We start from the raw sequence: 207,597 nt of genomic DNA, 5'->3' as shown, positions 1-207,597 counted from the left end.
ATTAATACAATTCTTTTGTATTTAACTTACCTTCATAAGGTACTTAGTGTTGGCTGCCAGCAAAGTCATGTTGCCTGTGTGGCTTAAGCTACCCTCTGGCGATATTCTCACCTTTCCAAAAACAGTGACTGGGAAAAAATTGTTTTGTAGCATTGGTCATTAAGCAAAAATCATTCTCATTATGTGTTAATTTCATGTTCATATTTGTTCCATATAACAGTGTTTCTTGAGAAAGTAGGTCACCATGGAGGTAGCCCAACAGATCTAATTTTCAGATTTCAGCTATGAGGTTAGCTCTGGATTGTTCCCTCCAGATCTGCTGATTTTCTCTCCAGGGGACTTCTCTTTATAAAACAGAGATAATTATATTGCTAGAGGAACATTGCTATAGTTCAACATGGATTTGTTAAAGCTTTTAGAAGGATAGCAATTGTTATTCTAGCTGATGAGACGAGGGGCTTATTTGTACTGCCTAGCTGCCACATCACCACAAGAGGACAGCATGCATTTTTTTGAGGGTAGAAATGGATGAAGCCTTTATCTTTTTCCCATTGCAAGTTCAACCTCTCCCCCCCCTTTTTTTTTTGCTGTGGTTTGAAAGCAATCTTCTTTTGATGTATTTATTTATTGAAAATATTTGTATAGTCACCTATCTTATGTAATATAACCCTGAGTGGCTCACAGCAGTTAATAAAATAATAAAAACAATAAAAATCATAAAAACCAACAAAACAAAACATTCCCAACACCCCAACACAGCTCAGATGCACATGCGTATAATCACTATAGAGCTTCCTTGGGCTTCAGCTTCACATCACCCTAAGGCTTGTGGGAAAAGCCAGGTCTTCACAGCTTTTCAGAAGGCCAGGTTGGTAGGGATGTCAGGAGGAAGGGTATTCCAAAGGGCAGGGTGGCCACCTTTAAGGGAAGGAACCTGGAGCATGCCCACCCTGTCAGATCTAGTGGATATAAGACTGCTTTGCCTCAAAGCTGAATATATCACCATTGGAGAGAAAAAGATGGAGAAAGAGAGAGAGATAACAATGTGTTAGAAGAATTTCTTCCCTTAATTCATTCCTTGCTCAGGTCAAAACAGATGCCGTAGTTCAGAGTTCAAAAGTTTTATTTAGCACACAAGGCAAAAGCATTTAGCATTGTGTGAGGCCAGCCCCTTGCAAGGGGTGCAAAGCCATTTTATATTCAGGTGTAAACAATTAGTCTGCACATGTCTAGTTCTAGAATTTTCATGCTTTATTTTCCTAATAAGGAATAGCCTAATTTCTCACTTTCTAACTGGCACATTTTATCTCTCTTACTATGAATGTAACGTTTACCCTTACATTCCTTTCTAATCTATGTATGTGACTTTCTTGCCTCTGTATAATAGCAAAACACTAACTTTCCTTCTAAAATGGCATTAGTTTAGCTTCTTAATAATATTAAGGAAGGTTTAATCTGGCAGATACACTTAGTACATATGAAGTCATTGACAAAAGTCCAAATCTCAGGTAATTTTCATTTGAAGACAGGTAATTTTTTCCTCCTTGAATTTCAGGACACACTATCAGGGGATTTCAATAAAGCTCCAAATAGGGATTTTCAAAATATTTTGAAAGCAACTTCCTATTTTTCAAATACTGGATTTTGACACTTCCTCCAACCCATTTTTGACATATTTTCTTTGAAATTCATTTTAAAAAGTGTATGTGGAAGGTGGGATTTGAATAATACTGAAGAAAATGTATGGGCAAAATGTCTTATGCACAATCTGCAAAAGAACTCTACAATCTTCAAAAATTCAAAACTATTTAAAGCTATCTTTAGCAAGAAGGAAAGGAATTAGGATCATGAACACAGAGTTTCCTGACATGGGTAATCTGTCCTTTAAACTTTGATCATTTGTCCACTCACCTAATGACTACTGATAGTCATCTCTTTCCCAGACTCTTAAATAAAATTAATCTAAAACCAGAAGCTACAACTTATAACTGCAACCAGTATCTGCTACCATAACACATTACAGAATTTGGAAATGCCTCCACTTTTCAGCGTTTGTGCTTTGTACACATAGGGGCACCCAATGGGTATCCTCTGACAAGCCTGTTGTCAGTTACTTCCTCAAGTAGTTGCTAAGCAACCTCATGGAAGTGGGAGGAAGGATTCTTCAAAACAGAGTAACAGTTATTTATTTCCTTATAGTAATAAAGTGAAAGGTAAAACCCACTGAAGGGAGAAAAAGAATTATTTCTGTCCACCAAGATGGAAGCAGAGTGAATGATCTTCCCTCCACCTTCAAGTTCCAGAATAGACTCCAACACTACTGACTACATTTTAAGGATATATGGAGTGGGGAAAGGCAAAAGGCTGAGCATATGACATCACATTTCATCCTCCTTTCTTTCCATTTTAGTTGTAGTCAGTGATAGAGTAAAGTGGAGCAGCAAAAAAGCAGCTTGAAGAGAAGAAGGGCGCTTTCTGATGGAGCCTTTGTTGTGCAATCACTTGTCTTATTCATGGAATTGTTTCCCTTTGTAGATCTTTATTGTTCACATTTTTCGTTTCCTATCCCACAGAAAATCTGTTGGAGAGGAAGGAGGGAGTAGGTATTAAATGTCTTCTGATTGATTGTATTGGAAATCCTCCATTTGGAACATCCAACATTTCGTAGTTCCCCATGAGTGCATAATTTGTAAAATATGAAAAAAAGGAAGAAACAATAATTTAACCAGTAAACAAGGTATCATGTCCCAAATAATTTTCTGACTATAAGAGAAGGCAGAAAAACAAACAGTTCTGCTACACTATCGGAAAAAAACTCCAAACCAGTGGTGTGCAGATAAATATAAACGCCTGCTCCATTGCTGTGTGTGCCATGCCACTAGCTGCCTAACAGCTGATTGGTGTGCTAAGCATGGTGGCTCAGCAATGCTTTCAACCAGCTCACAAAATTCCAAAAAAATTAACAATTGGCTCTTTCCAGCTGCTGCAAGCCGACTCCAGCACACCACTGCCCCAGACCCACAGTTTGGTAATATCTGTGGGAAGAAGGGAAAAAAGTGTTAGGGTGATTGTTGAGCTACATTTGTATCAGATCATACTGTATGATGATCAGAAGCTTTAGGTCTAAGTTGCAAAGGTTTCCCCAAAGTTTATTGGAAGAAGAATCAAGAAAGTGAAAAGGAAATAGGTTTCTCCAAGGTCTAAAAATGCAAAAAAAGCAAAAACAAAAACAAAAAACAAAAATATAGTAAAATTAATTTTAATCTAATTTTAGAAGCTCACAGGTTTCTGGCTTGGTAGAAAAAAAAGGATAAGTAATTTTCAAGTCAGCAAAGCTAAAGAAAATATTTGTTTTTCTGGGTGGAGAATCTATAAGGTAAAATTACGGAGTGTTGCCTAGATACTGAAGGAGACAGAACCTTCTTAGAGAACAACATCTCTGCTTCTGAACATTCTGGTGTTGTGCCATCACAATCATGTGACCAGAAATGCTTTGTCTTCTTTCAGAAATTTGCAGTCCCTCTTTTTACTGACCAAAGGCTTTACGTTTTACCTTCTTTTTATTGACTGAAGAATTCAGCTGATTGAAAGTACTGAATTAGGTTAATTTGGAAAGATTCAAGAGATACTCCTGAAGCAGAACAAATAATATCAGAACTTTTCCACAGCTTGTTTTACTTAAAATAGAAATGGATACATTTCCTAGGTGGTAAAAGCTCTGAGATAGAATGGGGGCTTCAAAAGATTCAAGCTTTTAACGACAGTGAAAGTTTTAGCAGGATGCTTTTCAGGGAAGGGCATTGAATTATTATATTGTAAACCATTTCAGTGATCCACACCCCTTTCCCCCATGCATATTTCTGAACTGAGATTTGGGTTTGGGCTCTGTGTTGAATTTGGCAGTCAGCAATCTGTTAGAAGTTAATCAGTTTGTTTTCTAAAACATGGACCCAAGATCATAACTGAATCTTGTGGCTGTTAAAACAATTTTCCTTGTTGTTGTCATCATGATCCTTTCCTGAACTGGCTATTAAAAAAAAAAAAAAAAAAAAAAAAATAATAATAATAATAATAATAATAATAATAATAATAATTTGCCAAATAGTTTCACATAGGATTCTGTTATTCAGAAAGTCTGCCTGCATTAATCCTTATTACCAGCAGTCTTGACCAAAAATCATAGCAATTTAGCAGACAATTCTAACTGGGTTTTACAGTTGATGAACTAAGCTCTGGGTATGCTACACTATGTAAAATAAAGGGACTATGTACTAAACAGTAAAACATACACACAGGGAAATATTTGGGGAAGTAAAAAGAGAAGAAGAATCTTTGAGATGTTATTCCTGGAAAAGTTAATAACAAAATAGAAGGCTATATTCTGCAGAACAGTTATTAAACTGTCATAAGGGTAATGATGGATTGGCTGGTGTGCATTGTACCATTTCTTCTATGGACATGTACTTCTGACCATGGTGAGTTCTCAATATTTTTAATATGGGAATATATTAGCTATTTGAATATATACAATACTGTATATTATAGAGAAAAAATATTCTACAAATTATTTCAGAATTGTAGAATAAATTCCTATAAGAATTGGAATTGTGGGAACAAATTCAGTTTTGTATTTTTCTCCATTAAAGTTGTAAAGTTCTGACAATTACACTATTAATTTTATAGTGACTGTAGATCAATAGATTACTGCTGAGCTAGTTTATATGGATTTTTATTAAGTTGTTCAGCAGAATATTTTGTACTTCTTATAATGCTATGACATGCCATTTATGTTTGGTGTCATTAGTGAACTTTTATTAATGCTAATGGATTGACTAAATTTTTATCTTCATTATTGTTATTATGAAATTGTTGGGCTTGATTTTGTAATGTACTATGGTTCTACCTGCTATCCCAAGCTTCTTTGAACATAATTTAATGGAAAAGTGGCATACATTTGAATCAATGATGATTTACTATGCATAGTCCGTTTCCCATATAGTCATAACTTCAGTACTCTGTAAACAATAATATTGAGACTTTACGTCAAAGTAATTAGCCCTTCACCATATATTCAAAAGTTCATAATGTATAGACACTATGACTGAAAAGGAACCAATTGCTTTACTAATAATATTATCCTTCTAAATCTTTTAATTTCTGATTGTCCCATTTTTCTGGTTCTTTTTGGGAAATGGTACAGATCACAGACAAGGAGAGAAGGTTTCTCTCTCTCTCTCTCCCTCTCTCTGTTGTAGGGGAAGATTTTTTAATACAAAAATACTGTCCAATAAACAACCTATTTTAGTAGGGCAAACCGTAGCATTACGTATTACATTTTCAGTTAGGTTATAATGAGGGATAGGATCACTTCCCTTTCCTCCAGAAAGTGATCGGCAACATGGTGAAATCTTCCCACAGTCTTCATAGAACCAACAAATAGGCACTGTGAATTTGTATAAATTATACAGAATCTCCCCATGAGTTGCAAATATCACCTCTCTATAGCACATGTCTGCTGTCATGAATGAAAGCATGGACCTGAAGTATGGTTCAACAAAACTTTATGATTTTTACATAGGAAATAAATAAATAAATAAATAAATCTCCCCTAACTATCATTAAACCATCTCCCCAATCATATATATGGTGTTCCACTAAGTCCCCATGATATTGTATTTCTTCAGCATTTTCCCTTAGGTGGCCAGGTGCAGCTGATCTAAGATATCCTTGACTGCTAAAGGTGTGACTTCTAACAACTAACAGCAGGGGCCACCAGTTTCATATTGGCAGCCAAACAGCAAAGCTAGTGGTGGGGGGAAAGAAGTCTTTCTGCTACTTATGCTACCTCTGTTCACACTGATTAATGGAAAGTGCACCAGTGAGCTCTTTGAAATTTGTCAGGCTTCATCCATGGATAAGGAAATAGTATTCCTGCCAGTTTTGTCAGAAAGAAACAGGAAAAATTGTTTCTAGAATCAATTCAGTTAACCTGGCTAAGTAGATATTCCTCACTGCTCCATATTTGTCCTTCCCAAAGCTGTGTGTTTGGTAGAAGAGGATGACCATTCCAGATAGAAGGAAGACATTGTCCTTCAGTCAAGGGATATGGCATCAGTAGCTGCATTGTCCTGTTTGAATTTCCAGGAAGAAGGAGTCATTCTCTCCAAAAAAAGAAGAGTGGCTGGAAAAAAGGCTACGAAACACATACAAAAATCAATTTCACTGTTCAGCTTTCTTACATTGTCATTAGGGTTACTAACTCCCACTGAAACAAATCCTGGAGATTTTCATGCCAGCAAAGGTGTACACATAATATATCTGTAAGTATGTGTGCACAATATGTATACCATATGCATACTTTCTAGAATCCAAATTCAATAAATGGTCGGACCAGGGCAAAAATTCAATGAATGTTTATTGAATGAATGACTATGGTTAAAATAATTTTTAGTTCTTATAAGTAAAATTATTTTATCCCACATCTGCATATAAACAAACTATTATCCCATATGCAAACAATTCTCTCTCACACACTGACACAGAGAAGGAAAGGTTGTGAGAATCTGTACCCACAAGTGTAAGCTATACATGATACCCCTGAATTTAATAGCTGTTATTCCCAAGTAAGTTTGCGTGTGCGGGTACATTCCTGGGATAGTTCAGCCCACTTCACCCCCCCCCCATAAATAAAGGTGATAACTGGAGAACATATTCTTAAGGTATTAACCTGCTACTTCCTTCTGTTGACACACAAGAACTTTGTGCTAGGCTGAAACCACAGAGAAACCTACACATATTTACTTTACAGGAATTCCACGTAACTTTTTGGCTCTTTCTCCCAGATATAGTAAATATGCTTAGAATTTCTAGTGCTGTGCAGTCAGCATGCAGACCCTACCCTTCTCTCCTTCCTTTTCACACAGAGAAAGTATCTGCAGTGGAGACCTTCCCCTAGCTATGGAGATTCTCCTCCAGCGGAAGATCCTGATTTTCTAGTGGCCTCAGTTGTACAGAGAAACAGTATCATTAGAGATGGCTTTTAGTTCCAAATTTTTGTAATCTATGCAATTCTTGCCCAGTTTATAGAAAGGGTCTGGTTTCTCCACATCTCCTGCCTTCCACCCATTTCCTTCCTTTCATTTTCATTTCCCCTTCTTTTCAACAAGATCTTCTATTACTTTATTCTCAGTGAATGTAAGATGAGCTTTCCTCAATCACAGGAAATTATTTGAGAAGAAGCCTTTGTCTTCTTTCAGGTACATATGATATTTCATTTCCCACTGAATTTTGGTGGCACAAATTTGGGAAATTCTGAGGGTTTGGTATCCACGTGGTTGCCATGCCTTTCTATCTATCTACACACATACAGACATATATTGGCACACGTACAAGCACGATGACATTCAACCAATAGGGAACATTGAATGCCTTGGTAGTATGGCTGTGCAAAAGCAAAAAAAGGGAATGTTTTGTGAAGTACCCTGGCAGGGGTGATGCAGAACCATTTTCTCTCAACTAGCAATCTCAGGTGAAGTATTTTCTGTGCATGTTCATGCATGCAGAAATAATCACAGAAAGTCTTTAAAGCAGCCATGCTGAGTTTCCTGGAGGATGCATCTGCTCTAACACTTCATAGAAACATGCTCTCCATAGCCATAACCAGTAGCACATTGGCTGATCACGTACTAATTGCTACAATGACAACTGCATTCTGTAACAAAAACAAAATGGTTATTAATCAGTACTGAAAGGAACAAAAACAAGAGCGGTCAATATTGAAAACACTGGAATGCAGTGGGCTAACAAGAACATTATTTAGATACTACTTAAAAAGGGTGGCAATTCTTAGGAAAAAGGGACAGCATGGAAATATGAATGAATCTTAGGAGCAGGGATAGTATGGAAACTTGGATTTTAACTTAAGAAAATTATAGTGCATTTGTTGTGTTGCCAGGAAAGCAAAAAGAATAAATACAATTGGCTACATCCTGCTAAATGTAATTTCAGTTTGCAGCCCACCCGAAATAGATTTTGGAGGAATTGAAAAGAATAAACAAATGGAATATCTGGAAAATGACAGGATACAGTATAAGTGCTACCCTGGATATGACTTGGATGGGTCTGACTGGATAATATGTAAAAAAGAAGGTTGGATACCTTCACCAAAGTGTTTGGGTAAGTGGGCTATGTGATGAGATGATGCTTGAGTGTAGCCTGAGTGTAACATAATTAAAGGGATAACTGAGCAGTTCCTTAAAAAGAAGGTGGGAAAGTTTTTAGAGAAAGTGAGAAAGAGAGAGAGAGAGAGATAACAGTTGGATATACAAGTAAGTTGCAATCAGTGCGAGTTCGAATAGTGTGATATTTATTTTAGTGCAAATTATAAATGGATACCAGGTCGCATTTAATATGAGCAAAAATCCAGTTAGTGCAAAGCTAGCACGCACACAGTTGAGGCCAGCACGTGTGCAGCTGAGGCTAGTGCATGTGCGGTTGCCATTGGGGTTTTAGACACTAATTGTCATGTGTGCAAAATGGAGAAGAGGAAGGTTCCGTTCGAGGAAAGCTCAAAAAGAAGAGGCTCATTTTGAAGAACTGCAGCAGAATACGGGGGATAGCGGGTACGCTTTGGATAGGGGTTTATCTTCTTTTACTGTTACACAGTATTTCATTAATAAACAGATAAAATTTATGTTTAAAATTTTTAATTGCCTATTTCCATCGAGCTGGAACCAATTACCCTATTTTCCATAGAAATATCACGTTGAATAATGAAAATACTAATCATGTGACCATTTTCATTAACCACACTAATCAAGACCTACCTGTAATAAAGAACAAGAAAAGATCATTAGCATAAAAAAATAACAAATGAATGAAAACAGAGATAGTGGTGGCCATTCTTGCATAGTAAAATATTATTTTCTAAATAAGCACAGAGTTCTATGCCTCTAAATACTACTATTTCTGATTATTTATGTTTTGATTTAATTTAATGTTTTTTGTTGAATTATTATTGTTGGGTTTGGATGTTTATTTTTTGGTTGTATTATAATTATTATTAGTGCAGAGTCCCTGAAGTGGGGCACTATATGCATATTTTTAAATACAAATAAATATACTTTTATTGATGCTTATACAAATGAATGAATGAATGGACAACCTAGATCTTGTATCTTCATATAATGTTCTTGTTAAATAAAGCTTGATTGTTTATAAGCAACTGGTCCTCTGAATAAATGAGAGACAGAATAAATGGGAGTCAGAATATAATAATACCACCTGTGCATAAAAAACTAACCAAAAAGAAGTGATTGAAGATAACATCAGTATATGAATCCAACATATACTTATTTATAAGGCTCTGCATGCTTGGAAAATGATTTCAAAGAAGTGCTCTGGACCTTTCAACTCATTATTCCCTAAGCATGAAAAGAAAATTGTAGTAGCTTTAAAAGATGTATTAACTTTGAGTGAACTTCTTAAATCAGGGGACACACAAACACACACTCACTTTTTTTTTGGCTTACATGGAACTTGACAGATATCAGGTTGCTTTAGTGCATTACAGAGAGGTGTTGTTCTTGCACTTGTGTAAAGTCTGAAAAAACTTTTGAAATATACACAGCTCTATTTATTTGTTTACAAATTACTTTAGAAGAAATTATACCACTTCTGACCAAATAAAACTGGGTTTGTCACATCTAAAAAACAAGACACTTCCTGAATGTAGAATGAAATTCAAGAACTGTCATTTTTACTGTATATATTGCAATCTGCCTAAAAAGGTGTTATCCTCATATCAAATTGAATTTTAAGGGGATTGGCTTGGCTTTGGATTCAGATCCCTCTCAGCCATGAGCATTTCTTGAGCAGACAGAATTCCTTCCTTTAAAAGGATAATGTCTGCCTTCATATATCCTTTTGTGTAGCTAGGACAATCCCATAGATGTTGACTCAGAAGAAAGTTCTGATGGTGATTACTCCCATAGGCATCATTATAGGAGTATACCCTTTTACTACTGTTGTATTCTGAATGAACTAAAATAAGTTTCTTTGATTTGGTTGTCTGGTAATACAGCTTTGGTATGAAAAAGCCTAGTGAAACATGTGAATACTCTTTAATTAGACCTAGCATGATGCATGAACTCAAATCATGGGTTAAACTGAAGTTAAGGCATGGTATGCAGAATATTTATTTGCCTTAATTCTGATTCCCAATCAAACCAGACGGGGAAAGAAATTAATGCAAGCTTAATGCCTTTCCAGAAATAGAGATGGCAGATAGGGATTGACTTTGATATAAGAGGCAGGAGAGGCTTTGTGGCTCTCAACATAATTTTTAACCCCTACGCAATCATCCTTTCTAGCACAGAGCTTCAACTGTATAAAAAGAGTCATAAGAATCGCCCCTGTCCCACTTGTACTAAATATATGTAAGATAGCCAAATCTCTTTTCTTCATGCACAGCTTTTACTCATGGATAACCACTGAAAAGAGCTATAGCATAAAAGTATTCACTGAAGCTGGGTTAACGCATAGACTTTGAAAAGGCACATACTGGAAGAGACTAATTATTAAAACCAGGAATGCAAGCTTCTTAAAGGAATTATAGGTAGTTCTTGCTTAATGATGCTCAATAGGACCAGAAACTCTATTGTTAAGCAATGTGGTTGTAAGTCGAAAAACAATGTGACCGTGCTGCTTAGAGATGTCAGTTCCGGCAGTCTCAGATGCCGCTGTTAAGCAAGGACCTTACATGACTGCAACTTGCGACTTCCTGCCAGCTTCCCCACTGACTTTGCTTGTTGGAAGCCAGCAGGGATGGTCATAAATCACATTCACATGACTGTGGGTTGCTGCCACGGCCATAAATATGAGGACCAGTTGTAACTGCTACTTGTTCAGCACCATTGTAAGTTCAAATGGTTGCTGAATGAGTGGTGTTAAATGAGGACCACCTGTATAGTAAGACAGATTTCAACTGAATGCCATAAAAATAACCTATGTAAGAAAAATTCAAAAGTAGAATCAATAATTGAAAGAGGAGGTGGACTTCCCTTCATTTGACCTGTTCAAGGAGAGGTTTGGCAACTATCTGTCAGGGTTATTTTAATTTGGATTTCTGGACACAGCAGGTGTTTGGATTCAAAGTCTAAAATGACTCTTTTAAGTACATACATAAAGTCCTAATTAGATAAAGAACTATAAATAAAACAAAGAAATACCAGTTTCCAACTGAAAGGCAATCTATATTTTTTTCTCCCTTTCTTTTAGCACCCTGTATTCTCACAAAACAGCAGATGGATGACAGCAATCTTCTTTTGAATGGTGGGCAAAGACATTCAGAATGGATAAGAAATGGACATACAATAGAATTTACATGCAGGAAAGGATATTCCATTGTATCTCCTTCTATCAGAAAGTGTGTTGATGGGAATTTAACTTTACCTTCCTGTATTTCTTCTGGTAAATGTACTGTTAATGTGAATTAATTTCATTTGGCCTTTCTTTTTATCTAAACAGATTCATAGTTTTTTCCCCCTCTTGTCTTTGATTTCTCTAGGTTGCTGCTCTCTTTCTATTTAGATTATACAGTTGGACCATCATAAACCTACAGATGACCTATGGCTGCTTCATATTCCTATTTTTAAATGTTTGTTCATGCCCTGACCTATTTGTTTAAGAAGCCTTGGATACTTCACTGTTATCAGACCCAATCTCATTCTTGATATAATTCATAAACTCTCCCATTTCATTTTATATAACTGAGCCTGATCTACTGTACATATTCTTTCTTTGCAATCAAAGGTCAAAAACAACATTGGTTAATCGAATGGAATTAAGCTCTAACAGAAGTCTATGTCATCCAAGAATAATTTGTTGTGTTTTCACAGCAGCTACAGAGAATTGGCTGAGAATTATATAATGGTTCTGAAAGGAGTAGAGTGGTACAAAAGTCATCCAATCTACCCACATTTTCCAGCAATAGAGGGATAGTATATTTTGCACACAGATCCTTAGAAATGGGACAGTGTAATGAAAATGGTTTGTTGTTTTGATTCTCCTGAATTCACATGGGCAAGTACTCTTACCCAGGGGAGTTTTAGATCATTTATCTTTTAGAAACACAATGGAAGAACACAGAATCTTGTCCTGAAGAACTCTCTCAAAATTAGGATCTCTCTATTCCAAAAATCTGCCATGACAGGGTTTACTTTCTATTGCATGGAAGAGCAACTGTGATTTCTAAATACAAACTTAGTTTAAATTGGGCTGAAGGAAATGTTCAACTTTCAATGAAATTATTTTTTGACTATAATCAGGGGAATTATAAGTTTTCAAGTGTGGCCACCATTTCAAATTAGAACTTGGTGAATGATGAAGAAGTGACATATGCTACCAACATTCATTAATAATCAATGGAAAGAATCTGCATAATGATTTATGTGTCATGTATTATGTCGTTCTAATGTCTGGTGCAGAGACTTCTATTGCTGCTGCTATCATTTCCAGGAGACTGCTGCCACGTGTAATGAATTCCTCTACACCAGGTATTAAAATAGCATGATGCCAATAAAACATTTTGAGAACTAAAAGTGATAGTCAGTAGAGATATGGTTTCCTGACATCAGTTCTAATCAAACACCATTTATTTATTTATTTATTTATTTATTTATTTATTTATTTATTTGAAATACTATTTGAAGTATGCAAAAAAGAACAACCACAACCCCATTCAAGCTTCATCAACTAATGTATTGTCAAAGGCTTTCACGGCCAGAATACGATGGCTGGTGTGGGTCTTCTAGGCTGTGTAGCCATGTTCTGGAAGTTTTGGTTCCTAACGTTTTGCAACATCTGTGACCGGCATCTTCAGAGGGCAGAAGCACAGACAGGAGCAGTTCTCTCTGTGCCCAGGATGATGTGACCCTTTTGTGGGTATTTATAGAGATCAGCGAGGGTGCCTGAAGGGGGGGTGGGGGGGTTGAGTTAATGAGCGGCTGCTTGTTTTGGTGTCAGAATATGTGTGTATCTTCCTGGGAGTTAGGCAGGGTTTTTTCTGTTGAGTTGTTAACGAGTGGCTGCTGAGGGTGATTAGCATGTTCATTGTGTGAATTGTTCACGCATCCTGGTGGTTGAGCTGAGTTTGTTGACCTTTTGCAGGCTGTATTTTTCAGGATTGGTAGCCAGGTTTTGTTGATTTTTAGACTTTCCTCTTTTTTATTGAAACTGTGCTGGTGTTTGTGAATCTCAATGGCTTCCCGGTATAGCCTGGTATAGTGGCTGTTGGTCTTGTCCAGTATCTCTGTGTTTTCAAATAGGATTTTGTGTCCAGTGTGCTTGAGAGCATGTTCAGCTACTGCAGATTTTTCTGGTTGCTGTAGCCTGCAGTGTCTTTCGTGTTCTTTTATCCTGGTATGGATGCTGCATTTTGTGGTTCTGATTCCGGACAAGTATACATCGGAAGACCCACACCAGGCTTCATCAACTAAACCTGCTGAAATCTTTGCTTTACCTTTGCCACTTTGCATATGCCAGTTTAAGCAGCATAATAGTGATAATAATTTGGAGCAGCAAAGAAGGCAGATAGGTGCTGCATTATTATCTTTCCACATTGTTTTCCTGAGCAAAATCACTTGTCCAGGTTGTTTTATATCCTCTAGGAGTAAAAAGAGCACATCTTTTGTGACCTCAGTCCAAAAAGAAGCTGGGGAAGGAGCCCAAGAAAACAGCAGGCGAAAACTTTAAACACCTTTCTAGATGTTATTTTCCAATTACATATAATTGCCCTTTTTCAAAATGTGAAGGCTCAACCACAGATTGCCCTCATTTTGTTTGAGCATATATAGGATACCGGCAATGGTAGAATGTTGAGAGAAAATATAGGAAAATAATAATTTGGTAATGATATTTCTATTTTGTATTACAAGTAATTTGTGCTGCCCCACAAGTAGACAACGGTAACTTCTTTCCTGTATGGAGTCATTACAAAATTGAAGACATGATCTACACGGCATGTGAACCAGGATATGTGCTTAAAAGCCATAAGAATTCTTCTAAATGCACAAAAGATGGCTGGTCGCCATATCCAAAATGTGTCAGTAAGTAGTTTTCATGATCCTGTAAGGTGTTTTGTTTTGTTTTTAAGTCAGTGCCAAATCCTAAAGGGCTATAATGTTAGTTGTCCACATCTGTATCTCTGTGGATAATACAGTTGGTCCTTTACTGTCCTTTTCACTTAATTATGGATAAAATAGAAATGACATGCTATCGCTATCTCTGTATGGCAACCAATGAAGATTCTAGTCTGACTTCATATTCCCTCCTTCTTTTTAGATCCATTTTTCTCTCACGCTCTCTAGCTAACAGGATGATCTCTTGCAAAGTGCTCAGTTGAAATGAGGTTGAGTTAGTTTAAAAGTTTAGCCTTATTCACAGAGGAATTGTGCAGGCCCAAAAAATAAAAAATAGGGAGTGCTGAAAAAGCTACAATAAAAGCACTTAATGCATGATGCTGTGTAATAAGGCAAAGACATTATAAATACAGCATTAAAAAAGAGAGATATAAAAAGGCAAAACTCCTGTTGCATCACTCCCCTTTCCTAAATGCTGAAAAGTTCCAGGAATAAAGCACTTACTCAGGTTTAGTTTCCTTTGGAAGAAAATCATTGAGCATTTTCTGGAATTTTCAAATATTTGTGTTTAAATTTCTTCATGCATACAGGTAGCCCTTGAGTTACGACCACTTGTTCAGTGACTGTTCAAAGTTGCAATGGCCCTGAATGAGAGGGAATTGTGACTGATCCGTGAAGTTGTGGCTGTCACAGCATCCCTGTGGTCACATGATCATAATCCAGGCACTCGGTGCCTGGCTTGCAGTTATGACATTGCAGTGAACCGCAGTCATGTGATCACAATTTCTGACCTTCCCTGATGGCTTCCCACAAGCAAAATCAATGGGAAAGCTGGCAGGAAGTTTGCCCTCCTGCTCTCTGTAGCACTTGTCCACAGCACCCCATGTCCCCCACAGCACCTGTGCACCCACCTCTGCTCTGTAGTGCCTGCTCATGGCACCCTGCACCCCCCGCAGCACCTGCTGGCCTGCTTGCCTGAGATTCCTGCCTCTTTCTGCTTAACAACCCGCGGGGTCCTGGGGTTACGATGGCAATCAGGACTGCGGGATTGTCTCATTTAGAAACTATGTTTTAATCTGTGGCTCTCTCTATACACTTCACCATCTCCCCTTCCTTTGGCTGGATGGAAAGATGGGTGGGCAATAAAGATTGTTTACCTACAACTGCCTCCTAAACTTCTTGAGCCATTTTATCGATACTTATCGACAAAAGATGTGCGTGGCAACTTCAAACATTCAGTACTTAAGAGCATTTGTATTCATTCTGGTCCCATTATAATTTCCCTTTCCACACACTTTATTATGCTCTTTCATAAACATGGTTTAATGAATACATTTCATTTCTTACTCTCTGTGTAAGATGCTCGTCTTGTTTCTGTTTTATTCTTGTTCATGGTTTTAGGACTGAGTTAATATAATCTGGTTAATATAACCATGCTAGTTTTGCCTCCTTTCGTAAACTTAGGTCTGTATATGGCCTGTATGGGCAGTAGTGTTCCTGTAGACCTCTTCCTTGCTGTCTTCTAGGATCCATGACTCATTTCCCTTTGTTTTTATGACAGCTGTGTTTTGTAAAGGCAATTCCTCTTCTCGCTATGACACTCTGCCCCCAAATTCTCCAAAAATGACCCATCTCATTTCACTTCTGAAATATAGTACACACTGAGGCAAGTTTACTTCTTATCAATTAAGGAACAAAGGAGAGAGAGAGAGAGAGAGTAGCAGTATTTGGTTAAGCAAAAGGCCCGGTTCAGGCACGGCATTCCTGGTACAACAAAAACATGGCCAGATTGGATAGGGAATGCGATGTATACTGGTTCCCTCTTCCCTTTCCCTTCTAACCTTGTTTACTCGGATTAATGCATGATTTCCAAGAGTGTTAAATCACAGATTCTCTTAGTGTCTAAATTGGAAAACTGGTTTTTGTGGTCCCTACAAAATGGTGTTTCAAACTGATATGGGCATATGTTGCTAATCTGATTGAAAAACAACAGTTTCTGGAACAGGAAATGTGACATCCAAATTGGGCCTTAATTTTTCATTAACCCTGGTAATCATGGCTCTGGTCATGGTGAACGTTATGCCTTGCACACTCTCTCTACTTTTATTATCTTAGTAGATGAACAGATAGAAGATGCACAGTAGGGTTGAGGAATTTGTGGCCCTGCAGAATTTCCAAAGTACAACATATGGAGGGTGACTAGTTTTGATCACTTACACAGAGGAAATTTATATTCTTTGCTATTGCAATTGTTCAAACCAGCTTTTTGGTTTATTTTTTTGGCAAATTTCCTGAAGTTTGGAAATTGTTTTGCATGTTGTTTAATTTGATAAAATATCCTAGCATTCAATTGCCCAAATAAAAAAATAATTATGTTGAACTAGTGGAAACAATTTTTAATTAGAGCAGCTGATAGGTAGACTGCCGCTAATCAATTTTGGTAGTTTTAATATAAGTAGATGGGTGGGTGGGGGATTCATTTAGATCCTGAGTGCTCTTTCCATTCATAGAAGATTTTTGATTCAGTTCCCTGGCTTTCTGGAGAGGATTTCCGGGTGAAAATAGGGGAAACAGATAAAAGATATCTCCCTTCCTTCCTAGTTGGAATGTTCCATGAGTAGAGTTCTCCTTGTAGAATGCTTCCATCTGTGATTCAAATCCATAATGTTTTTCAGTCCTAAGACTGAAATCCTAATGTACTGTATCTGGAAGTTCACTTGAAATTAGTAGAATAACTTTTTCATGATGGAGTATAAAACTGGGTAATCCATTTTGATGATAGGCATATTAAGCTAACATTTCAAAATTACACAAAAGAGAAGTTTCTAACAATGATAAAAAATGGGTGGCATAGCTTGATGTTTTGGTGCTGGTTGATTATTTCTCTTTACTTTCTTCAAAGCAAAACACTGTGACTATCCTCATGTAGAGAATGGAGCACTATCCTGGTCCAACATATACTACAGTGATGTCTCTTTTCCGAAAAAAGTGGGACAAATAATTAGCTTCAAATGTAATCGTGGTTTTCTGCCAAGAAATAAAAAACATTGGGATAGAATTAGATGCACCAATTTTGGCTGGGATCCAGAACCACAATGTTATAGTAAGTGCACTGTTGTTGTTTTTTAATTTTGCTTTTACTAAGTTTGGAAAGCTCCAACAATATTAACTTTCTTTTAAAATCAGAGTTAGCATAAATTTATGAAAGAACGTACTAGCATACTGTAGTACATTTGTAGGGCTGAACAACAGTTTGAATTCAAAAGCAAAAAGGTGTTTCATGAACATGTGACAGGTTCCGCCACTCCTTAAAACAAATGGAAGGATTCTTCAAGAGTCTTTGCTGTGTTAATTTATGAACCAATACAATTTTCCAAATTTTCAAGTACAATTTTCCAATGAGTTATATATTTTAGTTGTCTTATATTTTGCTATAACCTCACAGCTAGCAAGAAAAAGAAAAAGAAAGAAAAATAATGTGGAGTTCTTGGTGCTTTTTGAGCTTGACTGTTTGCTTGCAGACGTTTCATTACCCAACTAGGCAACATCATCAGCGTACTCAACATCACTGAGCACTGATGATGTTGCCTAGTCGGATAATGAAATGTCTGCATGCTTCTAGGGATGCAAAAGCGAACTGAAGATGGCTTCGCTTTCAGGGGAGCTGATGACTGTGGCAGAATAAAGAGCCGATGAATGGATCGGCACACTGAAATTCCTCCTGGACAAAGGGGAGGACTTGGGATCACCCATAGAGCTCCATACAGAGGCTCCCCATGACAAGACCATATAACAATGGTCCCTGGTAGGTTTTAGAGCTCTGGGAGCTGGGAGAATCAGCTTGCCCAGCCACGGCTCAGAGCCTTCAAAGAGACACTGGGTTCGCCTACTTTCTCTCTTAAGCTCATATGTGGTTCCAGTAGAAGGGAAGATATGTAGCTCAGGGTTGAACTGTGGAGTCCTTGATACTCTCTGAGCTTGACTGTTTGCTTGCAGACGTTTCATTGCCCAACTAGGTAACATCATCAGTGTTAGTGAGTGTAGGGTTCGCTCCCTGTTTATATACAGTAGCTTGCCCTGCCAGTGTTGGTGAGGGTGTGGTTTTCTCTCAGGACTCATAGCAGAGACTGTAGTGCAGCATCTAGAAACTATAGCACTCTGCACATACAACCACACTCCATGTACCTGGGGAGAGATGGTCCCTCAAATTACCCGATCCCATGCCTAGAAGGGCTTTATAGGTCATTATCAGCACCTTGAATTGAATCCAGATGCATACTGGCAGCCAATCAGCTCACGGAGCAAAGGTGTAATGTGCAGTAATCAAGGAGTGCACATAACTGCCCATCCAGCTGCATTCTGCATCTGTTGTAACTTCCAGATGCTCTTCAAAGGCAGCCCTATGTAGGGTGCATTGCAACAGTCCATTTGAAAGGTGACCAAGGCATGAGCCTCCCAGTAACAGGCACGACTGGTGCAAAACACATTGTGGAAAGGCCCTCCTGATCATGCAACCCCATCCAGAACAAGAGATGGAAAGTCCCCAGAAACCCAAACCTACTCACTCTTGCTAGGGTTAAACTGAAGCCTGTTGTTCCCTATCCAATAAACTCTATGACCAACATGTGACCCCAGACCTTTGCAGTCACATACATTGCTCAATTCCCATAGTTTCCTCATATATAGAAATAGACTCCAACAGTAGCATCTTCACTTGAGAATAAGAACATATAAAAACTAGCTACGTACTTGCTCCTATCAAAAGCATTTATTTGTTAAAAAAAAAAAATGTTCAGACTAGTTCAGGTGATAATCTGTTAGCAGTCCACCCTTGCAACTGGGTGCAGAATTTCTTTGGCCTCGAGCACTCTTGGGTACAACGCTCTAAAATCACCAGGAGAAATCATATATAGAAATGGTTCAGGTGACCCTTATTATTCATTCTAACTGAACAACATGGAGGATAAAAGTGCAGATAAAGAGGCTGTGAAAAAAATGTATTTGGGCTTGTGCTAAATCCTGCTTGTCATTTTGTGCATGTGAAATATATAAAAATGTATCAAAACTTAGGGATATGTGAAATTGCTTATTGAGGATACTGCAGACTAGTATGTGTTTTCTAAGCAGGTGTGCAAAATTATGGATAACAAGCCTGTCGACAACAAGCGCTACCAGTTTTATTCATGTGAAACCAAAATGTCAAAATGCTTTTAATATATTTCCTAATGACATGTTATTTGGGGAAATGTTTCTTTGTTGTCTCAGCTCCTCTTGGGGTCAATATTTTTCTTCATGTTCTTTTTAGAAAAGTGCATTCCTCCTAAACACTTACCACATGGTCATGTGACTTATGACCATGGGAAAACTTTTATAGAAGGTGATGAAATTTCATTTAATTGTGATGTGGGGTATTATCCTGAATACCATTTACCGACAGCCACATGCACAAAAAATGACTGGTTTCCCACTCTGAACTGTTTCTCTGCAGGTAAGCATCAGTTATGTCTCTTCAATATTATATCATTCTGCTTTCAGTGAGAAATACTGTTGCCTTATTCATAATGACAAACTAAGCCAGGCCATATAAAAAAATTAAAGTGCTGTGTTGATCCAGATTCTGAGACAAAATATGGATAAAGACAGTTGGAAATGTATTTACCGTGCCTTGCATTTCTTGTGTTAGATGGACCAAGAAGAGGAAGTTACTTTGAAATTAAGACTTTCTTTTGGCCTCTGGGTATAGAGATAGGAAACAGAGCAGCCCCACAACAGTGCTCCATCTATTTCCACTTAGTTTTTATCCCCCTTGGGTCTGCAAGAGGGTAAAACAGAGGCAGAGAGGGGAGTAAGGTGAAGCTAAACCTTTCCCTACACCATGCATGGGGATTTTATTTTACAAACAATGGATGTGGGGAAACTACCAGCTGCAAAATTCTAAGAAAGCAGTCAAGATGTATGCTCTTAACTTAATTGGGGCCATCTCTGACTTCTTCATTTCTCTGAGGCTAGGTGCATGTTAGGAATAATACCAGATAGACTAGGCTTGTTTGAATATCCATTTATAGTTGCTATTTCTCTATAATGGTGAGCAGCAGATTGCTCTGTCAAAGTAGAGCCAGCACTAACATTAGGCAGAGTGAGACAACCTCCTGAGACCTCAGATGGAGGCAGGGAGGAGGAGGAGGAGGAGGAGGAGGAGGAGGAGGAGGAGAGGTCCCTGGGCTTTTCTTTGTATTTCTGACTGTTGGAGAGCAGGACACATTCCATTCAACCCATCTTGTATTCCCTAAACCAGCCTATTCCCCTCCAGTTACAACTAAAATTCAATTCCAGTTTCCTTTGGTTTCTGGAAGGAATATATACCACAATAGCCCCCTTTCCCAGGCAATAAAATATGTTAGCTGGCCAGAGAGATAGTTAAAAGAAATGGGAACAAAACTGCATGGTCATAGGGGCTCATTTAGCTTTTAACACATTGCAGCTTTATTTATGATGATACATTGTAGTAGTTAAATTGAGGAAATAATTTTGCTCTGGCTGTATTTTTGGCCACTGTGATTAACGATTTGGGAATCCCCCCATTTTGCAAGTAATATTTCTTTTTCTCCTTCCACTGGGTAGAATCTGAGGAAGTGTTTATTGTAGTTCTAACAGAATTTACAGAATTAAAAAGTGGTTATCTCTGTGCAGAGGTCTGGGTTAATGTAGAATTTATTCAATGGCTGGGTCAACCAATATATCTTTCAAAATAACCACAGTGGGGAAAAGAAAGATCTTGACAATTGATGGGAAACATAAATATTTAGGTGGGAAGGAAGTATCCTGGAGATTGAAAAGGTTGGTCCTAATAAAGAAATAACCAGCTTTGGATTTTAGATTTTTATCAATGGACCAACATAGTTATAATGACTTTACTAGGTAATGAATCCCCTAGAACTTTTATTAAATGCCCACTATAGAAGTGGGCATTTAATAAAAGTCCCCCCTCTGTAATCATAGGTAATGTAGTCTAGATATGAGGAATTTGCTGTTATTCCTACTAAGCATGTATGAACACCCTGCCAAATATTCAAGTATGCATCCCTTGAAACAATGGTGAGCTCCTAGCACAATAGATAACATGTGAGTCAAAACCAGCATTCTGTAGTATCTCTATAGTGAATGTTTTCATTCCATTCTCATCAGCAAGATGAGTTTACAAGAGCTGAATTACAGAATAGTGTAACCAATGTCATTTTTTTCTATCTCCAACTCTACAGATTCATTTGGATGGAGGAGAAGGTTTTAGAAGATGAACTTTACCAGCATCTAAATAATGTATACAGGTTCTCATCTGTTTTTCTATTATTTGTGTTTATATATACACACACATATTGCTAATTGTCTTGTGCAGAAACAGATACATTTTCTGAAATGAATATTTGTTAAATAAATATTTCTGAAATAAATATTTGTTAAAAATAAATAACAGCAAGCTTTATTTACCATTTTGTGGACTTCATAAACTAAAGCTTTCTATAATGAAATCAATTTATAGCAGGAAATCTAGCTGAGAGGTTGTTCCATGGTGGAAATATTCCTCTGCCGACATACATGTAGGTTTGCCCATGGATAGTGTGTTTATGAGATGGCAATACCAAGTGGTGAATTGACTGTGTTTATTAAATTCAGATTAGACTCAGCTCTGCCTGGAACAAAAAGGGACTTGGCATGTTGCATGGAACGTATAATTACTCCTGATAACATGGATAGGTTCACATTTTTGTAAATACCAACTTCCTTACAGATATCATTAATGTTATCAGTCTTTTTTAAATATTTGGGCAAAATTCCATGACTCCTACCGGTGGAGTTAAGGTATGTTGGATTAGGCAACATAGTTGAGCTCCAAGCCCCTAATTCTTTGACATTCCACCAACAGAAGTCTTCAAAATATCCTCCTAGTATTGGTGGTATTACTTAATTCTCACAGATGGGAAGAAAAAAGAATTTCAAATTGGCTGGATTTAGGAAGCAATAGAAAGTTTGACCTAGAATTTCTCCTCTTTTCCCCCAAGGATTGTTGTGATCATTCAATAGCACAAAAAAAAAAAAAAAAAAGTCAAAAATTAAAACATTGCCAGAAATTAATAAATGCCTCTTTTTAAGGGTTTGAAATCATAGGCAAAATAGTAAAATACATCTTCATCCTATCTATCTTGTAGGCCTAACTGATGATAATATAAGTATATGACTACTTGACTATTGCAGTGCACTCTACATGGGGCTGCCCTTAAAGACCAGCCAAAAGCTTCAACTGGTCCGGAATGCAGTGGGGAGGGCAGTGATGGGCATGCCTTGGTATGCTCATGTAACACCTCTGCTTCATGAGCTGTACTGGTTGACAATTTGCTTCCAGGTGCAATTCAAGGTGTTGGTCACTATCTATAAAGCCCTACTTAGCATAGGGCCTGGTTTCTTGAGGGACCGCCCATCTCCCATAATATCTGCTGATCTGCTCTGGCAGAGTTGATCCATTCTGGGTTCCTTCAATTAAACAATGTGATCTATCGAGACCCCAGAAGTGCACCTTCTCGGTACCTGCCCTCTGGAATGTGGTTCCCCCAAGTTATAGATGGCTCCCACCCTACAGCTGTTTTGAAGGGCCCTGAAGACCTGGATCTTCACCCAGGCCTTTGGTGAGTGTGACTGAAGCCCACTTTTCTTTTTCTTTGTTCCCATCTGGATTTGTTATCTCTGCCATCTTTGTTCCTTTTTCTTTTGTGTTGTTTTCTTGTTTTTAAATGTTTTTAATAATATGTAAACTGCCCAGAGTCACTGGAAGTTCAGTGGGATATTAATGTTAATGTAAATCATCATCATCATCATCATCATCATCATCACCATCATCCCTCCAAAGGAACAGTACCTCGTTGTGGTGGAGGGGCCTGCATGCTCTAAGTGATGCTAAGGACTATGCTGAACAGGTGCAACTGATCAGACAAGTCTTAGCTGAAGAGTCAGACTGAATCTGTTCCAAATACAGTATCCCATTCAATATGTGAGATGCAATTTGAATTTCATACCGGGTCAACTGTCACGATTAACAAGAATTGTGTTAGATGCTGTGTCTCTTGGGCTTTCAGCAAAAAATGTGCTACAAGGCTCAGCTGCCTCTGCTAGGCAACCAGGGCATGGAAATGACAGGCTACTGGAAGGCAATCAAAAGAGAATAATTTGGTCAAAGAAAGAAGACTACTCAATTATGGAATGTTTCTACCACTTGGAACCATCGAAACACAGATTTCAAAAGCGACTGTACCAGCTTTGGAAAGAAAGACATCTGGATTTAGAGGTTAATGAGCAGAAACCTATGGACCAAGGGTGTGTAATTTTGAAACACAAGTTCTTTACCCATGCTGAATTGGAAGCAACTGACAAAACAAGCAACTAAAAATTCAGGTTTATTCAGAACAACAAATAATAATACCAGCTTGCAGAGTGAACAACAAACAGTAGAAAGTGAAGAGACCATTGATATTAATGAAGAACAACAAGGAGAAGAAACTCAAGTTGCAAATTGTCATATTGCTTGATCTTCACTGCAATAGCCATGACTCTTTGTTTCAATTGTTTTACAATCTCTGCAATTCCTTTGTTCTCCAGGTTGTACTCCATGCACAGGCTAGTTTTGATTTTCTTCTTCTTCAAATTTCCTTGCCTCAAATTGTTCAAATTGCTCAAATCCATGCTGGAGTGTTTATGGACCAGATGAACTCCATGGATTCTCTGACCAGTCAACTCTTGAGATTGGCAGACCAGATGAATAGAGTTTTAGAAGCATCAGAAAATGAAGAATGGTTAACAACTGGAAGAATATTTCTAATTCAGAAGGAGAAGGAGAAGGGAAATCAGCCTTGAAACTACAGACCCGTAACCTGTTTGCCAACAACATACAAGCTACCTATGGGCATAATTGCAAATCAAATTTATAGCTATCTGAAAATGAGTGATTCCTTGCAGAACAAAAAGATTGCTGCAAAAATTAAAGGGGCACAAAGGATCAGTTATTGATTGACAAGTTGAAGAATTTGAAAAAAAGAACAACTTTGTTTATGCCTTGGGTAGACTATAAAAAGACATTTAATTCTGTCCCACATACCTGGATTGAGAAATGTCTAGAAATTTTTGGAATCAACAGAAACATTCGCCAATTTATGAATACTTCAATGAAGTTTTGGCACACAAAACTGATGACTAATGGGAAGGAGTTAGAAGTTCAAATTAAACATGGAATTTTTCAAGGTGACTTATTATCACCTTTACACTGTGTACTATCAATGGTCCCATTGACAACAATTTTGAACAAGGCAAACTGGATATGAATTGGCTAAAAAAGGAGTAAAATTTTTGCATTTACTCTATATGGATGACTTAAAACTATTTGGAAAAATGAAGGCTGAACTGGTTTCCTTGCTAAAAATCACAAAAGAATTCAGCAAAGATGTTGGAATGCAATTTAGCATTGACAAGTGTGCAACTATAGCCATAAAGGTAGGCAAAATTGTTGAAGATGATGGAATACAGCTTGTATAAGTTCAGTATAATGTAATGAATGTATAAGTATCTGCAAGTTTGCAGGCACTTAACTATTGACATAATAAATGTCAATCAATAAATGAATGGTAGCTATTTGCAAAAACGTGGAATAGGCATGTCAGATACAAAACCTAATAGGTTATTAAGACTTGGAGGAATGAGAAGTCTGTTTAGATTACCAGGAATTCTTCACTAATCTCGTGTCATGGCATTTTCTCTGTTGAGGGATGATTCCCCCGTTGTAGTTTTAGTTACATTATGATTTAATCTTTTCAGAATCTTTGATTTGGCTTGTAGATTGAAACAATTGAAGGTTACTTGCTCGAATAGAATCTTGCTTTCAGAGTTTATGTTCTGGTGGTAGTGCTGATGATAGCAACAACAGCAGCAGCAGCAGCAACAGTTAAACTTCCTAATATGATCTTTGCAAAGTGCCAGATGAGACCAGGACTCTTACAATTAATGAAAGGCAACTTCTTAGCCAAATTTAATTTTTCTTCTGTCCCGTGGTTGTCATTTAACAGTATGGGGAGCAGAGGAGGACCTCAGAAACAGATTAGGTGGAATTCAGAGAAAGTCTGTAGCTCACATTTTCTAAGTCACAGAAACAGGATTTATTGCCTTCTAAAAGCTCTGCTCTTAGCTATTGCTACTGAAGACCTTGGGATGGTTCAAATATTTATCAGTCTTGGAAAGCAAGTGGTTATTTCTTCTTCTGGAGAGTTCCTTCTGAAAAGCTGGATGATTACTTTAAAGGTCAGATCAACCTATTGCGAACTCAATTAGTTGTCAAGTTCATATCTTCATTCGAGTACTGCTTCCTCCTCTCAGTTTCTCAAAGAAAAAAGAAGGAAGGGATCATTGCTGGGAGAAATCGCTTGGAGGTTTTGTGGTTTGGAGGAGCAGTACATTGCTGAAGAGCTATGGAGAGCTGGTTGCTCCTGGTTGCTTTTTTTAGTATAAAGTATAACTATTTAATAGTTTAACTATTAATTGAAACACTGAACCAAGCATTTATTTATCACTGTTTTTTCTGGCTTTCGGAGTTACTGTTGCTGTGTTTTCTTGTTTTCCCCTTTTTAATCAAAAGATTTTTACGACATTTGCAGGCAGCGCAAGAGGCAACAATACTTTAAATTCCAGAATTAGGAAAAGCATCTCTCACATTACTGTACTGTGTCCTTTCCTATAGCATACCAATACAGGGTCTTTATACATTTTTATAGATAGATGAGCTTTAAATCAAGAGGGCAGCACAAAGGGGAGGAAATCATAGAAACATGACAGAAGGAACATCTGGTGAGATATAGTGGCCAAGAGTTTGAGCTATTAACAGGATTAAGAAAGAGTACTAAATGTAGTGATTCAGGACTTATTGAGATCTAGGCGCTTAAAGTCTTGACCACTGTAAACAGGAAGAACTTGAGACAATGCATGCTTGCAGTCATGTAAAGGTCACTATAAGTCGAGCTCCAACTGAGTGACTTAATCTCTTCAATGGTGAGGAAAGATCCGGTAATGTGCAGGATGCATAGGAATAATAATGGAAAACCAAGGAGGAAATTCAAAAGTAGAAGAATAAAAAGGAAGAAAATATAGAGGTAGTCTTGTACTTTTCTAAAATCCAAAATAGCCACATGTAGAACAAGGGAATGAGAAGGGGCTTTTCTTTTAAGGCTATAGTAGCATAAAAGTAATAACATTAGCTGGGAAAAGATATAGGAATACAAATTTCCATAACACAAATGGGTCAGGATAAGTCATTCATGGGAAAAAAGAAGAGAGCAAGAAGTGGCCTCGGTTGATAGAGACCATGGAAGGTTTCTAAGCAACTAAAGATAGAAGAATGACTTTTTTCTAAAGAGCGTATTTCTGTAAATATGAATGAATTACCAAATGATCATGGTCATCCCATAGAGGCAAATCAATTGATAGATTATGTGCTATCAAGTCAGTGTTGACCCTTAGCAACCAGAAAGATAGATTTTCTCCAGGAAAATCTGTCCTCAATCTGGTTCTCCAGATCCTCCAAACAGGCACTCATTACCACTCTAACTGAGTCAGTGAACCTTGCTTCTGATCATCCCTTTTCTTTTCCTTCCACCTTTCCCAGCATTGTCGATTTCTCAAGAGAGTCAGGTCTTTGCATAATGTGAAAAGCGAATTACAGTAATCTAATTGGGAGATGAAAAGGGCATGAGGGACTGTCCTTAGAACATCCTGTTCCAGGTAAAACCACAACTGGCATATCAGCTGACACTGGCAAATGCTTCCTTGGCCACACCTTCCACCTACTCTTTGTGCAGGAGCTGTGAGACCAGAAGAACCCTCAAGTTATGAAACTGCTCTCTCTGGGAAAGCAAAAGACATCAACAGTCAAATATGATACAATCCTGGAATAAGAAGGCTTCTGAATTGACAGCCATTCCATCTTGTTTGGGTTGAGTCTCAGCCTGTTTTTCCTCATCCAGGCTCTGATTATGTTCAGGCACTGGAGCAGGCCTTCTGCTGCATCTCCCACTGGACCTAGCATGGAGTTGTACACCTGAGACATCATCAGCATATTGATGGATGACCTGTCTCAAACATTTCAATTGGATGTTAAACAGCATAGGGGAAACAACCAAGTCCTGGGGCACTCCATAACAAAGCATCTGAGGGTCTGACTTCTCTTCCACCACTAGGAACTGGGTGTGTAACCTCAAGTAGGAGTGGAACCACCGAAACATGATCCCCCAATTCCCAACCCTTGCAGGTGCTTCAAAATGATACTGTGATTGACAGTATCAAAAGTTGCTGAGAGATCTAGGAGGGCAAAGACAGCTAGGCTCCACCCAAGTCCCTCCACAAGTCTCCCATGAGAATAACCAGTTCAGTTTCCATCTCATACCTCAGGTCTAAAGCCAGACTGCCTTGTGTCCAGATTAGCTGTTTCCTCCAGAGCTCTCTGTAATTGCACATTACTGTTGACAGGCTGAATTGTCCAACATGTTTCTTGGAATTAATTGTATATTAACATCATACAACAACCTAAGCTTCTCTTAAATCCATTGTTAACAACTTAAATCCTATTAGTACAGGATTTTTCAAAAAGTGACAGGATTTGAACCATGATGAATAGAAGATGGGTGGTAAAATTTAGAAACCCCTGCAATGAGATCCCATTAATGCCAAAGCAATTGCCATTCATTTTTTTCCACAGGTCTGACCGAAGTACTAAGAAAGTGACAAAGGTATAGTTGAAAGATGATACAAATGACAATGTATTGATCATTCTCTGTCCATCACTTAAACAAGGAGTACCATTTTATTAAAAAAGCTAATATTTTTTCTGACATAATTCCTTATTATTCTCCTGAACAAAATAAGCTTATAAACGTCTGTGTGTGTCAGTGTGTGTTTATTTGTATATTTGCACGGATACACTATAATATCACTAATCATGATAGGTATTTCTCAATAGATTCTCTATCTCATGTAGATCTTGGGGAAATGTGTGGATGGCCGCCTCCTGTGGACAATGGAGACATCTTAGAAATGGCCAAGGTACAATATTTCTCAGGTGAAAGTGTGACTTATCAATGCCAAAGTTACCACAGAATGGAAGGATCTCCAAGAGTGGCTTGTCAAAATGGCCATTGGAAAGAAAAAGCAACCTGCGTAGGTATAAGTAACTCCTATAATTCGGTATCCATTTATTCTGTATAGACAAATATTGTACTACCAGAAATGTACAAATTTTATGATGGCACAGCTGCTGTGTCAGTATCATATTGTCAGTACCTATTTTTATAGCCTTTTAAGGGAGCAGCACACCAGACTAAGAAACCAATGCCACGTAGGTCAGTACTACATTTATTGTACCAGCTACAGTTACAAAATCTTACAAGTCTGCATGTGCTTCTCTCTCCCTCCTTTTATCTTTATGTGAACTATGGAGGGGCTTGTCTAGGACATTTTCTCAAGTCACTTTCTTGGCCTCACCTCAGGTTCCTCCTATCTGACTGCTGCCTTGGTAGTGTCTCTTCTTCCTGTCCCTCAAGGCCATTCCCTCATTCTTCTATAGGTGCTGGGGGAGCAAAACACTGTTTACACTAAAAAAAAGATGAGGGGATGTTTTTGACTCAATTCAAATTGTATATGATAGACAAGATACATAGTGTTTTCTTCAGAAATGTTAGATGGAGTTGGCAGCAAGGAAGCCTTCTTATACAGAGCTATACAAAAAATGAGACTTTTGAATTTCAGAGAAAATAATTTCAAACTGATAAAATTGTGACATAATATTGTCTCTAGAAGCAATTGCGAAAGGGAATTTTCCTGGTGAATAAGGGGAGAAGGGTAGATTCTGTATCTTCTGATTGCAAGATTCAGCCCAGCACGGCCAAGCAGCGGCACTGTTTCAGTTTCACTGCTGCTAGTTGGTTTCACCGCCTCAGACATAGGCGGCCAGGAAAGGTAAGCAGGCAACCGCAAGTCAATTGCCGGCAGGTGGTGGCAATTAACCTGGGGCGAGAAGAAAGGGGAAAACAGATACCTTGTAACACAGGCAGCTTCCCCAAACGCCCCAGGCAACCACAATACTCAAGGAACTCGGCAATCCAGCAACAATCAACCACCAATTAAAAACCTCCAGTTTAACCCGTGGAAGAAATGCCCCACGAGCATGGCGATTACAAGACAAAGGAAGCAGTCTGAATCTGCCATTAGGAGAAGGGAGGGGGAGCTCGACAACGGACGGGTGACCCAAGTATGGGCAGCGGCCGAAGCCAGGGATACTGTAGGGCAAGGGAGAAACCCCATATAAACACTGTAAGGAACCGTGCCAAGCCAATCCTGGCTTTGTCTGTAACCGTTACGCATTACACCCGAGTAAAGTAATTTTCGTCCAAGCCCATGTCTCATGAGGTTTTTATTCAGCATTGAATGCAGTGATCCTTACACTGATAGGCAATTTTTCTGTTCTTCAAGCCCCTGGGAGTTGATAGTATTTTGACCTTTTGGATAATTGTAGAAGTGCAACCCAATTCAACATTTGCAGAATCTGAAAACACACACAAAGACACACCTGCCAAAGTGTACAGTCTCCCTCATATGATTGGCTAATGGTTAACTACATTTGACTGAAGATCGTAAAAATCCAGAGTAATTTAAGGAACGTATCAGATATCTGGAAGTGTGTGGTTCCTATAACTATTGACATAATACCTGCAAAATAGGTATGTCAGATATCAAATGTAATACAGTGTTAAGACTTGGAAGAATGAGAAGACTGTTTGGATTGCGAGGAATTTTTCACTAACATCATGTCTTATGACAGGATTTGTTTTCTCTGTTAAGGGATGATTCCCCCGTTGAAGTTTTAGTCACTTTGTGATTTAATCTTTTCAGAATGTTTGAACTTGGAATTTGACTTTTAGATTGAAACAATTGCAGGTTACTTGCTTGAAGAGCATCTTTGTTTCAGAGTTTATATTGTGATGGTGGTGATGATGATGGTAACAACAGCACCAATTACAACAACGATGATAACCACCACAACAGTTACGCTCCCTAATTTGATCTTAGCAAAGTGCCAAACAAAAAAGTTCAGAACTCTTACCATTAATGAAAGGCAACTTCTTAGTGAAGACGAATTTTTCTTTGGTCTAGTGCTTGTCCCTCAGTAGCACCTACAGCAGAAAAGGGACTCAAAAGCAGAGTGGGTGGAATACAGGGAGAGTCTGCAGCTAACATTTTCAAAGCCATAGACAGGATTTATTGACTACAAATAATTTTGCTGTTAGCTCTGGTACTGAAGACCTTGGGATGGTTAAACATTTATCAGTCTTGGAATGAAGGTGGTCATTTTTCCTTCTGAAGAGTTGGAAGCATTAGCTGAAAGGCTGAACTGTTGCTTTATTTGTTTGCTGTTACCATTGCAACACAGAGCTCACAAAGCTACTGTGGAGACTTCACTTGGCTATCAAGGCCATATCCTTATTCCAGTAATACTTCATCCTCAAACAAAACAAAACAAAAAAACCCCAAACAAACAGAAAGGGAGGACGGGATCATTGCTGGGAGAAATCAGCTCAGATAGCAAAGCTGCTGAACTGAGGTTTTCTGCTTCAGACATCGCCCGAAGAGCTATGAAGGGCTGGCTGCTCCTGGTTGCTGCTTTTCTTCTCTGCCCAAGTTGCTCTTCTCAAAATGGTAAGTTAAGAAGAAGAGAAATCAAGGGGTTACTAAGGGAAGTGGTTTCTGCTGCATTCATTAAAGGAACAGTTATTTGGTAACAGGATGAATGTATTCCATTTTTTATTTTTCTCTAAAAATGTGTGGCTTTCTGGCAATTTGTAATGGCAGATACTTCAAGAGTATCACAGATGTATAATTCCAAATTCCTGATCACATTTTGCATTACTTGGTGAGATTATAATTTGATGAGATTATTAAATATTTCCATCAGCTTTGTGAATTCATATCAAATTTGACTGACTTTGCTTCACTTAACTAAGGAACCAGATATGATAATATCCAAGTGGTTACTATACCTTACTTGAATTATGCTACCTAAAACTGATGCAAACATTTGCTCTGTACAGGTAGTCCTCATTTACCAACTGCAACTGGGACTGGCAAGTCCATCAGCAAGCACACAGTTGTAAACTGAAATGTCATGTGACTGTGCTGATTTATGATGGCAGTTCTGGCTACGGTCATTAAGCACAACATCATGTGACCATGACTTGTGACTTCCTGCTGGCTTCCCCATTGACTTTGCTTGTTGGAAGCTGGCTGTGAAGGTTGCAAATGATGAACACATGACTGCAGGATGCTGTGACAGATGCAACTTCAAGGACTGGTCATAAATCTCCTTTTTCAGTGCCCTTGTAACTTAGAATGGTCACTAAATGAATGGTAAGTAATGAGGACTACCTGTTATGCCATTGAAATATATGTTTTTAAAGTTTAAAAAAAAAAAACCCAACCCTCAACATGGAAATAATGACCTCTCCCAGCAGCCATAAGTGAACTTATTTATTTTTTTTATTTATTAAATTTGCATGCCGACCATGTCCATAAAAATTCATTATGAAATTTTCCTTCTGAACAAGTGAAATAGACCTCTGCCCCACCTGCCCAGGGTGGTCTAAGAGTCTATCATGTAAGAGTTATTTTGTTGGAAATGACTATAGACTATAATTTGGACTAAGCATGTGTAAGGTTTACCCCGTTCGTCTCACAGAAACTCTTGTGACACGTGTGTTCAGTAAAGAAGTTTACTCAAGCATAATGTAAGTAAGTACAGACAAAGCCAGGATTGGCTTGGCACATTTTACAGTACAATTTATAGTTCCCTGTTCCTGCGCTTAGCCCCTGTTGCTTGGTTACAGATTACCCACAGTAATCCCCCCTTTACTCAAATGGCAGATTCAGTGCAGTTCTTTTGTGTTCTGATTGCTTTCTATTGATGGCATTGTTGTTGTATTTGTTGGGTCTTTCTGCTGCGCGCAAAGCCGGGAGTTCCCAATCACGCGCTGATTGCTTTATCTCTAAAAAAGTTACTCTCTCTCCCCTTTGTCTACAGCACCCAAGGCAAATTGGCGTTGACACAAAGTATCCGCTTGCGATTTAGTTAAATGGTGCCAGCTGGTCCATTAATCAGTTCGTGGTTTCCCACTTCCCCTTTTCCTTTGCTAGTGCTTGGGTGGTGAAACTGAATAAGTGCGGATGAGCAAATTCCTAGCCGTGCCGTGTCGGCCAAATCTGACAGCACAAACCAAAGGGAAATATACAGAGAAGAGATCTGTTTGAGCCCTGGAAGAACCTTTTCAGATTCTGTATCACTTCCTCTGGATTGTGGAAATTTGAGGCTGTCAGATTTTAGGGTATGCTTCTTCTCATACTGTACTGGCATATTTGAAAACCAATCCAGATCAAGCCTCCTAAGACAGTCTTCCAAAAAAGTATAAAGCTGGGTAATGTGCTCTGTTACTGGAATATCTCACTGCTGAAAAAATAGTATGATCAACAATGTTTCATGGATATTTGCTCTGTTTTTGGAAAATGCCATCCTACAGGACTTCCACATACCAACTCAACCTGATACACTCAGAATGAGGAACCTTTGGTCCATGAGGCTACTCTAACCTACTATCTGTTGTACAGCATGCAGCAATACTCCCAGGAAGGTTTGCCCAGGAAAAAATACGCATCAGCATGAGAAATTTACAAAATGCAATGTCCATATCTTGTTCTCCAAAGAAATCCAGCCAGAAAATATATACTATCTGGTTTATTGATAAAAAATGCAAAACTCCATAAAATACAAGTTTCATACAAAATATAGGAAAAAACACGTCTTCTCATGTATTTTAGCATCCAAGACTTATCTACTACACAAGCTTAACAAAGTCTCTAGCCAAAAACTCTTAGAGAAGAGGTACACAACTTGGTTATTAGTTACAACTACATAACCCATAAAAACCGACTACATGGTGGCTAAAACTCTAGTGAGAGGCTGGGCATATACTCCTCCCGCTATATTGCCAGTATGTACCCCCCCACTGGGTAACTAGCATACACACGCCAATAGGTGGCAGTAAATAGCAGTATACGTGAAAACTAAAAAACTAAACTAAGTCACACGATTTACTTAGCCATAACAATACTGTTTTGCAGATAACAAGATGAATCCTTCCCATGAGAAAATCCTAACACTATCACCTTCTCATCCCCATGGGTGCCCAATGCACTTTGCCTGATGGGGGAGCTGACCAATTATTCTAGGAGATCTGTACTTTCTCCAGTTGGGAAGACAAAGCTCATTTCTAACTAAACCATTTGTGTGGGTTTTACTTTGTGATGCATCCCATAGTTCCTAGAAGATGTCCCAGTCAGGGCAGGTACAGTGTGGCTGCAATCATTGTGTTTTTGATGGGTCTATGCCCCTCAGAAGAAGTGCGTGGTAGATATTCTAAGGCAAGAGGGAGGCAAAATAGCATTCATCTACAAGGAGAAATGGATGATGGATGATGGATAATCCACTCTGGCTGGGATTAGGATTTCCCCACAATACCTTGGTATCATCTGGCCCACTGGAGCATGTGGGGCTAGATTTGGCATCTGGAAGAGATGTCGTTCTCTGCCCCTGCTGTACACTCCTGTTAGAATAAAATCCCTTGAATTCAGAAGGACTTAATACCAAGTATGGGGTTATTGTATGGGATCTTTACATTTCAATTCAAAACCAAGTTGAAGAATGAATAAAACAAGTTGCTGAATTTATTTGCAATCTTCCAAATAAATACAAGCGTACTAACAATACTTTTAATCGTCATCATCTTTATTACGGTCACGGACCAGAATTACAAATAAAAATACATTGAAATACATTGAAATACATTAAAAATACATTAAATAAAATGAACAGCACATGATAATATATGTACAGATTGGTGGGGTCATCTGTGGGCAGTGAAAATCTGCCTAATTTTGCAGACAGTGTAGCAAAATTTAGCTACGTTCAGGGAAACTAAATCATTCTGATCAGATAGCAACAACTGGACATAAAAAAGATCAGAATTACCTGGATATTTTATGAGATTAGGAGTTATTAGATGAGTCGTTATAAAAAATACAGTATAACAGGACATATGCTATAGTTTCAATAGCCCCTTGTCCACAGTGGCACAATCTCAGCTCACTTTTTTGTATTGGCCCTCCAAAACTGCTGTAGGAAGAGCATTACAGTATGCTAGAGTTAGTGCCCTCCGAAATTTGGGGACAGTGATGTAATTTAGGTATCTTGCTGGCTTGTAAGAAAAGGTTTGACTGCTCAAAAAAACACTCTTAGGCAAAGCAGACCAGTCCTGCTGGACTTCCAGGTCTTTGATACACTGTTTGAATTCACCGAGTGCACACTTGTAGCCCATCATTAGGAATGCCTCACTTGAGAAGCTGAGATGTTGAAGTTTTTGTAAGACAGACCTGAACCATACTGATTTGTAATTATCCTTGATAAGGAAAGAACTCAAACCTGTGGGGAAAAACAGTAGTTTCAGCCAATGTGCTATAATACAAGTCCACGTGCCCGTTTCAACTGTGGACAACCCTGCTTCCCTCCTTAGTGCTACATTTGGGACACAAAGGCCTACCTGAAATATGGCCCTTAAGAATTTTGATTGAACCCTTTCCAGAGGTGTAAATGAAGGATAGGGTCCTAGCTGGGTACTGAAGAGTAATTGTGTGCGAGCTTTAGCTGAGTATAGCTTCAATGCTGCTGGGATATACTATGCTCCCCTGGTAAAGTAAAAGGATTGGATTGCAGCCACTGTTTTTTGAGTGTTTTCTGTAATGTAGCTTTGGTGCACACTGCGTTTAGTGGAGCTATGAAAAACCATGCCCAAATATTTAAAGGATTTAACTTGTTCAATATTCTGGCCATTTATCCTTCAAATGTGCAGTTTAGGTCTCTTTGAAAAGACCAAAATTTTAGTCTTGCTATAATTGATTTCGAAAGCTTCTTCAGAGCCATATCTGGCCAGAGCGCTCATGGCTCGTTTGAATCCAATTTGTGTTTGTGATAAGAGTAGTGTCATCTGCATACAACAAAGTTGCAATGTGCCTGTTTGCCAGTTTTGGAGGGTGATATTCTAATTGATTTATTTTGGCCCCAAGTGGGTTTATATACAAATTAAACAGCAGAGGAGCTAAAATACAACCCTGCCTCACTCCTCTGTGAGTTGGAATCTCACTTGTGTGGTGGCCTTGCGTACTGCATCGAACTTTGATTCTAGGGTTCTTATAGAGATTATGCATGAGCAATAGTAGCCTTCTATCAATGGTAGTGTGGAGGAGCTTAGACCAGAGCCTTGCTCTGGGAACCAAATCGAAAGCAGACCTAAAATCAATAAAAGCGGTATATTAAGTCGAACCTGTTTTAGATGTATATTTTTCGGCCAGATGTTGGAGTATAAGGGCATGTCCGTAGATAGAATGTCTGGACCTAAAACCTGCTTGTTCATCTGCCAATATATGCTCCGAGTCAATCCAGTCAACTAGTTTATTGTATAAGTGTCTGGCATAGAGCTTACTTATTATACTTAACAAGCTAATAGGCCTATAATTAGCAGGCAGGTCTTGAGCGCCCTTTTTATAGATAGGCACGATAATGGCTAGGCCCCAGTCCTCTGGAATTTGTGCAATGCGATCGATATAGGTAAGCAGGGATGCAAGGACAGGAGTCCACCAATCCAAATTGTTTCGTAGTATTTCAGGCGTAATGAAATCATTACCTAGAGCTTTACCAGGCTTTAGCTGATTTATAAGCCTCTTTATTTCAGCATTTGTGACGGGTCCAATTTGGGAACAGGTTAACATTGAGATCTAAGTCAACTATATGGGCCTCTTCTTGTGAATATAATGCTCTAAAATGGTCTTCCCACACAGATGCAGATATAAGGTGAGGAAGTGAAAGGGGCCTGTCAATTGAATGGAAAGCTATGAGGTGTCAGAACAGAGTGGAATTTCTGGCTTGAGAAGCTGTTATCAGTTGCTGCCAGGAAACCTTAGTGAATTCTCTTTCCTCATTTTGTAAAAAATGTTTATATTGTTTCTTCAGGATCATAAAATCTTGGATGGGGTGCTCAACTGGGTTCTCTTTATATAGCTTAAATTCCCTGATCAGTTTACTTTTGGCCTCAAAACATTCTGCATCAAACCAGGGCTGGGAAAAATAAGTCTTGCCCCCTGGGTTATCTCTTCTCTTTGATATCTAGGTGGAGATCACTGGGTGGAATAACTGAATCAGTTGTGTAAATGTCTTCAGGGGAGAGTCCCCAGACCTCTCTCTGACTATGGTGGAGTGGAGTTGCAGTGCTGCTTCAGATAGAAGCAGCTGAGCAATTTGCTCACTAAGTTGCTGAGACCATTTGACACGAACTAACCTCAACTTTGAGTCTGAATCCCAAAATGGGGTGGGTTCTGTTTCCAAAAAGCAATTGTCAGATGCTTTTAATACTGTAATACTTGGAAGATGATCACTATCAGGTTGATTTCCTAAATAAAATTTTTGTACAGAAGTGATCAGATTCCATAAGATTAAAGTATAGTCAATCAGGGAAGGTCTTGAGCCAACCCAGTGGGAGAATTCACCAGGGAAATCACTAATAGATCCATTCAATAAATATAAATTTAATTTGTTAATTGTTTGTAATAGAGACGGCCCCTTATAGTCCCCTTTTGAATCTTTAGATTGCCGGATTAACAAAGGGGGAATCGTGACTGGTTCTGGGGGAAACTGAGTAAAAAGTACCGTATCATTCACCCCCACCCTAGCATTTAGATCACCAGAAACTATTACATGAGCTAAGGGATTATTTGACATAAGAGTACTTATGTATACTTCCAATTTAGTCCAGAAGTTGTTAAATTGGGACCTATTTTGAAGAGGTGGAAGATAAACATTAACTAACAACAATAGAGCATTATTACATTTTAACAGCACAGACATTGCATAGCACTCCATTGGGTCTAACTGTATAATATTTGAATGTAGTTTGGTTGAGATTTGTATATTTAATCCACCACACAATCTGCCTTGTCCTGCTACAGGGGCTGCGGGAAGTGAGAAGGATTTATACCCACTTATGAACAAGTTGCTGTCAAGCCAGGTTTCTTGGAGTAGGAGTAGGTCAAATTCAGCAATATAGTTTTAAAAAGCAGAGTCCTTGGATTTAGTGTTCCAACCTGCAATGTTCCATGAGAGGATAGACAGAGATTTAAGAGCATCCAAATGTCTATCTGAGTTCCCAGGTGTGACCATTATTAAAGGCAAATCCTGAGAGATGGTAGAAACATGAGTTGCTTCATGATGATTATGGGAGAATTTGTCTTGTATAGATCTCCTGAAAACAGAATATTCTGAATGAGGTGGTTGGCTAAAGAATGAGGATGGAGACAGTCAATTTGTTTTTGGAGCTGGGACTATTTTATCAATCCTTCCCATGTAGACACAGTTATTATAAGATTCAACTTTTCTCAGCATGGGTTGTGATTTTTGCTCTCCTTTGTCTTGGGAGCCGGTATTCCACAGATTTTGATCTGATACTAGGGTTTCTGCAAATGGTAGCGGGCTCAGTCCATCCCTCTCATTTTCTAATTGCTGTACTTGAAAGTGACTAATGTCAAGTTGGTGGCTATTTTCAGGAAATTGCTCCGATTCAGAGTTTCCCTTAATGGTGTTGACTTGTATTGATATAGAATGACAAGATATAAATGGAGTACCCCCTTGCTGAGTGGAATCAGAATTAGGATCCACACTAAGTTCAATGGGATAAAGCGACTCTTGAGATTGCTCTATCTGGTTCTCCAGTGCCAGTGATATTAAGTCACCAGCTACAGTTTTATCCTCTGAATGGTTAATTAGAACTTGTGCTGTAATATCCTGCTGAGTGTCCTTTTCCTTTTTATCTTTTTGCTTTGGACTGGCACGCCTTCTTTCTCTCTCTCTCTCTTTTTTTTGGAGATTTTATGCTGTGAAACCAGACTTAGTAACATTTCCACAGAGGAGTAGCTAGAGGGGAGCAGGGTGTTAAGAGTTTCTGTCACATTAGTATCTGATTTCAACATTGATCTTACTATTTCAATTTTATTTAAAATCAGTTGTTCTCCTGATGAATTAATACTTCTTCATCGTCCAAAAATTGTATCTTTCCATTAAGTGAATCTGGGATCTCTTTTTCATTATCCTTATCTTCTTCTGTCCTTGTTAATAGAGGAGTTCTTTGCTTTACTGATAGGGAACAGTTACATTTAGAGTTTTCAAGGTTCATGTCATCCTCCCTCTCTGACTTGGCTCTCCGCCCAGGCTTTAGCAGAGACTGAGTTTGGGTGTTATAAAACACACATATTGGCCGGATATGATATTTCCTTAAAAAATTTTCAAGCCTAAAAAGCATCAATGGGAGAATAATCTGTCCAAAAGTTAACAATATTCTTTTACATCCATGCCTACTGGGGAGCCAAGAAATCTCGATTAATTCATTAGAATATACCCCACAATGTAAGAGTTGGGAGAGAGAGTTCAGTATTACTTGTCTGTTATGCCACCTGCCCCTATTTAAAGGTGTATCGGCAACTTGGATTAAAATCCTATGTCTCTGCAAAACTAGCCTCTCTTCCATATCTTCTCCTTCTGAGAACCCCCATGCCACTCGTGCTGTCCATGGATTAGGGGTAATTTTTGAAGCATGGGAGTTGCTATTAGCTTTCTTATCTAATTTGGAGATATAATTTCCTATTAGAGCCTTTAGTTTGTCTATCTGTTTATTGGCTTCCAAGATCTGGTCATATATAGCAATGACTGTTTGGGCTGTTAAAAGACAGTTCTTGGCAACCAAGTCCAAGTCTCCTTTAATGTTGCTCTTAGTATTAACCATGTCCTCCCCTCTATCTCCTGTTAAAGTCTCATTTTCAACAGAAAGACAATCATCCACGTCCTAGTCCAATGAGGAATAAGAATTATTAACGGAGGTTACAAGGGGAGAAGAAAAAAGGGAAGGAGACTTACTTGCAGTGTCCATTGGCTGGAATAAATCCTTTATCTTTGATTGCCTCAAAGTCATTGCAGCCTTGTCTTGTTTAGGATTTCCTCTCGGCTGTGTCTCCAATTTGTGCCTCCTTTTAAACGTTCTTTTCAAGTTCTTTTTTGTTTTTGTTTTCTGATTTTGCATCCTTGGGTGGTATTCAGGGTTGTAAATCCTACTCTCACTTCATCAGCAGATGTCTGAAGCTGATGGGTTCCAGAGTCCAAAATCTAAAATCCTAAAATTACTAATCCTAATAAAAGAAACTAAAATTACTAAGATCACTAATTGATATTAAGTAAAATGAACTATCTTAAAACTACACATAAAGGGTAAATAAAATAAGAGGATTAGGAGCTCACTAAAAAGCTGTCACTTGGTGGCCATCTTGCTCTGCCCCCTACTTTTAATCAAGATAGCTAATTTCACAGTATCTTTTACTGTAAATGTCAACTGCCAGCTTTAAATTAATGAGGATCCATTAGTAGACATTCCTGCTTTATAAAATGATCTCACGGGCTATATATATATTAAAAATAAGAGTGGTTTTGTTTTCTGTGCTAATAGGAAGCAATACCGATAATCTGCTACGAGCACAAGCCTTTTTAAAATATGAAATATATGATTTGTTTTCTCTAGAAATTACATGCAGCCCTCCAAGAATATCTAATGGTTCCTTCCGACCTCAAAGAACTACATATCAAGATGGGGATCTAATTCGAATTCAGTGTGACCATGGATTTAATTTTGAAGCAGATAATGCAGAAAAGGTGGTTGAATGCACAAGGAATGGATGGTCACGTTCACCAAAATGTGTCGGTAAGCAGAACTGACATGCATTACTATGATTACAGAAGGGCTGATCTTCAATGCAGAAATTTATTTTTTAACATTATTTTACATGAATTTACAATTTTCTGCCTAAGGGACATATCTCACCCATGACATTTTAGCAGAATTTGCACATACCGTATCTAAGGTGCCTACTTAGTTGTGACAAGATACTGGGCAGACATGATAGGAGGAAGTCCTGTTTCAAAACCAAGTTGAAGAATGAATATAACAAGTTGCTGAATCTATTTGCAATCTTCCAAATAAATGCAAGTGTACTAAAAATACTTTTAATCAAGATGGCTAATTTCACAGTATCTTTTAGTGTAAATGTTAACTGCCAGCTTTAAATTAGTGAGGACTCATTAGGAGATATTCCTGCTTTATAAAATGATCTGACAGGCTATATATATTTTAAAAATAATAATGGTATTTTTTTCTGTGCTAATAGGAAGCAATACCGATAATATGATAAGAGCACAAGCTTTTTAAAAATATGAAATATATTATTTGTTTTCTCTAGAAATTACATGCAACCCTCCTGGAATAGCTAATGGTTCTTTCCAACCTCAAAGAACTATATATCAAGATGGGGATCTAATTCAAATTCAATGTGACCCTGGATTTAATTTTGAACCACATAATGCAGAAAAGGTGGTTGAATGCACAAGGAATGGATGGTCACGTTCACCAAAATGTGTTGGTAAGCAGAACTGACATGCATTACTATGATTACAGAAGGGCTGATTTTCACTGCAGAAATTTATTTTTTAAGATTATTTTACATGAATTTCCAATTTTCTGCCTAAGGGACGTATCTCACCCAGGACATTTTAGCAGAATTTGCACGTACTGTATCTAAAGTGCCTAATTAGTTGCAACAGGATACTGGGCAGACATGATAGGAGGAGGTGGTGTTTCAAAGGTGAATAGGCAAGATTGTATCACTGCATTTCCACACGTTCTCCTTGAAAAGATTTTTTCTAGATATGCGGTAAGCCTGCAAGAAATGGGTTTCAACAAAGCTGCTTGTCAAATGAAGAGGCATATACAGTACTGTTTCTTTTTCACAGGCAGATAGGTACACTTGTTGCAGAAAAGAAAAATAAATAAGTTGGGAGCCAACTCCTGGATATCTGCATAAGTTAATGAAATACGACATTTTAATAATACAATTGCCTAAATCAGTTCATCAAGAAGGTTGTTCCTGATGACTTCCATAACGTTACATTCACACTCAGATATATTTACCACTCATTTTAAATTAATTTCCAGAAATTGGACTCTCACATACAAACTAAAATATTTAGAACAGTTCAAGATAACTAGTCATGTATTGAATTTTCTCCAATTTTTGCTTCCAACAATTTGTAATGATTAGTTATAATTTCTTAAGTAACAATTTGTATATTCACAGTGAAAACAAAATGCTATCGGAAGCTGGCAGAACATATTGAACCATAACTGGAATCTGTCTTCCAAAAGTTTTCATTAAAAAGCCTTTCTTAATTTAATTAATTAATTAAGAAAAGTTGATAGATAGCTCATACAGGTATGTGAATGTGTAAAATGGATGTGTGTGCATATAATTTTTTTAAAATTATATTTCATGATAATCATCCATCCATAGTCTATATCTAGCAGGGCCAACTCTGTGTAGTGGTTAAGGTATTGGACTAAGTGTGGGGAGACCTAGTTTCTCGTCTCCCCATGGCACAAAAAAACAGTGAGGTGACCTTGGGTCAGTCACCCCCTCTCAGCCCCAGACAACATCAGGCTCGGCAATAAGCTGAACAAAACGCTGATCACATCATGCACTGATGGCTTTGCTCTGTGAACTAGGTGAGCATAGTGAAAAATAAACAAGCCAAATAAGCACTAAGAAGAAAAAGAACACTAACAACATTGTCTATGTCTTTAAGTAAGCTACTTATAAGTCACATGCAACACTGAGTTTTCAGTCCATTGAGTAATTGGGGCCATCAAGTCATCTTTCCAAATTTGAAGAAAAAGTCTCATAACAATAAGAAGAACACAGAGAATCCCAGCCATCAATCTAGCACGTATATCATTTAAAAGAATATGGACATCTAAAAAGATTACAACTTTCCTCAAACTCATATAAATAGTTAACCTTGCTCTACCAGCATACCACTTCTTTGCTTTAAACATAATCCTCCAACATCGGCTTGTATTAGAAAGCAAATCAGTTGTATTAGAAAGAGATCAGTTGTATTACTTGACATTGTCTGTAAGCTCTTGTGAATATTTTTACAGAGTAAGCACTGATCTGGTATATAGATAACTAAAACCTGAACTGGATCAGAACATTCCTTTTCTTACTGATCAGCTCATCCTGCCACCTATTGATGGAAGTAAGAAAGAAGCTTTGGGAAAACTCCCAGAAGGATTCCCTCTGAATTCTGCTACCAGTACGGCATTACATGTTTCTGATATTTCTTTCTTTTTTTATAATTTATTGAAAGTTTTAAAAATGAAGGTAAAAGCTAATACAAACTAATATAAAGTAAGGAAGAAAAAAGAAAAAAAAAGGAGAAAGCTAAAAGTGCAAGAAAGAAAGAAAAAGAAAAATAGAAAAGAAAGAAAGATTTATGGTTTTGATGATTAGACAGGATAGATTATAGAAAGAAGAGAGTCATTCTTTTCTTTGGAATCAACAAGTGCAAGAAAGAAAGAAAAAGAAAAATAGAAAAGAAAGGAAAAAGGTACAAAGAAGTGGCTTCTGATCTTCATAACAGTTATAAGTAGAATGATAAATTTACCTCTTTCTCTAAAGTTACATATGACTCTCTTCTTTCTATAATCTATTCTGTCTAATCGTCAAAACCATAAATCCTAAATTCATTTTTTCCTGTTTTATGCAAAAAGCCCATAAAGGGTTTTCAGGCAGCAATAAATGTAGGTATTGTCTTTAATCACAGGAGTCAATTTGGCCATCTCAGCAAGTTCCATCATCTTCACCAAGCATTCCTCCACTGTAGGTATTGCAATGGAAAGATCCTTTTGCATACAGTAATCTTGCTGTGGTTATCATATATACATATACATATATATATACATATATATACATATACATATATACATACATATACATACATACATACATACATAAAACTTCCATTATTTTTTTCCCAACTGTTTGTCCATCAGTCCCAAGAGGAAGACTTCTGGCCTCAGTTGCATATTCATCTTTAAAATTCTCTGAACCAGTGTATGTATTTGAATCCAAAATTTTCTAGCTTTTTTACATGTCCACCAAGCATGATAAAATGTCCCTAACAGTTGTTTACATTTCCAAAACACATTTGATGTTTCTGATATTTCTTAAGGCGTAGAACAGATGGGCTTCCTTCATGGCCCCAGGTTTTCCATCATCTCCCTCTGGATTTCAGCATGAAAGACCAGTTTTGTACATAGGTCTCTTTGACTCTTTCTCAAAACTGTACAAGTGCCTACTATCCCTACAAAGTTAAGAATCTGCTTTGGGGAGGATTGCATTTTTCTTTCTGTATATTTCTTATCCTCATACAGGTAGTCCTCATTTAGCAACTGCCTCAGATAGTGACCATTCACAAATATGACAGTAATAAATGGTAGTAAAAAAATCATTTTCCAACCAATGTACCACAATGCATGCTGGAGTGAGAGAAATGCTGGCGTTGCTGCAAGAATTTTAATGAAATGGCACCAACCAGCAATCTTCACAGCATCTCTCTTTCTCTCTCTCTCTCTCTGTCATATGATTTGCTTAGTGACCATGTCACTTAGCAACAATTTCATCGGAACCAATTGAAAACAGTTTTACCTCACTCCCATTTCACCCCCCCCCCTTCTGTCTTTGAATCTCTCTTGCGCATGTTGAAGATGTTCTCAGGTTCCCATGTTGGTATGACCTTGGACATTCCTGAGAGCCAGATAATGGCCCATCTGTGCCTAATGGTTAATATTTCAACTTTCCCTTCCTCTCTCCTCTCCTCTACTCTAACGGCAGAAACGAAGCAAGCAAACTAGCAGTGCAAGCGATTGATTGAGAGGATTCCGACACAGCTGTTTAGCAACTACTACCCTGTTGTTCCTTCTGTTCAAAATGTGTAGGGAACATTAAGTTCACCAACCTATGATTTCTATCTATGGTTACAGTAGGCCTACTTATTTGGTAAGAGAAAGGAATACCAGCCAAGTTATTTTTCTTTGGACCTTTGGATCCAACTTTTGATAACTGATAAGAAAATGTTGATGCAGCTCCTGAGTTATGTGTCCCTATTCATATTCCTCTGTAGAAATTCAATGTCAGCTTCCACAAGTGATGAATGGCCACATTCTCTCCTTGATGTCTCAGCAGTTTTTAATCATGGTACCTTTCTGGACTAGCTTCAAGGGTTGGAGTGGGCAGCACTGTGTTACACTGGTACTTCTCCTTCCTCTGGGGCCAATTCTAGTCAGTGTTGATGGGAAGAGAGGTCTAGCCCTCAGCTGGTGCTTTGCAGGTTGCCTCAGAGCTCAGCACCCTCCCCACTTCTGTTTAACATCAACATGAAGCCACTGGGTGAGGTTGAAGGCATTTCATTTGATTGTGAAAATAACTGAGAATAGTAGATGGCATTAGGACTGAATATTGTCCATTCCCACTGAGTATGCTGAAAAGTCATTTATTCAACCTGATCCTACCTGAATCCTGCTGGGATGAAAAATGAGATTAGAATTACAGATAGAGCTCTTTCTTCTTTAATATTTAGATAAGTAATTTGACATTCCTTTTTGATTCAAGTGGTTACAGAGAATATTAATGAAAAACTTTTGCTTGTATTTTTTAATAGAAATTACTTGCCAGGCAGACTATATTGAACATGGAACCATATTATCTGTAAAGAACATTTATAAGGAAGGTGACAGAATACGATTCTCCTGTGATGAAGGATATACACATGTTGACAGATCAGATGCATTATGTACTGAGAATGGATGGGGTACAAAACTTCAGTGTATAGGTATGTACAGTATGTATGGTCATGGTTGCTTTGAAATCTTATACACATTTTATTCTTCTTACTATGCATGCGTAGGATTGCAGTTCCAATCAATCTGACCAGATTAAAAACTTTCTGGTTAATTAGGAAAGGAGCCTTTCCGTGTTTATATTTGATTTTGTCTTCATTAGAAATACTTACAGATAACATAAATAACAAGCATTGTCTTAGAAGAGGCAAGCTTCCTTTCTTTAACATGCAAAAGAAAATGCTGTTTCAGTTTTCCTCTGAATCTATGGATTATTTACAGGCAAACTGAGTTGATTGCCTAAAGTAGCTATAATTAGTTTAAAAGGTATAGTTTAAAAAGAGCCACTAATTCTATAATTTCAATATCTTAACAGTCCTTCATTAATAAAAACTCAGGTCTCATGGTTTCCTGGAACTTGTGGAGCCAAATGGCATACTATGCTGTTTTTTAATTTTAATTCGTCAGACTTAGAAATGATCAATGTATTTCTTCAGAGACAGGCATCATTCTTCTGAAGATCATCTGGGTTATTTATTTCTCTTTCTGATCTACCATAAGAAGTCTGGATCAGCAATAAATGTGGGGCCAAATAGGAATAAACGTTTCACAGGGGAACATAGTTCATCAAGACAGCTTGTGTCTAACTCACAAAGTTTAGAAAAAGTATTTGTTTCTGTTAGGGAAAATCTGGGTGAGTCCCATAAGGGGGCAGAACAAGCTATTTTGGAGACAAAAATAGCTCCACAGTAGATCAGTTAGCCATCTCTGAAATCATCCTTTGACTTCACTGTTGGTTGTTCTCATATTTGGGCACTAATTTTATTCCTACTTTTTTTTTTCTTCCTAAGTATTGTAAAATCATATAAAGCCAAGCTGCAAAGTGAGAATGTAGCAGGAGGGCGAAACCCTTAGAGCAGGGCTCCCCAAAGTGGTCAGTATTGACCCCCAGGGGTCAATGGGATTATCCAAGGGATCAATAAATGGCTGGGGGTCAAAAGGAGATAGGCAAATGGCTGGGAATCAATAGGTGGTTGATAACTGATGGAAGGTTGATTGGGGCCAATTAATCTTTTGGGGTCTCTGTAGAGCTCCATGCCAGTCCCTAGTCCTGAAGGTGAGGTAGCTAACGGTGAGACGGTGTTACCCAGGGTTCGATGGTCAGCCACCAGTGAGAGCAGCCTTGAGTTATCTCTATTACCTGTGTGTTGTTGCTGGCCTCATTTATCTATTATTGTTGGTTGCACATTATTGTTATTATTATTATGGTTGGTTGCATAGTCTGCCACATGTTTAGGCTGGATTTGGCATTTTTATTCAACTATCAAGTCCTTCCTAAGGACCTGGCATAGGCAGATGTTGTTGTTTGATGTTGTTAAAGGTAGCATTGCAGGATATAAGCTGTTCCAAGTAAAGCTGCCTTTTGCAATTGACTGATGGTCATTTTGTCAGTGCCGATGGTCTTCAAGTGGTGCTCCAGATATTTGGGATTGCACCTAAGGTGCCTATAACTATTGATACTATCTTTGCTTTCCTTTCCTACAGATGTTCTACTTCTATTGGCAGGTCTTTTTTAAATTGTGATTTTCTCCAGTTCTTTCTCTACTATTCTGCTGTCTCCAGGTATTCCAATGTCCACTATCCAGACTCTTTTGTCTTTCTTATCAATAATTGTTAAGTCTGGGGTGTTGAGTAACAGGTGTTTGTCTGTTTGAATTCTAAAGTCCCAGGACACTTTAGCTTCTTCGTTTTCTATTATTTTGTCTGTTTTGTGGTCCCACCAGTTCTTGTTTGTAGGCGAATGATATTCCTTGCAGATATTCCAATGCACCATTGTTGCTACTTTGTCATGCCACTCTTTGTATGATGATGATGATGATGATGATGATGTAGTACTATTAGTTAGAGTAGTATTAAATTGTTTTCATATAATAAATGTTTGGGGGCTGATGAACAATCTGAAACTTCACGAAGGGGTTGATGAACTGAACAGTTTGGGGACCCCTGCCTTAGGGAAAAGGTGGGAGATGTCAGTCCTCCTCTGCCAGATGTCCTCTAGGTTTGATACACCCCGGCCTCGCCTTCCTACTTTGGGGCAATTGGTTGATAGCTACTGTTGCAACCACCCATCTTCCTGGTGATACCATTCTCTGGCATCCTCACCCTATCCCTATAGAGAGTAAGGAAGATGACCCCGATGGAGATATGCAGAAGCTGTTGCCTAGGCAAAAGGGGCTGAAGCATTTTCTAAGTCCAGAACAGTCAGATGACATTCATAATGGACCTCAAACACACACCTCCATAATTCATTGAACCATAAGGAGGAGGAGGAGGAGGAGGTATAGTACAATCAGACTTGCAAGATTCTATTATTATAGCCAACCTCAATAAAAGTAGTTTTGGGCTTCCTGTGGAGTTGATTTCCTTATCCAGTCCATCTGGTGGGGCTGACAGTTCCCAAACACACAAGACAGAAAGAGGTCCCACAGTTTGTGTTACTGGCAAATTTAAGGAAAAAGATCATAAAAATGAAATAAATTCTATAGGTCCACCTCCATGGTCTATAGCATGAGGCACCTCTCCCCCTTTTGCAATAGATTAGTGTCATAGGCAGAGATTTATTGACCATCAGTCCCTATTCATTTTCCTCTGTAGAAATTCAATGTCAACTTCCACAAGTGACAAATGGCCGCGTTCAACCTAGGCTACCTCAGTATATGTATAATGATGCAATCGAAATAATCTGTGCAGACGGGTTTGTCTTTGGAGGCCCAGGAAAAACTTCCAGGTGCACTGCAAATGGCTGGAGCCCTCCCGCCGCCTGTAAACGCAAGTAGCTTCTTCCTTTGAGTTTCTTTCTAGAGCAGAATTGCTTCATTGTTCATGAATGATACACCTATAGATATGGTGGATGAGATGAGATAATTATGGCGGAAGGAGGCTGGTTTATTTTAACATCTAGTAATAATGGTAGCATTTCTATAATTTTTCTCATTTAAAAAAAAAAATCCAAAAGCCATTTATAATAGTCATAAAATTGTTCCAGAATAAAACAAGGAAAAACAAGATAAAAAGGGAGTAAAAGCAAAGTAAAATAATAAAACTGTAAAGTCATTCCATAGCAAGTTGCTACTGCATAGAAGACTCACTCCACACTATCACTCATCAGTAATCCATAAGCCATAGCACAGGGGATAGAACTTCTCCGAAGATTGTAGGGACCCGAGAAGATGATTTAAACAGAGCGATTCTTTAAAGAAACCACATCCTGTCACAGTGAGAGCAGGAAAGCATCTCCAGGGCTACAATTGTGGGTTTACAACTTTTCTTGTTCATTTTCTGAACCAAAGCCTTCCTCAATCACACATTCACACCGGCACGCATACTTGCCCAGCTCAAAATCTGAACCTCAGACACAGGCAGAAGCACGCAGACATGTGCTAGGGAAGCAGTGGGCTGCCCTTGCACTGCGGCACAGACCATGTGGATTTGCTCTAATTCTTCCCTGTGGGTTAGTATCTCGTCAAAGATGGTTGATCCTGCTGTGCCTTCCTCAGCTACACAAGTCAGAAGTTTCTTGGAAATGGCGGAGTTTGTTTCCCAACAGATGTCAAAATAACTGAAGTCTCCTATTCAACTTGCAAAGTTTGGAAGCAAGTTAGGGGCAGTAATGTAACACTGAGAGTAGTGGAGGAGAAGAGGGTAAGGTGGGAATGTCCAAAGGCCAAGAGGGCATTGCAGGCCACATAAGACATCCCACCAGCTTGCCCTTTTTTTCCTCCCAATCAGTCATTTTAAATAAACCTTTCAGTCACCTTGCCCAAAAAGGAAATATTGGCTAATAGCTATTAAAATCCTTTAAATCCAAAAAGATGTGTGTTTTGTGTTCAGTTCATGCACTTTGAGTTTGACTGTTCACAAAGGCTCAACTCTTTGGCGAGGAGAGATATGGCAAAAGATTGCTTCTACTGCTCCATACAGATAACCTGCCCCTTGGGCTGTTTCTGAACATAAACTACGGGTCTTCTGAAAGGCCATGTGACAGGAAGAACAGTAAACCAGTCCACCAGTGGTCTGTAAGACTAGTAAACTCCATCCAAAAATTACTAATTTGACAGTTCTCTGGAAGGAAGAAGGGGTATTTGTTGAAGATCCTGACCATCTTCCAGCCTAGCAGTCTAGCAACTCTGCTATTTTGGGACAAAGATGTATTAGTCTTATAGAACAGTCTTGGATAGTTTTAAAGCTAGAAGGAGACATGCTCAGAACTCTTGTGAATTTCATCCCAGCTTCCAAGGGAACGCTGGCAGGAAGTGGCAAGTGTACCTTGAAGTATGCTGTGGAGTGTGCAAAACAACATCAGAGTAGACAGGATGGGATATTTACATGGGATGTTCCTCTGTAAGATGACAGGCAGGGATAAACAGCTAAAAGCAGTTGCCACATTACCTGCTCACACCAGGTGAAATTCTTGCACTGTTCAGTGGTATGCTGGTGCCTCGCCCATACAGAAGTTGGTCCATCAATATTCCAAGACCCTCCCCTTTCCAGGTATATAAGCAGCCCCATGCCAGGTCTTACGAAGCAAAACGTAGTCTGGCTTTACAGGGAAAGTTCCTTCTAAAGTGGGTCAGGCAGCCCAAAGTGAAGCAGCTGTGGAGGGTAGCTACCAGTGCCCAGGGACAAGCGAAGGTCTACCTTAGCCAGCGAAGCACCGCAGATAGACTGCATACCACCAGGTGTGCTAGCAGAAATCAGAAAATACCATTTTTGATACAGAGCGAGGAATGGCAGGCAGAAGTGGTAATTGCAATGGGCCAGGGACAGGTTGAGGGCAATGCTGTGTATTCATGTCCTCAACAAACTGTTAGCGGGGCATCTTTGTTTTGGGACCAGCAGAACATGTGGATGAGCCCATAAGTACCCATGCAATAAAATTTGCAAGCAGATGAGTAGACCTACTTTTTTTCCTAGCAGATGAATAGAACTACTTCAACAACAGGAGCAAAATCATACACTGATAAATTAACTTTTATCAAATGCGGAATGGAAGGAGCGTTACTGAAATTTTACTGTAAACTGCCCAGAGTGACCTGGCAGTCAGATGGGCGGTGACAAATTTGAAAAACAAACAAACAAACAAACAAACAAACAAATAAATGGCAGGGCAGAAGGGCTAAACACCAAGAAATGTTGAATGTGAGTGGCTGCAGTCATGAAATGAATAGCTTTAAAGAAGGAAAGAAAAAGACAGAGTAAAAATTAGAATGGCCTCAGTCTAGAATGATGGAAACAGAAGCCTCTCATGTCCTGATTCGTTTACAGATCCTTGAGAAACCCAGTGAGCGCAGTCCACTATCTATCAAGGTTGTCAGAGCCACAAGCCATGTAAGCACTCTTGGAATCAATGTTGTCCAGAAACTGTCAATGGTGACTTATCCAAAGATGATGACAGGGAAATTAAACAGAGATGTTGGTATTATTAGCAATTCTGATGTCAAAATAATTTTGTATAAAAATTAAGAAAAAAATAATCTGAAAGAGGCAAGGAGAAATAGTTAAACAAAAAATGTTAGCCCAGTAGTTGAGCTTTGGCAGCACCTTCCTAAAATCCTCTACGTTTCCTGCTTAACCACCACTGAACTCAACATCTGTAACTCATCTGGAGTTCACGAGTCTTCTCTAAACCCAAGAATGCTGAAGTCAGGAGCTCACTTGTTATGCTAAATCACAATAAGATAGGGCATTTTCTACATACAATAGAGTCATTCAGAAAAAGATATTCTGGGTTTTCTGTTTTGTTTTTGTTCTGCTTATTAGATTTCTATCCTGCTTCAATACCCAGATATTGAATCAGGGTCATCTAACATGCTTCATGAAAAAGAGGGGATATGAACTCGCCTCTTTCGAATCCTAGCCCACAGCTGCAGCCACTGCAATGTATCATGAGAGGTCCCCAAAAGAATGGAATTTTGGCTGAAAATGATTTAAAACTGCAGAAGAAAGATCAACACTCTGGACAAACCACAAATCCTGGAATTCCCTCTATCCAAAATCTCCTTAAAGACACTGGTGAGGTTTTACTTTCTCATCAGGGATGACAAGATTTTTTTTTTTTTAATTATATCTTATGAACCTTCCTGAAGTATGCATAAAGGCATACTTTAACCATTTCGTTCCATAGCTTCTACAGTGACTTGGAGACAATGAACCTTAGCATCACCCAGAAAAAAGTTCCTGGCTAGACATTCTACCTCTTTCAAGAGAAACAGAAGACATTCTGAATCAAATCACCTTCTGTTTCAAGGTGCCTGGACTTTTTCACAGAAGCTGTTGGGAAGATCAAGCCCTTCTCCCAAACTGCAGCTGAGTCTTACTTTTTGTCTTAAAAGGCCTAACTCTTTTCCCCCTCCGGCAGGGGGTGGGCAGAGGAATTCAGTATGTGACCAAAGCCATATCTACTGGATTATGAATCTCAGAGGCTGCAATCTGCTATTCAGTCTATATTCACAATGTTAGTAGCACTACGTTACCTATCTAATAATGTCCTTCTATCTGAACAGCACATGTTTAAGGATCTTAAGCTTAGAACTGGAATGAGAAATAAGGATGAAAGGAAAAAAGACTTACTGGAAAGGGTACGCAAATGTTCCTGGTGAGACAATCAAAGTATCTTTTACTGGAAAGAGTCATTTCATAAAATATTAGCTGAGGAAAGCATTTTGTCTTAGGACCAAAGCAATATAAGTTAGTCCTCAGCTTATTATTGGTGCATAGCTTGAAAGAAAGTCCTTGGTGATGAATATTATCAGAACATACAATCATTTTGCATTGTAGGATTCAGTGGGCCAATCAAAGGATGTGTGTGCAGGTTGGCTTTATTGCAACAGAAGCTAAACAAGGAATGAAGCGTTTGAAGAGAGCCAGAACCGAATGCCCGTTGTGAAGATGTGAAAGCCATGCCCGTGCAGGGTTTCATCAAAAGCAATGCCTGTGTGCATCAGCTAAAGTTCAACCCTAGGAAGGGTTTCACGGTTTATATACCATTCTACTGTGATTATTCATACCTCTAATTAGGCACACTTAGTTGTTTTTACCTCTTGCCTGTCAGCAAAGTGTTTATGTGAGACAAATACCAGCAACCCCTGCTCACCGCCCCATCACCACCACCTCTGGCAAATCATTTTTAAAAGGAACAGGCAACTCTTTGAAACTAGAGTGCAGGAGAAGATGAAAAGACAGCTGACCATGAGAAACAGCTGGGGTGGGAAGAAGCTTAGCCATGCTATGCACAAGAACACAGAGGAGATGCCATTCATGCAGGAAAGCACAGAAAGTCTTGCACACTGAGAGGGGGCTCTTTTGGAGAAGTTGTGGATCGCTAACAAGGAGAGGATTGTTATCCTCCCTTTGTCTCCAGCAAGGCTTTTATTATACAAAAGCTTTACAAGCTTACTTCTTCCTTAACTTCTCCCTTAACACCTCTCATTAAACATATATTTTAGAGTCGGTTTGGTGTAATGGTGAAGGTGCTGGCCTAGAAACCAGACCAGTTCTAGTTGGAGAAACTAGAGAAGAACTGGAGAAAATCACAAAATAAAAAAGACCTGCAAATAGAAGTAGAACAACTGTGACAAAAGAAAGCAGAGATAGTACCAATAGTTACAGGCACCTTGGGTGCAGTCCCAAAACATCTGGAGCACCACTTGAAGACCATCAGCATTTACAAAATCACCATCAGTCAATTGCAAAAGGCAGCTTTACTTGGAACAGCTTATCTCCTGCAACAATACCTTTAACAAGTACCATCAAACAACAACATCTGTCTATCCCAGGTTCTTGGGAAGGACTCGATAGCTGGATAAAAATGCCAGATCCAGTCTAAACATCTGGCTGACTAGGTGACCAACCATAATAATAGTAATGGTAATGGTAATGGTAATGGTAATGGTAATAATAATAATACTTTGATAAGTCACTGTGCAGTGATAAAAGAGGAAGGTAGAAAGAAGATGCAAAAACACTTGAGTACCATTTTACAATGCCTCCAGTTTAAGATCCGAGGCACCAGCCCGTCGTCGTTCCATTCTCCCCACAGCCCAGAAAGATGTAAGCAGGAGAAGGAAGGGCCTCTTCTCCTATCCCCCGTTGTCGCTTTCTGTTTCCTTCTTCAGATCCAGGGAAGATATCCAGGTCAGATGCTGATATTGCCCCAGAGCAACACCATTAATAACAGGCTCATCCCTGATGATAGCGCAGACTTAAGCAAAGCAAATCAGCTAATAGAATATTCTGAATGTGTGGTGGGGGTGCCTTTTTTCTTTCTCTTTTCTGCAGGAAGGGGTTGTGACTATATCCCTATAGAAAATGGAAGATTATCTGATTATTATGAATGGAACAAACCATTTCCAAGACGGGAGGGACAAACAATGGACTTTTATTGTTATCGTGGATTTCTGGCTGCAAACAAACAGACATGGCACAGGGCCACATGCATTAACTCCCACTATGTACCAGAACCAAAGTGTTTCAGTAAGTACTTTTTTCCCCTCTGCATTTTCAGTTATGATCCGGAATACAGTAGATATTGCCAAGCATAAGCAAAGCAGGCCAGGGAGATGCTACCCTGACCTTGCTTTAACCTTGAAGAGGCAGCACCCAACTGAGATCTCAGCCCATTCTTCGGTTCTTCTGCCTGATGGGGGCTGCTTCTGCTGCTCTTTCTTCTCGAGGGACCCTTAAGGCTATTCGGAGGCTACAGTTTGCAAAAGTGCGTGTACTAAAAGCTTAAATGAGAGAGGTGAAGACCTTTGTTAAAAAAACAAACAGAAAAATAGTGTTCTTGGTCATCATCTTCTTCCTCTCTTCACATCTTCTTGACAGCTCTGTGAATTAGATATCATGTGGAGTATGAACTGCCTTCCAATAACCATCAATTATGAAACTAAATTGCTCTTTTTGCTTTTAGAAACATGCGATCATTCTCAACGTTTTCATTATGGTCACTTCATCTCTAATTATTGGAACAAGTACATAGAGGGTGAAAACATAACATTTGCTTGTAATGAGGGCTATCATCCTGAACAGCAGCAGACAACATCCAGCTGCACAAAAAATGGCTGGTCACCCTTTCCAAGATGCATCCCCAGAAAAGGTAAGCTTTAGGAATGTCAGCTAAAGATGCCTGACCTGAAGTGACTTATCATGCTTTGCTGTAGACAGTTTTTGGGTGCTTTTGAAGCAGCATTTCACAGTGGATTTATAAATGAGAATTTGTGATAATTCAGCAGCAGGCATGAAGACAAATGCATATATCCACAGGGAATTGTGCTATGACTGGGGTAAAGGTATGTCTATGTGTGTGTATGTATATGCATAGAGATGAGACCATGTGTGTATCATTTTATTTATTAAACTTTATATCATCTATTACTTAAGTCTGTTGACAATTTGCAATGAAAAGATAACTTTTGATGTGAACAAAAATAATTAAGATGAAATTTATTAACAAGAAAACTTTGGTTTTATTATATTTCTTGTTTTTAAAGAGGGAGTGATATGTTTTAATCTGCAGAGTCCATTCTGGAGATTTGGGGTGTCTCCAATGAAGACTTGAGGTGCATCATCAATTGTTGGAAGTCAGGCAGCATACTAATTTAACAATAAACAAACAAACAAACAAACAAACAAATAAATAACTGTAATTATCAAGGAAAACTACAAATAAAGATAATGATTATACATTTTAACATACATTTTACAACTAAAACAATTCATTGTTCTAAAATGCATTTAAAACTTCACTTAGGATCATATTTGCAAACAAAGAATTAGGACTACATTCCAAATACTTTCACAGTTGTACAAAACTACAGAACTTTTAAAATATGACAATCCCCCAGATCTTATCAGTGAAGCTGTAATATAGCAGCCCACTCACTTACTGTATATAGCATGCAAGAGCACTCACCCAGATGTTGCAGTGAATCATGTTATTACTACTTTGTGTCACTAGGCATAGCACTAATATATCCTTAGAGTTTTAGGGATTCCAAACCCTAATCCATAGATGGTTTTCGTTGAGTTGGGGGCAGTATAACCCCATCTAGAATGGAATGTTCTGCTGGAGTTTTCAGACCTGTCCTTGAGCATTTCCATCTTCTGAGGATTCAGCTACAAGCTATTATTTATTCTTCCATGGCAATTTCAGGCAAGCCCTAGAGATGTTGCAGAGAAATAAATTTGGGTGCCAACAGCATCCTAATAGGATTAACCTCCAAATCCTCTGATGCTGAAACCCATGCCTTCATAATGTACTCCAAAGGGTTTGGTGCAGAATAGAGGACATTAAAAACAGGTGAAACATGTAGCAATTCCAACAGGTATCCCTAGAGGAGACTCAGATTATGCTACTAAAGTATGGAACACCTGTAGATTATAAGGCAGTATGATGTGTTTATTTTTTATTATTAAGGGGCAAAACAGATGCCTTAAGTTTCTAAAAGAAAGGCAATCCTGGATCTGCCTAATCAGACACAGGAATTTCCCCACTCAATCTGCCTATGGATTTTTCAAAGCTTTATATACAGCCTCTCTTAGCTGTCTCATAGCCCATTTATTCTTGGCTTTGAAAAGAAGCAATCTCCCTCTAGCCCCACTGTTTTTCCCTGGAGATTGACACTTCTGCATAGTCCACCAAACAACTGATTGGCATCTCAGGCCTCTGCAAGGTAAAGCAGGAGAATTGGCTCCAGTGCTGGGTTTTGAGAGGACTGGCTCTCCAACTTTGCCAGGGAACTCCTGCAGCCACCAGATTAGCTGCCCAGTACGTTTTCTCGGAGCTTAGATTGGATGGTAAACTGCTGTCAAAACTGGATTACCAGACAGCTGTTCAGTGGATTGGAGGAGCTGTCCCATGAAGGAGTAAAGGCTTTTCTGCTTCATAGACACTTCTGCCAATCCACTGACAGCTCTCTGGCTGGTTCCAGGAAGTGGCAAGTACAGTATAGGAACCGAACTCTTCCAAACCCCTCACCTCCCCAGGTTTGCCTTGCAGCTGATCGGGAGACTCCAGAAGGCAGTGGGTCCAAAAGCGCTGGGGGACTTTCCCATTTCACAGAGAATCATCTGTCCCACTGATCAGCTGCTCAGACCTGGAGAGGTAGTGGGTTTGATAGATAGCTAAACCTAGGTCTAGGTATTTATCAAAAGCTTTCCGTATCTGTTGGTGCTGTAATCGGCAGATGGTTTCCTGTGTCTGCTGACCTTCAGAAAGGGACAGGGAAGCAGAGCCACAAGGATTAAAAAACCAGTGACTTTCCACATTGTCCATGGATCAGGCCCTGCAGCACCTAATCCACAGTAGGGTTACATTTTGTGACATTTTGGAAGACCACTCAATGCACATTTGGAATCACGTCCGTGTTCTTCCAGAGGACCACGAACTCCTGTAAGAAAAGGCATTCGCTCAGCCCTCTAGATCAGACGCTACTATGCCTGCTTCTCTGGGGCTGGGTGGGCAGGTTCATCATGGGGTAGCAGCTAAAAAGCTGTTTCTTTTCCCTCAACAGCTCTAAAATCCCACAGAATACCTCAGTGGGATAAGAGAATTGCTGGATAAAGTCACTTCCTTCCCCACACATGCCTCTCTTTCCCTCTCTCTAGACCCTGGGAGCCTTGGGTATATGCTGGCAGGGTTGGCAGAAGAAGTGGGAGAGAGAGCTCTTTGGATCAGCAGGAGAGTCCTTAATTGCCTATTATCAAAGAAGATTTGCACTGGAAAATGGGCCAAGGACAGGGGTGTGTCCTGACAGCAGCCTTAGGTGGCCAAAAGGAGCAGGGAAGTCCCCCACTTTTCAATTTAATTGAACCGAGAGGCCAGAAACAGTCCAAATGGTAAGGTTTGTATCACCATAAGCTGCTTAAAAGAAGAACAGGAAAAGTCAACTTCAGGCTGCCTTGGTAGTGGGTTGGGAGTGAGTTGTGGCTGACATCTCTGTAAGTCTCCTGGAAACTGTGTGTGAAGCATCTTCACATCATGGTTAGTGGGCCATGCAGAAGAGTTCACATTTTATGCTAATGGCTTCCTTTTTCCATGATTTATTTATTTATTTATTTATTTATTTATTTATTTATTTATTTTTTATATATATCAAATTTGTCACTACCATCTCATTGAAAAGTAATTCCTGTTGAACACACCTGCGAGAAGGTTTCTCTGCTTCATGGGTTTTTTGTTCAGCGGCAACAGCGTTTTCACGTCAATGACAAAGCAAGATATAAATGTCATGATGACTACACAACTCCAGAAGGAAAGAGTGAGGGAGAGACATGGTGCCTGGCAGAGGGCTGGACCCCAGAGCCAAAGTGTATCAGTAAGTCGATATAATTCCACTGGAAGATAGATTGAAAGTGACCGGCACGCAGCCATGAAAAACTTAATAAGTGAAGTTTAAAAATAGCCTGCTATAATAACCATTTGTAGCGTGTATCTCTTTAAGAAGTCTATAAAGGTATAGCGCACTAAAACATATTCTATTTGATCAGTGTATTTGATCAGCTTGCAACTTAAATATGTATAGACATTTATTGTAAACAGAACAGCTCGTAGAATTATATTTTATTAAATTCACAACATAAAACATCCTATAGATGGAAACCAAAAACATGCAGTTATTTCTATAGACCCTTTTTTTCTTCCAGAACTCTGCGAGGCTATGAAAATCTGGGACATCCAAATGAAAAGGGGTCTGTAATTAAGACTGCATAAAATCATAACTGAGCACTAGGGATCATATACTCTGCTTTTCCTTGAACCTTAAGATTACTTGAACCTTGAACCTTAAGTCCAAAGGAGAAATGGCAAAATAGAAAAGTCTGGAAGGGAGAAAAGAAAACGCAACCAAGTTACAAAAGTAGAAGTCAACATTTAAGCATACCAAGTTATACCATCCCCACAATTTCACTTAATTTCTTTCCCCTTTATTTCGGTTAAGAGCAAATCCAATTTTTTCTAAACACTCTTGGATTGCTAGAGTTTCCAGCAAGCACTTCAGGGTTCTGAGGCCCTCGAGATGTTCCTAAATGTCCTGCCACAAGGCCAGAGAGGCCAGTTCCATTTAGATCAGGAGCAAGTGAGCTTTGAGATACAAGTCTCAATATCTCTATTGGCATCCGAGGGTTGCAAGGTTTATGACAGAGACATGACACCAGTGGAGGGGACAGAGCTGGAATACATGGCCTCTTTTCCACATTGGCAAGTGTGTGTCTGTGTGTCTGTGTGTGTGTGTGTGAAGATTAAAGCTGCATTCAGGCTGTAGGAACTTAATTCACCATTGTAGCTTATTTCCCACTGAAAATTAGCAAGAAATCATGTGCTCATTATTCCGCCACTAGAATCCTAAGCAATTTATTAATGTTCTGCATTTTCCACAAATTTCTTCCAAAGTAGTTCACAGGGAGTAGAAAACACAGTTGTACGATAGTCATATTAATGTTCAGAAGGAAAATGGAAAAAGCTACTCCTGATTTTAAGCACAGAGCTTTTTGGGGGATATAAAGTGGTTTGCTTTTTTTGTGGGGGGGAGGGAAGGGGACTGCCACTCCATTAGCTCTCACTTTTTCAACATACCCAGTTGGCAAAGTCAAGTTTATTTAGTTAGAATTGGTCAACCTTGTTTCTTCTGAGTCTATTTTGGGGATAAATAAAAGCAGTCTACAGCCCAAATGATAAACCTAAGAGTTCTTCTACTGATGTTGCTCCTTCTTACCACCTCATCTTCTGATAACATGGCATGGGGGCCTTATTACTGTGTGTCAGAATTCCTTTAACAGTAACAGTGTATTAACAAATTATATGGATAGAAGTGGTTTATATTTATAGGTATCAAATGTTGTGCTTATTTATAGGACATACGTTGCCTCCTGTGTTTCTCTTGTATTTTCCGGATGAAAAATGCACACTGTATCGCTTTTTCCTTTCCTTCTGATCTTCCATCATCTGCCAGCTGTCCTTCTATCCATTACTCTCGCCTTCAGTTCTCCAAGCTCTCCACCACCACCTTTCTTATAAAGGAGGATTGAATGAGCTCTTTACTTGCCTTTCACTTAAACAACCATCTATCATTCCATCTACAGTTTCTGTATTTTTCTTCTTTTTCTTAGGAGTCTGGCAAATAGGCAACTCACAAGTCTGACTAGTATTCCAGCACTGCTGCTCTAGCAGAACAGTCCTTTCAGGAGATGCCAACATTTGGGCTGGAGTTTGCATTTACAGGGAGAGATGCATCTCCTTACACTCGCAATACTGCATAAAACCTCAGAGGCTGAACACCCGTCATTTTCTGTATGCAACATATAAAAGGGTGAGATTCACTTCAGATTCAAAATCAACTGTCTGCAGTACTTTAAAGTAGCTGTGTCTTTGCCTGGGATTGCACAGCTGTTCTCTGCAATTGCAGTACAATCCTGAAAAATCATGCAACTGCATTCAGGAGTTGAACCACAGCAGCTTTCTGCCTCTGAATCTGAAGTGCTATTCAAACCTAATATGTAATATTGCCCTTTATTCTGTGTGGAAAGATTTCAAAAGCAGGATTTTGAACATCATGATATATAAGGAAACTCAAATAAAAAATCAACTTGTTCATCAGATGCTCAGTATGGCCCTGTAGATATGCCAAGAGACGCTAGAATCATCTTACCAGTCGACAAGACCAAGTTGTCTCTTGTCAGCTCCTGGCCCAGTTGAAAAGAAAAGTGACTTTGGCCATGTTTGCCAAAATCACTAGCGTGAAGCAGCAACAGCTTATTTATAGCAACTCACCAATTACTTCCTGCATGTGCCTACACCTAAGAGGTCACTAAGAGGTGAGAATTTTTGAGCTTACAACCTGGAATGATGAGAAAAGAACAATGGGACATTAATGATATCCACTCTTTGATTCCTCAGAGACATGCTCAAAGCCACTCGCAGATGCTTTTATCCTCAACACAACAAAGCCTGTTTTCTTATCTGGGGATGAACTTGACTATGAATGTAAAGAGGGGCTTGAAACCATTAAAAATACCATTGGTGACACCATTGTGTGCGGGGAGAAGGGATGGGAGCCAACTCCTGGATGTCTGCGTAAGTTAATAAAATACAACATTTTAATAATACAGTTGTGTAAATCAGTTCATCGAGAATGTTGTTCCTGAAGATTTCTATAATGTTGCGTTCACCCTTAAATATACTCACCACTAATTCTAAATTAATTTCCAGAAATTGGCTTTTCAAGTATAAACTTTAAAAAGTAGAATAATTCAAGATAATTACCCATGTATTTAATTTTATCCCATTTGTACTTCAGTAATTTCTAAGTATTAGCTACAACTTCCTTAATAATAATCTGTTTCTCATTTATTCACTGATTTAAAAAAAAATGCTGAAGAGTACCTGGTGGAACATGTTTAGCCATACCTGGAATCTCTCTTCCAACAGTTTTCATTAAAAAAAAAGCTTTTATTAATATGTATGTGTGTCTGTGTGTGTGTGTGTGTGTGTGTGTGTGTGTAATATGTTTTTTTTTTTTAATGCCTTCAATTGTGTCCAATACTTGGAGATTGCTTGCACAAGTCCCTGCAGTTTTCTTGGCAAGGTTTTTCAGAAGTAGTTTGCCATTGCCTCCTTCCTAGGGCTCAGAGAAAGTGACTGGCCCAAAATCATCCAGCTGGCTTTGTGCCTAGGTGGGATTTAAACTCATGGTCTCCCAGTTTCTAGCCTGATGCCTTAACCACTCTGCCGAACTGGAGACCACTCTCTATAATATGTCTAAATGTTTATATAAAAGTTTCAATAAAGGATAACCATATCTCATTATAATCATCCATCCATAGTCTATGTCTGGGAGAGCCAGCATGGTGCTGGACTAGGTTCTAGAATAGGTGCAGGGAAACCCAGTTTCTAGTTTTCCCCTCAATGCAGAAAGCAGCTGGGTGACCTTGGACCAGTCACTCCCTCTCAGCCCCAGTAAGTGTCAGGCTCTGTAACACGCTGTCTGGAAAACAAAATACCTCATCAGATCATGCATTGATGGCTTTACTGTTTGACTAGGTGATCACAGTGTAAAAACAAGCAGACTTTGCAACCAAGTGGTACAAACCCTAAGAAGAAAAACACCACCAGTAACATGGCCTATGTCTGTAACCAATTCATTTAAAAGTCACAAACAACACCAGCTCTTCAGGTTACTGAGTAATTGGGGCCATAAATTTATATACAGGTAGTCCCAGTTTAAGAACGAGTTCCGTTCCCAAGGTCTGTCCTTAAGTCGAATTTGTGCCTAAGCCGAAACAGTATTATTGTATAATACTGTATAAGTAGTGTTGTGTAATTAACATGAACCATTGTGTATTTAACTTGAATCATTGTGTACTCAAATTTTGCTAAAATAGGCTCCGTTCTTAACTATGGGTCATCCTTACCTGGGGACTCCCTGTATGCAAATTTGAAAGACGATTCTCTTTAAGAAGGGCACAGAGAATCCAGTTCTCTTATCCAGCTATCAATCCACACAATAGATATGTAATTCAAAAGAAAATGGACATCTAAAAATATTGCATTTGCTTCAAAGTCAAATTAATATATGCAATTATTTCTTCCTAGAATTTAATAATTTTAGGATACTGCAAAAGCATGTTTGAATGAAAGATACTCTGATTTAATCTCCAACAATAGGTTAATCTAGCCATTTGTTTTTTATACACATGTAGTAGAGTCTAGTAAGTCCAAGATATTAATTTTTATTGAATAAACCAAAGTTTAATATCTGTTGAAATATTGGAGTCCTTTGTTAAAACAGCTTCCCTTTATTTAGACAAAATGGGGTTCTCTAATTCTTTATTCCACCTAGCATACTTGATATTGATATTTATTGTGATTGATACATATTTGCATATCAAATTGATTTACTGAGAAGTATTTATAAAGATTAATCACAAGATTTTTAGTTTCATAAAATTTGATAATCACTTGTAATAGTTTAGGTGCTGTTAAAGCTGAAAATGCTGCTGTTCCAAATCAATGTATCAGTACATGTTGTAGTGGGACAGAGAAAAACAAATCATATTTACTATGTAACATATGAAATGATAAAAATGCATCACATTTAGTAAATGATCTAAAGTAAAAAAACAAAAAAACTACCAACATTCCTCCAGATTTTTCATATAAGATGCTTTTAATCCATTTTAAAGTCTGTGTTACCTCATAATATTAATTTGGTATGAGAAAATGTATCAGACCGGGATTTTCCAGAAATGGTGTAATGAAATCTTCAGATTGATTTAATTGTTACATGAATTATGTGTAGTCTATTTTATTTTGAACTGCAACAGTTCAAATAACTAAAGGTGTTATGTATGAATATTCCAAGAAGATCACAGAATGAGAATTTATACTAACTAAAGATGTCCAAAATTTTGTTCTAATCAAAATATACTCATAAGATTGTAACTCAAGATTTGGAAAATGAAAACTCCTTTTTCCTTAACCGTAATATATCTGTGGATCTAAGTTTTGAGAAGTGATAATAAAATATTGATGCAACTCCTGAGCTATCGTCTTGAAACAACCTCAGAACTGAGAATTAGAAGGTCTCACAGCTGCAATTCAAAACTACAGGGCACTAGCTGTTCACCTCAGTAGGATTAATAGCCACCATGAGTAAATGGGAAATATATAAACAACTCTTTTATTTCTATAACCCTAGAAAGAGTCCTGTTAAGGCACAGAAAATTGCATTCATGGCCAGTTGACCATCCAAATGAAATTGTGATATGATTGGAAATGTTTTATATTGGAGTGCCTGCAAGTTTGATTTTGGTGATCTTGGTTACCCCATATCCTCCCCCTTTGGAGAAAGTCAGTGGTGGCCACACCAATGGATGACAGGAGGAGAAGGAAGTTTTAGGGAAGAGATGGAGCTTAGGGCAAGGGACCGTACTCAAAACCTCCATGGGCTCAAAGGGATGATTTAACAATCCAGATTAGGCCTTTTTCTTGAGAATGAGGAAGGATCGATATCTGAGTCAGGGTTCATCTTGTTAGGATTTAAATTTATTTATACTGAGAAAGTCAGAGGAAAATACTGCAGTTAAGGAATACAACATAAAACTTATTTTTATATATAAATGCCTCAAAGGTTTTGGCAAGCAGTTTCATTCTGAAATAATCTTATTCTATTTTATTCAATATTTGTTTAGCAATACAGTGTGAACCTCCAGTTTTGGATAATGCCATGATTGATCCAAGATTGGACAAATTTCAGCACAAAATGGTGGTGCATTTTAAATGTCTTAGAGGATTCACAAGAGTTGGGCCTGAGTCTTCACAATGCTATCACTTCGGATGGTCTCCACAGCCTCCAATCTGTAAAGGTAAATATGGGCAATTTAAGAATTATGTCTTCTCATAAATGAATGAATTAAAATGTACAACTTGGAATATAAATGGAGTTAATGCTCCAGCCAAAGAAAGGCCTTTTCCATTTGAACTGGGTAATAGTAATTTTAACTCTTTTTATTCTATTTAACTATTCACATTTTATTTCTTATTGCAAGCTGTCTTGAGAAGACCAGGATATGACGTGTCTAAGCAAATAAATAATACAGCATGCTATTAGTTACCACTTTTTGTTGAAAACTACCATCTGAAATGCTAAATTCAGAATTGGTTTCAGGTATAGAATTCATAAGCTTCATTAAGTTGTTACTTAAAGTCTTCAGTCATCAGTGATTACTTAGAGTGGATTTTTAAATTTCCTGTCCTTCCAAATCATCAAACCAAGACTAAAGTTGCGTATTTCTCTCCTGGAGGCAGGGAATGATTAACAGGGATAAGAAGGAAAGGAACAGAAAAGGCATGATAAATTCATAGCAGTTAGCATTAACTTTGAGAAAACTAGGGGTAGGGAAGGCATTGCATATTCCCAAATGCTCGGTCTTGCTACAATCAAGCCTGTTTCTCTTAGCAGTTTGGAGCTAAAAGCCTTGGGATGAGATTCATGGGAAACTGTTTCTACATCTCTTCTTAATCAGCTCTCCAAGAACCTTTTCATCTGTTAGGACAGTAGAATATATTCAATTTTTTTCTGAAAGAAAGAGAGAAAATAAGGTTGGGATTATTTATTACCAAGTTCCAATTTTTTTTCTGGAGCTATCCTGCTACTGTGGGTAAATATAAACATACCTCTTTCCCAAACTTCATACTCTTTCCTTTGACTTCTTATGCTTTTGAGCTAAATGAGAATTGCTTGAGGGCAGCTCTACCAAAGTACTAAACTATGAAATTCCACCTAAATGAGTAGGATTTCGCTTTATCCCCAGATTCATGCACCAAATATTTAACTACATAAAAATATCTGCATCTGATTAAAGTCTACCAGAGCAAAAGGATTTTGATTCGTTTATTTTTATTTTATTTATTTCAAACATTTACAAATAGTCCCCCGGTTGAGAACCCCCATTTTAAGGATGACCCATAGTTAAGAACGGAGCCTATTCTAGCAAAATTAAAGTTAATACACAGTGGTTCGAGTTAAATACACAATGGTTCAAGTTAATTACACAATACTACTTATACAGTATTATTGTTATAGCTTACATAGAAATTTGACTTAAGGTCAGATCGTGGGAACGGAACTCGTTCTTACTCTGGGGACTACCTGTGTATGGCTACTCAACTCAGACAATATGACTCTGGGCAGCGTACAAAAAGAAAAAAAAAATCATCAACCACTAGATAACCCCCCCCACACATTTAATTAAGACCTTCTAAGAAAATAAAATGGTGATCAGAAATTCCTCAGTTAGGAACTCTGCTCACTGCTTTTCTAAAAGCCTTTAAGGTGGGGGCCAACCCTATATTGGGGGACGTTCATTAGAAAAGGCTGGTACCACCATAGAGACCTGCGTCTCCTAAGATAACATTGTTTAAGTGAGGGAACCCAGAGTATGTGAGATGGGTACATACTGTTGGGAGCAGTTGGCCCACAGATAACCAGTCCTATCCCATGTAGGGCTTTATAGGTGATAACCAGCACCTGGAATTGCACCTGGAAGCCTTCTGGGAGCCACGGCAGCTCATAGAGTAGAGATGTCACATGGTCATAATGAGAGGCACACATAACTACCCACGCCATTGCATTCTGGACCAATTCCAGGTTCCAGATGGTCTTCAAGAGCAGTCCCATGAAGAGCACATTGCAATAATCCAATCAGGAGATGACTAAGGCATGAGCGACTGTGTGCAGTGTCTACATAGAGTAAAGAGGATGACCTTGATGGAGAGAGGGAAGATCCATTACCAAGCCAGTGAAATAAATATTGCAGAGGCCCAAATGAGGGGGAAAGTGTACAAAAACTAGGCTGATTCACATGACATGTAAAACAGAGAGGAATGGAAGCACATTCAGACTTGCAAGATTCTATTGCTTTACCCAATCTTAGTAAAAGTAGTTTTAGGCCTCCATGGCATCCATTTCTTGGTCTAATCCAGGAACAGGCACAATTGGCATACAAGATGAAATTTTACAAAGGGTCCCCTGGCCACCGTTGCCACTTGATCTTCAAGCAGGAGCCATGAGTGCAGGAGGACCCCCAAAGTATGCACTGAACCCAAGCGAGGAGGTGCAACCCCACTCAGAGTCAAGGATGACACCTCTCCGGTTCTAGGACTGATAGGGCCAAAAACCCACAGCCTTGTTAGGCTAGCCCTGAAGCCTGTTCTTCCCCATGCAGACCTCCACAGCCTCCAGGCACTGGGACAGAACCATAACAGCTTCACTTGAATAGCCAGGGACAGAAATGTACAACTAAGTAGAATTGGCGTATGATAATACTACACAAATGCTGATGAATTACTTCCCCTAGCAGCTTCATGTTGATGTTAAAAAAGATGATGGTGAGAGTCCTAAGACACCCCACAAAGCAGGGGGCTAGGAGTAGACTGGTCCACCCCACATTGACTGGAACCAGCCCTGGAAGAAACAGAAGAAACCCCTCAATATAGTGCCCCACCCTCCCAAACCCCTAAGGTGCTCCAGAAGGGTACGGTGATTGATGGTATCAAAGGTTCCTGAGAGGTCAAGGATGCACCACCCCCATCCCAGATGCCCTACAGGTCATCCACAAGTGCAACCAAAGCTGTCTCAGTACTAATCTTGGTCTGGAATCTGACTGGAAGGGAAGGCTCTCTGTGGAATGTCAAGTCCAACAGACACAGGAAACATGCCCGTTAGTGAGGAATGCTGGATTTGGTGGTTCGGTCATACCTGCAGTGATATAATTTGCCTGGGCCAGTGGTTTTTAAACTGAAGGTAATTACTCCTAAGGGGGTAATTTGAGCATATTGTGGGGTAGTGGAACAATCTGGAATTGCTTGTTTATCAGTCAAGGATCCAGTTTGGAACTGCCGCTGCCGAAACACTTGAGTAAAACAACAGTCTACTTTGTGTGTGTGTGTGTGGGGGGGAGTAATGACGTTATTTGTGACTGGGAAAAGGGGCAATTGGGTCAAACAGTTTAAGAACCAGTGGCCTACACTATACAGACCACAACCTCCAAAGTCTTTGCTTAACAAGGTGTATATCAATATTTCTTTATATTGTGCTAGCTAGCAACAAGAAAAAAAAATCCAGATCTTTAGTCCCCTACAAAAATAGGGCAAATTTCCAGAAACCCTAAAAATGGAAAAGCTACTGCACAATCTCATAATCCAGCCCTCAGTTTAACAGCCCCTGAATGAATTCATCTGTCTCTTTCTCCCACCTTTACATGGTAATGTCAGGATTTTCTTTCTCATGGGAAAGGATTTATCCCGTTATCTTTACAACAATAACAAATAATATTTTGGCTACAGAGATCATGTGAGAAACACCTGTTATTGTGTGTTGTGTATTGTGCTATTTACTGCCACCTATTGGCGTGTGTCTGCTAGTTACCCGGGGGGGTGGCATGGAGCTATAATATAATGAGAGGAAAATGTTCAGCCTCTCCGTGTGTGTGTGTGTGTGTGTGTGTGTGTGTGTGTGTTTTTAGCTTTAGCTCAGTATAGTACCATGTAATCATTTTTATGGACTATGTAGTTGTAACAAATTACTAAGTAGTGTACCTCTTCTCTGAGAGTTTGTAGCTAGAGATTTTGTTAAGCTTGTGTGGCTAATAAGTCTTGGATCCTACTTTACATGAGAACATGTGTTTTTCTTTATATTTTGTGTGATATTTGCATTTTATGGAATTTTGCATTTTTATCAATAAACACCAGTTAGTATATATTTTCTGACTGGATTTCTTTGGGAAACAAGAAATGGACATTGCATTGTGAACAGCTGCAATGCTGATGTGTATCTTTCCTGGGTAACTTTTCCTGGAGTTTTTGCTGCGTTCTGCACAAACAAGAGAGTTTGTGATTTGCACTCTGCCCGACAGGTAACAGACTTTTGTGGCTGTCAGTGTAAAAGACAACGTCAAATTAAGACTTTCAGGAGCAACGTGGGCCCCAAATGATGGGAACTCTACCTTTTACATTTGCTTAAAGTCTTACTCAATTCCTTTCATGGCTATTTATCTCTGCGGTTCACGCTTTCTTTCAGTTGAGCCCACCGATGTCCCTTCATTTCCTTACTCTTGGAATTCAATCCCTTTTCTAAACACTGAAGATGCACTCATATTCCTTTTGCTTTTGTATTTCTGTCATGAATTAAATACTATTTTAAATATACTTTTTTGGTGCCATGTTGTGTCTTGGAGGTCGCAATTTGGTAACATGCCCTTGAAAACTGATTACTTGCTGCTGGTCTGGAACTGTCCTTGGGCAAGAATTTGAGCATATATATAAAGGACAAAGACATACACACAGACACACACACACACACACACAGAGGGAAAGTCTTACTGCCTCTAGAAGTTGGGCTGCATAAGAATTTTCTCTCTGAATTCTGAGAAACTTCATAAAAACTCAGAGTGGGCTTAGCTTCTTCTTTCTTCTTCTTCCAACTAGGTCTGCACCTGGGAAGAGTCAAGAACAAAAGCTATTTATTTCTGAGTTTCCTTCAGTATTTAATCTCAGGGAGATACAGTAGTTGTGTTTGCTCAGAGATTTAGACAACTGGCCCTCTTGGTATTCCTTACTTGAAGTTTAAGATATACCTTTGACTATGTTGAGCTTCCCTTTTTCTTAAAATTATGGACTTGGCTCTTAATATCACTTTCCCCCAATGTTTCTGGTGTTTCCATTTATTGTTCATTCCCCTGTTCATTCTTTCACTGTTTTTTCCCCTCTTGTTTGGTACCAAGTCAGCATAATTGATCCTCTTGTAACTTCCCACATCCTCTGAAGAAGACAATTGTTGGAAAGTCATATCTAAGCTTTGCTGAAGTGACCATGCCTGAGAGAGTTTCTCCCTATTATTACAACTTTATATCTCTTTGAAAGACTTGCAAATTTAATCCACATATTTTTAATTGTGGGGGGTGGAGGGGTGAATGAGTAGCAGATACCAATAACACACTAAAATCTATTTATTTATGTTTATATCAAGTTTATTCCTTGGATATCTGAGCATATTGTTTTTTTTCCCCTGTGATTCTTGTAATAGTTGGAATAGAGTTTAATAACAAGGATAATGATATTCAAGTATATCCCTGTGGGACTTTGATTAAACACTCAAAATGAGAGGGATATTTTCTTTTTTCTAGAAAATGTTAAAATTTGTCAGGCATCACCCAGCATCACCCAGCACGGTTACTGGTGAGCTTAAGGAAGTATATCAGCATGTTAAGAGGGATGGAGCTAATCTCACTTCTAGGGGGAGAAGATTCCACAAGGTGGGTGCCACAGCAGAGAAGGCCCATCTCCTGGGACCTGCCAAATGTAATTCCCTGGCAGACGGGAACCTCAGCATGCCTTCTCTGCCAGACCCAATGGGACAGGCAGATGTAATCAGGGAGAGGCGGTCCCTCAGGTTACCCAGCCCCATGCCATGAAGGGCTTTAAAGATCAAAATCAGCACCTTGAATTGGACCCGGAAGCAAAGTGGCAACTAATGCAGCTTGCAGAGCAGAGGTATAACAAGTACCATCCTAGCGGCACTTATAACTGCCTGCTCTGCTGCATTTTGCACCAGCTGAAGCTTCCAGATACTCTTCTAGGGCAACCCCATGTAGAGCACATTACAGAAATCCAAACAGGAGGTGACTAGGGCATGAGTGAAAGTGAGTAGTATTAATAAAATTTTATTAATAAATAAAGTATTATTAAAATAAAAAATAAAATATATTAATAAAATATTGCTTTTGTTCCTGTGGTTGTTGTAATAGTTGTAATAGAGTTTAATCATAAGGACAATTCAGGTATATGCCTGTGGGACTTTGAGTAAACACTCAAAATGAGAGTTATATTTTCTGTTTTCTAGAAAATGTTCAAACTTGTCAGGCACCACCCAGCATTTTACATGGCATGGTTACTGGTGAGCTCAAGCAAGTATATCAGCATGGTGATACATTGGAAGTTCAGTGTGAGATCTCATTTGCACCTTATGGATCAAAATTCATAGAGTGTGTGGATGGTGAATGGGCACCCTTACCGTCATGCACAGGTAAGCTGCAACTGCCTGACAGGTGTGTTCACAAGAAGAAATAGGAGCAGATAGGCTTGTACATGTAACAGGGTGGTTTCTTTTCTTGTACTTAGCTGGAGCGGAGGGGGGGAGGAGATGTTCCTTGACGTGCAAACTGGAATCTTCCTCCATAATTAATTCCAATTTATTAGTAGCATAATAATGGAAGAGGTAAGATTCCTTGCCAGTGTTTAATAAATCTCTAAATCCAGTACATCTTAGCAGGCTCAGGACACTAATAAAATTATAAAGGAATTAAATTATTCTGATTAATCCTAATCATCTCATAAATTGATCCCTGGGTTCAGTGCTAGTGTTTGAGTCCTTGGTGCCTGCAACATGAAATAGAAATTGAGAGATGCCATTCTCCTTCCGGTTTTTTCCATTGCTACATCAGTATAAAGGGTAGAACAATGCATTGCTAGAGATGACATGATATGCTGAAAATTTGGGAAGGAGTACTGAAGTCAAATGAGTGTTGGCTTAATTTGCTAGCTGGTTTATCAACTCCTGTTAAAATATCATTATATGTCTTGAGAGTCCAAAGTTGCAAATTAAATAAAAACTTGACAAAATAATTATACCAAATTACTCAAATAATTAGGAATAAAATTATGTAAGTTATGATAATATAGTACAAGCTGAGGGTTGTAGGCTGCAATGCGAAAGTCAATGTATGTTTGCCAATTACACATATCTCATTTAATCAGTTTTTTCTGTAATAGATATGAAAAGCCTGTAGCAAAAATAATAATAAAAAAAACCACTGACCTTTATTATTTTTTTTATAATGGAGTTACCATAGGAATACAAAACTGGGGGATAGATAGTTTGGAAGAAGCTAAAGAATTAATACTTTTATCCAATAATACCTTTTTCCTCTGCTTTCCACAGAGGAAGTAAAAACTTGTGGACTACCTCCAAGTATTACAAAGGGGACTGCTGTCAGTGTTAAGTCATTATCCACATACCTGCACGGTGAAACTGTGGAATACCAATGCCAACCACATTATACCATTATTGGGACCAACCCAGCCAAGTGTCTTCATGGGCAGTGGGAAGTACCATCATGTCTTGGTAAGCTAGAGTGTTATGGGTAAACCTACAGAAATGAATGTTAAGCCTGTCTTGGAATACATCAGTATTTATTATTACCATGATTGCTGAGAAGTGTGATTCAGTGGGGAAAAATAACTGGAGCTGATGCAAGGAGATCCAGGTTATACTGAACTGGTTTATGCCAGCCTGGACCATGGGCACATTATGTTTCCAGTTTGACCCCTATTTAAAATGGGAGTCCTCAAAGACTGTGGGAAGGATATATAGAACATAGTCAGCAATCCCTTTTGAAAAGTATGCAGGGCATATGAATAAAAATTATGAGACATACCAAAAATATTTTCATACTAATTAATGCCTTTTCACTTTCAGTTTGTAGCTACCAGTATTTGTTAACTGGACAGTAGTCATAGGAGGATTTTTTTTATTATGTACTTATAACTAAGCTCAGTGTAGAGGTAGAATAAAGCAACAATTAATGAAAAATATATTCCATTCAGTTATAATGTAAAGAGTCTCTAAAGGTTCATACGATATAATGATACTAGTGAATAAGTAATAAGTTTATTATTGTGACTGCAGGTTGTAACAACATATAATAATGCATGATGTCTATACTTTCCAAATGACATATTTATTTTAAGGCATTTTTACAGGACCCATGAAAAAGAAGTATATTAAGTGCTTATTAAGTGGTCTAATTCCAAGGGTAATCCTGGTGTCGATCTCCTCCAAAGAATTGGAGGCAGCTGATAAAACTCTTAAGCATGATGCGGCTCTTCTAGTACATGGTAGAATGAAGTGATGCTGGTGTGAATGATTCAAGCTCACAGGTATAAGGTCTTTCAAAGAATTGGGTAGGCCCATATGCAGGCCATGATGTCTCACCATCATCAGTTCGTCTGGTTATTGTTCTCAAATTCCCAACCAATATAACAACTGGCAATAAAAAGATGAGGAGCAAAATAAGGAACGTTCAATATAGTACAAACAACAGCATTCTGGACATAAATCAAAGGGCAGAATGAGAGCTCGTGTAATCCAGCCAACAAACTGCTATAATAGTCCAGGGAGTGAACCAAGAGCTTGGCCATCTCAATAGTGAGAAACTGACAAATTATATAGATACTCATTAAATGCAAAGAGAGTTTCCAATTTTTCACTGAATGGCTTTAAAAACAGTCTATCATAGATTTGGACTCCGATGTTCCCTACTGTTGGGGAGGCCTATAACTGGCAACCTGGAAATTTAGAGTAGAAACCGAAGGGAGAGGGATTCAGACTGTCAGGGTGAACATAATCATCCAAGTCCAGTTTAAGTTGAGGAGCACATCAAATCTAAAATCCTACCTAGGAAGTTGGAAAGAGATGTCTACAATGTGTCATCCAGGGTAGGGACGGATGAATAAACCAGAAATTCATCAGCATGTATGTGGTAGATGAACTTGGAATATGAAGTCAGATATCCTAGAGGAAGAATAAGGGATTTATTATATAAATAAAGAAAAGAATAATAGATTTATTATGCAAATACTTATATAATAATATCTGAATTGTTAGTTAATCCACGAAAATGTACTCGTCCAAGGAATGCAGTTTTTGAACCAGCCGTTCTACTTTCAAAGCAGTTTAAGACCAACACGTCTGCAACCTACCGCTGTGGTGCCAATCTACATGAAACAAAATGCGTTGATGGATTATGGGTTCCCGAACCACTATGTAAAGGTATCATTTGCATGCTATGTACAAGTTCATGGTTTCTTCAGTAGGATGACATTAATCATCACCAAAAGGAAAAGTGGGACACACCTCAGGAGTGTCTTCCTACATAATATCTTTTGATAGCAGACAGTTTCTTCTGAAAAGCCCCATTAGCATCCCATGAGCTTTGCATGCTTTCCCTAATCTGATGTTTAAGGGAACAGTATGATATGCATCCATCTCAAAAGCAAAGACAATTTTGCCAGGTGGAAAAAAACAATCCCAACTTCACTGGAACAAAATCAGCATTTAGCTTTATGGTCACTAGGTTCTTCTTTAGCACCTATTTTCTCTCTTTCACTGTAAGAGCTCCAGCCCCGGGATCAACTCAATTGTGATTCACAAATTACAGAAGTGTGATGGCCTCAATTGGACTCCATACTTTTCCCACCTCCTCCCTCCATGGACAACAATCTAGGTTTAGTGACAAAATTTCATGTGTGACATTGTAAAGCTTGTTAGCTTTGAATCTTCATGTCTTGGACAGCTATATAATTGTGTTCAGAACAAGAAGCATACAAATTCAGTGTGAACTGCACAATCAATTCACTTTTGACTCTTGGTACTTTCATGGACACATCCATGCAGTTTTCCTGGCACATTACAAAATCTCAGTGGAAAAGGTTTCTAAACTTCTGCCATTTAAGTGGAACTGTCAAACAAAGAGGACTGTTGAACTAATATATTACTCCCAGTTCATTTGAAAATATCTTCATTAAGGGAAAAAAGTAACTTGTTTCTATTTATTTATTCATATATGAGGAGTACATATATTTGGTTCTTGCCCAAATGTCACAGTTTATAGTACATTTTAAAAATATATACATCAATAAGAAATACAGTACTGTGTAAAAGTTTTAGGCAGGTGTGAAAAAATGCTATAAATTAAGAATGCTTTCAAAAATATATATTGTAATTGTTTATGTTTATCAATTCACAAAATGCAAAGTGAGCAAACAGAAGAGAAATCCAAATCAAATCGATATTTGGTGTGACCACCCTCTGCCTTCAAAACAGCATCAATTCTTCTAGGTACACTTGCACACAGTTTTTGAAGGAACTCGGCAAGTAGGTTGTTCCAAACATCTTGGAGAAATAACCACAGATCTCCTGTGGATGTAGGCTGCCTCAAATCCTTCTGTCTAATCCTTCTGTAATCCAGACAGACTCGATGATGTTGAGATCAGGGCTCTGTGGGGGCCAAACCATCACTTCCAGGACTCCTTGTTCTTCTTGATGCTGAAGATAGTTTTTAATGACATTGGCTGTATGTTTGGGGTCGTTGTCCTGCTGCAGAATAAATTTGGGTCCAATCACACACCTCCCTGATGGTATGGCATGATGGATAAGTACCTGCCTGTATTTCTCAGCATTGAGGACACCATTGATCCTGACCAAATCTCCAACTCTATTTGCAGAAATGCAGCTCCAAACTTGCAAGGAACCTCCACCATGCTTCACTGTTGCCTGCAGACACTCATTCTTGTACCACTCTCCAGCCCATTGGTGAACAAACTGCCTCCTGCTACAGCCAAATCTTTCAAATTTGGACTCATCAGTCCAGAGCACCTGCTACCATTTTTCTGCACCCCAGTTCCTATGTTTTTGTGCATAGTTGAGTCGCTTAGCCTTGTTTCCACGTCGGAGGTATGGCTTTTTGGCTGCAATTCTTCCATGAAGACCACTTCTGGCCAGACCTCTCCGGACAGTAGATGGGTGTACTTGGGTCCCACTGGTTTCTGCCAGTTCTGTGCTGATGGCACTGCTGGACATCTTCCGATGTTGAAGGGAAGTAAACATGATGTGTCTTCCATCTGCTGCATTAAGTTTCCTTGGCCAACCACTGTGTCTACGGTCCTCAACATTGCCCGTTTCTTTGTGCTTTTTCAAAAGAGCTTGAACAGCACATCTTGAAACCCCAGTCTGCTTTGAAATTTTTGCCTGGGAGAGACCTTGCTGATGCAATATAACTATGTTGTGTCTTGTTGCTGTGCTCAGTCTTGCCATGGTGTATGACCTGTGACATGAAACTGTCTTCCACAACCTCACCTTAGTAGCAGAGTTTGGTGTTCCTCACCCAGTTTTAAGCCTCCTACACAGCTGTTTCTGTTTCAGTTCATGACTGTGTTTCAACCTACATATGAAATTGATGATCATTAGTACCTGCTTGGTATAATTGATTAATTATACACCTGACTCTAATCCTACAAGATCCCTGACTTTGTGCAAGTGTACAAAGTGTGAAAGTGTAAGAACTGATGCTGGTTTGAAGCCAAAGGGTAGTCACACCAAATATTGATTTGATTTAGATTTCTCTTCTGTTCACTCACTTTGTATTTTGTAAATTGATAAACATAAACATATGTTTTTGTTTATCAATATGTATTTTTGAAAGCATTCTTAATTTACAGCATTTTTTCACACCTGCCTAAAGCTTTTGCACAGTACTGTAAATTACCATAGCATTTAAAATAAAATTTGAAACATTTTAAATGTTCAGATTACAAGTCATGTCTTAATTCTTTTCCAAAATTCTGAAAAACCGGGAGGGAGCCTATCTGCATTTGGGCCAATTAAAGCTTATGGGTTCATTCCAAAGTAGGTGGGTCCGCAGAGTCCAATGCCTGTGATGTCCAAAATTACTTCCCAAGCGTCACTTGGGGACATCAACAGTCAAGGAAGATGAGAACCATCACAAAGAGTTTATCCAAGCCTCAGTTGCCAGAGAGACAAGAATGTCATAGTCAAATGTATGGAAAGCCACCAAAATTTGAAGGGAGCCACAGAGACTACTTGCCAGCTCTACCACCCAGTCATTTACCAACCGGCTGAAGCAATTTTTTTCTTACATCCCAGACTAAAATAAGCCCTGATAATTGTATCATCCAAATATAGTTAGAATTTCAATCTCACTGTGACCAAGAAATTCTCAGTAGCTGTTGCCAAGAAACAAATTTGGCACTGAAGACCTGGTAAGAAAATATTCAGGATTTGTCCTCATTGGGTGGAATAGAAATGAGATACTACTGAGTAGCTTTATTCAAAGATTTACAAGCTTTAAAGTGTTCCATTCATGAAGAATTCTGTCTTGAAATCTATTGACAATCCTGCAACAGTATAACTGAGTTCTTTGTTTTGGTTGTGGGTTTACAGCTGATTTTGGTCCTTTTTATTGTTTACAATTATCTTGGACAGAGGTTCTCAAAGTGTGAGTCTGGACCCCCCCCCCCGCCCCCAGGAGTAATGAGCAACTCTGAAGGGGTGTTAAAAAAAATGCCTGATCAGACTTATGCAGTCAAGGCTGGACCATGTTAAAACTCACTCTGAGCTTTGTTCCCCACTTTTCCTGCACAAATCCACTGTGGGTAGTTGTACCACAAAATCTGAGGATCCCAGTGAGGAATATGTTAAAATTTAATTATTTTATTTATTTATATTTCAAATTTGTCATCCCCTATCTCACTGTTTTTATCAAAACTAAGTTGCATATTTTTTTCTAGCCTAACCCTAAGCTCAGTGAAATCATTAGTTCCATACATGACTGCTTAACTGATTAAGTGCCATCAAGGCATTTTTGACTCCTAGTGACTACATAGATAGATTTTTTCCATGACAATCTATCCCCACCCTGTATGGTATTATCAGCACTCTGAAAGGTGCACTCATCACCATTGTAACTGAGTCCATCCACCTTGCTGCTGGTTGTTCTTTCCTTCTCTTTCCTCCCACCTTTCCCTGCAGTTACCTCCTTCTCCAGAGAGCTGGGTCTTTGTATTGAAGGGCATTATTTTAGTACACAGTTTTATATTCTATATATATTTTATAGAGATATAGATATGTTTCACATAATGTATAACTATACCTGTAAGAGTGCACTCTATTCTAAAGGGTTAACTTACTTTATAAAGAGCACACCATTCTCCTACCCCATCTCCCTTAAAAGCAATTAACCAGAGGCCTGTAGCCATAAATTAATTCCATACCAGGCTGGTGTTAGGCCGATGTCCGGAGAGAAAGGTTTGGGATTCCAAAGGATAGATAAGAAGGAAAAAAAGTTAAACTTAGATTCAACTTTCAGGGATCACCTCAACCCCTCCTTAGACCATCCCCAAAACCCCATGTATGGATATAGGGGAATGTATCACCTGCATACATTAATGGATGTCTATAAAGCTCTGATGCTTGCTTTGTGAGGTGTGATTCCTTCAACATTCCTTTCTAACGGGTGTTGATTGGAGTCACCCAGCTGTGTCTTGATCAATATACATCTGTTATCTTAAAGAAGCCTCGTCTCAAGTCTCTTTATCTGGCTTTATTGGAACTTGGGAAATAAAAGGTGCCATACAGTATAATGTGTCCAAAGTAGGATAATTTGATCTTGGTTATTTGTGCCTTGAGTGAGAGATCTCAGCTGACTTGCTCAATGATCCATCGGTTTGTTTTCCTGGCTGTGCGTGGTATTCTCAGGAGTCTTCTCCAACACCAAAGCTCAAAGTTTCGATACTCTTCCTATCTTGCTTCTTTAAAGTCCAACTTCCACTTCTATAGAGTGTCACAGGAAATGCCATGGCTTGCACAATTCTTTCTTTTAAATTTTTTTATTAAAGTTTTTCCAAAGTAAAAACAATACCAATTTAAACAAAAAGGAAGGTGTATAAAAGCAAAAGGAAAGTGATAAGTAAATAGGAAAGAAATAAAAAGAAAAAAGACCAAAAAGAAAAAAAAGAAAGAAAGAAAAAGATATAAAGGAGTGGCTTCCAATATTTTCTTTCGGCAATTATAAATGCACTTATTTTTTATCTTCTCTCTCTAAGGTTAAATCATGGCTCCCTTCTTCCTTTCTAATCATGAAACCCATAAATCACAAGTTCATTTTTTCTGTTGTCAACAAAAAGTCTGCAAAGAGTTTCCAGTCACTGGCAAACGTAGTTATTGTCTTTTCCCTAATCAAACAAGTCAGTTTTGCCATCTTTACCAATCATTCTTCCATTGTGGGTCTTTCAGAGTCTTTCCATCTTTGTGCATATACTAGTCTTGCTGCAGTTACCATGTACAAAAACAATTGTCTGTAAGTCTTTTCTAGTTCTCTATCCAATAGTCCCAGCAAGAAAAGTTCTGGTTTCAGTTCAATATTAGTCTTTAAAATTCTTTGTATCATGGTGTGTATTTGAACTCAAAATTCTGTAGCTTTTTTACAAATCCACCAAGCATGATAAAATGACCCTTCAGGTTTTCCACATTTCCAAGATAGATTTGAAGTACCTTTATACATTCTAGAAATTTTTTCTGGGGCCATATACTAATGGTACATCATTCTGTAAAAATTAAAGAGAATTTTTACAGAATGAGAATTTCAGTCCTTCCAGCCACCTATTTTCCCACTGATCCATCTGTTCTTAGCCCATTTTATCATACATTCTTTAACTTGTTTTTCTTCCATTTAAAATTTCAGTAAAACCTTATACATTTTAGCAGTTCCATGTTCGTCATTTGCACATAACTCAGTTTCAAATTCTGTCTTATGTTGTTCAGTTCCAAATGTTCTTTTGTGTAATTTAAATCTTTCTCTTAGCCGCACATTTAAAAACCATTGGAAACTAAATCCTTCTGCAAGCAATTCATCTTTTGACTTCATCTTATATTGTCTGTGTTCTGGTCCTAACAAATCTCAAAATGTCATTTTTCTTTGCCTGCTCTTTCTTTTCTATGAAATGCTTCTTGTGCTGAGATCCACAAAGGCATTTTTTTGGGCACACCCTGGGTTTGTATCTATTCTATACTCTCAGTATGGCACTTCTGATATCATGATTTTTAAACTCTACATCAACCTATGGCTTGCATGATTTTGACCGTTGCAGATATAGTCACATCACAGCATTTGAGTATTTTTTCCAAGGCCTTCATGGCTACTCTACCAAGTGCTAGTCTGCAATGTATTTCTTGACTGCTTGTTCCTTTACTGTTGAAGTTGCTTGTTCCTTGAAGACTGCTTGTTCCTTTACTGTTGTTATCCACATAAATATATCATTTCAGGAGGTCACAGTACCACAAAGGTACAGAACTATTTAGATCATCACAACTACAATTATCTAAGAAGAGTCTGGACCACATCAGGGATCAAACTTGGGAGAAAAACTTTTTAAAAATAGAATTAACAATGTTCAGCCCTAGCTCTAACCCTTACCTACCTAATCAAGCTCTAATTGTAAGATGTTTTTGTTAAAGAAACCTGCCCTCCACCACCTCAGCTTCCCAATGCCATCAATATCGCCGAGATGAGAATCTACAGGAGCGGAGAAGAAATCAGCTTCAGGTGTGAAGAACATTTCCGTCTTCATGGGCCACAAAAAATAAAGTGTGAAGATGGAAACTGGCAAACACCTCCACGCTGTCTTGGTTTGTATGCTTAGTTTTGCCTTCACTTTAGAGAAACTGGACATTGCAGAAAAAGTGTAAACAGCTGTTTGAAAGAAGTTAGAGGAAGCATTCAAAGCGTGGCTTGTGGAATTCTTCCCTGGCCATTTATCAGCAATGGCCTCTGGCTGTATGTGTGCACTCTCCTCCAAGGGACTAATCAGGTTGCCTGTTGCCTCTGTGTGTGTTGCTGTGAGAGTCGGATCAGGGTTGGTGTATAGGTACTGCCACGCTTTATGTGTGTTTTGACTCTGCCCTGTTTCTATTTCATATGCCCCGCTCTGGATCACATGACCAAGAGGGAGGGGCTTAGGATGGAACAGCTGGCAGCATCTTGAGCCTCTCCCAACTGCCTCTCCCGTAGGGTTTTTTTGGCATAGGGAATTTTTTTTCTAAAAGGTCTGTCATTGAAAGATAGAGATTTGCTATACAGATACAATAGAATTTTCTTTATGATATTTGATTTCTTTAATTAACAAACCTTCTTGTGTTCCCCATTTCTAGGTTTACGATGTAACCCTCCTCCTCAAATTGACAATGGCATAGTAAAAATTGGTAACCACACAGTGTTTTTTCCTGGTAAAAGTATCTTTGCTGTTCAGGTTTTGAAATTAGTTAAATTCTGTAAAATGTGGGAAAGGAAATGGTCTAAACCACCTGTTTGCAAAGATAAGAAATAGTATTTCCTTCCATTTAGATGTCAAGGATAGATTGTAGTTCTAAGAAAAAGTTGTCCATCCATTTTTTTTCAGTCTTACACTGTTGTTTGAAATTATGCAAGGAAGATGCATAAACAAGGAACTCAGTGGCTTTGTATAAATACTGAGAAGCCACACATCTCAAAAATGTCAGATATATGGCCTCAAACAATAATCTCAAATGAAACATCCTGCAAACTTTCAGAACTGTTGTTGTCAGAGCAGGGTTCTGACTTCAAAGGCACTCTTACACTTATTCACAATTTAAAAAGGTTTCAGAAGAAGTCATTTGCACATCATACAACCACACCACCTCTCTGTCGTTCAGCAAAGAAGCCCAATTTTTCAAGGTGAATCTGAAAAAGAAATGTCACTGACTGAGTGGATCAGCTTCAAAGATTATCTTTCCTAAAGGCCTCACTTTAGCACTCCAGAGAATAGATGGAGAGTGTCAATAGGCATCAAAGGGCGGCCCTCTAACCACTACACTATTCAGCCTATCTATCTATCTATCTATCTATCTATCTATCTATCTATCTATCTATCTATCTATCTATCTAGTAATATTTTACATAAGATAAAAGACAAATCTAAATAAAGAGATTGAATATAAAAAAAAAGAAAAAAAAAGGTGCAAGAAAAGAAAGAAAAAGAAAAGAAAAACTAAAGTTGGGAAATAGGACTTCCAACCTTCTATTCAACAGTTTAGATTATCAAAAGCTTTCTTGACATCAAGGAATATTAGCACAGCTTGTTTTTCACTGTGCTGTTCTAAATATTTTATAATGTTTATAATGTTCCTTATGTTGTCTCTCCATTGTCTTTTAGGTAAAAAACCACATAGATCTTTATGTATGAAATCTTGCAAGACACCTTTCAGTCTTTCTGTGAAGATCATAGTAAATATTTCATAATCATTATTCAGCAAAGAAATTAGTCTATAATTTTTTGAAAAAGTAGGAGCCTGACCTTCTATATATATTAAAGCAATATTTGCTCCTTTCTAACTTTCTGATATCAATCCTTTTTCTAAAATAGTGTTCATCATCCCTCGTACGGGTTCTTCAAAACATTTATAGTAGGATGCCAGTAAGCCATCTGGTCCTGGTGCTTCCCCCATTTTAGTTTTTTTTTTTTGGTTGCTTCAGAGACTTCTCATATTGTTATAGGACCATTCATCATTTTTTCTTTTCTTAAATAACTTTATTAGATGTTAGAATAAACGCAGTAAAAACGAAAAAAAAAAAACCTAACATTAAAGGAAAAGAATAAGAAAAAGATTTAAAAAGACAGAGAGAACAAAGTCAAAAATGCAGAAACCAAAAAAGAAAAAATGGAAGAAAGAATGACTTCCAACCTTCCTCACAACAGATATAAGTAACAATTTATACTAAACTAGAAATAAGACAATAGAAAAAATGGAAGTTATGTTCTAATATTGTTTCTACTCATCACATACAAACAACATAATTCATTTTTTTCTGTTTCACACAAAAAGTCCAAAAAAGGTTTCCAATTAGCATTAAAATTACTTGATGTCTTTTCTCTAATCAAAGCTGCCAGCTTTGCCATTCCATCCAATTCCATCAACTTCACCATCCATTCTTCCATTGTAGGTAATGTCAAGTCTTTCCACCCTTGTGCATATAAAAGCCTTGCTGCTGTTATCATACATAAAACAAAGTTCCATGGTTTTTTTCCAGCTGTTTGTCCATCAAACCCAAAAGAAAAGTCTCTGGTTTTGATTGTATATTAATCTTTAAAATCTTCTAAACTAAGATATGTATATGATTCCAAAATGTTTTAGCTTTTTTACAAGTCCACCAGAGATTATAAAAAGTCTCCTTGTTCATCATCTTCTTTTGTTTCTCTGTTATTTTTGGAAGCTTAGATTTCTTTAAGAATTCATCCACCTTCTCATCTGAGATCTGTTCACTTTTATATAATTTTGTGTAACATTTTTGAAAAATTATTTGCATTGTTACATGATCTGTTACCATGGCATTCCATTTTTTGCAGTTTTAATATCATTTTTCTCCTTTTTCCCCTCAACTTATATACCAACCATTTCCCTGGTTTATTTGGTGACTCAACATTCTTTTGTTTAGCAAAATTCATTTTTATTTCCATTTCCTTAACCATCAGTATAGAAAGTTGACTTTATAAAAGCATAATTTGTTGTAAAATGCCTTTTCTTCCTGGTGTACATTTTTATTCACCTTCCTTGCTGTGTATCTCTGCTAAAATCTTTTGCATCTTTTCCTCTCTTTGTTTTTTTCAATTTGGAGTTCTATAATATAAATTGACCTCCCATAAATGCCTTACTTCCATCCCAGACTATTATTTCTGTATCTTTATTCAGACTGATTTTGAAAAATCCCTTCAATTCTTTCTTACAGTCCTCAAGTATTGATTCTTTCTGTAATATAGTTTCATTTAATCTCCATCGATATGTTTTTTTTTCTTGCATGTTGGTACTATATCTCTTTTATTAGTATATGTAGATAAATTCTTTGAAATCAATAACATATCTGTTCTTGAAAAAGAACTATGTTTTTTTCAGAAAAATATGTTACATTCTCTAGAATTTCCATGTCTCCATATATCAATAAGTTCCAAATCCTATATCATTAAAAAAAAAAACATTCTCGGAAGTTTGCCTGGCGTTAGGTTCTTTCACAGAAGTTTTGTCTTTTTGTAGGCCAACCACTCCATTCCAGTCACCTAAAAGACTCCAATGTTCATATGTCATCTCCATTAATTTTTAAATGTCCTTTTAAAAAACAGCTCTTTTGTCATTTGTTGCACATAGTTCTACTAGCAAAATTTTCATTTAATTACAGCTATATATCTGCCTTGTTCATAATTTAATATCAACTTTGGTTGCAACTATGGATTTAGATACAGAACACATCTATTCTTCTTAGTTGTTCCTGTGTATACAGATTCTTGTCCCAAACTTTTATGGATCAAATACTTTTTGTCCTTCTTTCTTACCATGTTTCTTGTAGGCAAATCACATCTTGTTTTAATTTTTTGCAAATAATGAAAGATCTTTTTTATTTTTTGAGGAGCATTAGCTCCATTTATATTCCATGTCAGGCATCATAAATCCATGTCTGTATTCCAAATTTGGAAAAATTGAGTCCTGTGGCACCTAAGAATGTAGTCTCAGTCTCATCTTCCTGTTGTGCTTATCCCTCTTGATCTTTGTGTTGCATCTCTTGTCCTCATTGTAGTTTTTCCAGATCCTCTTTAAACTTTTCATTAAAATCTCTTCCCCTTTGGACAAAGTTCAGCCTGTACCTCTGTTGGCTGAATGTCAGGATTCTTCCTTCCAATTTGTCCCAGTGAAATGGCATTCTGTTTTGCTTATGTTTATCTGTCAGATAGTTATATTTCTTTCTTTCTTATAATATTCTAATTGGTATCTCTTTCAACTCTATTACATCTGTGTTGTTAACCTGTAATTTGTGATTGCAATGTCATTGAAGGACCTGGTCCCGTGTCTTCTTTCATACAAAGTACACCAATATATCCCTTGGGATTTTTCTCATATTAATGTGAATGTGAATGTATTAATTCTGTACATTTTGTCCAACTTTGCTTCCATATCTTCTTCATCCCAGTCCAATAATTTTGATTAGGACTCCACAGCTTTCTGTCTATTACCTTCATCAGACTTTTCTGGCACTGCTCTTGATCTTAAACAAAATTCTTTTTCTCTTAATTCTACATGAGCCACATTATCTGGCCCTATTAGGATACTGAAAGTGTATCTTAAAGATAAAGTTATTTTCAGGAACATAGTATTTTTAACCTTAAAACTATAATCTATAAGCCTAGAGCACAATGAACCAAAAACTATTGCAAAATAGTTCCTAAAAGCAAGAAGATCGTATTTAACAATATAAACCATAATCCATAAAACTGCAACACAAGGAAATTAAAAGAAAACACCCCAGAAAGGCATTCCTGTACCAGCTTTTCTCTGATTTCCATTGCAGTAAGACAAAGCTTAGGTACTGAGTGAGTGATGTAGGGTTTCAGATCTTCTAAAAGGAACTTCACCAGGTGCTAGCCCAATCTTTCAGGTTGCATACTAGGGGTGAAATAACCTTGATCCAAATGGCCCTGTAAACTCTACAGTGTAGTAGGACATGGCTAATTGTTTTTATCTCATTAGCAACACATGGGCAGAGATACAAATGGAATTTTAGCTACCTGCCTTACAGCAATGCAGAAGGGAGGATGTTATGTCTAGCTTTAAAGAAAGTCTTTCTCAGCTTGCGGAAGGCCAGAGTATGTAAATATTATTTCAAAATGCTTGATGTTAACTTGATTGGCACATCAGTAGTGAAGTCCATTCTTGACTGGATTAGTACATGAGAAGAGAATTCATAAGGCTAACCTTGATGAACCTAATAACCACGTGTTTCCCTGAAAGTATCCTTATCACACCTAGGTGTTCAGCAACATACACATACTCATTTTTATTTACAATTGTGGTGACAGGCTGAGCATATAAGATGAAAGCCTGGAAGTCTCAAAGCCTGCATACTCAAGCCCTGATTCCTGCCTTGGTTTTGCTGCATGATAATACCAGGGGCATGCTTTTACATGGCAGCCTATGCTCCTTACCGGGAAGTAAACAGAAAAAAGTAAAGGATAAAAGATAAAAGATAAAAATGAAATATGTTCTATAGCACCACCTCCTGTATCTGTGTATTGAAGAATGTGACTACAGAATTCAGCTCCCCCTGCAGGAGATAGATCAATCTCACAAGGCAACAATAGAATCAAACTTTATCTTTAAAAAAAGGAAACAAAAATGTGTAAAAAAAATCCCTTTTCATCTTCAAATAATCCCAATGGCAAAGACATTAAAAATATAGAGCTCCTAAAATTACAGACATCAGTTGAAAAGACTCTACTATAGAATGACAATAATGGACATCAGAAAGCTCTGGAGTAATATCACTCCGTCCTTAATTAAGAGGAACTAGGCTATAAATAGGTTTCCTAGTTAAATAGAAACATACATTTTTTACTGCTTTTACTGAGCAGGTATGGAAAACATGAATATGAGTGATAATAAATCCATAGAGCATCAATGCTCTAAGACATAATTCCTAGCTGGACTGTTAGCTTTTTTGTCAGAATGACCTGTACTTAACGCTAAAGTCAGACCTGAACACCCCAATTTTACAAAAAAACGCCCTGCTTAGAACTGCCTATATCTTCAGATGCTACCTTAATAATTTGTAGTTCCTTGGTTAGGACTTGAATTACTAGGTTTTCACCAGTCTTTGACTGTGAATCTAATTGTAGATTACTCATATAATAATAATAATAATAATAATATTAATAATAATAATAATGATGATGATGATGATGATGATGATGATGATGATGATGGTTTCATACTTATCTTAAGGGGAGACAGAGACTCAAGCTAGGTCTGTCTTAAAGAATCACTAATACAATGAGAAACAAGTTTACTAGCTCCATCTCCAGAGTTGAAACTCATGCACTAATGGGGAGCCACAGGAACTAAAATTATATTTGCTTCCCAAAATGTATGTATTCCTTATTGTTTAGGAAGTTGCCTGAGAAATTCTGGGTTGTAAGCTGTACAAGAGTTTGCTGCTAGGCAATATTACTTTATGCAACTGTTTTCATGCTGGAATCCAGAGTCATTAGATTTAAAATGGCAATGGTTCATTTCAAAGCATGTTGTTTCTTGGCTCATATTTTAGTGGTATCCAATATTAATAGCTTCAGCTGAAATTCTATTAAAAGTGGCTAAAAGCAAATTCACTTTCTTGTGGGGGATTGCTTCAGTTTCTTATCTGGTTGCCTGAACTGCAACAGAAAACTCAAAATGTATGTCTTAAGGATACCAAGAAGTTCATGTGCCTTTGATCAATATTTTCTCCTTCCACTTTTATGTCAGCCCAAGAATATAATTTCCATACGTAACAGCAACATAAAGACTTATAAGAGACACAGCTGACTTAGTAGCTAAAAGTGAAGGCTATTCTAAAACAGTTATAATATGCTTGAAGTATTAAAATGAAATGGGTGAAGTATGTAGGTAGTCCTTGCTTACCAAGTGCTTGTTCAGTGACCATTCAAAGTTACGATGGTGCTGTAAAAGGAGATTTACAACCAGTCCTTGAACTTTAAGCCATTGCAGTGTCCCTACAGTCATATAATTGTGATTCAAGCATTTGGCAACCAGCGTGAATTTATGATGGTTGCAGTTTCACAACTGGCTTCAACAAGCAAGATCACTGGGGAAGCCAGCAGGAAGTCACAAGTTGTGGTCATGTGACATTGCGCTTAATGACCGTGGATGATTCACTTTATGACCAGAGCCGGAACTGACCTCAGTTGGGCACAGTCACATGATGTCTCACTTTATGATTGTGTCGCTTAGCAATGGAGTTGCTGGTCCCAACTGCGGTCAATTAGTGAGGACTACCGGTACTGGTCTATTGCTTCTATGGACATGTTGTCCTTCCCCAAATGTTAAATTCTTAGATGAAAGATTCCTTTTTAAAATATCTAATACTGATCATTAGATATTAAGTATCTTTAATTTTTAATACTGATTTGATTGTTAAAAGAATTGCTATACATCTTCAGATTTGGGATACGACAATACAAAGCCTGAGTTTGCGTGACTAATGAACCCCAAATGGTGCAACTAGATTTTAATGTAAAAGGTTTTGTTTTTTTTTAATAAGAACTTTATTATATTATATTACAAAATACAATTAAAAACAGAACGGAGAATACAGTAAAGATAGAAAATAGAACTAAAAGAAAAAAGACAAAACTAAAATAGAGAAGATAGATAGAAAGATAAAATGGAAAGTGACTTCTGACTATTTCCGATACAGATATAAATATATATCAAGAAAAAGTTAATGTCTTATTACTAATTAATCCAGATTCACATTATTTCTATCAACACAAACCACCTAATTATTAAAACCAATCAAAACTTTCATTTTTTCCCACATAAGCACATAATCTAAGAAGAGTTGCCAAGAGGAGACAAATTTAGAAACTATATTATCGCTTATTAATGCTGTTAATTTCACCATTTGAGCCAAGTCCATTAGTTTAATAGTCCATTCTTCTGCTGTAGGTACTTGTGGGTCCTTCTGTCTTTCTTGATTTGTTCATCTTCCAGATTCATCTATAACAACATCTGATACATTTTAACAAAAGCATATTCATCATTTATACAAAGTTACATCTCAAAGTAAATTATTTCATTAGCAAATCTATAATTCTTTTTATCCAACTTAAAACGTTCAAACAGTTGCATATAAGTAAACTGTTATAAAGCCTTCTAACTCTAACTATTCTTTTATTTTAAAATTTAGTTCACCCTATCCCTTCTAATTTTTCCTGATGAAAGAATTTTATTCTTTTTCCAAACATCTGTCAAAACAGCATAATCCTTTCCCTTCCTTAAAATCCTTACTGGTATTTCTTTAGGCACAGTTAAATCCACATTTTTGTGTTAAGTTTAGAATCAAAGTGTACTTGGAAGACCAACACATCTCTTGGTTTACCATATACAATTGCATACTTAGAATTTATACACAGAATTTTCATCCATCTATTTCATCCATCATATTAATTAAGTTTACTTCTTTAATCTCAGGAATTTCCCTGGACCTTAAACAAAATTCTTTATCTCTCAGTTCCAGTAATGCAGCTTTATCCAACTCTTTGTCCCTTTCACTTTCCAATGAATCAGCTCTGTCATTAACTTTTTTGTTTCCTTCTTCCAGTTCCTTTTCAATTTTGTCCAATTTTTGGTCAAGATCAGCAAATCTGAAGTCAAATATTTGGTTAACATTTTGGATAACGGTTTGTGTGATTTTAAGAGTATATTCTTCAAACATGCCTTTCATCCAGTCAAGTTCACCAGATCCACAACTTATATGCTTTCTGGTGACCATTATTTCTATTTCTTCTTCTTTCCCCCTTACTTAAAAATTAAAAAAAGGAGAAAAGGAAAACTCTTTCTTCCTTTCAATAATTTCTGATTTAATACTTTCGCTCTCTCTTGTGGCCAAAAGTAATATTTCTCAAATGCAAATGTAACTGGATAGCCACAACAAACAGTGAAGGGGGGGGGGGGGTTGCAAATAAGCAACCAATCACAGCTTAGAAAAGTTGGCAGACCAAAACTTTCTCACAGCTAGCAACAAAGCAAGGGAGAGTCAAATCTGCAGCCAATTATAACTTGAGAAAATCGCCAAACCAAAACTTTCCCGCAGTATCTAAAAATAGATCGGTCTCAATTCCATGAAAAAAAACTTATATAAAAATCTTCCTTTTTAAAAGTAAAAATAAAATATAAAGATAGTCTTCTAAAAGTATAGAAAACTTCCTACAAAACATTAAAACTTCCAGATTGCATGCTCTTATTTCAATCCTTCAAATCCAATACAACACACTTTAAAAGTCCCCAAAAATAATTTAAATCCAACCAAGAGAGGAGATATTTCTGTAGTGGGGATAGCCTCTTTAAATTCTTTCTGTATCTTGAATTCTTTCTGTATCTTAAATTCTTAACATACAGAAAAAATGATTTTAGAGGTGGGGTGGCTGGAAGTAATGTCTCTTTGAAGAGGCTTTAAATGTGGCACCAACAAACTGATTCGCCTGCTTCCTGGCCAATTGCTCACTGTTTGTTCGCGATCCACGTTTGATTGATAAACTATAGCTGTCCGGAAGACGTGAGGCACAATTCAATGGCTTCTCCTTGCCTGGAGAATGCTTCGTGTCTCAGAAAAAATTCCTGAGACACCAAATTTACCGGGTTTAACACTCCAGCTTCAACAGAGCTTCAGCCGGAAGAACCTTTTGCTATATTCCTCCACTGGAAGTCTTTAATGTAGAAGATTTTGTGAACGTAGCCTCTGTGGATAATTTATGTTTCACTGTGCTGTTAGAACCCATAACATTGCTTAATTGTGTAAACCATGGTTTAGTTAACCACGGGTAAGCATTTCATGTCTATACAGAAAACAAATCCCTCTCAACTCCATATAGAAATGCAGTCTAAATGATGAAGCAATGATGATATCAAAGGAACAGAATCTAATTTGAAAGAATAGGCCACTTGTTTGGTGGGGATAATTAGATAAAACTGAAGATTTATAGGAGAAATTTCCAAGAATTTTGGAGGTGACTTGGCTTAACATACTTAACCAGTTAAAAAGCTATATATATATATATATATATATATATATAGAGAGAGAGAGAGAGAGAGAGAGAGAGAGAGAGAGAGAGAGAGAGAGAATTTGGTACAAGATGGGTGGCAAGGAAGGAAGGAAGGAAGGAAGGAAGGAAGGAAGGAAGGAAGGAAGGAAGGAAGGAAGGAAGGAAGGAAGGAAGGAAGTAAGTCACTGAATTTGAGAGATGTGTGTAAAAAAGTGAGGAATGATATTAAATTGTGACAAAGACAATGCTTTTCAGCCCCCAAGACAGCTCTTCATTTCCTAAACTTATAAATATTTATATTCTTATTTAACAGCAGGATATCAACACAATGAGAATGCAAACAGAATTTGGATGCATAAAACAGATATCATTGGGTTTCTTTCTAATATGATCAAAACACACAAAAAATTACTGAGTTGCAGCTTTGTCCAGATAAATAATGAACTCTGAACAGGTTTACTGCAATTAAGTATGCAATTGTCATTTGTAGGCGATGGAGTTGCTCTAAACTGGAAATGTCTGTGCAACTCTTGTCTTGAGTTGTCATTTTGAATGACACGTGATTGATATGTCCAAAAGGAAAATCAACCAGCCGTCTTTCATAACAGAGAGTTCTGTTATGAGAATGAGGTGTTGAACAACACTGGAAAGGAAGTTTGTGTGGGATAGGAATATCCTCAATACATGCATGGTTCACGTTCATTTACTTCCAGGGGTATTCTACTCCAACTCAGTCTCAGATCTAGATTGCTCAAGATTGCATTTTACTATTGCGAAACATTGCACGGTGTGTACTTCCTTTATTTTTCAGCAGAACAGAATGAAAGGGAAGCAAGAGTATTTTGAATATATGCAATTTTCTAGGAAATCAGTACCACAGTTTCTAAAAATAGGCTTTCATTTTTCTATGAAATCAGTACCAGGGTTTTAAAAACAGTCTTTCGATCGCAGGAAAGATCGAAACATTAAATTAATCCAATTATCCTGTTGAGATGCTTGACAGGTGAGAAAAAATGAGGATAAATCTTATAAAAGGATGTTCAATAAAAAACAAAAATAGAAGAGGATTGGAAATGTTTAAAGGGCTTGCCTGCTAATAAGAGATCATGTTCAGATGGGTGACAAAATCAAGAAAGCACACTTAGAACCTTCAGGAAAAAGAATGGAATGTTTTGAAATCCCCACCCCCCAAATGATGTAATCTCCAGTGTGGAACATTTTTCACATCCATTCTTGCTCTCCCTCAGCAAGAGGCCTACTCATTTTTACTGGATGTCCACACAGAAGACAGCAGCTTTAAAACTTACTAGAGTAAATACATTTATGCAGAGATGAAGGTAGATGGAAATTCATACATATGTAACAGCTGAATATTATGAGCTAGTTCTAATTCTGGCCTATAGGCCCATCCTGAGATTTTTATAGTTTTCTGGATTAATTAGAAACAGTGACATATTGTGACCCATTCCATCTTCGGTGAACTAACTATGGCAAGGACAGGAAACGTTTTTGGCTAAGGCCACATGCCCTAAGGATGAATCTGTTGGGGAGCTCACAGTGAGTAGGGCTGAGGCAAGCAGAGGATAGGGTCAGAGTAAAAAACATATGGGGACACCCATTCCCCCTTACCCCATTTTTTTCTATGCCCCCCTTTTTTCTCCCAAGTTGAAGTGTGCTCTGATCTCTTGCAAAGGATTTTTGGAATTGGATCAAAGTCTGTGTGTTCCCCTAAGGGTTCTGGTTGCTCACTGTTAGGCTGTGCAAAGCATTTCATTTTCAATAGTTTCAAGTACAAAACTTTGAAAAAACGTTTGCATGTGAAGCTACCATTTCTAGTGAGAGATTGATATTTTAGGGCAGTGATTATACTGTACAGTTAAAAAAACCCCTACTTTTTCTTCTCTTATATTTAATCACTATAATGTATTTTATCCCCAAAGGTATCAGTTGCATACCCCTCTCTCCACATATTAACGCAGAATGAAGCAACTTTTGAAAAAGCTTGCTCCTTTCTATGCTGACTCGGAAGCAGGTCTCTCTACATTTAATGTAATATATTAGATTGCATCCACCTTACAATGAATTAAAGAAAATATTTGCTGCACAAATAATTCAGTAGCATGTTCTTTCACCTTCTTTTTCTTGGCTAAAAGTGCTGGCAGCCTAGTTGCAAAGGACATGGATAAGTGTCAATAAGTGTGCGTGTGCGCGTGTGAGAGCAAATGTACAGTGTAACCAATAAAGTTTTGCTGTAACTTTAACTTCACTGGGACTCCATGTATTCCAAAGAACCTTTTGTGCCTCAGTGTTCAGTGGGAAGTGATTTGTGTGTGCCCGTAATTATTTCCTAGCAGTTGCCCAGGGCTGTGTGTCTGTCTGCTCCAGCTGCAGCTATCTGGAAAGCCCAGGTAGAAAGCAAAGGGGGACTCCAAGATCCAAGTGCCTCAGCAGGCTGTGAGTGTGAGTGAGCACCCATAAGCCAAACCTGAGAGTGCTTAACCAGTTAAGAAGCTATATATATATATATATATATATATATATTGAATTTGGTACAAGATGGTTGGCAGGAAAGAAAGAAAGAAAGAAAGAAAGAAAGAAAGAAAGAAAGAAAGAAAGAAAGAAAGAAAGAAAGAAAGAAAGAAAGAAAGTCACTGAATTCAAGGATGCTGAGAGAGAGATGTGTGTAAAAAAGTGAGGAATGATATTAAATTGTGACAAAGACAATGCTTTTCAGCCCCCAAGACAGCTCTTCATTTCCTAAACTTATAAATATTTATATTCTTATTTAACAGCAGGATATCAACACAATGAGAATGCAAACAGCATTTGGATGCATAAAACAGATATCATTGGGTTTCTTTCTAATATGATCAAAACACACAAAAAATTACTGGGTCGCAGCTTTGTCCAGATAAATAATGAACTCTGAACAGATTTACTGCAATTCAGTATGCGATTGTTGTTTGCAGGCGATGGAGTTGATCTAAACTGGAAATGTTTGTGAGACTCTGGTCCTGAGTTCTCATTTTGAACGTGCACACGTGATTGATATGTCCAAAAGGAAAATCAAGCAGCCATCTTTCATTGCTGACCTTTTATTTGAATATACTTTTTCCCCCTGAAATTATATATATTACTATGTTTCTTCCACTGGAACAAACCTCTGTTGTTTGGGTTAGTTCAATAATTTTATATGTCTGGTTTAACATGCTGAGATATTGAAATCATTCTTACAATAGTCCCTTACTATCGCTACTCTGTGGAATCATATTTTAATATCACAGATGTGTAATAATTATTTACAATTTCAATTCCAAGGAAATAACTATATAGCAGTTATACAAAACCTAAGCTCAGAATCTTACTTTTTTCTTTTTATTTGTTACGCACAGTAAGAAGAATGGAAAAATGAACCCAGCAGCCATTTTTCACCAGTATATCCTCTCCAAAGATCAATGCTTACATTTCAGTGTTATGAAATCCAACTGTTTTCCTCTGTCACCCTCTTCTGAAAAATGATTTTCAAAGCTGATATGTGCCTGTCCAAAATGAGCTGTGAACCTAAAATGGGAAAGCCAATTTATGGAAATCACATCTGAAGTGCCTATCATGAATAAAGTTATAAAATTGCTATAAACATTGATTTAGTCAACTTTTATTAAAATCCCATTATTAAAAGTTCTAACATTATAGAAAGGAGAGAGAGAGAGAGAGAGAAAGAGAGAGAGAGAGAGAGAGAATTTAATAATAACTTTATTAAATTTTTAAAAAGACATAGTAAAAACTAACAAAAACTAATCTTAAGAGAAAGAAGAAAAAACTGAAAAAAGAGAAAATAGTAGAGATCAAAAGTGCACTTAAGAAAAGAAAAAGAGAGAAAGAACAAAGGAAAAAAAGAATTGACTTCCAACCCTCTTTGCGACAGACATAAGTAACAATATACAGAAATAACGAGAAATGTTGCAAGGAGTCATTCAGGAATAAACACAACATGTGCTAGTGAGAAACCTTTATGGGAAAAGCTGGTTTTTCTGAAATTTGTTGATGGCGTTCTTTTTCAGGATCAGCCTCTTCTACGGTCTTTCTAGGAAACACAAGAATAGATGTTACCTGACACAGAACCAGAATAACTTTGCCTCTGGGCATATTCCAGTCCCTGATCACGGACAAAGAAGTCGAAATTCACATCAGAATTTCTCCTATAGTACAAGCTCTTCAGAGGAGGGTTTTGTTTTGTTTTTTCCTTTTTATACTTGAAAGTTAGGACTTACTTCTATATTTTTTTTCCTGGGGCTCAGATTTTCTTGTGGTTGCTGATGATTATTCTTACTTTCCAGTCACTGAGCTGGTCAAGTCAGCTAACATTTGCGTTAAGGAGGTGTTCAGGAGGGAGCATGCAATGACCTTTTGGCACCCTTTTGGCACAACCTGCATACATGCCTTCCTGGAATTTCACAGCTGCTGGGTGAGCCCCCCAAAAGCACAAATTCTTTAAGGAGGTCCATCCCCCTTGCAAAACACCTTTTCTTCTTTGGATCCAAATAGTTGTTTATTACTAGTTAGCTGCGTTCCCATCTAAGCATATGTGTGCTTCTATACACAGCACTGTTTTGTACGTATGGCTACTCATCTAACCTTGTATCAGCTTGGGAATGCCTATTCCTGATTCCTGATGATGTTGATAAGTGTACTTTCCAACCATTTAAACTGCTAGCATGAAACTGCCTTTCCCTAAACCAGATAACTCATTACAACAGCCTGTGTGATTAAGTCTGCATTGCAGAACAGACAGAAAGGGATATTCAATATTTCAGAAACAAGAACACTGATCTTTTATACAATTCTTCCCCCAACTTCACTTGAACCACTTGAAAATATTCCACTCACACACTAAAATGGCACTAAAATCAATGCCTTATACTGTAGCTAATTACAATATACAGTACATCACCTTGACAGAACAATGCATAAATCACTCTTTTTATCACAACAGGATTGATGTACTTGTGAATGAATTTATGACAAGAGAGTTCTGTTATGAGAATGAGGTGTTGAACAACACTGGAAAGGAAGTTTGTGTGGGATAGGAATATCCTCAATACATGCATTAATCTTACGCATGCCAAGAGACCCTGGTCTCATCGGATGCTCTTTATATGATTGACTTGATCAGGTTCTCCTTTGCATAGATTATGCTGTGAGCTTTAGGGGTGACCCACATTTCTTTGATAGCATGAACCAGAGCTTCAGGAATAGCATGGTTCATGTTCATTTACTTCCAGGGGTATTCTACTCCAACTCAGTCTCAGATCTAGATTGCTCAAGATTGCATTTTACTATTGCGAAACATTGCACGGTGTGTACTTCCTTTATTTTTCAGCAGAACAGAATGAAAGGGAAGCAAGAGTATTTTGAATATATGCAATTTTCTAGGAAATCAGTACCACAGTTTCTAAAAATAGGCTTTCATTTTTCTATGAAATCAGTACCAGGGTTTTAAAAACAGTCTTTCGATCGCAGGAAAGATCGAAACATTAAATTAATCCAATTATCCTGTTGAGATGCTTGACAGGTGAGAAAAAATGAGGATAAATCTTATAAAAGGATGTTCAATAAAAAACAAAAATAGAAGAGGATTGGAAATGTTTAAAGGGCTTGCCTGCTAATAAGAGATCATGTTCAGATGGGTGACAAAATCAAGAAAGCACACTTAGAACCTTCAGGAAAAAGAATGGAATGTTTTGAAATCCCCACCCCCCAAATGATGTAATCTCCAGTGTGGAACATTTTTCACATCCATTCTTGCTCTCCCTCAGCAAGAGGCCTACTCATTTTTACTGGATGTCCACACAGAAGACAGCAGCTTTAAAACTTACTAGAGTAAATACATTTATGCAGAGATGAAGGTAGATGGAAATTCATACATATGTAACAGCTGAATATTATGAGCCAGTTCTAATTCTGGCCTAGAGGCCCATCCTGGGATTTTTGTAGTTTTCTGGATTAATTAGAAATAGTGACCTTTTGTAACCCATTCCATCTTCGGTGAACTAACTATGGCAAGGACAGGAAACGTTTTTGGCTAAGGCCACATGCCCTAAGGATGAATCTGTTGGGGGCCTCACAGTGAGTAGGGCTGAGGCAAGCAGAGGATAGGGTCAGAGTAAAAAACATATGGGGACACCCATTCCCCCTTACCCCATTTTTTTCTATGCCCCCCTTTTTTCTCCCAAGTTGAAGTGTGCTCTGATCTCTTGCAAAGGATTTTTGGAATTGGATCAAAGTCTGTGTGTTCCCCTAAGGGTTCTGGTTGCTCACTGTTAGGCTGTGCAAAGCATTTCATTTTCAATAGTGCTAATTTTAATGGGCATCCCATTTGAAAACCATTTTTCATAGGGTTCAAATTACCTGCATGAGATAATTTTCATATTTAATGAATAGTAGCTTTCCATCAAATTTCAGGTTCTTCCTGTAAGATTGATAGATCAAATTTTCTTTTTTTTAAATATAATTTTTATTGAATAATTTTTTAACAAAATAAAAACAATACAAATATTAGAAAAGAAACAAAGGAAATAAGGAAGAATGGTGAATTAAAAAGAAAACAAAAAGAAAAAGAAAGAAGGAAGAAGAAAGAAGAAAGAAAAGTTTATTAAGATTATAAAGAAGCAGCTTCTGATCTTTTTGACAGCAGTTATAAATGCATTTATATTTTACCCTCTCTCACAAAGGTCACATTATAATTTCCTTCTTTCCATAAATTACCCTTTCTAATCTTTAAACTCATAAATCACAAGTTCATTTTTCTCTTTTTTCAGCAAAAAGTCCATAAGGGGTTTCCAGGCACTAATAAATGTAGTTGTTGATCAACAACTATAGATCATATTTTCCAGGACTGTTTGCAAGAGTCCTATACTTCAGCAGGTAGAAATTCTGTGTATAGTCAGTGACTTTTAACACATGATTTTGAACAAAACCAACAAACATGTAATAATTGTCAGGCCTAGCCCAGAGAACTCCTGGAGACCATGCAGGTTCAATCAGCAAGGTTTATTAGCCAGCGCCTGTTTACAGAAATCTTCTCAGACTGACCAGCAGTTCCCATGCACAACTATCCACTATCTTCTGGAATGTTTAGGGATGCGCCAGCTTTCTCCGCTTATCTCCAGAGCGTTGCCATTTTCACCCCCCTTCCTCCATTCCAGTCCATCACAATAACAATGAATAAAACGTTATGTAAACATTCAAAAAACTAAGCATTCCAAATAAAATGTAAATCATTACCCTACTCTTCATGTAGCCTAACTGGGAGTACATTTCAGACTGAGCTCCCTTCAGTTAGTCGAAGCTTTCATGACAAATCTGTTTATTATATTTTATTCTATTTTTTCCCAAGGTACCTAGTTCTTTTCATTTTTCCTCAACTGCTTTAGAACTTTATAGAATGTAAGATGAAGCGATCATATGTTGTAAGTGTTCTCACAATCCCTAACGATAGGCTACACCGGCTCGGGTTTTGGAAGCTTTAGCTGAAACGATTGGGAAAACAGTGGATTGCCTCTCCCACTGAATTTGAGATATCTGTAGAATAAGATAGATATCTTATTGGCCAAAAATAGGGAGAGAACATTACTGGAAGCATCAGCTTCTGATCAGGCCCAGGGCTTTTTAAAAGTTAAACTAAAGTAGATAAGAAGGAAACAAGTTGATAAGGAAACAAAGAAAAAAACATCACCCAAACCAGATAAAAGAACTTGGGTCTGAGCACAGGGGAAAATCCCCCCAATCCCATCAACAGTTACCAGGCTTGTAAGTTAACAACGCAAGAGTAGCTGCTAGTCTTGTGAATCCACAAAGCAAGAACTTTTGGGGATAAAAGGGGGTCCTGAAGCCCCCCACTCCTTGAGTGGTCTTTGGATCCAGACTTGGTGACTGCTGTCCCTCTAACTAGTGCTTGCAGCCTAGTTGAAAAGAACATGGATAAGTGTCAATAAGTGTACGTGTGCACGTGTGAGAGCAAATGTACAGTGTAACCAATAAAGTTTTGCTGTAACTTTAACTTCACTGGGACTCCATGTATTCCAAAGAACCTCTTGTCCCTCAGTGTTCAGTTGGAAGTGATTTGTGTGTATCCCTAATTATTTCCCAGCTGTTGACCAGGGCTGTGTGTCTGTCTGCTCCAGCCACCCCTATCTGGAAAACCCAGGTAGAAAGCCAGGGGGGCTGACAAGATCCGCATGCCTCAACAGGCTGTGAGCGTGTGAGTGAGTGACCATAAGCCGAACCTGGGATCAGCGTGTGTAATACATCCTTCAGGAAAGGAATGGCTTGTGAAAATATGGAAATTTGCAGAAGTGGCTGTGCTCATGCAATGTGTCCAACTGAGAGAAAACAGCTTTGGAAACCAATCGAAACTGCTAACTGGTCGGACAAAAACTGCCAAATATTTTCCCGTTTCTTTATTAGGTGTAGTGTATGCGATATTTTTTAAAAAAGAAAGTTATATTTATTTAGTTGTTTGTTTATTCATTCATTATGTAAATGTATATGGATACCCATCTGAATCAATTAACCCTAGGCAGTTAACAAGCATAAAAACAAGAACATAGATATAAAAACACAGGGAAAATAAAACAATAAAGGATGCTGAATAAAATATCTCAACAAACAACTAAAACCAAAACACAATTGGGGCTCCATTAACATCCTGACCCTAAAGCCTGAGGGAAGAACCAGGGTTTTAAAACTTCCAGAAAGCCAAGTTATTAGAGGCTGTCCAAACTTCTGCGAGAAATTTATTCTACAGAACTTGATTATCTGGTAATGTTTCTAGATCCATGTGCTCTTAATGAACAACGACAGTAGCAGGTTAAGCAAGCAATTTAGGTAGGCGGTTTCCTCACCCCTCCTGTGCTTCTGCACAGTGGGCAATTATTAGTCTTATAGACAGTCGTTCCTTCAACCAGGATCACAACACAAAATTCATAGTCCTGTTGCAGGCATTTTACCTGTGTTGAACATATGCCTCATCACAGTAATTTTTATCAGTTTGGATAAGGATAGATTTAATTCCATTATATCTGGTTGGATATACCGTAATGGGGGAAAAAATAGCAATTAAATTGTGCAAGAGGGAGAGAACTGAAACTTGCAGTAATATGTTTCAGTATAGACTGTCCCTACAGTATTTAATGTTTCTGGCAATCATTCCCTTCCCTTGCGTTCCATGTTGCTTTCCTCCTCTCCTGAGCCAGCATTCCATGCCACAGAACACGCTCAGTTTTCAATGAGTTGCTTCAGCATTTCACTCTTCAGGCTTTCTGTTGCCATGTTGATCATGGTCTCAATCATTATTGTACTTTTGCAAATAGTGGAGATCCCCTGGCCTTACTGATGCTTCCTTCTTGCTTGTGGGTGGGGCCACTTTTTTCTATTTAAGATCTAGGACTCAAACGCCTGAAACAAGATACTTGGTGTCAACAGAAGAAAACAGTTTGTACCATTTGTTAGAAATTAGCAATTAGGGTAATTCACTATTGACTATAAATATTCTGTATTACAGATCAACCCTTGAAACTGCGATGAAACAGAACTGTCTGCTCTGCCTTGTTTCAATTCTTTTATGGACATGCGGTTGTTCTCAGGATGGTAAGTGATGAAAGAAAAAGTATGCATTGTTAATTTTTAAAATTGTAATAGTTACGAATGAGCTAGTTGTGATGGAGAGAGAGAATATAACTTTTCCCCACACATCTAAGACCTACTATATTACAGGAAGAGAGCTGTTAAGAGAGGAAGTAATAGCAATCTCAGAGTTCTTAAGTTCATTATTTGTTGTTGTTGTGGTAAGATTTTAAACTATATTTATCTATAAAAGAAATTTAGAAGAAACGATGCCATTTCTGAGCATATACATTTGGATTTGCCACATGGGTAGTGACAATTTGTGGCAAATGCTAGTTTGCCACAAAATGGCCCACCAGTGTCCCCTAAGCCATCTGATAAATTCACCTCATGCTGAGAGGCTGAATGGCTCCTGAAGAGAGGGAATTCTGCTTTTGTTTCACCAGAAAGCCTTTTCCATGCAACTCAATTTACTGAGTGGCACAGCTGGTAAAAACCAGCCTTTATCCATTCCACTAAACATCATTAGGAAGGTGGGTTTAACTGCTAGACCATTCGTGCTTTGCTGATTACTGTAGACTGAGGATGTTATATTCTATCTATCTATCTATCTATCTATCTATCTATCTATCTATCTATCTATCTATCTATCTATCTATCATATTTATATAGCCGCCCATCTCACATAAGGTGACTCTTATAAATGGGGCATCTTAGATGCAGCATTTTCCTTGATTGGGGAAAGCAAAGTTCATTTTTTCAGAGAAGCTGGCTTTCCCCCTGTCTTCTCTTAAACTGAAAAGAGTTTGCTACAAAAAAATAAGAAAGGAAAAAAGAAGAGGTAGAAAGAAGGACTGCCGTCTATGAACATCTAGGCTCAGATGATCTCTTGCCAACTGTACAGTTGGTAATGAACCCTGAATATATGTTGAAACTCAGAATCTTATTGAAGGAGGGAATAAGTTACCAGTTACTTAGGCTGAGTCTTTTGGTTGCATTTGGAATTACGCATCTGAGAATGTTGCTTTCCCTTTGGGCAGGAAGTTTTTGTTTTCCTAGGACAGGACTGAAAGATGAATCCCCGCTGAACCCTAGTAACTATTTGGAATGAGCAGGAATCAGAAGTGACTGGGTTGTACAGATCTTTAGAGAGGCACCTGGGTAGGACAGAAATTCCCCTAAGGCACCCTTTTGAAGTAACCTGATAAAGAGTATCCCCACTGATCTTCCTTTGTAACGCAATGAACAAAAGATGAAACAGTGGAAGTAATTAGATCATAACTTTCTGATTTTGAACCCAAAATTCTCTGAATAAACCATTTGTGATATAGTGGAAAACAGAGCTGAGTTTACAAAAGGTACTGAATTCATATGGCTTGAAAGGTTTCTGAATTTGCTCAGAGTAGAACGATGATTGAGCCTCTACAGCAATCCAGGCAGAAAGGGGAAAAGGTGATTTGGAGGGTATGTGGGTGGCAACTCCCTAAACCAAACAGGTATTTTCCTGGGATTGTGCTGCAGCTGCAGAAAAAGCCATACAAGTCCAGGAAAAGTCCAGTTTCTTTAAAGAATTGCTGACGGGTTCTGTGTGAGCATTCATGCAAACCACTCTGTGCTCCAGATTACCTTTCCTCCTTCACATCCAGATCTGTTGTGCAGAGCTTTAGAGGGGCACCTCGCTAAGCCAAACAATCCACTGAAGCTGAAAGATCACCATCATGATTCTTTGACATGAAATTATAAGGGGTTCTGGGGATTTCTAAAGGTGGTCAAAGGCTATGGGTTGCCCACCAAAATGACAGAAGAAGTAAATGTTTGTGGCATATCTAATTACAGTGTGTGAAGAACCACCTCCTGATATTGATTTTGGACAAACTGTAAGTGGTCAGAAGGCCAAGTATCTGGAAGATGAGAGAATACAGTACAAGTGCAATCTTGGCTACATTCTGGAAGGGTCTCAGTGGGTAATATGTGTGGCACCAAAGTGGACGCCTCCACCCAAATGTTTGGGTAAGACGCATTGCATTTGAATATTGTGAGCTTGAAATTTAAATCTAGAATCATTGAAAATAGCCACTGAGAGCAATAACTAAGTAAAAATAACTAAGCATGACTTACAACTATTCAGTGCATGGCAAACTTCATCCAGAATTCAGCTGGATGAAGTCAAATGTTTCCTAATTCCAGTTTCAGTTTGCTGGGTTTGAAGCTGTTTCTTAAAAGTAATACCTGGGCACTCTGAAAAAAGGGGAAGTGGCTTGATAGAATGAACAGCTGCTTTAAAACATGTAAATGTCTCTTGATTTCTTTGGGAGAGTGTTGAACAGCTGTGTGAACTCACTCATTAAAATCACAGATCTTAGACTGCTTATTTTTTCTTGGCTTATCCTCTGTGTTGGTCAAGCTATAGATGTATGAAGAAAAGATCTATATATTATTAATACCCATCTGTAGATCATTTATTCAATGGGAGTGTGTGTGTGTGTATCAGAAAAACTAACCTGGTCCTGTCCAGATGTTTTAGATAACTGATCTCAGGATTACTTGCCATTGGCCATACTGTTGGGACTACTAAAAATGTAAAACTTTAAGCCTCCAGAAGTCACCAGGTTACCTATTCCTGCCCTAGTCAGACTTGGCATATGTACAAAGGAAGTGTAATATAATATTAGGGTTGGACTTTTTAAAAATGATTCATTTGTTGATCAAAAGCTAATATAGAGTTTTATTTGTAAAATCTAAAAATATGAGTTTATATTTTGAGCAGAAACAAGTCAACTAGAAAGTAATAATGGATAAAAGGAGAAGTGCTGAAGTAAAGCATTTCCATAATAAAATTATCATCCTTACGTTTATTTTATTTTTGTGGTAGCACCTTGTATTATCACCAAACAACAGCTTTCTGCAAACAAGCTCATGTTTTCTGATGGTCGAAGAAATTCTCAGATATTCCAGAATGACCACACAGTGCAGTTCCAGTGCAGGGAAGGACATGTGCACTCAGCTCCATTGGTCAGGAAGTGTGTTGATGGGCACATAGATCTTCCATCATGTTTCCTTGGTAAATATATTAACACTGATAGATTTCTATAGAATTATTCAGACATAAAGTACTCTGAAATAATCATACATTTGGGTTTCTGGGAGGATATCAGCTTTACTCTGTTTATGTAGCACATGAGGTTCATATGATAACAGTAATCACTGAGCTTATATTCCATCAAAAAGTCAAATCATGAGGATACATTCTACTAAAAAGTCAAATCAAAATCTGTTTCAGTCATTTAAACCTATTTATGGTCTAGTCCAAAGTGGTTAAATTCAATTGACCTAAGTATAAATTTTGAAGCATAATTACAAAATTGTATAATATCGTATGTTTAACGGTGTGGCCAAACCCATAATTTCTATTGCTTTATTTTGCCCTAGAAAAAGGGAAAAACTGCAGCAAGCCATCTGCAATTGAGAATGGAAATATTAGTACTTTATTGAAGAGGACGTACAGACCTGGCTCTTCAGTAGAATTTGAATGTCAACAATATTATTCCATGATAGGAGAGAGTAGAGCTTTCTGTAATGATGGAAAATGGATAAATGTGCCTCGTTGCCTGGGTAAGAATAAAAGGTAGTGCTTGAACAATTTCGGTGAGCAATTGAGGAAAGTATTTGGATTAATGCATTGCTTTCTTTGAAAAGTAGCTTCTCATTTCAATAGCACATATTTGGGTTAATCTTGTAGATGGCAGCCCTCTTTTGCATATAATTTCCTTCAAGCAATGAATTCACTTAAAGAAGCCACCCTTTTCTCCATCTCTTTCCAATTCTTGAAATGAGAGAGCAATAATACGGACACCACTGACCAAAAATAGTGAAGAATATTTCAGCAATCCATATTAAGTAACTTGAATATTGTGAGAGTAACTTCTCATAGTGATGAAAGTGGTATCACTCATCAAAACCATGAATGGATGCAAACTGCCCCCTTCCCAAAAGAAGGGGATGTAGAGCCCTTTTGGTAGAAAAAGTAGAAGAAAACAGAGAAGTGATTTGCTGCTATACAGGTAGTCCTCACTTAAAGACCACAATAGGGACCAGAAAATTGGTTGTTAAGCAGGGCAGTTAAGTGAAGTGGACCCAATTTTTTGACCTTTTTTCTGGTGATTGTTAAGTGAATCACTGTGGTCATTAAGCAAATCACATGGTCGTTAAACGAATCACATGGTACCCTATTAATTTTGCTTGCCAGAAGCTGGCTGGGAAAGTTGCAAATGGCAATCACATGACCCCGGGATGCTGCAACTGACATAAGTGCAAGCTGGTTGCCAAGTGCCCGGATCATGATCACATGACCGCAGAGGTGCTAGAATGGTCGTAACTTTGGGCACCGGTTGTAAGTCACTTTTTTAGCACTGTTGTAACTTTGAATGGTCACTAAACAAATGGTTGTTAACTGAGGACTACTTGTACTGTATATGTCGCATTTGAAATCAGAGTACTTGCTGAGTTCTTATGTTGTAACTTGTACCTTCCTAATAATAAATGCTATTAATTGGAGCTTAATAGGAAGTCTGACAGAATATTATTATTTCTATTAACACTAGGAATGCCAATTACCAGCATTTCTTCTGAAAGACAGCTTGTATTAACCACCCAATATTTACAGGCCACATGTAGGCTCTGAGCTACCATTTTGCATCCTTCAGAACATTCTCATAAATACGTTACTGAACCTGATACCATTATGACTCTGATTTCCTCCAGAGAGACCTGGAAATGGTAAATTTTTCAGATATGGGTTTTTTTTCCCCTGAACTATTTGGAAAGTAAAATTGGTAAGAATTTGACCAATCATGAATGCGTATCACAGTCTTGGGAATCTCTGTTCAGCAATTAGCAATACATATTTTAGGTTCTCAGAAACAATGACTTCATTATTAAAGTCTTTGTTATTGGTTGTTTTGCTTAATTTAATTATTTACTTTCCCATTATAGATCCTTGTACAATCTCAGTAGATGAAATGAAGAAGCACAACATAGAGGTGAAATGGAGGTCCAGTGAGACTGGATCTCAGAATTTATTCATCCAACATGGTCATTCTATGGAATTTATCTGCAAGCCAGGTTTTGTCCTTGCAACAAATCCTTCCCAATCTTCCTTTGAAATCCAGTGTGATGGAAAACCAGTCATATTGCCTGAATGTAAAGGTAAGTCAAGATCTTGTGAAGTGAAATTTTAAAAGTTGCCCTCCAGGGTTAATATCACATCGTTGAAAGGTAATGATCACTACTTTGTGAAAAGCAGTTAATGAAATTATTTTTGTTGATAGTTAACTACTCTAATGTAACTGCAGTGACTGATTTAATTAGTTATGGAAAACCATTAAAAAACCATTCCATTAAAAAAATGCAGTTCGGGAAGAAACAGAGAAAGAGGAATGTAGTAGTCTGACTGCAAGCTGCAGCATTCAGATAAATATGAGATTTCTTCAATCACAATATTTTGGGAAGAAATATTGCTACTGCTAAGGCACCAGAGCAAGGAGAGAATGAGGACTCTGTGTTGATCTCAAACTTTGGTTGCAAGAGATAGCAACAATTAAGGCAGACTGCTTTGGAGGACTTGATGGTGGGACCAGATCAGAATGAAAGCTTCCAGTGTCAAACCAGATAATCAAGAACAACCTGATTGAGAAATTTTGCCTAGCAAAAGCATTTCAGTATGTTGTTCCTTTTTTGGGGATGGGGGGTGGGGTGAGGATTATGTCAGAAAAGCTCAGATAATTTTGGTTCATAATTCTCTTAACTCCTGAAATTATTTCCCGGAAATCTGGCAAAATTGATCCTGTCAGAAGGACGTTTTATGCCTAAAATGTCTGGGAAAAAAACAACACCCAAACAACTCCTTACCATATCAGTTGATTTTCTCTGCTAAAATTAATGGGAAAGGCATTTAAAGTATAGCCTTGGGTTTCAAGATGAATCAGGGTGATCGTCTAAATTTCAGTTAAGGCAACTGACCATCCAAGCCGAGCAGGTAGAAGCTAAAATATATTTATATTTTATAATATTAAAATATATATATTTATATTTTTCTGAATATAGCCTTAACAGATTGCTGTGTGATCAAGTGCATTTTAAAAGTATATTTCCAGGACTGAAAAAGCTTTGCTTGCCATTTTAGATGTAACATGTCCTCCTCCACCTCAAGTTCCTAATGGCCGGATTAAGGATAACAAGACGGAAAGGTATTTGCCTCAAGAGAAGGTGAGCTACTATTGTGATGAAGGATATAGCCTTTTTGGATCTCCTACAGTAACATGCCTGAAGGAACAATGGACAAAAGAACCACAATGCACAGGTACTTAAGATTTATATCTTCATGATTCTAAAATTAAGGTTAGTTGCCTGACAGTCTGAATGGGGGTGGGGGGAGGTGTCAAAGAAGTCGAGATGGTGGTGGTGATTGTCCTATTTAAGACTTTTAGTAGTAGTGAAAGTATGCCTGTGCAATTTCTGATTCACCGATCCAAATGCAACGGATTTGACATATATTGCAACCCGTTCAGAGCTTTTCTGGAATTGCAAGAAGTAGTGTATAGAAATTACCAAAAGACTGGTCACCCAGATCTGGTAATTAGCCATAAAAAGAGGTTATAGGTAACCATATTGGTTTACTTGCCCATCTTTGCCATATCATGCTTTGTTGTATTCAGTTATAGCTTCCTTTCTTTGGTGCACCAGGAGCAAGATGGCTTCACAGCTTGCATGAGTATGAAAAAGTTTGAAAACAGAGATGTTCCTTTCCAATTTTTTCACACCACTACAAATATGCTCATAATTCGTTTGCTAAAAACCATCAAACCGTCCATCCCAGGTTTTATGGTAATGTGATAATAGAGGAAGCAAGATTTAAGCTTCAAGGCAGAAGGTTCCAGGGATAAGGATAAATAAATGAATGCATTCACCAGGTTTGGAATTCTAATAGATACCATCTAATAATGTTCTCTGTCTCGTTTAACTGTAGAGGCTGGGGGGAAATGTGGTCCTCCACCTCCTTTGGACAATGGAGACATCCTGGAAATTCTGCAGGTTAAATATAACCCAGGAGAAGTAGTGACATATAAATGTCAACTTCATTATAAGATGGAAGGCTCTCCAGTAGTTCACTGTAACAACGGTCATTGGAGTAAAGTACCAACATGTCTAGGTATAAAATACCTTCTAATCCTCCCTCCCTCCCTCCCTCCCTTCCTTGAAAAATAAAGTGCATCAAGAAATGTATGAATGGTTTATCTCTGGAGCAGCTGTGATCACTGAGATTGTCACATTGTCAGAAGTTATTTTTTCAGCTGCATAAAGGTATCTTCAATACTAGGAAGTAAAGCTGGGGAAACAGTCTTACATAGAAGCCCTGGGTGTATTAAAAACAGATATTTAAATTAAGCACAAATATATCAGAGGACTTCTTACTATGCAGAGATGTTTATTCTTCTGGACCCCATATTTTCGCCTTCATAATGTCTCACAGCCCCAAAGACAAAAATACTATCAACATCAGCATTGGTCCTTCTAAGAGTAAACTTGTGCAACTGACTACCTTCTAGCTGTGAAGATGAGCATGCCCATCTAGAAGCAAGGAAGTGGTTATGCTTGCAAGACTCTATAAATGTGCAGCATTATATGTAATATATATATCAACACGTTTTTTTCAATGTTCAGGTTAAGTAAATGCTGAGGTTAGTTGAACCTACATATAGAGAAGAATAATCTAAAAAACGCACAGGATTTGAGTAAACTGTATGTCTTTTCAAGCATTAGAAAACTTTTTCACAACTTCCACGTTGACCCGTCCATCCAGATAAGGACGCCTAAAATGACACAATAGCAATCTTACTGTAATAACTGCTTGGTTACACTGCTTTGAATGGTCAGGAACCCTGAATGCCCATGGTCCTCAGTCACTGAAGACTGTAACAGAGATGCCTTCTATCCTCTATACCTACAGCATGTTTGTTGAACTCTTTATTTGTCCACTTCATATCTAAAAAGTTAAATGATTTGTGTCTTCTGCAGATCCTTGTACAATAACTAAAGCAGATATGAAGTATAACCATATACAGCTACGATGGAAGAAATATCATGCAGAAAATTTGTTTTCAATGTCTGGAGATGAAATAGAATTTTCTTGCAGAACAGGCTTTGAACCAGATCCAGTCTCCCCTCCATTTAGAGTATCGTGTAAAAATGGAAAACTTAAATATCCAAAATGTATAGTTGTAAGTATAATGTAAAAAGAACAGCACACAAATATAGAGAAAGTCTTATGCATACAAAAATGCCTGGCTTTATAATTACTTTGGACTGTGTCCAAATCATGACTGTTTTCATACCTGGCAATTAGCTTGAATCCCAACCTGTAATCTGAGATTCACTTCCAATGTACAACCATTTCATTTTATTCTGAACTTCAAATTATTCTAGTTCCGGTCAGTATGTATTTCTCTTGTTTTCTCTTTATTTTTAATGTTTTATTGATTTTATTGTAATTTCTTTGTTGTGAGCCGGGCAGCATGCAAGTTTTTTTTTAAATTATTATTATTATTATTATTATTATTATTATTATTATTATTGCTATTTTCCCATTTTCTTAAAACACATAAGCAGAATGGGAGAAGGAAAAGGAAAAAAAAACAATAGTTATAATATCATATCTTGATCCATTTTCAAGTCTTCCTCACCTATTTTTGGTTCTGATTACAACGTGGTCCTTGGAAAGAAACTGTACTTCTTTACGCTGCCTTTAGAAAACATTCATTCAAATTAACAAAAAACTAGGGTTTCTTGGCATCTGTCATTGCCAATATTACTTGTGGAGCCCATTCTAAAATATTGGGACAAAATATTTGATTCTACCAAATCTCTTAGCCCTTTCTTAAGATTTCCATTCTTCCTTATATTAACTTCGGTAAGTTTATAACAATGAACAGCATTTACTTCCCCCAAAACATAAGTGGGTCTTGCCCATTATTTTAGTAAGAATCAGGTGTTATTAATTACTGGCTTTATGTCACAGGTTGATGACATAGTTATGGCTGGATGAACTAGATTAATACCTTTAGAAGGTTCATTTTTGTCAAGGGTAGGCCAATATTTATCTATAGGGGCCTGTATTCCCTTATGGATTATCTCTTGGGGGGCAGATACCACTGAGAGATGGAATTAATAGTTAATAAAGAGTATAAAGTCTTGTTTTATCTTAATATAACAATACAATTTATATAGTAAATTATATATTTAATTTATATTTGCATGACCGCCTCTCCCTAAGGACGTTTGCCCCTCCTACCAGATCGGATAGGGTGGGCATAATTCTAACCTCCTCCCTTAAATGTTGCCATCTGATGGGGCCTAGGAATGTGCCTTGTCTGTGTCAGCCCCTCCCCTATAGAATACCCTTCCCCGTGAAGTTTGGCAGGCCTCTGCCCACCTAGCTTTCCAAAAAGCACTTAAGACCTGCTTTTCCCCCAAGTGCTGGGATAGGATGAGATTGGTGAGAGGAACCTGTGGGCTGCATGGGAAAGTTCAGCTATGATGCCAGGTCTTTTCATTTTAATTTTAAATATGTTTGAATTTTACATTTTTATTGTAAATAGATGCTATTTTATTTTTTGGGTCATGAGCTGCTCGGAGTTTGGTACAAGATGGGTGGCTATATAAATGTTATAAATAAATAAAGTCACTAAATTTGAGATAGGACACTGAGAGAGATGTGTGTGAAAAAGTTAGGAATGAGATTCAATTGTAACAAAGACTATGCTTTTCAGCCCCAAAGACAGTTCTTCATTTGATAAACATATAAATGTTTATATTGTTATTTAATAGCAGCATATGAACACAATGAGAATACAAACAGCATTTGGATGCATAAAACAAATACCACTGGGTTTCTTTTTTATATGGTCAAAACATACAAAAATTACTGGGTCACAGTTTCATCCAGATAAATAATGAACTCTGAGCAGGATTACTGCAATTTGGTATGCGATTGTCATTTGCAGGCGATGGAGTTGATCTAAACTGGAAATGTTTGTGCAACTCTGGTCCTGAGTTGCCATTCTGAACATGCACACATGAATGAAATGTCCAAAAGGCAAATCAAACAGCTACCTTTTAATATCACAGATGTATAATAGCTATTTTCAATTTCAATTCCAAGGAAATGTGTATATAGCAGTCACACAAAATCTAAGCTCAGAACCTTACTTTTTTTTTCTTTTTATTCCTTAGGCAGAGTAAGAAGAATGGAAAAATGAACCCAGCAGCCATTTTTCACCAAGATCAATGCTTACATTTCAGTATTATGAAATCAAACTGTTTTCCTCTGCCACTAATGGTTAACTGTACTTCTTTAAAGATTGTATAAGTTCAGTATAATGTAATGAATGTATAAGTATCTGCAAGTTTGTGGGCATTTAACTATTGACATTAATAAATGTCAATCAATAAATGAATGGTAGCTGTTTGCAAAAATGTGGAATAGGCATGTTAGATATGAAAACTAATAGGTTGTTAAGACCTGGAGGACAGAGAAGTCTGTTTAAATTACCAGGAATTTTTCACTAATCTCATGTGTCATGGCATTTTCTCTGTTGAGGGATGATTCCCCCTGTTGCTGTTTTAGTTATGATTGAATCTTTTCAGAATCTTGAATTTGGCTTGTAGATTGAAACAATTGAAGGTTACTTGCTTGAATAGAATCTTGCTTTCAGAGTTTATGTTCTGGTAGTACTGCTGATGATAGCAACAACAGCAGCAGCAACAACAACAGTCAGACTTCCTAATTTGATCTTTGCAAAGTGTCAGATGAGACCAGGACTCTTACAATTAATGAAAGGCAACTTCTTAGCCAAATTTAATTTTTCTTCTGTCCCGTGGTTGTCATTTAACAGTATGGGGAGCAGAGGAGGACCTCAGAAGCAGATTAGGTGGAATTCAGAGAAAGTCTTAGCTCACATTTTCTAAGCCACAGAAACAGGATTTATTGCCTTTTAAAAGCTCTGCTCTTAGCTATTGCTACTGAAGACCTTGGGATGGTTCAAATATTTATCAGTCTTGGAAAGCAAGTGGTTATTTCTTCTTCTGGAGAGTTCCTTCTGAAAAGCTGGATGATTACTTTAAAGGTCAGATCAACCTATTGCGAACTCAATTAGTTGTCAAGTTCATATCTTCATTCCAGTACTGCTTCCTCCTCTCAGTTTCTCAAAGAAAAAAGAAGGAAGGGATCATTGCTGGGAAAAATCGCTTGGAGGTTTTGTGGTTTGGAGGAGCAGTACATTGCTGAAGAGCTATGGAGAGCTGGTTGCTCCCAGTTGCTGCTTTTTTCCTTTGGCCAAGTTTCTCTTCTCAAGGGGTTACTAAGGGAAATGGTTTCTGCTGCATTCATTAAAGGAACAGTTATATTGTATCAGGATTAATGCATTCCATTTAAAAAAAAATTTTCTCTGTAAATGTGTGGCTTTCTGGCAATTTGTAATGGCAGATTCTTCAACAGTATCATAGATGTACAATTCCAAATTCCTCATCAAATATAAGATTATTCACCAACCGATTTGTGAATGGCAAAATACTTTACATTAGCATTGTACATTCATACCAAACCTGTGTGACTTTGCTTCACTTAACTTAAAAAAAAATCCTACAGTTGTAAAAGTTAAATATTTATTTTATCATTTGAACTATTCATTGAGATGGTAATGTTCTAAAACTATATATCAGCCCCTGCCCCCCGCAAATCATCGAACAAGTCCCACTGAACCTTTCACTGTATCAAATTCACTCTGATACTATGCTTTCACACTCATTTTTTTAGTTTATAGGTAGCGGACTATGCTGTCAGTATAGATTATTTTGTTCTAGTCTTCACTCTAGAAGAATTGATTTTATGGAACTCTTTGATATGTCCTGGCCTGCCATTATAGCACGTAACATCTGCATAAGAACTTTAGTCATATAGGGATCACACCTATGGTTCTGTAGCCTTCTATGCACAGCCATTTTATACCCACAGTTTGAAATTTTAGATATTGTCACAGTTGAGATTATGTCAAGATAAGCACAAAAACCATTAGTAGATGCCCAAATTCACTCTGATACTATGCTTCACAAAGAGAGAACAAGAAAAACCTATACTTCAAAAGACACCGAGACTAAAATTATTTTGCTTACATGTATAAGTATAGAGTAAGTATAACTATTTAACAGTTTAACTGATAATTGAAACACTGACCCAAGCATTTATTTATCACTGTTTTTTCTGGCTTTCTGAGAGTTACTGTTGCTGTGTTTTCTTGTTTTCCCCTTTTTAATCAAAAAATTTATATGACATTTGCAGGCAGAGCAAGAGGCAACAATACTTTAAATTCCAGAATTAGGAGAAGCATGTCTCCCATCACTGTACTGTGTCCCTTCCAACAGCATACTGATACCGGGTTTTTATACATTTTTATACATAGATGAACTTTAAATCAAGAGGCCAGTACAAACAAAGGGGAGGAAATCATAGAAACATGACAGAGGGAACATCTGATCAGATATAGCAGCCAAGAGTTTGAGCTATTAACAGTGATTAAGAAAGAGTACTAGATGCAGTGATTCAGGACTTATTGAGATCTAGGCACTTAAAGTCTTGACGACTGTAGACAAGAAGAACTTGAGACAATGCATGCTTGTGGTCATGTAAAGGTCACTATAAGTCGAGCTCCAACTGAGTGACTTAATCTCTTCAATGGTGAGGAAAGATCCGGTAATGTGGAGGATGCATAGGAAAAATAATGGAAAACCAAGGAGGAAATTCAAAAGTAGAAGAATAAAAAGGAAGAAAATATAGAGGTAGTCTTGTTCTTTTCTAAAACCCAAAATGGCCACATGTAAAACAAGGGAATGAGAAGGGGCTTTTCTTTTAAGGCTACAGTAGCATAAAAGTAATAACATTAGCTGGGAAAAGATATAGGAATACAAATCTCCATAACACAAATGGGTCAGGATAAGTCATTCATGGGAAAAAAGAAGAGAGCAAGAAGTGGCCTCGGTTGATAGAGACCATGGAAAGTTTTTAAACAACTAAAGATAGAGGAATGACTTTTTTCTAAAGAGCGTATTTCTGTAAATGTTAATGAATTACCAAGTGATCATGGTCATCCCACAGAGGCAAATCGATTGATAGATTATGTGCTGTCAAGTCAGTGTTGACCCTTAGCAACCAGAAAGACAGATTTTCTCCAGGAAAATCTGTCCTCAGTCTGGTTCTTCAGATCTTCCAAACAGGCACTCATTACCACTCTAACTGAGCCAGTCAATCTTGCTTCTGACCATCCTCTTTCTTTTCCTTCCACCTTTCCCAGCATTGTCGATTTCTCAGGAGAGTCAGGTCTTTGCATAATGTGAAAAGCGAATTATAGTAATCTAATTGGGAGATGAAAAGGGCATGAGGGACTGTCCTCAGGACATCCTGTTCCAGGTAAAACCACAACTGACATGTCAGCCGACACTGGCAAATGCTTCCTTGGCCACAGCTTCCACCTACTCTTTGTGCAGGAGCTGTGAAACCAGAAGAACCCCCAAGTTATGAAACTGCTCTCTTTGGGAAAGCAGAACACATCATCAGTCAAATGTGATACAATCCTGGAATAAGAAGGATATACTTCTGAATTGACAGCCATTCCATCTTGTCTGGGTTGAGTCTCAGCCTGTTTTTCTTCATCCAGGCTCTGACTATGTTCAGGCACCGGAGCAGGCCTTCTGCTGCATCTCCCACTGGACCTAGCATGGAGAAGTACAACTGAGATGTGATCAGCATATTGATGGATGACCCGTCCCAGACGTTTCAAGTGGAAGTTAAATGGCATAGGGGAAACAACCGAGTCCTGGGGCACTCCATGACAAAGCATCTGAGGGTCTGACTTCTCTTCCACCACTAGGAACTGGGTGTGTAACCTCAAGTAGGAGTGGAACCGCTGAAACATGATCCCCCAATTCCCAACCCTTGCAGGTGGTTCAAAATGATACTGTGATTGACAGTATCAAAAGTTGCTGAGAGATCTAGGAGGGCAAAGACAGCTAGGCTCCACCCAAGTCCCTCCACAAGTCTCCCATGAGAATAACCAGTTCCGTTTCCATCTCATACCTCAGGTCTGAAGCCAGACTGCCTTATGACCGGATTAGCTGTTTCCTCCAGAGCTCTCTGAAACTGCACATTACTGCTGACGGGCTTATTTGCCCAACATGTTTCTTGGAATTAACTGTATATTAACATCATACAACAACCTAAGCTTCTCTTAAATCCATTGTTAACAACTTAAATCCTATCAGTACAGGATTCTTCAAAACGTGACAGGATTTGAACCATGATGAACAGAAGATGGGTGGTAAAATTTAGAAACCCCTGCAATGAGATCTCATTAATGCCAAAGCAATTGCCATTCATTTTTTTCCACAGGTCTGATCGAAGTACTAAGAAAGTGACAAAGGTGTACGTTTTATAGTACACAAACGACAATGGATTGATCATTCTCTGTCCATCACTTAAACAAGGAGTACCATTTTATAAAAAAAAGCTAATATTTTTTGTGATGTAATTCCTTATTATTCGGCTGAACAAAATAAGCTTATAAACATTTTTGTATGTCAGTATGTGTTTATTTGTATATTTGCATGGATACACTATAATATCACTAATCATGATAGGTATTTCTCAATAGATTCTCTATCTCATGTAGATCTTGGGGAAACGTGTGGACGCCCACCTCCAGTGGACAATGGAGACATCTTAGAAATGGCCAAGGTACAATATTTCTCAGGTGAAAGTGTGACTTATCAATGCCAAATGTTATGATGGCACAGCTGCTGTTTCGGTATCATATTGTCAGTAGCTATTTTTATAGGCTTTTAAAGGAGCAGCACATCAGACTAAGAAACCAATGCCACATAGGTCAGTACTACATTTATTGTACAAGTCTGCATGTGCTTCCCTCTCCCTCCTTTATCTTTATGTCAACTGTGGAGGGGCTTGTCTAGGACATTTTCTCAAGTCACTTTCTTGGCCTCCCCTCAGGTTCCTCTTATCTGACTGCTGCCTTGGTAGCGTCTCTTCTTCCTGTCCCTCAAGGCCATTCCCTCAGCTCTCTATAGGTGTTGGGGGAGCAAACACTATTTACACTAAAAAAAAGATGAGGGGATGCTTTTGACTCAATTCAAATTCTATAGATAATATACATACTGTTTGATGTTTGATAGACAATAAACATACTGTTTTCTTCAGAAATGTTAGATGGAGTTGGCAGCAAGGAAGTCTTCTTATACAGGGCTACACAAAAAAATTCAGAGACATTTTTTTCAAACTGATAAAATTGTGACACAATATTGCCTCTAGAAGCAATTGCAAAAGGGAATTTTCCTGGTGAAGAAGGGGAGAAGGGTAGATTCTGTATCCTTTTGATAGGCAATTTTTCTGTTCTTCTAGCCCCTGGGGGTTGACAGTATTTTGACCTTTTGGATAACTGCAGAAGTGCAACCCAGTTCAACATTTGCAGAATCTGAAAACACACACAAAGACACACCTGCCAAAGTGTACAGTCTCCCTCATATGATTGGCTAATGGTTAACTACATTTGACTGAAGATCGTAAAAATCCAGAGTAATTTAAGGAACGTATCAGATATCTGGAAGTGTGTGGTTCCTATAACTATTGACATAATACCTGCAAAATAGGTATGTCAGATATCAAATGTAATACAGTGTTAAGACTTGGAAGAATGAGAAGACTGTTTGGATTGCGAGGAATTTTTCACTAACATCATGTCTTATGACAGGATTTGTTTTCTCTGTTAAGGGATGATTCCCCCGTTGAAGTTTTAGTCACTTTGTGATTTAATCTTTTCAGAATGTTTGAACTTGGAATTTGACTTTTAGATTGAAACAATTGCAGGTTACTTGCTTGAAGAGCATCTTTGTTTCAGAGTTTATATTGTGATGGTGGTGATGATGATGGTAACAACAGCACCAATTACAACAACGATGATAACCACCACAACAGTTACGCTCCCTAATTTGATCTTAGCAAAGTGCCAAACAAAAAAGTTCAGAACTCTTACCATTAATGAAAGGCAACTTCTTAGTGAAGACGAATTTTTCTTTGGTCTAGTGCTTGTCCCTCAGTAGCACCTACAGCAGAAAAGGGACTCAAAAGCAGAGTGGGTGGAATACAGGGAGAGTCTGCAGCTAACATTTTCAAAGCCATAGACAGGATTTATTGACTACAAATAATTTTGCTGTTAGCTCTGGTACTGAAGACCTTGGGATGGTTAAACATTTATCAGTCTTGGAATGAAGGTGGTCATTTTTCCTTCTGAAGAGTTGGAAGCATTAGCTGAAAGGCTGAACTGTTGCTTTATTTGTTTGCTGTTACCATTGCAACACAGAGCTCACAAAGCTACTGTGGAGACTTCACTTGGCTATCAAGGCCATATCCTTATTCCAGTAATACTTCATCCTCAAACAAAACAAAACAAAAAAACCCCAAACAAACAGAAAGGGAGGACGGGATCATTGCTGGGAGAAATCAGCTCAGATAGCAAAGCTGCTGAACGGAGGTTTTCTGCTTCGGACATCGCCCGAAGAGCTATGAAGGGCTGGCTGCTCCTGGTTGCTGCTTTTCTTCTCTGCCCAAGTTGCTCTTCTCCAAATGGTAAGTTAAGCAGAAGGGAAATCAAGGGGTTACTGAGGGAAGTGGTTTCTGCTGCATTCATTAAAGGAACAGTTATTTGGTAAAAGGGTGAATGCATTCCATTTTTTATTTTTCTCTAAAAATGTGTGGCTTTCTGGCAATTTGTAATGGCAGATACTTCAAGGGTATCACAGATGTATAATTCCAAATTCCTCATCCAATATTGCATTATTTGATGAGATTATAATTTGATGAGATGATTAAACACTTCCATCAGCTTAGTGAATTCATATCAAATTTGAGAGACTTTGCTTCACTTAACTAAGGAACTAGAAATGATAATATCTAAGTGGTTACTATACCTTACTTGAACAATGCTACTGTCAGGTTTAGCCCAAGAACCACAATGAGGCCGTCCAGTGCAGTACAGTTCCTTTACTGACTTTACCTATTAGACGGAATCTCGCCAGACTAAACTTACCTACAGCTACTAGAGAATACACTCCGTGAGGCGCTAGGGAGGAGCCAGCCCCATCCTCTTCATTTTCCCACAGTCTTGTTGCAGGCTGAAGAGGTGCTTGTCCTGGAATGTCTCTCCCCCCTTCTGACAACCTTGAAGCTCCATTCCAGAATCTTCCCCGCTCATGCTATCTATCACAGCTACCTAAAATTGATGCAGACTTTTGCTCTGTACAGGTAGTCCTCATCTACCAACTGCAACTGGGACTGGCAACTCCATCGCTAAGCACGCAGTTGGAAAGTGAAATGTCATGTGACTGTGCTGATTTATGATGGCAGTTCTGACTACGGTCATTAAGCACAATGTCACGTGACCGTAACTTGTGATTTCCTGCTGGCTTCCCCATTGATTTTGCTTGTTCGAAGCTTGCTGTGAAAGTTGCATATGATGATCACATTACTGCAGGATGCTGCGATAGCTGCAACCTCAAGGACTGGTCATAAATTTCCTTTTTCAGTGCCCTCGTAACATAGAATGGTCACTGAATGAATGGTCAGTAAGCGATGACTACCTGTTATACCATTGAAATATTTCTTTTTTAAAGTTATCTTAAAAAAAAAAAACCTCAACATGTAAATAAACGGTGTGGAAATGACATCTCCCAGCAGCTATAAGTTTAGTTCTTCTAATAAGAATTCTTTATGAACATTTCCTTCTGCACAAGGGAAAGAGACTTCTGCCCCACCTGCCCAGGGTGGTCTAAGAGTCTATCATGTAAGAGTTATTTTGTTAGAAATGACTATAGACTATAATTTGGACTAAGCATGAATGAAAGGCAAATATACAGAGAAGAGATCTGTTTGAGCCCTGGAAGAACCTTTTCAGATTCTGTATCACTTTCTCTGGATTTTGGAAATTTGAGGCTGTCAGATTTTAGGGTATGGTTCTTCTCATACTGTACTGGCATATTTGAAAACCAATCCAAATCAAGCCTCCTAAGACTGTCTTCCAAAAGAGGATAAAGCTGGGTAAAGTGCTCTGTTACTGGAATATCTCATTGCTAATAAACTAGTATGATCAACAAAGTTTCATGGATATTGGCTCTGTTTTTGGAAAAAGCCACCCTACAGGGCTTCAGCATACCAACTCAACCTGATACACTCGGAATGAGGAACCTTTGGTCCATGAGCCTACTCTAACCTACTATCACCTTCTCATTGCCATGGGCACCCAATACACTTTGCCTGATGGCAGAACTGACCAATTATTCTAGGAGATCTCTGCACTTTCTCCAGTTGGGAAGACAAAGCTCATTTCTAACTAAATCATTTGTGTGGGTTTTATGTGGTGATGCATCCCATAGTTCCTAGAAGCTGTCCCAGTCAGGACAGGTACAGAGTGGCTTCAATCATTGTGTTTTTGATGGGTCTATTCCCCTCAGAAGAAGCACATGGTAGATATTCTAAGGGAAGAGGGAGGTAATGTAGTATTCATCTACAAGGAGAAATGGATGATGGATGATGGATAATCTACTCTGTCTGGGATCAGGATTTCCCCACGTTACCTCCCACCCCTTGGTATCATCTGGCCCACTGGAGCATGTGGGGCTAGATTTGGCATCTGGAAGAGATGTCGTTCTCTACCCCTGCTGTGCACTTCTGTTAGAATAAAATCCCCTTGAATTCAGCAGGACCTTATACCAAGTATGGGGTTATTGTGCGGGATCTTTACATTTCAATTCAAAACCAAGTTGCAGGGGAAGAATAATTAGAACAAGTTGCTGAATTTATTTGCAATCTTCCAAATAAAGGCAAGTGTACTAAAAGTACTTTTAATTAAGATGGCTAATTTCACAGTATCTTTTATTGTAAATGTCAACTGCCAGCTTTAAATTAGTGAGGACCCATTAGTAGACATTCCTGCTTTATAAAATGATCTCACAGGCTATATATATTTTAAAAGTAATAGTGGTATTGTTTTCTGTGCTAATAGGAAGCAATATTGATAATCTGATATGAGCACAAGCTTTTTTAAAATATGAAATATATGATTTATTTTCTCTAGAAATTACATGCAACCCTCCAAGAATATCCAATGGTTCTTTCCGACCTCAAAGAGCTATATATCAAGATGGGGATCTAATTCGAATACACTGTGACCCTGGATATGATTTTGAACCACATAATGCAGAAAAGGTGGTTGAATGCACAAGGAATGGATGGTCACCTTCACCAAAATGTGTCGGTAAGCAGAACTGACATGCGTTAATATGATTACAGAAGGGCTGATCTTTGCTGCACAAATTTATTTTTTAACATTGTTTTACATGAGTTTCCAATGTTCTGCCTAAGGGACGTATCTCACCCAGGACATTTTAGTAGAATTTGCACATACTGTATCTAAAGTGCCTACTTAGTTGTGACAGGATACTGGGCAGACATGATAGGAGGAGGTGGTGTTTCAAAGGTGAATAGGCAAGATTGTATCACTGCATTTCCACACGTTCTCCTTGAAAAGATTTTTTCTAGATATGTGGTAAGCATGCAAGAAATTTGTTTCAACATAGCTGCTTGTCAAATGAAGAGGCATATACAATAAGTTTACGACATAACCTTCATTTTTTCTACAGTCTTGTTTCTAATATTGTTTCTAAACATCACATACAAACAACATAATTTCATTCTTTTCTGTTTCACATAAAAAGTCCAAAAAATTTTTGCAATTAGAATTAAAATTACTTGATGTCTTTTCTCTAATCAAAGCTGCCAGCTTTGCTATTCCAGCCAATTTCATCAACTTCACCATCCATTCTTCCACCCTTGTGCATATAAAAGCCTTGCTGCTGTTATCATACATAAAACAAAGTTCCATGGTTTTTTTCCAGCTGTTTGTCCATCAAACCCAAAAGAAAAATCTCTGGTTTCGAGTGTATATTAATCTTTAAAATCTTCTAAACTAAGATACAGTATGTATATGATTCCAAAATGTTTTAGCTTTTTTACAAGTCCACCAGAGATTATAAAAAGTCTCCTTGTTCATCATCTTTTGTTTCTCTGTTATTTTTGGAAGCTTAGATTTCTTTAAGAATTCATCCACCTTCTCCTTTGAGATCTGTTCACTTTTATATAATTTTGTGTAACATTTTTGAAAAATTATTTGCATTGTTACATGATCTGTTACCATGGCATTCCATTTTTTGCAGTTTTAATATCATTTTTCTCCTTTTTCCCCTCAACTTATATACCAACCATTTCCCTGGTTTATTTGGTGACTCAACATTCTTTTGTTTAGCAAAATTCATTTTTATTTCCATTTCCTTAACCATCAGCATAGAAAGTTGAATTTGTAAAAGCGTGATTTGTTGTACAGTAAAATGCCTTTTCTTCCTGATGAATGTTTTTATTCATCTTCCTTGGTCTGTATCTCTGCTAAAATCATTTGCATTTTTTCATATCTTTGTTTTTTTTTCAATTTGGAGTTCTATAATATAAATTGACCTCCCATAAATGCCCTACTTGCATCCCAGACTATTCTTATTTCTATATCTTTATTCAGATTGATTTTGAAAAAAATTCCTTCAATTCTTTCTTACAGTCCTCAAGTATTGATTCTTTCTGTAATATAGTTTCATTTAATCTCCATCAATATGTTTTTTTTCTTGCATGACATAATCACTGGATTATGATCTGAGAAGGTTTTTGCTACTATCTCTCCTTTATTAGTATATGTAGATAGCTTCTTTGAAATCAATAACATATCTATTCTTGAAAAAGAACTATGTTTTTTTCAGAAAAATGTATTATATTCTCTAGAATTTCCATGTCTCCATATTTCAGTAAGTTCAAAATTCTCCATCATTTAAAAAAAAAAATTCTCGGAAGTTTGCCTGGTGTTAATTTTTTTCACAGAAGTTTTGTCTTTTTGTAGACAAACCACTTCATCCCAGTCACCTAAGACACTCCAACTTTCAGATGTCAAGACCATTAATCTTTACATGTCATTATAAAACAGCTTTTTTGTCATTTGGTGCATATAATTCTACTAGCAATTTTTTCATTTCACCCCATTTCATTTCTACAGCCATATATCTGCCTTGTTCATAATTTAATATCAACTTTGGTTGTAACTACAGATTTAGATACAGAACTACAGATTTTTCTTATATTAATGTGAATGTGAATGTATTAATTCTGTACATTTTGTCGAACTTTGCTTCCATATCTTCTTCATCCCAGTCCAATAATTATTTGCATTGTAACATGATCTGTTACCATGGCATTCCATTTTTTGCAGTTTTAATATCATTTTTCTCCTTTTTCCCCTCAACTTATATACCAACCATTTCCCTGGTTTATTTCTTAATTCTTAATTCTTTCTTACAGTCCTCAAGTATTGATTCTTTCTGTAATATAGTTTCATTTAATCTCCATCGATATGTTTTTTTTTCTTGCATGTTGGTACTATATCTCTTTTATTAGTATATGTAGATAGATTCTTTGAAATCAATAACATATCTGTTCTTGAAAAAGAACTATGTTTTTTTCAGAAAAATATGTTACATTCTCTAGAATTTCCATGTCTCCATATATCAATAAGTTCCAAATCCTATATCATTAAAAAAAAAAAAAAAACATTCTCGGAAGTTTGCCTGGCGTTAGGTTCTTTCACAGAAGTTTTGTCCTTTTGTAGGCCAACCACTCCATTCCAGTCACCTAAAAGACTCCAATGTTCATATGTCATGTCCATTAATTTTTAAATGTCCTTTTAAAAAACAGCTCTTTTGTCATTTGTTGCACATAGTTCTACTAGCAAAATTTTCATTTAATTACAGCTATATATCTGCCTTGTTCATAATTTAATATCAACTTTGGTTGCAACTATGGATTTAGATACAGAACACATCTATTCTTCTTAGTTGTTCCTGTGTATACAGATTCTTGTCCCAAACTTTTATGGATCAAATACTTTTTGTCCTTCTTTCTTACCGTGTTTCTTGTAGGCAAATCACATCTTGTTTTAATTTTTTGCAAATAATGAAAGACCTTTTTTATTTTTTGAGGAGCATTAGCTCCATTTATATTCCATGTCAGGCATCATAAATCCATGTCTGTATTCCAAATTTGGAAAAATTGAGTCCTGTGGCACCTAAGAATGTAGTCTCAGTCTCATCTTCCTGTTGTGCTTATCCCTCTTGATCTTTGTGTTGCATCTCTTGTCCTCATTGTAGTTTTTCCAGATCCTCTTTAAACTTTTCATTAAAATCTCTTCCCCTTTGGACAAAGTTCAGCCTGTACCTCTGTTGGCTGAATGTCAGGATTCTTCCTTCCAATTTGTCCCAGTGAAATGGCATTCTGTTTTGCTTATGTTTATCTGTCAGTTAGTTATATTTCTTTCTTTCTTATAATATTCTAATTGGTATCTCTTTCAACTCTATTACATCTGTGTTGTTAACCTGTAATTTGTGATTGCAATGTCATTGAAGGACCTGGTCCCGTGTCTTCTTTCATACAAAGTACACCAATATATCCCTTGGGATTTTTCTCATATTAATGTGAATGTGAATGTATTAATTCTGTACATTTTGTCCAACTTTGCTTCCATATCTTCTTCATCCCAGTCCAATAATTTTGATTAGGACTCCACAGCTTTCTGTCTATTACCTTCATCAGACTTTTCTGGCACTGCTCTTGATCTTAAACAAAATTCTTTTTCTCTTAATTCTACATGAGCCACATTATCTGGCCCTATTAGGATACTGAAAGTGTATCTTAAAGATAAAGTTATTTTCAGGAACATAGTATTTTTAACTTTAAAACTATAATCTATAAGCCTAGAGCACAATGAACCAAAAACTATTGCAAAATAGTTCCTAAAAGCAAGAAGATCATATTTAACAATATAAACCATAATCCATAAAACTGCAACACAAAGAAATTAAAAGAAAACACCCCAGAAAGGCATTCCTGTACCAGCTTTTGTCTGATTTCCATTGCAGTAAGAGAAAGCTTAGGTACTGAGTGAGTGATGTAGGGTTTCAGATCTTCTAAAAGGAACTTCACCAGGTGCTTGCCCAATCTTTCAGGTTGCATACTAGGGGTGAAATAACCTTGATCCAAATGGCCCTGTAAACTCTACAGTGTAGTAGGACATGGCTAATTGTTTTTATCTCATTAGCAACACATGGCCAGAGATACGAATGGAATTTTAGCTACCTGCCTTGCAGCAATGCAGAAGGGAGGATATTATGTCTAGCTTTAAAAAAAGTCTTTCTCAGCTTGCGGAAGGCCAGAGTATGTAAATATTATTTTAAAATGCTTGATGTTAACTTGATTGGCACATTAGTAGTGAAGTCCATTCTTGACTGGATTAGTACATGAGAAGAGAATTCATAAGGCTAACCTTGATGAACCTAATAACCACGTATTTCCCTGAAAGTATGCTCATCACACCTAGGTGTTCAGCAACATACATGTACTCATTTTTATTTACAGTTGGAGTGACAGGCTGGGCTCACAAGATGAAAGGCTGGAAATCTCAAAGCCTGCATATGAAGCCCTGATTCCTGCCTTGGTTTTGCTGCATGATAATACCAGGGGCATGCTTTTACATGGCAGCCTATGCTCCTTACTGGGAAGTAAACAGAAAAAAGTAAAGGATAAAAGATAAAAGTTACAAATGAAATATGTTCTATAGCACCACCTCCTCTCCTTGTATATTGAAGAATGTGACTACAGAATTCAGCTCCCCCTCCAGGAGATAGATCAATCTCACCAGGCAACAATAGAATCAAACTTTATCCTTAAAAAAAGGAAACAAAAATGTGTAAAAAAAATCCCTTTTCATCTTTAAATAATCCCAATGGCAAAGACACTAAAAATATAGACCTGCTAAAATTACAGGCATCAGTTGAAAAGACTCTCCTATAGAATGACTGTAATGGTCATCAGAAAGCTCTGGACTGGATAATATCACTCTGTCCTTAATTAAGAGGAACTGGGCTATAAATAGGTTTCCTAGTTAAATAGAAACATACATTTTTTACTGCTTTTACTGAGCAGGTATGGAAAACATGAATATGAGTGATAATAAATCCATAGAGCATCAATGATTAAATTTAAGACATAATTCCTAGCTGGACTTGTTAGCTTTTTTGTCAGAATGACCTGGTACTTAAAGCTAAAGTCACTGCTTGCTTCCCTCTACTGTTTTCCACTTTTTGTAGATTTGCTTCTATCAGGGGCTCAGAGGGATATAACTTCTGTTGTCAGTTCAGTGGTCATTCTCAGCTTGGTTCCTGGTTCCCTCCTTTGAAGACAGTTAAAGAATAACTTTATGGAAAATGGGAAGTATTTTAATACCTGTTTTAACAATTTATATAGCTGCCCATCTCACAACAGTGACTTTAAGCAGCAAATACAAACAAATTATAAAAAATAAACATATGCACAACATCTAAAACTCACTCCACTTCTAATCCAAAGAACAGAACTTAACAAATCAACCAACAGGACTCACTTAACCTCCCAGCCCAAAAGCCCAGACACAACCAGCAATTTAATCCCTTGCAAAGGGCCAAGGGGATCGAAGCCATCCAGATCTCTGGGAGGATATTGTTCTATAGGGTAGGCAGTGCATCAAAGAAGGCAGTGACACCTAGGTTCCACAGGTTCGCACTGCCTAATAGATGGCAGCCAAATCAATTGGTAGGCCATTGATTAAGCATCTCTTTTCACTCACATAATTAAAATACAATTACCCAAAGACTGGTCCTATTCTATAACTATTGCAATCTTGATTGTGATTGTAGTGACACAGCTTGACCCATAGGGTGAAAAAAAGCTGGAGGCTTCACACTTCCTCCCCAGAAGTCTACTGGTTCTACACACTCTAGCCTTCTCATTCAAGGGGGGAGAGGTTAGAACATTTCATCACTAGTAAGATCAGGATGTTTCATCTTTAGATCGCAGTGAAAGTTAGTTATTGCAGCTATGGACTATTCAGACCAATCCCCACACAGAACAGAGTAAAACAAGAATGTATTCTGGCACTGCTTATGTTCAACAAATTGATGAATTCATCAGATTATAGGCCAAGTGATACTCCTCTTCCCAGATCCCACCTGGAGTGATCTCTGAGGACCAGGATACTCTGTGGATATTGCACAGCAAACAATTACTTCTTGCTAACAACTAAACAATTACTATCTAACCTGATGGGCTTAATTTCTACTTATTCCAATGTATGAAATAGTTTTTCCATATTTAGTAAAGGTCATGGGGCAACATACATTTGGAGAAGAGAAAGAATGTTTATTTCTTTAATGAAAAGTTGACCACAGGAATCATGAGTATGCCAAGAAAGTAGAATAAAGAAATAATGGCTAAAGTAGCATTTAGCAAGTTTTGATACCGCATTCCAATTTCTAAGCCCTATGTACTTAAGCATTAACATTTAAATTCGGTCTAATTCCACAATCCAAAATATGTATAGGCTTACCTACTTAACAGCACAGCTGTGGAAGAGAAACTGAGAAGGATGTTACATCCTTGGTGTTAGGCCTCCCTGTGTCTGTGTCTATTTCTGAACATGTGAGTGTGTAGTGTATATATCTTTAGACAGTGTTTGATGCAAAAAGTTCCTTGCAGAATCTGTGCACAGAGAGCTTTTGCCTTATGCTGTTAAGGGGGAAAAGTCCCTGCGGGGCTCTAACTTAAAGTATTATCAAAGAAAGTCCTGTACAGTGCTTCCTCTCTAAATTAGGCCTCTGCCCTTAGCCAGAGCGTTAGCCGTTAGTTAGCAGAGAATTCCATGAATGTTGTTGACAATCACAACTGCACATTCTTTCCCAGGTAATTGCATTACCGTCCCTTTTCTTAGAAAGCTAGTCTTTAATCATGAGTGATACAATTCTCATTTACAAGGATTTCCTGACAAATGGAATGGTGGAAGTGCTAATTTCACATGCTTAGCCCAGATCTAGTAGATAAACCATATCCCACGTTACTGCATGCAGCTGATATTGCAATTTTATTTATCAGTAAGACTGGAATTATGAGGAAGCTTAGGGCTCTTGCATTATATTGGAAAAAGCTGAAACTAAATACAAATTATAATGAGACAATTATGGTTTTTCCCAAAAACTCTGAGTTACATCGACATATCTAGGTGATAGGTGGGATAAACATACAACAAGTTTGATTCTTTAAATATTTAGGCATTATCTTCCAAGCATTAGATACCTGGACCAAACAGATAAGAATCATGACTGATTATGCTCATAAGAGGTCTAGAATTATTTGACGTTTCTCAACAAATATTGACCTGCTGCCCTTAGGATTTTTTCAAGTTAAAAATCAAAATTTCTCGAAGCAACTTTCCACATTCCTCACTGGGCACCAGACGCAATGCTGCAGTTGGCATCTGAAAGGTCTTCATTTGAGGCAAGCACTAGGATTTGTCCTTAGAATTGCTGCTATAAGCTTGTCTTTGTAGACAATCCATAGCCCCTTGTGTTCCTCTTGGAGAAAGAACATTTTAAAATGTCTTTAGCGAGAAAATCAACAGAATGAGACTGTTTTCATAAAGCCCATTTCCTGATTCCTAGGCCTGAGTCAGAGGGAGCTTTTCAACTTCCAACAGCCACTTTCCAGAGATAGAGTGCCAGAAATTATTTCTAAAATTCAAACCCGATATTTAAGCCCATCTTTTGTACATGTCCGCACCGCTTCAGAAAGGGCCTGCTCTACCACACTGCCTTGTGGCAATGAGAGTAGTTCATATGGTGTCTATTCATTTGCTTTAGAATGTAGTTTTAAGAAATCCGGAGGTATCTCAAAAACCTTTTAGTGGTTTCTCTTTGAGAGAGTCAGGGCAGAGAAGCATTTAGACAAAACAAAAACAAAAGTTTAATCACCTCCTTCAGTGTCTTGAACCGTTGCTTTATTTGTTTGCTGTTACCATTGCAACACACAGCTCACAAAGCTACTGTGGAGTCTTCACTTAGCTACAAGGCCGTATCCTTATTCCAGTAATATTTCACCCTCAAAAAAAACCAAAACACAACCAAAGGGGAAAAAAACCCCCAAACAAACAAAAAGGGAGGAAGGGATCAATGCTGGGAGGTTTTGTGCTTCGGACATTGCCTGAAGAGCTATGAAGAGCTGGCTGCTCCTGGTTGCTGCTTTTCTTCTCTGGCCAAGTTGCTCTTCTCCAAAAGGTAAGTTAAGCAGAAGGGAAATCAAGGGGTTACTGAGGGAAGTGGTTTCTGCTGCATTCATTTAAGGAACAGTTATTTGGTAACAGGATGAATGCCTCCCATTTTTTATTTTTCTCTAAAAATGTGTGGCTTTCTGGCAATTTGTAATGGCAGATACTTCAAGGGTATCACAGATGTATAATTCCAAATTCCTCATCAAATATTGCATTATTTGATGAGTTTATAATTTGATGAGATGATTAAACACTTCCATCAGCTTAGTGAATTCATATCAAATTTGAGAGACTTTGCTTCACTTAATTAAGGAACTAGATATGATAATATCCAGTGGTTACTATACCTTACTTGAACAATGCTACTGTCAGGTTCAGCCCAAGACCACAATGAGGCCGTCCAGTGCAGTACAGTTCCTTTACTGACTTTACCTATTAGATGGAATCTCGCCAGACTAAACTTACCTACAGCTACTAGAGAATACACTCCGTGAGGCGCTAAGGAGGAGCCAGCCCCATCCTCTTCATTTTCCCACAGTCTTGTTGCAGGCTGAAGAGGTGCTTGTCCTGGAATGTCTCTCCCCCCTTCTGACAACCTTGAAGCTCCATTCCAGAATCTTCCCCGCTCATGCTCTCTGTCATAGCTACCTAAAATTGATATAGACTTTTGCTCTGTACAGGTAGTCCTCATTTACCAACTGCAACTGGGACTGGCAACTCCATCACTAAGCACGCAGTTGGAAAGTGAAATATCATGTGACTGTGCTGATTTATGATGGCAGTTCTGGCTATGGTCATTAAGCACAACATCATGTGACTGTGACTTGGGACTTTATAGTTTTCTATAAAAAAAACTCAACATGGAAATAAACAGTGTGGAAGTGACATCTCCCAGCAGCTATAAGTGAAGTTCTTCTAATAAGAATTCTTTATGAACATTTCCTTCTGCACAAGGGAAAGAGACTTCTGCCCCACCTGCCCAGGGTGGTGTAAGAGTGTATCATGTAAGAGTTATTTTGTTAGAAATGGCTATAGACTATAATTTGGACTAAGCATGAATGAAAGGCAAATATACAGAGAAGAGATCTGTTTGAGCCCTGGAAGAACCTTTTCAGATTCTGTATCGCTTTCTCTGGCTCTGGAAATTTGAGGTTGTCAGATTTTATGGTATGCTTCCCTCATACTGTACTGGCCTCTTATAAAACCAATCCAAATCAAGTCTCCTAAGACAGTCTTCCAAAAGAGGATAAAGCTGGGTAAAGTGCTCTGTTACTGGAATATCTCATTGCTGAAAAAGTAGTACGATCAACAATGTTTCATGGATATTTGCTCTGTTTTTGGAAAATGCCACCCTATAGGACTACCAACTCAACATACCAACTCAACCTGATACACTTGGAATGAGGAACCTTTGGTCCATGAGCCTACTCTAACTTACTATCCTTCTCATCCCCATGGGTGCCCAATGCACTTTGCCTGATGGCGGAGCTGACCCATTATTCTAGGAGATCTCTGCACTTTCTCCAGTTGGGAAGACAAAGCTCATTTCTAACTAAATCATTTGTGTGGGTTTTATGTGGTGATGCATCCCATAGTTCCTAGAAGCTGTCCCAGTCAGGGCAGGTACAGAGTGGCTCCAATCATTGTGTTTTTGATGGGTCTATTCCCCTTAGAAGAAGCACATGGTAGATCTTCTGAGGCAAGAGGGAGGCAATGTAGTATTCATCTACAAGGAGAAATGGATGACGTATGATGGATAATCCACTCTGTCTGGGATTAGGATTTCCCCATGATACCTCCCACCCTTTGGTATCATCTAGCCCACTGGAGCATGTGGGGCTAGATTTGGCATCTGGAAGAGATGTCGTTCTCTGCCCCTGCTGTGCACTCCTGTTAGAATAAAATCCCCTTGAATTCAGCAGGACTTAATACCAAGTACAGGGATACCAAGTTGAAGAATGAATATAACAAGTTGCTGAATTTATTTGCAAGCTTCCAAATAAATGCAAGTGTACAAAAAATGCTTTTAATCAAGATGGCTAATTTCACAGTATCTTTTATTGTAAATGTCAACTGTCAGCTTTCAATTAGTGAGGACTCATTAGGAGATATTTCTGCTTTATAAAATGATCTGACAGGCTATATATATTTTAAAAATAATAACAGTATTTTTTTCTGTGCTATTAGGAAGCAATACCGATAATATGATATGAGCACAAGCTTTTTTAATATATGAAATATATGATTTACTGTATTTTCTCTAGAAATTACATGCAACCCTCCTGGAATATCTAATGGTTCTTTCCGACCTCAAAGAACTATATATCAAGATGGGGATCTAATTCAAATTCAGTGTGACCCTGGATTTAATTTTGAACCACATAATGCAGAAAAGGTGGTTGAATGCACAAGGAATGGATGGTCACGTTCACCAAAATGTGTTGGTAAGCAGAACTGACATGCATTAATATGATTACAGAAGGGCTGATCTTTGCTGCACAAATTTATTTTTTAACATTGTTTTACATGAGTTTCCAATGTTCTGCCTAAGGGACGTATCTCACCCAGGACATTTTAGTAGAATTTGCACATACTGTATCTAAAGTGCCTACTTAGTTGCGACAGGATACTGGGCAGACATGATAGGAGGAGGTCCTGTTTCAAATGATGAATAGGCAAGATTGTATCACTGCATTTCCACACGTTCTCCTTGAAAAGATTTTTTCTAGATATGCGGTAAGCCTGCAAGAAATGGGTTTCAGCAAAGCTGCTTGTCAAATGAAGAGGCATATACAGTACTGTTTCTTTTTCACAGACAGATAGGTACACTTGTTGCAGAAAAGAAAAATTAAGTTGGGAGCCAACTCCTGGATGTCTGCATAAGTTAATGAAATCCAACATTTTAATAATACAGTTGCCTAAATCAGTTCATCAAGAAGGTTGTTCCTGATGATTTCCATAATATTAGGTATAATTGCCACTAATTTTAAATTAATTTCCAGAAATTGGACTCTCACATACAAACTAAAATATTTAGAAGAATTCAAGATAAGTAGTCATATATTGAATTTTCTCCAATTTTTGCTTCCAACAATTTGTAATGATTAGTTATAATGTCCTCAGTAATGATCTGTTCATTGTAGATTCACAGTGAAAAAAAATTGCTATTGGAAGCTCGCAGAACATATTGAACCATAACTGGAATCTGTCTTCCAACAGTTTTCATTAAAAAACCTTTCTTAATTTAATTAATTAAGAAAAGTTGATAGATAGATAGCTCATACAGGTATGTGAATGTATAAAATGTGTGCATATAATTTTTTTAAAATTATATTTCATGATAATCATCCATCCATAGTCTATATCTAGCAGGGCCAACCCTGTGTAGTGGTTAAAGTATTGGACTAAGTGTGGGGAGACCTAGTTTCTAGTCTCCCCATGGCACAAAAAAACAGGGAGGTGACCTTGGGTCAGTCACCCCCTCTCAGCCCCAGACAACATCAGGCTCGGCAATAAGCTGAACAACAAAACACTGATCACATCATGCCCTCTCCATTGTCTTTTAGGTAAAAAAAACACATTGATCTTCAGGTATGAAATCTTGCAAGACACTTTTCAGTCCTCCTGCCAAGATCATAGTAAATATTTCATAATCATTATTCAACAAAGAAATTAGTCTATATTTTTTTGATAAAGTAGGATCCTGACCTTCCATATGTATTAAAGCAATATTTGCTCCTTTCCAACTTTCAATTCTTCTTCTAAAATAGAGTTCGTCATCCCTCGTATGGGTTGCATCAAATCATCTTCCAAACATTTATCGTAGGATGCCAGTAAGCCATCTGGTCCTGGTGCTTCCCCCATTTTAGGTCTTTTTTTTGGTTACTTCACAGACTTCTCATATTGTTATAGGTCCAGTCATCATTTTTTCTTTTTTTCAGATAACTTTATTAGATTTTAGAATAAAAGCAGTAAAAACGAACAAAAACTAACATTAAAGAAAAAGATTAAGAAAAGAGAAAAAGATTGAAAAAGAGAGAGAGAACAAAGTCAAAAGTGCAGAAAGCAAAAAAGAAAAGAAAAAAATAGAAGTAAGAATGACTTCCAACTTCCTCACAACAGATATAAGTAACAATTTACACTAAACCCTTACTCTAAGTTTACAACATGACTTTCATTTTTTCTATTGTCTTGTTTCCAGTGTTGTTTCTAATCATCAAATCCAAACAGCATAATTTCATTTTTTTCTGTTTCACACAAGAAGTCCAAAAAAGGTTTCCAATCAGCATTAAAATTACTTGATGTCTCTTCTCTAATCCAAGCTGTCAGCTTTGCCATTCCAGCCAATTCCATCAACTTCACCATCCATTCTTCCATCGCAGGGAATGTCAAGCCTTTCCACCTCTGTGCATATAAAAGCCTTGCTGCTGTTATCTTATATAAAAATAAAGCTCCATGTTTTTTTTCCAGCTGTTTGCCCATCAAACCCAAAAGAAAAGTCTCTGGTTTCGATTGTATATTAATCTTTAAACAACATACCTTCTAAACTAAGATATGCATATGATTCCAAAATGTTTTAGCTTTTTTACAAGTCCACCAGAGATTATAAAAAGTCCCCTTGTTCATTATCTTCTTTTGTTTGCTTGGTAAAGAAAAAGCATTAGTAATTATGTACTGCAAACATCTACTGTAATTATATATACTGCAAATATATACTGCAATTATATTGCAGTTAAAGCATTAGTAAATATATACTGCGATTATATTTAAATTATGCATGATTAATTTATGCTTTTCTGACTCAATCGTATAGATTAGCTCTCATGATCTTCTGCAATATTTTGGATTGTATTTAAAAACATGTATTGGACTTCTGAAACTGACAGTTTCCCACGCAGGAATACTTTGCAAGAAGAAACCCTGAAAAGCCCTGAACTATGAAAGCCAGTATCATAAATCAAAACATTTCCCTAATCGTGCATGTTAAATAACCAAACCATTGGCTCTATTTTGCTAAATTTTACACAATATGCAGATATGAAATGCTCTGATTACCCCCCCTCCCCTCCTTCTCAGCCGTTTCTGACTGTCCCTAACTACTGTTTTGTTTCTTTAGCTGGCCTAATGTGGATGATAGAGGTCTTTTTTAATTATATCATAATCTATCCTTGGCCTGTATTTTATTTCTCTTGCATTACTTCAAAAAATTGAAGTTAGCCATTCATGATTTTGCTCCACTTACACCAGGATACAGAAAATGTGGCCCACCAGCATTCTTTTTATCACCCCAAAAAGATAAAAAGAGTATCCTGACAACCTTACAAATGTTTTTAGAAAGCCCAATTTTTGATGCCACCAACTCTACAGTAGTACAACCCTACAACTCTACCAATCTACAGTATACAGTTGGTGACATCAAAAATTGGGCTTTCTAAAAACATTTGTAGATGTTTGGGGCAAGGTTAATGTGCAAGATGGATGGGTGGATGGATGGATGGATGGATGGATGGATGGATGGATGGATGGATAGATAGATAGATAGATAGATAGATAGATAGATAGATAGATAGATGTCTTGCAGATGCTTAAGACACCCATTTCACTCCTTAAAATTTAGAAAACTCTTACAGAAAATCCCTTGACTAGCAAAGGCTGCTATGTCCTTCTAGCTAATAGAAGCTGTGCATCTCTCACCTTAAAAAGTCAACAATCCAAGTTGGTGTCAGGATACTCTTTTTATCTATGGTAGCTTTAATTTTAACAACTAGCAGTTATCTTGTTTCCATGTACTTTTCATTTGTCATATTGAGACAGTTGAAGGGATGGAAATGGATTCAAAGCAACAATGGGTGTAATATCTTTAGCCTTTTTGGCTCCTTCACTTTTATAGGATATCTTCTCTCAAAGACTATTGTTGCATCTAAAAATATTTTAACACTTGCTAACCAGCATATTTACTCTACACCTCCCATGTTCGAACATCCTTTAACAAAATGTAGACTTATAACTTGAAGAGTAGGCCACAATTTTTCTCTTCTCTTCCCTTCTTTTGTTGATGTTATTGACCTGTATCATGACCTAAGCTGGCCTAATGATCAGGGAACATTCTAAAGAGACTGCTAAAGATTCAGAAACACCACGTGCTGTTACGAGGAATTACTTTTTGTGGAAAGAAGGTCTTCTGTAATCTAGAGTGGCACAAAGAAAGGAACTTGGGAGAGGAAGCTAAAAGCAAAGATTTCTAGTAATTATTGTATTAATAAATAAAGCTGGTACATGATAATCCTAAAGCTTTGCAAATATTAAACGTTCTAGACAAATTTTCTCTCTTCAGCCAACCTATCCTGTATGCTTCAGATATCCTCGTTTGAGAAAAATAGCCAACATTTCTAAAGCTTCCATGCCTGATCATTTGAATACTGTGGATACTCACCTGGCATGAGTCTGTATTTTTAAATTTATTCTCATTAATCTAGATAGGAAATAATTTGTTCCCACCAACAAAGATAGCAGCTACAGTCACTTCAGACAATTTTTCGATATCCATACAGCAGAACAATTTGTATAGCAGATGAGCTTCCTCACTCAAATCTCTTTATCTTCTGTTAAATATGAGAATAGACGCTATGGATAAATTGAGGATAGAGGGACCATTCTAAAAAAAAGCTCCTAATGTGATAATGTGGATATGGCAGAATATTTTTAAAGCCTGAATTAAATAGGCATTGAACAGGGGTTACAACCCTTTTGCTTTGATCCTTTTCTCCTTTTGGGAATGTCTGAAAAATCTGAACACTGTTATCTCTATCCCTGATAAATTAATAGTAAATAACAAAAACGACTTATTTGCATCTTCTCTCCATTTAGATACAACCTGTCCAGAACCCCCTACAGTTGAAAATGCGATAATTATGGAAGATAGAAGAGAAAAGTACCTGCCCGGCCAGAAAATAAATTATCAGTGTAATGATGGTTTTGAACTATCTGGATCAGCTACTGTAACATGTACAGAAAAGAAGTGGTTACATTTACCAAGATGTGAAGGTAGGAAAGTATAATCTATGGGATATATTCCAGATGTTCTTGCTGTGAGCCAAAATTCACCTGGAGAGTACAGAGAGGGGAAATGTGAGAAATGAGGGCATTCTTGTTGTTGTTTTTACTTAGAGCATTTTTTAAAATTCTGGAATGAAATTAGGTATTATTAACCTGAACCATCCACCCTAGGAGGAGCTGATCCTGTGTCATTGCTCCTAGTTTTCCTTTGACAAATAGGTAAGCCTGTGGGTACTTTGAGACACACATCATTTTCCCACCCACCACCTTCCATCCCACAGGTTTCCTTATCCACTCCCTAAGTAGGACAGCCTTCCCTCCAGCTGACCAGCAGGAAGGAACAAAACATAGCCTCTAATCAGTGAGGAAAAAAATTAAGTCACCACTTCGCAGAGGATTTGCAAGACTACCCTTTAGATTGGCAGGAAGGATGAAGAGGCCATGGCAAGCAGCAATTGGCGCCTTGACTTCTAGTGGGTAGAGACACTGGGAGGTGGATGAAACAGAAACTCCTCCAGTGGGAAACGTCTGTTCTTCTGTTCAAGAGGAAATCCCGCTCAACACTCTTGGCAGCATTTCCTCTGCTTCAGCATTTCCTAATTGGGTCAGCCTATGAAGATACTCCCAGTCTCCATGAGGTCATGGAGACGCGGGATGAGAGACAGATCTTATTGTGTCTGGAAGTAGCACATGTGTCTGCCTTGGCTGCTCTGAATGATCAAGCTTGTTTGTTAATGTATTTTCCCCACTTCTGCCCCACCACAGTTTAGAGACTCTTAACTGCTTATCTAGAGTACAAATAAAATATCCAGCTATAAAAACAGCAAAACAACAGCCCTGAAATGGAAAACTACAAACAGTAAGAAAGAGAAAGAGAACATTTACTAGCCTTCATCTCAGCCTATTCTCCCCCACCCAGATCTGACAGCTTCCAAGCACCAGGAAGGGACACTGAGCGCATCTCCCTCACAGCCTAGGATAGCTGATGATACGGCACCCTGAACGGTCAGATGATCTTGCCCAGTGGCTCCCTATGGATGTTAAACAGCAGGGGAAAGAGGACTGACCCTGTCGAACCCCACAGATCAGGGGCCACTGAGCCAACCTCTCCTCCCCGCCCATCACAGCTGCATCCATCGCTTCGCTATCCAGCTTCACGAGAGACTGAAGGGAGGGGAAAAGACCAGAATAGTTCATCATGCAGAGATGCATTAGACAGCTCCTTCTCCGCATGTTGTTCATAGAAGGGTTTACTAATTAATTTTCTCGCAGGATAGTGCAGTTTTCAATACTCGATTTCAGAATCGTTCTAAAGCGCAGTTACCAAACTTTCATCTGTGTTCTTCTTTAGCTTTTACAAACAACATTAGACAATAGATTATATACTTCATTGGGGTTCCCCCAACCCCAGGTTAATATTCATCCAGCAAAGGAAGTTTCAGGGCAAATTATTTACACAAACAATCCACCACCAGTAATCTAAGGCTGATCAAGTTGCATGGTAGTAATGATGTAAAGCACCAATTTCGTTTCTGCAAGATGATAGAAACAGTCGCTGTAGGAGGAAGAGGAGATCCATTGTCTGTAGCTTCACTTTCACCCCAAGTCAGTGGAAAGCACCTTAAGCCTGCAGGGCCAACCATTGTGTTTTCCATTCCATATGATGTGGGTTGTCAGTTTTGATTTTAAAAGCAGAGGCATGTTTAGATAAGTTTGCTTTGGGAAAACAAAATGCACTTTATCCGAATGGGACCTTTTTTTTTAATCATTTTAGATGTATCATGTATTTCTCCCCCTCAAATTGAAAATGGTCGGATTAATGGTCTAATAAAGGAAAGGTATTTGCCCCTGGAGAAGGTGAGCTATCGATGTCACTCGGGTTACAGTCTTATTGGACGCTCTTACGTTACATGTGTGAAGAAACTTTGGACAGAAAAACCACATTGTGCAGGTATTTATGTACAGATCTTTATATGCAGAAGTGAGGATAGAATTGGAAATGAATTTGCTTCTACTTTACAGGGTCCTGCATGTTATTCTGAAAAGGTTCTATCAGGCTTTTTCAGTATTTTACTGCTAAAGTTATATACTGTCCCTCAGAATTTAATCTGTCTTGTTGAACTATGAAGGTAGAATATGCTTTCAGTAAAATTTATTTATTTATTTATCAGACTTATATAGCCACCCATCTCATGACAATTGACTCTGGGCAGCGCACAACAAAGCTAAAAACAGGCGGTCAATAAATACGAAACAAGCAGTGTTATAATTATTGTTAAAAACATTAAAAACTATAAAAAACAAAACTAAAAGAGAAGGAATATTAGGCAAAGAGATGTTAACAATAATGTAGCTACCTTAATAATTTACCAGTCCCCTGGGCTCCCCAGGCCTGATGGCACAACCAGATTTTGAGGGACCTTCGGAAAGTCAAATAATGAAGCCAGCCTCACTTCGGGGGAGAGGATATTTATTCAATCATTCATTCATTCATTCATTCATTCATTCATTCATTCATTCATTCAATTTGTCACCGCCCATCTCATTAAAAAACAACTCTGGGCAGTTTACAGAAAACCAAGGTCCAAAAAGCAGTCCAATCGTTGCCCAAATATCCCGTCAATGGATTGATTCATATCTGCTAATGTGAGTATCTCAGTCTTACATTTGGCTGGCACCCTGATTCCCCTGGAAGGGTGTGCTATTACACAATTCAGAACTCTTCAAATACTGGCTTTTCTTTCTATCCTGTAGGAGTCTTCATTACCTCTTCTTCCTGCATGCCTTTAAGGAGTTATCTTCTGGTTGTATTGGGCCTAAACCCAGTTCCCAGTGGAATTCTGTCTCTTCCAATGGCTGTCCTCTAGCCTTATATACTTTCCACAAACTTTTCTTTACAGGGACAACCCATTAAGTCCCTAGATAGGTAGAGCCAGGAAGGTGACTTTGGAGAAAGAATCCAGAGGCCGTTAAGGAAACACCACATGCAGAAGAAACATGTATTAAGTCCAGAGAGGTGGGACAGTGCTCTGAAGAGATTCAGACTACCCCCCATCCTGACTCCTTGGAGTATACGGGGAAGGGAAGGGAAGACACAGAAAGACTTGCAAGATTCTGTTACTAAGACCCGTCTCAATAATGTACAGTTCCAGTCTTCCTGTGGAGTCTGTTTCCTGATCTGGTCTACTTTGAAGGGTTGACACTACAGCTAAGAACCACTGAATCCTAGAATTATTCAATTGGAAAGTTCACCAGATCTGGTGCTTTCATCAAAATGCAAATTCCACCCCTTTTTATTTCTGTGCGAAACTCATTCAAAAGGGGTAGAGGTTGTACACACTTTTCTTCCCCCACCCCCACTGGACATCCTCCCTCCTCGTAGATGTCTTCTCCTACATGTTAACCAAAGCCATCATGGAAAAAAGTCTAATTAGAGGAACAGGTAGAAGTTCCAGGCATCAGGGTCAAAATGGACAAAGATTTTTCAGAAAGCAGAAGACTTTGAGGTATCCTATAAAAAACTACACATCCTATTAGTGCAGGATTTGAACAGTTATTAATAGAAAGTGAGTAGTAAAATTAAGAACCCCTTGTGGGGAGATTCCATTAATCCCAAAGCAAGTGCTATTCGTTTTATCACAGATCTGCCTAAGGTACTAAGAAAGTGCTGATGGTAGACTTTCTAAAGCTGGAAGACAACCTTAGGGACAACTTATTAATCATTCTCGGCCCATCACTTAAACAAGCTGTATGACATTGTTGCTTTTTCAAAATAAGAATTTGTATTAGTATTATTTTGCATTGTAGTTCCTTACTGAACAAACATATAAACATTTGTGTGTACACTATAATATTTGTAATCATGAGGAGTATTGCTCAATAGATTCTGTATCTAATGTAGATATGAAGGGAAAATGTGGACGCCCACCTCTTGTGGATGATGCAGACGTCTTGCAGACACTCAAGTCAACCTATTCCTCATATGAATTTGTAACTTATCAATGCCAAAATCGTTATACAATGGAAGGATCTCCAAGAGTGACTTGTCAAAATGGCCATTGGTCCCAAGCACCAACATGCAGAGGTATAAGTAATATTTATAATTCTTTATAGACAAATATTGTACTTCTGGAAATGTATAAATTTCCTGACGACAAAGCTGTTGTGTCAGCATGTTATTGTCAGAAGGCGTTTTACTGCCTTGTAGTGGAACTAGAAGCTGTTGTATTGTGAACCAAGATAAGGAAATTATCTCAGAGAGAAAGAAGATCTGAAGTCACATCTTAACAGCAGTTTCCTGAACTTGGTCTTTGCATAATTCAGACCTTCAGCATGAGGGAATCTGGAAGAAGAAGGGGACTAAAATGTTTTCCTTCTGCCTTTTACACATAGAATATTGTCTTGCTTAAAAGAGGTTTGTATAAGTCAGGCAGTTTATTTCATGACCGATAACAGTTGAAAGACAAAAGGAAAGGGGGGGGGGATAATAGCAGAGAAAAAATCATTTATTTAGATCTCTAACTGTTTTTACTATTGCAACATAAACTTTAATCTCTATCAAAGGAATTCTTCAGTGTAAAATAAAACTTCTATATATCATCTGATTTTTTCCTTCTGTAGTTCCTTGTACAGCAAGTGAAGAAGATATGAGAAAAAACAATATAATGCTGAAGTGGAGGCACTTTGATAAAGTATATTCTGAGGCTGGAAATACAGTTGAATTTCAGTGTAAAAGAGGCTATCATCCACATCCAAATTCCAGGCCATTTAGGGTTCGTTGCGTGGATGGGAAATTTCAGTATCCACATTGCATTGATGTATGTATATTGTCAGAAAAATACTGTAGTTCACCAATATTAACATTTTACCTCCCCAACCTATAGAGAGATGTGTGCCTTAAAATAACAAATGGTTGGTTTTGTAATAATATGTCTTTATTGTCAGATCTGGAAACCATTCTGAATCTCAACTTGGAACATAAAACCAGCTTTTCAAATGATTTTCATTAGCTCCTTCCCTTTGTGTTCTTACTCCTCTCTCATCTTTCTCCTTTCCCATGTTACTGTCATCTTTCCCTGTATTCTCCCCATCTTCAATAAGCTGATTTGAAAAAGAAAAATAATTTTCTTCTGTTTTCCAGGTGTCTTTTGATACACGTGACTGCCAAAATGACTGCAGTCGTTAATCCCAGTTGGATAGAATCAGTCATGAACGTAGCTGAATGGTGAGTGATTTATGCCTAAACTTTTTCAGGTTTCCCTGGTTAACTTGGATAAAACATTATTTCAGGGATATGTCCCATAAAATGAAAAAGATGGCTCCCTCTCAATCATCTTCAGCCGCAAGGTCCCTTCCGATAACATAGAAGGAGAGAAGCCTGATGAGTTTGCTGTTTTTGTATATTATATATATAACTGTGCATTGAAAAGCACTTGAAATATTTAAAAGGCCAAAGGTCTGGCAGCTAAAGCTGTGGACGAAATTGATCGCAAGCCAACTTGGTCTTCTGCAATTGTTCTAAATCAGGACAGCTCTTAAGGCCCCTGTGATCTAAATGAAATTCCTTCCATTCAGAGCAATGGCAGAGAAGTGTTATGGTGTGGGGGGCTGATCCCTAAAACAGTTAGGAATGGGACAGGAAGATACAATAGCTGCCATCATTTCATCTCTTCTGGTCTGTTGCTGAATCCTGGCAGATTCCAAGACTGAAGACCAGGAGATTCCTCTGTCTTGGGGCTGAAGTGTGTGGAAACCTCTCCTTTAGCCCCATGGCATTTCCATTCCATCTTTCCTCAGAGCATCCCCTGTGAGGGTGAATTGGAATTTGGCATCACATAATTTTCCGCTCCTATTTCAAATGTTGGGCTTCAGGTTCACTCTGGCTGCCAGAGTTGATATCCTAAAATATCAGTTCTTAAAGTTTATTGCATGTTATTGTGTCAAAAATAATTTTAAAAAGGAAAGAAAGAAAGAAATTGCTCAGTGATGGAGTGATCTACAACTTTTGAGTCACTTGAGTAATTTTAGCCATTTGGTTTAACAAACTGAGATACTGACATTTCAGAGTCTTATTGCCCATTTACAAAAACAGTTTAATATCTTAAAATTATCAGAGGCTGCATTCTGCTTCAGATCAAGATGCATCCGTTTAAAATGCAAACATGCAAATTTATTTCTTCATTGTCCACATTGTGTTTTATAGCTCTAAGTAAATGAATGACACGACATATACAGCAGCCTTTTTGAACCAGGAGATGGATGTCAAAAATCATATACCGTTTTCTTTCATATGACCACGTGAAGCTGGATTCTCCTTTTCAAAAATTTATTTTGTCTGGACTGTCTACAGCTATTAACAATGGATCTGAACCTAAAAGCCTACTTTGTAAAAGCCACATTTTACCAACTGTTATTACTGGGAAAATGATACGATTTATAAACAAGTTTGTAGACATCTTTAAGGCAGATAAAGTATTATAATGTAGTATTATATGCGTTTTTAAAAATATATCTAGAGTTAGGAATGTAGTTTTTTTCCATATAGAGTTTAGCTGTAAACATTTGATTAATCAGAATTATCAGTCAGCAGCCCATATTAAAGTAATGACAAGGGATAATTGGAATGTATACTTTTAGCATATAGATGTGTTGAGTTCTTTAAAAAATAAAAAAAATCCAAAAATGATTTTTACTGCCAAACAATTTGTAATACATTTTGTAAAAAAGAGAAGCATACAGTAAACACTCCAATTCATGGGCCACTCCAAGATCCAGAAACAGTCTGGTCCTCCTGGGGTTGCCCTGGAGGCAGCATACTCTAACTTGATGTTCCGAATCAGAGGGAGGTTCAGCAAAATGGATTTCTGCTGTCCTAAAGTCTAACATGGGGAAATCACAAACAGGTACAAGGTTTTGTTTGTTGTTCCATTTTTCTTTTTTTCTCTTCCACAGTATCGGATTATATAATTATTTTTAAACAATGAAAGATTAAGCTAAATCTTAGAAACTGGTCCAGGATTTTCCAAACTACATTCCTTCAAAAAATATTTGTAACGACCTGCCACCTGCTTCTCCCAAGTCCAGTAACTTTCCTTGCAACCAATATTGATTCAAAAGACAGTTCATTTATTGATAACAAGTGTACAGTTCCAAAGCACTGCTAAGACTAAGCCTCTGTGCGCCAAAACCGTCTTTTCTCCTTTTTCCCTCCTTTTCCCCTCCTTCGTCCCCCTTGCCTCCTTAGTCTCCTGATTCTCCCCCTGGTACGGCCTTTAGCATTCCAGCGCCTGGGATAAGAAGCCATCTGCCTCTAACGGTGCTACATCTATTTACCCGCCATTCCCCCCACACCTTTTACAATGGCAGAACCGCAGCATGCAAAAAGCAACTACCAACTAGCCAACAGTAAATTCTACTATAAAATCTTGCAAGGATTCTGACAATATTATTTGCCACAGAATGGGATAGAATTTGCCCTGAGATAAATTCAGCTTGTTCCATTGAAGATGTTTTATGCAAAGTGAACTCAAAATCAAAGGAATCTTGTAGCTTCTTTTTGGACTACCAGATTCCTCCTTGTTTTTGGTTACCCTAGATTAACGAGGCTGTCCTCCTACAATGAACAAAGTGAAGGGAACCCCATGAGGAATTTGTTTTTCCCTGCTTGAATGTGATAGAGCTGATTGGCAGAACTTTATGCAGAAGTATGTTATCTCACTGTCCTCTTCTAAAAATCAAATGAGTTGCTAGACTTGCTCAGCTAGCTAATGCAGCTAACAAGTGCAAGTAGTCCTCATTCAGCAACCACAATTGGGACCAGCAACTCGGTTGTTATGCGAAGTGGTTGCTAAGTGAAAAATCACAGGACCGCAACTGTGCTTCTGATTTTACTTCCGCTTTCCTTGCTTTACAGCATCACAAGGATACGACCCAAACTGCCAGGTGAGCCCAAATGGCGGGAAAGGTTTCTGGAACTCAACTCATGAGGAACACAGGTAAAGGGCAAATCTTATAGCCCTTTCCCCCCACTTCCCCGCCCTTTGGAATGCTCACCCTGGCACTGGGATAATTAGCAAGAGGAGAATTAATGTTTGTATTTACATCCATTTGAGAGGAAGGGATTACAAGAGAGGAAGCAGGCACACAAAGGGGAATATACATCGAAAGGAATGCACTAGTGTGGGCTGTTTGCCTAGCACAACCCCCTAGCAGCTTAGGAGGCAAACAAAAACCTTTAGTGTGAAACTGATTAGGGTCTTGTCAGTGTCAGGCAACAGTGTGAGACCAAGGGTTCCAATCTAATTGACATCACAGATCTGAGCTTGTTAATCTGCAGTTACCTCTTTTTAGGGAAGCACTGGGCTGGGGAGAAAAGCAGCTCAGGATTTTACATTGCAGAAGTTTGGCAAGGAGATAGTGTGGTGAACCCCTTTGTCCCTTTGCACATTTAAGAGACACCTGTGTAGAAAGGAATACTTAGCCAATGGAGGCAAAATGGATAACTTAGCAAGCATAGCAGATTACATCAGTGTTTTGAAAATCACTCTTGTCTTTCAGACTTTTATCTGTATTTCTACTTGTAACAAGTTGAAGAGGACAGCAGGAAATCCCTACTCTAACACCTGCTAAAAAGGGGAGTACAAGCTACACACTAGTCACAATGTATCTTACAGAAATATTCTTAGCAAAAGGTCAGTTCTCTGAGTTCCCAAGTTATTAACAAGATGTGTCATTAGACCATCTCCAGGTGTGGTGTGCTAGAGAGAACGTCTTCCTCAAAATATCTGTGTCAGACAATTAGTCTGAAGTTGTGACCAAGTCCCTGATACTACCAAGTACTACCAAGCAATCTCCAAGGGTCACTCTATGCTCTCTGTCCCTTAAGACAAATATAAGAAGGTACCCAAAGCCTCCAGACATGGAACCTTGGCATAGGTGGAAAAGTCCCAGAAAGAAAAGGTGCTTCACGACTCTCTGCTAATTCCAGTAGGTCCCCCTCCGGCTGCTTCTAAGGCTTTTGGTGAGAGAAGGGATGGAAACTGGTTCACTTTTCTTTCTCTGAAACTTTCTTAATACTCCCTAAAACTGCTTTTTGGCATTTCACCCTGGTGTGAGCATATTGTCTCTGAATCCTAAATAACTACTTGGCTCCTGGCTGACCGCTAGATGGCAACAGGTTTGGTGTCATGAACAGGATTCCAAGACAATAACATTCTGGGGAGAGGAAGAGATTTCAACGGAGGACATTTCAACCCTATGAGGTAGACCAGAACCAGAAAACAGCACCACAGGAAAACTACAACTAGATTTTATTGAGATAGGCCATAGTAACAACCCCTTGCAAGTCTGTTTGTTCTTTACCTTCTTGCCTTCTTACGCTCCCCCCCACCCACACCAACATAAGTCAGGAAGGAGCCAGCCTGATTATTGGGAAGACTTTGTATATTTTATTTATTTTTTACAAATTCTATTTAGGTAGCATTTAGCGCTCTTCTAATAACATCCAGGAGGTCAACGTACTGTCAAATCCAGGGTTGAGAACAGAAAAAAAGATGACACTCCATATCAGAAGGACACAAAATTGTCCTCTTATTAACCAGCTGAACTTACCTTTTACAACTGCTAAAGAAGGCTTCTTCATTGCCAACACCATCTAATTTTTTGGAAGAATGGCATATTTTGAGTCACAAACATTCTGAACTGAGTTGGAAACATCCCCTCATTTTTCTTTAGTGCAAACAGTCTTTCTCTCCCCCAGCACTTTTAATATGGTCTTGTCTACATCCATTTATAATTTCCCCATCCATTACCTGTTTCGTCAGGGTCCATGAAGTTCACTGATTAGCCCTTGGAGCAATATCTAAAGGACTCCCTCAATATTTGGAAATTTTGAATGTATCAGACCTGGACACCCTAATTTTTTTTAAAAAAAAACCCTGCCAGGAACTGCCTATATCCTCAGATGCTACCTTAATAATTCGTAGGTCCTTGGTTAGGACTTGAATTATTAAATTTTCATCAGTTTTTGACTGTGAATCTAATTGTAGATTACAACAACAACAACAACAATGACAACAACAATAATAATAATAATAAAATGGGTTTCATACTTATCTCAAGACCAGACAGAGACTCAAGCTAGGTCTGTCTCAAAGAATCACTAATACAATGAGAAACACGTTTCCTAACTCCCTCTCCAGAGTTGAAAGAAACTCATACAATAATGGGGAGCCACAGGAACTAAAATTATAATTGATTCCCAAAATTTATGAATTCCTTATTGTTTACAAAGTTGCCTGAGAAATTCTGAGTTGTAAGCTATAAAAAAGTTTGCTGCTAGACAATATCACTTTATGAAACTGTTTTCATGTTGGAATCCAGAGTCATTAGATTTCAAATGGCAATTGGTAGTTTCAAGTTGTTTCTTGGCTCATATTTTAGTGGTATCCAATGTTAATAGCTTCAGCTCAAATTCAATTAAAAATGGCTAAAAGCAAATTCACTTTCTTCTGGGGGATTGCTTCAGTTTCTTATCTGGTTGCCTGAATTGCAACAGAAAACTCACAAGCTAGGGATACCAAAAAGTTCATGTGCCTTTGATCAATACTTTCTCCTTCCACTTTTATGTCAGTCCAAGAATATAATTTCCATACAAAACAGCAAGATAAAGACTTGTAACAGAGAAAACTGAATTAATAGATAAAAGTGAAGGTTCTTCTAGAACAGTTATAATATGCCTGAACTATTAAGATGAAATGGCTGAAGTATGTAGGTAGTCCTTGCTTACTGAGTGCTTATTCAGTGACCATTCAAAGTTATGACAGTGCTGAAAAAGGAGATTTACAACCAGTCCTTGAGCTTCCAGCCATTGCAGTGTCCCCACAGTCATGTAATCGTGATTCAAGCTTTTGGCAACCAGCGCGAATTATGATGGTTGCAATTTCCCGCGGTCGTAAGATTACCATTTGTGACCTTCACAACTGGCTTCAACATGCAAAGTCATTGGGGAAGCCGGCAGGAAGTCGCAAGTTTCAGTCATGTGACATTGCACTTAACAACTCTGGATGATTCACTTTATGACCACAGCTGGAACTGACATCAGTTGGTCACAGTCACATGATGCTAATGCTAGACTAGGTCCAAATGATAATCAGCTGTTTACCAAATTCCATCAGACTCCACCTAATTTGCAGACTGTTTCCCCTTTCCTAATTAGAAAATCAAAGGATCACATTGGAGACTTCAGGGGCCTTTATACGTTGCAGACATTGCACAAATTATGAATGGCACCATCATTACTGACTATCTGGCAGAGTTTTCACATTGGGCTGGAACAAGGCTCTTTTTGATTGACTATACTGCTATCTCAAGAAATCTATGCCCCTCGGTCTTCCAATTTCAGATTGACAATCGTCCTGAGAGTGATCATTGCCCTAATGTGCTGTTTTAGAAGTCATTTAGTGCCTCCTTTTTGGAAATACATCCTATTCCATCTGAAGATACCCCATAGGTCAAATACGAATAAAATGGACAGTCCACATGAAGGATAAATTAATCCAAATGCTTTCCACTGACGAGGCATTTCAACTTCACACAGATATTTTAGACGATAGGTCCTGTGACCAAATCTTGTCAGAATTGGTCAGAATTGGTCAAAATTGTTATACACAATTTATTCAATCTACTTCTTCAGCCAATTCTTTCCACCCACTCAGTCAGAGTAAAGAGGAACCAGAGCCCCAAAAACCAACCTTGGTTTGATAGCGAATGTCAAGCAGCTTAGAAACAACTGATCTGTAGCTTTAAGGAATATAAAAATGACCCTCTTTCCCATTCAACTCAGGATTTGCTGCTTCTCAAAAGGGAATATAAACAGCTGTTGCAGGTAAAGAAGAAGCAGGCTCAGAGAGAGTCCTGGAATAAATTAATCTCTGCTACTTGCTCTAAGAATTCAGCTTTATTCTGGAAATGTGTAACTCTTCAATCTGCTTCCTCTAACATACAAATTTTGTCTGTTATTCCAGCTTCAGCCTGGGAAGATCATTTCAGATCATTGTATACGCAGGAGGAACCACTTTACCCAAAGAGGGGATTAGAATATCAAGTTCACTTACTTCCCTCATGGCCCCCAGTCTCAGGCTCCAAGATCATGAACCTGGTAAATCAGCCAAAATCGAATAAAGCTCCAGGATATGATTTCATCTCAGTGGAGGTCATTCGTAATAATCTAGACTGGTGGGCACCCGTCCTGGCCTCCCTATTCACTTATATTGATCCCTGATGACTGGGGCCTAGCTCTGGTGATTCCAATCTATAAAAAAGGAGGCAGAGATTTACCTGTCAATTATAGGCCCATCAGCCTTCTCAGTGTGATCAGAAAACTATACGCCAGACACCTATACAACAAGCTCAGGCACTGGGTTAGAAAGAAGAATATCTTGGCCGTTGAGCAGGCAGGCTTTAGAAAGGGTCGCTCAATCTTTGATCACAACCTAATTCTTCAACATCTGATCGAAAAATATTCCTCTGGAGCTCGCTCAACACTTTATGCAGCGTTTATTGATTTAAGATGTGCTTTTGATCTCATCGCCAGAGCCAAACTATGTGTCAGGTCTACAATGCTCAAAACCCAATACAGAAAAATCTCTTGAAACCCAAAGTAGATTCAGAAAAGATTTCATTATTGGAGGATACATGCAGCTCTAAGCAAACCATCGCTAAAACTAAAGCCTGCATAATTTTCCCTCTACTTTTACCCCCGTAGTCCCCCCTCATTCTAGGTGCCAGCTTTGGTTCTCACAGAGGTGTGACCTTGTACATTCTTAACCCTGATAACATGTTTTCTTCCTGGCCTTCAATCTTTCTCCGGCTCTGTCTTCTTTCACTCCCCCCACTCCACCATTGAGAATGGCAGAATTAAAGCAAGCTAAGAAAAAAATTTACTAAAATCAAAGTATACAGATGGCATTTACTATACTAATAAAACAGTCCTCTAGCTGATATATATTTGATTGCTGCAGGTTCTGACACTATGGGAAAAATTGAACTCTTCCTCGATGGATAGAAGATTACTGTTTCTTATATATAAACTTTATGAAAACTCTCGGATGAAGGTGTGATATAATATGTATGGACATTGCACCAAGGAAATTCCAGTCGAGAGGAGTGAGACAAGGGTGTATCCTACCTCCCCTTCTCTTTAACTTAGACTTTAACTCCCTTGTAGGTAAACTGAATAGCCCATCTCTGCATCCCCAAACCTGGGAAACAGACACATCTCTGTTCTTCTATATGCAGATGATGCCGTGGTGCTTTCTCAGACACAGATTGGCCTGAAGAGGACACTCCATATGCTTGATGAGCATTGCCATTCCTTTCTCTTGGGAGAGTCCAATCCAAGTTTTTAAGATCTATTTTCCAAGTTCCTTGCTGTGTGTTATGCCGGCATAGCACCAATGTGGTGCTATGCTGTGAAGCTGGCCTACTAAAAATAGAAACTTCTGCTTGGATTTACATTTTCTCTGATTGGCTTAAGCTCTCCTTCTTCCCAGATGGCCTAGCTCCCCTGATTATGACCGATAATTTTCGATCCTCTTGGTGCCAGGCAATACATGCTAAACTGCAACTATATGGCTTTTCAGGGGCAGCCATTATCCTGTTGGGCTACAAACGTGCACTAGAGAATCTTAAGCAATGGGTCATTGATCTAGAGCTACAATCAGATCTATCACTTCTACCTAAGAACATTTCCTTGAGTCATTCTGCACACCTTCTCCAACCAGCTAGATATCTTACCTGCATAACGATCCCAAAATTTAGAAGGGCCTTATCCCTGGCTAGATTCAACGCCCTTCCAACAGTTATCACTGAAGGCAGAAATCGAAATATTCCCCTCAATCAAATACTATGCCCATGTGGCAGAGGAATAATTGAAACGATGGAACACGTCATCTTATATTGCCCTCTCTATGCAGATGCTCACCAGGAACTATTATCTCAGTTTTTTCATAAACGCCCAGGTCGTTCGGACTCCTTCTATCTCAAGTTGCTCCTATCAGACCAATCTGATTTTATTTCATTGTCTTCAGCTAAATTCTGTTTTACAATCTGTACAATATACTGTAACATCTCTAATCAGGTGTGAATCTTATGTCTAACTTCCTACCCTGTGATCAAATAATACTTGATCTGATACAACAAGTTAGTATAAAAATTTATTACCCTTGTAGTCTTTTATAAATTTCAGTATTATTTATACCATTTTATAGTTATTTGTTTTAGTCAGTTACAGTGTTTAGATTATTTGTTGTAAAATTAACTGCAACTACAAAGGATTTTTTTGTTTATAATACCTTCACACTGCAATTTTACCTCAATAATTCTATCTTCATCCTATTTTATGCTATTAACATGATTTTTGATTTTATACTTACTGTAGCATAAGAGCTATGTTATTGGTTATATGCTGGTCTATGACCAAAATAAAATTGATTGATTCATTGATTGAACAATACTTTACATTCCAGAATTAGGAAAAGCACGTCTCACATTACTGTATTGTATCCTTTCCTATAGCATACTGTCTTTATACCTTTTTATAGATAGATGAACTTTAAATCAAGAGGGCAGTACAAAGAAAGGGGAGGAAATCATAGAAACATGACAGAGGGAACATCTGGTGAGATATATAGCAGCCAAGTGTTTGAGCTATTAACAGTGATTAAGAAAGAGTACTAGATGCAGTGATTCAGGACTTATTGAGATCTAGGCACTTAAAGTCTTGACAACTGTAAACAGGAAGAACTTGAGACAATGCATGCTTGCGGTTATATAAAGGTCAGTATAAGTCGAGCTCCAACTGAGTGACTTAATCTCTTCAATGGTGAGGAAAGATCCGGTAATGTGGCAGACACATAGGAATAATAATGGAAAACCAAATTCAAACATAGAAGAATAAAAAGGAAGAAAATATGGAGGTAGTCTTGTTCTTTTCTAAAACCCAAAATGGCCACATGTAGAACAAGGGAATGAGAAGGGGCTTTTCTTTTAAGGCTACAGGAGCATAAAATAAAAACATTAGCTGGGAAAAGATATAGGAATACAAAATTTCCATAAGATAAACAGGTCAGGATAAGGCATTCATAGGAAGAAAGAAGTGGCCTCGATTGATAGAGACCATGGCAGGTTTCTAAACAACTAAAGATAGAGGAATGACTTTTTTCTAAAGAGCGTATTTCTGTAAATGTTAATGAATTACCAAGTGATCATGGTCATTCTGTAAATGTTAATGAATTACCAAGTGATCATGGTCAACCCACAGAGGCAAATCGATTGATAGATTATGTGCTGTCAAGTCAGTGTTGACCCTTAGCAACCAGAAAGACAGATTTTCTCCTGGAAAATCTGTCCTCAGTTTGGTTCTTCAGATCTTCCAAACAGGCACTCATAACCACTCTAACTGAGCCAGTCAACCTTGCTTCTGACCATCCTCTTTCTTTTCCTTTCACCTTTCCCAGCATTGTTGATTTCTCAAGAGAGTCAGGTCTTTGCATAATGTGAAAAGCGAATTATAGTAATCTAATTGGGAGATGAAAAGGGCATGAGGGACTGTCCTTAGAACATCCTGTTCCAGGTAAAACCACAACTGACATATCAGCCGACATTGGCAAATGCTTCCTTGGCCACAGCTTCCACCTACTCTTTGTGCAGGAGCTGTGAAACCAGAAGAACCCCCAAGTTATGAAACTGCTCTCTTTGGGAAAGCAGAACACATCAGCAGTCAAATGTGATACAATCCTGGAATAAGAAGGCTTCTGAATTGACAGCCATTCCATCTTGTCTGGGTTGAGTCTCAGCCTGTTTTTCCTCATCCAGGCTCTGACTATGTTCAGTCACCGGAGCAGGCCTTCCGCTACATCTCCCACTGGACCTAGCATGGAGATGTACAACTGAGATGTGATCAGCATATTGATGGATGACCTGTCCCAGATGTTTCAAGTGGAAGTTAAACGGCATAGGAGAAACAACCGAGTCCTGGGGCACTCCATAATAAAGCATCTGAGAGTTTGACTTCTCTCCCACCACTAGGAACTGGGTGTGTAACCTCAAGTAGGAGTGGAACCGCTGAAACATGATCCCCCAATTCCCAACCCTTGCAGGTGCTTCAAAATGATACTGTGATTGACAGTATCAGAAGTTGCTGAGAGATCTAGGAGGGCAAAGACAGCTATGCTCCACCCAAGTCCCTCCACAAGTCTCCCATGAGAATAACCAGTTCAGTTTTCATCTCATACCTCAGGTCTGAAGCCAGACTGCCTTGTGCCCAGATTAGCTGTTTCCTCCAGAGCTCTCTGAAACTGCACATTACTGCTGACGGGCTTATTTGCCCAACATGTTCCTTGGAATTAATTGGGTCTCTTTACAAAACAAACAGACAAGGAAACAAAACCCTACAGAAAAGCTATGACCCTGCTTTTGTCATTCCCTCCCTTTTGTCATCTCTCGCCTGTAGATGTTTCTCCCTTAGAATTACAGCCAGGTCTTCATGGAAAAGAGTCTGATTAGAGGAAATGGGATCATCAAAATCAGTAGGATTTTGATCATTAGGGGTAAAATGGTCAGAGATTTTTAAAGAGGCAGAAAACCTTCAGATATTAACAACATGCAAAAACCTAAGCTTCTCTTATATCCATTGTTGACAACTTAAATCCTATCAATAGAGGATTCTTCAAAAAGTGACGGCATTTGAACCATTATGAATAGAAGATGGGTGCTAAAATTGAGAAACCCCTGCAATGAGATCCCATTAGACAAATATTGTACTACCAGATATGTACAAATTTTATGATGGCATAGCTGCTGTGTCAGTATCATATTGTCAGTACCTATTTTTATAGCCTTTTAAGGGAGCAGCACACCAGACTAAGAAACCAATGTCATGTAGGTCAGTACTACATTTATTGTACCAGCTACAGTTACAAAATCTTACAAATCTGCATGTGCTTCCCTCTCCCTCCTTTTATCTTTATGTGAACTATGGAGGGGCTTGTCTAGGACATTTTCTCAAGTCACTTTCTTGGCCTCCCCTCAGGTTCCTCTTATCTGACTGCTGCGTTGGTAGTGTCTCTTCTTCTTGTCCTTCAAGGCCATTCCCTCAGCTCTCTACAGGTGCTGGGAGAGCAAAACACTGTTTGCACTAAAAAAAATATGAGGGGATGTTTTTGGCTCAATTCAAATTGTATATGGTAGATAATATACATACTGTTTTCTTCAGAAATGTTAGATGGAGTTGGCAGCAAGGAAGCCTTCTTATACAGGGCTACACAAAAAGTGAGACTTTTGAATTTCAGAGAAAATTATTTCAAACTGATAAAATTGTGACACAATATTGTCTGTAGAAGCAATTGTAAAAGGGAGTTTTCCTGGTGAAGAAGGGGAGAAGGGTAGATTCTGTATCCTTCTGATAGGCAATTTTTCTGTTCTTCTAGCCCCTGAGGGTTGACAGTATTTTGACCTTTTGGATAATTGCAGAAGTGCAACCCAATTCAACATCAGCAGAATCTGAAAACACACACACACACACCTGCCAAAGTGTACAATCTCCCTCATATGATTGGGTAATGGTTAACTACATTTGGCTGAAGATTGTAAAAATTTAAGGAATGTAGCAGATATCTGCAAGTGTGTGGTTCCTATAACTATTGACATAATACCTGCAAAATAGGTATGTCAGATATCAAATGTAATACAGTGTTAAGACTTGGAAGAATGAGAAGACTGTTTGGATTGCGACGAATTTTTCACTAACACTGTGTCTAATGGCAGGATTCGTTTTCTCTGTTGAGAGATGATTCCCCCTGCTGAAGTTTTAGTTACTTTGCGATTTAATCTTTTCAGAATCCTTGAACTTGGAATCTGACTTTTAGATTGAAACAATTGCAGGTTACTTGCTTGAAGAACATCTTTGTTTCAGAGTTAATGTTGTGATGGTGATGATGGTGATGATGATGATGATGATGATGACGACAACAGCAGCAATTACAACAGCAATGATGATAACCATCACAACAGTTAGGCTTCCTAATTTGATCTTAGCAAAGTGCCAAACGAAAAAGTTCAGAACTCTTACCATTAATGAAAGGCAACTTCTTAGTAAAGACAAATTTTTCTTTGGTCTAGTACTTGTCCCGCAGTAGCACCTGCAGCAGAAAAGGGTCTCAGAAGCAGAGTGGGTGGAATACAGGGAGAGTCTGCAGCTAACATTTTCAAAGCCATAGACAGGATTTATTGACTACAAATAATTTTGCTGTTAGCTCTGGTACTGAAGACCTTGGGATGGTTAAACATTTATCAGTCTTGGAATGAAGGTGGTCATCTTTCTTTCTGAAGAGTTGGAAGCACTACCTGAAAGGCTGAACTGTTGCTTTATTTGTTTGCTGTTGCCATTGCAAACCAAAGCTACTGTGGAGTCTTCACTTGGCTATCAAGACCATGTCCTTATTCCAGTAATACTTCATCCTCAAATACTTCACCCTCAAACAAAACAAAACACAACCAAAGGGGAAAAAAACCCCCAAACAAACAAAAAGGGAGGACGGGATCATTGCTGGGAGAAATCAGCTCAGATAGCAAAGCTGCTGAACGGAGGTTTTGTGCTTCGGATATTGCCCGAAGAGCTATGAAGACCTGGCTGCTCTTGGTTGCTGCTTTTCTTCTCTGCCCAAGTTGCTCTTTTCAAAATGGTAAGTTAAGAAGAAGAGAAATCAAGGGGTTACTAAGGGAAGTGGTTTCTGCTGCATTCATTAAAGGAACAGTTATTTGGTAACAGGATGAATGTATTCCATTTTTTATTTTTCTCTAAAAATGTGTGGCTTTCTGGCAATTTGTAATGGCAGATATTTCAAGAGTATCACAGATGTATAATTCCAAATTCCTGATCACATTTTGCATTACTTGGTGAGATTATAATTTGATGAGATTATTAAACATTTCCATCAGCTTTGTGAATTCATATCAAATTTGAGAGACTTTGCTTCACTTAACTAAGGAACTAGATATGATAATATCCAAGCTGTTAATAAACCTTACTTGAACAATGGTACCTAAAACTGATGCAAACATTTGCTTTGTACAGGTAGTCCTCATTTACCAACTGCAATTGGGACTGACAACTCCATTGTTAATCAAGCAGTTGTAAAGTGAAATGTCATGTGACTATGCTGATTTATGATGGCAGTTCTGGCTATGGTCATTAAGCACAAGATCATGTGACCATGACTTGTGATTTCGTGCTGGCTTCCCCATTGACTTGCTTGTTGGAAGCTGGCTATGAAGGTTGCAAATGATGATCACATGACTGCAGGATGCTGCAATAGCTTTAACTTCAAGGAACGGTCATAAATCTCCTTTTTCACCACCGTCGTAACTTAGAAAGGTCACTGAATGAATGGTCAGTAAGCAAGGACTATCTTATGCCATTGAAATATTTGTTTTTTAAAGTTTTCTATAAAAAAAAAACTCAACATGGAAATAAACAGTGTGGAAGTGACATCTCCCAGCAGCTATAAGTGAAGTTCTTCTAATAAGAATTCATTATGAACATTCCTTCTGGACAAGGGAAAGAGACTTCTGCCCCACCTGCCTAGGGTGGTCTAAGAGTCTATCATGTAAGAGTTATTTTGTTGGAAATGACTATGGACTATAATTTGGACTAAGCATGTGTAAGGTTTACCCCGTTCGTCTCACAGAAACTCTTGTGACACTTGTGTTCAGTAAAGAAGTTTACTCAAGCGTAATGTAAGTAAGTACAGACAAAGCCAGGATTGGCTTGGCACATTTTACAGTACAATTTATAGTTCCCCGTTCCTGCGCTTAGCCCCTGTTGCTTGGTTACAGATTACCCACAGTAATCCCCCCTTTACTCAAATGGCAGATTCAGTGCAGTTCTTTTGTGTTCTGATTGCTTTCTATTGATGGCGTTGTTGTTGTATTTGTTGGGTCTTTCTGCTGCGTGCAAAGCCGGGAGTTCCCAATCACGTGCTGATTGCTTTACCTCTAAAAATGGTACTCTCTCTCCCCTTTGTCTACAGCACCCAAGGCAAATTGGTGTTGACACAAAGTATCCGCTTGCGATTTAGTTAAATGGCGCCAGCTGGTCCATTAATCAGTTCGTGGTTTCCCACTTCCCCTTTTCCTTTGCTAGCGCTTGGGTGGTGAAACTGAATAAGCGCGGATGAGCAAGTTCCTAGCCGTGCCGTGTCGGCCAAATCTGACAGCACAAACCAAAGGGAAATATACAGAGAACAGAGCTGTTTGAGCCCTGGAAGAACCTTTTCAGATTCTGTATCACTTCCTCTGGATTGTGGAAATTTGAGGCTGTCAGATTTTAGGGTATGCTTCTTCTCATACTGTACTGGCTTATTTGAAATCCAGTCCAAATCAAGCCTCCTAAGACTGTCTTCCAAAAGAGGATAAAGCTGGGTAAAGTGCTCTGTTACTGGAATATCGCATTGCTGAAAAAATAGTATGATCAACAATGTTTCATGGATATTGGCTCTGTGTTTGGAAAATGCCACCCTATAGGACTTCCACATACCAACTCAACCTGATACACTCAGAATGAGGAACCTTTGGTCCATGAGCCTACTATAACCTACTATCACCTTCTCATCGCCATGGGCACTCAATGCACTTTGCCTGATGGAGGAGCTGACCCATTATTCTAGGAGATCTCTGCACTTTCTCCAGTTGGGAAGACAAAGCTCATTTCTAACTAAATCATTTGTGTGGGTTTTACGTGGTGATGCATCCCATAGTTCCTAGAAGCTGTCCCAGTCAGGGCAGGTACAGAGTGGCTCCAATCATTGTGTTTTTGATGGGTCTATTCCCCTTAGAAGAAGCGCATGGTAGATCTTCTAAGGCAAGAGGGAGGCAATGTAGTATTCATCTACAAGGAGAAATGGATGATGGATGATGGATAATCCACTCTGTCTGGGATCAGGATTTCCCCATGATACCTCCCACCCCTTGGTATCATCTGGCCCACTGGAGCATGTGGGGCTAGATTTGGCATCTGGAAGAGATGTCGTTCTCTGCCCCTGCTGTGCACTCCTGTTAGAATATAATTCACTTGAATTCAGCAGGACCTAATACCTAGTATGGGGTTATTGTATGGGATCTTTACATTTCAATTCAAAACCAAGTTGAAGAATGAATATAACAAGTTGCTGAATTTATCTGCAATCTTCCAAATAAATGCAAATGTACTAAAAATACTTTTAATCAAGATGGCTAATTTCACAGTAACTTTTATTGTAAATATCAACTGCCAGCTTTAAATTAGTGAGGACCCATTAGTAGACATTCCTGCTTTATAAAATGATCTCACAGGCTATATATATATTAAAAATAATAGTGGTATTGTGTTCTGTGCTAATAGGAAGCAATACTGATAATTTGATATGAGCACAAGCTTTTTAAAAATATGAAATATATGATTTATTTTCTCTAGAAATTACATGCAACCCTCCTGGAATATCTAATGGTTCTTTCCGACCTCAAAGAACTATATATCAAGATGGGGATCTAATTCGAATTCAATGTGACCATGGATTTAATTTTGAACCAGATAATGCAGAAAAGGTGGTTGAATGCACAAGGAATGGGTGGTCGCCTTCACCAAAATGTGTTGGTAAGCAGAACTGACATGCATTACTATGATTACAGGAGGACTGATCTTCTCTGTACAAATTTATTTTTTAACATTATTTTACATGAATTTCCAATTTTCTGCCTAAGGGACGTATCTCACCCAGGACATTTTAGCAGAATTTGCACATACTGTATCTAAAGTGTCTATTTAGTTGCAACAGGATACTGGGCAGACATGATAGGAGGAGGTGGTGTTGCAAATGGTGAACAGGCAAGATTGTATCACTGCATTTCCACATGTTCTCCTTGAAAAGATTTTTTCTAGATATGCGGTAAGCCTGCAAGAAATGTGTTTCAACAAAGCTGCTTGTTAAATGAAGAGGGATATACAGTACTGTTCCTTTTTCACAGACAGATTGGTACACTTGTTGCAGAAAAAAAAACTAACTTGGCCAGTATTCCTTTCTCTTAGCAAATGAATAGGCCTAATGTAAACATAGATACAAATCATAGGTTGGTGAACTTAATGTTCCCTACACATTTTGAACAGAGGAAACAACAGGGTAGAAGTTACTAAACAGCTGGAAATGTTGAATGTTAAGTATGAAATGAATAGCTTTAGAGAGGGAAAGGAAAAGGCAAAACATAATTTATTATAACTGCTCTACAAGTACAAATCCTAAAGCTTTCTTGAAACATACAGTATGTTGCTCAGAAGTTGTTGACAGGTAACATATCGAAAGATACTGAACAGAGATTCAGCCAACCTAGCTTGGTACAAAAATGAATCTTTAAAAAAGGTTGTTTCTTAAAAGCTGATTGCACCAAAAGAGCATATTAGCCCAAGAGAGGCAAGCAAACTAGAGGGAAAAGGCCATTAGTCACTCCAGAAAAAAAGCTAGTGTATAGTTGTAAAAGGTAGCTAAACAGCTGAAACTTGCTCACATTATTTTGCAGCAGGTTTCCAAAATGCTCTAAAGATCTCCTTTACCACCAGGATATGACTTAAATTAGGCAACAGATCTCCAAAATAAGCAATATCAAAGTAGTTGATAAACAGGTCATGCCAATACTTCCTTTTCAAAAGCTGTTTTCCTTCACGAAAGTTTAAAAGTACAGCAAGTCAAAGCAACCTCAGTCACACATCGGCCCTCAAACTTGGTGTGAGGAACGATGAACATTTTAATAGTTCAGCTATAATATTAAACAGGTTGGCTATGTTTCTGCTTAGAATTGGGTGGATATAATACAATTTCATACCACTGTGAGTGAGGCATCTTTGCACCATGGTTAAAGGGCATGCAGAAGAGCTCACAGTTTCTACTAATGTCTTTCTTTTTTCCATTAGCAGTTCAAAGTACCTGCAAGAAGGTTTCTCTGCTTCATGGGTTTTTTGTTCAGAGGCAACAGAGTTTTCAGCTCAATGAGAAAGCAAGATATAACTGTCATGATGACTACGTAACTCCAGAAGGAAAGAGTGAGGGAGAGACATGGTGCCTGGCAGAGGGCTGGAACCCAGAGCCAAAGTGTATCAGTAAGTCGACATAATTCCACTGGAAGATAGATTGAAACTGACTGGCACAAAGACATGGAAAACTTAATAAGTGAAGTTTAAGAATAGTTTGATATAATATCCATTTGTAACCTGTATCCCTTTAGAAACTCTGCAGAAACACTGGACACTCATATGTAGGGTACTTGACCAGGACTTGAAGAAATGACTTGCAGCTTAAAATTTGCACATTTTTATTTTGAATAGAACAGGCTGTAGAATTTACATATTCTTTACAATTTTCCAAAGAGCAAACACTGCAACACAGAAGACACTGAAAATAAGAATGGAAAACATGCAGTTCTGTCTATAGATCCTCTTTCTGTTCCAGAACATGGTGAGATTATGAAAATCTGATGCCTCCAAATCCAGGTGGGGCTGTAATGAAACATGGCATAAAACAGTCACTAAGTACCAGGAGACCATATATTCTGGTTTGTCTTCAACCTCAAGATTACAATCCAAAGGAGAAATGGCAAAATAGAAGAGATTCGAAGGGAGGAAGAAGAAGCAACCTAGGTTCTTAATTACAACATTGAGGTCAGAGGTTTAAGCATACAGAGTCATATCATCCTACAGTTTCATTTAATTTATTTCCATATTACAAGTATTAAGACCAAATCTAATTTCCTCTAAATGCTTTTGAATTGCTTTCATTTCCCAGTAAGCCCTTCAGAAATGTGAAGTCTATGAGATGCTCCTAAATGTCCTGCTAGAAATCCAGTTCCATTTAGACCAGGAGCATATGATCTTTTGGCAGCTTTAAACTACAATGTCTAATATCTCTGTTGGTATCTGAGGGTTGCAAGGGTTATGACAGGGACATAACACCACTGGATGGGATACTTAGCCTCTTTTCCACATTGGTACGTGTGTATGTGTTAAGATTAAAACTGCATTCAGGCTGTAGGAACTTAATTCATCATTGTAGCTTATTTCCCACTGAAAATTAGCAGGAAATCATGTGCTCATTATTCAGCCACTAGACGTTAGCAGGGAAACTTTGGGGGTTTTGAAAGCTAAATGAAGGAGATTGTGTGTGGTCACAATCCATAGCTTATTTTAGAGAGCAGTTTATTAATGTTCTGCAGTTATCACAAATTTCTCACAAAGTAATTCACAGTAAAACACAGAGTTATACAATAGTCATGTTAATGTTCAGAGGGAAAATGGAAAAAGCTACTCCTAATTTTGAGCACAGAGCTTTTCAGGGTGTGTGAAGTATTTTGGGGGGGGCTGCCACTCCATTAGCTCTGACTTTTTCAACAAACTGGGTGGCAAAGCCAGGTTTATTTAGTCAGAAATAATATAGTTTCTTCTAACTTTATTTTGGGGATAAATGCAGTTTAATAATTTTACTTCTAATCCAAATGATAAACCTAAGAGTTCTTATACTGACATCACCCTCTTTTTTACCACCTCATCTTCTGATAACATGGTATCTTAGGCACGGGGGCCTTATTACTATGTCTCTCATTTACTTGGAGGACCAAAATTCTTTTAACAATAACAGAGTATGAACAAATTATATGGATATAAGTGGTTTGTGTTTATAGGTGTCAAACCTTGTGCTCATTTATAGGACATATGTTGCCTCCTGCTGTTTCTCTTGTATTTTTCGGATAAAAAAACGCATGGTGATTATCTCTTTTTCCTTTCCTTCTGATCTTCCATCATCTGACAGCTATCCTGTCTATAAACTACCTTGTTCTATCTACTACTCTCTCCTTCAGTTCTCCAAGCTCTCTACCACCACCTTTCTTAAAGGAGGATTGAATGAAGTCTTTATTTGCCTTTCACTTAAGCAACAATCTACCATTCCATCTACAATTTCAGTATTTTTCTAGGAATTTGGCAGATGGGCAACTCACAAGTCTTATTAGCATTCCAGCAATGATATACTAACAAAACAGTTATTTCAGGGGACAGATGTTGTTTTGATCATACCCAGCAAAAATCCTTTGAACCATGGAAGAAGCTCAGTACAAGGTCACCTGAATTGAAAGCATCATCTCAGAGACATGCCTGCATTTGTCAGGCCTTTGTTGGCATTTGGCTGTACTTGTTAGTAGATTTCAGCAGAGGAAGATAATCCATTTTAAATGGACTATGGTAAAATCTAGGTCTGATCCACTGTCGTCCTATTACATTTCTAAACAAGAACTTCAGATAGAGAACAACCATAAGAAACCAAACCCATTATAGAACTTTCTAAAGTTCTATAATATTTAGAACATTCTAGAATATCATAGAAAATTCTTACAGTCAGTTCACTGTATTGTGATTTTGCTAGAAATTAAAGGTTCTGTCATGATTATAAGAATGTAAGAAATAATATTGAATACTGGATAATTCAGGTAGTTTCCTATCAGATTCAGAAAGATTTTCAATTTAACTGTACCAAGAAGAACTTTGCAATATAGGCTCAGTAAATGAAGGATGGTGAACAAAAGTTTTAGCAATGTTTTGCTTTAGGCATTAGGAAAAATGTTATCATTGCAAATTGCAACACTAAAAGATGCCTATAGTTTGGGCTGGGCTGGGCATTTACAAGGAGGGATTCATCTTCTTACACACTCAATATTGCAAGAAAAACTCTGAGGTTGAACATTTATGATTTTCTACACAAGTTATAACAGGGGTGAGAGTCGCTTCAGATTGCTTTGGGACATGCAGGGTGCTCATGCTGCACCTGTCTTCAATGCCTTAAAGCAGCCATGTCTTCTCTCAGGATTGCATAACAGTTCTTAACAGCTGCAGCACTATCTTGAAGAAATGTGCATCTGCATTAAGGAGTCCAAGCAAAGCAGCATTTTGCCTTTGTATCTAAAGTGCTAGACGGACCTAATATGTAATTGAGAGGGTGGCAATGGCTCTTGATCATGCCCAAGTGGCCTCTCCCCACCTGGGGGTCCTGGAACTCTCCTTCATTTATGGATGAGTTATGGAGGAGTTCAGTTCAGCCTATGTATTAGATCCATGTCCCTTCTGGTTGGCTAAGGCCTTCTGGGAGGTGACATGTAGATGGGTCTTGGTGATGGTTAATTCTTCTTTGAGAGAGGGGGTGATTCCACCTTCTCTCAAGGAGGTGGTGGTCTGCCCCCTCCTCAAGAGGGCATAACTAGACCCATAAATGGAGAATTTTCATTCAGTTTCCAACCTTCCCTTTTTGAGGAAGTTTGTGGAGAAGACAGTTGTGCAACAGCTTCAAAGGACTCTGGAAGAAGCGAATTATCTGGACCCTTTCAGTCAGGATTCAAGCCTGGGTATGGGACTAAGACAACATTGATCACACTCTCGGATAAACTCTGACATGAGCCGGACAGGGATGGTGTGTCTGTCCTTATTCTTCTTGATTTCTCAGCAGCTTGATCATGGTATCCTTCTGGACAAGCTCCAGGAATTGGGGATGGGGAGCTCCACTGTGGGGCTGGTTCTCAGAGGAAGGCCTCTGGGGGGCCGGTTCCAGCTGGTATTGATAGAGGAGGAGAGGTCCAGCCTGTGGCCCCTGCTTTGTGGCGTGCTGCAGGGCTCAGTGCTGCCTTTTCTCCTGTTTAACATCAGTGACTGGGTGGGATCATCCCTCAGTTTGGGGTGAGGTATCATCAGTACGCAGATGATACCATTATATATCTCTACCATGGGCTGCCTGAGTGATGCTAGGGAGGTACTGTCTCAGTGTCCGAAGGCTGTAGAGGTCTGGATGGGGAACAACTGGCTTCAGTTCAACCCTAGGAAGACTGAGTGGATCTGGGTTTTAGACCTCCTGGTTCTGGGGACTTTCCATCTCTTGTTCTGGATGGGGTTGCACCAGATAGATCCTCTGTGCAATCTGGGGGTGCTGCTGGACTCACAGCTCCTGCTTGAAGAGTAGGTGGCAGCTCTGGCCAGGAGGGCCTTTGTACAGCTTTGTATTGTGTACCACTTGTGTCTGTTCCTGGACCAAGAGGGCCTGCTCACATCACTCATACCTTAGTCACCTCCTGATTGAATTATTGCAATGCGGTCTACAAGGGGCTGCCCTTGAAGAGTATTTGGAAGCTTCAGCTGGTGCAAAATAAGGCAGTGTGAGCAATTATGGGTGCCAGTTGCTTGGCACATGTGACACCTCTGTTCTGCCTGCTACATTGGCTGCCAGTATGCTTCCAGGTACAATTTAAGATGCAGGTGGTTACCTTAAAAGCCCTTCATGGCTTAGGGCTCGGTTACTTATGGGACAATCTGTCCCCAGTGGTGTCTACCTGTCCTGTTAGATCTGGCAGGAGAGGCATGTTCTGGGTCCCATCCACAAGAGAGTGTTGTCTAGTGGGACCCAGGAGGAGTGCCTTCTCTGCCTTGGCACCTGCCCTTTGGAATAGCATCCCCCCTGAGAGCAGACTTGCCCCAACCTTGCTGGCCTTAAAAACTTGAAGCCTGGGCCCCTGATAGTGTGGGTGAGCCGATTGTTTGGTTGTATTGTTTGTGCTGTGTTTGATTATTCTCAGCTGCCGTTTTATGCTGTCTTATGTTATTTGTGTTTCTTATCATTGGCTGTGTTTTTACCCTGTTTTTATTTTAATTGTTAGCTGCCCATATGAGATGGGTGGCCACCTAAATTTAATAAATAAATAAATAAATAAATAAATAAATAAATAAATAAATAAATAAAATTGGCCTATATTCTGTGTGGAAAGGTTTCAAAAGCAGAATGTTGAGCATCATGATACATAAGGAAACTCAAATATAAAATCAACTTGTTCATCAGATGCTCAGTATGGCCCTGTGGATATGCCCAGAGATGCTAGAATCATGAAAGGGGCAGTGGAGCAGTCGACAAGACCAAGTTGTCTCTTGTAAGCTCCAGGCCCAGTTGAAAAGCAAAGTGACTTTGGCCATGTTTGCCAAAATCACTAGCGTGAAGCAGCAACAGCTTATTTATAGCGACTCACCAATTACTTCATGCATGTGCCTACTGTCAGGGAAAAAACCCTCACTAAACTCGGGAGACAGACATACCATAAAACAAGTCACCTCAAAGTTCTAAGTTCTTCTAAGAGCTTTATTGAAAGTTAGTTCAACAGGAAAGTAAAGTGCAATCAATAACATACAAGGTACTTACTTAGATACACATTGCAATGCGGACGAACAGGAGCAGGCCGTCACTGGGACAGCCTGACCATGTGGGTGCAGACCCCCAAATTGCAATCCTTTTTATCCTTTAAAACCACAAACCACAATCATGACTCTTTGGATTGTCATAACGTCCCCAGAGCTAATTACATCACACTTTCCCAGTCCCTTTGTCCCTGTCACATCTGTTCCCATCAACAAGTCTGCTTATTTAATAGCTTGCTCTGGTTTTGCAAGTATTATTTCCTGTCAGTGCCCCACAGGTCATTTCCAATCTAGCCCTTGCTTTTATTATTAAATGTGATTTTGCAACATATATCTATATCAAAATAAGTTTTAGGCTACTTGCATTTTTCCTCTCACACTACACTTAAGAGGTCACTAAGAGGTGAGAATTTTTGAGCCTGGAATGATGAGAAAAGAACAATGGGACAGTAATAATATCCACTCTTTGATTCCTCAGAGATGTGCTCAAAGCCACTCGCAGATGCTTTTATCCTCAACACAACAAAGTCTGTTTTCTTATCTGGGGATGAACTTCACTATGAATGTAAAGAGGGGCTTGAAACCATTAAAAATACCATTGGTGATACCATTGTGTGCAGGGAGAAGGGATGGGAGCCAACTCCTGGATGTCTGCGTAAGTTAATAAAATACAATATTTTAATAATACAGTTGCCTAAATCAGTTCATCAGGAATGTTGTTACTGATGATTTCCATCATGTTACATTCACACTTAGATATAATTACCACTAATTTTAAATTAACTTCCAGAAACTGGACTCGCACATACAAATTAAAATATTTAGAACAGTTCAAGATAGCTACTCACATATTGAATTTTCTCCAGTTTTTACTTCCAACAATTGGTAATGATTAATTATAATTCCCTCAGTAACAATTTGTTCATTGTATATTCACAGTGAAAAAAAAAATGCTATCGGAAGCTGGCAGAACATACTGAATCATAACTGGAATCTGTCTTCCAACAGTTTTCATTAAAAAGCCTTTCTTAATTTAATTAATTAATTAAGATAGATTGATAGATAGATAGATAGATAGCTCATACAGGTATGTGAATGTGTAAAATGTATGTGTGTGCATATAGTTTTTTTTAGATTATATTTCGTTATAATCATCCATTCATAGTCTATATCCGGCGGAGCCAAGATTGTGTAGTGGTTAAGGTATTGGACTAAGTGTGGGGAGGCCTAGTTTCTAGTCTCCCCATGGCACAAAAAAACAGCTGGGTGACCTTGGGTCAGTCACTCCCTCTCAGCCCCAGCCAGTGTCAGGCTTGTCAATAAGCTGAAAAACAAAACGCTCGTCACATAAATTGTAAGCTCATTTTTTCTTGTTTTATGCAAAAAGCCCATAAAGGGTTTTCAGGCAGCAATACATGTAGATATTGTCTTTAATCAAAGGAGTCAATTTGGCCATCTCAGCAAGTTCCATCATCTTCCCCAACCATTCCTCCATTGTAGGTATTGCAATGGAAAGATCCTCGTGCATACAATAATCTTGCTGCAGTTATCATATAAAAAAAACAAAGTTCCATTATTTTTTTTCCAACTGTTTGTCCATCAGCCCCAAGAGGAAGACTTCTGGCCTCAGATGCATATTAATCTTTAAAATCCTTCGAACCAGTGTATGTATTTGATTCCAACATTTTCTAGCTTTTTTACACGTCCACCAAGCATGATAAAATGTCCCTAATTGTTGTTCAGATTTCCAATATACATTTGATGTTTCTGATATTTCTTAAGGCGTAGAACAGATGGGCTTCCTTCATGGTCCCAGGTTTTCCATCATCTCCCTCTGGATTTCAGCATGAAAGACCAGTTTTGTACAAGGTCTCTTTGACCCTTTCTCAAAATTGTACAAGTGCCTACCATCCCTACAAAGTTAAGAATCTGCTTTGGGGAGGATTGCATTTCTCTTTCTGTATCTTTCTTATCCTAATACAGGTAGTCCTCATTTAGCAACTGCCTCGGATAGCAACCATTCACAAATATGACAGTAATAAATTATAGTAAAAAACCCATTTTGCAACCAATGTGCACACTTACACCCAGATTTCTGCAACTGACAGCAACGCATGCTGGAGTGAGAATAATGCTGGGATTGCTGCAAGAACTTTATCTAATGAGATAGCAACAACCAGCAATCTTTACAGCGTCTCTCTCTCTCCCTGTCTCTCTCTCTCTGTCACGTGATTTGCTTAGCGATCATGTCACTTAGCAACCATTTTGTCAGAACCAATTGAGGTTGCTAAACAAAGATTACTTGTACATCTTTGGATCCAAGTTTGATAACTGATAATAAAATGTTGATGCAACTCCTGAGTTATCATCTTGAAAGAACCGCAAACCTGAGAATTAGAAGGATACACAGCTGCAATTCAAATCTACAGGGTGCTAGCTGTTCACCTCAGTTGGTCAAATAGCTCTCATGTATAAATGGGAAATATATAAAGAACTCTTTCATTTCTATCGCCCTAGAAAGAGTCCTGTTAAGGCACAGAAATTTGCAATCATGGCCAGCTGACCATCCAAATGAAACTGTGATATGATTGGAAATGCTCTATACTGGAGTGCCTGCAAGTTTGATTTTGGCGATCTTGGTTACCCCATACCCTCCTCCTTTGGAGAAAGTCAGTGGTGGCCACACCATGGATGACAGGAGGAGAAGGCAGTTTTAGGGAAGAGATGGAGCTTAGGGCAAGGGACCGTACTCAAAACCTCCATGGGCTCAAAGGGATGATTTAACAATCCAGATTATGCCTTTTTCTTGAGAATGAGGAAGGATCGATATCTGAGTCAGAATTCATCTAGTTAGGATTTAAATTTATTTATACTGAGAAAGTCAGAGGAAAATAGAACTCATACAGCAGTTAAGGAATACAACACAATGCTTATTTGTATATATAAATGCCTCAAAGGTTTTGGCAAGCAGTTTCATTCTGAAATAATCTTATTCTATTTTATTCAACATTTGTTTAGCAATAGAATGTGAACCTCCAGTTCTGGATAATGTCAGGATTGATCCAAGATTGGATAAATTTCAGCACAAAATGGTGGTGCATTTTAAATGTCTTAGAGGATTCACAAGAGTTGGGCCTGAGTCTTCACAATGCTATCACTTCGGATGGTCTCCACAGCCTCCAATCTGTAAAGGTAAATATGGGCAATTTAAGAATTATGTCTGCATCTGAGAAGAGAAGGAGGGAGGTGAGGGGCAGGTTTTTAAAAATATACAAAATACATTCTGTTTTCTACAATGTGTGAGGAAAGCTAACTGCTGGCCAGTAAATAGATTTCTCTTAATGATATGCATTGAATGGGTCTGTCACACCTTCAGGAATTATCCAATATACAAAAGCATTGTATTCTTAAACTGAATAGAAAATGTTAATATGATCAGTAATATTAATTGTTTTTCAGTTGTTCATCCTTTGGAGGCAATGGGACTGTTTCTTTTTCATTATATTCATTGCGCTTTTGAATGTACTTTTAATGTATCCAAGCCCAAAAAGAAGTCAGCAGAATTACAAATCTAATGCAAACAGTATTTTGACACTCATCAATACAGATTTTTATTAGACTTAAAGAAATGTATTATTGAAGAAAGAAAGAAATTGCAGTTCCCCTGTATTGACAAGGAACACAACATTGTATTATCAATCAATTGATCCATCTTTATTGCAGTCTTAACCAGCACACCATTTTATGTATTACTAATCAGAAATGTAATGAATTATTCCACAAAGCTGTGCTCCATCTCCATCGAGAGTTCATCCAGTCCCCCCATGATTTCTACTTCTCCAAAAAAGAGTTAAGAAATTCTTCTTTAGGGAGGCCTAAAGAAGAACTGAATTGGGTAATAGTAATTTTAACTCTTTTTATGCTATTTAACCATTGATATTTTATTTCTTATTGCAAGCTGTCTTGAGAAAAGCAGTATACAATGTGTCTAAGCAAATAAATAATACAACATGCTATTAGTTACCACTTTTTCTTGAAAACTACAATTTGAAAATGCTAAATTCAGAATGGGTTTCAGGTATAGAATTCATAAGCTTCATTAAGTTGTTACTTAAAGTCTTCAGTCATCAATGATTACTTAGAGTGGATTTTTAAATTTCTTGTCCTTCCAAATCATCAGACCAAGACTAAAGTTGAGTATTTCTCTCCTGAAGGCAAGGATAATTAACGGGGATAAGAAGGAAAGGAACAGAAAAGGCATGATAAATTCATTTAGCATTAAGTTAGCATTAACTTTGAGAAAACTAGGGGTAGAGAAGGAATTGTGCATTCCCAAATGCTGGATCTTGCTACAATCAAGCCTGTTTCTCTTAGCAGTTTGGAGCTAAAAGCCTTGGGATGAGATTCATGGGAAACTGTTTCTATATCTCTTCTTAATCAGCTCCCCAAGAACCTTTTCATCTGTAAGGACACCAGAATATTTTCAATTTTTTTTCTGAAAGAAAGAGAGAAAATAAGGTTGGGATTATTTATTACCAAGTTCCATTTTTTTTTTTCCTGGAACTATCCTACTACTGTGGGTAAATATTCACATACCTCTTTCCCAAACTTCATATTCTTTCCTTTGTCTTCTTATGCTTTTGAGCTAAATGAGAATTGCTTGAGGGCAGCTCTACCAAAGTACTAAACTATGGAAATTCCACCTAAATGAGTAGTATTTCGCTTTATCCCCAAATTCATGCACCAACCATTTAACTACATAAAAATATCTGCATCTGATTAAAGGCTACCAGAGCAAAAGAATTTTGATTGGTTTATTTTTATTTTATTTATTTAAAACATTTACAGGTACCCTGGGTTAAGAACACCTGGTTTAAAGACAGCCCATAATTAAGAAATGAGCCTATTGTAGCAAAATGCAAGTTAAATACACAATGATTCAAGTTAAATACACAATACTACTTACAAAGTATTATACAAAAATACTGTTCTGGCTTACATAAAAATTCAACTTAAGGTCAGATCATGGGAATGGAACTCATTCTTAAACTGGAGAATACCTGTATATGGCTACTCAACTCAGACAATATGACTCTGGGCAGCATACAAAAAGAAAAAAATCATCAACAAATATATTAGAAAACCATACATTTAATTAAAACCTTCTAAGAAAATAAAATGGTGATCAGAAATTCCTCAGTTGGGAACTCTGCTCATCCTGACCCAAAGGCCCATGGAAAAATCTTAACTGCTTTTCTAAAGGCCTTTAGGGCAGGGGCCAACCCTATATTGGGGGATGTTCATTAGAAAAGGCTGGTACCACCATAGAGACCTGCATCTCCTAAGATAACATTGTTTAAGTGAGGGAATCCAGAGTATATGAAATGGGTACATACTCTTGGGAGCAGTTGGCCTGCAAATAACTAGTCCTATCCCATGTAGGGCTTTATAGGTGATAACCAGCACCTGGAATTGCACCTGGAAGCCTTCTGGGAGCCATGGCAACTCATAGAGTAGAGATGTCACATGGTCATAACGAGAGGCGCACATAACTACCCACACCATTGCACTCTGGACCAATTGAAGGTTCCAGATGGTCTTCAAGAGCAGTCCCATGAAGAGCACATTGCAATAATCCAATCAGGAGATGACTAAGGCATGAGCAATTGTGTGCAGTGTCCACATAGAGTAACGAGGATGACCTTGATGGAGAGAGGGAAGATCCATTACCAAGCCAGTGAGGAAATAAATATTGCAGAAGCCCAAATGAGGGGGAAGGTGTACAAAAACTAGGCTGATTCACATGACATGTAAAACAGGGAGGAATGGAAGCACATTCAGACTTGCAAGATTCTATTGCTTTATCCAATCTTAGTAAAAGTAGTTTTAGGCCTCCATGGCATCCATTTCTTGGTCTAATCCAGGAATAGGCACAATTGGCATACAAGATGAAATTTTACAAAGGGTCCCCTGGCCACCGTTGCCACCTGATCTTCAAACAGGAGCCATGAGTGCAGGAGGACCCCCAAAGTATGCACTAAACCCAAGCGAGGAGGTGCAATCCCACTCATAGTCAAGGATGACACCTCTCCGGTTCTAGGACTGATGGGGCCAAAAACCCACAGCCTTGTTAGGCTGGCTCTGAAGCCTGTTCTCCCCCATGCAGACCCCCACAGCCTCCAGGCACTGGGACAGAACCATGACTTCTTCACTTGAATAGCCAGGGACAGAAATGTATAACTAAGTAGAATTGGCATATGATAACACTGCACAAATGCTGATGAATTACCTCTCCCAGCAGCTTCATGTAGATGTTTAAAAAAATGAGGGAGGAGAGTCCTAAAGCACCCCACAAAGCAGGGTGCTAGGACTAGACTGGTCCACCCCATATTGACTGGAACCAGCCCTGGAAGAAACAGAAGAAACTCCTCAATACAATGCCCCACCCTCCCAAGCCACTAAGGTGCTCCAGAAGGGTACTGTGATTGATAGTATCAAAGGTTCCTGAGAGGTCAAGGATGCACCACCCCCATCCCAGTTGCCCTACAGGTCATCCACAAGTGCAACCAAAGCTGTCTCAATACTAATCTTGGTCTGGAATCTGACTGGAAGGGAAGGCTCTCTGTGGAATGTCAAGTCCAACAGACACAGGAAACATACCCATTAGATCTTAAATCCAGATCGTTAGTCCTCTATAAAAATGGGGCAAATTTCCAGAAACCCTAAAAATGGAAAAACTACCACACAATCTCATAATCCAGCCCTCAGTTTAACAGCCCCTGAGTGAATTCATCTGTCTCTTTCTCCCACCTTTACATGGTAACAGACTTTTGTGGCTATCAGTGTAAAAGACAACGTCAAATTAAGACTTTCAGGAGCAGCATGGGTCCCAAATGATGGGAACGCCACCTTTTACATTTGCTTAAAGTCTTGCTCAATTCCTTTCATGGCTATTTATCTCTGTGGTTCATGCTTCCTTTCAGGTGACCCCACCGATGTCCCTTCTTTTCCTTACTCTTGGAATTCCATCCCTTTTCTAAACACTGAAGATGCACTCATATTCTCTTTGCTTTTGTATTTCTTCATAAATTAAATACTATTTTAAATATACTTTTTTGGTGCCACATTGTGTCTTGGAGGTCGCAATTTAGTAACATGCCCTTGAAAACTGATTACTTGCTGCTGGTCTGGAACTGTCCTTGGGCAAGAATTTGAGCATATATATAAAGTACAAAGACATACACACAGACACACACACAGAGGGAGTCTTACTGCCTCTAGAAGTTGGGCTGCATAAGAATTTCCCCTCTGAATTCTGAGAAACTTCATAAAAACTCAGAGTGGGCTTAGCTTCTTCTTTCTTCTTCTTCCAACTAGGTCTGCACCTGGGAAGACTCAAGAACAAAAGCTATTTATGTCTGAGTTTCCTTCCGTATTTAATCTCAGGGAGATAGTTCTGTTTGCTCAGAGATTTAGAGAACTGGCCTTTTTGGGTTTCCTTACTAGAAATCTAAGATATATGCTTCACTATATTCAGCCTCACTTTTTCTTAAAATTGAGAACTTGGCTCTTAATACCACTTTCCCCCAATGTTTTTGGTGCTTTCATTCATTGTTCATTTCCCTGTTCATTCTTTCATAGTTTTTTCCCCTGTTGCTTGGTACCAAGTCAGCATAATTGATCCTCTTGTAACTTCCCACATCCTCTGAAAAAGACAATTGTTGGAAAGTCACGTCTAGGCTTTGCTGAAGTGACCATGCCTGAAAGAGTTTCTCCCTATTATTACAACTTTAAATCTCTTTGAAAGACTTGCAGATTTAATCCACATATTTTTAATTTTGGCTGGTGGAGGGGGGAAATGAATAGCAGATACCAATAATAGACACTAAGGTTTACTCTTTTTTTTTTTACAGTTATAACAGGTATATTCCTTGGATATCTGAGATTTATTTATTTATTTATTTATTTATTTATTTATTTATTTGTATAGCCGCCCATGTCACACAAAGTGACTCTGGCCAGTGTACAACAATTAAAAAAAGTAAATACATAAAAAGAATTACAAATAAAAAAAATATAAAAGCACATAAAACAGGAGAGGATAAAATTAATAAGGGAGCCACCACAAAATCTCCCTGGTCCCCTGGGACCCCCAGGCCTGATCACATAGCGAGGTCTTGAGGGACTTATGGAATATTAAGAGGGATGGAGCTAATCTCACTTCTAGAGGGAGAAGATTCCACAAGGTGGGTGCCATGGCAGAGAAGGCCCACCTCCTGAGACCTGCCAAATGTAATTCCCTGGCAGACGGGAGCCGCAGCATGCCTTCTCTGCCGGATCTGAAGGGATGGGCAGATGTAATCAGGGAGAGGCGGTTCATGCTATGAAGGGCTTTAAAGATAAAAATCAGCACCTTGAATTGGACCTGGAAGTAAACTGGCCACCAATACAGCTTGTGGAGCAGAGGTGTAACAAGTACCAGCCTAGGGGTACATATAACTGCCCGCCCCCCTGCATTTTGAACCAGATGAAGCTTCCGGATACTCTTCAAGGGCAGCCCCATGTACAGCGCATTACAGAAATCCAAACAGGAGGTGACTAGGGCATGAGTGACAGTGAGTAGTATTAATAAAATGGGGGAGGAGATGTTCCTTGGTGTGTAAACTGGAATCTTCCGCCATAATTGATTCCAATATATTATTAGTATAATAATGGAAGAGATAAGATTCCTTGCCAGTGTTTAATAAATCTCTAAATCCAGTACATCTTAGCTTATTAATAAAGTATTAATAAAATAAATGATATTGATATTAATGATTAATGACAGTGATATTCAGATATATGCCTATGGGACTTTGAGTAAACACTCAAAATAAGAGTGATATTTTCTGTTTTCTAGAAAATGTTCAGACTTGTCAGGCACCACCCAGCATTTTACATGGCATGGTTATTGGTGAGCTCAAGCAAGTATATCAGCATGGTGATACATTGGAAGTTCAGTGTGACATCTCATTTGCACCTTATGGATCAAAATTCATAGAGTGTGTAGATGGTGAATGGGCACCCTTACCGTCATGCACAGGTAAGCTGACAGGTGTGTTCACAAGAAAAAATAGGAGCAGACAGGCTTCTATATGTAACAGGGCAGTTTCTATTCTTGTATTTAGCTGGAGTAGAGTGGGGGAGATGTTCCTTGGTGTGTAAACTGGAATCTTCCGCCATAATTAATTCCAATATATTAGTAGTATAATAATTGAAGAGATAAGATTCCTTGCCGGTGTTTAATAAATCTCTAAATCCAGTACATCTTAGCAGGCTCAGGACACTAATAAAATTATAGAAGAATTACATTATTCTGATTAATCGTAATAATCTCATAAATTGATTTCTGAGTTCAGTGCTAGTATTTGAGTCCTTGATACCTGCAACATGAAATAAAAATTGAGGAATGCCATTCTCCTTGCGGTTTTTTCCATTGCTATGTCAGTATAAAGGGTAGAACAATGCATTGCTAGAGATGGCCTGATATGCTGAAAATTGAGAAGGAGTATTGAAAGTTAAATGAGTGTGGGCTTAATGTAGCTAGCTGGTTTATCAACTCCTGTTAAAACTATCTTTATAAGTCTTGAGAGTTCAAAGTTACAAATTAAATAAAAACTTGACAAATTGATTATTCCAAATGACTCAAATAATTAGCAATAAAATTATGTACGTCATGATAATATAGGACAAACTGAGGGTTAGCTGCAATGCAAAAGTCAAAGTATGTTTGCCAATTACACATATCTCATTTAATCAGTTTTTTCTGTAATAGATATTAAAAGCCTGTAGCAAAAATGAGAAAAAAACCTTGATGATGATGATGATTTTATTAATGGAATTACCGTAGGAATACAAAACGGGGGGATAGATAGTTTGGAAGAAGCTAAAGAATTAATACTTTTATCCAATAATACCTTTTTCCTCTGCTTTCCACAGAGGAAGTAAAAACGTGTGGACCACCTCCAGAAATTACCAAGGGGATTGCTCTCAGTTTTAAGTCATCATCCACATACCAGCATGGTGAAACTGTGGAATACCTATGCCAACCACGTTCTGCCATTTTTGGGACCAACCCAGCCAAGTGTCTTCATGGGCAGTGGGAAGTACCATCATGTCTTGGTAAGCTAGAGTGTTATGGGTAAACCTACCGAAATGAATTTTAGGCCTGTCTTGGAATACATCAGTATTTATTATTACCATGATTGCTGAGAAGTGTGATTCAGTGGGGAAAAATAACTGGAGCTGATGCAAGGAGATCCAGGTTATACTGAACTGGTTTATGCCAGCCTGGGCCATGGGCACATTATGTTTCCAGTTTGGCCCCTATTTAAAATGGGAGTCCTCAAAGATAAAGGGGGAAGATACATAGAACACAGTCAGCTACCCCTTTTGAGAAATATGTAGGGCATATGAATGAAAATTGTGAGACACACCTAAGATCCTTTCAAACTGACTAATGCTTTTTATCCCCAGTTTGTAGCTAGCAGTATTTATTAAACAGTACTAGTACTAGTTTTACTTATTTTGCACTTATGACTAAGCTCAGTATTGAGATGGAACAAACCAATTAATTCAATAATATATTCCAATCAATTATAACATAAGGAACCTCTAAACTAAAAGCTCCATAATATATAATATTACAAGTAAGTAATAAGTGTATTGTTCTGACTGCAGGTCATAAGAACACATAGTAGCATTAATCTCTCTACATTCCAAATGACAAATCCATATTTATTTTAAGACATTTTCACAGGGCCCATGAAAAAGAAGCATTTTAAGTACTTTTTAAGTGATCCAATCCCAGGCATAATCTTGGTGGGAATCTATTCCAGTGGAACAGCGTCAGGTGATAAAAGCATGATGTGGCTCTTCTAGTACATGATAGAATGAAATGTCCCTGGTGTGGCTACTGGTTCAAGTTCACAGGTACCTGAGCCAACAGCAGGTCTTTCGAATAATCGGGTAGGCCCATATGCAGGGCATGATGTACTGACCCCATCAATTCATATGGTTATCATTCTCAAATTCCCAACCAGTGTAACAACTGGCAGTAAAAAGAGATAGGGGCAAAATAAGGAAGGTTCAGAATAGTACAAACAACAGCATTCTGGACACAAATCAAAGGGCAGAGTGAGGTCTTAGGTAACCCAGCCAACAAACTGCTGTGATAGTCCAGGGACTGAACCAAGACCCTGACCGTCTCAGTAGTGAGGAACTGACATATTCTATAGACTTTATAAAAAAATGGAAACTCTCTTTGCTTTTTAAGTGATCCAATCCCAAGCATAATCTTGGTAGGAATCTATTCCAGTGGAACAGCATCAGCTTTCGAATAATCGGGTAGGCCCATATGCAGGGCATGATGTACTGACCCCATCAATTCATATGATTATCATTCTCAAATTCCCAACCAATGTAACAACTGGCAGTAAAAAGAGATAGGGGCAAAATAAGGAAGGTTCAGAATAGTACAAACAACAGCATTCTGGACACAAAAAACGTCAGCGTTTTTTATCACCTGATGCTGTTCCATTGGAATAGATTCCCACCAAGATTATGCTTGGGATTGGATCACTTAAAAAGCAAAGAGAGTTTCCATTTTTTCATTGAATGGTTTAAAGACAGTCTATCATAGATTTGGACTCCTATGTTCCCCACTGTTGGGGAGATCTATAACTGGCAGCCTGGATATTTAGAGTAGAAATAGAAAGGAGAGGGATAAGATTGTCAGGGTGAACACAATCGTCTCTGCCTTATCCATATGCAGTTTAGGTTGAGGAGCACATCAAATCTAAAATCTTACCTAGGAAGTTGGAAAGAGATGTCTACAATCTGTCATCCAGAGTAGGGACAGATGAATAAACCAGAAATTCATGAGCATGTATGTGGTAGATGAACTTGGAATATGAAGTCAGATAGCCTAGAGGAAGTATAAGGGATTTATTATATAAATAAAGAGAAGAACAATAGATTTATTACATAAATACTTATATAATAATATTTGAATCGTTAGTTAATCCACGAAAATGTAGACGTCCATGGAATACAATTTTTGAACCAGCCGTTCTACTTTCAAAGCAGTTTAAGACCAACTCATCTGCAACCTACCGCTGTGGTGCCAATCTACATGAAACAAAATGCGTTGATGGATTATGGGTTCCCGAACCACTATGTAAAGGTATCATTTGCATGCTATGTACAAGTTCATGGTTTCTTCAGTAGGATGACATTAATCATCACCAAAAGGAAAAGTGGGACACACCTCAGGAGTGTCTTCCTACATAATATCTTTTGATAGCACACAGTTTCTTCTGAAAAGCCCCATTAGGAACCCATGGGCTCTGCATGCTTTCTCTAATCTGATGTTTAATGGAACAGTATGATATGTCATTAAACAAAGACAATTTTGCCATGTGGAAAAAATCAATCCCACTGGAACAAAATCAGCATTTAGCTTTATGGTCACTAGGTTCTTCTTTAGCACATATTTTCTGTCTTTCACTGTAAGAGCTCCAGCCCTGGGATCAACTCAATTGTGATTCACAAATTACGGCCTCAACTGGACAGCATACACCTCCCTCCATGGGCAACAATCTAGGTTTAGTGATAACATTTCATGTGTGACATTTGTAAAACTTATTAGCTTTGAATCTTCATGTCTTGGACAGCTATATAATTGTGTTCAGAACAAGAAGCGTACAAATCCAGTGTGGACTGCACAATCAATTCACTTTTGACTCTTAGTACTTTCATGGACACATCCATGCAGTTTTCCTGGCACATTACAAAATCTCAGTGGAACAGGTTTCTGAACTTCTGCCACTTCAGTGGAACTGTCAAACAAAGAGGACTGTTGAACTAATATGTTACTCCCAGTTCATTTGAAAAAAACTTCATTAAGGGAAAAAAGTAACTTGTTTCTATTTATTTATTCATATGTGAGGAGTACATATATTTGGTTCTTGCCCAAATGTCACAGTTTACAGTACATTTTAAAAATACATCCATCCATAAGAGATATATTACAATAGCATTTCAAATAAAATATGAACCATTTTAAATGTTAAGATTACAAGTCATGTCTTAATTCTTTTCCAAAATTCTGAAAAACCGGGAGGGAGCCTATCTGCATTTGGGCCAATTAAAGCTTATGGGTTCATTCCAAAGTAGGTGGGTCCGCAGAGTCCAATGCCTGTGATGTCCAAAATTACTTCCCAAGCGTCACTTGGGGACATCACCAGTCAAGGAAGATGAGAACCATCACAAAGAGTTTATCCAAGCCTCAGTTGCCAGAGAGACAAGAATGTCATAGTCAAATGTATGGAAAGCCACCAAAATTTGAAGGGAGCCAAAGAGACTACTTGCCAGCTCTACCACCCAGTCATTTACCAACCAGCTGAAGCAAATTTCTTCCTATATTCCAGACTAAAATAAGCCCTGATAATTGTATCATCCAAATATAGTTAGAATCTCACTGTGACCAAGAAATTCTCAGTAGCTGTTGCCAAGAAACAAATTTGGCACTGAAGACCTGCTAAGAAAATATTCAGGATTTGTCCTCATTGGGTGGAATAGAAATGAGATACTACTGAGTAGCTTTATTCAAAGATTTACAAGCTATAAAGTGTTCTATTCATGAAGAATTCTGTCTTGAAATCTATTGACAATCCTGCAACAGTATAACTGAGTTCTTTGTTTTGGTTGTGGGTTTACAGCTGATTTTGATCCTTTTTATTGTTTACAATTATCTTGGACAGAGGTTCGCAAAGTGTGAGTCTGCCCCCCCCCAACCCCCAGGAGTAATGAGCAACTCTGAAGGGGTGTTAAAAAAAATGCCTGATCAGACTTACGCAGTCAAGGCTGGACCATATTAAGACTCACTCTGAGCTTTGTTCCCCACTTTTCCTGCACAAATCCACTGTGGGTAGTTGTACCACAAAATCTGAGGATCCCAGTGAGGAATGTGTTAACATTTAATTATCAAAACTAAGTTGCATATTTATTTCTAGCCTAACCCTAAGCTCAGTGAAATCATTAGTTCCATACATGACTGCTTAACTGATTAAGTGCCCTCAAGGCATTTTCGACTCCTAGCGACTACATAGATAGATTTTTTCCATGACAATCTATCCCCACCCTGTATGGTATTATCAGCGCTCTCAAAGGTGCACTCATCACCATTGTAACTGAGTCCATCCACCTTGCTGCTGGTTGTTCTTTCCTTCTCTTTCCTTCCACCTTTCCCTGCAGTTCCCTCCTTCTCCAGAGAGTTGGGCCTTTGTATAATGTGTCCGAAGTAGGATAATTTGAACTTGGTCATTTCTGCCTTGAATGAGAGATCTCAGCTGACTTGCTCAATGATCCATCGGTTTGTTTTCCTGGCTGTGCATGGTATTCTCAGGAGTCTTCTCCAACACCAAAGCTCAAAGTTTCGATACTCTTCCTATCTTGCTTCTTTAAAGTCCAACTTTCACTTCTATAGAGTGTCACGGGAAATACCATGGCTTGCACGATTCTTTTTTTTTAATTCTTTTTTTTTATTAAAGAAGTTTTTTTGCAAAGTAAAAACAATGCCAATTTAAATAAAAAAGAAAGTGAATAAAAGGAAAAGAAAAGTGATAAGTAAATAGGAAAGAAATGAAAAGAAAAAAGAGAAAAAAAGAAAGAGAAAAAGAAAAAAGATATAAAGGAGTGGCTTCCAATTTTCTTTACAGCAATTATAAATGCATTTATATTTTATCTTCTCTCTCTAAGGTTACATCATGGGTCCCTTCTTCCTTTCTAATCATCAAACACATAAATCAAAATTTCATTTTTTCTGTTGTCAGCAAAAACTCCATAAAGAGTTTCCAGTCACTGGCAAACATAGTTATTGTCTTTTCTCTAATCAAACAAGTCAGTTTTGCCATCTTTATCAACCATTCCTCTACTGTGGGTCTTTCAGAGTCTTTCCATCTTTGTGCATATAATGATGTTGCTGCAGTACATGTACAAAAACAATCATCTGTAAGTCTTTTCTAGTTCTCTGTCCCTTATTTTTTAATTAAGTAATTAATTAATTTATTAAATTTGTATGCCACTCATCTCAACGGGTGACTCTGGGAGGCTCACCCTTAGTCCCAGCAAGAAAGGTTCTGGTTTCAGTTGAATATTAATCTTTAAAATTCTTTGTATCACTGTGTGCATTTGAACCCAAAATTTTGTAGCTTTTTTACAAATCCATCAAGCATGATAAAATGACCCTTCATGTTTTCCACATTTCCAAGATAGATTTGAAGTACCTTTATACATTCTAGAAATTTTTTCTGGGGCCATATACTAATGGTACATCATTCTGTAAAAATTAAAGAGAATTTTTACAGAATGAGAATTTCAGTCCTTCCAGCCACCTTTTTTCCCACTGATCCATCTGTTCTTAGTCCATTTTATCATATATTCTTTAACTTGTTTTTCTTCCATTTCAAATTTCAGTAAAACCTTATACATTTTAGCAGTTCCATGTTCGTCATTTGCACATAATTCAGTTTCAAATTCTGTCTTATGTTGTTCAATTCCAAATGTTCTTTTGTGTAATTTAAATCTTTCTCTTAGCTGTACATACGAAAACCATTGGAAACTAAATCCCTCTGCAAGCAATTCATCTTTTGACTTCATCTTATATTGTCTGTGTTCTGGTCCTAACAAATCTCAAAATGTCATTTTTCTTTGCCTGTTCTTTCTTTTCTATGAAATGCTTCTTGTGCTGAGATCCACAAAGGCATTTTTTTGGGCACAGCCTGGGTTTATATCTATTCCATATTCTCAGTATGGCACTTCTGACATCATGATTTTTAAACTCTACATCAACCTATGGCTTGCATGATTTTGACCGTTGCAGATATAGTCACATCACAGTATCTGAATATTTTTTCCAAGGCCTTCATGGCTACTCTACCAAGTGCTAGTCTGCAATGTATTTCTTGACTGCTTGTTCCTTTACTGTTGAAGTTCCAGACGTGTTGTTATCCACATAAATATATCATTTCAAGAGATCACTGTATCACAAAGGTAGAGAACTGTTTAGATCATCACAACTACAATTATCTAAGAAGAGTCTGGACCACATCAGGGATCAAACTTGGGAGAAAAACTTTTTAAAAATAGAATTAACAATGTTCAGCCCTAGCTCTAACCCTTGCCCACCTAATCAAGCTCTAATTGTAAGATGTTTTTGTTAAAGAAACCTGCCCTCCACCACCTCAGCTTCCCAATGCCATCAATATCGCTGAGATGAGAATCTACAGGAGCGGAGAAGAAATCAGCTTCAGGTGTGAAGAACATTTCCGTCTTCATGGGCCACAAAAAATAAAGTGTGAAGATGGAAAATGGCAAACACCTCCACGCTGTCTTGGTTTGTATGCTCAGTTTTGCCTTCACTTTAAAGAAACTGGACAGAAACTGTTTGAAAGAAGGTAGAGGAAGCATTCAAAGCGTGGCTTATAGAATTCTTCCCAGCCATTTATCAGCAGTGGCCTCTGGGTGTATGTGTGCACTATCTTCCAAGGGACTAATCAGGTTGCATGCATACTGCATGTGTTGTCTCTGTGTGTGTTGCTGTGAGAGTCGGATTAGGGTTGGTGCATGGGTACTGCCACGCTTTATGTGTGTTTCGACTCTGCCCTGTGTCTGTGTGTTCTGGCAAGCATATATGGATTGCATATGCCCTGCTCTGGATCACATGACCAAGAGGGAGGGGCTTAGGATGGAACAGCTGAAAGCATCTTGAGCCTCTCCCAATTGCCTCTCCCGTAGGGTATTTTTTTTTGGGGGGGGGGATAGGGATTTTGTTTTCTGAATGGTCTGTCATTGAAAGGTAGAGATTTGCTGATAATATTTTATTAGAGAAAAAAGGAGGGTTAGGATGAGACAGTCCACTTAAGATCAAGGATTGGTACTTTAGTACTTGGTAGGAAAATACAGAAGCTAACCGAAGTTGGCTTTATATGCAACTTTTATTGACTTTAAATTAGTTTGATTTGTAGAGTTAGATGGTGCATAAATTGGAGATACCTTTTATTAACCCACTTTTACTAGCGCTCATACAAAAGCTATAGAGTAATACATCTCTGACTGTAACAGGCAACCCGTTAGGTCCGTTAATGTATCCTAGCAAGCCTACCAAGGTATGAAAAAAGGCTGCATGCTGGCTTCCTGCCTGTTCAATATTTGTAAGAATTTCCTTGTGGAACACCTGGATAATTCTGATTCCCATACTCCCATTATGCATGTAAATATGCAGATTAGCATATTTCTGTGGTAGTACATGCTGACAATGTAGTACTGGTGTCAGCTGTTCTAGCTAGGCCAGGTGAGGAAACAGACAACCACAAGAAATCCTAGAACTCAACTTTACTAAGGTAGGCCATAATAACAGGATTTTGAAGGCCTGACTGCCTTTCTCTTTCCCTCCCTCTTATACCAAGATAATTAAGGGGAGGGGGAAAGTTTAAGTCTCTTTTTCACACAGTCTTGTTTTCCCAGACTCAACTCATGATTTGCTGTCTTCTCCAAAATTATCTCTGTGCCTCTCCACAATATGAGAACATTACTAAATCAATTACAGTTTGTTGTTTTAGTTATCCTGTTATAGGCTGAGCTGGAAATGATATAGACATGACTTTAAAGATTATGTGTCATATGGAATGGCTATTTGCCTGCTGAATGTTCATGCCTAAATGAAGCTACTCTCTTTTTATTTTTCTATTCATTTTCTATTCATTTACTTTTTCCCTTCACCTCTTCTCTATCCAGTTTTTTTTATCATTTTTCCCTTTTGTTCATCTTACTTGCCACTCCAGTACAAGTAGCCCTGGTTTAGTGACTGCCTCATTTAGCAACCATCTGCAGTTACAACAGTGATGAAAAAGTAACTTTGCGACCAATCCTCACATTTATGACCTTTGCAGGTCTGTAAAGCAAAGAAAAACTGAAGTAATATCATAAACACAGTCATGGTTTCACTTAACAACTACCTCACTTAACAACCAAGTTGCTGGTCCCAATTGTGGTTGCTAAATGTGGAGTACCAGTATGCTTATTTCTTCTGTTGTGCAAATATGGTTTCCATGTGTGTTTCTCTGTAAGAATAGTTAATATTCATTGAAAGAGAATCAATTAATTTGATCATGTGGTAACTTATTTTACAGGCAATGATTTTTTATCAGAAATTACTAATGGGGGGGGGTATCCCAAAAGTCGTAGTACAGTTTGAACTTTAATAAATTCAGAAGTATACAAGCTATATAATTTCAAAAACATTATTTGAAACTTTATTTAAATTTCCTTTTATATTCATTCATTCATTCATTCATTCATTCATTCATTCATTCATTCATTCATATATCACATTTATGTAGCAGCCCATCTCAAACAAAGCTGGGTGGCATACAATTAAAATAAAATAAGTGAATAAAAACAGGCATTATAAAAGATAAAAGTTATTATTAAAATCAAAACTTTATCACAAATGTTAAAAAAAATTAGATTTTAAAATATCCAAACTGCACAGAGAGAACAGAATATCAATTACAGTGGAGTCATCTAAGAATATTCCCAGTTCCCAAAGACCCCCAGGCCTGGTGACACAACCAGGTCTTGAAGGACTTCCTAAATGAGACCAGGGAAGGGGTGAGCCTCACTTCAGGATGGAGAATATTCCACAAGGTGGGAACCGTGGCAGAGAAAGCCTGCCTCCTGGGATCTACCAAATGCAAGTCCTTGGCCGATGGAATGCGTAGCATGCCTTCCCTGACGGATCTAATGGCTGATGTGATTGGGAAGAGGCGGTCCCTCAGATAACCCAGCCCAATGCCATGAAGAGCTTTAAAGGTCAAAACCAGCATCTTGAATTGGACCTGGAAGCAAGCCGGCAGCCAATGCAACTCCCAAAGTAGAGGTGTAATATGTGCTCTTCTAGGAGCACACATAACTGCTCGTGCCACCACATTCTGCACCAGTTCAAGCTTTCAGATACTCTTCAAGGGCAGCCCCATGTAGAGTGCATTACAGTAGTCCAATCTGGAGGTGACTAGGGCATGAGTGACTGTGAGCAGAGCCTCCCAATCCAAAACTTATTTAGTTTTGTGATTTTGGAATAATACATTTTTAATTTTTTGTTTCAGTCCTGCTGATAGAAGATGGCAAACTTTGAAGAAAAAAATCAACTGTGTTCTCTGGTTAGCTGAACTCAAATCCACAACAGCATTAAGAAGAAAATTGGCTTCCTGTTATAAGAAGGAGGGTTCCCACAGAAATTTAATTTACAACTGGATGAAAAAAATTCAAGGAAATTGGCTCCGTTCATGACAAATCTAGATTTGGGAAACGTTGAGCAAGTGAAGACCATGTGGCTGAAATTCAAACAATGAAATTCCATAAGAAACCTTCAAGTATACAACTGTTCAAATGTACAAGATGAAGATTATGATGCAAGGTTACGCAGTTCATTTTTTCTTCAATGTTTGCCAACAAATGTTCTTCAACAAAAATATACACACACACATACATATTGTATATAGACGAACAAGTGAATCACGTGCACATATTCAAAGAACGGAAAATCTCTAGGATTGTAACAGATGAACACATGGGAAATTGCACAGATTTTTTTTTTTTTAAGGAACCAGAAGACTTTCAGAATCAACATTGTACAACACTGTAAATTTCTCTTGAATCCATTGTTAACAACTAGAATCTTATTACAGGATTCTTCAAATAGTCCCTGGATCTACATACTTATTATTAAAAAGCTAATGGTAAAATTCAGACATCCCTGCAAAGATATCCCATTTTTGCCAGGGCAACTGCTATTCATTTCTTCACAGGTCTGACTGAGATACTAAGAACATGCTGCTATAGTTGAAACAGGTATGACCGTTGTCTGCCCTCGAGTTAAACAACCTGAATGACATTGTTTCTTTTTCAGACAATGAATTCTTATTTTTTTTTCCAATGTAGTTCCTTATTGTCCTGATGGACAAAATTGAATAAGCTTATAAATATGTGCACGTGTGTGTATGCGTATGTGTGTGCATGCACGTGTGCATAGATACACTAGAATATTTGTAATTATGATAGGTGTTGCTCAATATTTCTGCATGTAATGTAGATCTTGGGGAAACTTGTGGACGCCCACCTCCTCTGGACAACGGAGACATCTTAGAGATAGCCAAGGTGCAATATCTCTCAGGCGAAAGTGTGACTTATCAATGCCAAAGTTACCACAGAATGGAAGGATCTCCAAAAGTGACTTGTGAAAATGGCCATTGGATGGAAAAACCAAGATGCATAGGTATAAGTAACTCCTACAATTCTGTATCTATTTATTCTGTATAGACAAATATTGTACTACCAGAAATGTATAAATTTTATGATGGCACAGCTGTTGTGTCAGTATCATATTGTCAGTAGCTATTTTTACAGCCTTAAAGGGAGCTGGTAGCTGCTGCATCATGAACAAACAGGGATTATTCCTATTAGGTTGGGCATGAAATTAGAAAAGAAATATGGGAAATTAATATTGCATATGGTAACTGTGGCAAGATTATCGCATGCAAAAAATTGGAAAACGAATGAAATACCTACACTGGAAGACTGGATTATAAAATTAACTGAATTTGCAGAAATAGCAAAGCTCACCAGTATGGTCAGACAAAAAATGACCAGATCTTTTTTGAAAGACTGGAAACCTTATAAGGACTTTTTGTTGAAAGAAGAAAAGATAGAATTGATGATTTCTGGATTTGGGGATTAAAAAGGGCCAAAGAGGATGGGGAAAAGAATATGATAATTACTTGATAGAAAGAAGGGCAGAATGTATGTTTTCTTCTCTTTTCATTCCTTTTCATTCCTTTTTTTCCTTTTCTTACTTTTTTGGGGGGTATACTGTATTGAAACATTATAATTAAAATATATTTTAAAAATGAACAAGGATAAGGAAACTATTGCAGTCAAAAGATTTTGGATGCCTCATAATGAAGGAGAACTGTACAAGATATTTTACCATATCCACATCTTTTCCTCATTTTACAAAACTATCTTGTGGAATTCTTTGTCTCCCAAAGCTGCAGTTCACCTTGAGTCACCTTTTTATCAGTGACCTGATTGAAAAGAATTATCAACATTCAGACTTTAGGTTATTAAATAAAACAACATCTTACTACAAGCTCTGCAGTCTATACTTTGTCCCTTTTTTGGTTTCCCAGCTGAGAACATAGGGTACCCTCCTTCCTTCCTTCCTTCCTTCCTTCCTTCCTTCCTTCCTTCCTTCCTTCCTTCCTTCCTTCCTTCCTTCCTTCCTTCCTTCCTTCCTCCCTCCCTCCCTCCCTCCCTCCCTCCCTCCTTTCATTCCCTGAATAGCCAATTTCTATGACTGGATGCCTATCAGTTGGGAACTGTAAAGACTCATAAATTTGAGGGACATTTCTACTTGCTTGAAAGATTCTTGGTATGTGCAGAAATATGTTTTTAAATCAACAGAATTTGTAAAAACCCCAGTTGTTCAACAAACTTGTAGGTATTTTTGAAGTTAATAATAGTTAAATCTATAAAGAGCAGCAATGCTTACTTACAGATATTGTAAGTAAGAATGGTAGGCTATAGTACATGTTTTGGCCCATTCAAGTGTACCCTGATTGGCCCATGTTGAAGGGATAAAAAAAGAAGTGACATCATAGCAACAGTTGACTTGGTCTTTGTGCAGTTCAGACTTTCCACTTCAACATGATAGAAGAAGAAGGGGAGTAAAAAATGTGCATTCCATCTGCCTTCTACACTTACAGTATTGCCATGCTTAAAGGAAGTTGACATGAGTTAGCAGTGTAGCTGGCTAGTTGAGAGAGAAAAAGAAAAATGCGATGGGGAGGGGGTGATAAGAAAGAAATTTGATTTGCTGAAATCTCTAACAGCCTTTACCCTATTGCAACAGAGACTTTTCATATCTAAACTTTAATTTCTTTATCAAAGGAATTCTTCAGGGTAAAATTAATCTTCTAAATATCTTACTTGTGCCCTTCTGCAGTTCCTTGTACAGCAAGTGAAGAAGATATGATATATCACAATATACAGCTGAGATGGAGGCAATCTGCAAAACTATATATAGCGAATGGAGATGCAGCTGAATTTCAGTGTAAAGGAGGCTATCAGCCACATCCAAATTCCAGACCATTTAGAGTTACTTGCACAGAGGGGAAATTTCAGTATCCACATTGCACTAAAGTACGTATATTGTCAGAAAAATACTTTAATTCACCAATACTAACATTTCTTTCTTTTTTTCCCTCAAGCATGTAAAGAGATGTGTGCCTTAAAATAAGAAATTGCTGCTTGTGTCGTGATATATATATATTTATTCTCAGATCAGAAAAACATCTTGCATCTTAACCTACAACATCAAACTAACTTTTCAAAGTCATGATTTTCATTCATGCCTTCTCTTTGGGTTCTTACTTTATCCTTCTCCATTCCACTCTAATCCTTATCCTTCCTTATTTTCTTCTCATTTTCATAAGCAGAATAGGGAGAAAAAACCTTCTGGTTTTTAGATATCTTCCAGTTTTCATTGCTGCCTAGAAAGTTGCCTTTCTTTTTCCCACTCTGGATAGAATCACTCATTTAGAAAGCTGAATGGTGAGTGATTTATGCCCAGACTCATTCCTTAAATAACGTGGATATAAGAATATTTCAGTGATAAGCCTCATAAAGTGAAGAAGATGACTCCTTCTCCATCATTTTGAACCAAGAGTTCACTTTCAGATAACGGAAGAGAGAAAAGATGGATGACCTCATGCACTGTTTTTGTATACAGCTACTCCTCATTTAGTGACCAAAATTGGGACTGGTAACTTGGTTGTTAAGTGAAGTGATCACTAAGTGAAACTGCAACTGTGCTTATGATCTTTTTCCAGCTTTCCTTTGCTTTACAGACCTGCAAAGGTTGTAAATGTGAAGATTGGTTGTAAAATTACATTTCATCATTGTTGTAACTGCAAATGGTCACTAAATGAGGCAGTTGCTAAATAAGGACTACCTATATTATATGGGTATCGGTGGGGTGAAAAGCACCTGAAATATTTCAAAGACCCAAAAAGAAGTCTGTGGATTCTAAGCCAACCTGACCTTCTGCAATTGTTCTAAACCAGGGAAATCCTTAGGGATCCCATGACCAAAATAAGTTTCCTTTCATTCAGAGCAATGGGGGGAAGGAAGTGTATATGTCTGTGTATTTAAAAACAATTAGGAATGGGGCAGAGAGATACAAAGGGCTGCCCTCATTTCATCTCTTCTGGTCTGTTGTTGAATCCTGGCAGATTCCAAGACCAGGAAATTCCTCTGTCCTAGGACTGAAATGAGTGGAAACTCTTAATTTATCCCTGTGGTTAAATCTCACTGATTTCAATGGCCTCAGTGCAACAAATTTAGTCAGGTACAGCCTGAAATGTTCAGTATAAAGTAAGTACAGAGTAATTATTGGGTTGGATCCAATAGTCCATTGCAATCAAAAGAATTTCAGTTAGTGATGACTCATCTAATTTGTCCAATTGACTTCAGAGTCAACTTCCTTTTAGGCAATTATAGGATCCAGATTAAAGCAAAACTACAGTGATGCATGTAGATTTGTGTCTCTTCATTTAGAGACACTAATCTACATGTATCACTTGAAGAGACCCCAGAAGATATTTCATAAGAAAAAGAAGAGGAGAGGAGAGGAGAGGAGAGGAGAGGAGAGGAGAGGAGAGGAGAGGAGAGGAGAGGAGAGGAGAAAGAATACTTCTTTAGAAAACTAGATACTCTCAATGCAAATAAAATGCACTGACAATTTGTGGATATTCATCTGGATCAAATAAGTTCTTGTTGATTTGGCACCTTACGAGTATGATACAAATCAGAAATTCTTGTATGATATACAGTATCTTGTATTCAATATTATATTAATACAAAGAGTATTACCAAAAATACCAGTCTGTGGTATTTTGTATCTTTTTTTGTGTAATAGGCATTTATCTGAACTTTTTTCTTTTATAACAAATAAGGAAGCAGTGGCCTTCTAAATGTTGCTGGACTACAGCTCCCAGTACCCTTCGCCCTGGCTGGATTTGCTGGAGATAATGGAATTTCATTTATTCATTATATTCATTGGTTTAACATATTGAGCAACTGACCTTTCATAGTTGCATTGCCCATGTGTAGAACCAGTTTAATCCTGCAAAATTATCAAAGTTGCATTCTGCTAAAGATCAAGATTTAAAAACAGTTACATAAAATAAGCACCGATAGAAATTTATTTTTTATTATTCTCATTGTATTTTATAGGTCTAAGGAAATGAATAACAGGACACATATGGCAGCCTTTTAAAACCAGAATATGGATGTCAATAATCCTGAATCATCCTCCTCAATACCACCATATGAAGCTGGATTTTGTTTGTTTGAAAAATTTATTTTACCTGCAGCCATTCACAATAGATCACAATCTAAAAGTCTAATTTATAAAGGCCAAATTTTATCATTTGTTATCATTGGTAAAATGATAGCACAGTTATAAACAAATCTATAGATCATCTTTAAGTCTGTTTATACACACACGTATGCATCTGGAGTCAAGAATGTAGAACTTTTCCATATACATTTTTAGCCAAAACATTTTATTAATGAAAATTATCAATCAGCAGCCTTCTTAAAGCAGTTCAAAATTGATCACTGAAATAGATATTTTTAGCATGAAGAAATGCTGAGTTCACTAAAATAAAAATAAAAACTGATCTGCAAAAATGGTCTTTATCTGCAATATATTTTCAAAAGATACAAAGGTGTACAAATTACATTGATCCAATTCAAGGCCCAGTCCACATTTCAGAAACATCTTGATCCTGTGAAGATAATGGAACTTGCAGAGACAGCTAAGTTGACTTCCTTGACTAGAGAAAAGACAATATCTATATTTATGGCTGATTGGAAACCACTTATAGACTTTTTGCATGAAACAGAAAAAAATGCAATTATGACTTGTGGTTTTGATGATTAGAAAAAAATTAGACAATAGAAAAAAGTGAGGTTTTTTTGTAATCATAGAGTAAGAAAGAACTTTGTAATCATTGAATTTGCTGCAAAGGAAATTGGAAGCTTTTTCTATTTCTTTTTATCTTTCTTTCTGATTTCATCTTTTTTGTCTTCTTTTCTCTCTCTTTTCTCTTTCTTTGTTTTCTTTATTCTGTATTAGTGTTCGTTTTTATGTTCTCGCTAAAACTTTCAATAAAATTTATACAAAAAAAAAGAAGAAATAAATAAACATCTTGATCCTGCCTGAATTGTTCTACATATAATCTATTCTGACTTGATGCTCAGAACCAGTGAAAGATTTAGCAGAACAGAAGTTCCAAGTCTAGCAATGTACAGGTGTAAGTTTTTTGGTTTTCCGCTGTACGGGAATACACTGATAAACAATAAGGGATGAAGCAAAGCTCGTAAGCTGGTGCAGGGCTCTTCAATCTATCTTCCTTCTAAAACTTTTTTTTTTTTTTAAGGAGCCCATATTATTATTTGGAACAGAATAAAATTCAGTGTGAAATGGAGGGAACTTCATAAGGATTTTGATGCCCCCCCCCCGCTTCCTAATTGTTAGACAGCTAATTGTTGGAAGACAGAAGTATAATTCTGTTTATATTTCTTATGCTGCTTCAATCATCAGGCTTTAAGTGGCTTATAAGAATAACATACAAATATTATACAATGATAAAAAAATGATAATTATCTATCATCTATCATTATCAAAAATTCTGATAGAGTAATCATAATAACTAAAAAATGGCATAATAACTAAAAAACCAAACAGAAAGATTCATCTCATACAGAGTTACCTCTACTCACTCTCACCCTGCTCCCCAAATCTGTCCCCAGATCGTCTAACCGAGAAATATAATGTTAAATTTAATTGCCCCAAATGTGGCTGATTTTAAGTCAGCGTTTGACTTAAGTGACATTGATACTGACCAGCTCCTGCTCCTTCTTTCTAAAAAAAACTGCTCAGAGAAAGATGCAACCCACGGGGCACATTATCAGACCGAATCTTTGTACCGAAGGCAGTTGCACAAGGTTATATTTTAACCCCTTCTCTATTCAATCTATGTATGAATTCATTTGCAAAGTATTTCTCAGACTGGAACTTCCATGTTCCCAAAATAATAATTCCTCCCAGTCCAGGAATGGACACAACTGGTGCACAACATGAAGTTGAGCACAGGCCCTCCTGGCCATGGCTGCCAACTGTTCTTCGAACAGGAGCCATGAGTCCTGAAGGACCTCAAAATGTACATAGGTTCTGTTTGGTGTAGTGCAATCCCATCTGGAACAAAAGATGGAAAGTCCCTGGGACCTGGGGTCCCCAATACCCAAAGCCACTCAGTCTTGCTTGGGTTGAGCTGAAGCCTCTTTTTCCCCATCCTAACTCCCACAGCTCCCAAACACCAAGACTGGATCTCCACAGCATCACTTAGTTGGCCTGGGGTGGAAATATAAAGCTGGCTATCATCAGGATACTGATGGCACCTCACCCTGTGCCGTCGGATAACGTTACCCAGTGGCTTCATGTAGACATTAAACAGGAACCAAGAAAGTACTATACCCTGTGCACCTGTGACACCTCACAAAGCAGGGGCTGAGGGTGGGACTTTGCCCTCCCTCAATCAACACCAGTTGGAACAGGCCCTGGAGGAAGGAAATGCAACAATACAGTGCCACCCACATCTAATCTCAGAGCCAATCCAGAAGGATACTGTGGTTGATGGATGCAAAGAACCCAAGAAAACCAAGAATCCCACCAGAGGTAATTGAAAAGTGCAACCATTTTGCTTCCATACCCAGGCTTGAATCCAGACTGAAAGAGGTTCAGATAATCTGCTTCATCCAGGATCCTCTGAAACTGCTGTGTGAACACCTTCTCAACAATCTTCCCTAAAAAGGGAAGGTTGGAGACTGGATGAAAATTGTCCAGCACATTAAACCAATGCCTCTTTGAAGGGAAGAGGGACAACCCCCTCTTCTCAAGGAAGAATTCACTACCACCAGTATCTAACCACATGTCACATCTTGGGAGGCCTTAGCCAACCAGGATGGAAATGGATCTAAAATACAGGTGGCCAATCTCATAGTCCACTTCCTCAGGCCCAACAGGATCAAACTCCTCCCATATAATGAACAAGATTGTCCCTCAGTCACCTCCATAGGATCTGCTTCAAGGCTGGAGTCTAACTGGGAGCATATCCAAGCAATTTTGTCTGACAGATGCCCAACATATTCCTCGGAATGACCTTGCAGATAGACCACTCAACCTGATCTACCCAAAAGGGTTTGGGTCACCCTAAATGAGGCTGCTAGACAGCTATCCATGGATGCAATAAAGGCAGAGAAATATTAGCATTTTGCCACCCAACAGCCATGAAGTAATCCTTAATAACAGCTTTAACTCACATTCAGACAGATTCATTCCTCCAGCAGTGCTCTAGGCATCTCTTCACCTATTTCATCTTCCTCAGCAACTTGGTAAATCAAGGAGAATAATGGGATCCATGGTAGGAGAGATTTCTTACATGAAAACAATACCTACACTAAGCATATACCTGTACCAGGAAGCCCCTGGTTTTGGCAGTACATTGATCTCCTGGATATTTGTAATTTATTTGTTAAATAAATTCTGCAGAATCTAAAAAAAAAATCTTCAGTTTCCATTATAGAGCTGGTTAATAATTATCTACCCTTGGCTGAAGACTGTATACATTCAAGGTAATATTTCAGACATTTACAAGCTTTTATGCACCTTCTATTATTGACTATTTTGGCTAGAAATAGTCAAACTATCAGGTTTGATGATAATATGGTGTAAAATCTGGATGAAAGATCCATTTGGATTGCCACTAACTTTCACTAATTAACATTTAATAGTTTACAGTTACAGTTTGTAACCATTTTCCCTACTAAGAAATGATTCTCTGGTTACAATTTTAGTTCTTCTATGACTTAATCTTTAGAAATTTTAAAATGAAACTTTACTTAGTAGGTCGAATCATTTGCAGCTTATCTGCTTAAATAGAATTTTTAGTTGTAGACTTTAAGTACAGGCCATTGTAGAGGGGATGATCAGGAAAAAAAATAAACCTTCGGTTCCCTAATCTGATGTTGAGAACATCTGAATGAGAGCAAAAGTCTCAATTTTTATAGTTATTCTGAGATTAGTGAAGTGAAGTGAACCTCTTAGCAAGAATTAACTTTCTTTTAGACTGAATGGATGGTCACCTTCACCAAAATATGTCAGTAAGTAGAACTGACATGTGTTACTTTGATCACAGAAGGGCTGATCTTCTCTGTACAAATTTATTTTTTAACATTGTTTTACATGAATTTCCAATTTTCTGCCTAAGGGACGTATCTCACCCAGGACATTTTAGCAGAATTTGCACATACCGTATCTAAGGTGCCTACTTAGTTGCAACAGGATACTGGGCAGACATGATAGGAGGAGGTCCTGTTTCAAATGATGAATAGGCAAGATTGTATCACTGCATTTCCACACGTTCTCCTTGAAAAGATTTTTTCTAGATATGCGGTAAGCCTGCAAGAAATGGGTTTCAACAAAGCAGCTTGTCAAATGAAGAGGCATATACTGTTTTGTTTTGTTTTTTACAGGCAGATAGGTACACATGTTACAAAGGGGAAAAATGATTTGGCCAGTATTACTTTCTCCTAGCAAATGAGTACGACTGCTGTAAACATAGATACAAATCAGAGGTGGTGAACTTAGATAACAGAGTTCCAAAATGAGAAATATCAAAGTAGTTGATAAACAGGACATGCCAACATTTCTTTTTAAAAAGCTGTTTTCTTGCAAGGAAGATTTAAAATACAGCAAGCCACAGCAACCTAAGTAAGACACGGGCTCTCAAACTTTGTGGTGTGAGGAACCATTAACATTCCCAATAGATTTGATCTTTCTTATCTCCCTGATATCATAAATTCAAGAAATGGAATTTCATAATTTATGATATCATAGATTCTGCTCTGAAGTTAAACTAAAGTTAAACTGCAACCTTTATGAAATTCAGCAGGCCTAGAATGCAAATCTGAATGAACAAATGGAACATCCTGCCTCCTGAGGTCCGGTGTGCCCCCTCCCTCATGGCCTTCAGGAAAGGGATTAAATCCTGGCTCTGCCAGAAGGCCTGGGGGCCGGAGGGGGGCCTGCACCTGTGGAGATGGCTGGTGGGGTGATGGGTTTGCCCCCCCCCCAGCATCTTGCAGGTTTTTAGGGCTAAAAATTATAGGAGGTTTTAGGGCATTTTTAATATATGTTTTTTAATTATTTATAGATTTTATCCATGGTTGGAGGGACTTGTGTTTTTTCTTTTTTATTATTGTGAACCGCCCAGACTCACCCGTTGGGGGAGATGGGCGACATACAAGTTTGATAATAAATAAATAAATAAAATAAAATATTCCATCTCAAGCATTCCCTTTGAGCTGGATGGCATTTCTTGATAATAAAAGAGGTTTTTTTAATGGTCCTGGGGTCTTTGCTCAGAAAACTGGAAATATAAACAGAAATTCTTTGATATTCCTGATTAGTGTAGATGGTGAAGGTATAAATGTTTAGAGTGAATTATTTTGATCTTCTTTACAATACACAGTTAGATAATTACAATGGTGTTAAGGCTTTACTAGTTCAGCTATAATATTAAACTTATTGGGCATACTTCTGTTTATTGGATGTAATACAATTTCATGCCACTTTTTTTCCTTCTACAAGATGTCAGCATGACTAAGAGTTCTTATTTCCTAAAAGCTCTTATTTCCTTTTAGATTTGTTTATTGCTCTTTAACTTTTTACTTAATTGCAAAGGAAGGCAGAAAAACATTTCTCTTTGATAATGTGAGATTTGCAACATTAATGGATTTTTTTTTAGCAATACCTTTATTAGATTTTAAGATAAGAACAATGAAAACTAACCAAAATTAATATTAAAATAGAAAAAGATTGAAAAGAAAAGAACAAAGTCAAAAGTAAGAAAAGTAAAGAAAGTAGAAAGAAAAGCAAAATAGAAAAAAGATTGATTTCCGACCTTCTTCACACAGATATAAGTAACAATTTATGTTCTTACCCTATGTTTACAGCATAGATTTCGTTTTTTCTACTATCTATATTATTTCTAATCATCAAATCATACATGATTTCATTTTTTTTTGTTTCATGCAGAAAGTCCAAAAAAAGTTTCCAGTTAGCATTAAAATTATTCAGTGTCTTTTCCCTAATCAAACCCATCAACTTCACTATCAGTTTCACCATCCATTCTTCCATTATAGGCAATGTCAAATCTTTCCACTTTTGTGCATATAAGAGCCTTGCTGCTGTTGTCATATATAAAAACAAAGTCCCATGGGTTTTTTCCAGTAGGTCTCTCTTAAATTTTATGAAAAATTCTTTGGCTTTATGAACAGAATCCAATCAAAATCTTTTTCTGTTGGAAGGTGAAAATTACTCCCTCCAGTTTATCCCAATGAAATGGAATCTTCTTCAGTTCAATATTTCACTCAAAAAGAAGTAATCCTTTCTCTTGCATAAAATTCTTGTAGGAATTTCTTTTAAAATGATTATATCCACATTATCAGTCTTCAATCTTATATTGAAATGATGTTGCAAATCTTGATCTCTAGTCTTTTTCCTTACAAAGTGTACTAACACATCCCTTGGTACATGTCTTATTGCAGCAAAATGTGAACTTACCCAATGCAGCTTGTCAAGTTCTTCTATTTTTTCCTCAACCCAGTTTAAAATTCAGCTAATGCTTTTTCTAATGTCTTCAGCTGGATAATCTGGAATAGCCTAAATCTCAGACAGAACTCTTTTTCTCTTAATTCCACAAAGCCACATTATCCAATCCTTTCTCCAGTTCTATGTCTCCAGCTCCTGATTTATTCTCCAACATATCCATTCTGTCATCGACCTGCTTTATTTCCCCTGACATTTATTTTATTTCTCCCGACATTTGTTTTATTTCTCCAGATATTTGTTTTACCAAATTGTCCATCTTATCCAATCTTTCTTCCATCTTTTTTTCTAAGGTTGTAAATTTGGCTTCAAGGGACTGAGTCAATTTAGACTCTAATTCCTCAAACATTGACAAAGACATCCAGCAGAATCCACAATTATGTCACATGTGTCATGAAGATATTGTACAGATGAAATGAATATGTAATTTGCAAGTGTTTGCATGATGGCATCATGACACGCATGATGTCTCACATTCCTTTGCCCCCCACCCACCCCGGACATTATTTCTATCATTAGAAAAACCTACCCAGCCCTCCAGTTCAAATAGCACCTCCATTACAAATTTTAGTGTCAAGAAAAAGATATTCCACATAAATATGTATGAAAATATAAACAGTCACACATTACTGCATCAAGACATCTTCTAGTCCAACTGGACTAATATTCATGGGAAGTTCTGTGTGTTTCTACAGGTTGAAGTATCCCTTGACAATCTAACTAGAGAGGGATGCCTTTAAATGTGGGAAAATGTCCTAAGGATTGAACATGCATTTCAACCATGATTTTAATATTAAAATATTAAATAATAATATACATGTACATATTTCAATAATATTCTTGAGGATATTGTGTGATGGTAGCCAGCTCTGGGATTTAATGACCAGGACATTCCCAAGAAAACACCAAAGGTATGGTACATTTTTGGGTCAATCAATCTATTCAATTCAATTTGATTAAGGATCAGAAACAAACAAACAAAAAATGATAAAGTGGTATTTAAATATCAGCAATGATTTTCCTAGAGGCCCACATGAGCCTATTAATCAATAGAACCCAAGGTCATTGTTTATAAATACTGATAGATGATGTGCAAAACTTGTCCAATAAAATTTAATTTAATTCATTAAATCTATTATAACCACCTATTCCATTAGAATTTGGGTGGCCTACAAAATCCAGAAAATAATAAATACAATTAAAACAATTAAACACACATTAACAGGCACACTTGACTTAAACAACCAAAACAATGAACTACATAAATAGGACAGGGGGGCTCACAAATCTATCAACGAACACATTAACCCCAGGCCTGGAAACAGAGCCAGGGCTTAAGGGCTTTTCAGAAGCCCAGAAAATGGACAACATTTTCAGAAGTCCAGGAATGTGGAGGATGCTGTTCCAGAGGGCAGGGGCCATGAAAGAGATGGCTGCAATAGCTATGGTTAAAGTTTATGGACCAAATTTAGATTCTCTTATTATGTTTTATGAATGTCTTCACCAGTTCAGTGAGTGTGTTTATGATAAACTGATAATAGGAGGAGATTTTAATGCAATATTGGATCCTGAGCTTGATAGAAATACACTGGCACAAACATGCATGCATACACACACACACACACACACACACAATTATTAGTGACGGAAACAATTAAGACTTATATGAAGAGTTGAATTTAGTAGACCCCTGGCTTCTGATGTGTCCAACTAAAAGAGAATATAATGTTTTATTCAAATGTACATCAGCATTTTTTTTTTTTATAATGTTTTTTTTATTTTTACAACAAACACAAAACAAACATGAACAAACAAAAACATAAAAAGGCATAAAAAAGCATCTTCCATTTTATACCGTGTGTCAACCAGTTAAACTCGTTGGTGCCCCTTTCATAATCTTAAATTCTCATATCATCTATTCAAAAATATACTTGTATACTTATCAATTAACAATTATTAATCATTCATAGCTAATCTATAAAATCATATATTACAAAAAATTTTAACTTTCAATAGGATTAGTAATACATCTCCATCTATCTATTATATGTGTATATATATAATAATTAATATCAAATTTCTATTATAAAATTTCCTAATCTATTACATTACTATATTTTCTCATCTAATCATTAATAAAAACAAATCCCGTGTCATATAAAATTGCTTATCTTCTTACTCTAATTTCAAATCTCAATTTAACTCATCTCTGCACATTCCATAATTTTGAATAACTTCCTCCTGCATAAGTACTTTTTAATTTTTCCAATTCTTAAGAGTTACAATTCTAACCAATATCAGTTACAGTATCAATTACAATTCTAACCAAGTTACAGTTCTAACCAGATTTCACTACATGTTATACAATTTTTAACTATATATCTCAGATTTATACTTTATTCCAGCGCTTGCATAATTTTGAGTTCACCCTTTTCATTCAATGTCCCAAAATATCTGGCTGTTCATTCCTTTTTCTATATTATTGGATAAGAGAAAGCAATAATAAGTGTCCTTTTGAACATTCTGCTTTTGGAAGCTTCTGTCAGTTCCATCATTGTTGTATTCCCCTGATTTTCTCTTTAAACATCTGCAATAGTTTCTTTCAATATTGTTTTACTTCTTCTTTTTGTACATTCTCTTAGTACGATTTTCCATTATAATCTTGTATAATCTTTTTCTCACCCTCAGTGCCAAGAACAAATCTGTCTCTCTTCATTTATCAGTTGATTAACCCTTTTAATTCTCAGTTTATAGGCCTCACAATAATTCCGTTTAATGTTTCTGATTTCTTGTACTATTTCTTCCTTTTCCAATGATCCCGTTTTATGTTTAATTAAGTCCATTTTAGCTTTAATATCTTTTTTTTTTTTTTTTTTTTGAGAGTTTCTGCAGCTCTTCTTCCAATTTTTTATAGTCATCCTCAATAGTTTAAAGATCTTTTTCTGCATTGTGTTTCTCGTATAGTCTATTATCTTGATAAACCTTCATTGAGTCAAAGGATTCTTTATCTTTGTTCTTGCCAAAAATAAGAGAAAAAAAGAAGCAAAAGGAGAGAAAAAAAAAAAGAAGGAAAAATAAAAAGAAAAGGAAAAGAAGGAAAAGGCTAAGCCTCTTTAAAAAAAAAAATCCATCTGGGGGAATAGAAAGCAAAGCAGAGCTTCTAGCAGAAAAAGAGCTACTGCCACTAATCAAGGCTCTTGTGACTGGCTCAAACTTTCCATCTTAATGTTTTCAAAGTCGCTTTCAACTCCACTTTCTTGTTTATAGTTACGGATGGCACCTGTATAAACATGCACATCCCACTATCTTTTTAGAAAGCACAGGGTCTTTGAGCGTGCGTCACAATGAAAAAAAAAGCACTAATTCGCGCCTCTAAATGGCAGTGCAACTTTCTTTCATTTACTTTCTCTTAACTCCACTTTCCCCATTTCAAAGTCAAAAAGATATAAATTTCTTATAACAATAAAAAAATCTTAGTAAAAAAAAAAGGCTTAAAATATAAAGTTATTGAGTATTAAAAAGAGAAAGCCAATCCAGTTAAAAATATATTTTTTTTAAAAGAAAAACATCTTGTCAATTCCACTAAAAAGGGAAAGTTGAAAAGAAAAATTTTCTCCCCCTTCTTTTTTTTAATAGGGTTCAATCTCGCCGCTTAATCCACTTTTCTTCACTTTTAAAAATCTCTTTAAGTTACTTAAGGTGTTCTCTAAGAATAGTTGAATAGTAAAAGTCCATCTCACCCAGTTGACACCCTTCTCTTCCATCTTCCTTTGGAGCTGTCCCGGCTTTCGCAGCCATTTTTGGCTGCCTCTCCTCCACCGGCTTCAAGAGCTTCTCCCCGGATCGATCTGGGACTTGCGGCGTCCCTGAGATCCGCGGGACGCGCCCTTTGCGTTCGCCATCTCTACGGGACGGCTTAGGTCCATCGGGACCGTCCGGGCGAGGAGATATCGGCTGCCATCCTGGGAGCCCAGGATCGCCCGCCGTATCGCCGCGACGCCAGCTCCGCCCTCCCCATCAGCATTTTTTTAGGCTTGATTATTTTTTAATATCATTGATCAGCAAAATGATTCCCGTATTTCTGGGTATATTTGCATAGTTCCCAATTGGTAGGCATCGAAACATACAAGTTTGGTCTTCAGGAAATGAAAGTTGAACATAATTATGATGATTAGAATGTCCTCAGTTTCCAGCTGTGAACCATTAAAAAGGAGAACATGTAGACTACAGGGCATAATAGTGAGATGTTATTTTATTTAATAAGCTAAAATCTACAAAGACCTAGCTAGAAATCTATAATGCTGGGAAAGGTGGAAGGAAAGAGAAGAAGAGGGTGACCAACAGCAAGGTGGGTGGACTGGATTAAAGCAGTGAGGGATGCACCCTTGGGAGACCTGAGAGGCCAAGGTGGGGATCAATCATCAGGAACAAGGTCCAGCTATGTGCTCACTAAGAGGTGACAGTGACTCGATGGCACATAATCAAACTATCAAGTCAATTCATGAGAATTTTTCCAACAATTACTCAACTTTCTGAAATAGGGATAATAGCATTGCTACCAGAAAAAAGTCCAAGGGAGACATTCCCTCCTGATCTCTCTCTTTGAGATCTAATTTAAGCATGAAAAATCAGAAAGGCTCCAGACTGGTGGAGTGGCAATTATGCAGTGAAAGATAGGATGTTTCACACACAGACCTTGGATTGCCTTGTAGCTAAATTTGTGCAAGTACTTCACATTCCATTTCTGAGGTTTCTTCTCTGAAATAACTTCTAATGCAAATCCTCATTCAGCAAACTGAATGAGAACAAGTAAGAAAAATGCATGAGAATTTTTGTAAGACACATTAAAGCAGGGATGAAAACCAGGTGAGTACTAGGATGGGAGACCACCAGAAAACCCCAAGCTGCAGGCTGGGTTGGGAAGCGGACAAACATCCCAGAAGAAAAGAATGGCAAACCATTTCTGTATGGTTGCCCCCCAAATATCATGAGAGTTATGTCCATTTAATCACCCAGACTCAATCTTCTGGAGGAAGGCTTTATTCAAAGATGATGTTTTGGGTGTGTGCATTTTTGGAAACTCCAAGCATACTTACAAAGAAAAGTTCTTACTTGTTAAAAGCTTCATCTATGAATGAGATATTATTGTATCACATCTCATGCTACTGGTTACTAGCTACTGTTGGTAAATTGTCTTCATCTAACCATCCCACCCTTTTCTGACATGAAATTTTAAAAAAGGGGGGGTTACCTTAAGGGCTAGGAGTAAGGCTTAATGCACTATTAAAAATTGGCTTCCCTCAAGAAAAATGAAACATTCCTGCCCAAATTAGGGATGTCATGTGACCCTACCCATACCTTAGCATTGCCCGGCCCACTGCACTACTCACTCCCTCCAACTGAAATACTTTTCCCAGACACCAAGAGTTCTCCACCTTTGCTAAAGGGGTAGAAGAAGAAAGGCAAGACACATAATTTCCTTTGACGTGAAATGAGTGGTAGAAATCCAGAGAAAAGAAGGCTATAGTGAGGCTCAGGTTCTCCTATATATCTTTACATGGAGGGTAGGAGAACAAAAATATATCAGAACGTATGTCTCGTTTTGTTACATTTCTGTTTCATTATTATAATAGACCTTGGACTCTGCTCTTGTATTCTACCAAGAAAAATACAACTCATAAATGTTGGCAATAACATGCATTCTCACAATCAGTGCACATTCTCTTCCACCAATGTTTATTTATTAATACTCTCTGTGCATGTGGGTGGGTGGGTGTGGGTGTATGTACTTGGGTCTGCATATATACATGCATGCACTCTGCTGATTGGTAGTGCAGAAATTTCATATTTAAGTGAGTGTATACAACACATACTTCAACATGAAACTTCTGCATCGCCAATCACACAGGTGCACACAGACACAAAAATACAAATACAAAGTTCAATCTACAAACCCTGATAGATTTCATTAGGCCTTCCTTCCTCTGCAGGCTGTCTTCTGAAAATGTTTTGGCAGCGGAGAAAGGTACTTACTGGAAAAAGCAGCTGATCCAATAGGCAACCTTCCCTTTACATTTGCAATGTGGGAGCTGAGTAATTTAAATTTCCCTTTCCAGAATAATACAGGCCCCAAAAATGTGATTTTACAGTACAATCTCCCTGCCCTCCCCACACCCGTTTCTTTCACTCTCAGGACTCTTTTTGCCTCATATTGGCAGAAGATCTCTCCTTTTGAAGGAGAACTTGTATCTAGATAAATATAAAGGAATTTGATGTTGTTTCTGTTTGCACAGTGTTGCTCCTTACCCACAATACCAAGGCTCTGAAAAGAAGCAGCGAGAAGGCCAACTCTGTGGGCTAGTCAAGTGAAACCCTCCTTCAAGTGAGCAAAGCAGTGTTGAAACAAGGCAGCAACGCAGCTGCTTCCCTCAGGAAGGGAAGTCAAGCAGCTAATTTTTCATATTCTTTAAGGCAATCTTCATTTGCTCTTTACGCTTTTTGTATCTTTGCAAAAGGTTTATCCATTATTTACTGTATCTGTGCCACACTAGGATACAGCAAACAGGGAAGCACCAGAATTACTGGAATGAGGCATCTGAACGTTTCACTCCGCTTGGAATATTTGCAAATGGTTTGTGAATATTTGTTTTGCAGTTTTGGCAGCAGTGATCAGAACAACCGCTTTTACTTTGCTCTCAATCCAACCTACACCTAGACTTGGATGAAGCCACTTAATTAAAATTGAAGGTACATTTAAAAATATTTGAATGACAAAAAAAATTTTGAGACCACTTTGGATTATGATTGTAATAGAAAGAAACAAAATTCCAACACAGTGTTTTTTGTACAGCTGTAATGTGTGTGTGTGTGTGTGTGTGAGAGAGAGAGAGAGAGAGAGAGAGAGAGAGATGCAAATACCTTAGACTTCCTTCAACTGGGTTGTAAAAAATGTAAAAAAATTACAATATGTAAGATAAATTAACACCATTAATAGGAAACAAAATTAAGCTACTTCATTTAAAAATCTTTTTTTATGCATGATAACATTAAATCCTGCCATTGTTCCCTTCAGTCCACAAACATGTATGAACTCTGTCATTTGGCTGATACTCTCTTATTTTAAAAGTGTATGGATGATTTATTTATTTATTTAGCAAATGTATTGGCCAACCATCTCACAGAGTGTGACTCTGGGGAGCATACAACACAGTGAAGAAAATGGGTGGAACCCAAAACCTGAATGTGTGCGTAAGTTGATAAAATGACATTTTGTAAGGCAAATAAGAAGATTGGTATTTTTTTTTTTTTTTACAAAATAAAACATGTATAAAAATTAGCAAGACGGCAGATGAAGCATCATGATGCAAACCCCTTCTATTGCATCACCATGCTGTGTCTGCCATCTTGACAATTTTGACCCCAGCCCCATGGATGCCACTGAATTTAACTGTACTTTCTGGAGTTGTTGTCATTGTTTGCTTTTCCTATCTGTACATTCTGTGAGTTTGTAAGTAAATAGTAAAAGTGTCCATCACTTCTGGCCAAACCCTAAATCCTTAAGTTTTGAATTTTCTGCCCTGAGACACATTTTGCAAACATTTTGGTGAAAATATCGATTGCAGATATATTTCTTTAAAATGCAGTTAATTTTATTTCTGGTATTCTGTTGAACATTTTCTTTAGCAATAATATGTGAAGTTCCATTTCTGGAGAATGGAGACATAACTCCAAAGGAAGATCAATATCTGCACAAAACTGTGGTGCAATTTTCCTGTCAGGAAGAACACACAAGAGTTGGGCCCGACTCTGCTCAATGTTATCACTTTGGATGGTCTCCACCACTTCCAACCTGCCAAGGTATACATTATGCAGTAAGCTGAATGACAGCTATACCCCATTGGGATTAATAGAGCAGGGGGAAAGTAATCTAAGACAATGTAAGGGATAGAATGGCATCAGGAACATATGTTCAAATCCCACAAATCCACGTTCCATCCCTATCCCATGTTTTATTCAATAAATAGTTATTGAAAGACAGATTAAATATTTGTGAAGTAGGAGCCAGGAGGCAGGGCCTGATCTTTTGGGTCTTTTCTGCTTCAGTACTGATTCCAGGTATCATGTACTAAAACTGATCTGTGGACTTAACATATAAAGCTACCTATATGGAAACATGTATCTATTATGAGTAAAGTGATTCAAAATTGGAGTAATAATTCTTTTCTAGAAATTGTCCATTCTTGTCAGCTGCCAGCTAATATTTCACACGGTAACCTTATTGGTAACATTCATGAAGAATATCAACATGGTGAGAAATTGGAATATGAATGTGATGTCTCATTTGCAATCACTGGACCAAAGACAATAGAGTGTGTTGATGGGGAATGGACATCTTTACCATCATGCATAGCTAAGCTTCAGCCACCATAAACATGTGTTTAGAAGGAAAAATTATATATACAGATAAACCAGAATTTTTAACTCAGCCATACCCATTGTTGTATTCTGTTAAGATTTTCTTGCTGATGGCATCCTGGAATTTTCCATCAAATGAGATTCAAAATTAACAGTAATATAAAAATGTCTACATTGAAAGATATAGAACAAGCACATACTGTTGGTTAATTCTTAAAGTATGAATACTACCTGAGTATTTTACATGTCTTCAGTAGGTTGCAGTTTGTTTGTTAACAATGTTTATAGACTGTTCCAATCAAATGATTCTGGGTGGTGAATAGAAAACTCTCAGAACAGCAAACTCTTCAAAACAGCAACTACTAAAACCCACATGCATCAGGTAGCCCATTTCGATCCTCACTAGGCTTTCAGACACTGAAAGCCCTTCTAAAACTAAAGTTTTTACAAGTTTCTTGAAGTCAGGAGGCCAAATTTATCTTTGGGGATAGTGTGTTCCTACTGAGAAGTCCCTCAGTAATTCACATGGGGGCTGTATCTTAAGCAGGATCTCTCTAGATGATCTGACAGGATGGCACAGTTATTTTGGACAAGGTGGCTCCTAAGTTAGTTCAGCCCCATTCCCTACAGAACTTTAGAGGTAATAATTACAATTCTGAATTCAGCCTGGAAGCCTGCTGCCAATCCTGTCGTGACTGTAAGATAAATTTTATTCTGCACTGGCAGAACCCACCCACATTGAATTCTGTACCAGGTGCAACTTCTGGGTCATGTTCAAAGACAGCCCATACAGAGCACATTGCAGGAGTGGTGTGGCTGTGAATCATTGCCTTGGTCCAGGCAAGGCCATAACTGGAGAAAGCCAAATCTGGGGAAAGGCCCCTTCAGCCATCTGCTCAGGTTACAGATTTGCTTGAACCTTGAGTGAATATGACCAACTTTATCAGCAAGAAACCTGCAAAAGAAACCTGCAAAACCTGCAAAAGAAACTTAATCAGCAAGAAACCTGCAAAAACAAAAAAAAAGTTTCAAGATGAATAGCCCTGGAATAGGTTTTTTCATATTGACATTTGAATGTCGACATTTAAGTGTTTGGGCAACAGCAGTCAATATTTATTGTTTATGCTACAGCCATAATGAAATAACCATTTGCATATTTTAGTCTCCAAGGAGTTACTTGAAATGGTATTATATATACATGTCCATTTTTTAAAAAAATGTGTATTTCACAAAGCAGCTTACAATAAACTGAGAAAAAAGAAAGAAACTAAAACAAATACAATACAGATATTCAAAGAGAGGGCATAAGTCACAAAGATATAGAACAAAATGAGTCCTGGCTTTACATTTTACTTCTACAATAGAAGCTTCTAAGCTCATTGTAGTAGGAATAAAAAATACAAGGCTGTCCTTGGATTCTGTTTGATAACAGTGGGGAATTAGTTCATTACAGCAATAATAAAAGAATTGCTTTGAAGGAATTAAAAATGTCATGTATTCATTCATACTTCCTTGAACTATTTTCAACAGAGGAAGAAAAAACCTGTGGGCCACCACCAGATATTCTAAAGGGATTTCCCTTAACTAGTGCTGCTGTGTACCAGCATGGAGAAACAGAGAGATATCAATGTAAACCTCACACAACCCTTGTTGGGACCAACCCAGCCAAATGCCTTCATGGTCAATGGGAATTACCTTCATGTATCAGTAAGCAACAGCATTTTAAGAAAATAAGTTCGAATGACGAGTCGGTTCCTAAAATGCACTGGACATTACTTGCGCATGAATGAAATTAGTACTGGTGAGAGCAAATGCAACACATTGCATAGGACATTGGGCTTGCTAACTAGAGTTTTGATTTAATGCCAAGTCTTTTCTAAAGAGCAGGTCATTATTTCTTTAGCTCAGTAACCCCTCTCCCTAAGTAGCAGGAATGGAGAAATGTTCTCCAGTGAAGCTTCAAACATTTACTGCAGTACAGTTCATAAAACATTTCCTATTTTAAAATTATCATATGAACTGAAAAGTTTTGGAAGTACTAGAGTACTGCCAGGTAGTAATTCTCCTGCATCATGGATTTCCAATGAGTCCCCAAAGCTAAGCTGCTCAGCTTCCTCTAAGGTAGCCTAGGATAAGCCAATTATTAGCATTAGATTCTATATGTGGACACACTGCCTTGTCATGAGTTAGTCATGCCAATGGTATGTAACTCATTTTCTTTATTCATTATCAGAAATATTTGACTGTCTGATCAAAAACCAAGTTTTGTTATGACTTTATTATTGGAACCTGAACCCTATTTGCATATTTAGGTTATGCAGCAAAATGTACATGTCCAAAGAATGCAGAGTTTGTACCAAATGTTCTTCTTGCAAAGCAATTTAAGACCAATGACATTGCAACCTACCGTTGTGGTTCCAAGCATCATAAAGCAAAATGTGTTGATGGAATATGGTTCCCCAAGCCGGAATGCAAAGGTACAGTTTGCATGCTATATTCAAGTATGTGATCTGTTGAGTGGAAACCAATGTGGTTCAATCTATATGAACTTTCATCAAATATGTTAAAGGGTGAGGCCCAGCTGTGGAAACACAAGTAAGTGACTACTGACGAATGAAACTAAACAAATTTGAACCCAGGCACTTTGTACAGAAACTCTATATAGATAGATAAATCTTGAAATAATGATTAGATGCTCTATTATACACAAACATGGAAAGATTCCACTGCAGGTAAAGAAATGTTTTATAAGTAGTCCTCGTTTAGCAACCACAATTGGGACCAGCAATTCGGTCGTTAAGCTAAGTGGTCACTAAGTGAAACCCTGACTGTGCTTATGATTGTACTTCAGCTTTCCTTTGTTTTGCAGACCTACAAATGTGAAAGAATGGCTGCAAAGTTATTTTTTCATCACTGTTGTATCTGCGAATGGTCTCTAAACAAGGCAGTTGCTAAACAAAGACTACCTGTATCTAAGACTAATCCTTGAAGTTAAACATATAATTGCCAAATATATTATATAACGTAGTAGTATATTGTGGAATAGATTGAAGGGAATTCAAGAATATAGCTCTGTTTACACTACTCATTTTATATGTGCACTATTACAATTACATGTATCTAGGCAAATTACAAATAAGAAAAGTAAAAAAAAGAAAAACCTGAAATTTCTTAGTATCTTTCAAATATTATTAAAATTTAATATAAACCATTGCCAATTGAATAGGAAGCAAAGGATACATGTTAGTCTCCAAATATATGCTGAAAGATGACAAATTGTGGGCTAGCTTGGATCTCAAGGAGGACTATATTCCAGAGGACCAGGACAGTAATGGAGAAGGTCCCTACAGTTCCTGCCCCCTTAAACTCATCTGCCAGAATCCGGAGTATGCCCTATCAAGCAGAATGGACAAGCCATTCTGCTATGCCTTTACACACTGCTTGTAATGATTGTTTTCTATTGGTACAAAATATATTATATGAAGACACACACACAAACACACGCACACCCATATATTTTCTCCGGTACTCTGGATAGCAGACATTTACTACTTTTGCAATTGGCTGAAACAGCAAACTGGGTGAAATAATCAGAATTTACATGTCACATTAGAATTGCTAGTAAGTAACTTCATGCTCTGAGTCCTTATCTACTGGGCCACTAATGTTCTCTTGTGCCACACAATAAGCATATCTTAAAATTATATGCTTATCAGTACAGTTCTTAGAAGTCCAGCTACTTCAGAATCTTTTTAAAAGCCATTCATTGCGTGAGGAGACTTAGGAACCTGTCAGTTTTGATTAGTTATGAAATACTCTATTCTTTCAATATTTTGCATATAATTTTAAAATACGAAGCCTTTTTTTAAAAAAAACATGTTTTTGTTAAGAATCCTGCTCTCTGCCTCCTTGGCTTCCCAATGCAATCCATATAAATGATATGAGAAAATATGAACATGGAGAAGAGATCCGCTTCAAGTGTAAGGAGCATTTCCTTCTTCAGGGGCCAGAAAAGATAGTGTGCGAAGATGGAAAATGGCAAACTCCTCCACGATGTCTTGGTTAGCCTGCTTGACTTTTTATATTTAGCTTCTATTTTCAGACATGGGATGTGAAAGGAAAAAATAAAAATGTCGGTCTGATCAAAATGGTGTAATATCCAGACTTTTATAAACATGAATGAAGAAAATCTAGTTCTGCACTGAATCATTTTGATGTGGGTTTAGCTGTAAATCCATTCTGCCTCATCCCCAGACAAAATTTTATGTTAATGATTTTGTACAGATTGGCCCTTATCTTTAGCTTTCTGGATGGGTAAAAGATAAGACACTGTTTAGTGAACAGAGAGGACTCACCCATCTCAGCAGGTCTATTCTATTTCTGGAAAAATAATAATTAACAACAACAACTCCATTCTTCTTACTTGACTCTGCTGAAATAAATTCTTGACCCAAATTTTTATAAATCAATTTTTTTTTGTCCTTCTTTCTTATATGGATTATATGTGAGAGCAGAGCCGATGACTGCAGCATTCACCAGTTCCTTGGAACCTCTCCTTGGAACCTCTCTGGATAAGGAGAGGACAGGAGATTGCCCACATGTACCCCAGATGGCTGCTCCTCATGAGGAGACCACAGGACAGCAGTTTCCGTGGGTTTGAGTGTCAGGAGATGACAGGATTAGCCATCTTGCTCACAATCGCAGCGGAGACTTTTAAAGGATACTAAGTTCACAAACCTCACTTTCTAATCACTAATGGAAATTGCTAATTTAACTACTTGTAATCTATTAGAAATTTTCAGAATGACAAGTTTAAAAATGCCAGATGAGTCTGCCTTCAATCCTGAATGAAAGAAAATTTTAATCATAAGCTTAGGAATTTAAAGAATCTGAAATAAACAGCAAAAAGCTAAATAAGATTTTGATTTTAAAAAGTTATAAACAGACTAAGGGTCCAAATAAAATTGGAATATTGAAACTTTTACAGTAAGATTTTGGAATTAATTTTAAAAAACAAGCAGCTTCCTTTGGGAAATAGACCCTATTTTGGTTTTTATAAGACATAACCAAGATAAGCAATTTCATGATTTCAAAAACTGGACACTAAAGGGACTTAAAGATTTTAAGTAGCTGAAATATATTTTACAGGCCTGTAAAATGATGCCAAAATGTTATAACAATAAAAATACTAAAAAAAAATCTTTTGAAGAATGCAGTCAGAAAATAGTAGCCACAATATCAGCAATGTCAGGAATGATATCTGTTTCTATGGATACTCTGTAACACAGTCCATTCCTATGCTTTTATGGATACTTCGTAGATCTGAATGTACATAGTCTGTCCATCTGTTCATTTGTCCATGCATCTGTCCACTGTTTGTCCAACAGCCAATCTGTCTGCCCATCCATCAGTGTGTCCATCTGTCTGTACGTCTGTCTGCCCATACACCCTTGTCTGTCCATCTGTATGTCCATCCATCCAATTATCCATCAGCCCATCTGTCCATCTATCTGTGTGTCCATCCATCCGTCCATCTGTCCGTCCATCTGTTCATCTGTCTGCCCCTCCTTCTGTCTGTCCATCCATCTGCATGTCTGTCTGTTTGTCCGTCCATCCATCTGTTCATCCATCCGTGTGTCTGTCTGTCCATCTGTTTGTCTGTCCTTCTGTCCTTCTGTCTGTCTGTGTCCTGTTCGTCTGTATGTCCATCCATCTGCCTGTCCATCAGTCCATCCATCCATCCATCTGTCTGTCCATCTGTCCATCCATCTGTCCATTCGTCTGTCTGTGTGTCCATTAGTCCATCTGTCCTTTGTCTGCCCATCTGTCTATCTGTCTGAGATGTTTCATTTTTCTTGAGGGCAGCCAATTTTTAATAGTGCATTGAGCCTTAATCCTAGGCCTTACAGTACCCCCCCTTTTTTTTGTATGTCATGTCAGAAAAGGGTGAGATGATTGGATGGAGCTCTGGGACAACAATTTACCAACAGTATCAACTAACCAACAGTGTGAGATGTCATATAATAATATCTCATTCTTAGATGAAGCTTTTAAAAAGTAAGAACTTTGTTTGTAAATATGCTTGAAGTTTCTAAAAATGCACACACAAAAAACATCTTCTTTGAATAAATCCTTCCTCCAGAAGATTGAGTCCGGGTGATTAAATGGACATAACTCTCATGATATTATCCATTTTTCACTATTCAAAGGAAATAGCTTTGGCTCAAAAGCAAAACACAGTTTCCTAAACTTCAAAAGGAGGCATGGATGCCCTGCTAAAATGCTAATATCACCTTTATGCTAATAATAAAGCCTGAAATTCTACGTAACACATCATCACTCTGACAAATTGTATGGTATGTAAACTTTCTTATCTGAGGGACTGCCTATCTCCAACTGTTTCTGCCCACCTGGTATGTTCCAACAGAGTGGGTGCGCCCCAGCCCCCTTCATTAAATGCTGCCGTCTTGTGGGACTGAGGCAGTGTGCCAACTCTTTTTTTATTATTATTACTTTTTTATTAAACTTTTTTAATTACAAAAAAATGAAAAAATACATAAAAGTGTTTTAACATAAAACAACAACAAAAAAGTTAATATATCATTATAACAGTAAACAGTTACAATTCTGTATATGCTTATTTAATACAAATATTATTCAAGTATGTATATATTTCTAAGAAAGTTATATGACTGTCACATTTGTTTTGCTTTGTTTTATTAACCCAGTGTATTTTGTATAAATGAGTCCCATATTTTATTATACTTGTCCATACAAAGTCTATGTCTATAGGCAATCCGCTCGTAGGTAGCAAGTGCAATCAGGTCTTCAATCCATTGAATGAATGGGGCCATACATTTATCTTTCCAATTTTGCAATATCAGTCTTTTGGCCATAGTAAGGACACAGTGAATCCATGAAGGTTGTCCGGTTCTCAAGTTCCAT

General features: G+C 37.9%; 5 protein-coding genes across 10 annotated transcripts; all 5 read left to right on the top strand.

Moving 5' to 3' along the window:
- Positions 1-4,414: 4,414 nt before the first annotated feature.
- On the top strand, positions 4,415-21,502 carry LOC112543072 (complement factor H-like). Its single transcript, XM_088153318.1, has 7 exons — positions 4,415-4,475; positions 8,008-8,175; positions 11,278-11,469; positions 13,935-14,105; positions 17,041-17,241; positions 19,444-19,626; positions 21,398-21,502. Exons 1-7 carry the CDS (start codon positions 4,415-4,417, stop codon positions 21,424-21,426), a joined length of 1,005 nt encoding a protein of 334 aa, XP_088009444.1. The 3' UTR covers positions 21,427-21,502.
- Positions 21,503-30,569: 9,067 nt separating this feature from the next.
- LOC112543089 (complement factor H-like) lies at positions 30,570-92,609 on the top strand. 4 transcript variants are annotated; one of them, XM_088154383.1, is made up of 16 exons: positions 30,571-30,911; positions 39,929-40,108; positions 40,644-40,823; positions 44,959-45,129; positions 47,792-47,965; positions 53,474-53,668; positions 54,105-54,290; positions 57,319-57,510; positions 60,087-60,263; positions 63,380-63,553; positions 69,589-69,771; positions 70,687-70,869; positions 72,412-72,576; positions 78,838-79,008; positions 79,531-79,605; positions 92,372-92,609. In XM_088154383.1, the coding sequence occupies exons 1-16, from the start codon at positions 30,848-30,850 to the stop codon at positions 92,389-92,391; spliced, it is 2,490 nt and encodes an 829-aa protein (XP_088010509.1). In that variant the 5' UTR covers positions 30,571-30,847; the 3' UTR covers positions 92,392-92,609. The 4 variants fall into 4 exon arrangements, with proteins under 4 accessions (XP_088010512.1, XP_088010509.1, XP_088010510.1 ...); XM_088154384.1 differs by having other exon boundaries at positions 30,572-30,911; positions 79,531-79,581; XM_088154385.1 differs by lacking the exon at positions 79,531-79,605 and having other exon boundaries at positions 30,575-30,911.
- A 5,932-nt stretch (positions 92,610-98,541) lies between these two features.
- LOC103055801 (complement factor H-like) lies at positions 98,542-139,733 on the top strand. The gene is made up of 13 exons (XM_088154387.1): positions 98,542-98,627; positions 100,440-100,613; positions 101,476-101,664; positions 102,033-102,215; positions 103,596-103,808; positions 117,848-118,027; positions 128,257-128,436; positions 132,860-133,036; positions 134,823-134,999; positions 136,950-137,132; positions 137,669-137,865; positions 138,189-138,272; positions 139,251-139,733. Exons 1-12 carry the CDS (start codon positions 98,561-98,563, stop codon positions 138,231-138,233), a joined length of 1,965 nt encoding a protein of 654 aa, XP_088010513.1. The 5' UTR covers positions 98,542-98,560; the 3' UTR covers positions 138,234-138,272; positions 139,251-139,733.
- Positions 139,734-151,435: 11,702 nt separating this feature from the next.
- On the top strand, positions 151,436-186,707 carry LOC112542377 (complement factor H-related protein 5-like). 3 transcript variants are annotated; one of them, XM_088153850.1, is made up of 12 exons: positions 151,436-151,788; positions 154,557-154,736; positions 156,048-156,230; positions 161,821-161,997; positions 164,361-164,534; positions 170,242-170,424; positions 171,321-171,503; positions 173,401-173,565; positions 177,607-177,777; positions 181,534-181,716; positions 183,445-183,641; positions 185,736-186,707. In XM_088153850.1, the coding sequence occupies exons 1-12, from the start codon at positions 151,725-151,727 to the stop codon at positions 185,739-185,741; spliced, it is 1,866 nt and encodes a 621-aa protein (XP_088009976.1). In that variant the 5' UTR covers positions 151,436-151,724; the 3' UTR covers positions 185,742-186,707. The 3 variants fall into 3 exon arrangements, with proteins under 3 accessions (XP_088009976.1, XP_088009975.1, XP_088009977.1); XM_088153849.1 differs by having other exon boundaries at positions 156,045-156,230; positions 185,736-186,706; XM_088153851.1 differs by lacking the exon at positions 161,821-161,997 and having other exon boundaries at positions 156,045-156,230.
- Positions 186,708-199,394: 12,687 nt separating this feature from the next.
- LOC148214135 (complement factor H-related protein 5-like) lies at positions 199,395-204,718 on the top strand. Its single transcript, XM_088153317.1, has 6 exons — positions 199,395-199,485; positions 199,921-200,094; positions 200,465-200,645; positions 202,181-202,359; positions 202,965-203,129; positions 204,543-204,718. The coding sequence occupies exons 1-6, from the start codon at positions 199,395-199,397 to the stop codon at positions 204,716-204,718; spliced, it is 966 nt and encodes a 321-aa protein (XP_088009443.1).
- Positions 204,719-207,597: the final 2,879 nt, after the last annotated feature.

The sequence above is a fragment of the Python bivittatus genome, unplaced genomic scaffold (genome assembly GCF_059951505.1).
Source record: "Python bivittatus isolate LINGU-HERP-01145 unplaced genomic scaffold, Pbiv_v1 ctg000700_np1212, whole genome shotgun sequence".
Taxonomy (NCBI): Eukaryota; Metazoa; Chordata; class Lepidosauria; order Squamata; family Pythonidae; genus Python; species Python bivittatus.
This window is presented reverse-complemented; position numbering and strand designations above follow the sequence as displayed.

Bases quoted from the DNA above. Each gene is read 5' to 3' on its own strand.
- LOC112543072 (XM_088153318.1), top strand. From the start codon at position 4,415: ATGATGGATTGGCTGGTGTGCATTGTACCATTTCTTCTATGGACATGT. The intron at 4,476-8,007 runs GTGAGTTCTCAA...ATGTAATTTCAG, and splicing joins GACATGTACTTCTGACCATG to TTTGCAGCCCACCCGAAATA. The intron at 11,470-13,934 runs GTAAATGTACTG...TTGTATTACAAG, and splicing joins ACCTTCCTGTATTTCTTCTG to TAATTTGTGCTGCCCCACAA.
- LOC112542377 (XM_088153849.1), top strand. From the start codon at position 151,725: ATGAAGACCTGGCTGCTCTTGGTTGCTGCTTTTCTTCTCTGCCCAAGT. The intron at 154,737-156,044 runs GTAAGCAGAACT...TTTTTCCATTAG, and splicing joins GCCTTCACCAAAATGTGTTG to CAGTTCAAAGTACCTGCAAG. The intron at 171,504-173,400 runs GTAAGCTAGAGT...TTGAATCGTTAG, and splicing joins GGAAGTACCATCATGTCTTG to TTAATCCACGAAAATGTAGA.
- LOC112543089 (XM_088154383.1), top strand. From the start codon at position 30,848: ATGAAGGGCTGGCTGCTCCTGGTTGCTGCTTTTCTTCTCTGCCCAAGT. The intron at 69,772-70,686 runs GTAAGCTGCAAC...TGCTTTCCACAG, and splicing joins ACCCTTACCGTCATGCACAG to AGGAAGTAAAAACTTGTGGA. The intron at 72,577-78,837 runs GTATCATTTGCA...TTTTTGTTAAAG, and splicing joins TCCCGAACCACTATGTAAAG to AAACCTGCCCTCCACCACCT.
- LOC103055801 (XM_088154387.1), top strand. From the start codon at position 98,561: ATGAAACAGAACTGTCTGCTCTGCCTTGTTTCAATTCTTTTATGGACA. The intron at 98,628-100,439 runs GTAAGTGATGAA...ATCTAATTACAG, and splicing joins ATGCGGTTGTTCTCAGGATG to TGTGTGAAGAACCACCTCCT. The intron at 128,437-132,859 runs GTAAGCAGAACT...CTCTCCATTTAG, and splicing joins ACGTTCACCAAAATGTGTTG to ATACAACCTGTCCAGAACCC.
- LOC148214135 (XM_088153317.1), top strand. From the start codon at position 199,395: ATGTATTGGCCAACCATCTCACAGAGTGTGACTCTGGGGAGCATACAA. The intron at 200,095-200,464 runs GTATACATTATG...ATTCTTTTCTAG, and splicing joins ACCACTTCCAACCTGCCAAG to AAATTGTCCATTCTTGTCAG. The intron at 202,360-202,964 runs GTAAGCAACAGC...TTGCATATTTAG, and splicing joins GGAATTACCTTCATGTATCA to GTTATGCAGCAAAATGTACA.